The sequence below is a fragment of the Myxocyprinus asiaticus genome, chromosome 50 (genome assembly GCF_019703515.2).
Source record: "Myxocyprinus asiaticus isolate MX2 ecotype Aquarium Trade chromosome 50, UBuf_Myxa_2, whole genome shotgun sequence".
Taxonomy (NCBI): domain Eukaryota; kingdom Metazoa; phylum Chordata; class Actinopteri; order Cypriniformes; family Catostomidae; genus Myxocyprinus; species Myxocyprinus asiaticus.
In genome coordinates this window covers 8,521,148-8,809,505 of record NC_059393.1, presented here as the reverse complement: position 1 = coordinate 8,809,505, position 288,358 = coordinate 8,521,148, and the positions used below count along the sequence as shown (strand labels likewise).

Below are 288,358 nucleotides of genomic sequence, written 5' to 3'. Positions count from 1 at the left end.
GCTGCTTTGGAAAAATGTGGATTGGGAAAAGCACAAATAAAATTTTTAAATTATTTGACTTGATTTGACTTATGTTAGATTGTTTTTTTTTCTACTTTGGCAACAAAATCTCAATGTTCCCCATTTGCATATTTACCATGTTGAGTGGTCCAAAACATCATCTGCAGCCTGAAACTGAACGTTTGGTCCGATAGTAGGAGTGAAGGCACTTGGGTGCATATGAAAGCTGTAGGATGCTCCCTTACTCCCCATTTAGTGAATGACTTAACCTCCAGTGTGCTGTCTGTCTGCACTGGCCTCAGACCAGTTCGAAATGCACCTTATTTTCAACTCCATATAAAGCCTCTGAAAGCAATTTTTTCAGATTTTGCACGAACCCGTTGATTCCCAGTGTGATAATGCACAATGAAAATAGGATTTCTAAGGGAAAAATAGCCCTATAGTCCACGTCAGTGGTCATTGTGTTTGACAGCATGCCGTCTCGTGATAAATCGCTCCAATTTTAAAAACGGCATATTGGCTGACTGGAGACTCTAATCTTTTGACTCAAACATGTTTCAATGTAAAAACTTAATGAGGTTTCTTACCAGATGTAGTTTTGTTGGCATTTCTCCAAAAGACAAACTCCGCTGAGATCGGCGCCATGTTGTTTTGTCACATGACTCAGTGAGTCAAAAGTTCAACCCTTTATTGACAGCCCAGAGTGTCCTGAACTGAGATCAGTCAGTTCAAATGAAATGAAATTATGCAGAGTGTATAGCGAAGACAAAACACACAGTCCACACACTAGGTCAAGGGTTAAATAAGAAGCACCCCAAACCCAGTTCAAAATATTCAACTACTTTTTTATTCAAGTAAGCTACATTTTTGTGCGAAAATCAATAAAATTGCAAGTCACATTTAAAAGGCATTATAATACAAATAAATACACATAAATTATAAATATATCCTTTGTTAATGAAAAAAAGGAAAAAAAAGAAAAACCAAACAAACAAACAAACAAAAAAAAGCCCTAACTTCGTTTTGTTTGGTAACTGATGCTTTCCATGTGTTTCTTTACTTGACGCTCTGGTCTGCCCCGCCCCCCTGTCTCCGGTACAGCTGCAGCACCAACTCCCGTAGCTCCTCCCTCTTTCTGCGCACCTGATTCCTTGGAAACCAGTGCTCCAATCGCAGAGGCAGTTCAAAGTGCACCACTGGATTCTGAACGGGAAAAGACACACATATTTGCACACATTGGGACTGCACACAGTTTGATTAATTTTGAGTCAATATTGTCTAACATAACCATTCAATAAATTCATTTTTACGCACTTGCTATCATTAAATCAAATTGGCCACCTTGCTCTCTAGCTAGATTGATTATATCAACTATATTGGTGTCGGCCATTAATCAAGATTATTTTAAAGAATATTTGGGTGTTTCTTCAACTTCAGACACTTTCATATCCCAGTGGTTGATTTTTATTTAAACTAACAGATTTCAACTGTTTACTTTTTGTTATATGAAGGTCACATTAAAACTAAGACGCTTTTTACCATGCCTTTTTTTTTTTTTTTGGTACTTTTTAAAATGCCTTTTATGTATAGATATTAATGATATAGCCTTGTCCCAGACAATGACTTTAAATATTAAACCATGAAAATCCATTAAAAACTACAAATTAAACAACTATAATCTAAACAAAGCTAAATAAACAATAAACCATTTTAATATTTATTCTGTAAAAATGATTTCTATGCAGTGTAGTGTGGTTGTGGCATATTTTCACCACACCAAACAATTTTGCCCCTGATAAAGTTTTTTCCAAAATTAGTGCACTAACCAAGTCAAAAAAAGTGTCAGTGAAGAGCATGCTTGAGATAAAATATGAGACCAGTGATGTTTAAAGATAACAAAGAAAATTCAAGGTAAATATCACCTGTGATCAGAATATTTTTATAGGGCGTCATTTCCAATCAAGCTGAAATTATGCAAAAAATATAATTTAATTGTGTGCATTTTGGATACATAAAATGTTACCTATGAAATTAGCCTTAGCAAGACAAAGTCATCATTTTATTTTAAAACGTAAAAAATTATTTCTATTAGCGTCATCTCCTGTACAGAAAAATATTAAACACAATACAGAATTTGAGATGTGATGGAAATGACACTGTGGTGGGAATATTAATGACTTTCAAAATAAATAAATAAATAAATAAATAAATACATAGTGACATAAATCTCCAGTTATGCATGTACACACACTGTTTGACATTGCCCGAAGTTGAAGAAACACCCATATAAACATATTAATAGAATTGTGTGATGCTAATAATACTATCTGTCCCACTACTAGCATACATCATACTTACAGTTAAAGTATATACTTCTTTATTTCCAGCACTGTACCTACTTTTAGATACAGGTAGACGAATATGAACTGAAGTTTAGCCAAAGGTTACTAACAAAATGGGCTTAACTTGAGTTCCTGAAATCACAATCTCACAATCGTGCCCCTTACATTACTAAAAATCCCATTGAATGGCTGACTGCAATATGTCAAGCAACTAAGATGATTAAAGTTTGTCTAATACTTCTCTAATATTATGACATTTGGCAGTGAGGTGAAATAAAGTGGCCCATTTGAAAGTGTCTATAGATTTGCAGCATGTGAGTGAGTGTATACACCTGCAAGAAGCTCTCCACGTACTGCAGCAGGTACAGGCCACAATCACTGCTATTGTCTTGCAGTGGGACCCTGCAGAGACTCCCGCTTATGTTTTCATTCTTAAACGCTCGAGGGGTCTCTTTCCGCACCTCCCATTCTACCTGCAGGTAACTGAGAGAGTCAAGATAACATTTACAGGTAAATCGCAGGGGATCTACTCTCACAGTAAACCTCAGAGTCTTGTAAAGTGGAAAATTTAGCTCTGTTACACAGCCACAGTTAAACAAGGCAGGCCAAACAAACATACAGAGTTACAAACAAAGTTACGACTCACTCGCGTAGCAGTGTGTAAATCCGCTGATGGTAAGACAGCTTTAGAGAGTCCATTACTAGAATACAGGGCCTGTGGTTGAACCAGAGAGAGAGAGAGAGAGAGAGAAATTCAGATATAGACAACCAGTGGGTGAGATAACCGGATCAGTGACATCCTGGAGGGTAAACCATCTCACCTGATATGCACCGTTTTCAGCACACTAAAAAAACACGGCTCCAATTTAGGCTATGCTGTTAACATCATATTACACAGGCTAACAATTACGTGTTTTATATAAAAATAAAATATTTTATTTCTAGTTACTGGATAATTCTACATAGGAAAAAATTGCTATTTTGTATTAAAGGAATAGTTCACCCCAAAATGAAAATTCAGTCATCATTTACTCACCCTCATGCCATCCCAGATGTGTTTGACTTATTTACTTCTGCAGAACACAAATTATGATTTTTAGGAGAATATTTCAGCTCTGTGGGTCCATAAAATGCGAGTGAATGGGTGCCAAAATTTTGATGCTCCAAAAAGCATATAAAGGCATCATAAAAGTAATCCATACGACTCAAGTGGTTAAATCCATATCTTCAGAAGTGACATGGTAGATGTGGGTGAGAAACATATCTATATTTTTTTACTAAAAATTCTTCTCCCTGCCAGTAGGGAGAATGTGACTCGCCAAAAACACAAGAAGATGACTCCAGCCAAGTCTCCCGAGCAACCAAATTGGCCCGGTTGCTAGGGAGGGTAGAGTCACATGGGGAAACCTCGCTATAATGTGGTTCGCTCTCGGTGGGGCGCGTGGTCAGTTGTGTGTGGATGCTGCGGAGAATAGCGTGAAGCCTCCACACGCGCTATGTCTCCGTGGTAACGCGCTCAACGGGCCACGTGATAAGATGCGCGGATTGACGGTCTCAGATGCGGAGGCAACTGAGATTCGTCCTCCGCCACCCGGATTGAGGCGAGTCACTACACCACCACGAGGACTTAGAGTGCATTGGGAATTGGCCATTCCAAATTGGGGAGAAAAAGGGGTGGAAAAAAAAAACACAAGAAGAAGAAAGTGAAAGTTAAAGTGGAGATTGACTGAGCAGGGAGGAGAATTTATAAAAATTTACTTAAATATTGACGTGTTTCTCACCCACACCTATCATATAACTTCTGAAGACATTGATTTATCCACTGGAGTCTTATAGATTACATTTATGCTGATTTATGTGATTTTTGGAGCATCAAAATTTTTGTCACTATTCACTTGCATTGTATGGACCTACAGAGCAGAAATATTCTTCTAAAATCTTCATTTGAGTTCAGCAGATGAAAGAAAGTCATACACACCTGGGATGGCATGAGGGTGAGTAAAAAATGAGATAATTTTCATTTTTGGGTGAACTATCCCTTTAACAGTACAAACAAATGGTTTAATTTGTTACATTGCTTCATTCTGTTTACCTTGTGTCCTCTTGAAAGACGATTAAAAGATTAAATATTAAAGACTGATTACTTACCTCCTGCAGACAGTCTCTCTTGTACAGCTGTGCACTGTGCAATCCTAAAGAATATATAATATAATATAAATGTAAGTTTATATAATACATTTGTCAAAATTTGTATTTAAAATGTAAAATATAAGTTTGTATTTTGCAGCAGGTGTGTGCGCACCTGAACATTTTTACCAGTTCACACATCTCCACATTTAAACAATGTGTCACCCACGGCCCACCCCTATGTGTGTTTGTAGTGAGAGAAGGGGCATTACCAGTAGGTTGTGAGATTTAAGCTCACTGAGTTTCAATCTGTTGCCCTTCGATTGCTGCGAACTCTCTGGAATTACAGAACACAAACATTCTGATACAAACATCAAACAAAATGGGTTTGTTCAAATCTCTAATCCTAAAAATGAGCAACAGTAATGGCTATGCTTGCATTAGCCAACACCACTAATAATAACCTAAATATGAATACTTGCCATTATTCTATCAGTACACTATCATGACAAAAGGAATCTTGGTCTTTGTAGTGTTTTCTGAGATGGATCAGAAACTCTGATAGTTCTAGCAATGAAAACCACATGTATGTGTTGACAATCCAGACAACGATCACCAAACGACTATCAGACAATATGTGTTCCTGTATGTGCGTGTTCCTCATACCTGTTTGACATTCCCCTGCAGAGCTCGCTGTGGCTCTCAGGCCCCCTGCATGGGACGCGTCTTTGCCTCTCCACTCTACATACTCAGGTCGTTCCAGACCGGGAAAACAGATTACGACGAGGTACCAGTGGGCCCTGAATGGAGAGTAAATGAAGAGCAGGAAAAAAATGGAGGAAGTCAGTGATCTGTGAGAAAGTCTTGTGGTTTGATCAACAAAAAACATCCTGTATGTGTAATGGGTAAGGTACTGCTAACGGTTAGGGATGCACAAGTCTACACATTTCAACTAGAATATCAAATCGACTACATATAAATTGACTAGTCATTGTGTTGCCTGAATGAGTAGTCAACTAATTGGAAGCTCTGAATAATTATGGTTTTGAGTTCACCTGTTCAGATGCGTTTCTTAAGGATATTTACATAAGACGCGTTCTTTCGTTGACAACAGCTAGACAGCGCAACGGAATGAAACACAATACAGGGGTCTTGAGACATGTTTCTAAAGACTGGACTATTTTTATCTTGACACGCTGTTAACGCATGTGATTAATCAAATATGATTATAGCGGGGGGCCTGGGTAGCTCAGTGAGTACTGACGCTGTCTACCACCCCTGGAGTTCCAAGTTCGAATCCAGGGTGTGCTGAGTGACTCCAGACAGGTCTCCTAAGCAACCAAATTGGCCCGGTCGCTAGGGAGGGTAGAGTCACATGGGGTAACCTCCTTGTTGTCGCTATAATGTGGTTCTCGCTCTCGGTGGGGCACTTGGTGAGTTGTGCATGGATGCCGCGGAGAATAGCGTGGGCCTCCACACGCGCTACGTCTCCGCGGTAACGCGATCAACAAGCCATGTGATAAGATGCGCGGATTGACGCGGAGGCAACTGAGATTCGTCCGCTGCCACCCGGATTGAGGCGAGTCACTACACCATCATGAGGACTTAAGTGCATTGGGAATTCCAAATTGGGGAGAAAAGGGGAAGAAAAACAAATATGATTATAGCATACATTTTTTAATGTGGTTAACACATTAAATCAGTTTGACATTATAACGGTTTCATTCTGTTCTGTGTTATTTCCAAAAACTGATCAGAACTGTTAGAGCAGCAACAGTGCAAGTTTCTCTCTCTCACATTCACGCACACACAGTATTTGTTTTATCTAGATTTTAATCATTATACACACACACACACACACACACACGCGCACGCGCGCACGCCATTCTCTGGTGACCTCTCTCATCAACAAGGCAATTCCATCTACAGAACTGCCGCTCACTGGATGTTTTTTGTTTTTGGCACCATTCGGAGTAAATTCAAGAGACTGTTGTGTGTGAAAATCCCAGGAGATCAGCAGTTACAGAAATACTCAAACCAGCCCATCTGGCACCAAAAATCATCCATGTGATTATCAAATCAGCCAATCGTGTGGCAGCAGTGCAGTGCATAAAATCATGCAGATACGGGTCAGGAGCTTCAGTTAATGTTCACATCAACCATCAGAATGAGGAAAAAAATGTGATCTCAGTGATTTCGATGGTGGCATGATTGTTGGTGCCAGGTGGGCTGGCTTGAATATTTCTGAAACTGCTGGGATTTTCACACACAACAGTCTCTAGAATTTACTCCGAATGGTGCCAAAAACAAAAAAAAACATCCAGTGAGCGGCAGTTCTGCGGATGGAAATGCCTTGTTGATGAGAGAGATCAACAGAGAATGGCCAGACTGGTTCGAACTGACAATGTCTACGGTAACTCAGATAACCGCTCTGTACAATTGTGGTGAGAAAAATATCATCTCAGATGCGGGTTGGCACTGTTTTGGTGGCACGAGGGGGACCTATACAATATTATTATGTTATTTTTTTTATATATTATTACTATATTATAATATTAGTGGTTTTAATGTTGTGGCTGATCGGTGTGTATGTGTATATATATATATATATATTTCCATGTGTTTGTCAGTTTGGTCAACAAGCAAACTAACCTTTAAAAAAAATTATAAGGGGCAACACTTTTTGGTGTGGTGGAAACGTCCAGTAATTGTGGGACAGTCATAATTTTTGACAAATTTATAGAAATCATTTATACAATAAATGTATTTAATGAAATTATGTGTGTTTATTGCATTCTTTTGTTTAGATGATAATAATTTTAAACTTGTAATTCTTTTTTTTTTAGAATGGATTTTCATAGTTTAAAACATTGAAATTTCGGCCTGTGACAAGGCTAAGTTTTAAACATGTAATAATTTGAATTGTTATAATGTATTTTCATAATTTAATATTTAAAATCACTGTCTGAAAGTTTTAAACATAATACTTTGTATTTTTATAATGGATTTTTATTTATTTATTTTGTATTGAAATCTCTGTCTGGAAGTTTTAAACTTAATTTTTATTTTTATAATGGATTTTCATTGTTTAATATTGAAAGTCTAGGTCTGGAAGTTTTATATGTAATCATTTGTATTTTTATCATGTATTTTCAAAGTTTAATATTGAAAGTCTAGGTCTTTGACAAGGCTTATATTTAAACATTTAATTACTAGTATTTTAATAATGGATTTTCGTAGATTAATTTTGAAAGTATGGAAAAAGGCTAAGTTTTAAACATGTAATAATTAGCATTTTTATAATGGATTGTAATAGTTTAATATTTAAAATCTAAGTCTGGGACAAGGTTAAAACAGTAAAATCTTTACATAAAAAGCATTTGAAATATAAACGATATGTCAATTTTATCGTGACGTTCATTATAATAAAAAGAAATAGTTGAAGAAACACCCATATCCTAAATAATTTACATAAACTAGTCGACCTCATCATTGTTGGACGACTGGTCAACCATTGTGACCCGACGGTATCTCAACTCCAATTCCATTAATCAAGTGAAACATTTACAAGATTCTGAACCAGCTGTGCCATGTTACACTGTGTGTATGTCAGAGTGTCCAGATGCATTTACAAGTGATTGTCCTAATGTGGCCATTTGATTTTATGAGAACATGGTGTACCAGGCCAGAATTCACTGTTCTCTCACGATCTGGGATAATATACTTGTTTTACCTCGTTTCACTGATTTATCCTCTTGTTCATAAAGCTCAATCCAACTTCCCCTGACTTCCTCAGAAAACAAGCAGAGCAAAAAATCTAAGCTGAGCTACCTTTTCCTTCTTGGCCACAAGAGCAAAAGAACAGTCTGTAAGTGTGTTTGAGATGTCGTAACTATTTGTGAGGATTTGCTAAACATTCTGACGTGAAGTGCACAGCAGGATTGTGGTCTTTTGCGTCCTTGTTTTCTTATCAGGGAAAAAACTCAATCTCTCTGTGTGCTCACAGAGGTGTTCACATGTTATTTGGCCAGGAAAGTTGTCCCATCTAATAGGGTAAAATGAAAATGACCTGGTGCTGATCTGAAATGCTCTTTGGAGTGAATTCTGGCTTCCATTTGTGCATGTGTGTGGTTCGATTTGGTTTCCCACTTACTCTTGATTAACAGGTATGAATAGGTAGTCCTTGCTGAAGATGTCCACATGACGGGTCCATGTTCTCACTCTCTGATGTCGTCTGTATCGGGCCCTATTGAAAACATCACACAATCTCTAGCTTACTCAGGTTGAGGACTGAGGCTGTCAAGCTCCAAAAAAAAAAAAAACCTCCCCTGGTCACTATGCATTTCAAGGAACACCATGAGGGTAGACGATGACAGAATTTTCATTTTCATTTTAAATTGATGGTAGAAACAGACAGTTAAGGTAAAATGAAGTTGCCTTACGTGCTGCCTGTCTCCTCCGGACAGCTTTTGTCTTTTCGAGTAAGTTGCTTGTAGAAGAAACTGCTAAAGATGTGAGATCTTTCTGCCACATCTTTGTCAGCTCTCTCCAAGAGCAGGTACCTGAAAAGAACATATAAAATCAAAGGAGAAATATCTTCCCCTTAAAACTGATCAAGGGTCAGATCTCATGTTCCGAGCTGGAAACAAAACAACGGGGCATTCTAGTTGCAACATCTGCAAATCGAAGGTTTCAAAGTACTGCTGGTCTCACTTGAGGTAGAAGTCGATGATGACATCGTTGAGAAACTCGCCATCCTTAAGGCACTCCAGGTCCTCGGTTGTCACCGTAATGCCGCCTTTGGAGGGGGGAGGTGGGAACTGGATCAGTCTGGCGGAAAATTTTCAAACAAGTTATTCTAAGAAAATGTATAACTTTAACTATGAGAGTGGTTCCAACAATATGGTCCTCTTAGGTAATCATGACATGTCAATATTAGCTTACTAATTAAATCTAAATTTCAAAAGCCTGCATGGAAACTTCAACAACACAATGGAAAGTTCCAAGTCAGTGGTATGGAAACCTTTCCTCACAATGGCCAGAGAACTTGGGTTCCAACTGCTTAGCTTATGCTTAATCATTGTCATCAAAGAAGAATTTAAAAGTGAAGTGTGGAATGTTTTGCGCAACCAGTGGCACCAAAGAGAACTGCAAAAATAGTGACTGTTTTCAAAAAGTTTCAAACACTTTCCACTCTTCCATTGTTGTGAGAAACCGTCTGAATGCCCAAGAAGCAAAGATTGCAGCATTCAGGACGTGTAATTAAAAGATTGCAATTCCACTTAGTGCAGTTAGTTTCACAAAAATCAAACATTTCATCTTTCTCTTTTCTACTATATGTTTTATTTGAAACACTAAAACATATGTATCTTTCTTTGGAATATATAATTTAAAATTGTGTCAACTATTTGTTCATTAAACTCTGATGAGTCAAACATCTACTATATCAGCTAACAACTAATTTAGAAAAAGAGACTTGACACAAACACAACACCCAGGCTTTGATCCCAACACATATTTGCACCATGTTTGTACCTGCGTGGCAAGCTCTGCTGCCGGCTGTGGCTGCGGAGAGGTCTCCAAGCTGTAGTCCCACTAGCACTCTCCTGCTGGGGAAAAGAGATTAAGGTTAAATCAGAGCTGTAAGAACTGGAGATATTTCAAATCACCCCTGGTTGGAGTATATGAAGCTATTAGCCTTCTGGCTACTGTTTACATTCAAGCATGTAATTTATGTGGAATTTTGCTGAAAAGAGGATTAGGGCCATTTCGTAGACATGGGTTTTAAAAAATGTAAAGAAATGACATATATGTCTTGTTACTCTCTCTACAAATATGATTAACTCAGAGGGCCAGTGGATTTTAGTGCACTTTAGGATGACAGGGATCAAGAAAACAAAAATAGAAGAGCGACACCATGTGCTGCCTATTTGGGGTGGATCGCCGGGCTCCATCTCTGTTAAGCGCTGAGCCAGCTCGTAAAACGCTGAAGAAACTATACAAAGGAGAGCACATCTGAGGTGGCCTAATTTCACCACTGCCAGTTGGCGCAATCAGACCCAAAAAAGAAACGTGTCATACCCCAAGAGCCCTAACTCCCACACACAGATGTTGCCCCAGTACAGCACATATGTACGAGTTGTAGTACCCCCAAAAACAGCTGCCGTAAGACTCCACCTACGTCATAAAGAATCTGGAGAGAGTGACACAAAGGCCACTTCCACAGAAACTGAGAGAAAGAGAACTGCTGAGCTACTAACCCAAAAATCAGCCAACTTTCCTTCTGCGTTTCATACCTACACACCAACAAATCCTCCATGTGCCATGGCTAACCTCACTCCTGCTCTTATATAGGGCTGTATAATTCCTCTGGTGCCGGTATCGCGCCTGCACTGCGTTGCTGCCATTATCTAGCCAACCCATTGAAGACTAGGGATGTGCAAAGCTACATATTGTCAAAACCAACCAGTCAGTGGGTTGCCTGAATGACTAGTTGGCTCATCGGTTTGAAGGGAAGCTTTGCATAATTAAGCTTGTTTCTGACCCTGATTGGAGCGCAACGGAATGGAAAATAATGCAGGGGTATCGAGATATGTTTTTCAAAGTTGGATGAGTTAAACAGTTAAAGCACAGCACACTGTCAGCATGCTAATTAAAGGAACATCAATAAAAAAAATATCAAAACAATTAAGTAATCTAGTTGACCTCAATAATCAATTATTTGGTTGTTGGATGACTAGCCAAACATCATGATCCATCCCTGTTAAAGACTGTAGAGGAATCAATAGAGATGGACAAAGGAATAAAAAGATGGATGGATGGATGGATGGATGGACGGATGGAGGGACAGATGGAAAGACGGATGGACAAGTGGATGGTTGGATGTAGTGATGTTTCGATTATGGATAGATGGATGGTCGGACAGAAGGTCAGATGAATGGAAGGAAGGAAGGATGAATGAACAGATGGATGGGAGGATGGGAGATTGGACGGATGGGAGATTGGATGGATGGGGATGGTTAGATGATGATGGATGGCTGGATGAATGAAAGGATGGACAGACAGTTACAGTAGATGGACGTATGAATGGATGGAAGGATAGATGGACAGAAGGATAGATGGATGGATGTAAGATGGATGGATGGAAGGAAAAAGGAAGAAAGGATGGATGGATGAAAGGAATGAAGGAAGGATGGATGGATGGATGGACGGAGAGATGGACAATGGATGGATGGAAGCACAGCTGGATGGACAAATGGATAGACAGATAGAAAAACTGATGAATAGATGGATGGAGGATGGAAGGAAGGAAGGATGGATGGACATACAAAAGTCTGTGCAAAAGTTTTAGGCACTTGTGAAAAATGTTGCATAGTGAGGATGTCTTCAAAAATAATGACATAAATAGTTTTCATTTATCACTTAATGTCATACAAAGGCCAGTAAACATAAAAAATCTAAACACCTTTGCCTTTAAAACAGCACCAATTCTCCTAGGTACACCTGGACACAGTTTTTCTTGGTTGTTGGCAGAGAGAATATTCCAAGCTTCTTGGAGAATTTGCCACAGTTCTTCTATCTCTTTATGTTATCTCAGACTGACACGATGTTCAGTGGGGGGCTTTGTGGGGGCCATGACATCTGTTGCAGGGCGCTCTGTCCTTCTACTCTAATCTTTTCTATTTGCAAAAGTAATGTTTGGGAGTCTAACATTTATATTTCCTTATGACACACTGAAGCTGAAGATATAAATAACCATCTTAAGACAAATGCTTTTGCGAAACATCGTATGTGCCTAAGACTTTTGCACAGTACTGTATAGTGACATCTGGGGTTGGATCTTCAGTTCAGTGGATGGATGGACGGACAGATGGATGGACGGGAAGATGAATGGACGGACGGATGTATGTATGGAGGGACCGATGGATCGACGAATGATGGGAGGATGGGCAAATAGTTGGATGGACGGACGGACCGATGGATGAATGGATGGACGGAAGAAAGGAAGAATGAATGATGTGACGAGGTGGAGGGCATGGCCTGGCCGTGAGGGTGTATGGCCGGTGCCGAGTCAACTAATCAGCGGGAGAGAGAGATAAAGGGGAGCCGGAGATGCCAGTTCAGGAGAGAGACACATGCGGCCGCTGTGTATGCATTTATGTGTTTTATGTTAAGTTAATTTCTGTCATTGAAGTTTACGTTGACTGTTCTGCCAGTTCCCGCCTCCTCCTTGCCCATCCTTTACCCGTTACAATGGTGCCGAAACCCAGGAAGGAGGGATGCGAAGTCGTGGAGTCCTCACCACTGCCGTCTGCCAGGGGAGGAGCCGTTCCGTCCGCCAGGGGTTGAAGGACTCGCTGCCGTCTGCCCGGGGAGGAGCGGCTGTCATCCGCCAGAGGGCCGGAGGAGTGGCTGAGGACCAGCAAGCAAGTTTTTCTCTCTCTCTTTCTTTATGTCTCTCCTGCTCGCCCTTTCCCTCTCCCCTCTCCCTCCTCTCATCTCTCCCCAGGAGGCGGGGTGGACCATTGGCTAGCAGAATGGCCGGAAGGGCAGCGTGTCTCCCCTCCAGAGATTGGGGGTGGAGTAGGTTAGTCCGGATGGCGCCCCGGCCTGAATCGAGCTGGGGAGGAGTGTGACGAGGAGGAGGCTGTGGCCGGGCTGTGAGGGTGCACAGCTGGCGCTGAGTCTACTAATCAGCAGGAGAGAGAGATAAGTGTGTGTGCGCGCATGCATCTATGTGTTTTACATTGTTTTAATTTCATTTCTGTCATTTAAGTTTACGTTGACTGTTCTGCCAGTTCCCGCCTCCTCCTTGCCCATCACGGATGGACATATGGATGGAAGGATGGATGGAGGGACAGATGGATGGACATAAGGATGGACAAATCAATGGTTGGATGTAGTTATGGTTAGATGATGGATGGATGGATGGATGGATAGTCGGACAGAAGGTTAAGTGAATGGATGGAAAGAAGGATGGATGAACAGACGGATTGGTGGACAGATGAATGGAAGGATGGGAAATTGGACGGATGGAGGGATGGAGGTTTGGATGGATGGATGGATGTTTGGTTGGTTGGATGGATGGATGGATGGATGGACAGATGGAAGGAGGGATGGTTAGATGGATGGAAGAATGGAATGATGCACAGACAGATTGATGTATGAATGGATGGATGGAAGGACAGATCGACAGAAGGATGGATGGACGGAAGGAAAAAGGAAGGAAGAAAGGATGGATGGATGAAAGGAATGAAGGAAGGAAGGATGGATGGAGAGATGGACAATGGATGGATGGAGGCATGGCTGGATAGACAAATGGATGGACAGAGGGATGGAAGGATGGACATATAGTGAAACCTGGGGTTGGATCTTCAGTTCAGTGATCTTGGAAGTTCAGAAATTTCTTCAGCAAAGATAGAGGTTACAGTACAGTTAGACCTCATCACCTACCTCTGCTGTTTCCTGTCCAGCATCCTCCACATTTTGCCCCAGCAGTGAGAGGAGGTGTGCCCCCTGTAGATGGCAATGAAGCTGATTCAGCCCATCCGCCCAGGAAAGGGTGTTGCTTAAAGCTTCTTGACAGTATCTCAGACCAATCACATCCATCAGAGATGCCAACAGAGCTGCCTGAAGATCCTCCAATTGAGCAGCCAACACCAGCAAGATAAAAGGACAAGCCTTGCCTGGAAAAAGAGAGAAAATATAAAAATATTTCAGCACATTCTTAAATGTAATTTCATTAATATAGTTAGTCCATTAGTTTTATTTATTTGCAGCATTTAAATTTGATCATATGGTTGTTGATCCATCTATTAATGCACACCAGGTGGCCAAAATGAAAGAATGTGTCTTTAAGTTTGACCCACTAAGCCTTCCATGTTCTCACCGTCCTCAGTTTCTACTCAAGAATACTGTGTGTACTACAGCAATAAGCCTAGGAAACCATGAACTTTGGCAAACTTTTTTACTTGATGGAGGAACTTCTTAATGCAATAAAGCATCATTAATAAATGTTATCATTTATTCAATAATAAATAAATGAATGAATGTGAATAATAACTAAATTCAACTGCCAAGTAATTTTCAGTGAAAATCTTTCCAGCAGCTCTCAAATCTTAGTTCAATCACGTAAATTCAAATATGGAACACAAAGATGAATCACTCCAAGATTGACATCAATGATGCCAAATGATACTGTTTCTCAGATGTCTTAAAAAAGATTGCGATGCTACAAGTTTGAATATTCGAAAGTGTAAGTTAGATTGAAGAGCTATGGTGGAGTGTAAGATATTTAGTAACAAAATATTTTAAGTCTGTTCCTACCACAAAGTTACCATATGGGGCTGATTAGTCAGAACGTGTTTTTGCATATGTCTGCGCTGTTTTTAAATTGTTTTTATAAGTAAACATGCTTGATGGAGGTCTTTGACGTTGCGCTGTGTCTTGCGTAGAGGCATCACATTTTTTAGAAACCTTGTCAAGTTAAAAAAGATCTTCAACTTTTGAGAGACCTGCAATCTATTATATCCATTGCATCTAGCTTATTTTAGTGCAAGACAGTGTTCAGCCTGAACGGCCTCTACAGCTTTAGAAGACTTGGAATATGGCATAGTTGTATGCAAGTCACGTGAACTACTTTTAGGGTCCTTTTTTCCTTTTTGGAGCTTGACAGCCCCTATCCAGTCACTTTATACTTTTGTTGTGAAAAAAAAAAAGCAGCAATGTGTACATGCCACACCTGAACTGTTTACGGTGTGTATCACAGACAGCTCCTTCTGGAACAGCGTGGCTTGGGCATCCGAGACAATGAGGAAGAGGAGAGAGGGGGCAGGTTCCTCTGAGTCTGGCAACAGAGTGCCATCACGGGCCAGACCGCCATCCCATAGGCCGTAAGAGCGCAGCTGAGAGCACGTCACACTAATGGCTAGCTCACCCTCCCCATTCACACCTAGAAATACATTAGACAGCTGGGTTGTTTGCTTTATCCCAAAAACACTTTAGATATGGTATGATGGATGTTTGGCAAAAGATCAGATTATATCAATGGAAGGTAAGCTTTTAAGGTAGTCATTTGAGAGAAAGACTGTACATTTTAAAAGTGTATCAGCTAATAGTTTAATTTGTTAACTTTTAGGAGTAAACTAGCACAAATATGGTCTTAAAGTGGACTAAAAGCCACAAAACTCCAATTTTGATTTAATGTGGTCTTTGAGAAAAGTAAAAAGTTCAGTTAAGATGACTATGGTCTCTGGAGACAGTAGCTTACGTACAAAGACCATCGAAAGCTTAGAATAGAGAGCTGCCTGTCTGAAACCAGCATAAGCATCTTACGCACATTCACACGTGCACTATTGAACACATACATTAATGTAGGCAAGACTGAAGTCACGCAAATAGGCTCTCTGCTACTCCGTCGTCTCACACACATAAATAGAGCTTTAATCTGAGCCGTCTTAACAGTGAAACTGGGAGGAGGGGGAGAGAGAGGGTCACAGACAGTTGACAAGAGCTGTCACCTGGGACAAAAAGGGTGAAGGGTCAAAGAACTCTGTGATCAGTTGGAGGCTGATCCAATGAGCGAGACGTGTGTAATTACACATCTTGACCACATGGGGCAGCACCATAGCAAAACAGTATGGCTACTTTCATCAGGGTCTTTGTAGATCATTTGAGCATTTGAACAACTCATAAAAAAAACATTCTGAACAAATATTCATAGGGAGTCAAGTTAATTAAACACACTTCCCCCCAAGTTCCCATTACTGTAATGAAAAAGCTTATTATACAGTAAAATGTCCTGTTGTAAACAAATCAAGCTGCACTTACGGTTGTATCGCATCAGGACGAGGCAACATGAACTCACTTTAGAAGACATTAATTTAACCACTGGAGTGGTATGGATTAATTTACTACTGTGCTTTTTGGAGGTTTAAAGTGCTGATCACCGTCCACTTGCATTGTATGGACCAACAGATCTGAGATATTCTTCTAAAAATCTTTTGTGCTCTGATGAAGAAAGAAAGTCATACACATCTGGGATGGCATGAGGGTGAATAAATGATGAGAGAATTTTCATTTTTGGGTGAACTATACCTTTAATAAAGATTTTCAAATATTTTTGCATGACACTGTATGGACTTGCTATTTTTCCGTTACATTTTGCTTTTCTTTTTAGTACATATTACTATTTTTCCATTACTTACTGCTATGATTACATAGTGCAGTTAATCCATTATTTTTGCCTTTTTTATATATTGCTACATTTTTATTACATAGTGCTTTTTTTATCATTACATATTGCAATTAAGATATTGCTATTTATCCATATAATTTAGCTATTTTTATTACATCTTGCTATTTTCCATTACATTTTACTTTTTTTATTACATAGTGCTATTTTTCCATGACATATTGCTATTTTTATAGTGCCATTTTCCTCTCCCATTTTTTTTATTTATTTATTTATTTTTTACATATTACTATTTTCCCGATACATTTAGCTATTTTTGTATTACATATTGCTATTTTTTACATAATGCTATTTTTCCATTTCATTTTGATTTTTATTATATATTGCTACTTTTTAACATATTGCTATTTTTCCATTTAATTTTACTATTTTTATGAAATATTGCTATTTTCCATTATATATTGCTATTTTTATTACATAATGCTATTTATTCATTATATTTAGCTGTTTTTATTACACATTGCTATTTTTCCAATACATTTTAGTATTACATATTGCTGTTTTTCATTTTTTTTTAAATTATTATTATTTTTTTTATATATTGCTATTTTCCATTGCATTTAGCTACTTTTATTACACATTGCTATTTTCCTTTACATATTGCTATTTTTATTACAGTGCTATTTACCCATTATCTTTTTCTATTTTATTATTACATACTGCTATTCTTCCATTACATTTTGCTCTTTTTATTACTCAGTGCTATTTCTCCATTACATATTGCCATTATTTTATTACATTGTGCTATTTTTCCATTATATTTTGTAACTTTATTAAATTTGACTATTTTTCTGTTACATTCAGCTATTTTTCTTCACACCTGTGTGTGAAGGGTATCGACTGTCATTTTGATTTTTGGGTGGAAATACACTGTTTGCATCCATTTTCTTGAGTCTCATCCATCAACAAAATCACACACAAAAAAAAAGCATTATAGAAATATGTCTAGTTGAGTAAATTTTGGCCAACAGAACAACTCGGATATTAAAAACAAGGAAATCATCATGTTCTAGTTGTCCACTTTAATGAAGACTTGTCTTTCTTGTTTCTTCTTTGTCCAAAATTGTGGAGACACTTTAATACAGTATATTGATCAGTAACTTCCTATCTCCCCATTGCTTTACCCACACTTTCTTGCAGTCTAAAAAAATAAAATAAAAATAAAATAAACCAGTAAATACCTTTCAGTGGTATCGAGATGCCTTCATCTGTGATCTATAAAAAAAAATAAAAAAAAGAGAAAGATAAAACATCACATTAAGTAAATATAGCCAAACATGGACGGCATAACAAATGGCTGGTGGTGTCTTTTTTTTTTCTTTCTCCTCAATTTGGAATGCCCAATTCCCAATGCGCTCTAAGTCCTCGTGGTGCCGTAGTGACTCGCCTCAATCCGGGTGGCAGAGGACGAATCTCAGTTGCCTCCGCATCTGGGACCGTCAATCTGCGCATCTTATCACGTGGCTTGTTGAGCGCGTTACAGCGGAAACTTAGTGCATGTGGAGGCTTCCCGCTATTCTCCGCGGCATCCACGCACAACTCACCACGTGCCCCACCGAGAGCGAACCACATTTATAGCGACCACGAGGAGGTTAACCCAACGTGACTCTACCAACCCTAGCAACCAGGCCAATTTGGTTGCTTAGGAGACCTGGCTGGAGTCACTCAGCATGCCCTGGATTCGAACTCGCGACTCCAGAGGTGGTAGTCAGCGTCAATACTCGCTGAGCTACCCAGGCCCCCCTGGCTGGTTGTATATTAAACTCCTGACTACAAAGTCCGGACATTGAACAGGTTGAACAGATCAATAGATCATTTTGCTAATACACAGCCACAGATGGAAAGCAGAAAAGAACAGTACACCAGTGAGCAATAAACTGACACTTGCCTAGAGGAATTCCTTGCTGGGATTTGTTTCCGAAAAAGACAGCAAACAATTAACACACTGACCTATTGAGCATGTACACACGTTACGCACACGTCCCTACTCGTTAAGAACACACCATGCTCGTTAAACACATCCTAAATGCACAGTCCCCTTTATGAGAACATAACGATAGTTAATGGCTTGTAAACTAATGCAATGTTATGTGCTTTTGGAGTATTTTTGGACAAACAGTGATAAGCTGCGCTGTATTCCGTTATCAGGGCCAGTTTAGGTTACATACGGTAATTGTTGTTCTAATAAACATGAAACACCCAGTTTTCTGCCTCTTTGCAGTATTATGGGATTAACAGAGGGAATGTTCTGGCACGTGATGTTTTACTATCTTTTCTTTTTGGGTTTGTTCTGTACAAATGTTTTCTAAATCACATCTGCAGACTGATGTTGGCTAGCTGTTGTTTTATGGTTTGTAGCAGAAACGGGCAATTAAAATACTCGAATAACAGATGTTCTCGTTAAAAAACAACAACAACAGAAATCTAAATGCGTGACTGGCCTGGAGTGTACGAGCTGGAAGCATGTTTTGGGAAATAATCCAGGCAGATCTGAGAGAACATAAACAGAGGAACCAGGAGAACGGAGAGGACTAATCCAGTGTGTCCTTCATTCATAGAGGACACAGATAAGCAAATTAACATCTTCATGCTGAAGCAAAATATACATGCACATTAGGTCAACAAGGTCATCCAGAAAATTAATCAAATAGTTGTCTAGTCTGTCAGTCAGTAGCCCCTTTCACACATACAGCCTTTTCCAGAAAATTACTGGCAAATTTCAGGTTAGAGGTCATGTGTGAACACAACCTTTTTGAAAATACTGGTAAATTCTGCTCTGGCAGTTTCCCTTAATGAGAAGTTGTATCATTACCTATAAATTTCCATACTGATGGTATGTGTGAACAGCATATATGGTACATTTACCAGTAAAGGCAACCCAACGATTTTCCAGTAATTTACCTGGTTGGATGTGTGAACGGGGCTAATGGCTCTGTTCCAAAACCTAGTAAGCTGCCTCGCTGTCTATGCATTATTTTATCATAATTTTTTTAATGTATTTTTTTATTCTGATTACATTTGGCTTTTTAAAAATGTACAAATTCCATGTATTCCATCAATAAATATGAAGTCTAGAAATTTTATATTTTTATTGCATATACAATGTTACATGCTTATTGATTACATGCATAATGTGTACTATTTACAAGTATTTACACTATGATATGTAGAGCTAAAACAATACTGTCCCATTAAGAATAGGGGCAGTTTAGTGAACGTCTCACAGAAGTGTTTTGGTTGAGCGCAGATTAATGAGAGCGAAGTCACACAGCTTTTTACTGCATCCATGATGTGTGTGATAAGAATTAAATAGTTCTTTCTATTTTCTTTTTTTTTCCCTTTACAACAATTGACTGTAAAGAACAGAAAGGATACTAAAAGAGGCATTATTCAATAACAAATGGATTGCTTGGATCTCATATTTGGACACAGAATGAGTCAAACCGAACTTTTACTCTCAACACGCAGTGAAAGGATCTTATTAATGAATTTCTTCCCTACTTTACAACTAATCATTGGCAAATGAAATCTGAAAATGTACCCTCCATTGGCTAAACAGACATTTTTAGTTGCATAGTGCGATATTTGGCTGCATATGGGAGTGATTAACTCGCATTGTAGAAGGTTGCCCCATAGAGTAAAAGATCGATCTTAGGATTTCAAAGGAATATTCTGGGTTCAATACAAATTAAGCTCAACTGACAGAATTTGTGGCATAATATTGATTACCACAAAAGTTTATTTCAACTCGTCCCTCCTTTTCGTAAAAAAACCCCCGCAAAAATCTGGGTTCCAGTGAGGCACTTACAATGGAAGTGAATGGGGGCCAATTTTTGAACTTTAAAATACTTACTTTTTCAAAAGTATAGCCACAAGACATAAACAATATGCTTGTTCACACAAGTTTAGAGTGATAAAATCAATTACTAACATTTTCTGTGTAAAGACATATCTAATTTTACAACTTTGTTGCCATGACGATGTAATGTCATCAAACTCTAAAACCCTAAAACGACCATAAAAACAGCAATTTAAACAACTTTACAGCTCAAATAATACACGAGTTTTAACTGAAGAATTAATGTAAGTGCTTTTATTAATTATTAGCTTCAAATTTCTGCCTTTGAACCAAGAGTGGGTAACCTTTTTCCTATTAAGGGCCATTCAAACATTTACAAAACTATTCGCGGGCCATAAAGTTGCTTGCAATTTCTGATTGTGGGTTGAAATTAACGTACACATTATGTTACGTGCTCACGCACCAATATTTTTTTTTAAAAGGACTTTCTATTATACAATGTTTTGCATTGTTATAATTTTAAATCATTTTTAATCATTATTTACATTTTTCTTTTTTTTTAGTTAATGAAATCAAGGCTATTTTATTTGCTGTTTTTTAAATTATTTCTCGATTGGCCACGGGGGCTTGGTAAAATGGTCTTGCTGGCCTTATACGGCCCTGAGGCCTGACGTTCCCCAACCCTGCTTTAAACCCACCAAAAATTGGCCCCATTCACTTCCATTGTTAGTGCCTCACTGAACCAAAATGTATGCTTTTTTTTTTTAAAGAAAAGGAGTGACGAGTCTAAATCAGAAAATCAATATTATTTACCCAGCCCTATTCAATGAAAAGGCTGACTAGGTAGGCAGCTAACAAGGGTTGGGGACAGAGCCAATGATTACCTTGCCTAAAGGTGGTGAAAGAATAAGTTCTATAGGCTATCACGTGACTGCATGATGTGATGTACATTCATTAGACAATATATTTCAATGTGTCGGACTTGCAGGGGTGGATGCACAGTACTCCCTATAGAGGGGGTAAAGCTCCATGCGCCTACTACGCAGTGTCACTTACCTCTGTGGACAACTCTGAGGTCTTGAAGAAGATTTTGCAGTGTTTAATTCCCAAGTGGCACTACAGATTCACACTACCGATTTTTGTGTGTTTGACTTGTTGGGACAAACCCTTTCATACATAATGCATGGAGACATTCACTACAATATGTGCTGCTTTGCTCACATATGCTCAAACAAACTCTCTTATGTCTAAACAACACATAAATAAAAGCCAAACACTCTCTCACCACAATAGTCCCATTAGCCTGTGCCTCTACTCTGTCATAATGGAGGGTGGAAAAGGGCAGTTCCATTATGGATGGCACTTCCACTTTGCCCGTTGACTTTTCATCTCCAGAGTTCGTCTTTGGGCTCTTTTGGTTCCCTGCCTGAAGCGTGGAGAATGAGAAAGAATCCAGAGAAGAAAAACAAGCTCAAGATTTGACTGATTAGATATAACATAATTAGTGAAAACTGAAAAACATTTGGCCACAAACATCCTTCAACATTTAGTGTGCTGAGCTTTTTAAAAACGTCGCCAAATCTACTACGAAAACAAGCACGGAGTAACCCAATTCATTCCAATCAGGCTTATCAGAGTTGCAGCTTGATTCGTCTTAAATTCAGTTATGTCCTCCAGCTATATGAGGATTTAACCTAAAGTGACCCGCTGTTATAAGTTTGTGGTTCCAATTTTCATTGCACAGAATGAAAATAAACAAAATCTGCACCCGTCTCCCTCTTGCATTCCGTAAATCTGTCTCTCATTTCATCCACATGGCCAACTTTGGGTGGGCCCACCATCTGATATTGACAAACACCTGAATCATATTGCTTTAATCGACCTCAAACATCCCCAACCTATGAACGAGAGCCAGAAATGTCCTTTAATGGGTGCTTAGAAATTGTGCGCAAATGTTGCTTTTCAAATTTCGTTCCATTCCTACAATCCTCTTATAATGTGATGCCAAAACTGATTTGTTCACGCATCACAAAAAAAAGAAAAAAAAGAACTAAAACTGTAAGAGCGTCCAGCATTGGCAAACAATGGTAGCAACACTGACAATAGTAAAAACGAGTTGAATGACTATTTGTAAACAAGGGTGAATTCGAAACTCCACAACCAAACAAATCTAAAATCTAGAAAAGGCTGCTGTACGTGAAGATCATTTGATCAGTCTAAATTTGTTTTACTTGACTGTTTGGCATGGTTTCAAGGCTTCTTTGAATGAAGAATTTGATACAGATTTTTGAACACATAAATACGAGGCAAAGAAGTTTCGGTCAAGAACACCAAGTTTCTTAAGCGCAAGTCCAAAATATTGCTTTTAACAGTCATTCCAAACCTATAACCTTCTCATACCGTGGTGCCACAACTGATTTCATCACCTGTGATTAAAAAGAACATGAAACAATGAAGGTTGTGTCCAGCATTGACTAACAACGCCAACGGTAAGATGTCGAAAGTATTTGAATTAATATTTGTAGACATGGAAGAATTTGAAACTCCACAAACAGACTGACACTACGTTCACATTAATGCTTTTCATAGTTTTCTATGTGGTTTGACCTTCTGTTCACACTGAGACAGCGTTTCTGTCCTGCAAAATGTCAAAAGTAATTAATATTTGAAAAAATGTAAGAATTCAAAACTCCACAAACAGACTGCGTTCAGCAAGGTCTCAAAGCTTCTTCAAAGAATCCGAGACAGATTCTTGAACAAGCAAAGGTTTTATCCATTACCTGAGTGTCCCTGATCCCGTCTGAGATCTGCTGCTCCCGCAAGCTTCCAGACACGTCATTGACCTCATCAGATCCCTCGTCATCACTGGACAACACGACTGAGGGGGATAGAGACAGATATACTTAGGCATTTAATCATTTGGGTCTCCACTACTTGTCATCAAACGTGCTGTTTAATGCTGGTAACGATATCAAGATAGCAGGGCGACCAATGGCCAACATAAGATAGATATGTTAAAAATGATCACAAATAAGGTGTACACAAAATTGCTGAATTTAAGTGAACACTTACTTATTTTACACGTGGACTCAAATCCACAAAACATATTTGAAAATTCAAAATTGTTTATTGTCCATTAAAGAGACTTTTAGTCGTTTTTGGACACTGGGCCGAATGACCACTTCTGTGACTTGGCCAATCAGGCAGTTAATGGCTGATGCTGATAATCACAAAATAGTAAAATATGGACCATTTAATAGGCCTGGTCAATATATACAGCCTTACTTGCATTAATGTATAACATAAAGAAAGTCTGAATGTACAAAACTTTAGAATACTCTGGTAACTCCATGTAACACTGGTGGACTATTACAGAAGAGCTCTTTAATTTCAAACCAACAGGCAAGACTAGAGTCTCCTATTTGAAAAATCTGGTCTATTAGTGCCACCAAGAGGACACAGAGACACTCTCTCTTCTCTATCCAGAGTCAATAAAGACATTTTTGCAACAACTGATAAAGGGCGAGTGAATCTGGAATAACATATTTCTCCACATGACAATAGAATTTTTCAGATGGGTTTTTCTGTGCATATTTATGACTGTTTTTTACTGTGTTTATTTATTTGTCAAAGCCATTTTCTCTCACATTTAACACATGACGATCGTTCACTTTTGTCCTAGTCTTTATCTCTTTCTCTCTCTCTCTCTGGAGTAGCCTCTTTTGTCTGTGTGCCATAATGTGCTTTGAGGGAGACAAAGGAACATGGGTAATCCTCTCTCTTTTTTACTGTATTTTTTCCATCCTTCGCCTCCTATCTTTTTTGATGGCATCCTCCCCTCCCTCAGAAGACAACATTCAATGCTGCCCTTTCTATTCTTGCTATAACAAAAACTATTCAAACTGAGAAATTTGGAAACACAGGTTATATTTCTTAAAAACAGATAAGAGAGAGCATTTCGAAAAAATTACACTCTTATGCCATAAAATCCTTTTTTTTAGATCATCTCTTGAGGAAAAGATGCAAGGAAGGTGCATCCTGAGGAGTTAATGGCATTGGCAACTACAAGGGTGGGGTGAAAGTTTATGGCGATCAAACTGCTCGGACATGTCCCGGACGTGTCCCAGGCTGATAATAAGGAGGAAGAGGGATATCTTCGTCTCCATCTTGCAGACAGAGGTGTAATGGGCTTTACTCAAGAGCTTGAGGTCAGGATTGCAGTAATCTAGATTGTGAGGGTAAACACTGCTATCCTGCACTACACACACCTAAATACATTAATCTTTATAAGGTCATTCTTCATCCAATGACAGCTCAGAATAGAACCCGCCTCTCAGAACAATGTGACCAGACCGGGAGTCTCGAGACAGGCTTCTTTTTCCACTGCAAAGTTAATTCAGCTGCACCCTCCACATACACTCAATCTGCATTTATTAATGTAGCTTTCACTTAAAATGACTTATTTATCATAGATTTATTTTCAATAAAGGACCAAAGCCATTTCAAGGGACCAGAATATTATACAGTATGTTTACATGCACTTTTAAAGTTTGATTTCAGTCTGACTTAAACAGTAATTTGTCTTTATAAAATGTCATGTAAACACTTTAGTCCAACCGAAATCATACCACTCCACTTTATGCAAACTCTGGCTAACAGACCAAGACATTGCAAGATTGTAGCTTGGCTTCGTCCAGCATGTACGGTAATCGAACCACAACTGGCCTTTGTGTTGTGGGCGTGCACGCTCTAAAAGACAGGTGACGTGCAACGTCTATTTATCCCGGCGTATTTGATGTCCTTCCTTCAAATACTTACGCATTGTGTCATGTATTCTTAGACACATGTATGAAGATTGTAGCTTGACTACTCAAAAAAAAACAAAAAACGCTGTAGCACAATTATTAATAACTAATTGGAGTTATTAACTGCACATGTAAACATGCTGATTGACACTTGGAGGTGAGATTTTTTTTACTTCGTTTAGAAAGAAATCATCTAGCTATTACCTAGATATCAACAAACATCTGACCGTCTAGAGTCTCTCTCAATCAGTGTGTTGAATAAATCTGTCTACTACTAAAAAGACAAAAGGCAGTGAGTTCATTTTCTCTAGGCATTTATGGGAAAAGTTGGCACACATGGGCAGGTAAAGATTGTTAAATGCAACGCCTAAATGTACTAGGGTGGTTTTCTCTAGGGTGTTTAAATAAAGAAAGAGTATTCTCAAAGCAAAGCTTTCCTGAGAAGTTGGAGCAGTGGTGGAAGCAAGGAAGGAAGACAAGAAAGAAAGAAAAGAAATAGAAGACATTGAGCAAAAAAACAGGACTGAACTAAAAAAAAAAGAACGAAAGAGCGAGCAAATGAAAGAAAGAAAGAGCAACCAAAAGAATGAACAAACAAGAGCTAGCAAATGAAAAAGAGCAAGTAAGCGGACAAAAAGGAATAAAAGCAAAGAAAGGATAAAGAAAAAACAAACAAACGAGCGACTGAGTGAATGATCGAAAGACGATCATACGAAAGAAAGAACAAACTAATAAAAGAACGAGCAAAATGAAGTGAATGAACGAGTGAAAGAGATTGAACGAATGAATGAATGAGCGAGCAAAACAAAGAGCGAATGAATCAGCAAATTAAAGAATGAATATGCAACCAAACGAAAGAGAGCGAAAGAATGAAGGAATGAATGAAAGAGCGAATGATCGAAAGACAGTGTGAACAAGCGAGTGAACATACGAAAGAAAGAACGAACTAATAGAGGGAGCAAAACAAAGTCAATGAACGAGTGAAAGAGATTAAACGAATGAATGAAAGAGCGAGCAAAACAAAGAGAGCGAACGAATCAGCAAATTAAAGAATGAATATGCAACCAAACGAAAGAGAGCGAAAGAATGAAGGAATGAATGAAAGGGCGAATGAGCAAAAGAGCAAGCAAGCGAGCAATGAAACAACAAACGACCAAAAGAGCGAGCAGGCAAAGAAAGAAAGCGCGAGTAAGTGAAGAAAGAACAAACAAAAGAGCAAGTGAGCAAACAAACGAAAGACAGTACGAGGAAGCGAGCAAACAAACGATAATAGCAAAGAATGAACGAATGAAAGAGCGAGCAAAACAAAGAGAGCCAACAAACGAGCGAAAAAAGAACGAATATGCGAGCGAATGAAAGGGAGAGCAACCGAACGAAAGAATGAACAAAAGAGCGAGCGAGCAAGAGAACAAACAAACGAATTAAGCTAAGAAAGAAATGAATGAAAGAGCAAGCTAGCGAAAGAAAGATCAAGCAAGCAAAGAAACAACAAACGATCAAAACAGCGAACGAAAGATGGAGTAAATAAGCGAGCTAACAAACAAAGAAAGAAAAACAAACGAACTAAAAAGCAAGTGAATCAAATAAAGAAATAAGGTTTAAGATTTAACCTTAAGGTTTACCACATGAGCCAGACCAGGCTGGGAGACCAGCTAAGACCAACAAACAAGCTGAAAGGCTGGTTTCAGCTTGGGTTTTCTTTTTGGTTGCTGTCTTTTTCAGCAGGAAGAGGAAAGTCATACATACTGGGCTCTGTGGAGCTGGGCTTAGTTTTCTTATAGGTCCTGCAGTAAAGCTTGGGTTTCCTCTTCAATATGCTGTTGCTGGACTCAAAGGGGTCTTTGCTCTTGGCCTCTGGAGGTGAAGTCAGCGGGTCTCTTCTGACAGGCACAGAGGGGGCAGCTCTCTCTCCAGAGGTCCTCAGATGCTTAGCAGGTGCTTCCTCTTCCTGAACGTAATAGCCCGAGCGAGACTTGATCTCATGACTGGACATTGTGCAAACTGAATCTTTATTTAACACAGCTCCATTCTTGTCTTTCCTTGTTACATTCTGGAGTCGAACAAGGGACAAAAATAAAAAATAAAGAGGTTACAAATAGAATAAAAGCTCCTCAACCATCTCTATAAAGCATTGCGGAAACTTCAATAAATGTAGTGATTGAATATTAAGGGAACAAGACTGTATGCTCCAAAAAAGTCAGAATGACCTAATTAATATTCATGAGCTTAGACTTCACCATAGTGAGATTCGTAAAATTCCCACCCATGCACCGACATCAGTATGACCCAATTAATATTAACAAGTCCGACTATCGAGAAGGTTCAGTTCATGAATATTAATTAGCTAAAGTAAGCCTATTTGGTCAATTTTGGTTGGCAAAGAAAAACTGTTTAATTTGATCATGTTTATTTTCATAAGCAATAAGCCACTTGAGGCTGTGTGTTACAGTGACTCTACAATGAGCTTTATATTGTGCCTAAGAGCACTCCTTAGCCATATTAAAATCAATATAATGTTTGGCCTTGAGTGGCTTGTTGCTTAAATACTTTCTTTAGGCCTAAACATGTATGGCTAGTTGAGCTGTTATCCTGAACACCTCCTCACCTCATCGTTTGACACACAAACAGTACTTGCGGACTTCAGTCTGTTGTCATTCTGTGGCCTGTCCTCTGGGGTGGGTGACCACAGTGTGTCTTTCACTCTAGAAGGGCCTTGTGTTTCCTCTTCCTGTTCCTTATTTGACTCCGTTTGCCCCGAATCCATGCCTAAGAAGATTAAATGTTCCATTAAAATGAGGGAGTTTGCATGCAGCACAAACTAACTCGTAACAACTGTTTTATCTCTTTATGGAGCACCCAGTAAATATAAAACCGCCATATTGGCTAAAAATATTTTTCCCCCATGGTTGAGGTCACATTAGCAATGAAACGTGGCTAATTAAAATTCATAGTCTTTCGCAATTAATATTCTGAAGCCTTCACAATAGTGAGATTTGAAATTTCACCACCTATATGACCCAATTAATATTTATAAGTCCTACAATGGTGAAGGAATAGTTCATGAAAATTAATTAGGTAACATAACGGTTTCCAGGAATATTATGAAGCAAGGTCAATATGACCATGAAAATAAACTGCTATTGCAACTTTTTTTTTTTTCTTTTTTACTTTCGAAGCACTAATAAATCCCAAGGCTGTTCTGTATCATAAAACTGATATTTTTATTTTTAAAAAATGCATAAAAAGATGAAATGATGAAGAACGTGGGAATTTAAAAGAAACACATGCTTTCTCCTAACAACAGTTTTCTCTCTTTATAAAGTTCCCAGTACATTTAAAATGGCATTTTTGACCAAATAATATTTTTCTACCAGGGTGGAGATCACATTAATTATAAAATGGGGCTAATTAATATTCATAAGCTAAGAATTCACCATAGTGAGATTCGTAAAATCCCCACCCGTGCACCGACATCAGTGTGACCCAATTAATATTAACAAGTCCTACTATGGAGAAGGTTCAGTTTATGAATATTAATTAGGTGACATGACTGCTTCAATGAGCTTACAAAGCAATATTTTTTATCACTTTTGTTATCAACTTGCTTTCGAAGCAACAACAGATCCCAAGTCTACTCTGTATCATAAAAAAAGAAGGAATGACAAAGAACCTGGTTTAAAAAATAAAAATGTGGGATTTTACAAGCAGCACATAACCTTCTCCTAAAAGTTCTCTCTCTTTATGCAGTCCCCAAAACATATAAAACTTCCTGATTGACTGAATATCATTCCTCTACCAGGGTGGAGGTCACATTAGCTATGAAACAGGGCTAAATAATTTTATTCCCTGTAGACGTGGAAGCTGACCGAGTGCACGACAGAAAGCCAGAGAGAGTTTTGGACTCAACAATTTTAACAGATCCATAAAGTTAAACATTTGTTTATTTATCAGCGAACTGAAGCCAGGAAAACTTCGTTGCCATCCAATACTATGTAGAGCAGGGAGTGAAGGAGGGTCAAAGTGAAGGAGACAGCTGTGAGATGTTAAAAATACTGCCTAAAGCAAGATGGAGAAGGGTAGAAAGAAGAAAGAGACAAAGGGAATGATGCAGGGAACAACTCTGCATTTTAGAGAAAAAATTATCATTAAAGTACTTATAGACGGTGAGGCCTAAAAATGGGACGGCATTTTCCCTCATTAGCTTCTTGATAATCTACATCAGATATACCAGCCAAAGTTTACAGCTTACTTTGACTGCTTATTTAGTTCAACGATCCAACTCATTAGGGAGAAACCCAAGACTCTTTCTGCATTAGGCTTGAATAGTCATGCCATAGTGTGTTTTTGCCCAATTTCAGCATACCATCAAAAGCAAGTGATAACTAGATTTTTATATTTTCAGAAGTAAATGTAAGTGGTACTTGCATCATGACGCTAGTGTTCCAAGTGGTTGCTAGTCAAGTCAAAAGACTCCACAGCTAGGTTTCCATCCAAGTAACAAATTTATTTTATGCGCAAAATCGTAAAATCACCAAACAATTTGCGATATTCCTCCTTCAATATAAGGTCTATGGAATTTTATTCTCCTATTTTATTGACCGCCAGACGAAAATCGTAAGTCTGATCACTAACACTAATCTTTGTCCATTTGAAAACTCAATTTTCAGTTTCCTAACGTCTTCGTTTTCCAAAGCAGTGGTGTAACTACAGGCAGTGCAGGGTGTGCAGCCGCACTGGGCCCCAGGGTTAAAGGGGGGCCCGTGATGGCCATCCGAAATGGAACAATGAAAACGACAGCCAGAAGGTCTGCTTTTCCGATGCCAAAAATGACTGAGGGGACCCAAGTAAGATCCAAATTATGCCACCGTTCCAAAGTATGCGTACATGGAGAATGTTTTCAAAACGCTAACGTTTTCGGCCGAGGAAAATATTGTTCTACTGGGGATGAGATGTGTAAATGTAGCGAAATTAACGCGTTTTCAAACAAAACTAATTAGTGTGGACATGGCACAGCAAAACTCCGCGCAATACAGTCAACTCAATGGAAATCCGTGGAATTTTGCCTGATGGACTTCCGGTGGGAAAGACATAACCCTAAACGAATTTCATATAGCGTTCGAGTTTGGTGAACTTTGAAATGCAAATTCGCAGTGTTGACCAAAACAAAGTTGTTTGGTTTGGCAGTGAAAAAGAGGCTGCTCTGCAAGTAGTTTTTGCAGGCTTCGCACGCGCTTTATTATTACCCACGCCTTCGTCCCCTCTGCAAAGTTGAATGTTACCGTGCCTTCTGCAAACGTCGCTAACTACAAGACAATAACAATCAATGCAATGGTAATAATTTTAAAAACTTTGTTTATGCCAATGGATTGTTATTCAAGTCGCTGGTAAATGAACAAAGATGGCTTTGCTTATGTTCAAGTCAATACCAGACCCAATGCACAGCAGTACAGATCTTGTATGAACGTACCCCTATAGATCTTGAAATGGGGGCTTTCATAAGTCTCCTTATGGTTCTCATCATGGCAAAGAGTATCTGATGCTCTTTTGGGCCTCCACCTGAAACACGCACACATGTTATAAAACTAGATCCAGACAAAACACATGCAAGCACATGTGCTAAACAGAGATGTGTCTGTACTATATTACAATTGTTTTGTAATACTTCCTTTCTCTACGGTATCTCTCACCTGTTATTGCCTGTGAAATCTCTCCCTGTGGTTGGAGTCTGACTTTGGGCCCTTGAGCCGGGCGTCTCGGATGCTTTGTTGGGCGTTCCTTTCACTCTAACAGGGCTGATTTTTATCGGCTGTTCGTTCAGTTTAAAGCAGATTTTTCCATGTACGGCTCCTCTCGGAGTGTTATCTGAGCAGGTGCGTGTGACGCGGCTTGGCGTGCACGAGTCAGGTGAAAGATCCCGTCTGTCACCACTGCGATCTCTGGGTGACTCTGGAAAGTTGGTCAAGACAGGTCTGATGGGTCTGCGATGAAAATATGACACATATTCAGATCCAATGTGCGATTATGTAATCATTAATGATCAATAGAACTGCAGCTTAAAGGAATATTCTGGGTTCAATTCAAGTTAAGCTCAGTCGACAGCATTTGTGACATAATGTTGATTACAACAAAAATTACTTTCGACCGTCCTTTTCTTTAAAGGAAAAATCTGCTTTACAGTGAGGCACTTACAATGGAAGTGAATGGGGCCAACAGTAAACGTGAAAATACTCACTGTTTCAGAAGTATAGCCACAACGCGTAAACAATGTGTTAACTTGACTTTAGTGTGATAAAATCACTTACTAACATTGTCTGTGTAAAGATATAGCCAATTTAACAACTTTGTAGCCTTAAGGACCTAACGCCGTTAACACTAAAACGACAATAAAAACAGCCATTTAAACAACTTTACAGCTCAAATAATACATGAGTGTTAACAGAAGAATTAATGTAAGTGCTTTAATAAAGTAATAAGCTGGACATTTTTTTTTTACCCTCATGAGGGCATTGTTTTTTTGTTTTGTTTTTTAGCCACACATTTTTTTACTTAAATTTAACTTAGACCTACAAAGTCCAACCTCAGATACAAAAGTTTTTATTTTATGATAGAAAATATATTAAATGGCCAGCAAATATGTTAGTTGATAAGGTGTCATGGCAGGTTTTGATATAATCACTAAGTGAAGTTCTTGAAACTTGGGAGTGTTATTGATTTCAGATGTGATTTTAGTTGTTTTTTTAATAAAAAAAAAATAAAAATAAAAAAAACACTTCATATTGGCTATATTTTCAAAAATAGCTACAGGTTACTATGCTATCTGCAAAGGTAAACCCATAAACCCATACTAAAGCCATACTGTGAGGTCTCTTTTAGGGCTGAAACGATTAGTCGATGTTATCGACAACAAAAAATTGTTGACAAAATTTTTTGTTGTCAAATATTCGTTTGATCTCATTTAACGTAACATGATAATCACATTAAACTCTGATGACGCGTGAAAGCAGCACTTCAGCTCGCGCCTGACTGAGGAGAGGAAGAAAACACAGCTCACAGTCCAGATGCACTCTAAACTTTTCAAACAGATTCAGGTGATGTAGATCGCAAAGTATGAGGGAATTATACAAAAATCCCAAATAAGTAAATACAGAAGCACTCTCGTTGTGGAATAAGTGGAGCCGGAACTGCCGCTCCGCTTAAGCAAAACCTGCATGTCGAGCGTCTTTTAAGGAAACATCCCGGCGTTACATCTTTAATGAAGTACTATTTAATGTGTTATAGCTTTATAAAAGTTCAAATAATAAGGAAGCAGGCCATGTAAATAACTACAAACTCTAACTCCATTTCTCTGGCGGTCAGCGCCTCTTCTATGAGTTGCGCGAAGTGTCCCCATCTAAGATGGAGAGATTGAAACTACACTCGGCTGATTCACTCTGTCATGGGGACACTCGTCCCTCGAGCGCGTGTGCTTGCTGCAGCTAGATTATAACGTGATGGCTCATGATTTATTGAATCATAATGCAGTATATGCGTCACAGTTCATTTCTTTTCGTGAAGAAAATTGGCAATTCACAGCTTTATTAATAAGAGAGAATTTATTTTTTGTGAGTTAAAGATGGATTGAAGAGAACAGAAAGGTAAGAGAGTGTAGTCTTCACCCTATTATACACTGCAACAATATACGTTTTTGATTTGTTTTTGTTTTGGCTTGTTTTCCAATATAAATATCTAAAACTCCTTCAAAACAACATAAATTTACTTTTGCAGCTATACTGCAGAAGAAAAAAAAATTATCTGAGAATGTTGAATATAATAATAAAAATACAAATATTTTAAAATATCTAAAAATCCTTTAAAAACAGATGCATTCACCTGAGCAGCAGCATATAAGATATTTAGACTTGCTTTTAGAGAATACATCTTGAATATACAGCTGAAGTCAGAAGTTTACATACACTTAGGTTGAAGTCATTAAAACTAATTTTTTAACCACTCCACAGATTTCATATTAGCAAACTATATATTTGGCAAACCATTTAGGACATCTACTTTGTGCATGACATGTGTAATTTTTCCAACAGTTATTTACAGACAGATTGTGTCACTTTTAATTGACTATATCACAATTCCAGTGGGTCAGAAGTTTACATATACTAAGATAAATGTGCCTTTAAGCAGCTTGAAAAATTCAAGAAAATAATGTCAAGCTTTTAGGCAATTAGCCAATTAGATTCTGATAGGCTAATTGCCGTCAATTGTAGGTGTACCTGACGATGCATTTTAAGGCCTACCATCAAACTCAGTGCCTCTTTGCTTGACATCATGGGAAAATCAAAAGAAATCAGCCAAGATCTCAGAAAAAACAATTATGGCCCTCCACAAGTCTGGTTCATCCTTGGGAGCAATTTCCAAACGCCTGAAGGTACCACGTTCTCCTGCACAAACATTAGTACGCAAGTATAAACACCATGGGACCACGCAGTCATCATACCGCTCAGGAAGGAGACACATTCTGCCTCCTAGAGATGAACATAGTTTGCTGTGAAAAGTGAAAATCAATCCCAGAACAACAGCAAATGACCTTGTGAAGATGCTGGAGGAAACAGGTAGAAAAGTATCTATATCTACAGTAAAACGAGTCCTATATCGATATAACCTGAAAGGCTGCTCAGCAAGGAAGAAGCCACTGCTTCAAAACCACCATAAAAAAGCCAGTTTGCAAGTGCACATGGGGACGAAGATCTTACTTTTTGGAGAAATGTCCTCTGATCTGATGAAACAAAAATTGAACGGTTTGGCCATAATGACCATCGTTATGTTTGGAGGAAAAAGGATGAGGCTTGCAAGCCGAAGAACACCATCCCAACCGTGAAGCGTGGGGGTGGCATCATCATGTTGTGTGGGTGCTTTGCTGCAGGAGGGACTGGTGCACTTCACAAAATAGATGGCATTATGAGGAAGGAAAATTATGTGGATATATTGAAGCAACATCTCAAGACATCAGCCAGGAAGTTAAAGCTTGGTCGCAAATGGGTCTTCCCAATGGACAATGACCCCAAGCATACCTCCAAAGTTGTGGCAAAATGGCTTAAGGACAACAAAGTCAAGGTATTGGTGTGGCCATCACAAAGCCCTGACCTCAATTTGTGGGCAGAACTGAAAAAGCGTGTGCGAGCAAGAAGGCCTACAAACCTAACTCAGTTACACCAGATCTGTCTGGAGGAATGGGCCAAAACTTATTGTGAGAAACTTGTGGAAGGCTACCCAAAATGTTTGACCTAAGTTAAACAATTTAAAGGCAATGCTACCAAATACTAACAAAGTGTATGTAAACTTCTGACCCACTGGGAATGTGATGAAAAAAATAAATGCTGAAATAAATCATTCTCTCAACTATTATTCTGACATTTCACATACTTAAAATAAAATAGTGATCCTAACTGACCTAAGACAGGCAATGTTTTCTACGATTAAATGTCAGGAATTGTGAAAAACTGAGTTTAAACATATTTGGCGTATTAGGTGTATGTAAACTTCTGACTTCAACTGTAAGTATATTTTGTCTTTACTGCACTCGCAGAAGTATAACCAAGTGAAAAAAATACACTTATATACAAAATACACTTATATTTAAGATACATTCTCTTAAAACAAGCCTAAATATCTTATATGTTGCTTCTCAAGTAAATTTATCTTGTTTTAAGGATTTTTAGACAATTTTAAATGGAAAACAAGCCAAAAACACTTGATAACAATATGATGTTTTGCAGTGAATTTTTTACTAAATTACACTTAATAAAAATTATTATTTCCCCCCCTTTAATTCAGAGAATGTCATTCAGAGGTATTTTTAAAAGATGATTTTGTCCTCTTTATATGTTAGCAAGCACATTTAATACAACCTTTTAAGTCGGGGCACAAGCTGAATAGTCGGTCAAAAGATAATGATTAATTGTTGCAATAATCGCTGAATAGTCGAATAATCGTTCTAATAATCTTTAGATTAGTCGATTATCAAAATAATAGTTAGTTGCAGCCCTAGTCTTTTTGATATTCTGGTCCCTAGACATAGCTCTAGTCACTCCTTCAATGCAAGTCTATGGGATGACTTCATTTATTTTATCATCTGCCAGGTGACAATGGCAAGTCTGATTTGAAAAGTAACATCACCTCTCCTCAAATCCCAAACACTAAGTATGAGCAACAGTAATTGTAATGCTTGCCTTAGTGAGAGCCACTAATTACAACTTGAATAAATAGCCCCATCTAGTGGTAGTTACAAAACCAGCCTCCAAAACATTTTATGCTATGGTCAGAGCTTTGAAACTCAATATTTGACAAAGAATACTGTATGCCCACTCAGTAAAAATGCATTGCGGATGTCTTACCTCACAGTTTCACCTTTTTGGCTAGGTTTTGAGAGCATATTTCCATTGCTCGAACTGGATTTATGAGCTGCTCTTCCATTAAGAGTGACAGAACCCCAATGTGTCTGTGAGAAAAAGGACATTCTTTGACGACATTTCTATAAAAAGAAATAGCTTTACACATAACTACCTAGCTTCAGTTTACATACCTAATAAATTCCCTCAGATATAACTTGGGATGGATAACAAAAGTCTTATGGACTATATAGGTGTATTAAAGGGTTAGTTCACCCAAAAATGAAAATTCTCTCATCATTTACTCACTCTCATGCTATTCTAGATGTATGACTTTCTTCAGCAGAACACAAATGAAGATTTTTAGAAGAATATTTCAGCTCTGTAAGTCCATACAATGCAAGTGAATGGTGGCTCGAACTTTGACACTTCAAAAAGCACATAAAGGCAGCATAAAAGTATTCCATATAACTCCAGTGGTTTAATCCGTATGATCAGAAGTGATATGATAGGTGTGGGTGAGAAACACGTCAATGTTTAAGTCCTTGTTTACTATCTATTCTCCTCCCTACCCAGGAGGTGTTGATATGCATGACGAATGTGAATCGCCAAAAAACAAAAAAAGAATGTGAAAGTGAAAGTGGAGATTTATGATTAAAAACAAATTAAATATTGATCTGTTTCTCACCCAAACCTATCATATCGATTCAGAAGATATGGATTTTACTACTGGAGTTTTATGGATTAAGTTTATGCTGACTTTATGTGCTTTTTGAAGTTTTAAAGTTCTGGCCACCATTAACTAGCATTGAATGGACCAACAGAGCTGAAATATTCCTTAAAAAATCTTCATTTGTGTTCTGTAGTAGAAAAAAAGTCATACACATCTGGAATGGCATGAGGGTGAGTAAATGATGAGAGAATTTTCCATTTTTTCTTTTTTTTTTTTTGTGAACTATTCCTTTAAACAGATGTGCAGCCTTTTTACCTTTGGTGAGCTGTTGTCCTGCAGTCGAGACAGTGGAGACTGCATGTCAAGACTGCATGAATCTGATGGCTGCTTCTTCTTAGGGATTTTAAATTGGACTGCCATCTAAAACAAATAAATGAACATAAATATTTGTAACCCATCCAGTTTTTCCCCAGGAAGATCACATGTCAAGGAGAAGCTGATGTTAGAACATAAATAGACCTCATAATATAGCACATTCAAACCTGCAAATAAACAAGGGTTTAGGATTTTGAAACATTTGAAACATTATGACGTAACATTACTTACAAACATTTAAGATTCCTCACTATTATAATAATCTAACTGTGTTTTAGACACACTAAACAGTCTCTCTCTCTCTCTCTCTCTCTCTCTCTCTCTCACACACACACACAAAGAAAAAAATAATGCAACTAGTGATCCTCAGCCAGACAAATGTATACCCTAAAAAGGATTTTTATCTTAAATTTGCACTGCTGAGAATATACCTTTTTCACACTCCGGGTTATGGTAAGCGTTTGCAGGGTAAACTTCAACAGCGATGAATGGGAGTGAATGGGAGATCACAGCAAATATTATTTTCACTTACCCAAAAGAAAAAATCCAATATTATGTTTGAATGACTTTCCAGAAGAGTAAAAAAAAAATAGAGAGAGTGGTGGATTAAGACAGTCAAATGGGAGATGACCACAAATTTACTGTCACTCATGCAGGAGCTGTAATCGAAATCCCCTCGCAGCTGTGCTAATTCGTTTTTTTAAAACTAATTCCAGGGTAACATAACACAAAGCATTATGCTATAAATTTACACTCAATATTTAAAAAATGTATAATATAAAAAAACGTGCGATATTTACGCTAATAAACAAGGCGGAAACGCGTCATCACACTCTGTGGAAAAAAAAGTCGGCCATCACTAAATATGCCTGTTCAGATCAGACTGATAGATTAGCCAAAACTGTGTGAAACACATCAGGATAACTAACTAGCATTAATTTATAATCATTATTGCTACAATCACTGATGGCTAACATATAGTACTGTAAACTATAAGTCAGATTCATATATAAACACCATGTTTGAGCTATAACCTATAATCCAAATAACTATTACAATCCTCCAAATATCTGATTTGCACAGCTATCATTCATATATCTTAATGTCGGTATGTTTTCTTTGTGTGTTGATGGGACATAAACATCACACATCTCACCTGCTGTTTGTCTTATAAGCCACATAAACGAGATACTTACAGCGCGCACCAGTCTGAAATTTGCTTTATAAATCTCAGGCATGGACTCTGGACTGGTAAAGGCACATATAAATCATTCTGTACAGCAGACTATCAATAAGTGCAATTTGAAGTGAGCATCCTTCTTTATGTTTATGTGACGAATGTCTTCCCTTTTCTTCTTCTGCTATAGACTGTTGCGGCGGGTAAATAATCGGGTGCGTTAGAGCTCCTCTAGCGGTTTGTGACCGTCACAACTCATTTTGATTTTACACGTTGCACTAAAAGCTGCTATTTCAGCTTAATTTCTGCTACAAATTTAACCGTTTGCATGATTATAAATATGTACATCTTGGTCAGAAGGTGTTTTGTGTTGAAATGTTCGTAAATAACGACACCGGCGTCTTTATTCTCAAGGCCAGAAGACAGACGCAGAGCTAGCTACAAAAGCCTGTCTGCTAGCTGCGCTTTTGCTTTCACCACATACATCGTTTTATCACAATATGGTGCTGTAAATATACCTTGAAATGTACTAATCTAATTTTACATTTATTCTTGAGAAATGGACGCTCTGGTCGCGGAGATGATTTCCCTTTAGTTTATTTCTAGTTGCCTTGTATTATTTATAGACGGTTGTCAGGCCAGAGACACAAAAACAAACGTTTAGTTCCTGGAGAATGAAATGAAACTACTTTAGTTTGCTGTTGTGTTTGTTGTACATAATTTAATCTGTATTAACCCTTGTGTGTAAATTTAAAAAAGTTACTCAGAGGTCCTTAGAGGGCAAAAATATCTGCATCAAAAAACTGCCATAATAATATTATATATTAATATTATTTTCCACTTTCAATTAGTTAATTTTTTTAACCAACATCAGTCCTGATCATAACTACCAAATACTGATTCATTTTCAGGATTTTAACCCTTTAAATCACCGTGTGTTTATATAATACATACAAAACACACTCTGACATTCATACCAACACACCCACACAATTTTAGCTGCATCATTTATTCAATTGGCCTGCAGTGCTCTATAATACAACAAACAGAAAATAGGAAAAAAGCATGTATTTGCTCCATAGGTTAAACATGAGGAAAACGGCGCCATCTGGTGGAAAAATTTTAATTTTGAGGGGGCCCTGGGTAGCTCAACATGTAAAGACGCTGACTACCACTCTTGGAGTCGTGAGTTCAAATCCCTGTTGAGTGACTCCAGCCAGGTCTCCTAAGCAACCAAATTGGCCCGGTTGCTTGGGAGGGTAGAGTCACATGGGGTAACCACCTCGTGGTTGCCATAATGTGCTTCACTCTCAGTGGGGCGTGTGGTGAGTTGTGCTTGGATACTGCATTGGATGGCGTGAAGCCTCCACAAGCGCTATGTCCCCGTGGTAACACGCTCAACAAGCCACATGAGTCATTATGCCACCATGAGGACTTAGAGTGTTGTGTTGGGAATTGGGCATTCCAAATTGGGGAGAAAAAGGGGAGGGAAAAAAAACGTTTACATTTTGAAGTCAGGGCTCCGGAATGAAAGCATAATATCATAGAATTCATGATTTTATGCTTTAATGGCACAATGGGTTTCAATGGGGACATTTTTGTCCTGAAGGTCCTGAGTGTAACTATTTTGTGTACACAGTGTATTATAGATATATTATAGGAACTGAGGTTGAAATATCAAAATTCACCCAAAAATACACACCTTTGGCAAAATCTATGCCACTGGCATTAACACAGCCAAAATGATCGAAAACACTCGAATGAAAAAGACAAAAATGTCCCGTAGGTCACACAAGGGTTAAGTAAACTATATTGCATTGTCTGAACAACGCACCTGTGCACAAAGTTAAGTGGTAACCTGTCATTGTTAGCTACCTTAAGGAGCTATTTCCAACTGATTGGTTTTGTTGATGTAACCTACTGTACATAGTTGATTCAGACATGTTAAATAATCATAAACGTCTCAAAGACATCTGCTGAATGTCTTATTGACATCCGAGAAGAAACATCTTATAGACATTGCAGATGAGCAAACAACACAAAAAACATGTCTTCCAGATGTTAACACACACATCAAATAGACATTTGCAGGTTGACCTGTTGTTACAGTCTGTCAGTCCCCTCTGGAACAGATGCATCTGAGAAACAAAATTAACTTGTATCTTGAGGCATATCTTTAAGAGGAATAGTGGTTTATTACAGTATTGGTGGTATTATTGTTTCTGTATAACAATTTCTTGCGTTTTGTATTTGCAGCGTCTGGATTGTTCTTATCTGTTTGCTTATGGTGTTTATAGATGAAGTCGAACACTTACAATTACAGATAACATATTTGAAAGTGAAGCTTCTGCAACACAAAATGTGCCTTACTCCTTTAAAGTCAACATGAAATCAAACTTGACACTTTTTACTTTCTTAACGCACATTTCTGGCCTTATTATGCATATATGTGCATTTTATTCTAAAGAAAAAAAATGTTTGTCGTCTTCTTTCTGCTGTTTTCACGAAGCCATCTTATTTTTCAGTTCCTCCCCTTTAATCACCTGTTGTATAAAGACCAATTTTCATGAGCCAACCAATTTTTGATGGATAAAATCAGTTCCTGCCCTAAATTGTTTCTCATTGAATATACCATTTTCCCTGGAAATGCATGACATTATACAAGTTAAATGGTTTGACAATGCTGTTTAATGTTGACTTAAGTTATTTCTCTTTGTCAGTTTCTCTGCAAGAAACAGTTGAGGGTTTCATCGGAGGTTCTGCACTTTTGCCGTGCCGTTCTGGCACAAAGCGACTTCAAGCCATTGCTGCACACTGGACATACAAAGACGTCAATAATGTTTACGACATACAAGACGGAAAAGGGACGGCAAGGGAACAGGACAATCGTTTATCAATCGTTTTTCTTGTTTTCTGTTGTTTCTTTTTTTCTTGTTTTTTTTTTTTTGTGTTTTAGAGAGACTCCAAGAACAAGATGAACCAAGCTCAAGAAACAGCGGAGTTGAAGCAAAAGCAGAGCGGATTGTATCTTTGTTAATTCCTTTCTTTTCAATTACTATTCTGCTCTTTATTTGAGATGTGACGGCAGGTAGTTTAGCGGTGTGTGCTTCGATAACAGAGCTGCAATAAGCTTTTTCTCTGCTATAATATGAATAAAGGTCAAACAACTACCTGAAATCATAAACTTTTGAATCGGGACTTCTCTGTTGTCTACTGTGTATTCACTGGACCACAGTAGGAACCACAACATTTCATTTTATGTAGTTTATCAAGTCCCAGTTGTGACAAACATTTGGACACACACACAACAGTGTCCTTAACATTTCTGACCTGTTATAGACCTGAAGGTAGATGCCATATTTAATATTAATTTAATGGTGACTGAAATAAGGCGGTGAGGAAAAGAAGCACTGTTCAGGCTGTTCAGTGGTTGTCTTGTTGTGTACCTTGGTGTCAAACATTCAACCGACAAAACCTTGAAAATGCATCCTTTTGCCAAAAACTTCCAGTTGAGAAAAAATGCAATATGCAGCTGAATGGGTTGAACGCCTCCCTCATTTGCATTAAATTAAATACAGCATCAACCCTGACCAAGGTCCATTGCTTGTATTTTTCAGTAATCCTGATATTTTGATGAGATGCAATGCTCTTGCTAATGCTGTTATAAAGAGCTCTTCTGCTTGATGTGGTTTAGTTGCACTAATACAAACTCACTAGCCTTATGAATGCATTTATCAATTTATTTCAAATTATTGTAACAGTGTAACAATAAGCTGACTGAGTAGTGATTTAACATATTTATTGCTCATGTAAACGACATGTAAACTCTGGTGTGTAACTGTGTTATGTTGACTGGACTAGTGCACGTGTGCAATAATAGTAGTGCAAGTAAAGGTTTGTTCTTGTAACTTCTGTCTGAAGAATCTTTTTTACGGTTGTTTTGACAAAATGAGATGCAAAGAAGTAAATCATTCCATCAAAGTCCCTTTAAGGCAATTCAGGTCACTAGAAATCTCAAACTCGAAAACTGACAGGTGATGTCTCTATCAAAAAGGTCACTGGCTCTTAACTCTAAGGTGGGACTTCCATTCCTACAGCCACCACATTCAGCGTTACAATTTCTCTCACTCATAAGTATACCAGTGACCCGTATATATACTGTACTATATCTGTCTATACCATCCTACTGTGTACTATCTGATTCCATACAAACTATATCCTCTGAGTCAAAAACATGAAAACAAGGGGAGGGGTGAAGAGTGTAAGTGAACAGCCACTTTTACAACATCTGTCTGAACTGTTCTGAGCAAGCTGAGTCGCATTGGTTGCATGGTTTGGTATGGTACGATTACAAACTGTTCCCTGCCTGGATTTCTCAGCATCGTTAACCAACCTACCCTACTGACCGTTCTGGTCATAACGTTGAGACTCTTCATCTTCAAATATACAGTATTTACTCAGAATGTATCTACTGTAAATATGCATGTATTTTTATTTTATTTTATTTTTTTATCACACAACTTCTTTTTTCATTATTCAATATGAAACAAGTGTATTTTAAGGGAGTGTTTAATGATTATAGTTGGCAAATGTTATTAAGGCTTATCAAAAGTTGCTGCTCAAAATCAAAATATCATTACTGTTCATAAACTGATTACCAGCCTTACCAGGTTAGTCTTAATACACATACCTGTAGTTTTTTTTTTTTACAGGTATCATATTACGGAAGTAGACTTACAATAGGCAAAAAGGCCTTTCTGCTTCAGCTGGTTCCCCTTCCCTCTGACCATTGTTTCTTCTGAATCATTTTGCTAGAAACTTTGACTCCATTCTTTACAACCTAGCAAGCTGGTATTTCCTTGAAGAAATGCAGATATATCACATTTAAAATGTCAACATCTGTAAAGAGGCCACATTCAAGATTTATTTGTGTCAATTCCCACTATAAGTGTATTTATTAGTGGTGCTATGAGGCAAGCAGTACTATTTTGAGCAACCAGACTTGCGATATTCACCTAGTGGATGATAAACATGGCACACGTATGGAGTGGTGGTGGCATAGTGGACTAAAGCACTGAACTGGTAACCAAAAGTTTGTCTGTTCAATCCCTACAGCCACCACCATTGTGTCCTTGAGCAAGGCACTTAACTCCAGGTTGCTCCAGGGGGATTGTCCCTGTAACAAAGGCACTGTAAATCACTTTGGATAAAAGCATCTGCCAAATGCATAAATGTAAATGCACACACACACAAAAAAAAAAAAAAAACCTAACTTACTTTGCAGGAGGAACCTGGAGCAGTATCTAGGAACAAGAATATCATTGAGACTTGGGGTGGGCTCTTTTGACTTGGGCCAGGAAGTAAACACCTTCAGTAGCAACCACCCCGGACACCCTACCAACAACATAGCAACGTTTTACCAACCACCGAGAACACCCTAGCACATTTGCACTTCTTCAGAAAATGTAAAAATCTAGTAAACCGTTTTGACATATTACTAATACCCAGTTTGAGGTGCATGTTGGTCATACTTTGAGAATTCAGAGAAACTTGAATTGTCACAATTTTATGACACAATACTGGAGATTAGCAGGGGCTTTTTTTCTGCCCCAGTCAAGGTAAAAAAAACAATGAATAAAAATAAAATAAAAGCATTTAAATTAACTACCCAAAAACCTAATAAACATGTAAAGCAATTGCTACATAATATGGGTTATACATCCTCTAGCTGTAAATGTTATTTTTTGAAAATGTTCACTGGAAAAGAGCGTGGTTACTCCTTGAAAAATACTTCATCTCTAACAAAATAACAGAAGTACATTTTAAGATACTGCATAATATCTATCCAACAAACTCCCAAATTGCTGCTTTTGCTGATGTTTCCAATGTATGTGTATTCTGTAAGATAAAGGAAGAAAGTTTGCATCATTTATTTTATGAGTGCAAACATGTGCACTCTCTTTGGGAGAATTTAAGTTTTTATTTGTCTCCTTTTATAAAATGTGATGTAAACTTTTCATTGAAAGACATTTCTTTATTTTTCTGGCAGTAACCATGCTGTTGAAGTTATTGTTAATTTCTTTGTTTTGCATTGCAAACACTTTATTCATAAGAACAAATTTCTCAACACTTTGCCTAAATTTGAAATCTTTCTAGCTGAAATTTCCCACATTGTAAAATCCCTTAAACTCATAAATAGCAATAAGAATAACGAATTTCTAAAGGATTATGATCGTATTTTTCTTACTGACTGAGGTTTCTTTTGTTTGTTTGTTTGTATACTTTCCCCTTCCCTTCTCTTTTTATTCTATTTGTATTATCAGTGCAGTGCTGTTACGTCTGTGTAATGTACTACTAATAATAATAATAAAAAAGATGTACAAAGTTAGTGATAAACATTCACTTTTATTAAATGATATCAATCAATGAGTCAAAGTTCCTACATTACAAGAAATTAAAGCTTGTTTAACAACGCTTGCAGAGACAGGTGTTCAAAACACAGTAAATTAAACTCTCTTTTGATGATTGTACACCTGTAGCACAAATGCTAGCATAGCAGCATTGTTTATCAGTTGGGTTGCTAGTACACAGTCAAACTCCTGTTATGCTAATGGGAGTGTTGCAGTTTTGGTTGTTTAAACGTCATTTTCCAAGCATCTGGCAATGGAATTCCTTTATGGTTGGAGTTCGGAGAATTCAAGTAGGAATATCCCACATCTGACTTGAATGAAATGCAGCATGAGTGTCTCGCTAAACTCCGCCTTTGACATTGACCGCGCCTCAATCCTCAGTTGGCCTTCTTTGGCCCAAGGATAATCAGTGGGCCAATGGCCGAATAAGCTCCGAGGAGGCACGATTAAGCCCCAGAAGTGACAGTGGAGACACATCTGGCCCTGGCATGCACTAGCATGCTTTCATTTGGCATTGAGTGTGATGGCTCTAGATTGCCTAGTGATGCAGATTATAGTGTGCTCAGTCTCAGAGGTCAGGAAGGAATAATGATTTGTAACAGTGGGCAGGCAAGCGATTGTCAAAGGACAAAAAAGCAGGAAAACATACAGAGGAAAGACTAAGGCACAGCAAACAACCCCAAGCTATGCCCCACAACACAACGACCAGACACTTACACTTCATATCTTTTCCAGTTTCCAGAAATGTACCAGAATAAAGATTGCAGACAAAATTTTTATTTTATAACATATTTTATTAAAGGGTTAGTTCGCAGTCATTGTTTACTCACCCATGTGTTGTTATAACCCCATATAACTTTCTTCCTTTTTCTTAACACAAAGGGAGAAATACAATGGCAGTTTATGGTGACCACCTCTTCAAGCTTCAAAAGGACGCATAAGTATAGTTCAGAAGTCTAATAAATTATTCCATGAGACTCACCATTGTTACGAAAGCATACGATAATTTTTGGTAAGAAACAAACAAAACTGTTGACCGACTGTTGCTCTCCTCTGCGTGTTCATGAGACTGTACGAGAACTACAGTTCACGTAGCCCCCTCGTAAGATGGGCCGTTCAAGCAAAAATTAATTTTGTTTACGTAAAACACGTCCGCCACAGCGATAGCGACTACAGAACACATCATAGCTGGTTTCTCAGAGTTTCTCACCAAACCTTTTCATATGCTTTCAAAACATTCATTTGTCTCGTAGAATAATTTATTAGACTTCTGAATTATAATTTTGCATCCTTTTGAAGCTGGAAGAGATAGTCACCATAAACTGCCACTGCATGACATAATTGAGCACAGCATTTTATTACAATTTCTCCCTTTGTGTTAAGAAAAAGAAAAAGTCATATGGGGTTATAACAACACAGGGGTGAGTAAACAATGACTGCATTTTCATTTTGGGGTGAACTAACCCTTTAAAGTAATTCATTACAAACACATAGCTGTTGATCAGCACAAAACCAAAGTTATGAAATCTAGAACCAATGTTTGGAAAGGGGACAAACTTTGCGATTTGAAATGTAACGAGTCACTGGATCATCTCATTTTGCTGCGTTGCTCAGCGTGTTCCGCTCAATGCAGCATGCAGACTGTTTTCATACAAAAACTGCAATAATCATACAAAGCCATATTGCAATTTCAATCTTAATTTAATCCATAATGCTGCTTTGATGGATATCATACCATAGAAGGCAAAGTCTGCAGGTTTCAAAGCTTTTTGAATGGTTTTCATCAAGCTAGTGCCACTTTCACATCTGTCCTTAAAGAGATGTCTTGTTTGTAATGCCATTTAACTTTTACAAACTCAGATGGGACCTGAGAAAAGCTTCATTTAATTTATTTATTTATTTATTATTTATTTTCCTCCCCTTTTCGTAATGCCCAATCCTCAATGTGCTGTAAGTCCTTGTGGTGGCATAGTGACTTGCCTCAATCCGGGTGGTGGAGGACAAATCTCAGTTGCCTCTGTGTCTGAGACCGTCAATCCATGCATCTTATCATGTGGCTTGTTGAGCACGTTACCACGGAGACATAGAGCACATGGAGGCTTCATGCTATTCTCTGCGGCATCCACACACAACTCACCAAGAGAGTGAGAGCCACATTATAGCGACCACAAGGAGGTTAATCCCAACATGACTCTACCCACCCTAGCAACCAGGCCAATTGGTTGCTTAGGAAGCCTGACTGGAGTCACTCAGCACACCCTGGATTTGAACTTGCAACTCCAGGTGTGGTAGTCAGCGTCTTTACTTGCTGAGCTACCCAGGCCCCTCTGAGAAAAGCTTCATTCATATAACTCACTGGAGTGAAACATCAGCATTTCCCCAGCACCGCGTTGTGCTTTTGTATTACCAGACAATTTGGATAAAGTATCATATACGTGCACAGTTCTGTCACTAAAAGCAAAACAAGACATACTCTGCAAGCGCTTTTCATGTGGAGTTCGAAATGGCACGAATCATGTGAATGCGACATCACAATTGCTGTAGCAAAGTGGATAGCCAAGATTAATGTTGTGGAGGATGAGGGTTTAAGAGATTTAATGTGCATAGCAATATGTAACATTTGTTTTTGTTTTTTTTAAGTAAACCTCACACTTTGGGAAACATTTAATGTTATTTGAATTGGTGCTATTTTAGTGCATTACTGTCTTTATATTGTGAAATACTTAATAAATTATTGTGAAAATGTTAATAAAACATTGTTACATACTGTTTTCTTTTCTTTTCTAAGATGGAACTAAATTATTTTTTTACAGGAAACAAAGTCTATAAAAAGTCAAATTTAAGCACTTTCAGAATCTGAGATTAATTGTGATTAACTTTGATAAATCATGCGGTTAATTGGAATTATTATATTGGTTATATTTTAATTTTATATTTATTATTAAATATGACATTATCTTTATTACAGGGCCTTTCTCAGCAAATATCAATATGCAAATAATTTGATAAATTAATCAGCACATAATGCTGCACAAAATTTTTATAAATTGAAAGCCCTAATTATTATTATTATTATTACTACTACTACTAATACTTCTAGCCATACTAACTCCTTCCTAAACATGAATCACATGTCTATGTCTTTTATGAGCTGTCAAATAGTACTGAAACCAAATAAGCACAACAACTACATGACAGGCACAGTGCATTTGAGCACTAATTCTATTAATATACTCAAACAAATATACTGGAGACGAGATTTTTATTCTATGTTTTTTTTATTGTTATTTTTTTATTTAATGTCCAAGCATTTCATGTATATGTGTAAGGTAAGCTAAAGTGTGAAAAAATGACCTTACTAACTGCTCACACACATAGCAGAAAATAAACAGAGCAAAAATAAATAAAAAAAGAAACAATCCTCTTTGGTCTTGTTTCTACTGCATGGTTTCTCTTGTCTCCTGCTTGTATGTCTGTAAGACAAAACAACAATTGCAAAAATGCTTTACAGAAAACAGTTTGCTAAATCATTAACTGCATTCAGATTCTGAATTGATATTTTCCCCCAAATGAACAACTTGTTAATCATATTTTGCACACCTTTAATAAGAAGCTCTACGGTCGGATTCTGCAGCGCCTTTGTGATATAACAGATGTACTTTCCTCCATCAGTGTATTGAAGATTGTTGAGTTTGAGGGAGAAGTTTCCTTTCACATATTCCTCAGGAAAAGTTTCAACTCTGTTCTTGTAGGCCGTGTTCTGGCCTTCTATTGAATCTTTGCCGTTGATTATGTTATACACATTTCTGCTGCTGTTGTGTCTCCAATACACTGTTATTTCTTCTCTTTTAAGGTCATTGTTACTGGAAGAACACGGCAGAACAATGGAGTCTCCAGTAAAACCCACAACTGTCACCTGCAGAGATGCTGAAATGAGAGAGAACTTAGAAAAATACACAGTTTGGTATATTGGAATGTGGCATGAATTTGTTTGGTAGGAGCTCACCTTTGCATATTAGCAGTATAAACAGATAGATGATGCAAAGACTGCAGAAACAAAACAAAAAAACAAACAAAAAATTTTTTTTACAGAAAGATCTGGTTGAATGTGACAGTTATCTTAAAAGTCTTGAAGTGTGACTATCAAAACATTGCTGTTTGTTTGAGCATCCTGACCAGCCCAACATAGCAATATTGGCTCAACCAATGGTGTGAATTTGGGGTGGGGCTATACTGTTTGGCCAACCAATGCCAGATGGGGCAGCCTGGGTTTGGGAGACTCTCTTTTGAAAACAATCACTATTTTGCAATTCTGTGACGCTGTGACTTCAGTTTTAAAGGAACAGTACACCCAAAATGAAAATTCTCATCTCATCATTTACTCACCCTCATGCCATCCCAGATGTATATGACTTTCTTTCTGCTGCTGAGCAAAAATTACGATTTTTAAGATAATATTTCAGCTTTGTAGGTCCATACAATGCAAGTGAAGGGTACCAAAACTTTGAAGCTCCAAAAAGCAAATAAAGGCAGCATAAAAGTAATCTATAACACTCTAATGGTTTAATCCATGTCTTCTAAAGCGATCCAATTAATTTTAGGTGAGAACAGACCCAAATATAACTCCTTTTTCACTGTACATCTTGCCATTTTGGTCACTAGGCTCTATCATGATTTCAAGTTCGATTACTCTTCCTAGTGCTTGATGCTTTCATTGTCCAACCTCCCAATTTTGAAATGTATTAAGCTAAATTAAAATGTAATGTACAAACAAGTTTATGAAAATAATGATTATTTTACTGGCTTTGAACTATAAGCATAATAAAAAAAGTATGTTAATGCATTAATATTTTTTATCAAGGGGCAAAACACATTATACTATATATACAATGATATCTGTCCCTGATGGAACCAAGAGCTTTAACTTTTTTATTATCATGATTATTATAATGATTAAATTAGCTTTGGTACTATTTACTCTCTCTCTCTCTCTCTCTCTCTCTCTCTCTCTCTCTCTCTCTCACACACACACATACATACATACATACATACATACATACATACATACATACATACATACATACATACATACACACATACATACATACATCTCACACACACACACGCACGCACACACACACACACACACACACACTTTTCTGTACAAGTGTTTCATGTATATATGAAGTGGTGGTGGCATAGTGGACTAAAGCACTGAACTGGTAAGTGGAAGGTTGTTGGTTCAATCCCCACAGCCACCACCATTGTGTCCTTGAGTAAGGCACTTAACTCCAGGTTGCTCCAGGGGGATTGTCCCTGTAATAAGGGCACTCACTGTAAGTCGCTTTGGATAAAAGCGTCAGCCAAATGCATGAATGTAAATATCCCTTTCAGGTAAAGTACTTGTTTTCCATAATGCAGTGCACATGAAACTTTTCATTTGCATCTTTTCACGATCATTTTAATACATCTGAATATCTTTGAATCCCACAGATCTTAAGTAAGGAATAATTGACGATGGACCGTTGAATTGTTGAAAAATAATGCACAACTGAGGTTGCACCTCGGGTGTGCATTATTTTTCAACAATTCAACGGGCCGGAGTCAATTATTCCGCTTATACCATGGTTACCACACCTTAAGACATCGTTTAGGGTTTTATCTCAAGACATTTTCTGATTTTCGTCCCTAAATCATTCTTGTGAGAGGAACTACTTTCTACTGCCACAGATTCAGCGTCTTGCTTTAATACAGTCCGAGCCTTCGTTGCTAATTCAAAATGTCACGTTAGAACTAGCAACGGAGGCTTGCGAGGCTTTATTGGAGGACTTACTGGAGTAACAAGTTAATACATTTGTGCATGTGTGTGAGAGTTTGTATTTGAGGGATCGAAAGAGAGAAACTCAGAAAATGAGAGATCGATTCTGGGATTACCTTTTTTGTTGCAGCTCTCGTCAGAAGTAACATCGCTTCAAAACTGCCATATTCCCGTTATAAACCGTAACAACTTTTTTTCATTCCCACTGAGATGCAGGAGTGCACTGACATGACGACTCTGCTTTTCTCTCACGAGTATGTTTGGGCCTTAAGTGTGTGCGTTACGTGTATAATGTGTGTCCACGAGTGTGGGAGTGTGTGTGTGAGAGAGAGGGGGAGCGCAAGGGTTTTTCCTACAGATATCTCATATGGAAACTGTTGTACTGATCAAGTGTATCTTGCTTTGATACAGTTCAAGCCTTCATTGCTAACTCGAAAACATCATGTTAGAACTAGCAACGGAGGCTTGCGCTGGCTCTCTCTCTTTGTGTGTGTAAGCGAAACGGGGGTTGCACGGTGTTTTCCACTACAGCTATGTGAGGCTGATTAGGGCAAAATATATTGAAACATTAAAAGTTATTTCGGATAATATAAATTGTTGTATTGATCAAATCGCGGAGGTGCGGCTCTGTTTGTCGGTTGTGACTCGAGTCTCAGTGTGTGTGTGTGTGTGTGTGCGCGCGCATGTGTGTGTGTTTGCGGTGGAGATGAGGGAGCGCGATGGCTCTTTTTAACCGAAATTGAAATATATGTAGGATATTTTAGACATTGTTTGACGTTCTTAACCGATTTACTTTAACCAATGACTTTGTTTTAATTGGTTATTTTGTTCTGGTAGCCTGTAGGGCTCTTTGAAATAATTTGGCGAAGTTATATGGACTACTTCATAGCCTTGCGTTTCCTTGAAAAATAATTGCACACCTTAGAATGACGGTGAACCAATCAGAATCAAGCATTCAAGAGACCCGTGGTATAAGAATGGTTATTCGACAAGCTTTTTGGTATACCTACAGATTTTCCAATTAACATTTTTTATTGATTCAACCTTTAAATATAAATAGCGGAACACACAAATACAGAATCAATATACAACCCCAACAACCCCCCCCCAACAACACCCCAGACACACCCCAGACACACAACAATAACAGATAAATAAATTAATAAATTAAAAAAATAAAATAAATAAAACAATCACACACATAAAACCCCTACACCTCTCTCTCCACTGTTCCTCCCTGACAGCCCTCCATAAAAAGACAGATTTTTGACAAAAAAAAAAAAACAACAACAAAAAAAAAAAAACAGATTTGCCCCTTCTTTACAAACATGTCCAGACTCCCCAGTCTCTTTCCTCAAGAGCTGCCACTCTGGCCATCTCTGAACACCACTCCTGAAACGGGGTCGCTCCAACTGACTTCCAGCTCCTCAAAGTGATCTGTCTGGCTATCATAACACTAATTAGGACCCAGTTTTTCATGTGCTTATTCTCTAAATTAATGACTGCCCCATCTCCCAAGATACAGAGTCTGGGGCAAAATAAAATTTTAGAGGCCAAAACCTCGCACATAAAACTCTGAATCCTCATCCAAAATTCTTGCATCTTAACATATCCCCAAAAGACATGGGTTGTGTCTCCATCTTCTGATTGACATCGACAGCAAGTGGGTGTTCTTTAAGACCAAGCCTATGCAATCTAGAGGGGGTCCAATAGACTCTATGTAAAATCTTAAATTGCAATAGGCGAACCCTTGCGTCTCTGGATGCAGATTTGACATTTTTTAGAATCCCAGCCCACTCTCCCTCGTCCAATACCAAATTTAGATCTTTCTCCCATAATCTCTAAAGAGAAGTTGAAGTTCTGTCTCCCAGACTCTGAATTAGTAGGGAGTAATACACTGATGCCTCATGACCTTTTCCAAAAGCAGTAATCACCTCTCCCAGAGTATCTGCCGCTTTAGGAGGATGTAAACCACTCCCAAAAACAGTACAGAGCAGGTGGCGCAGCTGTAAATACTTATAGAACTGAGATCTAGGAATCCCAAAAAGTTGAACCAAATTTTGAAAGGATCTCAACAGGTATACCTACAGATTTTCAACTTTTTTATTATTTGTGTGTTTGTAAAGTATCGAGATATAAATTAATAGCATCTGTAAAGGAAAAAACTAAACATGATGTGTTGGCAATTTAATTCATATGGCTACCACGATTGTTTACTATGTTCAAAGTGTGGGTTAAGTGGCCTGTAAATACAGTATACTAACACTGATTAATGACGGTGTATACCTGATGTTTCAATCATTGGATCTTTCACATTTGACTGTTCTTGTTTAGTGATTGTATAAAATCATGGATATTTTGCAATGTTTGTGTGTGACGTGGTGATTTTGTGAATTTGCATTCAGATGTATCTAAGTCGGTAAATTGTATTGAGAGTTAATTGTGTGTCTTTCATTGTTAGCACATTGTGATCGTTTAACTGATTATATCTTGTGACAAATCATAGTTGAATACATAAAGTCATATGATGAATCTACAGAGATGTGGTTTGTATATAAAAAAAGGGTGAATATGATGATTCTTTTACACATTGAGGAAGGCCTATGTGCCGAAAAGTCTGTCTATTTCCCCTTTAAAAGTTATGGAATAAAAACATTAACAGTTTACTATAGGAGTGCGGATCATCTCTTTATTGTATTACGGTGTAAAAATAACTTTGTTGAACTGTAAATACTAGCAATCTGCCAACATAGCAGGATATAGCCTACTGCAAGGGGGAAAAAACCCAAACTCATCCAATTTACATCAAATGGCCCAATCAGAAATATTGAAGGCCTAGGCATGAGTCAGACCATTATGTCAAGAAAACCAGCAAGTCTACTCTAGCTCACATCAGTGAAGTAAGTGTATTTTCAGAGTACGTTACGATACTGTAAACATTTTCATACACTTCCTCTAAGAGCAATTTGAAACATGTATTTTGCATTTTTGTTAAATTAACTGACTGTTAAAATTACTACATTGAAAAAAAAGCATTCTGTTGTGTGTTGCTAATTTAAATCAAATGTTCTAACTGCATGTCACAAGTTTTTTTATTTTTTTTTATATATATTATTACTATTTTATAAAATTAATTTAGAAGGTTTTGAATGAAATACTAGCTGTGCTACAAGTATTTAAAAATGAACCACTTGTGAAAATGATACCAAAGTGATTAAAAAACTGTAACATAACCATACAGAGACACATACAGAGCTTGAATTGTTGTGGCACATGAGACAACAGCAAAGATTAATGAACTGGCAGACTGGTGCAAACAGAGCAAAAGCACACATCATCAACATGCTGTACACCCTGTGCGTATTTCTCTCTCTTTTCAGGCAACATCACTGTAAATTTACAGTGTTGCAAATCAAGGCATGTAGACAGAATACAGACAAAACCAATTTTCCTGCAATTCATGTTGTTTTGCAGTGAACAGTGTTATTAGTGATGCACAGCACTTTTATCAGCAAAGCAAGCCAAGTAAATGCAACTGAGGACCACAACACCGCTTAACATTACGAGTTTACTACATGGATCATTCTACAATTGCAGTGACATTTATATAAAATATTTTGGGTAGTTGATGCATAACATGTCCATGAGTTTTTCTTCTATCTAATCTGTTTAACTTCGAACAAATGTTAAGTTAGATTTTACAAACAAAATATTTCATTAAATATGTTTAAAAGAACAGAAAACATGCACCACTCCAGCCCACTATGATGGAGTGATACACTCATTTACTGAATGAGTTATGTAAAGCATGTAGAATATATATCAAATAGTAATTGAAAGCTTAAGTATATGAAACATAACATTTTATATTGCTTTTACATGCACGTGATGGAATGTATATCCTAATAAAAATAAAATCAACAACCAATAATAATGCCTACAATAAAAAAATAAAAAAATAAAATCAAATAAAAAAAACAGCTAAAACCAATCAAAGCTAGTTGGCTATTTGTCTGTTTGCCACATCCAGAAGTTCTTAAAACATACCTGATTCTCATGGTGCCGCAATATTATGAATTTCAATCCCATTTGGCAGATAACAGATTGTAGCAGCGTTCTGGTTTACAGACAAGAGTCCTGCCTCGTAAAGCTCTGTATGGAAGCTCTGAACTGCAAGGTGGACAAAAACACAGAATGGATTGAATGTTACCCAAATTCACTCTGGTGATGTTTGTACTGTATATCATAGAAAGTCTTTTGCTCTACTGCATATTGCTCTGATGTGAACAGCTTGGGTAGGTACATTTTGCAGTCAGTGACATATACTTCAGATAACCTCTCTTACTATACTGTAATAAAGCTGGTTCACATGTTTAATTGGGGTTAAAGCTAAACTCTGCATGAGAGTGGTCCTCCAGGAGCTGAGTTTGACTTCTGTGCTTTCATTTTAGTAATTTGCTAAACTGATTAACTTAGGGGTTTTCAACAAGTGCAATCATGATTAATAAACATTGTTTGCTCTGTTCATGCTTAATGTATTCTTATATAATTTATCAGGTCACTGCCCCCTTTGAGGTCCTTGGAATGGATCTCATTGGGAAGCTGACAGTGACAGAGGAAGGATATTAATATATCTGTGTCCTCATTGATTACTTCACAAAGTGGCCTCAGCCCTATCCCCTGAAGTCCAAGTCAGCCAGTGAGGTTGCCAACTGTATAGTAAAGTTTTTATCAGTTTGAGGCACCAAAAAGAATCCTCACTGATCAAGGAAAGGAATTTGTGAATTCCGGATGTACCTATATTACAAAATTACTTTTAATTAATTAATTGAATTGAAATCCAGTAAGTTTGTGTTACAAATGTATTTTGCTAAATGTCAAAGTTAAAGGTGAAGTGTGTAATTCTTTAATGTGCAGATACAACTATAAGTAAGCCATTCATTGCCTGATTCTCTGAAAAGTGCAAATAATGTAGCTGTTTGATCAACCATTCTGAAATGTCAACTTCTGACTTAACCAATGGCATGATTTTGGGGCGGGAATATAAGTTTGTACAATCAATGACATAATAGGGGAACAGCCATTAGTGGTGTTTGCATCACTATTATTATCTCACATACATCTTCTTCTTCTAAACCTTTACGTCTAAATAGTACTGCACTGTTTGTGCTATGGACATGAGCAATCGGGCATACAATTCACACCTTCTGTGCTAAAAAATCCCATAGACTTACATTGAAAATTGATCAGAGTGATCATATCTGCAGATATGAATGCCATAGAAATTTGGGGCAGCAAGCTGTTGCCACAGGCAAGCACCACTCGACTTTTCTTCAGATAGTGTACCTGTAATCTGGTTATTATTGTAATTCAGTTTGGAGACGCTGCTGGCACAGAAATTACTATCTTCACCTTTAAACACAAGTAGTTTTCTTGAACTCATTGTTTACATACCATAATACATGTTAAAATATGAATTGTATTCTAAAATTATGATTCCAGAGCAACTCTCAATTGTCATCTATTTTCAGATCAACAGTGATGTGTGCAGAATACTGGGCATCAAGAGGAGCTTGCGTGCCTCTTATCACCCACAAACCAATGGCCTGGTGGAAAAAATGAACGGAACAGTGCAGAGGTGCAATTTATTATTATTATTGATGTTGTTGGAAACAAAGACAAAATAAGTTGTTTCAACAATAAATGTTTTACACCCAATATGAAAAGTATTTTTACGGCTTACTTGTAACCTGATGTCTGAAAAATCAGGGCCCTGGGAAAACTGGTTGACAGTTAACCTAACACATGGAATCAGTACTTGGATGCTGTGATGTTCGGCCTCAGGACAAAAAACAAATAACCACCAAACACTCTCCATTCAACCTGATGTTTGGCAGAGAGGCCTGCTATCCATCTGAGATCCCTGAACACTGCCAGGTTTGAGAAAATGATTCAAGCTATTTTATTATCTCTGTCAATTTTTGAATTTGTGAATGAAGTGTTTCTTGATATTTAATTTCTTATGGTGATTATGTGTAGACTGAAAATAGCATTGAAGAAGTCATTGGAGAAGAGGAGGTATTCTCCGGCATAAAGAAACAAGAACTTTTTAAAGTTTTACAGCAGAGCAATCAGGCCTCAAGAGAGAAAGCAAAAGAAAGAATGGAAAAGAAGATGGGCAAGATATATCACACCGGTGATCTTGTCTGGAGGAAGAATATCCATGCACAGCAACAGAAAGGGGGCAAACTGGACCCTGATATTCTTGGTCCTTTTACAATCACAAAAATAGATGGCAAATCTGTGGATCTGGTGGATAGCAATGGCAAAGTACTGCCAAAGGTGAGCATTGACCACCTGAAACCATACATTGAGGAGGTGCCAAGAATACCCACAAACTAAAAGTTCAAACAAAAATTCCACCTGTACCAACTCAAAGTCATCTGGTGTTAGCCCCTACTAAACAATGCAAGGAAGAAAGCACACAGGACTCCACCCACCACCACCAGAGAAGACAGCCCACAAAACATACAGGACACCACCACCAGACAAGACAGCCCCCAAACATCACAAGACACCACCACCACCATCGGAGAAGCCAGCAGTGGAGATATTACAGTTAGGCCTCCATCATTGCAGGAAACTTGTGAGTTTTGTACACAGTCCTTGGAGAAATCCATAACTTCTGTATAACAGGAAAAAAATATGATCTTGTTAAAACAAATGCAAAACAAATATCTGTCATTATTCTATGCAGACATAAGTGATGCTTGGGCTGGGAAGCGTGTTCATGTACTACTGTCTCGGATTGGTCCCTATAAAATATTTTATTGGGACATTGCAAAGACAGGCCCAGACCAAGAATTGGAGAGTGAGGTAAGAACTGTTCTGTGCAGGTCATCTTTGACCTTTTTTTTTTTTTTTTTTTCCATTTTTATTTCAAGGTTGTCAATGCTTATGTATTGTTACTGGTGAGGAAGTACAACAAGCTCCATCAGGAAAAGGCCCTTCTTGTTGATTCTTTTGAAATTACTCGGATCTGGAATAGTGGGAAGTCCAAATTAAAGGTAAGTGAACACATGTGTAAGATTGCATTTAATAGGAGTAACTCCAACATAGTATGATATTAGAATGTTATGGTAACTAATAATGCAACTTAATTAATGTTTATTGTATTATGTTACAGCATGATCCTGAAAATTCTGCGATAATTTTGGGTGTTGTTAATGACAACCATCACTGGATGCTACTGGTGAGACTTAAAAACTGATATAGCAATATGTTTTATAGCAGCAGCCTTTGTTGTGAGTAACCAAGAAATCAACATTTTAGATAAATTAGATACAATTTGCTGGATCCTTTGAAAGTAACAGCTTTCAAACTCACAAGATGCCACAAGGTACATTGTGGTATCTGGATATCTTGATATTTTGCTTGATACTTAGTATGTAGATACTTGATATTTTCCTGACAATGATTGGGTTGACAGTAATGAATTGGAGTAATTGACTGATTTTTTAAAAGAGCATTTATGCGGAGCCGAGGCTGTGCAGTCGGAAGGTGGACCTCTGAGACGCTTCCTCACCCAGTGCAAGCAGATGGAACGATGTGTGGTGTATTTGCTCTGAAAGTATGTATTATTGTATGTGAAATGGCAAATGCCTGCTTTTGGCACTAGACAGATTTAATCACCAAAACACAAATTTAATGCTGAACTCTACTGAAAGCAATACAAATGTGTTGCACTTAAGATGCGTGTTTAAAAACTAGAATTCATGTTTAGACTTTGGAATTTGTTCTCCGTATTTGCTGTTAATAATATATAATACGTTTAATGTAATTTAGTAAATATCAATGTTATGTCTTAAATCTTGGTCTGGCCTTTCTATGCCTGTATTTTATTTCGATGATTTGTCTGACCTGTGCCACTACTGTGGCATAAAAAATGGCAACAAGCCTCAGAAGAAGGCGTCGCTCCAGACCTGTCGCTCCACCATCAACTGGGTAAGGAGCATCCTTAGTGAGTCAATAGACGAGAATGAGCAGAGCAAATTTCAGTGTAAATTGTTTGTAAAACCATTCTTACATAAATTGTCACATTCACTTCAATGCAACAACTGAAGTAAGAATGGTTTTAAGAAAATTGTACGCTGAAATTTGTACTTTTGCTTTTTTCATCAAGGAGCCCCAATAATACATACAGTATACATTGACCCTCTATACAGTGCTTATTTACAATTAGAACAGCAATCATTTGAAAATGTTTAAATCACTTTGTTTAGTATTACTAGTATTACTGTAGAAACACAGACATTGGTCAACAGATAATTGGAAAAGAGTGTTATGGATCTTAACCCCATTGAGCTTTTGTGGGATCAGCTAGACTGTAAGGTGCGTGAGAAGTGCCCAACAAGACAGCCATATCTATGGTAAGTGCTACAGGAAGTGTGGGGTGAAATGTCACCTGAGTATCTGGACAAACTGACAGCTGGAATGCCAAGGATCTGCAAAGCTGTCATTGCTGCACGTGGAGGATTTTTTTGATGAGAACTCTTTGAAGTAGTTTAAGAAGTTCTGAACATTTTTATCAAATTGTAATAGTAATTTTTCACGTTATTAATATCCTGACTATATATTGTGATCAGTTGAATGCCACTTTGGTGAATAAAAGTACCAATTTCTTTCCATAAGAGCAAAATCTGTACATTATTCCAAACTTTTGTCTGCCAGTGTATATATATATATATAATTATATTAAACATCATCTGTGCAACACAATGGGACACATTAAATGTGCACGTCTATAGTGTCATTGGGGGATGAACCCCCATCTGGGATGTACATGTGCAATCTGGGAATGGTGTGTTATATAAACGACCTGTTACCCTGCACATGCACATCTCCAAGATGTCTGTTTTAGATCTTTTCATCTGGAAAGCATCACAATCTAATTAGCATCTGCTAAACATCCTAAAAAGATTAGATTTACAAACATTCCAAATTATAAACATCTCAAAGACATCTGCTGAATGTCTTATTGACATCCAAGAAGAAAAGTCTTTCAGACCTATTGCAGATGAGCAAACAACGTAAAAAATACACCTTCCTGATTTAAACACACACATCAAATAGATGTCTGAGGAGCATGTAATACATATACAGTTATTCATAAAACTTTTAATATATAAGGATCTACCACAAATCATGATTTCGTTTTTTTTATTTTTTCTCTCTCTCCCCTTTTCTCCCCAATTTGGAATGCCCAATTCCCAATGCGCTCTAATCCGGGTGGCGGAGGATGAATCTCAGTTGCCTCTGCGCCTGAGACTGTCAGTCCACGCATCTTATCATGCTGAGCGCATTACCACGGAGACGTAGCGCATATGGAGGCCCACGCTAGGCACGCACAACTCACCACGTGCCCCACCGAGAGCAAGAACCACACATTATAGTGACCATGAGGAGGTTACCCCATGTGACTCTACCCTCGCTAGCAACCGGGCCAATTTGGTTGCTTAGGAGACCTGGCTGGAGTCACTCAGCACACCCTGGATTCGAACTTGCGACTCCAGGGGTGGTAGTCAGCGTCAATATTCGCTGAGCTACCCAGGCCCATGGTTTATGTTTTTTGACCAGAAGTAGCCGCCACTCAACAGTGTAACAAAAATATTCACATTGGTTTAAAGCTGCACTCAGTGGTCTAGTCATATAATTTAGTCATGTCTTAAAAAAAAGCTTCTGTTTTCTACATACTTTATGTTAATTTTTAAACTCTAAGAATGTAAAAATTAGACACTTTTTTTTACATTTTTTATTTTTTTTTTATTTTTATTTTTTTTGCTTTATACTGTAGGTTCTATAGTTTACGACGGAGTTATAGTGCCAAAGATTTGAGAATAAAGTCATAATATTTTGAGAATAAAGTAAAAATTGCAAGAATAAGGTCGTAGCATTATGAAATTGAAGTCGTAATATTTTGAGAATAAATTGTGAGGAATTAAATGTTGTGGACAACAGCAAAGTGGAGTGTCTGTGTCTTCACAAACAGTAAACACCACTAACCAGGAAGATAACATTGGATGATCAACTTGGTTGTCAAGTTTGCTGAGCTGAATTTGAATGAATGAATGAACGTTACATTTATATAGCGCTTTTCTAACACTACAGTCAAAGCGCTTTACACAGTGAACAGGGGACTCTCCTCAACCACCACCAGTGTACAGCATCCAACTGGATGATGCAACAGCAGCCATAGTACGCCAGTACACTCACCACACACCAGCTGAGAGGAGAGAGCAGAGTTATAGAGCCAATTCATGGATGGGGATTATTAGGAGGCCATGACTGATAAGGTCCTATGGGGGGAATTTGGTTAGGACACCAGGGTTACACCCCTACTCTTTAGGAGAAGTGCCCTGGGATTTTTAATGACCACAGAGAGTCAGGACCTCAGTTTAACGTCTCATCCGAAGAAGGTGCCTTTTTCCAGTACAGTGACCCAGTCACTATACTGGGGCGCTAGGATCCACACAGACCGCAAGGTGAGCACCCCCTGCTGGTCTCTCTAACACGTCTTCCAAAATTCCCAATTTCCCTTCAGTGCTTTGCAATTTCACAAACTCATCAGCTTCACAGGCACGTAGTCACTTAAACTCATCAGCTTCACAGGCACGTAGTTACTTAAACACATCAGCTTCACAAACACAATAGATTAAGCACAACAGCTTCTGTAGCACCGTGGCCTTCCTTGTGCCAGACTCTCTCTCCCTGCTGCTGGTGGCGTGGCTGCTTATATGCCGCTCTCCCCATGCTCACTGGAATTAGAAACAGGTGTTAAACATAATCTAGCTCAGGTGCAAGCGCCCTTACCGCTTCCTCTCTTTCCGGACGGACGCTTGACCATGCGCCCGCTGCCACAGTATAGTATCAAAATTACAGGTATTGGTTTTTTTTTAATTTTTTTACCATTTTATGTGACCGTATTAGAGGTGTTTTATATTCCGCTAATATGCTGTTTGAGTCATGCCACCTAGACATTCACAGTAGTTGCTATGTGCAGTATCCACTTGGATGTCAACATTGCATTTCAAATTTGATTTGCAAATGAAAAAAATCATCAGATGGAAAAGAACAAATGTGCATTTGTGTACATTACTTCTCTTTGTTCAGTCAGTTCTCGTACATCAACAGAAACAAAGAAATATCCTCATTTTCACTTTGTGGAATGGTGTTCGATCAGTCTGGGTCTATATAGCCTACAGAACTGTGTTTTGCACATCTCACATCAGCATACAGACGAATACAGCATAATATGAATTAATGTTCATTATATCTGAACACAGTGGATCTCGTTTATTAATAACTGGCTACAAATTCTCTAATTAGCACAGAAAAGGTTATCACACAAAATGTCCTCAAATTCACAACAAGTTTATATTCACATAAATCTCTTCTTACCCTTGTTCTAATGTTGATAAATCTGGATTATTCTGTGAGCACAGTTAGTAACTAGCTTAATACGTTCCCAAATAATTTGTATATAAATGCTTTCCACGTAACTTCACCTGTTCTGCAATCCATCACTCTGAAAACATATCCTTATGCTCCTGAAGCAAACGCAACAAGATCTTTCAGATTGTGATATTTGGGAATGTTTGGTTTGAGATGGTTTTAAACTTTATTCTAAATTTAGGGTTAGAAAAAAAATGAAAACGCAAACCTAATGAATCATGATTTCTCTGTTAAAACATTTACACCAGTTTTACATAAATACAGTATGTGCATATGCATGGTTAGAGAATGAGAAGACCCATTGTTACCATGTTTGTATGCAGGAACAAGACTTAATCCGGATTTCAACACGGGTATCAACAATTCCATCAGAATACAAATCTAGATTTTACTACATGTGTTTGCAAAGCAAATTTCGTTTTCTTGATGACAATATAATGGCAATGTTGTTTGTGAATTCTCAGTTCTATCATTTTCCACATTTGACATGATTTCCCTTTGTTAAATCTCTTTGGTTTGAGATGTCTCTTTGGGAGATTAATCTTCTTTGCTTTGCACTGCTTTCTGTAAAATATTTGCTGATTAAATTGTGTCTGTATTTCCTCAACTTTATAACGTCATAACTTTAAAGGGATAGTTCACCGAAATTTCTCTCATCATTTACTCACCCGCATGCCCTCCCAGATGTGTATGACGTTCTTTCTTCTGCTGAACACAAACTAAGATTTTTAGAAGAATATCTCAGCTCTGTAGGTCCTTTCAATGCAAGTGAATGGTGATCAGACCTTTGCTACAAAGAGCTACAAAGGTCTGATCACCATTCACTTGCATTGTATGGACCTACAGAGCTGAGATATTCTTCTAAAAAAGTGTTCTGCTGAAGAAAGTAAGTCGTACACATCTGGGATGGCATGAGGGTGAGTAAATGATAAGAGAATTTTCTTATTTGGGTGAACTGTCCCTTTAATATGATGGGGTGTAACACTAGACATGTTTACATAAATTTCAAAATCAAATCAAATCACTTTATTGTCACACAGCCATATACACAAGTGCAATGGTGTGTGAAATTCTTGGGTGCAGTTCCGATCAACATAGCAGTCGTGACAGTGATGAGACATATACCAGTTTACAATAACATCAAATTAACACAGCACAATTTAAACATCTGATATACATATAATTACACACAACAATATACAAATAGTAACATACACTGTACAGTATACAATACGCACTATATAGATACACATTATTCAATAAAAAATAAAAATATGTAATAAAGTATATATAGTAGTATATATAGAATGTACAGTATTGTACTGTATTGACATTCAGGCTGTCGGTTGATAGTCAGTTGTTAAGAGAGAATATAATATAATAATAATATAATTTATGACAGTCTGGTGTGAGATATAAGAGCAACAGTAATAAAGTGCAGTGCTGATGTATTTTGATCGTGGGAGATCAAGAGTTCAGAAGTCTGATTGCTTGGGGGAAGAAGCTGTCATGGAGTCGGCTGGTGTGGGTCCTGATGCTGCGATACCGCCTACCTTATGGTAGCAGTGAGAGCAGCCCATGGCTCAGGTGACTGGAGTCTCTGATGATCCTCCGAGCTTTTCTCACACACCGCCTTGTATATATTTCCTGGAGGGAGGGAAGCTCACCTCCGATGATGTGTCTGGCAGTTTGCATCACCCTTTGCAGTGCTTTGCGGTTGTGGGCGGTGCTATTGCCATACCAGGCGGAGATGCAGCCAGTCAGGATGCTCTCTACAGTGCAGGTGCAGAACCGTGTGAGGATGTGGCGGTTCATTCCAAACTTCCTCAGCCGTCTCAGGAAGAAGAGGCGATGATGAGCCTTCTTCACAACGACTTCAGTGTGGATGGACCATGTGCGTTCCTCAGTGATGTGGACACCCAGGAACTTGAAGCTGCTGACTCTCTCCACTGGTGCTCCATTGATGGTGATGGGACTGTGTTCTCTGTCTTTTCTTCTGAAGTCCACCACAAGCTCCTTTGTCTTACTGACGTTGAGGGAGAGGTTGTGCTCCTGACACCAGTGTGTCAGAGTGTGTACCTCCTCTCTGTAGGCTGTTTCATCATTGTCAGTGATCAGACCTACCACCATCATGTCATCAGCAAACTTAATGATGGCATTGGAGCTATGTGTTGCCACACAGTCATGTGTGTACAAGGAATACAGTAGTGGGCTGAGAACACAGCCCTGCGGGGCTCCAGTGTTGAGGGTCAGTGATGAGGAGATGTTGCTGCCTATTCTAACCACCTGGTGTCTGCTTGACAGGAAGTCCAGGATCCAGCTGCACAGCGAGCTGTTTAAGCCCAGAGCCCGGAGTTTCTCATCAAGCTTGGAGGGCACTATGGTGTTGAATGCTGAGCTGTAGTCTACAAACAGCATTCTCACATAAGTGTTCTTTTTTTCCAGGTGGGAGAGAGCAGTGTGCATTGTAGATGCAATGGCATCATCAGTGGAGCGGTTGTTGCGGTAAGCAAACTGCAGCGGGTCAAGAGAGAGAGGCAGCACAGAGCAGGTGTAATCGCTGATTAGTCTCTCAAAGCATTTGCTGATGATGGGGGTCAGAGCAACAGGACACCAGTCATTTAAGCAAGTGATTTTTGATTTCTTTGGAACAAGCACAATGGTGGATGTTTTAAAGCATGTGGGGACTACAGACAAAGAGAGGGAAAGATTAAAAATGTCCATAAAAACACCAGCCAGCTGGTTCGCGCACGCTCTGATGACGCGGCCCAGAATGCTGTCTGGGCCCGCGGCTTTGCGGATATTCACCCGTCGGAAGGATCGGGTTACATCCGCTACAGAGACGGAGAGTGAACTAACCTCTGTAGCTTCAGCCGTGAGAGCTCTCTCCGCGAGAGCGGTGTTATTTCCCTCAAAACGAGCATAAAAAGTATTTAGCTCATCCGGGAGAGAGGCAGCGGTGTTCATGGCGGAGTTTTTATTCCCTTTAAAGTCCGTGATGATGTTAATTCCCTGCCACATGCTTCTAGAGTTGGTGGTGTTAAACTGTCCTTCTTGCTCCTGTACTGGCATTTTGCGGTTCTGATATTTTTTCAGAGGGCAAAACTGGCTTGTTTATGCTCCTCCACGTTCCCGGAATTAAAAGCGGAGGTCCGCACATTAAGTGCCGCGCGAACATCGTTATTTATCCATGGTTTCTGATTCGGATAGATCCGTATTGTTCTGGTCGGAACCACGTCCTCCACGCACTTTTTGATGAAACACATTACACTATCAGCGTAAAGCTCGATGTCGTCATCAGAGGTGGACCGGAACATCTCCCAGTCCGTGAGATCAAAACAGTCTTGTAGCATGGAATCTGATTGGTCCGACCAGCACTGGATCGTTCTGAGGGTGGGTGCTTCCTGTTTCAGTTTCTGCCTGTAAGCGGGCAGAAGCAGAATGGAATAGTGGTCCGATTTGCCAAATGGTGGGCGGGGGAGGGATTTGTAGCCATCCCGGAAGGGAGAGTAGCAATGGTCCAAAACCCGGCCCCCTCGTGTGTTGAAACTAATGTGCTGTGGTATTTTGATGCGACTGATTATAAACTGGCTTTATTAAAGTCCCCGATCACAATGAATGCGGCCTCAGGGTGTGTGGTTTCCTGCTCACTTATACTCCCATACAGTTCCTTGAGTGCCCGGTCTGTGTCGGCTTGTGGGGGAATGTACACAGCTGTGATAATGATCGCTGTGAATTCCCTCGGTAGCCAGAATGGTCGACACAGAAGCATAAGAAATTTCAGATCAGGAGAGCAGAAAGACTTGATAGAATGTACATTCCTCTGATCACACCAGGATTTGTTGATCATAAAACATACACCACCTCCTGTGCTTTTACCTGAGAGGTCTTTCGCTCTGTCTGCTCGGTGCACTGAGAACCCCGTGGGTTCAATGGCTGAGTCTGGAATCTCCACAGACATCCAAGTTTCCGTAAGGCAGATATTGCAGCAGTCCCTTGTATCTTGTTGAAAAGAGATCCGCGCTTTCAGCTCGCAGAGCTTGTTATCCAGAGACTGAACATTTGCCAGTAGAATAGTGGGTAGCGGGGGTCATTTGTGCAGCGTCTTACTCTGATGAGAACGCCGGCTCTGTTTCCCCTTTTCCTTTTGCATTTCCGCGGCCGTGCTGCCCAGACAGAGGGCTCCGCTTGCGTGTTTGTAAACAGCGGTTCGGCATTGAGAAATTTGAAGTCCGGTTTACGGTGTGAAATTGCTGAACCAATGTCCAATTCATGTAAATTATGATTAACTTATGATTAACAATTTCACTATCTGATCGTCTCATGTTGTTCCACCCGAGATGTGAGCACCCAAATGGTGTGGCGATAATTGTTTAGACAGGTCCATCTTACGATAACAAGGGTCACATGCCCCTTTATCTGAGATGGTTCTCGATGCTGCGCTGTTGTTCCCATGCTATAATCATTTGACAATATTGCTGCAACAAAGATGAATCGGAAAGTTTTCAGTTTTTATTATATTTAAGCCCATTTGGGGGATGTGGATATTCTAATGAAACCAGGTCAAGAGGAATTCACATTTTAGGGCAGAAAACTGTAATTTCTTTCATTATAATATTGATATATTTATGTGTATAAATGTTGTAATTAATAAAAATGCAATAAAATTGCATTTTAAGTCACTGCAGTACTTTTTTTTTTTTATATATTCCTGTTTATTTATAATATGGCAACATAACTTACATTCTCATTTTGTGCTATCCACTTTATTCCTGAGGGTCTAACTGGGGAAACGGATGTGGGATGAACGTCCGCCGGAAGTTGTTCTGCAGCATTCGCTAATGTAGGCAGCGGTCATTTAGACCCCGTTTTCAGCTGGTATTAGGATGTGATTCGGATGATCCGATGACAAGTGATCTGCACTAGGTGTAAATGGGGTGCAAAACCTTTTGTGCACTTACAGTAGATTAAATTTAAGCTGTACCTGGTGTGCCATTTTTCCAAGCTTCTTTGTCTTTTGTGACATTTTTCCGGTTTATTAATTTATGATGTAGTGATTCTGTATGTCACAAGTTATCACGGGAGATGCATTTGCACGACCAACAGAGATGTGGCTCGTCTGACAACATGTGATCTTATCACCAGAGATACATCTAAATACGGTGACTGTGCATTATTTACAATACTTGTTGTTCTTCAAGAATCCAGTAGATGGCACTGTGTTACAGCAAATGTTACAAATGGTTTGAGAAACAGATGTACAAGACCAACGTGTAATGTGCGATCAGTCAGTAAACAGAGAAATGTTGAGATTCGAGTCAAAAAGTGAGTCATTTTATTCTGAATCACTGAACAAAACAAATACCAGCTATAAACAAGATATTGGTGAGTATTGTATTATGTTTTGCTCAAGTCATTTCGGCTAAAACACGTTACGATGTCCTTACAGAGCTCAGGGATAACGTGCTGTTCGCGGCTCTACATACATCTTAAGGCCACTTTAAATCATCCTCCCAAACCTCGATTAAAGATGGAACGGCTATCCATATATTGTCCTGATAAAGCTCCGTCAGGCTGTGCACACACATCTAGAAGTATGAATGAATGATCAACACCGCAATGAAAAAATTAATGAATGTACGATGCAACTACAACTGTATTTACTTCTTAGTGGAAGTACCTCCCACATTTCACACAAAGCATCATGGGGCATAGGAATAAGGTGGATACAGAAGAGAGAAATTCATGTGGGCTTGGAAAAACATGAGGTCAAGTAATGATGACAGAATGTAACGTTTTAGGCAAACTATCCCTTTAACGACCTGTTTTTTTAAAGCTGTCTGCCAAGAACAACAATATAAATGTACACTATATGGCCAAAAGTATGAGGATACCTAAACAACACACACATATGTTCAAGTTAAGCATTTAAGTTCAGAATCATTGGCATGACTAGTGAGTTGGTCCTCCCTAACAGTTTCCACTGGTTCAGCTTTCCACTATACTGTATGTAGTCACATGACTGCATGGATTTGCTCCCATTCAGACATGAGAGCATCTGCGAGGTCAGGCACTGATGTTGGGAAGGGGCTCATTAATGCCTTGACGGGCTAAAGTCCAGGGGCCTGTAACTCCCAGGGATCCCCATTTGCGACATCCTTCACCCTATTCTCCCCCATAGATGTTCGTAGGAGGAGTGCATCTAAACGCGTTCAATGGCCTCCGAGACGGTACGTAACAATAAAGGTCGTCCTTGTGGTGCATGTTCATTAAATAACAGTCCGCTCTCCCATTCCATGCCCCCAACCCCCTGTTGGACAACTGGCAGAGTCTGGCCCATGGCCCCTGAGGTACCTTAATGCACCCCTGATGTTGGGTGATGAACCCTGTCTCACATTTGGTGTTCCAAATCACCCCAAAGGTTCAGTGGGGTTCAGGAGCTTTGTTCAGACCAGTTAAGTTCTTCCAAACCAGCCTCTGTAAATAATTTCTATAGGGACTTGGCTTTGTGCACAGGGGCACTGGCATTCCGGAACAGAAAAGGGCCCTTTCCAAACTGTTGAAACAAAGTTGGAAGCACAGAATTATCTAGAATGTCACTGACTACGTTTACATGGACACCAGAAAGCAACTTATTGCTTTCTGGTGTCAGAAAGTTGCGTGCTTATTTTATAGTGTATTTGCTTTCCCCACTGTACTCCCAGAAATGTTGAAATGTTGTTGAGTTATGTTTAGTTATTAATACTTCTCAAATACCCAAAGTCACCAGAGATTAATATTTTGGTATTGTTTTTGCAAAAAACAAAATTTCTCACAGGGTGCATGAACCCAGACCCCTACACAATAAAGGTATACTTGTTTCTGTGTTGTTCAGGTGCCCCTGACAACATGAGTAAAGCAAGATATTTAAGTAAGAGACACTGAATTCATAAAAAAAATATGCTTATATATTTAGATTATTTTATTTAACCTTTAGTAAGAAAATTTGGCAATACTACTTTGTCATATGTAATGGCACCCCTGCCTTGCAGTTAAATGCATCTCCACTATCATTCGATAGATATCCGATCACAATTTTGCATGTAAAATACAAAACGCTGCTTATTTCAGAATTTCAGCCAATTTAATAAACATGGATCATTCACATGATTGATCTTTCAATCACTTTGACAGTTTAGGGTTTGTTCTGCTTTGTTTGGCAGCCGTCAATGCTAAATTTTAGGCAGCTGATGCAAATTTTATGATGTTTATCTTGTGTCGAGTACTAAATATGCTGCACCTGTGCCACAGTAATTAGAAAACAGACCAGAAGAGAGATGCAAGTGGGGGTTTGAGGAGAGAGACAAGATATTCCAAGTGTATTCCAAAGTAGTAATTCATGGGATATTTTTTATTAAATTGGATGCCAAGATTGCAAGACAGCGGTGTCTGTTGTGTTCTTCACATTTTGATGGCCGAATAAACAGAAAAGGCAAGAACCTACAACACAGTGCTTTACAAAATGGTTGACTGTATCGCACACATAAATCGTTACATAATTAATCACTTATGTAGTTGTTTCCAGATAACAAAAACACATTTGCATTTATACCTTCTTTGAATGTGGTCAGAATCCTTTCCTGACCACCTCCAAATGTGGTTTCAGTGATCCGATCTCAATGTGTCTGGGGTTCATTTACACCTGACATTTAAAGTTGTCAAGTGCAATCTGATAGCGATCTGATCACCAAAAACGCATTGTAATGCCAGATGTAAATGGGGCCAAAGATACAGCAGAATTTAATCAGGATTTGTGCTGCATTCCATTCAACTCGGAAAGTTGGAATTTTCAACTTCCTACTAGGCAACGTGCAATAGAACAGCAATTAAAGTTGGACATTAGGACTTTATAATAAGTGTTTTTCTCAAGGACCAGTTGGAGGAAGACAGCCAATTAAACATCTATGGGGTAGGCTCTGAAAAAAACACTTAACACTATATACAATCAAATATTAAACAGATATAACAATCACAACTAAAATGCTACACAATAAATAAACAATCCACTCTGGTTTCCCATTGTTCCCTCTTCCTCCTGGCCTATCTGTAAGAAACAACAACAAGTTTCTAACATTAGTGTTTCATTAGTCAATAACAATTTCATTCAGAATTATTTTTTTTATTTTTTTTTTTAATAAAATCTTCAGATTTTACACACCTTTCACTTGTACTTCTATGCTTCCAGAACATTGTAGACTTGTAGGCTCTGTGATATAAAAGGTGTAAATTCCTTCATCAGTGAGTTGAAAATTGTTGATTTTGATGGAACATTTCCATTTCACATTATCCTTGGGGAAAATTTTGACTCTGTTCCTGTATGCTGGATCTTGTTCTGCATCTGTTCCTTTGCCCCTAATTATGCTATACACAGTCTTGCCATTACTGTCTCTCCAGTGTACAGTAATATTTTGAATTTGGTCTTGATGCTTAATGTAACTGCAATTACATGTTAAGACCACAGAGTCTCCAGTAACACCCTGAGTCCCTGTTTTTTGCAGAGAGAGAGAGAGAGAGAGAGAGAGAGAGAGAGAGAGAGAGAGAGAGAGAGAGAGAGAGAGAGAGAGAGAGCAAACAAGCAAACACAGTTTGGCATCTTGCATGTAGCATTAGATTAAATGTAAAATAATTTGTTTGGTAATCGCTCACCTTTGATCATCAGCAGAAACACACAGATGAAGTACCATCTGTTGAAAAAGAAGATAAAAAGTATTTGCAGAAGTGACACTGTCACCATGTACAGTACTTAGATGCTACAATCCTAACATTCATGATCTCAACAAGACTGAGCTCCTCTTCCTCCCAGCTAGACGTCACCCATCAAATCTCTGTCCATCTAAGCGGATCATCAAATAGGCAGTGCCACGTGCTGTTAAAACACGTGGATAGTGTCACTTTAAATGGTCCATTCTCTTTGGAACCCAACCATTCAGTATGAACCTTTTACCAGAGATTATTTAGCAGAAATGGGCCACTTCTACTAAACTTCTATTAAAATGAATGGGAGAAATTGGAATGCTCAACCAAGGAGCTCTGAGCGCCCAACGGTCAATGGATGTAGAAAGAAAGTCCCGCCTTACAGTTAAAAGTGCCAATCACCTTTAAGATACAGACATCACCTGTCAATCAACTCTAGAACGCACATGTGCATTAGCTATGCAAGCCGGGGAAATTGCGTTTTTTAGCGTAATATGAGGTCAGGAATCACAATTTATGATTCCAGTATTGTCAGATTTTATTGCTGATTTGAAATATGTTCTTTGATCATAATCTTGACCAACCGTTTTTGAGATTTTGGTCTTTCTCCATTCAAGTAGATAGGAACTGCACTGGAATGACTGGAAATAGCCTCCCGAGAGCGTTCCAAAAATGTCCGACAGTGGACTGACTTGCTTGAAAGACTTTGCTTTTACTTAAAAAGTACATTTCATAAAATTAATCAGTTGTTAGAAATATAGTTTTTGGTGTTAAATGTTTTGTTGTTAAATATCAGTATACTGTATATTAGGAGACTAAGAGTAAAAAACAGCACTTTTTCCAATTTTTTTTCTCTCTCTCTCTCTCTCTCTCTCTCTCTCTCTCTCTCTCTCTCTCTCTCTCTCCGTCTCTTGCCTACAAAAGCAGCTAATGCTAACTAAAAATAACCAAGAATAGGGTACAACAGAGCTAAAGGCTCCATGGGGTAAAAGGCTCCATTAATTTTATTTTTTCCCAATCGACTAAATAGCAACAAAAGCTACCTCAAACACCTATTGTTCCTACTGGAACATTTTCCTGTTCCATGAGATCTTGCGTGTGGTGTCTATAGGTTGATTTTGAGGCTATTTGGTCTAATTTTAATATTTATTTATATGTTGAAAATTTATGTAGCTCATGAAAATCCCTGAAATGAACACATTTCTTTTGAATCAAAATACTTTTATCATTTATCATTTTCAGTTTTGTTATGGAGATTATATCAAACAATTTTCAATAACTGTCTAATAAGTGAAAGGATAGTATTTGGGGGAAATGCCCCCCTGTTGTAGGGGCTAAAGACCTCTAATAAACACATTGTTTTTTAAAAGTGGGGTGAATAGATTTGTTATGAAGAATGTTCAGAGTGGGCTCACATTGACTCATCCAATCATAATAGAGATTAGTTTGTTTATAGAATACTTGAGATGTAATAAAATGCCAAATGTGTTTGAAATGAACAGGAAATGGTTGACTTTTTTCTGAAGTGGTTATTTTGAGTAAGCATCATCTTAATTTGTTACTCAAAAAAGCATCTTGCTGTCTCAAAATTATTTGCATTAGTTGACAAATTGTGCCCTGTAACTATTGCCACGGTATCTACACGATATCACTTTAACCCCCTAGGGGCATTTTACCCCAAGTGATGGAGCCTTTTACCCCATGTGTGGGATAAAAGGCCCCCTCACCACCTTTTTAAAGCTGAATTTTAAACAACCTTCCGTTATTATTTTTTTTCACAAAAATTATGATGCTCCATCAATATTCAATAAAAATAAATCTTTTTTTTTTTTTTTTACCTTGATACATTTTGAGACCAGAAAAAAGCAACATTTCCTTAAGAGGTGCCTTTAGCCCCATTGTACAATACACTCAAGCCTCCTGACCAACCGGTTTTCTAAACAAATGCTGTTCCAAACTAAGCTAATATTTAACCAGTCAATTTCATGGTAATTTTATGTGCACTATTACATTATGATATATTAAAAACAAAGACAGATTTGTACATCTCTAGCGAACAACGAATTGCCACGTGCTACTGTACCATGTGCCCGTCTGCAAAAGTTCCCTTAAAATTCAATAAAACTTCACATACCTGTTGTCCATGGTGCTTAAATTTTTCATAGACATCACCGAAGTTTTGAAATTTAACAATGTGATTAAAAAATTAAATACTTTTTGCAATTTGATCAGTTTTAATGGCATTGAATGTAAAATTCACACCAACTGCGAATGACCCACGTCACTCTGGACAGTGTGTCATCTACGTAATGATGACGCTGCACATGCCGATACTTTCAGCTGGCTAAAAGACATTCATTTCTATGATAGAAGTCTTAGCTCAGTGAAATTTACTCTGCTATATATTTATTCTAAATTTATCCACTCTGAATGTATATGTACATTTTGATCTACCCCCCCCCCCCCCAAAAGTGCCTCAGGGACAAGTGCATTTGAATGCACTTTTTAAAATGTATTTTAATGCATCAGAGAGAATCAGAACCTTTTTAAAGATCTGACCACCAGCCTTACGAGGTTAGTTTTAATACACTATTTTAATACTTTAGGTTCTTGTTTTCCAGGTACTATATTAGTGAATTAAACTTTACACAAGTTTTTTTTTTTTTTTTTCAGGTGCAATATTACTGAATTAGACTAAACAAATCAAATCAAAAAATTACACCTAACAGTTTGTTCAAACATTTTTACACACCTTTGAGCTCCTGTTTGACTGTTGATATCTCAGAATATCTCCCTCTTCTTGAGTCGAATCTTAAGGGGAATTGTTCTACGTTTCACATTATTCCTTATGGTACATTACAGTTGTTTTTTAAGCAGTTGTACGGTATGTAGTCCTGCTCCTCCTTGTACACATTCTTGTAATTTTTGAATTTCTTGTCCATTAGGTTGGTTGTATCCCTCAATATTTACCTTGAAATATTTAAATTATGAAGAGAAAATGAAAAGAAAATATAAAGACAAAGAACTTAAAACAACTGAATTCCCAACTTTTCTGTATGATTTGTCAAAATGTGTTTGTTGACAGAATAAATATAGACGATGCTGAAAATTGAGATTAAAATGTTCCAAATACCCGCAAGATATGATGTAATTTGAGAAGCAATGAGATTATTCACATTTTGCCTTACCACAGTCCAGAAAGATCTGCCTCAAAGTGACAGCTGTCTCTCTCTGTCATGCACTCTGTGGAGCTGCATGTTATGGAGAAACTCACAGAGGCAGAGGGATGGACTCAATTGCGGGGTTTATTGACAGAGTGAATGGACAAGAGGTGTAACAAACAGGTGAGACAATACAGACACAGGTATGACACGAACAGCAGGTGAGTAAACTCCAAACAAGGAATTATAACAATATGTAGATGAAGGGAAAACTCACAAAGTCTTTTGGTCTCGACATGAAACGTAAATGAAACAAGAGAATCCAAATGCTGGGGAACAAACGGAGGAAGAACTAACATTAAACTCTGACGAGGGGAACAATAACAGGTAAGTATATAATTACAGGTAAGTCTAGACAAACTAGTGAGTCCATAGTCTCTGGGGAAACACTGACAATGAGAACAGACAATGATTGTGAGTGAGAGCGGGGTTCTTATGCAGTCCTTGATTAGACTCATGGGAGTGTGATCAACTCAGGGGAGATTGAGCACTGTGTGGAGTGAGGGAGAGGTAGCAGAGTGTGGCGTGAGAGAGGGAGTCCAGTGGATCTGTGACAGAACCCCCCCCCCCCCAAAGTGCAACTCCTGGCGCACAAAGATGGAGGTGGGCAGGATGACACAGATGACAGGGGAGGATCCAGGAGGATGATCAGGAGGAATTGGCAGACGATCTGGTGGCCAGGGAGGAGTCTGTGGATGATCAGGAGACCAGGGAGGTCACCATTGGGCAAGGACTAGGTCAGGAGGCTCGGGAGATGGCCATAGAGCAGGGACAGGGTCAGGAGGTTTGGGAGGCAGTTCTAGGAAGGGAACAGAGTACAGCGGTTTGGCCGCAGGAGGTGGAAACTTAGAGGGCGGAGCCATAAGCAGATCCAGAGGTGGAGCAGCAGGAGCAGGGACTTGAGATCCCAATGGTGGAGCTGGAGATTGGTCCAGAGATGGAGCCACAGGAGGATGGAGGATTTGGGTCTCAAGAGGAACCGGAGGAGGAGCAGGTGGAGCCACAGGAGGATCAGGGATTTGAGAGGGAGTTTCAGGGGGTGAGGGCAGAGCCATGGAAGATTCTGAGGGCGGAGCCATGGAAGACTCTGAGGGCGGAGCCAAGGGAGGCTTGACGAAGGCAGGCGGAGCCGAGGGAGGCTTCATGAAGGCAGGTGGAACCAGGAGAGGCTAAACGGGTGGAGCCAAGGAAAACAGGGCCATGGGCGGCTCAAGAGGCGGAGCCATGGAAGGTGGAGCCACGGGAGGTTCGAGGAGCAGAGCCAGGGAAGGCGGAGCCATGAAAGGCTCGAGGGATGGAGCCAGGGAAGGCAAAGCCATGGAAGGCTCGAGGGACGAGGCCGTGGGAGGCTCGAGGAACGAGGTCGTGGGAGGCTCGAGGAACGAGGTCATGGGAGGAGCAAGTAGCTGTGGGAGGCTTGGACAAAGGAGCCATGGGAGGCTTGGATGAAGGAGCAGTGAAAGGCTCGAGGGACAAGGTCGTGGAAAGTGGAGCCGTGGGAGGCTCGAGGGATGAGGTCATGGGAGGCTTGGACGAAGGAGCTGTGGGAGGCTTGGACGAAGGAGCCGTGGGTGACTAGGAACTGATTTCCGTGGTCAAGAGCACAGGCAGTGACTGGGGAACAACCTCCGTGGTCGTGAGCACTGGCAGCGATTGGAGAATGACCTCCGTGGTCGTGAGCACTGGCAGCAACTGGAGAATGACCTCCATGGTCGTGAGCACTGGCAGCGATTGGGGAATGACCTCCATGGTCGTGAGCACTGGCAGCAACTGGGGAACGACCTCTGTGGTTGTGAGCACTGACAGTGACCTCCGTGGTCATGAGCACTGGCTGCGACCTCTGTGGTCATGAGCACTGGCAGCAACCTCTGTGATCATGAGCACTGGAAGCGACCTCCGTGGTCGTGAGCACTGGCTGCGACCTTTGTGGTCGTGAGCACTGGCAGCAACCTCTGTGGTCGTGAGCACTGGAAGCGACCTCCATGTTTGTGAGCACTGGCAGCGACTGGGGAGTCGGAGCCCTTCTTCTCTTCCTCTTCCGGACAGCTGGGAGCATTGATACAGGGACGGTCGAGGCTACAGGCATTGGCTCTGGGACGGTCGAGGCTACAGGCATGGGCTCTGGGATGGTCGAGGCTACAGGCATGGGCTCTGGCTCGTTAACCGTGGCAGGCATGGGCACTGGCTCGTTAACTGTGGCAAGCATGGGCACTGGCTCATTAACCATGGCAGGCATGGGCACTGGCTCGTTAACCGTGGCAGGCATGGGCACTGGCTCGTTAACCATGGCAGGCATGGGCACAGGCTCGTTAAGCGTGGCAGGCATGGGCACTGGCTCGTTAACCGTGGCAGGCATGGGCACTGGCTTGTTAACCGTGGCAGGTATGGCCGTTGATAATCTGTGAGGAATGGTCTTCAAGGTGAATAAATTGAATATTTAAATAGTGGAGGGAGAAAAAAAAAAAGATTTAGATTGGGGAGCCCATTCTCTTCTGGCTTTACAATAAATGTGCATATGCTATGCCAATAAAATTTGTACATAAAATAAGATAATAATAATCATGTTTTCATTGAATAAATTATTCAGCTTCAGTATAGTGATATGGCAATGTTTCAACAATAAGGCCAAAGTTTAAAGTAAGGATAATAACAATTCTAGTCTTTGAAGCCAATGAAGGCAGTGCTCAGTGATACTGTATGTCTTTCACTTTCTGTCTGGTAGAGGCTGTAGTTGGCAGTATAGGCAACACCCAGCATTGCTCTCTTTTGTAAATTTTTTATTGTTTGTAATCTTATCTTTTTCATTTTATCCAAAGATGGCAGAGATTTTCAAATTAAAACCTTACAATGTCACACTTTAAAAGAATCTGCATCTGGACCTCGGAGTTATACCCAGAATACCAAGCGAAGATGAGTCGAACTCAATTGCAGTTTATTTATTAAGAAGAAGAAGAAAAAACACCATAGTTTTCCACAGTAGTGGAAAAGATGACATGAAATCCAAACAAGATATAACATTTGAAACTAAAAAGGCAAGGTAAATCAAGGCATGGTAAAGAGTAAGGCAACCCAATATAAGCAAGGTACAAAAAACAATTCCAGAGTAATGCAAACACAGGTGCTCTGTATACTCAAGCACAGATTGTCTTACAACAAAAGCTGTGGGACAGGTAGGGAAAACTAGGAGTGCCACTAAACAAAATATTAATTTTCATTCAAAAATACAAATGCAAATAAATGAATCACTTTTTAAATTGACAAATAAATAGGTATGAAATAAATAAGAAAATATAAATAAAAAATAAAAAAAGGTATTAAATTGCATTTTAAAAAGCATTAAAACATTACCTTTCTTAACACGTTTGTCTATTGCTATTCCTTTTTATCCAGTAGCCATATGCCTTTATCTATTTACCAGTCAGGTTCAATAATGCCATTGGACACATGTAGAAGCATTCAGTGAACTTCTGGCAAGGCAAGTTTATTTACAATATATAGCACATTTCATACACAATGGCAATTCAAAATGCTTTGCATAAAAATGATAAAGAAAATACAAGATATATAAAGAATACATTTTAAAACCAATTAAGAACAAGAAATAAGAATAAAAAGTAATGAAATAAATTTCAAAAAATAAAAATGATTAAAAATGAATAAAACAGAAAAAGAATGCACTGCATAAATTATGCATTGCAATCAGTAAGTGCAGCAGAGTGCTCAGTGAATAAATGCACAGCTAAACAGATGTGTTTTGAATTTGGATTTGAATGTGGCTACTGTTGGAGCACAACTGACATCTTCTGAAAGCTGGTTCCAGCTGCGGGTGGCATAAAAGCTAAACGCTGTTTCACCTTGTTTTGACTGAATGCTCTGTATTTCCAACTGACTTGATCAGAATGATCTGAGAGGTCTGTTAGGTTTATATTAAACAAGCATATCTGCAATATATTTAGATCTTAGGCCATTGAGTGATTTATAAACTAGTAATAGTACCTTAAAATCAATTCTAAATGTAACTGGAAGCCTTGTGTAAAGACCTGAGGACTGGAATAATATGCTCTGATTTTTTGGTTCAGGTGAGAATCCTGGCAGCAGCATTCTGAATGAGCTGCAGGTGTCTAATGGTCTTTTTGGTAAGGCGGTGAAGAGTCTATTGCTGTAGTTGACCCTACTGGTGATGAATGCATGAACCAGATTCTCTAAGTCTCGATTGGAGACAAAACATCTTATTCTCGCTATATTTTTGACATGATAGTAGGCTGATTTAGTTATTGCTTTGATTTAACTACTGAAACTCAGGTCTGATCCCAAAGTGACACCAAGATTCCTGATTTGATGTTTTGTCTTTAGAACCTTGTAGTCAAGGTATGTGTTCACCTTGGGAATTTCACCTTTGTTGCCAAATACAATGACCTCTGTCTTGTCTTTTTTAAACTGAAGGAAGTTTTGGCATATCAAACTGTTAATTTTTTCAATGCACAGGCACAGAGAATCTCTGGGGCTATAGTCATTTGGCGATAGGGCTCGGTTGATCTGGGTGTCGTCTGCATAGCTATGGTATGCAATTTGGTTCTTTTTCATAATTTGGCCTAGTGGGAGCATATACATACAGGTTGAACAGGAGCAGTGCAAGAATTGGGCCTTGTGGGGCTCCACACATCATGGATGTCCACTCAGATGCATAGTTATTTATGTTCACCCCTCCTTCTAGATATGACCTGAACCAGCTGAGGACCGTCCCAGAGAGCCCTACTCAGTTTTTTTCAATCTGTCTATGAGAATATTGTGGTTAACCATGTCAAAGGCAGCACTGAGATCTAGTAACACCAGCAATGGTATTTTGCCTGAATCAGTATTTAGCCGAATATCATTCAGCATCTTTATGAGCGCTGTCTTTGTGCTGTGATGCAGTCGGACACCAGAAGGGAAATTGTCCAAGTAGCCATTTGAGTTAATTAATTTGTTCAGCTAATTGAAAACAACCTTTTCAATGATCTTGCCTATGAAAGGAAGATTTTAAATTGGTATGTAGTTAAATTTATCCAGATTGTTCTTTTTTTAGTAAGCAGTTTTTAGGCACTTTGGAAACATGCCTGAAAGGAGTGAGGCATTGACTATTTCTAGCATATCTTTTTCTAGACAGTTAAACACATTTTTGAACAATTATGTGGGGAGAGTGTCAAGACAGCAGGTCGACGTTTTAAGATGCTGTACTGTTTCTTCCAGGGTTTTGTCATCAATTTCTGAAGTTTTTGTGGTGGGTGCTGTCTAACCTCAGCACAACATGCGGATGAGCTGATTGTCATTCTAATATCATTGATCTTCTTCATGAAAAAAGATGAAAACTCATTGCATTTGCTGTCAGAGGACATTTCACAGAGAACTTGTGTTGGCGGGGTCTCTCTACAGTAGCAAAAAGGGCGCAGGTGTTGTTTATGTTGCTGTGTATAATGTTTGAGAAGAAAGTCTGCCTAGCTGTACCTAGTTCCACATTGAAAGCATGAACGCTGTCTTTATAAATGTAATAATGGACTTCAAGTTTTGTTTTCGGCCACATTCGTTCTGCTTTCCTGCATTTTCTTTTCATGCTTTTTATACTGCTGTTGTGTTTCTCCAGGGTGCTTTATGCCTGCCAGTAATCATCCTGAACTTTACAAGAGCAATGCCATCAATAGCATTTTTAACTTTTGAGTTAAAGTTATCGAGGAGAACATCAACACAGTCAGCGGATATACTTGGTGTCATAGATATAACCTTCATAAATTGCATGCTAGTATTCTCATATACATACCTCTTTTTTACAGAGAAAGATCTAATTTCAGTGGCAGGAGAAATCAATATTTCAATGAAAATACAGAAATGGTCAGATAGGTGGACCTGGGTAGCTCAGTGGTAAAAGACGCTGGGTACCACCCCTAGAGTTTGCTAGTTCGAATCCCAGGGCATGCTGAGTGACTCCAGCCAGGTCTCCTAAGCAACCAAATTGGCCTGGTTGCTAGGGAGTGTAGAGTCACATGGGGTAACCTCCTCGTGGTCGCTATAATGTGGTTAGTTCTCGGTGGGGCGCGTGGTGAGTTGGGCACAGATGCCGTGGTGGATGGCGTGAAGCCTCCACATGCACTATATCTCCGTGGCAACGCACTCAACAAGCCACGTGATAAGATGCTTGGGTAGATGGTCTCAGACGCGGAAGCAACTGGGAATCATCCTCCGCCACCCAGATTGAGGCGAATCACTACGCGACCACGAGGACTTAAAAGCACACTGGGAATTGGGCATTCCAAATTGGGTGAAAAAAAAAAAATTAAATGGTCAGATAACGCTACATCCTTAATAATAGTGGATGAAATGTTCAGACCCTTTCTAATGAGCAGACCAAGAGTGTGTCCATGATTATGTGTGGGTCAATCTACATGCTGAGTTAGATCAAATGTGTTTAAAACTGTTATGAGTTCTTTTGCAATGTTGTGTTCAGGATTATCTAAATGAATGTTGAAATCCCCAGCAATAACAAAACAGTCAAATTCAGAGGAAATTGCTGATAACAGTTCTGTAAATTCATCAACAAAGGCTGGAGAGTATTTTGGAGGCCTATAAACAATTATAGATAGATTGCGTGAAGCACCTTTTAGTACAATACTTAGATATTCAAAGGTCAATTAATCACCAAGTGACACTTGCTTGCATTGGAAGACATCTTTAAATTTTGCAGCTAATCCTCTACCTCTCCTAACAGCTCTACAGACACTCATAAAAGTAAAGTTTGGAGGGGATGATTCATTGAGGACTGCTGAACTACAGCTGTTATCTAACCAAGTTTCATTTAGAAACATAAAATCCAGGTTGTTTGTGGTGATATGGTCAGGGTTGGGAGGGTTACATTTTAAATGTATTCCACTACAGATTACAGAATATATGCTGTAAAATTTAATTTGTAACGTATTCCATTAGATTACTCAAGGTCAGTAACGTATTCTAAATACTTTGGATCACTTCTTCAGCACTGGTAGATTTTTTCATTTGTTTTGACTATAAAAACTCTGCCAGTACAGTAAGACAAAATACACGTTAAAAATACATTCTCTGAAACACTTAAATATCTTATGCAGTGTTGTTTCTAAAACAAGATAAAACAAATTGATCTTGTTTTAAGGATTTTTAGATATTTGTACAGGAAAACAATGCAAACATGATTATCAAGAATATGATTTTTTCCCTAATATCAAAGGTCTTAATAGAAAAATAGAAATTATGATCTAACTTGAATTTTCTTTATATAAAAATACGATCGTGCCTGGTAACGTGCATGTAAAATGGCTAGAAATAGCATTTTAGTTTAGCGTAAAGCTGACAATTTACACAAGGTTTATTTCTATTTCTTCTGCTCCAAACTTACTTCAAACTTACTTCAAATTTACTTCTCTGTCTGCTCGTATGAATGTAACACATCATAAGAAAGTGTTTCACCGCTGTTCAAATGCACTTTGGATCGCATCATTTATATGTATAAATGTTTTCCATCTGAAAGGACTAAATATTAAATGAAACAAATGACAATAAAATGCAAAGTAATCTCTTCAGTAATCAAAATACTTTTTGAATGTAACTGTATTCTAATTACCAATGATTTAAATTGTAACTGTAGTGGAATACAGTTACTTGTATTTTAAATACATAATCCCGTTACATGTATTCCGTTACTCCCCAAACCTGGATATGGTCATTAACTAACAGTGACTTGTTCTTTAGTGTGCAGATGTTTTAAAAGTGATAACTTGACAGTATCTGTTTTTGGCCCCACAGCAATCTCGGATTGACATCTAATAGGCAACAGATTAGCTAGGTTTGCCATTCATTTTGAGAATACCTTAGTCTTTCTATCAATTAATCGAACAGATATAGAGAAGGCTACAGGCACATAGGGTTCCCACTTGTTCTGTGTACATTTGTGAATGTTGCTGCTAGCGTAAGTGAATTTTATGACACCACCCATTAGACACAGCATGGCTGTTAGTGAAACATATGGAGAGAGGTCATATTTTTTGAAACACAAACGCTTCTTAGAATGCCGATAATCAAGGTCCGAAATGGCAAGTAATTTAGCTTATCTTGCTCGACCTGTATGTCTCGGGGTGACATTTGACAAGAAATCCCATTGCTCATACAACACACAGGACGTATCATGTGAAGAGTTTTCACAGTGTCAGTGGTCTTAAATTTTTCTTTGGAAGCAGTTTGTCTTACATATGAGCACATCAAACGATCTCCGACCATCTCAGGAGGTGCTGGAAGATACAAGGAATAAAGTTGCAATTTCATGATTGAACACACCATGGGTGTACTACCTGGCAAAAGAGACAATGTACCACAATTTCAAGGCTGAGGAGGGGCCAGGAACATATAATATATATTATTTCTTCTTTCAAGCTCTGTTCTGCAGTGGCTTACTTTGGGGTGTTGGGCCATGTCAGGCACCTCAGCGTGAGGCCCCTGGCAGTCCAAGGCCTTGGGGCACTGCACCCAATGGCCCGGTTCATAATCCATCCTTGCACACATCTACAAGACATGCATCAAAACTGAACTACCTACTGTCACGTCTATGAGTGTTTTTGTTTTTGTTTTGATTTCTTGTTGTTCTTGTAGCCATAACTTTCATTTTGAAATTAGTTTACTTCCTAGTCTGGTCACGTGTCATAGTCATGTGGTTTCCTGTTTCCCTCATGTTTCATGTGTGTTGTTCTTATTGGTTCTTGTATCATTAGTCTTGTTATCATGTTCATCAGCTCTGTTTTGTCATTGGTCACCTTGTTTTTAGTTCTGTCTTGCCATTGGATATTTTTTGGTTTGTATTTATGGCCCTCGTGTTCTCTACTCCTGTGACGAGTATTGTGATTGTATGATTGTGTAATGTTGCCCTTGGTTCAGTCCATTGTTTTTTTGTTCTTGGTCTCAAGTCAAGTCGAGTCTTAGTCTTTCACATTTTGATTTCACATTCTGGAATATATCCACTTGTAAATAAACTGCACTTGGGTTCCTCACATCATCTTCGTCATCATCTTCATCCTGCTCTGTCTACCTCAAAGTTACAGAATACCTGACCAACAACGATGCCCCAGCAGTGAGGCTTATGCGTCTCCACCAGGGGAATCGTCCCCTTGAGGACTTTGTAGTGGACTTTTGTGTGCTGTGTCAGCTGGTGGATTTTGGTGAGGTATCCCTCAAGGACATCTTTCATGCGGGCATAAATGAGCCGTTATACTCATTGCTGCACGGAGGCAGTATTCCTTGGACTCTGGCTCAGTATATTGACTTTGCCCTTTTATTAAGTGGTTGATCTTTCACTGTAGAAGTGGCAGATGATGAACTCAGTACTCCTCCGGTGTCCACCATGCCAGAGTCCAACACCATGTCAGAGTCCAACGCCATAGCGCCCATGCCTGCCATGGTCAACGAGCCAGCGCCCATGCCTGCCATGGTCAATGAGCCAGCGCCCACGCCTGCCATGGTTGAAGAGTCAGCGCCTGAAGCCTCGTCCATCCCAGAGCCAGTGCCTGAAGTCTTGTCCGTCCCAGAGCCAGAACCTGAAGCCTCGTCCATCCCAGAGCCAGGGCCTGAAGCCTCTGCCCTCCCAAAGCCAATGCCTGAAGCCCCTGCCATCCCAGATCTAGCATCTGAATCCTTGTTAAGCCATGTTGTCATGCTTGCCATGCCAAGCCATGTTGTCATGCCTGCCATGCCAAGCCATGTTGTCTCGCCATGTCAAGCTGCCACTTATTCCTCATCATGCCAAGCTGCCATGTCTGACTCATCATGCCAAGCTTCCACGTCTGACCCACCATGCCAAGCCACCACATCTCACCCACTATGCCAGGCCGCCTTAACCTTTGGGCATCCGGCTCCAGCAGCTTTGCCCCCTTGGTCTCCGCCTCTAGCGGCTCTGTCCCCTGAGTCTCCAGTGGCTCCGCCCCCCTGAGAGTCCAGCATGCCTTGCTGTCTTGTCAGGTACTGCTCCACAATCCACGTCTGTCTTGTCAGGTCCTCCTCCACAGCCCACGTCTGTCTCGTCAGACCCTGATCCCCAGCCCTTGTCTGTCTCATCAGACTCTGCTCCAGAGCCCTCGTCTGTCTTGCCCAACCACGCTCCACAGCCCTGGTCCTTCTCAACAGGCTGCGCTTGAGGCCACGCTCGAGGCCGTCTGTTAAGTTCACGTTTATGTTTTAATTTCACATTGGAGTTCTATCACATTTGGATTTCACATTCTGGCATATATCCAATTGTAAATAATCTGAGCTTGGGTGCCTCACACCATCTTCATCGTCTGCTCTCGATTTCATCCTGCTCTGCCTACCTCAACGTTCCACCTACAGTATACTGGTCACTGTGGGAAATTCCAGGACTGATACACTGTAGGAAGGTATTACTCTTTAATATGGTAAAGAATGACTGGAGCACTTCCAGTACTCTGAGAAAGGCAAGTTTCATAAAAAACAGATTTTAAAGAATCAAGACAGAGAAGTGTTCTGTGATAGGCAAGGTGCGATATGCTTTTTGATATTCCCCCTTCTGGTCGTTCATTGTTCATACCCGGAGGGGATATGTTTTAGCCCTGCTTTTGTCAGACTGAATGCATTTCCCATATCTGACAGTAGATGGTACAGTTAAAGCCTAGCGCACACTACATGACTCAAACCGACTAAAATCTGGCCGAGGAGTTGTCAGGTGTGTGCACTATCCCAACAAGGGAGAAACCACAATGAGCAATAGCCAATGAAATAAATAAGGAGAGCAAGAAGAGAGCAACGCATTGATGAGCAGGAGACAAAATATTTAGAAAATGAAATTTAAAAAAATCACACCGTCTCCCTACCCTCAGTCTCATCATTATTTGTATTTTTTTTGTTCTGTGCAAAACGCACTTCTTTCATATTGTTTGTTGCCATGTTATCACAAATACATTTTCACGTTGCTGTGTGCTCGAGTTTGAGAATGAATTTTGAGACTGTATCATTAAGATGTGTTTTGGGTGATCCGTTTGAAAAGGGACAACGCTAAAGACAGCTGTAACGGGGTCCAAAAAGTTTTGAGTTTCATCCACTTCAAACATATTCTGTGGTAGTCAAAATGCATGTTAGCACATTGGGCTCGTAGTGCCACAGCAGAGAAGCATCTCCAAAAACAAGAGTTTGAACTGTGCCAGTTGCATTTGAATTTTAAAGGAAACATAACCTCCTCAGCTTTTTGGATTGGGGAAAAAAACAAACACTCAAGTAGGCCTATTGACACTGACATCACTTATAGGTAGATGATAATGCTGATGTCACATGAGATGTTGAAAAAAGGTCTGTTATTTGTAGTCTGAATTTGATTGTGGCTTTGAGTTGGACTTCCCCTTAGTGGTTTGTGTAAAGTTTCCATTTCTTTGTTTCGAAGCTCTAAAATACGTGTGCATCTCATTGCCTTTGTGAAGGGAGCCAGATTTCATCATGTTAAATCATTTTAATCAAGGGAACAACTCAAGGATCATTCAATTTCTAATCTGTAAGTGCAAGTAGAATATCTCATCAATTATTATATTTTAGCATGCAGAATTTTTTAAAGGAGAAGAATCCTGTTTGTGTTTGATTTATTTCTCATAGATCTACTCATATGGTGTCCAGCTGCAGAGACTTTAACAGATCAACTAACAGATTTGGAACAAAATGTGATAATAAACTGTGATCTCAATGAAAATGAGGTTTACTGGGTCTTATCGAAACTACAAGGTCCTCCAGTGATTATACTACGCTCTTTCTCAACTTCGACAACTCCTTATTATTACAATAAAAGATTCAGACACAAATATTCAATGCGATCAAAACATCTGTTTATAAGTAATGTAACGATTGATGAATTAGGAGTTTATTACTGTATGAACACAGAAATCCCCCCAAAATTCAGCGATGGCACAAAACTACACGTCATTGGTAAATGCTCTTTCAGTCGTATTGATGTTCAATGCTGTGATTATTTACAACTTAGTTTTTAAGATGCTTGTCCAAAGTTATCAAGCTTCTCTATGGCTGCTTGAGGCAGAGGACTGAAAATATTTCATATATTTGAAGTCAGTTAATGTGTTTACATGTGTGAGTAAACTAACAGTAACAGTCAATTTTGTAATTCTTTCTTTACAGAACAAACTCAACAAACAGAGTGCCAGAATTATACAGTATTGCAGTATATTCAGCAGAATCAAACAGAAGTGAGCTATATTCAGCAGAATCAGACACAATGGCAGATTATTACAGTCATATCTTGTCTGCTAAATGGTGTTCTGATCATTGGTGAGTTCTTTACACATTTCAAATTAAACATACAGTACTTGTAACTCCATACAAAATGTTAACATAATGCTCTTCACTGGTAGGTACTTTAAGTTGTTACTCTGGAGAAAGCTCAAAACTTCAAAGTACAGATTTACAGTTGACTCAAGCAATGGTTCTGCAACCATCTCAAGAGCTAAGCAAAGAACTGGTAAATGTATCATGACTTTTTTAAGTAAATTAATCATTTTCCAGTTTATTGTTGATCTGTTATTCCAAACTATAGTTTTTGGATTAGAAATCAGATTTATCATGCTTTCATAAATGCTAAGACTGGTTCCTCATTGTTCTTGCAGTACACTGAAGTGGTCTTTTCCACGCTGTGTGAAGGTTTTGGAAACAGTTAAGTCAACAGAACCTGGGCTTTTCTGCTGGGTATTTATTTTATTTTTATTTTTTTCCTTAAAACTGATGCATACTTGATTGTCAGGTTTTTTTTCTTTTTTTTTTTTCTTGGCTTGTTTCGATATTGTAGACAGGTCATTCATAGTCTGTATATCATACCTATAAATATTTTCTTTCTCATCATGCTAATTCTGGTTACTTGCAAGATGTGTGTTATTGTGCTGTCAAATTGCTATAGGTGAATGTACTATGTACAGGGTTTGTACAGATGCTTCAAAGTTAAATTCAAGGACTTTCAACGACTTTTCAAGCACATTTTTATTTGTTTTCAAGGACTATGCTCGAGATGTCATTAAAACAAATTCTTTATTTGTTCATTTTCAATAAACATATTTTATTCATTCAGTTAATTTATTTTTATAAAACCACTTATTACAAGTACAACATATCTCAATGAGCATCTTTAACTACATATTCTCACAGTAACAATTCTTGGTTCATTCATGACAAAACTGATGTGCAACTGTAGTGTGCTCCCTTAAAACGTACTTCAATTTTCAACATAAGTGAATAGTTGGGTCTGTAAACAATAGTCCATATGACTCTTGTGCTGTGTTCCATGTTTTCAAAAGTCACACAACAGATTTATGTGAGGAACTGACCCAAATTACAAATGGATCATTCTCAAAAGATGTTGACTTTCCAACTTACAAAATATTGAAATCTTTCGTTCAGTTCAGTTTTTGCCTATAAATGAAGGTAAACATTTTGTAACATGATGACATTATTTTTATTCATAAAGGACAACTTGGCTGTTGTTCTTTAATTATTTAATTTTGTTTCACGAACGAAGCAAGTTAACACTAATTTAACACTAACGAGGGTTCAACGGGGTACAACACCAGATATGTTTGTGAAAATATTAGTTCAAATGTGAATTAATAACTTTTTAACATGCAGGGAAAAATCACTATGTGCACATTTAAGCAGCCTCTGAACTTTGACCTTAGAAATTATTTTCTACTACTTTTTGTATTTATAACAAAAAAAAATAAAAATAAAAATAAAATAAAATAAAATAAAAGAGGTTTTAACATTGATAACACCAATGCCATGAAATCAAGGGACAAACATTCTTTTAAAATTATTTAAATGATTAATAATAATTTTGTTTTACTTTTGTGCACACTTCTTGCACTAATGCTTTTATTAAAAATAAGTACAAAATAAATACATAAATAACTTTACATGTCACAGAAGTGGTGTACCAGATGAAGGGGACAAGGATTTTTTTTCAGGCAATTGACAATTTCAAATATATTTTCTAAAAAAAATTGCAAAACAGATTCAAGCCATTTCATTTCATATCATTGAAGGTTAGGTTATAAAATTATTTTAAAAAAAATAAAATGAAAAAAACAATTGTTTTCACTATTTGAAAGCTATTTCATGACTAAAAAAGTCAAGGGACATGTCTGTCAACATATTTTGATATTGACCCAGATGTTGTCAGAAATCACTTATTTTGTGAGACACAAAGCTTTCTTTACAGCAGCACTAGATGGCTCACAAAACTGAATCCTCCATTGATCTGCATCCAGATCATTCAAAACGTTTTACATCTCATCTAATTTTTTCACTCTGGAGAGTAATTCTTAATTAAAACTGATATTAGCATGAATTCATACTTGTTAAATCCACCACAGCAATATTTATAATATATATATATATTTTAAATCCTCCAGTAACAATTGATTGTGATTGGCCCATTCTGAACAGCACTGCCAAAAGTGACAACCATCTATGCGCTTCAGCAGTGCTCTAGTGGTCTGTCATCGTGTTTTTTTCATTTATTAAATGATTTAAGCAACGTATTTTAAGAACTTTTTAAGCACCTCGTTAAAATTCCAGGACTTCAAATTCAAGTACTTCAAGCACTTCAAGCAACTTGTACGAACCCTGTATGTATTTCCAGTTAAAAATATAACAAATCATAATGTGCAATGATCATAGATGCTACCAGCATCCTTAATATATAAGTAAATAAAACCTACATCCATCTACTAGATGATGGCCAGCCAAGCTTTTGTCTGTAGTTTGTCTCAAATAAAAAGACAAGGCCAGTAAAGTTTTCCACAGGTCAACAGTAATCAACAGTGAATCACACTGCCAGGTGGTTTAACCTTTAACCAAATGTCCCCCTCCCCCGCCTCTTAAATCACATGCCTAGACAAAGGTGCCACTTTATAAGTCATTGTTTGTCAAGTGACCATCTAAGTAGAACTATAACTATAGTTCTTAAACTATATTTTAAATTTTGCTTTTGATTACAGTTGTACTGAGCTAAACCACACTTTCACGCCTCTGTCATGGAGTTGCAAAGCTTTGCATACTGATCAGCCACTATCTTTTAGGAGACGCAGTGAACTGAAGAATTGTACTAGCTGCAGTTTAGTACAATACAGTTTTGAAAAAAGAAATCATTTGTACAAATACACAAACACAATCTCTTAAAATATACAATACATTTTTGCAGTACAGACCACGGAAAAACACTGGGAAGTGTGAAATGAAGTTTATAAAGCTAGATATTTTCTTATAAGGGGGAGATATCACTAGAAATATGCAAGAAACATGCAATGGTAAACTTGTATCATGTGCACCTTGTAAGCCAATTATATGATATGATGTTATTAAAATACTTGTCATCAGTCAGTAAGGAACCGTCAGGGGTGCAACTACCCATTTTCGAAGATGTATGCAAAGCCTACAGGACATTGGTGGCCACTTTCGTGGGGGAGATTGGGTTTGTCCCCCTTGAACGATTTCACCTTCCGGGGGCTAAATTTTTTGCAATGGGTCTCTCCCATTGCACCCACTTAGTGTGCCGCTGCCTCTCCACCTTTATATGGCGCCCCTATGTGTTGCATACATTGCATTTATGGTTTTTGTGCCTCTGGGTACAGTCACAGTTGGTGGAGACCACAGAAAGTTTAGTGCTGTTAATGAATCCTCCTGCAATCTATTACAATATTGACTTATCCTATGAAACAGATATTTTTCGTTGCAGACTCTAAACACAGCTCTTCCCAAAATGTATTGTATGTAACATAATGTTTCTACATGAAAGTAGTTTATTCGCATTAATAAGGCATTCCCTCCTTTGACTTACATTCAGACTGAATAGCCTCTGGTCCCCTGTCGGGGAGGCAGTAAAGGTGTGTTCATCCTTACATTTAAATCACTGGAGGTCCTCAAGTCACTATACTCCTGGTTGCTAGCAGAGACAGTTTAGCTAAGATGGAGCACTTGTATTAAAATGAATGGGAGAAACTGGAACACCCAATATGGCGGGTTTAGAAATGAAAGTCCCGCCTTACAGTAAAAAGAGCCAACCACCTTTTTGATAGAGACATAGCCTTTCAGTTAACTCGAGAATTTGAATGTGCATTAGCTGGAATGAATGAAGTTGCCACATTGGCATAGTGAAGGCAGCAGTATGGTATGTTGTTCATGGACCTATAAAGCAAGATGTGCTATGTGATTGGTTATACAAAATTATGAATGGGAGAATGATGTAAAAGACTACTACTAAGGTTCCTAATAGAACTACCACTATGCTTCCATTTCTTTCAGCCATTGTTACATGCCCACACCTGTTCTTTATTGAGCATGTGTAAAAATACACAGAATCAGTTTATCAGTCTTTTATCTAGCCTTTTTGTGTTCATGTTGTGACAGTGCTGGCCCTACCAATTAAGCGACATAAGAGGCTGCATAGGGCCTGCTTGACCACCAGGGGCCCCCCTATCACGGTTTCAGTATAGCCAAATAATTATTTTCACTAAATGTATATAGCACTGGCCACACAGCCCACCTATATGCACAGCAATAATCCAATGGAATCTGTCAAAACTAGAAAAAATATTTTAATTTTGCTAAAGAAAAGGACAGAAACATATTCAGTAGACATAAAGTATGTAAATTCAACTCATCATTGGCCAAGAGCTGGCGTGGTGACATTTGTACGACAGCTGGCAGTCTATGCGAGTGATCCAGGTTCAATTTTGTCTTTTGCCAATTTCACTATACTCCCCATATCCACTCCAGGAAAGCAAAGACAGACAGTGGCTGTACGCCATCAGAGAGTCATTTGTTTTAAATAAACTAAACACAAGAGGTGTAAATAAAGTGTCTAAGGGGAGTGTAATTCAATCCTTTCCATGATCGAGGGCTCACTTAATGTTGGGCAGTGCAGAGAAGGGTTTGGTTCAGGTGGGGAGGGGGCAGGGTTGGCATGTGAAAGGTACACTCACATGGTTTCAGAAGTGTGAAAGGTGCATTCTTGCTAAAGCTGTACATTCCAAATTTAAGCCCTTTATGGTAATATTCAGGCTTCTTATCCACATAAAGTGGTGGCAGTAGACCTTATTCACAGTAGCACCATCTTTGATTTTTAACGGGAATGAAAACAAGGCTATGAGGGATAGACTTACCATCTCTTCAATGGCACAAATGGTATAAAGTTGTATTAAGCTCCTAGATCCATCTGATTTTCCACAACTCATGTTGTCTGGAGTTTTTTGTCTGCTGAATGTTCTTGGAAAGATAATGTTTTCAATGTTTTGTCAGCGGAACAATCCAAAAACATTTCAAACTGCAGTACAGCCCATTGAAAAGATGGTTAGTCTGTCCCTCACAGCCTCATTTTCATTCCCGTCAAAAATCAAAGATGGCGCTACTGTGAATAAGGTCTTTAGACTTTACAGTTCTTGATCCAGCATCAGATGGAAGAGAAAATGTACTGGTACTTTTTTTCAAAATATACTTAAGCCACTTCCACAAAAGATCAGTGAGCTAATACAGTAGCAGATGTACAAATGAAGCACTGGTTTCATTTGTTTGGACACTCCTAATAGGATGCATTCAGATAAGGGCAGGAGTTTTGAAAGTTATTTGATACAGTAGCTGGGTAAGATTCAGAAAAGTCGTACAACACCATACCATCCGCAGGGAAATGGACAGTGTGAGCAGTTTAACTGCACACTGCATGATTTTCTGCATACCTTACACCCTGATCAGAAGAAGAGTTGGCCACGGCATGTCGCTCAGTTAGTCTGTTCATATTACATCACTTCGCATCAGTCAACTGGTGGGACTCCATTCTATTTAATGCTTAGCTGAGAGCCTCGTCTCCCAGCTGATTTTGTTTTGGGTGCTGAGGCAGAGAAGGTAGATTGTTCTGTGTAGTAATGGGTACAAAAGCACCAGAACATTGGAAGAAGCCTATGATTAGGTGAGGTGACATTTGGAAACTAGGAGGCAGCTTAGAGACAAGAATGATGGTAAAGATATTGGTTTGACACTAAAAGAGGGTGATTTGGTTTATATCAGCAATCATGCTGTGAGAGGTCATAATAAGATTCAGGTCTTTTGGGACCCCGACCTGTATCGAGTGGTGCGGCAACCTAAAGAATGTGGGCCCATCTATTCTATCACCCCATTGGACCAATGGGCCAGTACAACAAGTACATAGAACTGGGTTAAGAAGTGTGCAAGTAGGTGCAATAGAAAGGGTTCAGAGTGCTTTTGTTGAAGAACAAGTGTTGAGGAAGATGGGGATAAAGAATTCTACACCACTTGGATATTGCATTCTGAGCCTCACGGGGAAGTTATATTTTTCCAGAAGACCCTCGATTGCAGGTAGTGGCAGACTCTGAGATGGATGTGACTATGGGCGAGGGGGAAGATGAAATAACAGAAATGGAGGTGGAAAGCCTTTGGATGTCCTCCAGAAGTACTGCGGGTCAGCATTCTTATCCTCATCGATTTTCCACGGTCGGTAATGGAGGATGAGAAAGCAGTAGTATAGGAGGTAAGTTAGGTGACTTTTGTTTGGGATGTATAGATGTGTGTATGGTTCAGGTTTTGTATACCTTTTCTTTTTTTGTTACAACGTCGCATATTTAGAGGGGGTGGAAAGTAGCGGGAGACAACTAGCAAGTTAATTCGGAGGGGTTACCGGAGGTTATAAGAGCCGAAAGTTGGTAGAAACTGGAGGAAAGAAGGGTTTGTTTCCCACATGCGGAACAAAAACTAATGCATACTCAGTTTACATGATGTTGGCTGTGTTTGGAACGCATGCTTTTGGGTATCATCGCAGTTATTCTGCGGGACTTGAAACAGGTATAAAGGCTTTTGCATTTTTATTTGAATATTTTAATGAATGTGTGATGTTTTAACAATGAATTAATAAATGTATTTTTATATTTGTATTTCAGGTCTTCAGAACCTATTGCTAGTTTTTTTGTTTTCTTCTGATGTTGGTATTTTGTCCAGTCCGCTCTAGCAACTGAGCTGGTATTAGGGCCAAAAGATTTGGGGACGGCCTCTATGGGCAGACTACTTTAATTTAATTTAGTTTGTTTGTCCACTCATATTAAACGCTCCCCATATTAAGAGGGTGCAATATTACGACACTATTATCAGGACAGAGTTAAAGCAATTGCATGTCACGAGTGCTAATTATTTTTGCTAGATTTACAGAGTTTGTCATTTATATCACAAAGTGTGGCATATTAAATCATTTCACTTGTATGTTTTTTTTTTTTTTTTTTTTTTTTGGTATATGAATTAATGCAAATGTGTATTTGGTTGCTTTTATGATTACAGTGTCTTTCTGTATGGGGAGCTGTTTGTCATTTAACTGTAAAAGTTAATGTTACTCTTGACAAGCTCAGACTGCAAACAAAGTTGAGACATCGGCCATCCGATTTGAAATCACACCTTGCACATTTTCATTCATAAGGTTTAAACTTTAGTAATATAGGCTTCAGTTCTCAAAAAAATAAGTTCAGAATTTCATTGTCATTTTGAATATGTTTACTTAAAATATCCCTTTGTCCTTGTGCTTCTTGGATAATTAGTCTACTGAATATTGTTTTCTATTATTCGCATGAATTTGTTATTTTTTAAGTCATTATTCATGCCTTTTCTGAATAAGGTATTCAGCCACAGGGAACATCCCAACTGTTGAAACAAAAGCAGCACTTAAATACATGAGGGGCATGACATGCGCGTGCAGTATACAGTACAAACCGGTGCACAATATGGTGTAACTTAAACCAAAACCAGAATAGTGTTCCATTGGTTTGGTCACTTGGCATGTCAACCAATGACCAGAGGTGGACAGTAACTAAATACATTTACTTGAGTACTGTACTTAAGTACACTTTTTGAGTATCTGTACTTTACTTGAGTATTATTTTTTCTGGAAACATGTGACTTTAACTTCACTACATTTGAAAGACAAATATCGTACTTTTCACTCCACTACATTTCTATCAAGGTCCTCGAGTAGAAAGTCGTTACTATGTAGCAGCTTTGAAAATCAGTGGATGACTTTTTTATTATATATATATATATATATATATATATATATATATATATAAATATATATTCTTTTTTTTCTTTTTTTTTTCAATAATCAACTTTTATCACCAAACACTATACTGACATTTAAAAAAGGGAAATTGTAAAACTTTTTTCTCTGGGTCTCAGGAACTTATGGTATGATGACATCATCATAGCTTGTTATGTAAAATAATGAGATCTTTATAATGACAGAGCAGGCTACATATATGAAAATACACAGAAATATTAGTTCACACTTTAAATATATCTTATGAAAAGTATGTCAGAATTTTCAAAGCTCTGTGATTTTATTTTATTTTTTTTTTTCTTTTATTGTGGGAATGAATGTAATGTAATGGTGATTGAGAGATATACCTCAAAAGCCTATTATATCATATTTTATACTTTTTCAAGAAAATAATATACAAAATTTTAACCAAGCATAAGTTGCTTATATTCAGCAAATACTAATTTTAAAATATCAGTAATAATATAATCATTACTGTTACTTTATTAAAATAAGCTGTCATTTATACCAACATAAGTGTCACTTTTTGAAGAAGTCCACCACCATTTTAAATAGATTGATATAAACATTGAAACCACTTTTTTCCCCACAAATAACCACTAGATGGCGCCATAAACATGTGAAACTTACGTACCATACAATAGAGGATGAATATTCTTGGGGACATTATGACACAAGGGAATGCTTTCATTCAGTAGGGTTGAGTTCAGACGTTTTCTCTTTCTTCGATGGAACAGGAAAGGAGATTTTTAGAAGAATATTTGTGTGACGATATGATGGCATCCCTATATAAAAGTAGTCCATCCTTAAGACCAGATGGTTCAGAAAAGTTTTAATAGGCAAAATGACCTAAATTCTGCACAATGATATCACTCCTATTCATTAAAGACAGTTAGCATCAATCTGCTGGCATTTTCTATTTGCAGCAAAGCACTCCACTGCTGCTCTCTGCAGGCTGCTATTGGTGGTTCAGATTTGCCAGTACAGTACAGTGAAAATCACATTTATATGCATAAACAACATCTGTGCAAGCTATTTATTTAAACTTGAGGTATTTTAACTTAATCACGTACCATGGAAAATAATTAATATTTTTAAGATAAGGTTTGAAGATGTTTTCATCCTAGCTTGAAGATTTTTGTAAATGAAATCACCCTTGTTTTGAACAGTTATGTTAACTGATGGTAAAGATTTTTATGTAATTTTTTAAAGAAGCATAGCAGAGGGTCACAAAGGGAAACTCAACAATCTGTGAACCATTCCACTTACAGCAGTAGAGACAGATTCCACCTCCCCTCAAATTGTGACAGCGATCATTTGACGGATTTTGCCTCTGTGCATGGGGGATTCTGATGTTATACACAAGAAAGATGGAGAAAAAGGAAATTCTTTACACAATAGATCCTTAATTTAGGAATACTTTGTGTATCCAGAAATAATGCAATCTTCAATTTCAGTTTTCACTTTAATGAATTAGGTCAGGGGTCTTCAACCTTTTTAAGACCAAGGACCCTTTGGTGGATAGAGAGACAGATAAGGGGCCCCTTGAAACATATTGTATAAAATTAAGTGTTGCATTTTAAGCCTGGCCTATAATGAATAACACGTGTACAGTACCATATAAATGCATTTCCATAATTTATTATGTTTATATTGCATTTTCAGATAATCAATCTGAAAATTACACTTAATACAATTTAACTGTTAATGTGACTGTAGGCCTATACAATGAGACTTAACTTCAGTAAACTAACAATACAATAACAATAAGTAAATACATCAAATAATTTAAATTTGATAAATAATAGTAATACATATGAATTAGAAATACTACTTAATAAATAATACATAAATCTATCTATCTATCTATCTTCTGTATCTTTAATGTAAAGCATTCTAGAGGTGCATAAACTGTAGCAAAACATACAGTAGGTACGCCACAAAAAGGGGGCAAGGAATCAATCAGGGGGGCATTCGGACAGCAGTTGCACCCCTGCAAAGGCCTCTACAACCTATGAACATAAATGCTTTTTAAGCTTTATATTTCAGTCATTAAGCTTTACCATTTCAGTCAAGGCTTCGTCAAGAAAGCATCGAACATTCCTTTTCTAGTTATAAACCAACCTTGATTATTGAAACCAAAGGGTTTATATATCAATGGATTTTTGGTTGTATCAACTCAAAAGATTATCAATATTTTATTTCTAAATCACGTGCATCAATTATTTTTTAAATGCACTCACATGCACTTTTTAATTGGCATGCTTTTCGTCAATTCTGTATTCAGCTAGTGCATTCTCATTGCTTGCACATTTTATGGACTTGATTTCCAACATTTAATTTTGTTACTTTCTGCCCCCATACGGCAGTGAGTGTGGAGGCTCTACAATAGATTGATTTTTTGTGATTGTTCCACCAGTCAGAGCTAAGTTTCAGATCATAGAGAACTGGAAAGAATATAGATTTGCATCAGTGAGTTTATGCATAAGGATGCAGATCCAATGGCTGTGTGTATGCAAGCATGATTTTGATCCATACAGTAGCTAATGGTGCAACAAAAAGGGTCTCATTCACTAATAAATGCATAGTTGCATATTTCCGATAAGTCCTAAGACAAAATTTTGAAGCACGTACATACATACAGTAAATTTGCATTTACCCTTGTTCTAATGATCACAAATACAGATTATTTTAAATAAAGGAGCGTGTCCCAGCTATTAATTAATAATAGTAATATAACCTTATAGTAGGTGGAAGAGCAAAAGTAACACTAAAAAGCATTACAATAACGGAGCTATTCTATTCTGTTAAAAACAATTCCCTTTTCCTTAGCCCCAAACAGTAAATTCTTTCTGTCCATTCATCCTTTTTATTATTCGATACTTGTTATTTTATATTATTATTATTATTATAATCCACAATAAAGAATTTTCCAACCATTGGAGTAATTCAAGCTTGAAGTAATGCCTTGATGTTTTTGCGAATCCACAGTCAGCAAGGGGCAGTCAGCACAGCCTTTCACAGGTGACGCTCTCAAAGACAGTACACAGTGAACATAGGCCATCAATTAAAAATAGCACACATGGAACACGTCCTGACAGAGACTGACAAACTCAACAGAAAACTGACTGCTGTCTAGAGAAGGCCAATGAAAGGCTTCTGTTCAATGGAAATAAAACTAACAATAATTTGACTTCTCAAGCCACTTTTTGCCTCGTCAAATCAATCCTTTACTTGTCTGCAACAATAATGTAATGTATTTGAATGATCTGAATTATATGTTACTTTTATAATAATTGTAATTATTAAAAATGTAATTCTTTATTTGGGGGCCTTTCTCAGCGCATTGATATATGCGAAAAAATGAGATTAATTTGATCAATAAATCATGTATTTAATTAAAACAATCAATTCATTAAAAATCGACTGACAGCCCTAACTATTTAAAATATATATATATTTATATATATATTTCTACTACTACTAACTCCATCCTTGTGAACATGAGTCGTGTGTCTACATCTTTTATGCGCTGTCAACTAGAAGAAATATTTGGAAAACTTTGGGGTAATTTTTACAGTGGAAAATGTCAGTAATGTCTTTTGCCCAACTATGCAAAGATCTGAATTTATGGATTCATTGTTTTTTTTTTTTAAGGTTAATTAACAGCCCTTGCTACACCCTCGACCCAGTGTCTTAGTTGGTTCTAAATTCTATTCGCAAAATAAGAATAGATTTAAATACTAACCTATTAATGAATCATGATTTCAGTGTGTACACACAGTTAGTGAATGAGGCCCAAGGAGAGGTATTATAACTGATCTCATGAAAATGCATGTAATTAATGAACGCGCATTTCGAGCACGTGTGAGGTAGGTTTAAATAACGTCTCATAAGCTTGCGCTAATTTCTTGAAGCAAATCTGATCTGATTAACCAGTGGAGATTTCATGGCTTTCACACACATAGCAGAAAATAAACAGAGAAAAAAGAAATGAAAAAAGACACAATCCGTTCTGGTCTTGTTTCCGCTGCATGGTTTCTCTTGTCTCCTGCTTGTTTGCCTGAAAGACAAAAACAACTGCAAAAATGCTTTACAGAAAACAGTTTGCTAAATCATTAACTGCATTCAGATTCTGAATTGATATTTTCCCCCAAATGAACAACTTGTTAATCATATTTTGCACACCTTTAATAAGAAGCTCTACGGTCGGATTCTGCAGCGCCTTTGTGATATAACAGATGTACTTTCCTCCATCAGTGTATTGAAGATTGTTGAGTTTGAGGGAGAAGTTTCCTTTCACATATTCCTCAGGAAAAGTTTCAACTCTGTTCTTGTAGGCCGTGTTCTGGCCTTCTATTGAATCTTTGCCGTTGATTATGTTATACACATTTCTGCTGCTGTTGTGTCTCCAATACACTGTTATTTCTTCTCTTTTAAGGTCATTGTTACTGGAAGAACACGGCAGAACAATGGAGTCTCCAGTAAAACCCACAACTGTCACCTGCAGAGATGCTGAAATGAGAGAGAACTTAGAAAAATACACAGTTTGGTATATTGGAATGTGGCATGAATTTGTTTGGTAGGAGCTCACCTTTGCATATTAGCAGTATAAACAGATAGATGATGCAAAGACTATAGAAACAAAAAAAACAAACAAACCAAAAAACATTTTTACAGAAAGATCTGGTTGAATGTGACAGTTATCTTAAAAGTCTTGAAGGGTGACTATCAAAACATTGCTGTTTGTTTGAGCATCCTGACCAGCCCAGCATTAGCTCAGCCAATGGCGTGTGTTTCGGGCTAGATTATGCTGTTCTGCCAACCAATTTTGGGGAGTGTTTGGGGAAAGCTATTTGAAAAAAACAATAATTATTTTAGCAATTCCTTGATGCTGGATTCACAGACTTGCACACTTTAAATTAAATAATTAGTTCACCCAAAAATGAATATTCTCTCATTATTTACTCACGCTTATGCTGTCTCAAACTCGTATTACTTTCTTTCTTCTGCCAAACTCAAAGATTTTTTGATGCATATGTGATATCCATACAATGCAAGTCAACAGGGTCCAAAACTCTGAAGCTTAATAAAAGGACATACTGCAAAAGTAGCATAAAGTTAATCCACACGACTCGAGTTGTTTAACCTATGTCTTCTGAAGCAATATGATCAATTTTGGGTGAGAAACAGACCAAACTTCAACTCCATCATGTAAGGAATTACATTATATATTCTATTACATTGTCTATTTCTCTCCCAAAAACGATCGTATCGCTTCAGAAGACATGGATTAAACCAGTCGAGACGTATGGATTAACTTTAAGATGTCTTTATATCATTTTTGAAGTTTTAGACTCCATTGACTTGCATTGTATAGACATCATATATGCATCAACAAATCTTTGTTTATGTTCTGCAGCAGAAAGAAAGTCATACGAGTTTGAGACGGCATAAGGGTAAGTAAATGGTGAGATAATTATAATGACTATCCCTTCAACCAAAGATAAAAAAGCTAAGCTAAATGTTTCATTGTCCCTCCCACATTAAAATGCATTAAAGGAATAGTTCACCCAAAAATTCCCAATCATTTACTCACCCTCGTGCCATCCCAGATGTGTATGACTTTCTCTCTTCAGCAGAACACAAACTAAGATTTTCAGAAAAATTATTTCAGCTCTGTAGGTCCATACAATGCAAGTGAATGGTGATCAGACCTTTGTAGCATAAAAATCACATAAAGGAAACATGAAAGTAACCCATAAGACTCCAGTGTTTAAATCCATATCTTTAGAAGCAGCATAATAGGTGTGGGTGAGAAACAGAACAATATTTAAGTCCTTTTTACACTAAATCTCCACTTTCACTTTCACATCTGAAAGTTAAAGTAGAGATTTAGGGTAAAAAAAAAAAAAAAAAAAAGGACTTAAATATTGTTCTGTTTCTCACCCATACCTATTATACTGCTTTCATGTTTCTTAATATGTTCTTAATATTCATAATATCTTTCATGTTTCCTTTATGTGATTTTTGGAGCTACAAAGGTCTGATCACATTCACTTGCATTGTATGGACCTACAGAGCTGAAATATTATTCTAAAAATCTTCATTTGTGTTCTGCTGAAGAAAGTCACACATCTGGGATGGCATGAGGGTGAGTAAACGATGTGAGAATTTTCATTTTTGGGTGAACTATCCCTTTAAGTAAAATGTAAAAGGAATATGCAAATATATGACTGTACATCAGTAATTATTATTTTAATGGCTTGCAATGTAAGCATCATAACAAAGTATGTAAACACAGTAGCATTCAATTATACCAGTGTCAGAAATTACCTTTTTTATTAAGGGGAAATATATGCCCACTGGAATCAATTTCCAGGGGCATTATTTCCTTTATGACGGCATATTTCTTCAAATATGCAGTACAACACACAGCATGTTGTACATTTATGCCAAATATTTCACCTGAATCAACAGGCCTAGAAAAGTAAGATGACAGCGTTAGATAACAGACATAATAAATAAATTAAAAACAGAGGAATTCAGTATGGAGCCATTTTTGCCCCATATTTTAAATATCTGGGATCTTTTTTGACACTTTCGAAGGCATTTTTTGCACCAAACTCTGGTTAATTTCTGACCCTGTTCTATGCACATTAAAACAGACCAGGCTAACCATGCAACATTCAATTGTATACCATACAACTGTCTGACTCTGTCTCTCTATACATATTTTGTTCTACTGTGAGAATTGGCAAAAAGGTGTTTTTTTTCTCATTCACTACCTCTAAGGGCAATTTGAAACATGTAACTTGCATTGTTTGCTACTGAATTGCCTAATTGTTCAAATTACTAAACGGGAAGGGAAAAAAAAAACCATTCTGTTGTGTTTTGGTGCTTAAACCTAATATTCTCATTACATGTTACAATAATCTTGTGTTTATAGACATTAGTTTTGTGTAAGGAAACATGTACAATGCATTATATATATTATTTTGAATGAACAACTACTGTAGCTGTGACCAGTTTGGAGTTTTGTAAATTTACCACTTACTTACAAATAGTACCAAAGCGAATAAAAAATTGTAAAAGCACTGTATAGAGACACAGAGACTGACTTGTGACACATGAAACTACAGCAAAGATGAATGAAACTGGTAGAATGGTGCAAAAACAAAAGCATATATAGTACTAGTGCACACATCGTCAACATTATTTTAATGACGTTTAACCCTGTCATGAGCAAATGTTCTTCAGGTAACATTACTGTAACTTACAATGTTATAGATCAGAATGTAGACATAGTACTGCCCATAATAATATTTAACTTTTAACACAATTCAAGTTTTATTTCAATTTTTTTTCTTTTTTCATAATGGGGAAAATGTAACCCAACTCCAGCCCCATCACATTGAGGAGGAGTAATACACATCATAATCATCATAAATAATATGATGATTATGACAATGTAAAGTTGAAGCATGCAGAATCAGCAGACAATGAAAATAAGTTTTATAAGAATGAACACTACTTTTAATTATAGGGATGTCAGGGCTCAACGCTAAGGATTTTTTCTACTGGCCCGGTTGGGCCAGTGCTTCAGATTTTTACTGGCCCTGCCAATATTTTCACTGGCCCCAACACAAAAATGACAAACAGCTGTTTTTACCATCATGGCTTTAAAAAATATTTTTTACATATCTTATGTTTTTAATACAATGTCCCCCAGGGGCCAGGGTAGCTCAGCGAGTAAAGATGCTGACTTCCACCCCTGGAGTCTTGAGTTCGAATCCAGGGCATGCCGAGTGACTCCAGCCAGGTCTCCTAAGCAACCAAATTGGCCCGGTTGCTAGGGAGGGTAGAGTCACATGGGGTAACCTCCTCGTGGTCGCTATAGTGTGTGGTTCTCGCTCTCGGTGGGGCAAGTGGTGAGGTGTGTGGATGCCATGGAGAATAGCGTAAAGCATCTACACACGCTAAGTCTCCGCCGTAACGCGCTCAACAAGCCAAGTGATAAGATGCGTGGATTGACGGTCTCAGACGAGGAGGGAACTGAGATTCGTCCTCCGCCACCTGGATTGAGGTGTCACTATGCCACCACGAGGACTTAAGAGCCCATTGGGAATTGGGCATTCCAAATTGGGGAGAAAAATATAATGTCCCCCAAAATTGAATCACATTTATATTTTGCAAGATATGATTTATGCCTTATGTAATCCCATATATGTGCTTTACAGATATAAATTCATAAATACATCATATTTACCTCAGCCGTCCTGCCATTTACACATGTGCTTTTAAGCCAAGAGTTCTGTGGAGGAGATGATGTGCTTTCGGTCACCCGTTTGGTCATGCTGTCATGCAACTTTTGCCCATGTGTAGTGTTTTCACAAGAAGGATCAAAGATTATTCACTGAGTTAAAGATTTGATTATTGGCTGAGAGAACATACTTGCTACTAAATCGGTTGTTGTTTGCTTGCACTAATGTTATAAATGCAGCACTGGCCCGATCGGGCAAGTGACAGTTCTAGCAACTGGCCCGAATCTTTCTCACACTAGCCCCGGGCCATCGGGCAGTCCTTATTGTTGAGCCTTGGATGTGCACGAGTAGTCGAATACTCGAGTATTCGTTCTGCAATAATTATTCGAAAAGTAAAAATACTATTCGAATTTCGCTAAGTTTTGCTTTGCTGGCCACATATACAGTGAGATGCATATTAAATCCTGAACACACAAACTAAAACTGGCAGTTATAACTGAATACACTAGGTGGCGCTGTTGAGTGTGTAGCGGTTTCTTTTTCTTCGCTTTGCGTGAGCTTAAATGCATTCATTCTATACTTTTTTGTTTTCATGCATTGCTTGTTTAAACATATAAAAAAAAACAAATAAAAAAAAAAACAAGACATAATATAAGCTTGTTTTGGATTGAAACAGAAGCTTGTTTTTATTCAATGGTGATGCAACCTTTATGACTAAAAATATAATTTTATAACATCTCTTTCTCATTAATTACCTTCATTTAAATAACAGAATATTCGAATATTCGTTTTTTATGAGCTTAAATATTCAAATACCAAATTATTGATGAATGCCCATCCCTACTTTTAATTAACTGATCATTTGGTGAAGTACTGTAAAAAGAAAGTTGGATATCTCATGCATGGCATATTTGTCAAGGAGCAAGGGTGAGCGAAAACATAACAGCTTATATAACATTTACTTGTGCATGATGCAATATAATGTGCGCAGTCCACGAGCCAAGTGATGATGCATGATGTCATCCAGCCATGTGAAGTTGTCCTATCTAGACCACGGTACCACCTCCCAGTGGGCGTTCAAAGGATGCCAGGGGGCACTGAGAGCAAATTAGCCTATTAAATTTGATATAGGCTACATTAGGGGAGTGAGGGAATATAATACATTTTTGTTTCAACTTTTAAATGCTTATATTTTGTATTTATTGTTTTTGCATGTGTTTAGAGTAGTCATGATTTGTTTTACAGAAATCATGTTACATCTAACCATGGTAGTAAAGAAGATCCATGCTTCCATGTACATACTATGGTCTTGTTACAAATACCACTGATAAACTATAAAAATAAATAAATAAATAAATAAATAAATAAATATACATTTTCATAAAGGGCAAATGCAAAATACACTTTTTTTAAAAAAAAAAAAATTTTATTTTTTATAAACAGATGAAACAGAAATGCGTAAATCCTAAAAAATACAATATTTTTTTTGAGTGTAAGAAAATATAACTGATTTTGTTTGCCTTCAGAAATTCCAAGAGATGACTCATTTGAATCAACAATCACCTGATAAAAGGAGCTCCAACTCAGTCACACTGTTAGAATAATTTAGTCACATAAATTAGGTGTTAACTTATAACTTTTTATAGAGGTTATAGATCAGTGGTTCCCGACCTTTTTTCCTATAGCAGTTACAGAAATACTCAAACCAGCCAATCTGGCACCAACAATCATGCCACGCTCCAAATCACTGAGATAAAAAATTTCCCCATTGTAATGGCTGATGTGAACATTAACTGAAGCTCCTGACCCGTATCTGAATGATTTTATGCACTGCACTGCTGCCACACGATTGGCTGATTAGTAGGGTTGGGAACCGTGAAAATACTGGAATCGTATGATCTTCGTGACTTTTGGTTCCATTAACGGTACTCCAGCGTGCAATTTTCTGCCGATGTAGCTGGAACACTGTCCTCAAATACTCTGACAGTGTTTCCAGCAGCACATCTCTGCAGCAGCGCTGCCCTCTACTGACTCTACAGCATAAAACACTGTTCTACCTGTGCATTTAATTCCAAGAATTCCCAATCGAACAAGTCTCGAGCCAGCTCTTTTTACAGCACGAAACATATGCACTTCCGGTACAGTTCGATTCCCAAAATAATTATTCAAAGGAGCCGGTTCTTTTGATTCTAGAGCACGAAACATACAGCGCTTCCAGTATACAAGAAATCTTGTAATGATGTGCAAGTTATGAATGTCCAACTTGAAATTAATTAAGAACTGTTGAAGTCTCACAAGCCTGAAGTACAACATTAGGCTACAAAACACAGTCTAAACTGTCTCTGGAACTGTTTCTGTTTATTTAATGATGACCTGTGTCTCTATTAAATCAAGCAGTGCAGTTACTGACTGGTTGTTCATATGACAATGTATAATTAAAGATACACAAGTTTTGTTGTAATAAGTGGAATTTTATAAAGTAATAAATGAGTTAATTAAATAAGCCATCACATTTCATGTTGGTTTAGATTTCTTTATTTAAAACAGAGTAAGGATTTATTATTGTATTGTATTTACACTGGCGGCCAAAAGTTTGGAATAATGTACAGATTTTGCTCTTATGGAAAGTAATTGGTACTTTTATTCACCAAAGTGGCATTCAACTGATCACAATGTATAGTCAGGACATTAATAACATGAAAAATTACTATTACAATTTGAAAAAAATGTTCAGAACTTCTTAAACTACTTCAAAGAGTTCTCATCAACAAAATCCTCCATATGCAGCAATGACAGCTTTACAGATTCTTGGCATTCCAGCTGTCAGTTTGTCCAGATACTCAGGAGACATTTCACCCCACACTTCCTGTAGCACTTGCCATAGATGTTGCTGTCTTGTCGGGCACTTCTCACGCACCTTACAGTCTAACTGATCCCACAAAAGCTCAATGGGGTTAAGATCCATAACACTCTTTTCCAATTATCTGTTGTTCAATGTCTGTGTTTCTTTGCCCACTCTAACCTTTTCTTTTTGTTTTTCTGTTTCAAAAGTGGCTTTTTCTTTGCAATTCCTCCCATAAGGCCTGCACCCCTGAGTCTTCTCTTTACTGTTGTACATGAAACTGGTGTTGAGCGGGTAGAATTCAATGAAGCTGTCAGCTGAGGACATGTGAGGCGTCTATTTCTCAAACTAGAGACTCTGATGTACTTATCCTCTTGTTTAGTTGTACATCTGGCCTTCCACGTCTCTTTCTATCCTTGTTAGAGCCAGTTGTCCTTTATCTTTGCAGACTGTAGTGTACACCTTTGTATGAAATCTTCATTTTTTTTGCCAATTCAAAGCATTGTATTGCCTTCATTACTCAAAACAATAATTGACTGATGAGTTTCTAGAGAACGCAGTTTCTTTTTTGCCATTTTTGCCCTAATATTGACCTTAAGACATGCCAGTCTATTGCATACTGTGGCAACTCAAAAACAAACACAAAGACAATGTTAAGATTAATTTAATGAACCAAATAGCTTTCAACTGTGTTTGATATAATGGCAAGTGATTTTCTAGTACCAAATTAGCAATTTAGCATGATTACTCAAGGATAAGGTGTTGGAGTGATGAAGTCTAGATTTGATCAAAAATGACTTTTTTCAAATAGTGATGGTGTTGTTTTTTACATCAGTAATGTCCTGACTATACTTTGTGATCAGTTGAATGCCACTTTGGTGAATTAAAGTACCAATTTCCTTCCGAAACAGCTAAATCTGTACATTATTCCAAACTTTTGGCCACCAGTGTATGTCTCTAAAACGTCTGCAACCACACCTTTTACAAGAAATCTATTACATTTATTTCTGATTTGTTATATCAGCTCTGTACAAATCTGAAATTATCTCATTATTTGGTAACAGACAGCAGAAGGTAATAAGTGCAATAATAATTGCATTTCTTATTTCTAAATAATTCTTAAAAAAAAAAAAAAAAAAAAAAAAAGTACTAAAATAATTACTGGAATCGTAACTGGAACCGTTAAGGAACCAGAATCATTAAGAGGAATTGGAACCGGAATCGTAAAATTTCTTACGATTCCCAACCCTACTGATTAGATAATCACATGGATGATTGTTGGTGCCAGATGGGCTGGTTTGAGTATTTCTGTAACTGCTGATCTCCTGGGATTTTCACACATAACAGTCCCTAGAATTTACTCCGAATGGTGCCAAAAACAAAAAACATCCAGTGAGCGACAGTTCTGCAGATGGAAATGCCTTGTTGATGAGAGAGGTCAACAGAGAATGGCCAGACTAGTTTGAACTGACAAAGTCTACAGTAACTCAGATAACCATTCTGTACAATTGTGGTGAGAAGAATATCATCTCAATGCTATTGAGATGCAGGTTGGCGCTTTTTTGGAGAGACGAGGGGGACCTACACAACATTAGGCAGGTGGTTTTAATGTTGTGGCTGATCGGTGTATATTTACTGTATATGGGTCAATGATGTGATGCTCATTTTTTTGTCCGCATCTAATAACTTATTCAAAACCATTACAAATGCAATTCACACAAAACAATTACTTGAATACAGACAGTTTACTGTTGCAATGCAGTTATGTTGCACTATTGTATGTTTTGTATGTAATATGTTGTACTATGAATAAGAAACCAGCGTATTTACTTAAATTGATCCTGTATACCTGACTTTTAGTATAAAGAGAAGATCGTTGAAATTATTTGAAAGTTACGAAGCAAGGTAGCTTACAATTCGTCAGCAGGCAAGATCAAGTTAACTAAAATAACACAGATCAATCCTTATGGCACTATATTTCACATGCTTTGCAGTTATGTAAGCTTACCTGTCTAATAAGAAGAAAGCCAATTCAGGGTTGGTTTTGATCCCCAAAACCGAACGAAGGTCCCTCCAGGAATCAAATGCCCTGCCGATGTTCACTCTAGTTTTCGCTCGAACACGATCACGTTCCCGCTTAGCCAGACGGGATTCAGTAGATAAAGTTTTTTTTTCTTTTTGGCTTACTCAGAGTTTATGTATGAGTCGGTGTTGTGCTGGGAGCCGGACGTTTGCTGGATTCCATCTCTAAGATAATGTTACCTAGTGTTGCAGTTTATTGTCGCTGTTAAATAGCGGAAGCGCTGAGGCAAGGCTCTCGTGAGCGCGCATAAAGGTCACATCCTTTGGATTTTCCTGGCAAAAGCGACCCGCTCCCTTCGCATGAAAATCAGTCTACAGGCTTTAATAGGAAACCTAGGAAGTCCAGAAAGGGCTCATTTTTTAAGTTGCGTTAGAAGCTGTTCACACATTGGCAATAAAAAAAAAAGGCGAATATTACATGAAAATTGTTACATACTGCACCTTAAAATAAAAAACAAATATATATATATATATATATATATATATATATATATATATATATATATATATTCATCTTAAAACATAACCTATGTTTGAAAACGTTTTAGAAATTAATGATGAAATGATTTTAATACCTTTTACTTGATGGTTGCGCGCGCCGCACCTCCGTTGAGAAGCAGAATATTTTTGGTGCGCTTCATTCTCAGGCAGTTGTGCAAAGAGGCTCTGGTTGAAAGAGTTACATTTCATTAAGTTTTGCTACAGTTACCAGGGTGCCAAGGTCTTTGGACAGTTTGGGAACCACTGTTTTTCATAACCTTACTGTTGTTGATACCAGTAAATTTACATCTACATCCAACTCAAAATCAATGCTGTAATGTAGAATGAGCATTTCAGTGGGACAAATATGCAATATTATTGGTCTTTTCATTATTTTTGAAATATAATAGCGATACCACTTTTATTATTAGTTTCTGTCTCCACGTGTTCATTTTATAGGCCCCAGAAATAGCCCTCTATCTGCTTGAATTCAAGAAACGGAAGGTAAGGGAATGAAGGAGGGGCGTTCATCAAAAAAAGGTTGAGAACCACTGAACAAGACATACATACGCATACCGGGAGTAAATCTATATTGGCAACATACGCAATGCATTGGGGCGCCACCAAGATTGAAGTTGTCAAAACGTTTAACGACGAAAAGTTTATGTTAGCGTGTTAGCTGGGTATTTGTCCGTCTGTCGTATAAGAAAACAAGAAAACATACCTGACCATAATTGTGTCTCAATTTTATTAATTTCAATCGCAAGATTTGCAGTAAATAAAAGATGGGTTGGACTTCTTCTCATAATGTTGAATATCAAACTAAAATAGAGCATTACCGCCACCTACAAGCTGGAGAGACTCGCTAAGTCACGTTTTACCAAAGATTTTTTTAAGCAAGTTAGTCCACTCGGCGGCCATTTTTTCTTCTCGGGCAGCTATTTTAATTGTAAACAAGAGGCATACGAGTGCAGCTCCTATCTACTTGAACGGGGAAAGACAGAAATCGCAAAAACGATTTGTTACGATAAAAGACCATAGTTTAAATCAGCAGTAAAATCTGACAACACTGGTATCATAAATTCTGCTTCTTTACCTCAGAATGCTTTACACAATTTCCAGGCTTGAATAGCTAATGCGCATGCGCATGCTCGAATTGACGGACATGCGACGTCTGTATCTAAAAGGTGATTGGCTCTTTTACCTGTAAGGCGGGACTTCCTTTTCTGCATCCGTTGACTGTTGGGCGTTCTTATTTCTCCATTCATTTTATTAGAAGTGGGCCGTCTCTGCTAAATAATCTCTGGTTTTGCTCTAGTGAATAATTCTCGGGGTAGGAATATTTTTGTCAATTTCCGTATAGGTACGTACCTTAACCAGTTTGTCCCATTTTATCTCAATAAATAATAATAATAATAATATAAAATCCTATTAAACATTTCCACCATATTTGTCAGGGGAAAAACAGAGACTGTTGAACACACATTGACACTATTGGATAATCACCATGGAACCCATTTTAGGCTTTCAGCAAAATGTACACGGTAAACAGTAAAAAAAAAAAAAAAAAAAAAAAAAAAAAAAAGTGAAAGAGAAAACTATTCATCAAATGACAAAATGTAAAAGTAATGTGCAAAAAAATGTGTGAGAAACAGGCCTCAGATGGAACAATGTGACCCTTTTCTGCTGATGCTTGCTTATCTGCTTTGTATGTTTTCGGCACTGTCTTGAGCACAAAATGTACTTGATAAGAATGTAGTTCTGTAAGCGAGAGGAAACAACCCCATATATGGAGGATTAAGAAAGTTCAAGGAAAAGGGTATAACCAGCCTTGTGTGACAAGAAGCATATAAACCCCTTGCTTGCTTTTAATAAATAGAAGAACTGCTTGTGACATTCTGTGTCCGTGTATTTCTTCCCACAGGTGAATTCATCTCCTGATCGAAGAGTGACTGCGAGGAAGGCAGAATAAAGCATCTGAATTGTATTTTACTAACAATATCAAACCATTGTTTTGGCCAACAAATACTGTAATTAATCATTTGTAAACATTTAAAACATGTGAAACTTGTCCTGACCTGACTTTTATGAAAAATACCTTTCACAGTTCTTTGTTTTTATCTACCTTCATTATTTAGTTGACTCTTGCATTAATGTAGGGTATTGTGGTTGTATTCATTTCTTTATCCAAGAGCTTAACCTGATGAATATATGACATTCAATGCCACTAAAAGTTGGACTTCCAACTTGGAAAATTGTGGGGGAAATCCACGACTGCTTTCTCTCTCTCCAGACGGGTGCTCGACCACGCCCTCGCCTCCACATATACCCTTTTGACCGCAAGCAAATATGAATTTTTATTGATAAAAAGTTGCTATGATTACGTTTTCTTCATGAGACTGACCTGACTAGTCTGCTTTGTTTTTGTTTTATTTTTTTAAATTTTTTTAATTAAATCTGTGAAATGGCCTGTACTTATTACTTTTCGATCGGCTACTTTTTCCCAGTGTTTTCTGTTCAATCCTTCAAAAAAAACTAATTCACACCAGTTTATTATTGTGAGATAATCTATTTCAGATAAAAGGCACATAAAAACAAAACAAACTTTGGTTGGTTACTTCACGTGTCAGTCAGGCGGTCATTTAGGTGTTCTCTACCTGTCTAAGCAGGTGGTTCTTAGCCTACAACATGGACAAGACCTTTTGGTCAACATAACATTACTTATGAAGTAATGATAATGATGGTTAAAAACAGATGTGGTCAGAGCCAGCTTGACTTCCTCTGCATTATGTGAGTAAATCTTTCACTCTCTTTGCTCTGCTGCAGTAGAGTTCAGTGCTGTTTAGAGGAACTTAGGTATCGATACATTCAAATACTTTGTTTACAGCTACAACATGAGGATGATGCAACTTCAGCTCTGTGAGTAGCTTTGTTCATGTGCTTTGTAAAATGTATTTAATCTATAGCTTATATGGTTTTACAGTTGTTTGGCAGAATGATGGTTTCAAGAAGATACTTTTTATTGATTTTTATTTTACAGTTCTACTCATATGGTGCCAAGCTGCGGAGACTTTCACTGATCAACTAACAGATTTGGGACAAAATGTGACAATAAACTGTGATCTCAATGAAAATGACATTTATTGGTTTGTGTTGAAACTATATTCTCCTGTTTTGGTATTACGTTCTTTCTCAATCTCAACAACTCCTTTTCACTACAATGAAAGATTCAGACACAAATATTCAGTGCAAACTAAACATCGTCTTTTTATAAATGACGTCACCATTGATGAGTTAGGAGTTTATTACTGTATGAACACAGACGCACCTCCAAAATTTGGCAAAAGCACAAGACTACACATTATTGGTAAGTGCCCATTCAGTGATCAAGTCATAATGTGATCAGTATGATTGATTGTTTATATATTGATTATTTATGACTACTTCAGTTTTTAAAGACACGTACTAAATGTATTAATTTCACTCTACATCTGTTCTTTGAAAATACACAGTCAATGTCAATAAATGAAATATACTGACACTAGCAGTACTTTCTGTTAGTGATACCTTCATTCTTTCTTTACAGAACCAACTCAACTAACTGAGTTTGATGAATTCCAGAATCATACAGTATTAATGTATATTCAAAAGAATCAGACAGAAGTCAGATGTATTCAGCAGAATCAGTCACCATGGCAGACTCTTACACTCATATCTGCTCTGATGAATGGTGTTCTGCTCATTGTGGTCATTGGTGAGTTCTTGTCTTGAGCTTAGATAGTCTTTAATATACAGTAATATCTGTAAAAATATGAACATGATTCTCCTACCTGTAGGTGAAGTTGTTATTGGAATTAAATATTTAAACCATGATGTTAAGTTGTGTCCAATTGTTCCATTCTTAGGACTATTAAAGGCTTTTGTTGTTGGAAATAGAAGATCTGCAGAACACTCCCAACAACTTCACAATACTGATCTACAGCAAACACAAGTTATGTCTCAAAACATTAATCAGTTGCAGGTAAATAATATGAAACAATAATTAATACCATTTCTAAATACCATCCATTCATCCATCAGTCAATTTATCATTCAATCCATCATTTCATCAATCCATCCATCCTTTCATTCTTTCATCCATCCATCCATCCATCCTTTCACTCATTCATCCTTACATCCATCCATCCATCAATCAATTTATCATTCAATCCATCATTTCATCGATCCATCCATCCTTTCATTCTTTCATCCATCCATCCTTTCATTCTTTCATCTATCCATCCTTTCACTCTTTCATCCATCCATCCATCCATCCATCCATCAAACAATTTATCATTCAGTTCATCCATCCATCCATCCATCCATCCATCCAATAGTATTGTTGATCATTTTGGTTCAGGCACAGCTGCATCATAAATGCTAATAGTAGTTTCCCCATTGCTCTTTCAGTATGCTGAGGTGGACTTTTCAAAGCTGCGTAAAAATATCCCGCCTTGCCAAGCCAACTGCACCTATGGTGCTCTAAAGCTGCCAACATCTCAAACCGAAGTGTACTGTACAACTGATCAAGTTAAACTGACTTCATAGTGTTTAAAAAAACAAACAACTGAAACTTTGTGGCTCTCCGAGTGCACATGCTTAAAAGTGGGTTAAATGTGTGCACTGCAGTGTGGTTTGGCTTGCTTCAGGTGTTGTAACAAAAAAAAAAAATAATTTCCCTTTTGACAAATACAAAAAAAAAAAGTGTTGCATGAGAGGGTTTAAACTTGAACACAGTGAAGAGTTTTATTCTTTGACCTTTGTGTTGTTAGCAGTGCTCTTGATGTTTGTGTTGTGCCATTTTAAGAAGTATTTAAGGGATAGCTGACCCCTCCCCCCCCCCCCAAGAAAAAGACAATTCTGTTATCATATACTAGCCCTCATGTTGTCCAGTGTAATTTTCTTTCTTCCGATGAACACAAAAGGAGATGGAAGGTTCACCATACACAATTTGAGATCACAGTCTCAGTCACCATACACATTCATTGCAGCTCTTTTCCATACAATGTATGTGAATGGTGACTGAGGTTGATTTTCATCATTTTAATTTTTTGGTTAAAAAAGGATAGTTCACCCAAAAATGAAAAGCCTCTCATAATTTACTCACCCTCATGTCATCCCACATGTGTATGACTTTTTTTTTCTTCTGCAGAACACAAATAAAGATTTTTAGAAGAATATCTCAGCTCTTTGATCCTCACAATGCAAGTAAATGGTGACCAGAAGGTCCAAAAAGGACATATAGGCCGCATAAAAGAGTATCATTTTATAATTACTACACAATATAAAGTATTTGTAAAGCATTAGTTTATAGTTAATTGACCCTAACCCTAACCTGACCTTTGCGATCGGATCATCCGAAAAGCGTCTTATTACAAGCTGTAAAGAGGGTCTAAAATGATTGCAGCCAGAGCTAGGGAATGCTGTACCCACCCACATTCGTTTCCGCAGTAAGACCCCCAGAAAAAAGGTGGATAGTAAGGACATTTTCACTAATGATGCTTAATAGGCACTGAATTGTCAAAATATCATTTAAAGTCAACAATATAACATTACATGCTCTTTCCTATTTCAGATTTTTAATTTTTTTGCCATTTCATCACTGTCATGTAACCGTGGTGACGTGCTGGCTGTTTCAAGAGCGCGCGCACAGACTGTAGCGAGATTTTTGGACTTTCCTTCTGGAATCGGATTAAATTTAATGAAATATTTATAGTAGGTCCACTGGTGAAACTGAATTAAAGAGTAATTTTAATTGGAAATAATGAGAACAAGTCTGCTCATAAAGCTTAATAGGATGGAAAATGTTAAAGTGGCATTTGAGCAGTTAGAGGAGCTATTTAATAAACTGTGGATTTTCCTCTCTCACTATTATTCCTGTACTTTAGTGTTTTTTTTTTTTTTTAAGCTTTAGTATCTGTTTTGAGCCTTTGTGATTGAGATGCTGTGGAGATTTCAGGGCCAAGTTTTCAGAGTAATAGATCATTAATAAATGTTTAATTAGGCATATACAGTTCTCACTTTAGATTAGGTCACACATAATGCTTAGTTAGCAATTAGTCAATGCTTTTTTTGCGATCTACAGTATATATTAAGAAATAATTGCTTTAATAGTATGTGTTACTAAAACAGTAAAAAATACATTGTTTAAATGTAAATCCAATTAATTACATATTTAATTTCATTATTTACTATTAATTAATGCCATGTTCATGTTAAAAACATGATCAAACTGCCTATAAATAATAAATCATTTGCTACAGTGAATATAAACAAATAACTAACTATTTGTATGTACTGTAGCTTATTAATGTAGGAGCAATAGTTTATAAATGATCAATTGAGTATAAACTAATGCTTTACAAATACTTTATACCGTGTAGTTATTATAAAGTGTTACCCATAAAAGTAATCCATCCATACAGTCCAGTAAATCCATATCTTCTGAAGCGATATGATAGATGTGGGTGAGAAACAGATCAATAGTCAATTTTTACTATAAATCCCCACCTTTGATGAGCCCCAACCAGTAGGTGGTTGAATGTGAAAGTGAAAGTCACTTCCATACCAGAATGTGGAAGTAAAAGTTAAAGTGTATATTTGCAATAGAAAAATTACTTACATATTGATCTGTTTCTCACCCACACCATCATATTGCTTCAGAAGATATGGATTCAACCACTATGTCGTATGGATAACTTTTATGCTGCCATTATGTCCTTTTTGGACTTTCTGAGTTCTTGTCACCATTCGCTTGCATTGTATGGACCTACAGAGCTGAAATATTGTTCTAAAAATCTTCATTTGTGTTCAGAGAAGAAAGAAAGTCATACACATCTGTGATGGCATGAGGGTGAGTAAATTATAAGAGAAGATTCATGTTTGGGTGAAATATCCCTTTATCTCAAGATTTTATATGAGTATTATATTAAGGCCAGAAATAATTAAGTTCATGGACATAAGAACACCACTCCTCTGCTTTTTATGGCTTCTGCTGTGAATATATGGAGTATATAAGAAGTCTGTTTTTGTAAATGTACATTTAAATGTAATCTGGTGTAAAAATGTAATCTTATATGAAGTCATGCTCTAATTTTTTTATATTTCAGATCTGGCCATTGCCAAAATAACAACTGCCAAATAATTCAAAAACTGATGTATTACTGTTTAGGGAATGACTCACTGTTGATAAACTGAATGTTTTAACAAAGTTTCCTGTTGATTTAAAGTGTCGTGAAATCCCCCATTTCTGCACAGGTCTGTGATAATCACAGTTGTGTGAAATGCATAAAGAGGTGTAAAATTTTGCTGAAATGAAAATGTGGAGTTGGGAGTAATGTCCAGACACTTCTAGATTGTTAATCTGTGGAGTTACAGCGCAAACACAACTCACAAAAATGCATGCATCATATACAAAATAGACAATACAGGCCCTATAAACCATTTAAAAGTTTACAATACAATCTAAAAATACATGCAGTTCATTTTGTATTTGTAATTTAGTGCATAAATAAATGTCAAGCCATTTGCAATAGTACTAGAATCTATAGTGTTTGGATTGTCTATTTCTGCTTTAGTGGGGCCTTGATCTTCCAGAGAAGCATCTTATATTACAAACGTATTAAGATAAAGTGTATTTATTTCATAATATCTATTCAGTCTGAAACGGAAAACCGTTGTCCTTATCTAGCAACTTGTTAACAACATACTTAAAAAAATAATAAAAAATAAATAAATTGGCTTTAAAATCAGACTACTGCCTGAACAGCTCTATAGGTCCAAAGGTATGATTAAGTGATACATTTATTATTTTTTATTTTAAACAAAATCAATCGAACTGAATTAACATGTAAAATTGACAGCCCTAATTTGAAATTTTTTAAAGTAATTGATGAAACTCAAGTATTTGGTATAAATGGATGACACACTATTGTTACTGTAAATATTCAAATTATATACCCGCATGAAGCTAAAAAACAATTCCCCTGAAATTTAACTCCAAGGTGCAAATACCGCCCTTATTATATGTATTCTGTAATATTATATATATATATATATATATATACAGGTTTGGGGAGCAACGGAATACATGTAACGGGATTACGTATTTAAAATACAAAATATAAGTAACTGTATTCCACTACAGTTACAATTTAAATCATTGGTAATTAGAATACAGTTACATTCAAAAAGTATTTTGATTACTGAAGAGATTACTTTGCATTTTATTTATATTTTAGTCCTTTCAGATGGAAAACATTTATACATATAAATGATGCAATCCAAAGTGCATTTGAACAGCGGTGAAACACTTTCTTATGAAGTGTTACATTCATACGAGCAGACAGAGAAGTAAGTTTGGAGCAGAAGAAATGGAAATAATCCTTGTGTAAATTGTCAGCTTTACACTAAGCTAAAATGCTATTTCTAGCCATTTTACATGCACATGTTACCAGGCACGATCATATTTTTTATCAAGAAAATTCACATTGGATCATAATTTCTTTTTTTCTAGTAAGACCTTTGATATTAGGGCAAAAATCATATTCTTGATAATAATTGTTGTATTGTTTTCCTGTAAAAGAATATCTAAAAATCATTAAAACAAGATCAATTTGATTTATCTTGTTTTAGAAACAACACTGCATAAGATATTTAGGTTTTTCAGAGAATGTATTTTTAACATGTGTATTTTGTCTTACTGTACTGGCAGAGTTTTTATAGTCAAAACAATGAAAAAATCTGCCAGTGCTGAAGAAGTAATCCAAAGTATTTAGAATACGTTACTGACCTTGAGTAATCTAACGGAATACGTTACAAATTACATTTTACAGCATGTATTCTGTAATCTGTAGTGGAATACATTTCAAAAGTAACCCTCCTTTTTTTTTTTACTTCTATGCTGTAGTGTGCCTGTAGGCCCAAACTATCGTAGGTGTAAATGAATGGGTTTGACATCCTGTCTATGATGTGACTCAAAATGTCTATGATCTTGATTATAGACAATGGTCTATAATCTTTAACTGTGCAAGACTTTAGTGCTCAATCGCTGCTCTGATCATCCTGTATTTAGTTTATTGTTAATTCTGCTCTAAGTAATATGGTTGTCATGTACCAGTTCATATTTTTATGAGCAGTAAAGGAATGAGTCTGCACACCTGAAGTTTAAAACCACACTACTGCTATAGCTCTAACTGCACAACAGCAGTTCAAGTTTGATTAAAGTAACATATAATTGCTAATCAGGCTTTGTTTGCACAGCTTTGTCCCTCTATGGCAGAGGGCAACACAGAAAAAAGTGTTAAGCAGAAACTACTGAAATGTTCCACTGGCTTTGTCATTTGACAAGCAGTGACCTATGTCTAGCCTAGACTAGAGGTTTCACCTTTAACCTAGTACAGAGTTTTCGCTCTTACCTGGAAACATTCATTCTTTTAAGACTAGCAGTCAGTTGTTTGAAATACCCACTCATTCTTTGTTACTCACTTGAGGTTGGGGACAAAACATATTTTAAATCTGTGTTTAGTAAATTCATTTGAAATGGATACATTTGTAGATAAATGTCTCAGCTAACAAACCATGTAAAGGAACAGGTTTTTCAAAAAACATTTTTTTCCTGAAAACTGAGCATTCACTTCATCTTATATCTTACTGTCATTTGTGTCAACTCCGTCAGACACACTAAAAAGCATGCTATTTTAATTCGATCCATCCAAAGAGAGTGTAAAGTCTTTAATTATCCAATAATAAATAAGTGTTCAGTAAAGGAGTTAAGTGATAAATACATTCTATAAATTTTACGTTCTCTCCATGTTTATTACTGTATTAAAATCATGCCCAAAAAAAACAGAAAAACAAATGTTGATGGAGTATAATGACTCTCATGAGCCGTCAGACTTTCGCGAGCTTACAGTGGGAAACTCTTAAGGAAAAACAAAACAATAAATGTCCTTCGTCTGCCACCATAGTAGAGAGTGCTTGCCCACAATTCACCAACCAATGCATCCTCAATTTCAAGGACACATCCGGGTAATTTACTGTGTTCTCAGTACATGCATTCTTGAGGATTGGAATCAAACTTCGGCAGTGGATGATGACGTAGAACGAGTCTACGAGAACGTAAGAACTCAAAAGAATGCACATTGAGATTCACCCATAGACTTACAACAGAGACTATTTAGCAGAGACGGGCCACTTCTATTCAAATGAATGGGAGAAATTGGAATGCCCGGACTTGCTAGAAAGACTTCGCTTACATTGACGGAATGTCCAAACGAGCCAGTGGAATGTTGGTGAAACTGTCAAAAAAATTCAAAAGTAAACAAGCCCACATAAGGTATTTAATCTGCAGTTTTGCACCTCGATAAAATCAGCGGGAAATACTGTCAATCAAGGACATTTCATGTTATTTGAATATCCTAAAATAAATAATTATGGCTTTGGTAAAAACAAGGTCCGCTAAGAAATCAATGAACCCAGAATAAATGTGTCAGGTGTATTTTGTTGATTCATGTCTTTTATTTTGAAAAGTTTAGTTCCTGTTCCCTAGTCATGTGATGTCTTGTTTTCCCTCCATGTTCATGTGTCATGTTTTCATTAGTTTATTGTTTAATTATCTTGTTATCAGTTCTGTTTGTTCATTGGTTTATGTTCTCCCATGTCTTGCATTTAAGCCCTCATGTTTTCATTGTCTAGTGGTCAAGTATTGGATGTGATCGTAGATGTTTAAGTCAAGCCACGTTAATGTCAAGCCATGTTTAAGTCAAGTCAAGCCATGTTCATGTTCATGTTCATGTTCATGTTCATGTTTATGTTTAGTTTAGTTCACGTGTAGTCAGGGTTATTGGTTCTCACTTTGTAAATAAACTGCACTTGGGTTCTTCATCTCATCATCGTCTTCATCATTGCCATCATTGTCAGCAGCCAACAACGTTACAGAATACTTGACCGAACCATGAACCCAGCAGTTCGGCTTCTGCGCCTACGTCAGGGGACTCGTCCCCTGGAGGACTATGTGGAGGACTTTTGCGATCTGGTCTTCCAGGTGGACTTTAATGAGGTTGCACTCAAAGACTGTTTTCGGTTTGGACTGAGTGAGCCAATCTCCATTCTGATGCCAAGCGGTAAGAGTACCCTTACCCACGCTCAGTATATCGACCTCGCCCTGCAGATCATTGGTTCCACGTTCACTTTGGAGGAGGCGGATGCCGAGCCAGAGGTCCACGACATGGCCGCCGCCGAGCCGGAGTTCCACATCATGGCCGCTGAGCTAGCGCCATCTTCTGCTCCATGCCACGTCACAGCAACGCCTCAGCCTGCTCCATGCCACGTCACAGCAACGCCTCAGCCTGCTCCATGCCACGTCACAGCCACACCTGAGCAGTTGGACCTGGAGATGGTTCCCACCCTTATACCCACCCTTCGTTCTCCTGAGCAGGCAAGGGGAACTTTCGGCCCTCCGACCCTGCCTGGACCCTCCGAGCCCTGGACTTCGCCTTGGCCTGTCAGTCCCTCGACATTGCCTCAGCTCTGCGTTCCCTCAGCTCCACTGCGGTCCTTCAGCCTGTCGGCTTTGCCGGGGTCCCTCGTCCCTCCGGCTCCTCCTTGGTCTGTTGGTCACCTGGCTCCGCTTTGGCTCTCCGATCCTCTGGCTGTGCCTCGTCCCTCCGATCTGTCAGCTCCACCAGGGACCTCCTTCCCTACAGCTCCACCTTGGTCCTCATTCCCACCGGCTCCGCCTCAGTCTTCCGATCCCCCAGCTCCGTCTTGCTCCTCCGAGCCTCCAGTGCCGCCTTGGTCCTCCCTGCCATCGGCTCCACCCTGGCCCTTCGAGTCTTCGGCTACTCTCCGGGCACCAAGTTCCATGGCTCCACCCCCCCACGGACTTTGCCTTGGTCCCATGCCCCTCGCCCTTTCTCGCCATGCCACGCCCCACACCTCAAGACACCCCCCCCTCAGCTCCCTACAGAACTTTGAATTTATGTCATGTTTTACGTGTTTTGTTTATGTGTTGGGGTGTCAGGAGCCACCCCTTAGTGGGGGGGATATGTCAGGTGTATTTTGTTGATTCATGTCTTTTATTTTGAAAAGTTTAGTTCCTGTTCCCTAGTCATGTGATGTCTTGTTTTCCCTCCATGTTCATGTGTCATGTTTTCATTGGTTTATTGTTTAATTATCTTGTTATCAGTTCTGTTTGTTCATTGGTTTATGTTCTCCCATGTCTTGTATTTAAGCCCTCATGTTTTCATTGTCTAGTGGTCAAGTATTGGATGTGATCGTAGATGTTTAAGTCAAGCCACGTTAATGTCAAGCCATGTTTAAATCAAGTCAAGCCAAGTTCATGTTTATGTTTAGTTTAGTTCACGTGTAGTCAGGGTTATTGGTTCTCACTTTGTAAATAAACTGCACTTGGGTTCTTCATCTCATCATCATCTTCGTCATTGCCATCATTGTCAGCAGCCAACATCGTTACAAAATGTTATTCAATTACACATGATGTGGAGCATTATATGGTTTCATAGTGCCTAACAACTTACTGATAGCAAAAATAATTTTGTATTAATGTGTTATTTAATAAGAATTGTTTAGACTATTTATGGGAAACGCTGGACTATTACTAAGTAGCACACTTGCTTGACAAATGACAACTACAACTTACTACTTCAATTTCCATGCAACCACAGTTGGGGGCGCCATTAAGAAAGTGGAATTCTTGCAGCTGTAATGGGAATTCCATAGGCACATCCCATAAAGACCTCACAGTAAATATGTTCAATACTTTGACTTTAATACTATTTCACACACAAATGTATAAAAGAGAATGCTGTACATACAATAAACCAACAAACATCAGGCACTAAAAATTAAGAAACTAAGTTAAGCTTTTGTACATTTAAGTTGTAATCACAAATGTGTCACTGTCAACAGAACAATATGGCCAACATAAATAAAACTCATACATAAAGAGATTATTGCTGGGTTGTAAAAGACTGTAAAATGATGTAAGTGATATGCAAGAATCAAAGTGTGCTGCATTTCTATTCACTATACAAGCACACTATTCAGCATTCAGATCAGATTGTGAACACCAGATGAAAAGGACCAACTATGATGCACAGCTGTCTTCAACATCCTGTCTCTTTAAAAGCGTATTGTTTAATCTCAGATACATAACTAATATCTGTGAAATAATGTGTTTTGATCACAAATGAAAAAGAGAAGTATGTTCTCTGCCTAGCTTGAAGAACCTGTTCATTGACATACAAATAACATACAAATATTAAATCTAAAATGCACAGGTTAAAAATCTGCTTGTGCTCTTAATAAAAGCAGTCAAAAAAAAAAAAAAAAAAAATGACTTCCTTTAGGTGTACTTTTGGTATATGTTGAATACATAAATTCATACAAAAACTTGAATTCAGGTCATATTTCACCCCAAAATCACATTTTGCATAATTTGAAAGAAGCCTATTTTTAGGGCAGTCAAAAATTCTGATTTATTTATCCAAATTCTGATTTACTGAGACTTTAATGCAAAAACAAATTTGTTAAACAGTCAGTACTATAAAACATGCTGCATCAAATGTTTTACTTTTGTAAATCGAACTGGCAATTTGAACCAACCCTGAACCAATTTCAGATTTAACCATGAAGCAATGCCACAATTTTCCGTTCAGTTGTGAAGGAGAAGAACAAAGGCAGGAGAATTCTGGAAGACATTTTCATGGCCAATGAAGATAACTTACAAAGTATGAGCACTGTATGATCTTTGAGCTATTTTGTATTATCTTTCCCAGATGCATGGACACATGAATATATCACACATACTGTACACACTACAGAGTTTAACAAGCTGCTAACTTTAGGAAAGTCTGTAAATGAATAAATGTAAATGTCACTGTATTCAGATGGGTTTAATTTGCTTTTCTTTTAGAGTACATACAGTATGTCATGCCATAAAACCAACATATATTTACTCAAGGATGTTCTCAGGAAAGAGAAGAAGGGATTGTTCTTGGAGAGGAAGGACACTTATGAAGGGTACATCCTGGGTTGCGTAAGTGAGTGGCAAGACAAACTTCCTGTGAACATGGAGGCACCTGCTGTTCTCAGAACATACTGTATGTTCAAGATACATTTGTTGACTGGGGAGAGTGAAAAATCAAAGCAAACCCTTCAGAGTCCTAATATACAGAAAAATCAGTAGAATAATAAAAAAAAAAACATTAATTAGCCCAACATGCCAATTTTTTTATGACCGGAATCACTTGAGCGTACGTCACATTGCAATCACGACATCTTAAGTAGGAACTAAGTAGGACTTGAAAGCAGCACTAATAAACAAACAGCAACAGATTGATTATTAGGCAGGAAATGTAGGCAAAATCTTATTATCTGAAGGTCCAATGCCACACAGCACGAATTCATACCAGCGGCACAGCTACAGGCTGAGCAACTGGTTATAATACAGGTAGAGTTCGTAGCTAATGGCTAAAACAGGCTAATGCTGACAAGGTAACTAAGACCACAAAATAAGACTTTGTTAAAACACATAAGAAGACTAAATGAAATTTAAAGAAGAAAAACAAAGCTCTTAGCCCTTTGTTGTTTTGCTAACAGTAGCAATTGCTAGCTGCAGGTAGCTGAAAAGTGCCCTTGGCCATTAAGCAATAAACATCCAAGAGTCTGTTGTTGTACCTCAATCGAGAGGCTCATGAGGTGGATTTTGTCGGCGGACTCTTGCTTTATGGTTTTCAGACTCTTGTTTCCACTTTAGAGTACGGAGTTTTTGCTGTCGTCGTTTTTCACGGTACCAAAGCTGCTCGCAGTACTCGTCTGCCGTTAGCCCGCTAACTCCCATTAGATGGAGTTCTTTGTAGCTTCGCGGTGAGGCTGCATAATTTCCGGCAGCTCCAGAGTCCGAGGTACGAATGTTCTGCACTCTAGGCATGTGGTTCTGGGGGATGACGTTTAGTTTGTAGCGGGCTAATGTGCGGGAGAATGAGTGTTCATAGGATATGCAGAGATACAGGCCAGTGTTAGCAGATGTTAAGCGCTGAAGGAGGAGCCCACGTTGCATGTGAATGAGGTTTTCTTCATCTGGAACCAGCTGAAAGACAGAAAAGGTTTTGCATAAGAATAGAAGTTAAGAGGCTCAGTCTGTTTTTCACTCTCCTCTCTGGAATTCTTGATTCGGATCGGTCAGTCATGGTTTTCTGTGGTCAAATATGTTTGTTTGATGAGCACTAAGCTAAAGCAATAAGCCACAATGCTGTGCTAACAGTAATTTAACCATGGGCAAGGAGTCTTCCTAGGTACGACGCAAACTTGAGTGGCATTTAAGCTTTTGAAAAACTGCGGCAAGAGCACTATGATAAAAAACACCAATGTTAATTATTTTATTTTTTATAATTACAATAAACAATTCTTCTGCCAAGTCATATCCGTAGCTTGTTATCATAACTGTTGGTTGTATGCAGTTGTTAAGCAACATAGCTTAAATGTGTGCGCTTTTACAACAGATTTTACAACGGATTCAAACACAGCTCATCCAATCAGAATTTAGCGTAGAAACTACCAGTTTGTAATGTATAACTGATTTCCTACATAGCTGTGCTTTTTAATGTCTCTCTTATTGCTACACAGCCTCCTACATGGCCTAATAAAATAATTTAGATGCAAATCAACATTACAAGTCAAATTATTTATTTGGTCAGTAACCATGTTTTAAGTGGGATAGTGTTGAAACAGCTGGTCATTATCGCCTACCTTCAACCTTGTTCATTTTTGTGATAATGACTGACTGACTGTACATTATCTCTTACTTATTGCATGGCTCTCTGGATTATCTGATTCTGATCCATCAATTGCAGCATTTAGTGGCCAGATATTTCTGAATAACAACGCACATCTGAAGATTAAGTGATTTCAGGCCGGTCATCCTGGTATTGCGAGTCATCTTCCCTTTTTCTCGCATCGCTTTGCCATCTCTACATGCAAGCTTATAGAATAAAATATAATATATAACTCATATGTATAATAATAACTCAAATCAATGTTTCATATCAATTTATTTATTTATTTGGCAAGTAGTCTTGTAAAAATCAGCAAAGAGAGCAGTCAGACGAATTCCGCTGTTTCTGGAGACTCTGTGATCTCTTTCTTCTCACATAATAACATAATTTCAGTGCAAATCAACATTTGCATCCAGGTATCTACTTATTTGGTAGGTAGCCATGTAATAAGCAGGATAATTCACAGTTAGCTGGTCATTATCACAAAGTAAACCCATTCAGGGTGATACTCTGTCATGATTTATTTTGCGATAACGACCGTCTGACTGTACATTATCCCTTACTTTTCTGTTTATGGCTGCCTCTTTAACCAGTGGATGTGGTCAAATCTTCTAAATCAACAGGATGTGGATGCACCTGTTTGCTGCTCTGGCTGTTATTTGTCTGAATTATCCACTTGATCGTTGCCCGCGGTGAGCGTGGAACGCATTCTAGGAAGGTTGTGTTTCCCTCCACACCGTATACGGTCTTCAGCTCAGCATGCTCTGAACCTGCAAGAGAAACACAGAGAGACTTTCAAAACAGCATCAAAGTTACAAACTAAATTGGAAGTCAAAAACCTTCTTACAAAAATCTTGTAAAACAAATCACTCTACCAGGTCGCACTCTATGCACATTACGTTGACTTCAAACTTTGTAGTCAACATGAAATGGTGTTTGAATCCATTTCACTTCCATTATAATGTGGTGTATGTCTGAGTAAAGCCTATTAAAAAAGATCAAATGCAGGGCAGGAAATGTGGTTTTCAATACGACGGGAAGTTTAAGACGGTTTTGTGACATCAGCCGAAAAGGAAAGTTGTTTCAGAAGGGGAACAAGTTATTTCATTTTGATAAATAATAATAATAATAATAAAAAGATTAAAAAGACAGTTTAACGTGCACTGATGAATCATGCACAGTAAGATCAGGAAAATGAATTAAGGTCATTTTTGAATTCATGTTGACTTGAAACTGTTGGTATCAAATTATGCCATTACCATCCACTTTGAACACTAGATGGAGTAGTGTGCATTGTATTCCCAGTCTGGGCTTCATCATATTAAAGAGCAGTGAAGTAAACAACAAGTGATTATTTACCATCACTCATGTCCTGACACTGGCTCCAGGGGTCTCCATACCTCACATCCTGTCTACGAGCACGCCTGCAAAGTACAAGAGGAGGTTACCCGTCAGCAAACTCATACTCAGACACATTATTTGACAATGTGAGAAATGATGTAACACACTTTTGCATTGTTTTGCTGAATGTGTTACGATTATTAGTAAAGGTGATATGTGTAACTCCACGTCATACAAGGGGAGGCTGTACCTTTTGTTGCTAGGCAAGTAGTTAGTACAGGATGAGCCATCCCAGGCACAATATGGGTCTCGAGCTAGACAGCAATCTACACATGCTTTACCATACAGCTCACACCTCTGAACAGGTAACTGGACGACACCCTCATCGCTGCTTACGAACAATACTTGCTAGGAAAAAAATAAGAAATTCAGTATCAAAACATCTACCCTTTAACATATTAATGATAAAGGTAATTATATAAAATGTAATCAAATCTAATCTTTGAAACTATCTTACCTACATTTAAAGTTCAATCGCATCTACAGTTAAGAACTTTCAATGGAAGTCTTTGAGGTAAAGCACTCTGGAGGGTTTAAAAGCAGAAATGTGAACTATTTTATGGTGCTTCTGTAAAAAATGTGTGTTATTTGAGCCGTAAAACTCTCTAAATTGTCCTTTTAATGGTGGGATTACTTTTATAGGCAGATGAACATCTAGTTATGTGTTACCAATGTAATTCCTGTGGGTGGAATTTACTCCGTATAAATGTCACACCCCTTTCATGTGTCCATGCACATAGCATGTGAAATTGCCAAGTTTACCAACTTTACATGGTCATGACTTGAGTTGAAAGATTAGATATAACTGCACAGACAAAGCGATTTTATTACACTTGTCTCATGGGTTACTCTCAAGAGACGTGTCGAGAAAATATCCTCGTCCTATTTAACCTGAAAATTAAAGTGTAAGAGAAAGTGTATTTTGCATATAGAAAATGAAGCCCATGTTTAGTGCCATTAAGATTTTTTACATTGTGACTGTATTTTCATGAGAGTTATGCACATTTTATCCCCCAATTCTCATGACCGCAATTTGAAAAAAAGATGGTTGTTATGATATTCTCATGATCATAATCCTAATTCTCACAACATGAAAATTGTAAAGTATTTTTAGATCATATTAGTACTCCTATGGTACTGCCTTTCATTTTTGCTGTTTTTAATTTGAAAAATCATTATACAACAGCAGCTTTTTTACTGTAATACAGTAATAAAATATGTTTCGTAATGAGAATCATCATTGAAAACAAGGGGAACAGTAAAAGTAAAACTTCCGGACACATTAAGGTAAAAATAATTGGGGGTAAAATGTGCTTAAGTGTGCTGAAAATAATGACACAAAAACATCTTAAAGGTGCACTCAGTCATTTTTTACTCATTAAATGTTTTACTCCTCAAAAGATTATTTGCAGTTTTGAAACACATGTATAAAATCAGGAACACTCACATAATATGAAGACTCCATTCATATCAGTAACCTTATAAAAGCTGTCTTTTTCTACATGAGAGGATCAACTCATGAGGGCTGCCATGTTGGAATCACATGACCAGCCGAAAACTACTGGCTTATTCTCAGTAACCACACTGTTATAGGACACTTTTACTCATGGAATCATCATGGCTTACTGTGATTTTTTACAATGGCATCAGTAACTGAAACATAGTGTGTTTGAATGGTGATACATCCACACCCCTAGGTGTCAGTGTAAGTCCAAGTTGACATGAACAAAAACTTACTGAGTGCACCTTTAATGGTCCTAAATGTAGGCTTCATTTTCTTTATGCAAAATATAATTTAATATTTCTTTTGTACTGATGTGGAGTTAAATATGACCAGGAAATTTTCTTGAAAGGTTTTATGAGAATCACCCAGCTATGCAGTGTGTATTTTAACATTTATCCCAGTGCAATGCCTTGCCCCAAAGACGTCAATTCTAAGTAGATTTCTATAAACCAATTTTTGTTTTGACAAACAGAGTATAGCTCAAAATTATTTTCTGTGGTAATCAACATGTCACCAAATAGCTTAACTTTTATTTAACCCAGAACATTTTTCATAGTTCCATGCAGTGACACGTACATTTAGCCAAACAATTAAATTTTTTCAAAGTATGCTTTTTCATTTTATTTCTTTCAACACTGTTTAATGTTAGCTCCCCGGCAACCCATTAAACAGGTGCACTTACCCTTTTGGTGGACAGTTCCATGCTTAATACTGGGGTTTGAGTCTACAGAATGAAAAAAAAGAGAGGAGAAAATGTGTCAACACATAAAATGAATCATCTTCTGAACAAAGTGGGGGGAAGACACGCATTGTTGGTTCTAAATAAGAGCAGCTCATCATAACAGGCCCTTGTGAAAGTTTTAAAGCTTTCTGCTCCATTGGTTCATTTCTCCATAACACAGGCAGCAAATGGGCCTTGACTCTTAAAATGACTCTCTCTCTCCAAATGGCTGGGGGACGCTGGTGGGCAATGGCTGCTATCTCCTGGTAGCTTAAAGGGCAAGGAGCTTAATTTTAGAGTTATGAAACACAATCTTGGGGTTAGATAGACCTGTACTGTTCTGTGATACACAGAATAATAGTGAAATTCTCTACAGGAAACTTTTCTACTATGAAAAGCCATAGTTCACCTCTTAATATGAGGTGAACTATGGCACCTCATATTAAACTTGATGACTTGCATTTGGTTAACATTCCTTCTATCTCCAGGGCTAAACAGACATGTTCCTCACTGTCTAAAGCTTTGGATAGATTAGCTGTTCCTTTTTATTTTTGGACAAACAAAATATTCCTGGTGTAACATTGCCTCTCCTGTTTTTGTATTTTTGTATTTTTTTTTCTGTATTGTTGTACATTGGAAGCTCCTGTCACCAAGACAAATTCCTTGTATGTGTAAGCATACTTGGCAATAAAGCTCATTCTCATTCTGACACTGGGATTGTACACTTCATTGAAGTGCTCTGGGAAATCTGAGAGCAATCAGTTTTGCCTCCTTAGGAGTTAAAGTATTTCTGTTTGGGAAGTGCTTGACATGGAAAAAACAACCAATAAGAGCCCAGGGTCAAAGGTCATACGGTAGTCTAGCAGATGGTATGACAGACTAGCAGAGGAGAGAGAAGACACTGAGATTATAAGGAATTACCTTGAAGACATTCAGCTCCTCCAGAATGATTTCTTCAGTTTCCCAGTTCTCTTTAGGTATGGAGACCATCTTCAATACCTTGCCATCATCTTGATATACAAAATATATAATAGTATGGGTTTTGCAGACAATATACATGTATGAATATATATATAAATTTTCTTGTTCCATGAGATCTTTGCATGTGGTGCCTATAGGCTGATTTTTCAAGGCAATTTGATCTAATTTTTATTATTTTTTAAAATGTTGCAAATTTATGTAGCTCATGAAAATCCCTGAAATTGACAAATTTCTTTTGAGACAAAATACTTAATCATTTTCAGGTTTGTTTAAAATCATTAAATCAAACGATTTTAATCATTGTTTTAGGGGCTAAAGGCCCCTATTAAACACATTGGGTTTTTTTTTAAGTGGGGTGAATAGATTTGTTATGAAAAATTTTCAAATACTAGAGACTACATAATAGAGATTAGTTTGTTTATAGAATACTTGAGATGTAATAAAATGCCAAATGTGTTTGAAATTAACAGGAAATGGCTGACTTTTTTCTGAAGTGGTTATTTTGAGTAAGCATCATCTTACTTTGTTACTCTTCTGCAGAACAGAAATTATGATTTTTAGAAGAATATCTCAGCTCTTTAGATCCTCACAGTGCATGTGAGTGGCGACCAGAACTCAGAAAGTCCAAAAAGGAAATAATGACAGCATAAACGTAATCCATATGACACCAGTGGTTGAATCCATATCTTCTGAAGCAATATGATGGTGTGGGTGAGAAACAGATCAATATGTAAGTCATTTTCTATTGCAAATATACACTTTCACTTTTACTTCCACATTCTGGTATGGAAGTGACTTTCACTTTCACATTCAACCACCTACTGGTTGGGGCTCATCAAATTTGGAGATTTATAGTGAAAAAGGACTTAATCTGTTTTTCACCCACACCTATCATATTGCTTCAGAAGATATGGATTTAACCACTGGACTGTATGGATGGATTACTTTTATGCTGCCTATGGGCCTATTTACACTTGGTCACTTCATGCATTTTTATTGATCGGATTGCTATCCGACTGAAAAAGCACATTCCATTTACACTTGGCCACATCAATGTGTCTCCACCAAATGGATATGAATCCGATCTTCAATTCCTGCACTATATGCAAATAACACAGCGTTCACTTCCGTGATTATGCTTATGCCGGGCAGGAAATTTAAAAGATATGATTTAAGGTTTCTGTTTGTGTGCACAATGTGTATTTCCTCCTCTGGGCTTCTCGTAGGTAAAATGCGTCATGCACGTCAGCTGTGCTTATTGCCAGTGTTTCGTTTCAGTTTCTTCAGTGATCTGCATCAAATAAATGAAGAAAAAAAGTCCTGTCTTTCCTACAACATGCATCAGTGTCTTAATGTGTTGTTATTTATTGCGCAACGCAAGCATTGTGCAAAAACTTGGTAGCAGCTGTTATAATTCGTGTTTTCCCTATGTTGATGTCACACTGTTTGGGTGGAGTAAAAGTTACATTTGCATCTTGAACATCCAGCATTTATACTTGACCAGTTTTGTTGAGTCAAAAATGTTGGCCCCCATTCACTTGCATTGTATGGACTTACAGAGCTGAGATATTCTTCTAAAAATATTCATTTGTGTTCTGCAGAAGAAAGAAAGTCATGCACATCTGGGATGGCATGAGAGTGAGTAAATGATGAGAGAATTTTCATTTTTGGGTGAACTATCCCTTTAACAAATAAAAATACAACTCACTTTTGGCACCACTCTGTGGACATTTCACCCGGAAACTAGTCAACAACATTTCCAGCCTCAGCCACTTGGGGCAGTGTTTTCAAAATCAAATTTTGGTGGGCACAGAGCAATTTTAGCAGCAGAACTTTCGACCTACTATTGCGGAATTCACAGTGAGATCTATCTATCTATCTATCTGTCTATCTGTCTGTCTGTCTGTCTGTCTGTCTGTCTAGAACATACTTGCCATGTAGCGTGAACTGTATTTACTATGATCTAACAGATATTTGAAAAAATCACAAAACTACACTGAACAATCCTCCTATTAAGACACTGCAGAAACAAAATGGCAGCAGTCTTGTCACCATGACATTATTCCTAACCTCATACAGCTTATTAAGTATTTATAACCTTAAGATTTTCATATTAACTCTGAAAATGAACCATACACATCAGTTTATCACCTTTAAACATGCCCCATAATACACAGTTACTTAGTTACCATGGTGAGTGGGCACCTGCGTTTGGCTTCTACACAGTGTGTGGATTTATTCAGCACCCCGCAGGCTTACAGCTGTTACACTATACAATGCAAGTATGCTTTCTGTACACACAGGTTAAGTGTATTTGCCTTGAACAGAGTATCTATTTACTCAAAATGATTCACTTAGATGTGGCAGAGTTCACGGCACACACAGAAAGACAAATGTTGGACAGGAAAAGAAAAATTAGATCCTCGGAATGTCAGGTTAATCCCGGGCAACAGGACCAGTGACCAGCGTGGGAACACGGGTCGATGATAGAGTTTACTCATTCCTGATTAACAATGTATCCTTGTGTTCACTGAGCACTATTTAAGAACATAGCTCAATGTTACAGAATATTCCAAGACTGTGGAAGTGGTAGTAATGGAAGTTAATTTCTGTCCCCTACTGGATACAAGCATGACTGAAAGGGGAAAACAGAATGGGAAAGACGGATATCTTTAAAACAGTTGGTCAAGATTATGACTAATTAACATATTTAAATTTAGCAATAAAATCTGACAACATTGGTGTCATTAATTGTGCTTCTTTAGCTCAGATTCTGCAAAAAACGCTATTTTTTCTGGATGATCTAGCTAATGCACATTAAGTAAACTGAGAGCCGATGTCTCCATCAAAAATGTGATTGGCTTTTTCAAATGTAAGGTGGGACTTCCATTACCAGAGCCACCATTTTCAGCATTGTAGTTTCTCTCATTCATAAGCATACCAGTGATCCATAGATACTATATCTGTCTCTGATATATCTCTTGGGACCTGCTCTCAAACCTACCTGTGCCTAGGTGCAAGACATCATAATGGCCGTCTTCTGCATCAACTCTGTCAACCACCAGCTTCTTCAGCTTGTAGGGGGCGTTGATGCAGGTGAAAACCGGGCGTCTATGAATGGGCAACACTGGCTCCCACATCAGCTGATGGGACCTCATGAAACTCACAACATCATCGGGGAAATCACGGGTGGACTTGTGCAGAGGGTCATAGGTCTCACTAGGACACTAAAGGGACATGAACGGACAGTAAGTTGGAGTAAGTTGGGTCTTGTGTAAAACTCGACACATACATTTTGAGAGCCTCATGAATTTGTTACTGTTTAGACGCAACAGTCCCAGGGTGAGGTAAAAAAAAAAAATAGTTTAAAACATTTGTCCACATGTGGATTTTGGCCACTGCATCATAACTATTGTTCATGTTTAAAGGTTTAAGCTGTAAGGGGACGTTCACACAGGAGGTGTGATTATTGGAGTTTTAATTTCTTTACACTGTTGCTTTTATTAACACTCAGTCAGCTAAAAATTCCTATCCCGCCCCCAGATTCATTGGATTCATCCGTTGTTTTAAAACTGACCGCTGTGCTCCAAGTCAGAAGTGTAAATACTTTTTAACTTGACACAACATCTTAAAAACATGGCGCTAAGGGCACAAGAAAAAAATGCAGCACAATGGTCAAAAAGTCTGTCTAGCTCATGTGAACATAGTGTAATTCCAATAATTAAAAAATTGCACAGGCGTAAAACAAGAATGTGCCGTGTGAACACCCCCAAAGCTTTCTGAATAAAATCAAAACAAGATTCAGTTTCACTACTACATGTAAAACGTGATAAAGTAGGTTAATTTAGTTTTAATGTGATTCTAATTGGCCCATATGAGCTGTTACATAAGGGTATGAACAGAGTCAAACCCCCATCATTTGAAAGGGTTTTGCTGTCAGTTAGGACAACTCTGAGGTTGTAAGCTCTGGAACTAATGATGCAGACCTTACAGGCCTGATAATTGACTTCCTTCACTAGAGAACTCAACACTAAAAGCCCCCAATTTAGCCACTTCACAAACCGCCTTGATGCGTGACCTCCAGAGTGCCTGCCAACATTTTTACAGCCCCCTTGAGGCAGTGTAGCTAGCATGAGGAGTGACTGTCAGCATGATTTCAGTTCTGTCCTGCCACATCTTCAGTTCAGAACTGACCGATTTGAGAGGAGAGGGGAAGATTTTTAGCAACTATAGTTCTTGATAAGCATCAAGTCATCAACCCAAATAAGTTGTAATAAAAAAAAAAAAAAAATTCCCAGTACTGGTGTGTAATGTTTAATACACTTATTACCAAATTTTTGTCACAAATATTCCTTTTCACATTTATATAAAATTATTTTTGTATGTTCAGGCACTATAAACCTCATTTTCCTATCTGTTATCACTTCCATTGAACTGCTTATAAAACCTCAGACCCTCAACATAGAGCACAAAGACAATGGATTCCCTCTAATATGAAACATCTTCATTTCCACCCAACCAGATATACATAATTCCTCCCTGTTGAGAACTCACTGTTCCCGGCCGTGGATAAGGGATCCTCCCCTTGTACTCCATCCAGCGATAATCAGGCCCCTCTTTATGTGCAAAGGGCCCATTGAAGGCGGCTCGGATGGAGGCCATGGAGTAAACGCACACAGCCGAACCTCTGAAGACGGAGCTTTTGAAAAGAGAGACGTTAAGAAAGTGTATTAGTCTACTGCCGGGTTAGAGTAACAGAGTTCCTCAAGCTTGGTGATCTTTGACCCTCCTGTATGGCCTCAGGCTATCCATTCCTCGGGTGGGAGAACCGAGACGGATTGTTCTACATAGATCGGGTGGGCAGGAGACCGTCCTGTGACCAGACTGTTGATTTTAGGGGCATTTTGATACTGATTTCAGTCCATGGGATGAATTGAGATAATCAGATTTTAGTTGTTGGAACAAACAAAAGTGGTTTGAACCTGGAATGGTGAGTTAATTGGAATGAGTGTGACAGATTGGTAAATTTGGATGGAGCCATTGATAAAGTGGAAATTCTGAGGTAAACAAATAACTTAGAATGGAATGTGGTTTCAAAATGTCACTAATGTGAAAGGAATAGTTCACCCAAGAAATGAAAAATATGTCCTTTACTGGCACAAATGTTGTTATAAAGCCAGATGAATCAACATAAATGAATGACATAAGGGTGAGTAATTGACGACAGACTTATCATTTTTGGGTGGGTGAACTATTCCTTTAAGAGGATTATTGATTGGTGAATGGAATAAAGAGACTTTCCACATAATGTTCCTACCCAGAAGTGGAAAAGACACCATAGATGACCGGATTCTGTGGATCTTTGGTCTCCAAGAGAAAGATATCCTCTAAAATAAACAAAAATGGTTGGAGGTCATTCAAACAAACATGCTTACAATGACTGATCCATCTTCAGATGTGCTTTAACTGATCAGACACAATATAATAAGGGCGATTGGTGTGTGATTAGAGAGTGTGAACTTACGCAGTTCATCAAAGTATGTGTCCATGCCTCCAAGGCCTGGTACCGAACACACCAGTCTGGCCTTCAGGAAGGTGCTCCAGCGATTAATCAAGCTTCTCTTTCCTCCAATGTCATTCTGATAAACACACCAAGAACATAATAGCGATTCTATGATATCATTGTATCTCACAATTGACCGAATCTTTTTAATGAATAATAATATAATATAATATATGTATGTAATTTCTGCGACATTAGCGCCACCAAAAGTAATTGCAAAAATAAACGTTGTTTTCAAAACAGCTTTCTGAATACGCCCCCCCATCTGCCTTGGTCAAACAAAGAGATAGTCCCATCCCCAACTCACGCCATTGGTTGAGTAACATTGTTGGGGTGGGTCGCTGAAAACAAACAGAGCAATTTTCAAAGTGTCAAAGAAAGACAGTGCTTACAGTTTTCAAGAAAATTTACCAATGAATGGCTACATTATAGTTGTCTGCATATTAAGCTGGGATAGGAGAAAGTATTTTAACACAGAAAAAGTTACTTACTTTAGCTTTAGGGCACTATTTTAAGAGTGCTAGGGTTAAACGCAGTGCTATGCCTTAGGTCATAAGCGCAAAGTCAATGGGCATGGCCATGAAGCTTTGGTATTTCCATGCAAGCATGTGCTAAGTCTAAGCGCAAGTGTGTTTGGCGAAAGCACGCGTGCAACGCGATAATGGGCTGGGTCAAGTGTAATTTAATTCTGAGGTTCTTCTCAGGTTATTGCATCATCAGCATCCAATTAAATAGTCAATTACTTGTCAAGCACCAATGATATAAACAAAAACAGCACATTCAAAAGAAGTTAGTAGTGTAAATTGTAATGCAATGAATTAGAATAATATAAATATGGACACCTCCTTTTATATGCTTAGAAATCATTAGTCTCGTCAGGATTTGGATGTACTCTCCTTTCAGTTATAGGGAATGTAAGTATTATAAATAATTTTCATGTACTGAAACACAAAACATGGCTAGTAGTAAGAGTGATTGTATCGGCACACACTTCACTTTCGGTGGTTGATTTTGAACAATTAAATTAATTTATTGAAACACAAAAAAAATGTAACTCAAAGTATTTCTAAATTCAAATTACACTTCAAACAAAAAGAAAAACAATATATAATCAAAATTATCAAGTGGTCAAAATAATCATATACCAAATCTAAATTTTACACTCTCCAGCTTCTTCCATCTGCCCCTTTTGCCGTGACTTAAAAATCACTCTAAGACAACAGGTGTAAAAATACCAATACAAATCAGATCATAAAAACAATTGTAAATATAAACATATTAATAATCATTGAAGAAAAAAACATGACCTATAGATAGTTTAACACAAATCTCATAATGTTTTGTTTCATAAAATGCTACAACTCTGATCATCAGGGATATAATTTGATATTCCACTGTATTTTTAGAGTTTGGACATGAACTTTATAACCATCTCCAAACTGCAAATGCAGGAACTGTGTTTAAAATTTGCACTGAAAACAGACCTGCTTTTCAAACATCTTAGCGAAATGACCTATTTCTCAGGAAAATAGCAAATTGCTCTGTGCACCACTTCATTAACATACAATACACCCACAGTTTGTGCGCATACACCCACAGATAGTGCAAACACTCTCACCCACGGCTAGCTGCACTTTGCGCTGGCACGAAAACTGCACTTAGAATTAGCGCTCTTACGAAAATTAGATAAGACGTAGTGCACGGTCGTTGCGCGTAGCGCTGTGCTTTGCACACTCATGAAAATAGAGCCCTTTATCTTCTATTAATATTATTAATAGTGTATCTTTTCTTAGTATTATATTATATTATATAATATTCACATAAATTAACAACTGTACTGCTTTTGTCTTTTAGGTGTCTTGAAACAGAATTGTAATTAAATAATTTTAAATAAAAATATTTTTAATGAAATTAAGTATCCAAGTAATATGATAAGTATTTTAAGAATATTCTGGTATAAAAGACTGTACTTTGTTTTGGAAGATCAGATGAAAGGAAGTTTGCTAGCTTAGCTTTTTCTCCTCTCAAACAAACACTTCATTCATCCATTATAAGATACATGATGCTACTAATACTGTGCAACAGATGATACCGAGACTTACACAAACATTCATTAATGCTTACAAAAGACACATTGATTCTGGACATGAAACAACGGTCTTTCAAGTTTTTGGTTCATTACAGCGCAGGACTTGGCACTCACCTTGCAGACACGGGCCACTCGACTGTAGACTCGCTTGTCCAGTTGGTTGGACTCCACGGCGGTCTCTTTAAAGAAGAAGTAGACCTTGTCATCGTCCAAGCTGTGCGTGTCAGGGATGGAATATGATCCTACAAATTCCGGCTCTGATAAAGGAAAGTGACATTAGATTAAGGTTAGGAGAAGACACAAATCCAATTATCCAGCTCCAGTCACTCTAAAATAGTGGTTTCCAAACCATTCAGACCACGCATATACAGTATATGCAATTACAGAACAAATATTTTCTTGACAAAAATTTACTTTTCCATGAAGGGGCAATATTTACCCCCTTGGATTTCAGAGACATTCTTACCATTAAAAGGGCTTTTTTTTCTATTTACATTAAAACAACATTTAATCAATTCATTAAAATATATTCTCGATCTGAATAATTGTGGGCTGTTACCAATAAATGTAAATTAATATCAACTCATATTTTATGCAGTATGTATAACTAGCCATTAAATAGATTATTGGTGTCATGTAAATTTATCAAATAATAATGATAATAATAATAATAATAATAATAATAATAAACGAATTACAGAGGCATTTTTGACACTTTTGATGGTATTTTTGCCACCAGGCACCCCAGTTTGGGAACCACTACCCTAAAACAAGTCCATGCTGTTGTTCACACACAATGAAAAAAATTAAACACAATGAAACAATGCAACTATTTAATTTGACTTATCACCATTGAGCCAGTGGTCATGGTAAGCTTCGGTACGGATGTAATGTTGACTGCTGCTGTGCAGAGATGTACGAAAAATGGCGCCGTTTGTTCCCATGAAGTCCACAGACGTCCCGGCATACAGGTCCCCATCTGAGGCAGGCAGAAGGAGTCATATTGGGAAAGCACTTCCCGCATAATGATTGTGTATAAAACATATCACATGATTTTTAATGAATCTAACCTTTGACTCTAAAGCTGTAGTCAAAAGACTTTTTTTACACAACTTATGTGAATGTGAAATTTTGATTACCGGAATTCCAGATGGACAAAAAGACATCTTTAAATAATAAAATGTCTCTGGTTGAAGAAATAGCCTTTAATTAGTTAGCATATGGTTAATGCAAGATGATTCTCTGGGGTGTATGGAGTAAAATAATGTTGTGTTTAGGTTTCATTTCCTGACCACACTGTAGCAGCACCAGGCCATTTTCTTATACATTAAACTGAAACAATATTAATATGGTGCTTTTTCGTCATTTTAAAGTTTGACAGCCCCAGCCCTCATTCACTTTCATTATATGTAATAGGGTGGATATTATTCAGAAATTCACCTTTTGCATTCTACAAAAGAGAAAAAGTCCATTTGGAACATCAAAATGGTTTCCATTTTTTAATTATCTGTTCCTTTAACTGCGTTATACGTGACCAGTGGAGACAAATGCGGACAAATAAGGGTGAGGAACCTGTTCATTGTAGGGAATTCCAATTGCCCCATATAAAGCTAACATCTGGGGTTAACTACTCCATTCATCAGTTACTCATATGGGAGTAAATCTAACAAATGGGCAGTTTTCATGCATATTTCCTCAGTATTTCTTGCTGGAAATAGGCTGACAGGTTGTTTTGAGCACAGTATGGGTGAAATTATGTGTTCGGGAGTCTGAGTTTATTTGAACCGAAGGACAGGGAGAGAAAAACACCAGGATATGTTTATCCTGAGAAGAAAAAAAAGCCCAGTATTGATACCCTATGAGTGTGTGCAGATATACCACAAAATGTGTAAAGTTTACAATTGGACAGACAGACAGACAGACAGACAGAATGCTAGGGTCAAGGTATAGGGCTAGAGTGTTGCTGGACATTTGCTAGGCTGTTGCTAGGCGGTTTCTAGTGTGTTTTGTGTGGTTGCTAAAGTGTTGCTCTGCTGTTGCTATGGTGTTAGTAGGTGGTTGCAAGGGTGTTGCTAGACGGTTGCTAGGGTGTTGCTAGGCATTTGCTAGGGGTTTGCAAGGGTGTTCTGGGTAGACGCTAGAGTGTTGCCAGAGTCCTTGTAATAGGGGAGCCAACAAGCTGGGACTAAAATAGCATAATGTGGTGCTTCCATAGGTATTCTATGGTGGTACACTGGTGAGATTACAAGAGGCAGTTCTTTTTGAATGGATGCCTTAGTGTGCTGAATAAACTGTTTTTGTAAGGAAACAGCTCATCACTTAGTGAACTGACCGCTTTCCATTACTCTTCAACATGTTTCACACTAAACAATGCTTCTGGAATGAACTATGTGAGGAGATTACTACGATAAATCGATGTTTTATAAGAGAAGTCACAGACAGTTCTGGTTCTGGTAGGTATCAGTTTAAGGCTCTCCCCATTCATTTGAAAGGTATCGGCAAATGGTGACTTTTACTGTCGTAACACGTTAGTTGACCGTTACACTCTTTCCGGACGTTGTTATCTCAGTAATTAAAAGAATCCCAGGTGTTGCTACGAGAATGCTAGGGTGTTCTGGGAGGTTACTAGGTGTTTGCTTGGGTGTTGCTAAACAGTTGTTAGAGAGTTGTGGATGGATGGAAGATAGCCAGCCAGACAGACAGACAGACAGACAGACAGACAGACAGATAGATAGATCAGGAAACTCACCTGTCAGTCGCACAGTAAAAGGTTCTTGAGGACTGAAAGGACATTTTCCTCTCCCGGATTCAACATGGCTTGAGAGCTGGAATGTGGGTTCCTAGGTGACATATACAAGACTGTTACTCTCTTTTCACCATTACTCTCATTGTTAGTTCAGCTTTTGGGTCAATAACTCTCAGTAGGTGCTGTAGGATCCCAACACCCTGGTGGGTACTCATCTATACACCATAACAAGCTTTAAGTTTCCTTTAAATGTCATGTTTACTGCATTTTACACTGCTTGTGGGCCTTGCAACAAAAGACATCTGATATTAACATCCGTTTCGGGTTATCTGAAGTGGTCAGACAGGACACATTACCATTTACACCTGGTATTTACATGCAACTCAAATGCTGATTTCAATAAGGTTTTTTAAATTATATACTTTTTTTAATCTCTGAATGTAGTTTGAGAATACTGTAGAAAGATCAGTGCAGATGTCACCATGACAACTCACTTCAAGATTGTGTCCCAGGTCAATGTAGGTGCATTGCGGGTGGAATGCACCAGTTCCACACACATACACGTGAGTTTTATTGAAAGGCTGTAGGAGTCTCACGTAATTGGCGCAGTCCATCTGAAAGATACATGTGGAATGTGATTAAAAGGATGATTTGAATGAGCAATGGTAAGTATCGGTATATGTACAGCATTTGTTGCTGTACATATGTTATTCCAGGGGGAAGCTGATGCCAAAATTCAGGCAAAGAGATGGCAAGTTCCCCTCCCAAAAGAGTTTGCAACTTGAAATATTCCCCCAGAGAGCTCTAAATATGACTTTGTAAGTTTTTTTTCTCATCTAAGACTATGAGAACTCTGATAAAAATGCATGAACAGTATTTACAACCAGATGGTCTCTTTTTTTTTCATCTTAGGTTTAACTTTGTACTGTTTTTAAAGTTGAACTTCTTACCAAAAGATTCTTTCCTGCAGATTTGCAGCGTTCAATGTGTTCCTGTCCAGCTGGCCAATGAATCTAAAAATAAAAAAGACAGTTTTCCCAGTGAACATAAATACACAACAACACTTTTTACAATTGTAAGCAGTGTAATTTTTAAAGCAGGGAAAGCAACAAACTTAAATGTTCTCCTGCAGTGAGTTTATTAAGGGTTATTATTCAGTTAAACCAACAATTAACAATGTCATAGCATGTTATTGCTCAATTAATGGAATAAAAAAAATAAAAAAATAAAAAAAATAAAAACATGAAAAATCAATTCAGCTATTAATTTTTCAAAGTATATTTATGGATAGAGAGATGGAGCAGAAATTGCAATTGTATAAAATTGAGTGTTGTATTTAAGTCTGGCCTATAATAAAACATACAGTAGCATTTTAAAGGAATAAAATTATTGGGTATCACTTTATAATAGCCTAACTACACAGTATAAAGTATTTGTAAAGCACTGGTTTATAGTAAATTGATCATTCATAAATTATTGCTCCAACATTGTTCATACATTAATAGACTACTGTATATAGAACTAGTATTGTATTTGTTAATATTTACTGTAGCAAAGAATACCTAACTAATGTATTTCCATTGATGCAAAACAGTGGTAAATAAGTGGTTATGCAAACATTAATAAGGCATAAATTCATAGTTAATGAAGGAATTAGATATAGATTTACATTTGTAATGAATTGGATATGCAGTTATGCTTAATTCATGTGTTTATTACTGTTTTAGAAACACTTACTATTAAATATAAATACAATTGTAAATATAGATTAATAAAATACTGTTTGAATATACTCTATTAATGTACTTACAATGTAGGAACATCGATTTATAAATAATGGATATATAAACTAATGCTTTACAATTACTTTATACCGTGTAGTTTTTTTATAAAGTGTTGCCAAATAAGGATTATTATTCAACAGTTATACATTACATTAATATTGTATTTTATTGTAAATATTTTTAATTAATTTTGTATTTTATTTAACGCATATTTACATTTTTATCACAAAATTTAAGCAGACCACTTGCAGTACAGCCGCGGACCCCCTAGGGGTCATGGGCCTGTTGAAGACCCTTGATATAAATGTTTACACTTGAAATTTGTTCCCTATCTGTCACTCACTTGACGTTGTGTCGATGTAGTGACACTAGGGGTCACTCTTGGGAGTCCCAAACACCTCTGATCTTTGAAAAAAGATGTGGAATTTGCATGCCACTCGCCCGGACATACGGGTATAAAAGGAGCTGGTAAGCAACCACTCATTCAGATTTTCTCTTCGGAGCAAAGCGGTTCTATTCATTGAGCTGAAATCTCCGTGATTCTTATTCACCTCCTCTGCTGGATTCTACGGCGCATTTCAGCGGCTTCTCCCCCTCTGCACCGGCGCTTCGGCTAGAAATAACTAAAACAAAAAGAGTATGTTCTAAAAGAGTATATTTTCTTCTAAAAGAGCGGCACACACGGAACGTCTTTTTAAAGATGCCTTTCCATTTGTGTGTTATTCCTGGTTGCGGTCGTTATCTCTCGGCTTCTGACGGCCACGATCGCTGTCTTACGTGTCTGGGTGCTGCCCACCTGTCTGGACGCTGCCCACGCGGAGACATCGTTCGTGGATGGGTCTTGTCCTCATTGCGTGAACATGACCATGGCAACATTGCAGTCGCGGCTTGCCTTCGTGAGAAAGCAAGCCAACCAGCGGCTCCCCACCTCCCATACCTGCGGGTATGAGCACTGGGGGCGATTTGGGGACCTCAATGGGAGCACCTTGGCCAGGTATCCCCACACGGACCTCCCATTCCTCAGCGTGCTCGCTTGCCCCGGTCATTGCTCTTGGATGAGACCGCCGGCTCATCTCAGGGTGAGTTCGACCTCTTATTCTGAGCCCGAGAAGACGATGAGCTCTCGATCGCAGCATCGGAGAGCGGGCTCGTTCAGTCCGACGCGGAGGCTTCGGCTGGGCTTCCTCCCTCGGGTACGGTCGCCCAGTCACAGGCCGACGCGGAACTGCCCGACATGCTTGCCCGGGCAGCCTCGAGCTTTGGATTAGAGTGGAACCCTCCACTCTCCCCTGAACCCTCGCTGCCTGACGATTGGCTCCTCGGCTCGGAGCGCCACTCACAGCAGTGCCAAGCCCCGGTTCCTTTCTTCCCGGAGTTGCATGAGGAGCTGACAAGATCGTGGATGGCACCTTTCACGACCCAATCCCAATCTCTTAGCTCCCCCTGCTCTCACAACCCTCGATGGTGGGGCAGCCAGGGGCTATTAGGGGATCCCCCAGGTGTATAAGGCGCTCACGGTGCACTTGTGCCCGCAGAGCGCCACCACCTGGCATGGGCGCGTGAAGCACCTGTCCAGGGCCTGTAGGTTCATGTCGTCTCTGACAGCTAATGCCTATGGTGCCGCTGGACAAGCCGCCTCCGCCCTGCATGCCATGACTCTCCTGCAGGTACACTAAGCCAAGGCACTCAAAGAAATGCAAGAGGGTAGTTCCAACCTGGGATTGATGCAGGAACTGCGCTCGGCGACCGACCTCGCTCTCCGTGCGACGAAGGTCACGGCGCGGTCTCTCAGGCGGGCGATGTCCACCCTGGTGGTTCAGGAACGCCACCTTTGGCTCAACCTGATCGAGATGAGAGAGGCTGACAAGGCATGGTTCCTTGATGCCCCCATCTTCCAGGTTCTCCTGTTTAGCAACACATCGAGGACTTTGCCCAGCAGTTCTTGGCGGTGAAGCAGCAGACGGAGGCCATTCAACATATCCTTCCCGGCGCGGCTCAAGACCCTGCACCCCGTCTGCTCATTGCCAAGGGCGTCCTCCTGCAGAAACAGCACCAGCTCTGCCGCAGCCTGCCTCCATGACCCAGCCCCAGCGTGGAGCCCACCGCAGGAGGCAGAAGCCACCCGTCTCATGGCCGGCCACCAAGAACCTGAGAAGGGCTTCGAGACGGGCGACCCAGGGACGAGGAGATCCGCTGCTCTGGAGCTGGTGAACAGACCACTCTGTGGGCCAGGTGGAGAATCTTTTGTTTCATTTTCATTTAATTTTGCTGCATGCCCAAGAGGCTGCGGTACGCAAAAGTTCAACAAAAGAGCGGTTTTCTTGTTCCCTGAGTCACATATCTGGTGCGCACGGCCGTCATCATGACCACTGTCCACCATTCCATTCCAGCAGGTTTGGCACTCCAGTGGCGCCCCCCCACCCCCCCGCCCCTGTGTGCCTAGCTGTGGCACAAGCATGCCCACATCGGGATGGTTCCGACGGATTGCGGGGACGATATACTTCCTCCCCCCTCCCTGACCGATCCTATTGTGGGTATCAGGAGCCAGGTAAGTGCTTTGATGTCCCTCGATTCAGCATGGACACGGGGCTCAAGCCCCCTCGATGTGGCGCCTCATGCTCCGCCCCGCCGCGAGGCCCCACCCGCCGGTACGTCCGACAAGATTGTCCCCTTGGTCCCCCTCGCCCGGAGCTTGGACATGTGGCTCGCACTTTCCAACCCGTCACGATGGCTGATCCGGACCGTCCGACTCGGCTATGCGATTCAGTTTGCCAGGCGTCCGCCCAGGTTCAGTGGTGTCCGCACACGGAAATCGCTACCCTTCTATAGGGAATAGAGAGAAGGGTGCAATAGAGCCTGTCCCTCCGGCTGAGATGAAGAAGGGATTTTACAGCCCCTACTTCATCGTACCGAAGAAAGACGGTGGGTTGCGGCCAATCTTGGACCTGCGAGTACTGAACCGGACTTTGCAAAGACTCCCATTCAAGATGCTGACGCAAAAACGTATTCTAGTGAGCGTCTGGCATCAAGATTGGTTTGTGGCGGTAGACCTGAAGGACGCGTACTTCCACGTCTCGGTTTTACCTTGACACAGACCCTTCCTGCGGTTTGCTTTTGAGGGCCGGGCATACCAGTACAAGGTCCTCCCCTTCGGCCTGTCCTTGTCCCCTCGCGTCTTCACGAAAGTCACAGAGGCAGCCCTTGCCCCGCTAAGGGAAGTGGGCGTTCGCATCCTCAACTATCTCGACGACTGGCTAATCCTAGCTCACTCTTGGGATGTGTTGTGTGCGCAAAGAGACCTGGTGCTCACACACCTCAGCCGGCTGGGGCTTCGGGTCAACTGGGAAAAGAGCAAGCTCTCCCCGGTTCAGAGCATCTCTTTTCTCGGCTTGGAGTTGGACTCAGTATCGATGACTGTGCGCCTCACGAATGAGCGCGCACAGTCGGTGCTGAACTGTCTGAAGACAGCGGTCCCACTGAAAATTTTTCAGTGGCTCCTGGGGCATATGTCATCCTCAGCGGTGGCCACACCGCTTGGGTTGATGCATATGAGACCGCTTCAGCACTGGCTTCAGAATCAAGTCCTGAGATGGGCATGGCACCACGGGACACATCGCGTGGTCGTCATGCCAATTTGTCGTTGTCTCTTCAGTTCTTGGACCAACCTGACATTTCTACAGGCAGGGGTTCCCGTAGAACAGGTCTTCAGGTGCGTTGTGGTTACGACGGATGCCTCCAAGACAGGCTGGGGCACCATATGCAATGGGCACGCAGCCGCCAGCTCCTGGACTGGCCCGCGGCTACATTGGCACATCAACTGCCTCGAGTTGATGGCAGTACTCTCGCCTGTGGAGGCTTCGGCCATTCATCCAGGGCAAGCATATGTTGGTTTGGACAGACAACACGGCAACGGTGGCATTCATCAACCGCCAAGGCGGCCTACGCTCCCGTTGCATGTCACAACTCGCCTGCCGTCTCCTCCTCTGGAGTCAGCAGCACCTCAAGTCACTGCGAGCCACTCACATCCCGGGTGACCTCAACATCGCAGCGGACGCACTGTCACAACCGGTTACACTCAGGGGAGAGTGGAGACTCCACCCCCAGGTGGTCCAGCTAATTTGGAGTCGATTCAGTCAATCAAAGGTAGACCTGTTTGCTTCCCGGGAGTCCTCCCACTGCCCACTTTGGTACGCCCTGACGGAGGCACCACTCGGTATAGATGCGCTGGCACACAGCTGGCCCCCAGGACTACGCAAATATGCATTTCCCCCAGTGAGCCTAATTGCACAGACCCTGTGCAAGGTCAGGGAGGATGAGGAGCAGGTCATCCTGGTAGAACCCTACTGGCCCACCCAGACGTGGTTCTCGGATCTCACGCCCCAGGAGGAGGCAGACCTAGCCTTACCGTTGCTGTGTCCAGTGCGTGCTTAACGCATCTATTTGGATCGCAAGCAGAGCTTTAGAAATTCCGAGCAGCTCTTTGTCTGCTTTGGCGGACAGCTGAAAGGAAGCACTGTCTCCAAACAGAGGATCGCCCATTGGGTCATTGACGCCATCATGATGGCATATCACGCTCAGCATGTGCCGCCCCCTGCGGGGCTATGAGCCCATTCTACCAGGGGTGTGGCGGCCTCCTGTGCCCTGACCAATGGCGCCTCTCTAGCAGACATCTGCAGAGCAGCGGGCTGGGCAACACCCAACACCTTTGCGAGGTTCTACAATCTCCGGGTTGAGCCGATTTTGTCCCGTGTTTTATCAGGTACGAACAGGTAAGTTCCGGGACAGCTGGCCGGGTGTACCACTTGCGAATAGCACCTTTCGCTCCCTTGAGGTGAAGACGTACGCTATTGACTCCCAGTAGTGTTCACAAAGTGGTGATCCCTGGATGACTCTCCTCCTTAGCCCTGTGACAGACGAGTTTGTGGAGAAACTCGCTTCCGGCCCAGTACATGTGCTAACTAAGCCCTGTACTGGGGTAGGTGCTCCACATATGCTGGTTCCCCATAGGTGACCCAATGTGATATATATTTGCTGCTAAATCGTTTCCCTGTTGATAAACTGCATCTTCCTTGGGCAGAGGTTCCTGGTCACCGTGTTTGTAGAGTTATAGACCTAGCATGAGACTTCTCCACATGACATACTTCCGACAAGACTCGGTTAGACCATGTGACGTAATTCCACTCAAAATACCCCCCCCCCCCACACACACACTTCTCTGGGCAGGGTGTGGTCTCCATGGTGTCTTCCCCTTGGGAGTGACACCCCCCTGACGTGGACATTTATGGGCCAGTCGGTTAACAAATTCCACTCTTTTTGGGGAGAATAGAGAGGAAAAGAGGCCACAGCTGGGCTAGTCTGTCCCTATTTTTTGGGCAGTTGACTTGTTCCCGAAGGACCGTTCGACACCCATAAGAGCATTGGGGGAGGTTACATGATGGCCTGGTGTGCTGGCTACAAGGCACACAGCGGTCTGCCTGTCTCGCACCGCCAGTCCACGTAACACAGTTCAGCTAGTTGTGGCATTTTGTATAGGTACCCCTAGTGTCACTACAGCGACACAACGTCGAGTGAGTGACAGATAGAGAACGTCCTGGTTACTTTTGTAACCTCCGTTCCCTGATGGAGGGAACGAGACTTTGTGTCCCTCTTGCCACAACACTGAACTACCCGCTGAAATGGCCGGGACCTGGTCTCGGCTCCTTAGCACAAAACCTGAATGAGTGGTTGCATACCAGCTCCTTTTATACCCATATGTCCGGGGGAGTGGCATGCAAATTCCACTCGCCAATTCCCATTGGCCTTTTTTCAAAGATCAGAGGTGTTTGGGGCTCCCAAGAGTGACCCCTAGTGTCACTACATCAACACAACATCTCGTTCCCTCCATCAGGGAACAGAGGTTACGAAAGTAACCAGGACGTTTTGTCTACAAACATCCATTGTGCCTAAATATAAATTTCTGGTTGCACTTTATTTGACAGTATGTGCACTTTCAGTATATTTACAGTGTACTTACCCAAGAAAGTAATATTAGGTAAGTAGATGTACTTAATCTGGGTTAGGGTTGGGATTAGGTTTATGGTTAGTACTTTGTAATTACTGTAGATGATGTAATTATATAGTACGTAAATGTTGAACAGTACTGTAAAATAAAGTGTTACCAAATTTCTTTACAAAAAGAAATTTGAGTTTACTTTGAAGTAAAACCAAAACCACACAGGGAAGTCAGAATCCTGACACCATGCTCCAGACATGAGACACGAGACCGACCGAAGAGCGCACGGCAGAGAAACCACAAAAAAAGCCGTGCGCTCACACAAAGACAGAAGACAAAACACAAAACAGACACAGAACAATGATGTCACGACCCTGTCACACAAAAAGCCAGACTGACAGAGTGACAGGATCGTGACATTAAGAATAAGTAGGTGTCCAAACTTTTGACTGGTAGTGTACAGCATATGATCACATTTGTTCCTCTAAAAAAATGTGTGCTAAGAGTCACAAGTTGATTTACAAGGACCCTCCTTGGTGTATCTCCATAATTACTCAACTAGGTACATACCTTACAAATTGTGATCAGTTCCATATGGAAATTGTTTGCAGGTATTTACCTAATCATTATTTGGCAATCAGTACACTGTACATACTAATGCAATTGGGAGAATTATAACCTGATGTGCTTTAGTTCTTAGTTTTTGAAAATCAAATTTGTTTGACTGTGCCATGACCTCATGATCGACCTCACAATTTGTTATGGGTATTTTACTATAAAAAAAACACATGGAATCTAATTTAATACTAAACCAAGTGTAACTCTAAGGGAGTGAATTCAACTCTTGATTAATTATCAGTTTTGATGATGTGAAGTAGAGAATTTAAGTCAGAACAAAGGAATGATTTGATCATGCCACAGTTTATTGCACAAATATTTTTTGCTTGTTTTTACAAACTAAAGGGTTAATCAACCACAGACAACAGATGCATTCAGTATAGTTTCATTTGACACAGAATAGTCCTTTAACATCAGAGAGGCCATGATGACGATATTAGAGATGTATTGATTAAGTTTTAGGCCAGTGGACATTATGTGCAGGGTTTTTTTATTTATTTTTTTTGCTTAAGTAAATTTCTTCCTCTCTGTCTGTAAATTACATCACATATCTCACTGACAGTTGAAATGATAGTGCTGTGGGGTGGTGGTAGTGCACTCTGACCTTGCGTGCTGGTTGGGTGACGCTTTCAGAGTTCAGCATGTAGATTTGGTCTCGACCTCCGACAAGCAGCCAGCCGCGGTCTTCATCCAGCAGTAAGGCCTGAAATGCTCCACCCACTCCACCATCCCAGAACACCGCAGAGCTGTTTTTCGACCGCAGGTCTGACAGAGAACAGCCAAATCTTTAATACTTTTCTTGGTTTTCATATACTGAAATGTTCGATTTTAGACCTACACATTCTGGAACAAAATCAGTTTAAACAGAATAAATTCAACTAATCCATTACATTGTATGCTAATTAATAACCAGAAAAAGACTTGTTGGCTTGACAAATCTTTGCCTGAAAGTTGAAATTGTTAAACTGTTAACTGATTAAAACTGAATGTTTTCAGGTTATAGCTTGAAGCTTACACAGACAGACAGACAGACAGACAGACAGCCAGATAGATAGATAGATAGATAGATAGATTTGCTAGGTGGTTGTTAGGTTGTTCTGGTGGATGTAAGAGTGTTGCTACGGTATTGCTATGAGGTTGCTAGGGTGTTTCTAGGGTGTAACTAGGTGATTGCTGGGGTGTTGCTACTGTAGCATTTGCTGGGGTGCTGCTAGGTATTTCCTAGTGTGTTCTGGATGGTTGCTAAGTGTTGCTACATCGTTACTAGGGTGCAAGAGTTTCTAAAATGTTGCTACCTGGTTGCTAAGGTGTTGCTAGGTGATTGTTAGGGTGATCTAAATATTAGCTAGAGTGTTGCTAGGTTTTTTTTTTTTTTACCCAATTTGGAATGCCCAATTCCCAGTGCGCTTTTTAAGTCCTCGTGGTCGCGTAGTGATTCGCCTCAATCCGGGTGGCGGAGGATGAATCCCAGTTGCCTCCGCATCTGAGACCATCAACCCGCGCATCTTATCACATGGCTTGTTGAGCGCGTTGCCACGGAGACATAGTGTGTGTGGAGGCTTCACGCCATCCACTGCGGCATCCGTGCTCAACTCACCATGCACACCACCAAGAACGAACCACATTATAACGACCACGAGGAGGTTACCCCATGTGACTCTACCCTCCCGAGCAACCGGGCCAATTTGGTTGCTTAGGAGACCTGGCTGGAGTCACTCAGCATGCTCTGGGATTCAAACTAGCGAACTAGCGAACTCCAGGGGTGGTAGCCAGCGTCTTTACCACTGAGCTACCCAGGGCCCCGAGTGTTGCTAGTTTGATACTAGGTGATTGCTAGGGTATTCTGGGTGGTTGTAAGCAGTGTTGGAGGTAACACGATAAAAGTAACGTGCGTTTATTTTAGAACATAATATCGGAGTTACTTTTTAAATAAAGTAACGTGTTGCTTTTGTACACTACTGTCCCTGTATTGTGAGATATCAGGAGTAAAAGTGTGCAAACTTCGGGGAGGAGACGTAGTGCATGATTGTCACTGTATTTCTATAGATTGTGAGGCCAGAGACTATTTAGCAGAGAGAGATGAGTCACTTCTATTTAAATGAATGGGAGGAACTGGAACACCCAACCAAGAAGCTCTAGCACCCAACAGTCAGTGGATGTAGAAAGGAAGTCCCGCCTTGCAGGTAAAAGTACCAATTACCTTTTAGATACATACATCACCTGTCAATCAACTCGCTAACGCGCATTTCATGTTTTTAGCGTGATGTGAGGTCAACAACATTAGTTTGAGTGAAACGCAGTTGATTCATGTGTTGATACACACTGTATTAAAAAAATCTGTAAACATATTTATGCAGAGGGATTATAAGACTAGTCTTCCACTGGACATGACATGATACACAGGGTGAAATACTCGCTCAATTCAAGGACTTATGCAGCCGAACTGCTCCATGTTAGAATTAAAAGCTGAATCTGGATCAGTGACTCCAAGCAACGTTCTACATGGTTTGTGTATGCAGAGAAAATGACAAAGTTTCTAAAAAGATTCTACATTTTTGTTTTATAATAAACAAGTAGTTTGATTCATGAAACAAACCGTTTTCATGACAATTTAGTAGCATTAAAAATGATTCCATTCAAGTTGTATCAAAATGCGCCTTTGAAGTTGTGGTGTCTGTACACACTGTGGATCAAATCAAAACAAGCGTGCACTGAGATGACTTAAGTGAAAGATTTTCATTTATTCATCAGACCTTGAACATGTTAGGCTGGCATTCCCCACTGAATTTTATCCTGACTTTTGAAAAACATCTCAAGTTGACTTTGGCATTATCGATGGGCACCGCATATGATGACATACAGTATATGATGCAGGTTCTAGTGTTGGACTTTGCTGCTTTAGGTACGACAGTGGTTATTCTTCATTATTCATATTGGCTGCCATGTTGATGGAAAAACAAATCATGCATATTCATGTTATTGATTCTTTATAATAAATATGACGTGAAGACCTACTTTCTAAATATCTGTTTGTTTACTATGTTGTTTTGACATGAGTGTTGTACAGTAGCTAACATGACCTGTAATGTCTCTTGTATGCAATGCATGGCTTATTTGTGAGGAATGTAACACTTTACTTTCCATAAAAAATAACTTTTTAATTAATTAAGTTACTTTTTTAAGGAGTAACGCAATATCCTAACGAGTTACTTTTAAAAGTAACGTTACCCAACACTGGTTGTAAGAGTGTTGCTACGCGGTTGCTAGAGTGTTGCTACGCGATTGCTAGGGTATTGCAAGATGGTTGTTTGGGTGTTCTGGGTGGTTGCAAGAGCATTGCTAGGTGGTTGCTTGGGTGTTCTGGCTGGTTGCTAGGGCAATCGCATAGCAACACGCCCTGCCAACCACCCATAACACCCTAATGTTGTTGCGGCAACATTTGCACAGTCAAGAACTACTTGCATTTTTTTCAGAAAGAGTAAAAATGTAGTTTTTATATACTTGTTTTGAACTACCATTAAAGAGGAAATATTTGCATCAGTACACTGTATGTTATAACCCACAGATGTACTGTACAATACAACTTACCCTCGAACCCTATAAGATGCAGGGGAGGTTGTTATCAGAACATAAAATTGTTTTGGTAAGATTTTGTTACAATTTAAAGCATTTGAGATATAGGATTACACAGCATCAGTCATTTTAGCTTCTGTCACTCAAATGCTTCCATAACTAGGTCTTTTTGTGGTGGGTCTGTTCTTTGATAGACATGTAAAATAAATACATCAATCATGAAACATAAGAAATGGTGTCAAGTTAATCAGGTTACAAATATCAGTACTTCCCCACTGGAGCCTGCACATGGAGGTACAATTATACATGAAAGTTGCACAAATATAGCACTTATACAAACATTCACACACGTCCACTTTTCTGCAACAGAATCACCCCCTTCTCTCTCGCTGGTGTTTAAGCATGTAAAAAAACAACTCTCCCAATTAAGGCCAATTAACCCTAAACTCTGTTCCTTGACAGCTGCACTTTTGCTACACTATTCTAAAGGGACAGGTCTTTGACAGGCACACAGTGGCCCACATATGTGGCATATTTGCAGGCAAAGCAAGAAGTCCATGATTACACATCAGCAGGCTATTTATCTCATGGAATTTCTAACCTTTGGAGGTGTCAAGGATGTTAGATTGCGGTGACTGGAGGGTTGTGGTATTAAACTTTGTCAGGTGTTTTCTTAGCCTTACACCCTGCCTCGATATCAACGAAAGGGAGTTGAGATGTAGCACAGGAAACAGCTCAAGGTCAAGAGAATGCATTTTTGCTCTCTGGCCAGGGCATGTCGAGGTAAAGATAAAATAATGCACCTGTGAATGTTGCCATCCTGTTTTCCATCGTTTCTTGTGCATTTGTGCATACTTAAAATACAGTTTTGGGATTAAAATTGCATCAAGTAATATGAACCCATTATGTACACTTATATGAATGAACGTTTAGTTTCATTATAAATGTCATTAAAAGCAATATACATTTAGTTGAAGAAAAAAAATGACACAAGATATTATCTCTTGTTTTCAAATAAAAACCAGATTTGGTCAGTTTTTTTTTGCTTAAAACAAGAAGAAAAAAAACTATGGAAAATAGTTAGATTTTTTTTTACTTATTTTAATTTAAAAAATTTAAGGAAAAAAAAATATTTTTCTTAACCAGTTGATTGTATTTTTTTGTTTTAAACATAAACCTGTCCAAATATAATATCTAATTTTACCTCTTAAGTAAATGTGTCTTGTTTTAAGAATATTTTGATATTTTTTACTGGAAAACAAGACAAAAATACTGCTTAAGAAAGAATTAAAAAAATTAAAATAAATAAATATAATGTTTTCTTTTATGTTTTTTTTTTTTTTTATTTTTTTTGCAGTGTTCTCAACCCAAATGAGGGTGAGTAAATGATTATTTTAGGTGAACTACTGTATCCCTTTAAGATGAATCCATCTGCATTACATACTTTTATTATTGACATCGAACATGTGTGCGTCCAATCAAACTCATTATATTAGTACAAAGTCACTGTTACTTGGTAATATGGCTACTACTTATTCAATATTTAGCCCAGTGTTTGTTCCATTCGTTAGGATGGAATATCACACTTCAGCTGTTGTTTATACATTTACAAAACTGTCAGTTTTCCTAATCAGCCTGTGTCATGTTAATAATTTTGCATATTGTTGGGTCTGTGCAGTTCATGGTCATTATAAAAAAAATGTGGGTCACCACTTGATTTCTAAAGTAAATTCTGGTTCCTGAAGCAAAACCAGTTGAGAACCACTGCAATTAAAAAGGAAAAATCTCCTTGGATGTGATCCATTAAAATACATAATTACTGAACTAATTACTAAATCTACAAGCCTCAGTTGCCTCCCCTTCTGAGACTGTCAATCCGCGCATCTTATCACGTGGCTCGTTGTGCATGACACCATGGAGACTCCGCACGTGGAGGCTCATGCTACTCTCTGTGATCCACGCACAACATACCCTATTGCCCCATTGAGAGCGAGAGCCACTGATCGCGACCACGGATTACAGGAATGGAATCGAGGAGTTCCAAACTACAGTATGTCCGCCCTGTTTCGTGTGTGCCGACGTCAGGAATTGTTTTGGCTAGATTGCGGAGAAGTGGCAAAGGAATGCAACTCAATAATCTGCATTATATGGAATATACATCACCACCAGTAAGGTCCAGTACTCAACGTCATATTTCTGTTTGTACTACAGCGACTGTATCATTGGTCAATGCTAAATCTGTTGCTAACAAAACTTTTATTTTGAAATGATTTATTTTTATCAAGGGAACTGGACTTCTTATTTGTTACTGAAACGTGGCTTAATGCTGGTGATTTAAGACCTCTCTCCGAACTTTCCCCAATGGACTGTAACTTTTTTAGCATCCCGAGAACTGTTGGTCGAGGTGGGGGCCTAGTGGTGATTTTTAGAAATCAGTATAATGTCGATTACTGCATGCTGAGAGTTATCAGAGTTTTGAGGTGCAATTACTTGTGATTGATATAAATCGACCTGTATTATGTGTCCTTGTATATAGACCTCATAAACATAATAATTCTTTTATACAGGAGCTTTCTGATTTTTTATCTGTGATTGTAACTTCTTTTGATAACATTTTACTCCTTGATGATTTTAACATTCATGTGTGTTGCCCATCAAAGCCTTTAGCCAAAGAGTTTTTGAACCTTATTGATTCTTTTAATTGTTCCCAGTGTGTTACTGGTCTTACTCATCAGCATGGTCACACTCTTGATCGGATCTTATGTATGGGTAATTCCTGTCTGTAGTATACAGGTTCTAGATAATTACTTTTCTGACCACAAGCCTATTGTGTTTAATTATACTTTTCCATGTGATTTTCCAAATCGACTGTCACATGCTTTTTATTGTGATTAATTATGTCTAATACAGCTAGCGAGTTTTTATGCTCTCAAAAGACTGAGGGCATAAGATCATCCATTACACCTCCTCTGTCTGATTTATCTGTCTTAACTGCTTGCTCTGATCATTTCAGTCAGTTTGAGCCAGTGTCAATCTCTCTTATTAGTGATGTTGTTGCACACTTAAAAACTACTTCCTCGTCCAGTGATGTGGTTTCCCCAAAATTGTTTGTTGAGCTCATTGATATAATTGGTCCAAGCATTCTCTCTATTATAAATTGTAGTCTGACTAGGGGTTGTGTTCCTTTAAGCATGCTGTTGTCCAGCCTCTTCTTATAAAAAACGAGCGTAGATCCTTTAGATCTAAAAAAAATATTTCAAACTATTTCTAAGCTACCTTTTATATCTAAGATACTGGGAAAGACCATTTTTTTCTCAACTTACATCATTTCTAATTACAAATTATGTTTTTGATAAATTTCAATCTGGTTTTAGATCTGGCAACAGCACAGAATCAGCTCTTCTTAGAGTAGCCAATGACCTATTATTAAAAGTGGACTCTGGTAGCTGTGTTGCTTTAGTTCTGCTGGATCTTAGTGCAGCATTTGATATGATTGATCACACTATACTTATTGAATGTCTAAGGCAGCATGTTGGCATCCAAGGAACTGCCCTAAGCTGGTTTACCTCTTATTTGCACAACAGATCATTTTCTGTCAAAATTGGAAACTTCGTGTCATCCTCAGCTACTATTACCTGTGGGGTCCCTCAAGGTTCCATTTTAGGACCAGTAATATTTTCATTATATATGCTTCCCCTGGGTGCTATTTTTTAGAAAAAAAATGTATTTCATATCACTTTTATGCTGACGATATGCAGATGTACCTCACTTTGATGTCTGGTGATGATGTATCTGTTAAATCCTTTTTGAGTGTATGAAAGATGTAAAATGCTGGATGGACAATAACTTTCTCTAGTGAAACAACAAAAAGACAGAGATTATAATTTTTGTATATAAATTATATAATTTTAATATAATTTCAATAAATGTTGAATTGAATTGAATTAAATAATAATAATTACAAAAATTATATATATTTATTAAATATAATAATTCAGATAATTAAAATATACCTTTCATTATATGGCAGATAAATCATTAATTATACAGTACAAAAAGTTGCTTTAGAATGCAATATATTGTTCATTTCTATATCATTGAGCATACATTTTTCATTGTCTTGCAATCCACAGCAATCCATTTTGCAATTGAATTCATCAATCTGTCCAAGAAAGACTTACTATAAGGGCTTTTCTAAGGATGCGTCTATGCGTATGCGTCAGATGGATGCTTTTGGAGGATCTCACTTTGTTTAAGTAACAAATAAACATTGTGTCAAAACACATCTCAAGACCCCTGCATTCGGAGTTGCGTTCTGTCCAGCTGTGAACCCAAGAACACTGGTTTGTTGCTCGTACAACTGCACATTGCCTGTAGAGCTGGAGTTGCACTTACTGTCCCCTGCTGACTGAGACTCATAAAACATAAAGGTGGTACTTCAAGCTGGAGTTGCTCAGATGGTAAGAAAATTCCTTATTACAGTCCAGGGACACGATTAATAGTGCAAATTTTGTTAATATGTTATTTATTTATTTTTTACATAATTAATTGCCCTAAATTAATGTGTTAAATTGACAGCCCTAGTTAATATACATCTGTTTTAAAAAAGTATACCCATAAAACGTACATTTTATACATGTTAATATGATTTTAGTGGGATTAAGGCCATGTCCACACTAATAAGTTTTTGTTTCCTTTTGTTGTCATTTATGCTCCTCATTCACATTAGAACAACATTTTCCTCCAGGGAAAACTGAGACTTTCGAAAATGCTCTCCATTAAACGATGGAGTAAAGAACGTTTAGCTTACCTTGTATTGATTGAACCTGGAACATTCCTTTAAAAAAATTATTATTTCTTAATAGCAACCGAGAACAGCCAAAATTAGTTTTAATATCACAAATGTGAAAAAAGTAAACCTGGCATGCTTTGCATTCATAATGCATGTTATAAGCCAGCCACATAATCAAAGCAAAATTTCGTTAGGAGCGTTCACGTAAGCCAACATCCTTGCAAACTGCTTTCAGACCCCTGAAACGAACCAAGTGCCAAAAAGACTCTGAAAAACATCACACTATCTGGCTAGACATCATTATTAGCACCATTTTCATGTCGACAAAGGAAACAATCTTTCAATGAGATCATGGCCATTGAAAGTCAAGCATGTGTTGCTCGCGTGTCATGCGTTGGATCAGGAATATTTCCAGCCCTGTTTTTTATCCATACTTCTGATAAAAGATGTAATATCCCCTTTCCCACCCATTTCCACTTGTAGACACTTTAAGTTCTCATTCAGAAAGTCTTAAAAACAAGATCGGCCACAGAAGATTTCTGTCCTCACATCTCTTGCAAAGACACATCCGGTACTCCACCCTGTCCACTTGGCTCTGTTATCAACATGATGGACAGACACTTCCTGGCTATTTTAGCATTAAGGTGCCTTGCCACAATGTGCAGCTTTGTACAGATTGCATCTAGTCTTTAGTTTTATTGACTTTACAGGTGGTATTTCACAAAGATTCCGAGGCTTAGCCAGACTCTCAGTGGAAATAGTTTACTTTAATGTGTCCTTACCATATAAGATCCAAGCACAGCACTGGAGCCTATGACTTTGGGTGGGGGTGGGTATGGAGTTCAGCTCTGATCAAGACTGACATGGTACATCTGGTCAACATGAAACAGCTGTGATCAATCAAAGCCTGCCAACTCCAAACAGAGAGCTCTTGAATCTGGCACGTTCCATTTATAAATGTTAAAAATTAATTTTGAATTCACCCATTATACACATATGTAATAAAATGTTTATACATATATGTAATATAATGCTGTTCATTATTATTTAATTTGGAGTGTTTTATGAGTTGATGAATAGTTTATTTTCAAGATGTTTAGCTATTTGTTTCCAGGCGTGTTACATCACCATACCAATAGATGACAAAGGGATTCTTTTTTTCTATTGCACAAAATGCTGTTTGTTTTATCAATGAGTGTGTTTAACTTGCAGTAAACAATTTCTGACATTTATTTAATTATTTGAGCATCTGGAGCTTGGTTAATGGAAATATGGCATTTTCCTTGATATTGGGTTAAAAATAGACTACTTTTTATTCTTTTATAAAAAAATAAAAAAGTAATTGAAATGAGGTGCGTAACCTTAAGAAAATAGTTGTATTATTTTGTATGAAGTTTGCAGAGTTTGTAACACTGTCACCAGAATTTGGAATGTCTGATGATTGGTGCTGTTGATTTAATATGTTAATTTAGTCTGATTATTTATATTAAAAACATGTAAAAAAAATTACAGCAATTAATTATGTCTCTTCACCCGTATGTAAAATACATAATAAAAGCACATATTTTTCTAACTTCTGAGCAATTCAAGCTTGAAATACATGCAATTTTGTGTTTTTATGAGCCTTGTCAGAAGTGGGCAGTCAGCACGCCTCAACAAACCTCACAAGCAGTGCAGCCACAGAATAAATGCTGGTGATACAGGACAGGTTCTTGACAACAGGACAAAGCATTAGGCATCTCGAGACACAATGTTTATAGTTTCAACTACTTTTAACTTGACAAAGCATCCTTAAAAAAAAGCTGCTTTTATGATGCAAAAAAACAATGAGATGCTCCAAAAGTTTCCGTCTGATGCATATGTGTATAGACCGACGATATATAAATGTAAAAGATTAGTCCTTTGAGAACAGGACAGACTGATGAACTCAACTGCAAATTGGATTGACAGCAGACTTATGTACAAAGATAGGAATAAAACAAACAATATATTGACTTCTTAAGCCACTTTTTGTATTGTCTAATTAATACTTGACCTGTCTGCCAAAATAATGTAATAATAAAATTTAAATCTGAATATATATATATATATATATGAATAAATATTTGAATTATTATGTATTATTATTCATATTATTATTTTTTTCATTGGGGGGGCCTTTCTCAGTAAATATTGACATTTGTTATTTATTGCGATTAATTTGATTAATTAATTGGCATGTCATGTAATACATTTGATATACAAATCTATCACTCTGTAAGTGGGAGCTTGTTTATGACCAGATCCTGATTCATAATTATTGATAAACTTATTTTTCTATAAATAAAGAAAAACATTTGTTTGATCATTTTACATTCAATGACTTTGATGACATGGCTGAATGGTTGAGCTTGCCAAATTGAGCTAACAGTACAATTTCTTTAAAAAATGAGAACATTGAATGAGATTATTTAACTGTCTTCCCGCCATGCTGTACAATTCAAACACATTTGAAAGCTAGAACTTGCATTGTTCATTATGTGTTTATGATTTATCTAACATATCTAATAGTTCTCACTCTAAAGAACATGACATTTGTGCTTTAAAAAAGCAGACACCAGTTTGTACCCAATTCATGAAAAGTGCCAGATGCTGGTCGGTCTTTACTGTTTGATAGTTGCTGTGCTTTGAAAAAATTTTGGATCAAAAAATTCATGTAGCCATCTTAAATTAACTGAGTTGATTAAACTAACAGTGTCTTGTCAGCTTTACATAATCCATGTGTGTTGGGACAACGTGAATATTTTTGAGTCCCATGCTTTGCATGAGAGTAGGGTACAACTGTCACACATCAATACACTTTCAATACATCAGCTATGCAGCCATTGACGTGCCAGGGCGTCTTTCATTCAATCTCAATTAAGTGTTTCAAAAGCCAAGATGCCGAAACCTTGAAGATTTAAGGGGTCAAAGGTGATATCTTGATTACCGTGGATCACGTGGATTAGGTTTGGAAATGGATTAGGCCACCCAGAATTCTATTCGGCTTTGAGCTTTTACATCCAAACGTATTTTAACAAAGTATTTTATTAAATCCAATATTATTCTAAACGAAATCCTGATAATCAAATTCAGAGTCGTTTCCCTCCTTGTACTCTTGTATTGGGGTGCTGGTGAGTTCAGAGTGGTGAGAGATCGTAAACACAAGAGCTTTGGTGTCTGACATGACTCAATTGCGAACATTTTTTTGTGATCCTCAGGCACATCAAACGCTGGAAAAGTATGCTGGGACTTTGCCAAACACCTGTTACAATCTCCTGCTTATCACGCAAGGTCAGATGGCAAAGGAAATGAAGAAAGAATGGCAACGTTTTTCAAAACAGGTGATCCAGAGAAATAAGGAGGTGTGTCTGTAATGGAACACAGACACAGCTTGATTGTGATGGCTCAAGAACTGTACGAGTGATTAGACGTGGGGCATGTATGAATGGTTTTAATCAGTGTTTTCTAATTATCTGTATTTGAGGGTTAATTATCAATAACGTCCATGTGCCAAGTTCTCAGTAATATTTTTTGTTGTTGTTGTTCATAATGATTTCAACTGTTTTTGAAAAATTTTTATACTATTCTCAACAAAAGTATTTATAAAAAATTAATAAATCTAAACAAGTCAAGTGGTGTTGCCATGTATAAAAAAATTATATATATATATATATATACACACTGACATAAAATATATATATACGTATATGTGTGTGTGTTTTTCTCAACATGGTCTCATAGAATCATGTTACTACACATTTTTGCTTAATGATTTTTACATGGCTCGTTGTATGTATCATAGCAGTTCTGTGGTAAATATTGCTTTACTATTTTTATTTTTATTTTTTAGAAATAATAATGTTACTGCTTAATGAGTTTTTATTTCTATTTTAGCCTTTTAACCCTCAAAAGTCTTTAGTGACCCAAAACCTCATTCCACCCCCTGTACCTCCATTTCAATGAGTTATGCCCATACTTCTTTGGTATTACACAGCCTCTACTAAATTATGTAAGACACACACACACACACACACACACACACACATGATAATGGCTTCAGAACCAAAAGTGTATAAGTTCATTAGAGACCCTAGGTATGTAAAAGTGTTGTTTTTATTTTATTTTTTGCACTTCCATAAATGATAGTTTTTTGATTATTTTATAACTGTCTAGGCTTACTATCACAGGATATCAATTTCTTTGTTATACAAGAGAATTGAGTACTATATTCATACAAATAAATACTATATCACATTGATTTTCTGTGCAACAATGGTGAATTATCAGTATCCCAAGTTTATGGAATTAACTGTATGTAAATTTCGTAATAAGGAATTTTCCTATAAACTAAGCAATTTGCATAGACCAACAAAAATAGCACAGTGCTTCCTGTGAGAACAGACTTGTCTACAGATTTACAAACTCAGTTGCATGGATGGATTGCTGTGGACTGTAGGTCAGTGATCTAAATTATATTTATTATAAAAAATATTAGATTTATTTTGATTATTGTTATATTGAATCTAATTTATTTGGGGGCATTTTTTCAGCAAATATTCTATGTAATTAATTTGATAAAAAAATTTAATCGGTTGTCAGCCCCAATATAAATTATTATTTACTAAATTACTAATTACTTATGTCCAGACCAAAAAAAAAAAAAAAAAAAAATGTGTATCATTTGACACTTAAATGTTTGAAGCAGTGGTCTTATTTTAATGGATGGCTGATTAGCCAGAGGAGAGACTCTTCAGGCTTTTAAGGTCACTGACAGGTTCTGTCACCCATCAAGCAATGGAGTGTCAGTCAGTTGCACTCGTTATCTCGCATTTCATCAAGTGCTGTTAGCGCTGGTGGACTTTGATTGGGTGTAGGGCTTGAGTGACAAGAAAAACACTGAAATGTCAAGCTTCAGAAGCTCTGGAACTGGAACTGCAACAGTTCTAGCAATAGCAGGAAGAAATCTTGATGAAGTGAATATCTTCCTTGCATCTGTGTCCCACCACTTATCAAATTCAACATCTAAATCATCACAATCATCTAAAGAAAAAGATGTATGTCTACACAAACCAGCATCAATCGGCACAGCAATATGCAGGATGTTGCTTGGCCTATCGTACGGTTTATCAGTGCCAAACTATTCAGGGAGTCCTCTGAAGTGAGAGTGACGTTTATGAACCTCATACATTTTACACAGTTTCCTCTCTAAGGCCCTATATTTCCAAAGTGGTGGAGTTTAGCTTCTTATTTATTCCCAATGCTGTTTTGGCTTTTTACAAATTGTTAGTGGTGTTGCTTAGGCAAGAATCACTACTAGTACTGTTCATTCTTAAGGTTAGGTGTTAAAACCCCCAATCCTAAGTATCAAACATTGATGCATAACTTGTCCTGCACCAAAATACTGCAAACAGAATGATACAAATCATGCAGCTTAGATACTTGGAAGTTGGCTCTATTTACTTGGGCTAATAAGCAAATACCTAGCAACCACCAAGAATACGCTAGCAACCCCCAGCAATAACCCAAAACACCCTAGCAACCACATAGCAATGCAGTAGCAGCCCCCCAAAACACCCTAGCATCCTGTGGGCAGTTCTGCATGGCCAAGAACCACTTTTCTTATGAAAATGAACAAATCTATTTCTGATTGCTATTGGCACATTTGTAGATCATCAAGACATTAAGAGTTCCATCTATTCTACATAATGCATGACCAAAGGACTAATGATGATATCTTAATGACCTTGTGGTTTACACACACATTCAGAGTGGGCCAAGACGGAACCATCCATGACCTGTAAAACATGTGCAGAAATGTATTTCACAGAACATCTGGGATCTTCACTATTGTTTGGACCAGACCTGCCTCAAACTCCAGAAACCAGATTTCAATTGCCAAACACACCGTGCAAAACATATAGTTTGAAATTATACTATAAAAGCAGGGACTATCATGTAAAATTTCCTCCTAACAATGATTTAGGTGGGTATCTAAATTTTGTTTTTACACTAAATGCAGTGAGATTTGATTTGTAGTGAGACTGAACTCAACAAACATGGATGGAATTAGAATTCAAGCCAGTAAGATAAAAGTATTTCAAGTTTGAGTTAAAATATATTAAGTTTTATACAATGAAATTTAATAAATGGGATGTAAAACTTGTGAACTCATTAGTATCTTTAGGCATTGTTATACATTTGGGGAAAGGCTGAAACATTCAATATCAATGTATTCATTCATAAGTAAAACCTTTAACTTGAGCATACACTCAAAAAATAACTCTTTGGCTGAACTTGATTCTGTCATGGACAGCAGTTCCACATGTTTGGAATGAGTTTTCTTAAATTAAACTGACCTTGTAATTACAATTTAAATACTTTAAGTAGATGGAACCTAACTGAATAAAGTAAATCCAACAAAATTTAACATGTCAAAATAACTCAAATTAAACTATTTTAGTGATATGCTAGCTAGCACATGAAATGTTAGCATGATAAACACATACTGGTGGGAAGCACTACTGAGTGCAACTAAATAATTCAATATAGCAATATGTATAATACTCAAAATGTATTGGTCCTCAACATAGGCTCAAGCTAACTCTCCACCATGAGGGTAATCCACAAAACATAACAAAAATGATTCTCATCAAATCTCAACATAACAAAACCTTAAACACTAACAAGTATCCCCTTTTATATTCATCTTGCACAAAGACACATAAAATATCACTACATTTTAACATGTAGGGTACTACGGGGTTAAAGGCTCCGTGGGGTAAAAGGCTCCTTTGATTTTATTTCCTCCCAAAACATTAAATAGCATCAAAAAATACCACAGTATTTTCCTAAACACCTGTTTGTCACTATGAACTGGAAAATTGTCCTGTTCCATGAGATCTTTGCGTGTGTTGTCTAAAACTTGATTTTTAGGCAGTTTTATCTTTTTTTTTTTATTTTTCTTTTTTTACATTGCACATTTATGTAGCTCATGAAAATCTCTGAAATTAACACATTTCTTTTGAGACAAAATACTTATTTATCATTTTCAGTTTTGTTTAAGGTCATTAAGTCAAACATTTTTCAATAACTGTCCAATAAGTGAAAGGACAGTTTTTGAGGTAAAAAGCCCCCCTGTTGTAGGGGCTAAAGGCTCCTATTAAACACATTGATTTTTAAAAGTGGGGTGAATAGATTTATTATGAAGAATGTTCAGAGTGGGCTCACATTGACTCATCCAATCATAATAGAGATTAGTTTGTTTATAGAATACTTGAGATGTAATAAAATGCCAAATGTTTTTGCAATGAACAGGAAACTGTTAACTTTTTTCTGAAGTAGTAATTTTAAGCATCATCTTAATTTGTTACTCAAAAATGCATCTTGCTGTCTCAAAATTATTTGCATAAGCTGACAAGCAATTGGTTCACAAGCAATCCATGCTGATATGAGCCAAAAACACATAAAATCCATGCTGAAATGTTCTGAACACGCAAACGTAATATAATCCATGGTGACACTGGGTGCTTCAACCGCCAACAGGTTAAAGCAGAGATGCTGGTCTTCACATCTCACATCTTCTGTATTTGTTTACACACAGAATGGCATGTGTTTCTCCCAGTCAGTTCTCCCAGTGGCGTTTTTAAAAGTTGCGCTTGTACCGCTCTTAAAACGTGCCACACATAGCCGGAAATGCATCGAAACCATTAAAAACATCCATCTAGTCCAGTGGTTCCCAACCTTTTTTTCCAGGGGAATCCTATTTTAACATTCAAAATCCCAAACGACCCCCTCTCCTCCCCATAGTACCGCCACTTGTTTGAACTTGCTTTCAACACATTACAGCTGTTGCATAATGAAGATCTACTTTCAAATCTGGCCTGTGTCACATCCCGACTCCATTCCTGTTTCTACTGTCCTGCAATAAGAGGCTAAAAAGGACCAAAAGTAAAATAAATCTGATCTGAACAGGAGTTGATTTGCCAAAAAATTTGTAATAAAACATAATTGGCAAGACAAAAGGTAGCAGACTAGCACATACAGACTACAGTAATAAAAAGTTATGAGTTTCTCAAGAACTATAGAAAATATTTCTCCTGATACAGAAAGTGAAGAGACAGCAATTATGATGGAAGCGCCCTCCAAATTATAATGAAACTTTTAAAATATTTTTAAATGGTTAAAAAATGGGCCAGTAATTTTTTCGTCCTTTTCCCAGAAGAGAAAGACTATACATTTGTATAAATGTGTCTACATCTGCTAAAAGTTAGTTATGCCAACTTTTAGGAATAGCACATAGATAGCCTCAGAGCTAATAGACATGAACTAAAAGCCACAAAACTCCAATTTTGTTTAAGACCCCAATTTCATGGTGTCTCTAATAAAAACCTTCACTCGAAACCTCACCGAAGGACAATATTTCCTTTCTAAACATAAGAAAGCCTGTCAGTTAGAGGAATATACACAGTTGCGTTTGCAAATTATACTGTCATTTCCTACTCTCTGTGATTCCTGAAACTCATACCAGAAGAGACTTGCTCTGAGGCTAGGATGGGATGTAAACATCAATATACCACCTCATTCATCCACCACATTCATCAATTTCCCTGTCCTCTACCATTTGTCTTTTTCATGCTGTCTAGAAAGACTTTTTTTTATGGTGATGGAAGACATAGACCGACTCCATTTAAACTGACTTTTTTCCTTGGGTCATTGGGAATCAGTCACTCTAATTACCCAAAAGCTGCAGTTGCCCGTTGTGTTCTGGGTCACCCGCATTAGCAGAACCAGAGGAAAAGAATGAATAGCAAAAATGAAGGCTTTCATTTATCAGCTTTCAGTTTTCATTCAAATGCCACACAATGGATGTATTTCAAACTGTACACCAGCGGATCATGTTTTGAATTGACCACACAACTTCAAAAACAGCAAAAGAGCTCCATTCTGGTGTTCTTAACATCTCTTATGGTCTAGAAAGCTGTAAATGTGGCATCATATTACAGATTCTCCAATTATCGTGGTAGAATACATGAATCTGAAAGTGGAACTTTATACTGAAGTGAATTCATGAGAGAGCCTGATAAACAGAGTGAATGAAGCACCAAGAAAGTGACTATAACTACATTCACACAGTCAGTGTTTGTGTTTGACGAGTGTATTAACCCGTGTGACTCTCAAATTGTCCTGTTCACACATCAACTTACCGGATTGCCTAAAATACTGAGCCCATTTACATGCACACCAATACACCGGTAAAAGAACAGCATTTAATGCGTTTACATTACCACACACGTTGTCGACTTATTAAGCAAAATCAGTGTAAGAACGTGCATGTAAAGGCACTCACTGTCTGTATGAACTAATAACCGAAGTTAAGCTATTCCCTCAACAGAATAACGGTTGTAACCAAAGTGACATTGAGCATGTTTACATGCACACCAATACACTGATAATTACCAAAAATCGGTTTGTTGACTAAATCAAACAATGCAAGAAAGCCACATTTACATGAGGTTTGAAGTAATCTGGTTAATCTTGGCTTTTGATGTCAAAACATAAAGGAATATTCTAAATTCAATACAAGTTAAGCTCAAATGACAGCACTTCATTATCATAATGTTGATTACCACAAAAATTTATTTTGACTCATTTTTTAAAAAGTAAAAATCGAGGTTTCAGTGAGGCACTTACAATGGAAGTGAATGGAAACAATGAAAGTGAATGTGGCCAATTTTTGGAGGGTTTAAAGGCAGAAATGTGAAGCTTATAATTTTATAAAAACACACATTAATTCTTCTGTTAAAACTCATACATTATTTGAGCTGTAAATTTGTTTAAATTGAAATATTTACAGTCATTTCAGGGTTTTAAGGTTTGTTGACATCGTCATTGTAACGAAATTGTAAAATTGGCTATAACTTTACACAGAAAAGATTAGTAAGTAATTTTAACACACAAATAATTTTTACACTGATATCCTTTGTCTTGTGGCTATACTTTTGAAACAGTGAGTATTTTAACATTCAAAAATTGGCCACATTCACTTTCATTGTTTCCATTCACTTCCATTGTAAGTGCTTCACTGTAACCTCAATTTTTACTTTTTTTAAAGAAAAGGAGGGACGAGTCAAAATTATGCCACAAATGCTGTCGGTTGAGCTAACTTGTATTGAACCCAGAACATTCCTTTGGATCCTACATTGGATAAGCCAGTAAGAACATGGTAAATGTGTTTACATGCAACACGAAATTGGGGTAGTGGGAAAAAATCTACATGTGCCATTTATGACCTTATTTCCAGTACAGGAAAACCTTTTAAGGTGTTTACATGACTGTATGCATTGTCAGTGTAATAAGCATAATTGGTGTAGACCAGATGTTCAGTATTAAGTTAAATGTCCACCTCTGCAATAGTCTCTGTCCCTTCTTTTTTACTGAGTCATTCTAAAATCCCCTTAAAATCTTCTTCTGTGTAAAATCTGACTGATGCACTTTAAACATAAGCAAAGCAGAATGCAGCTTTGATCTGTAAAGTATGTATGTGACTAAACACCACTTTGTGTGTGTGTGTGTGTGTGTGTGTGTCAAACAGGCCAAGCCAATGTTTCAAGCCATTAACCGCCTATAAAGACAGACCCCCTGCCTGGTTTCACTAGCTCACTTATCAAACTTCCTCCAAATGTAAAACATTGTGATTTACAACACAAATGTCCCAGTGATAAACCCATAAAAAAATCTGTTCCTGTACAAATGCACAACTGTGTGTGTATACTGCAAGTATGCTCAGTATCTGTTATTCTGACACAAGAAATACACAAGAAAAAAATTCAACTTACATTAGAAAAACAAAACGCAACATACACAGAAAAGAAACACGCAAGAAAAATGTAACACACGCAAGGAAAAAATGCATCACACACAATGAAATACACAAAATACACATGAGAAAACAAAAACACAACACAAGGAAAAAGCAACACACACATAAAAATACAATACATGAGAAAAAATCAACACACACAAGAAAAAAACGCAACTCATACAAGAAAAAACTCAACATACACATGAGGAAAAAAACGCAACAAACAAGAACAAAAAGCAACGCACATGAGAAAAAAAAGCAACATACACTAAAAACCCTACACATTATGGAAGCCCAGGTGTGTCATTTAAAAAAGAATGAAGGAATAAATTATCAATCTATTAATTTGAAAATAAAAATGTGAATAAATAAACCAAACAAAATTTAAATGGACAAATAAATAGACACATTTAAATGTATTTATTGAATTCATGTTTTAAAATGTACTTTTATTAGCAATAAAACAGCACCTTTTAAATTGCGTTTTAAAAAGCATTTGGCAATTGCTTTCCTTCATTCATTTGCCAGTTGCTTTTCTTTATTGTTTGACTTTTCCTTTTCTTTTTCCATTTATCAACCCATGCCTGCTGAAGCCCAGGAGTGCCAATTAAAAAGAATGAAGGAATAAATTATCAATCTATTAATTTGATAATAAAAACTTGTGGATAAATTAAAAACTAAATGGACAAATAAAAAGACACATTTAAATGTGGCTTCCATAACACACACATGAGAATAAAGCTTAACACACACAAAGAAGTTACATGGAAAAACACAAAGGACACAAAAAAGCAATGTACATGTGAAAAATAAAACTTTTGAGGGTGCAATTATTATCTACCATTATTTGAACCGGGGTTGGGATGCAAATAATATCTGCCACTATTTGCACTGGGGTGTAAATAGCATATCCCATTATTTGCACCAGGGTGCAAATAGCATCTGCAAAAAAAAAAAAAAAAAAAAACAACACACAAGGTAAAAACACATAACACTAATGAGAAAAAAACGTACCAAACACAGAACACTACACACTTTGTAAGAATGGCTTCCTTCAAGGGGTAATCCAATTCAAGCTCTAAAATGATCTCCTTAAACAGCGTTAAATTAAACCAAAATAGCAGCCAAGTCTACAGTATAATCTATCATGAAGTTTTGAAATGCATTGTTCTAACTATAAAGCAGCCAACTTCAATGCCACACAATAAACACACATCCCATCTAAAATAAAGTCAATACCAAGTTCAACTCCTGGAGGATTTGAGCAAACAGTTCCTCAAAGTTTTGCATTGGGGCAGACATCATAATTGCAATTTCAGGGTGATTTGCAATGACATATCGTCGCTCTGGTCATTAAGGCTCGTAATGACATCTTAATGCTTAACAGTCCACTGATGAATCTGAGGACATCCTCTTGGCCTGTATCCCTGTCTCATGCCTCATAAACCACTGCACTATTGCAGCATGCTCTGTAAAACATCCGACCAGTGGCAATTCATTTTCCAAGGTGGGTTTAGACGTACCCTTCATTTCTCATATGTGTCCTCTAGTGTTTGTTTTGGAGGATTTTCTGGACTTTGCAGCAAAGATTATGAGGTTGTTGTACTTCCTCAAATTTGCTGTCACTGCCAAACTTCAGATCAGTGAACTTTCACAAACTCTGTGTCAGCTGTAATCAGCTAGCACTGAGAAATAACATCAGTTTCTACAATAATCTCAAGACCTTGCATTTTTTAAAGGAATGGTTCACGCAAAAAGAGCAATAATACTGATGATATTCTCTGAGCCAATTATGTATTCACATGGCTCATTGAGGCAAAGTCACAAAGACTTTTTTGTTGGGCAACTACATTAGTTTATAAGGTCTATAGGAATATATTCGGTAAATATGTTTCCAATACTGTTTATGGGAATGTATTATCAAAAACAAAATGTATCCACTTTAGGTGAGCGTATATGTTTGTTTATATGCAGTGTTTGAGATTTTATTTGTATCTTGGTGTTTCCATCCAGCATTTTTTATGCCATATCCCACAAGAAACCTTGTAAACCCAGCTAATAATCTGCTGAAGGACCCTAGAGGCAAAAAAAAACTAAGATAAATGTTCCTGTGAAGACTACATTGCATCACACTGGAGGTCTTTGTGGTTGTGACCCATGTATTTTTGCAATAACTGTCTATGTGGGACAAGTTTAAACTAAATACCTCTCTCTTGGGGGGTAGCACAATTCTACAGCCATACAGCGCTGATGAGTGGCCTCCACTGCGGGACCCTTGGACCTCAGAGCTGTTTTCTTCATTACTTTCTGGAACGTTCTGTAAGACGTCATCTCCCTGAGGGGCCTCGGGGTGCATGTTTAATTGCTTCAGTGCAAACTCACATGGACACACTTACATGGATGTATGCACTGCTTAAGTGCAGTGTGTGAGAGATTGCTCAGTCAAGTGAGGCAACCCAGATCGTGCCAATGATCCCACCCAAACCCAAGCTCCTGCTGCTTTTACCACTGTCTTGAAAGTCTTATCTGCTGAGGATGAGGGTGAAATGGCTTTGGTATTTATCACCAATTGTTGCAAGATTGCTTTTGAAATTGCTATGTAAAATCGCCACAAGGTTGCTGTGATACAGTTTGAAAGGACAATTACAAAAATGATCATAATGCTTAGGCTTTGGGAAGACATTATGTCTTGTTTTTGAAGAATAAGGTCAGGAAGCTTCAAGGAGACACGACTTTTCGAAATCAATGTTGCTCTAAGGTTGATATGAAGTAATAACAAATATACACATCTTGAATGTGCCAGGTTTGAATCTGTGCTTGCACAAATGAGATCTGAGGACTACGTAAATGATGACAGAATTTTCATTTTTGAGTGAACTAATACTTAAATCTGCTCCCTGAATACTCAGAAACTCAGATAAAGTGACACCATCAATCCTGAACGAATTTAATCAGATTCGGTGTCTTCATCTTTTCCTTCCTCTATTTAGCAGTGTTCTTCTTCTGGACTCTGTTCAGTGTTAATGCCCTGATGACTTAATTAACCCTCACCAGAGCTCAGGAACCCAAGTCATCTGCTGTGCTTATCTTCTCCATCTTGTTCAAGATACAAAGGGATTACATAGTCAGGGGTCATCACCGTGACACAGCATTCAGGAATTAGATCCCACAGGTCACATTCCAAATGCCGAAAGGGCTGTATTTTTGCGATGACAGAGACCGTAATAAAAATGTTTTACTGTCCTTCTAAGCCTTAATCTCTGAGGGCTTTTGAGAAGAAAAGCCCACTTTATTTAATGGTTCTGTTTGAGTATTTTGTCTGATGCCACTAATGGCACAGAAATTACACTTGACTTCACTTTTAAAAAGTCTTCTAAAGATAAGGTTTTGATGACTTTATTTTGAACTTGTGTAACAAGACAGTCAATCACGGCAATATAGCAGGTATCAGTCTCACCACTCTTTTACTCAATTACTCTGAGTTTCCCAAGTTTATGTGAGTGAATCTGCATTGAGTGTCTAGTGTTTTGATAATGTCTCAAAGTCTATTATCTTCCCAGCAAAAGTGCTATGAAGTGCAGCTGTCAAAATTGAGGACCAGTGGGTGTGAAGCAGAAAATCCTTCCTGTCGTGGAGAAACTGTAACATTTAGTCACTCTCAAATGTCTGGAATGTTGCTTTTGGTTTCAATCCACCCATTTGTCAGAAAGAAATGAAAATCCCCCAAATTATAGGGAGTTTCACTGGTAAACACCAGTGGGGAAAGTCAGAGGTCACAGGAATATCGACTGTATATCTGTCTGCCATCAGAACTTCAGCATCAGAGGTTAAACAAGCAGCACTGAGGAAGTTTACTCAATTCGAACCCAATGAATCCAGTCATTTTAAGTTAGCTGAATAGATTAAAGAACATGACAGCTGATTTTCAATAAAAGGATGAGGAGAGGCAGCAATGTAGTGTCAGCAAATTAAATCATAGGTGGACCAGCTGTATCTTTTCGACAAACCTTCAATCCTAAATATGTGGTCGCAGCTTTGCATAGTACAAATACTTTGTTATTTATCGTATTGCTTATTTTTTAAACTAACTCCAAGCATAACCCTACAGTGCTTATTTCAACCCCGTCATAGTACGTTTTGAATATATGCTGGTTTTTTTATAGTTTTGTGGCATCCAGTCATTGCGTGCCACAGAGCATTGTGCAGAATGACAGCTGCGAATCCAGACATGCACAGTGATATAAATGTTGAAGTGTCTCAGTGCCGTTATACTAAATATCAGCACACCTGGAGCACTGTTTGTCTACTGAGATTAAATTTACACATCTTTTGTGCCAAACCTGTTACATTCAAAATGTTTTTGGTTGCATGTTATGGGGTTGAATATATATACATTTTTTAAATTATTTGGGAGTTGAAGATATATAAAGTATATTTATATTGATAACCCATGACATTTCTCTTTCAAAACATGTTTTGTGTCAACACTGTTACATTCAAAGGTTGTGGGGTTGCATAGTATGGGGTTGGATGTTAATATTTTATATTAATACATTCTGACATTTCTCTTTTAAAGCATGTTTTGCTTCAACGAAGTTACATTCATGTTTTGGGGTTGCATGTTATGGGGTCAAATATTTACAATGTATATTTATATTTAAACATATTACCTTTCTCTTTTAAAACATTCCAAATGTTTTGGGGTTGTATGTTATGGGGTTGAAGATCTACATTTATTAGTGCAGTCAGTCGATTAATTTTTTTACTAGCGATTAATCACATAGTTTTTCATAGATAATCGCAGATTTTGAGAGTGCTGAAATTTGACTCTACTGTATATATACTTCTTTTCCAGTCAAAATACATTCAGTTCCTTCTTAAGTAGGAAAAAAATATGTAACAATAATGCTTTATTAACATTTTCAAAATAAAGCCTTTCACAGTATAAATATAGAAATGCACTAAAAAGAGCACCAATTCAAGTAACATTAAACGATTCCCAAAGTCTAAAAGAGAGGTTGATAAATTGAAAGAACTAGTCCCCATAGGTTGGTTATTCATTGCAATGTGCATTAAATCTCTTATACTCTCATCCTCCACAACATTAATTGGCTTGCAGACATGCATGATTTGTGTCAGGGCGTCAACGCCGTCATCAAGTGCTACTTTGAACTCTACATGAAAAGCTGCAGATGACTAATTCAACTTTTAGTGCTGGCACTGCCGACTTTATGATATTTCATCTGAATTGGCATTTTCGTGATATTTAAGACTTGAGGTGCTTCTTGGTTATTAAACTGCAACCTACAGAGGCTGCAAATAACTAGATTTCTGTCACAAGACCTATCTGGGTTTGTTTTGTACAACAAATAGCGTTAAGAGGCCCCTTTTTCCATCGCTTTGCTTTTTCTGTGTGTTTGTGGTGTGTATGTCAGAATAATAATGTCCGTGGACAAACCACAAAGGTTCTGCCCTACTCCAGCCAGTGTCCAGAACTCACAAGGAGCTGAATGAAACTCACAGGGAGCTGTGAGACATGAAATGTCAGAATCTAATTTCAAATTGGTAAATATGTTGATGTGAAAATAATATGTCAAAAATTTGAAATTAATTGCATGCTTTAACACGTTCATTTTGACAGATTTAATGTTTATATAAATTTTCCATATCAAGCCATTTCAAATGTCCCTTTGTTTACATTGTTCGTATTTCCTGTCTTCTTAAGTTTGGCTTTCAAATTAGACTCTGAGATACTGGCAAGCAAAACAAGGCACACCTCTTCTTTAACGAATAACGTCTGGGTTTTGGGTCTGCTGCCCTCCACTCATAAACACATGGTGTCCCAGTGATGATGCATATGTTTGGAGCTTTCTATTAACAGCCAGGGAGATAATGGGAAGCACATTTACACTGAAGGAACAACGTACTATCCGACGCCGCCACTATACATAGAACCTTCCTGTTAGGAAGCTGGCTGAGTCGTGCATGTTCTGGAATGTTCTGAGGGGTCAGTAACAAGGTTGGCTGTAGCGTCCTGATAATAGCAAGGGCTCAGGGGACGAGCGACTATGAGACATGGGTTTCCAGAAAGAGAGTCAAAAAGAAGTGGAGTGTACTACTTCTGGATGGCAGACAGTAGCATATCTCTAATATTGTGGAAAATATAGGTTGCATCCTCATTGGCGACAACATTGTTTTGGAAAAGAAGTTATATATTATTGTTTTCCATTAGTGGAACAAATTTACCCACACACACACATACAGTATATATGTTTATACAATTATAGAACAGATACAGTATTTCCAAATTGTCATTGGATGACACATTCGAAGCTGTTGTAAGATTAGCCAATATCTGAACACCTATGACCAATAATGAAGTTTTATTTTGAAATGTTATTTTTGGATTGTTTATATAACTATACATTTAATATTTCTTATGTAAGGGCTATATTTAATATAAAATATATTTAATATACTTCAAATATATATACTGTATATATATATATATATATATATATATATATATATATATATACCGTAAATATATATTACTATTTAAAAGAAGAATTACTTGTTGTAATTATTATTATTAAAAACATTACGTTGGTGTTAAATGTTACTATGTTTTTATATTACTACGTATTTAATATTACTTATGTAAAAGCTATATTTAATATGAAATATATTTTTATATACTTATATAAGTAATATCATATTCTATATAAAATATAGTAAAGAGTAGAAATATCTTGAGTATATTAAGAAGTATATTATTACTAATATTACTTATATACACAATTTAAGGTCAAAAGTTTTGAAACACGACTGAAATGTTTCTCATGATCTTAAAAATCTTTTGATCTGAAGGCGTATGCTTAAATGTTTTAAATTAATTTTGTAGACAAAAATATAATTGTGCCACCATATTAATTAATTTAATTTCAAAATTAAAATTTAATACAAATAAAATAAACGTTTTTGAAATTGATGACTTGGATCAAATAATAAAGAAAAGCAGCCACTAAGTGCCCAACATAGATGGGAACTCCTTCAATACTGTTAAAAGGATCCCAGGGTGATACCTCAAGAAGTTGGTTGAGAAAATGTCAAGAGTTCATGTCTGCAAATTCTAGACAAAGGGTGACTACTTTGAAGATGTTAAAATATAACACAGTTTTGATTTATTTTGGAGTTTGTTTAGTCACAACATAATTCCCATAGTTCCATTTATGTTATTCCATAGTATTGACTTTAGTAATATTCTAAAATGTGAAGAAAAAAAATTATAATAAAGAAACTGTTTGAAAACTTACAATATTTATATATGTATATAACTTTATTACTTGCCTGAATAATTACTTGTACTTATTATTGTTAAAAATAAACATAATTATTTACGATGATGTTAAATGGCTGTTGCCATCTTTTTTGCAAATGCTCTGCTTCACATCTTTCACAACAAATCACTTAATGATTATATATGGGGCCTGGGTAGCTCAGTGGTAAAAGACGCTGGCTACCATCCCTGGAGTTCACTAGTTCAAATCCCAGGGCATGCTGAGTGACTCCAGCCAGGTCCCCTAAGCAACCAAATTGGCCCGGTTGCTAGGGAGGGTAGAGTCACATGGGGTAACCTCCTTGTGGTCACTATAATGTGGTTCGTTCATTGTGGGGTGCGTGGTGAGTTGAGCGTAGTTGCCATGGTGGATGGCATGAAGCCTCCACACATGCTATGTCTCCATGGCAATGCACTCAACAAGCCATGTGATAAGATGTGCGTGGGTTGATGGTCTCAGATGTGGAGGCAACTGGGATTCAATTCAAACTGAGGCAAATCATTATGCGACCACAAGGACTTAAAAGCACATTGGGAATTGGGCATTCCAAATTGGGAGAAAAAGGAAAAAAAAAATGCTTATATATGCACATATATACAAAATAATATAAATATTTTAATTCTAAGATTTTTATTTATTAACCAAAGGACACAAATAATGTAAAACTAAAATATGTCAAACAAATGTTTTTCAGCAAACAAAATTTGCTGAAAAAAAAACCCTGAAAAATGTAAAAGCTATAAAAGCTATAAAATAAAAGAGGCTAATTAACTTGGTACATTTACAGGAAGCAGAGGTTAATGGCATTGTTCCCCTGCTGTATTATGTCTTATAAAGCAGACTGACCCTGCTGATGTCCCCTCGGCTCAACAGAAATAAGGAAAGGCGGCCTGCACTATAGCTAAAAGCATCACTTCATTAAAGACTGCTTAGAGAACATAACTACCGTTGCAGACAAGACTTCATTATTAAACTGCAGAAATCAATGATAATGTAACAAAGAAATCTGTAATGAAGAAAAAAGACCAAGAAAAGTTACATAATGCTAAAACATCTATGACTACATGTCTCCTAATGTGCATTATCCTCAGGTTGAGAACGTATCAGAACACGCTTGGACATCACTGAGTTTAAAGTGTGTTTAAATGGATAAGGGGTTAGAATGTTTTTTTAAAGGAATAGTTCTTAGGTTTTGTTGAGAAACAACCAAAAATGTAAGTTCTTTTAAGTGAAAATCCTGACTTTCCCCATAGCTCTTCTTTGAGCATTCATGAGTGCTTGAGAGAAGCTTGTTCACAATGACTCATTTGAAAGCAAAAAGAGTGCAAGTTCTCACACGAACATATGAACAAGCTTCTCTCGTGGACAAATACAGTAAATTCGCAAAGCAGAGCCATGACGGAAATTAGGATTTTCCCTGAAAAATGGCTTAAATTTCTTACATTAGGCCTACTTAAATTTCTAAATTGTAACTGAAATTTCGGGCTGTTTCTCACTAAACGAATCGTATATCTTCAATAGACTTGTACTGTAAATGGACTACTTTTATTATATTTTAAGTTATTTTTTAAGCTTTAAAGTGAGTCACCATCAACAGCCATTGTGTTGAATTCAGTGAACGAGACATCCTCCAGAATTTCTCCTTTTGTTTTCCTCAGAAGAAAGAAAGTCATACATGTTTGGAAGTCATATGCATTTTTGTCTTTTCATTAAGGAGATATTTCCTGCTGCCTTTTGATTCTCTGTGTAAAACTGATTCTCTACATAAAACTCATATACAGTACATGCAAAGAAAATAACACTTGATTGTCAGTATGTATAAGTAAAATTAGCATCAATCCAAAATTACTGTAAACAGATTATTATTTATTTATTTATTTATTTATTTATTTATTTATTTCATGATTTAGAAATTGGACCACCTATTTTAAATCAAATTGAAACTGAATTCAGATTGAGGTATCATGTAGATTAGTAACTGATTATTAGGCTTCATGTAAAACATAGCTTGTGTGAGTTCTGACCTGTATGAGAAAGCTGTAGTCGTGCAATATTCTGGCTTCCAGCATTATTTGACCTTATAACAGTCAACAGCGACTGGAGCAGAATGACCAGCAGTGGACAGTATCGCCCAGTCCTCCACAATCCAACAATCCTCATCTCCAGCTTCCTGTAGTCTGTCAGTGAAGTATGTCTTCTGTCACATCACCTTTGTAGTGCTAGAAAAATAACAAAGAGAAAGCAACATTCTAAGTTATTATTACAAGCTGTGGTAAGATGCAGAATTTTGATAATCATATATGGATACAGCATAAATGATGCAAAAACATAATAATGCTAAATTCCAAATGTTCATGTACCCTGAAATCTGCCACATAACTGACAAACGCCATACCCCATCTCCTGAATTACTGTCAAGTGCCATCCCACAAAAGACATCAATTCAAGTATGTGCACCTTTCCTATATTCGGGTTCTGTTCTCATGGAAACCAGAAAATAATTGTGTTCACATAAACAATGGTGAGTGCAATTCAGATGCTGCATTTTCGCTGAAAAACAAAACTTTTACTTCACTGTCACTAAATTTTAGGGTTGGGGTTTAGGTTAGGGAGTAGAGTTAATAAAATATGTATTCATGATGATTTTTTTTAACATTATTTACAACTAAAAATACAACTTGCTTTTGGCGCTACCCTGTGGACATTTCACCTCAACAACACTTCCCGCTTTGGCCACTTGGGTCAGTGGTTTAAAAATCGGAATGCAGAGACCAATTTCAGCAGCAGAACTTTCGATCTCCTGTCGCCGAATTCACAGTGTGATCATTTTCCAAATCTACAAATTGAAAGACTTGCGCATGAACAATTTATTTTTTAAGTTGTTTTGATTAGCAGCCATATCACCCTGTAGCTCAAGTCCAGTTGCTCACCCTGCGGTCTGTGTGTGTCCTAATGCCCCATTATAGTGATGGGGACACTATACTGTAAAAATGCACTGTCGAATGAGACGTTAAACCGAGGTCCTGACTCTCTGTGGTCATTAAAAATCCCAGGACATTTCTCGAAAAGAGTAGGGGTGTAACCCCGGTGTCCTGGCCAAATTCCCCCATTGGCCCTTATCAATCATGGCTTCCTAATAGTCCCCATCCATTTAATTTGCTCAATAATTCTACTCTCTCCTCTCCACCAATAGCTGGTGTGTGGTGAGCGTACTGACACACTATGGCTGCCGTCGCGTTATCCAGGTGGATGCTGCACACTGGTGGTGGTTGAGTCCCCTGTTCACTGTGTAAAGCTCTTTGAGTGTAGTGTCAGAAAAGTGCTATATAAATGTAATGATGATTTGTACATTTTGAGGAAATATTGTTTAAAATAATTATTTATGCTGTTTCATAATTTTTTTGTGAGTCTCATTTGCTGTCATTAAATTGTATTACTGTAATGTGTGTATATACCATATATCGGCACTATGTCAGTCATTGGTTTTCATGCTTACTAGAAACTGGTATTGGCAACAGCCATAAAAAAAAAAAAAAAAACATAAAGGTTGACCACTAGAACACACCAGAGAAAAAGTATGTTTCCAAGTTGACATTTGAGGTATTGTCACAAAAATCTTCCAATGTCAAAATTAATATCTTAGACAGATTTCCATTTTAAGACTTTTAAGACTTCCATTTGCCTTGAACTCATTACAAATGACAAATGTTAGACCTTTTCTATATCAAACTGAAAATTTGCCTCAAAATGATAATGCTCCAGAAGACATTTTTACATTTCATTAACCCTGTAGATGTCATATAAAAATAACAAAAAAACAAACAAAAAAAAAACAGACGACATCCACTGTCGGGCATGCTATCACCATCCGATGCGGTTAACAGTTTCCTCAGGTCAAAAATGTTTGGTCAAGTGCTTAAACCAGGAAAGCCAACAGACGCTACTTCAAGAGCAACAAATTCTCTAAGGGCAAACATGATTGTTCAGTGCCAACTGGAAACCCAGTGCCTTTACATCGTGTAAGCAGTGCACCGAGCTTGTGACCATGCGAGAATGAGGCTCACGCAGAGTGGGAAACTGCAACATTGTTTAGAGAAAAGTTCCCAGGGCTAATCAGTTGCCCAGATCATTATTTTCTTTCCTTCAAGAGGTCACACTACGTAAACAAATTGCATGTGCAACCAAGAAACACTTGAACAGCTTCCTCCTGTACATGCTGAAATACAACCATCTAAAGGCCATGTCAATGGACATACAGTTCCAAGAAATTGTTAAATCTTCCAACTTTGATATAATGCGCAGTATAGAAAGTCCAACAATTGGTGAGCTCATTGAAAGTGTAGCATTTTTTGTGTTGGCGCTCAGGGGCAGCTCTTTTCCCATGATGAAGGTATTGTATGTTAGACCACAGAGTGCCACTCAGACTTGTGAGAGGACCCCTGGGGATGGTCTTAACATGAGAAAAATGGGCTCGGGCTCAAACATATGCAAAATGAAGATAGGCTTTTTCTATAGCAGATTTCGTAAACTCTAAAGCCCATTAAGCTGTTACTCCAACACAATAACTCTATTCAAATTCCTCAAGTGATGGAAACAAAATTCTCCCAAATGTGGTCTGTCTTTGGTACACTGATTTATGTGAAATTAATTATCGTGAAATGTATTAAAGGGATCATTCTCCCCAAAAGTTTGTCTCATGTGGTACAAAGACTTTCTTACTTCATTGGAACCATCCCTTTGATTGAACATTTAAACATAAAAATCATCTTGTGCTTATTAGTCATATGATATCCTTGATTCATTAACCTGTTTGAGTTAAGAGCTTGCAAATTAATGGGTTGGAGAAGAGGTCAGGTTTATGGGCATGCTTCGGTAACAAGTTATGCCCGCAAGACTGATTTACACTTCGCAGTTGTGATATCTCAACAGTGTAAGAGCACATGCCTGAGGCTAGATTTACTGCTGTGGCTAAAGCACAGGTGCTCAAGAAGATATCAGAATCTCTTATTATCTTGCTTCATTGACTCAAACATATTAATCTTCCTTAGATGGAAAAACATACCATTTCTGGAGCAACATCAACTATGTAGCAGCTGTAAGATAGTAATGATATAGCAGATACTAATATATGCATATGTTTCTAAGATTAATATTGATGTCCTTTATGATGCTGTCAGCAACAAATGAATCCTGTTGGCAAAGACAAAGATATTTAAATTATGTTGTATTTAAAATAATTACCCTTTTCTGTGACCTTGGTTATTGAATGAGTTTAAATATATGAGATATGGAGTCAATTATTATTATGACTCTGTGGAGGCTTATGGCCTGATGTGTTGTTATGTCCTGTATATTTAGAGTCAGGAAAGCTGAATGTAAAAGACCTCTGTTTGGTCAGTAAAGGAGGAAGCTGGGACCCGGCTGAACAGTCAACATAAAGTTTTAATGATACAAATGAACTAATCATTATATTTTAGTTTAGTTTTGATTGGCCATAAAGCAGATACATACAGAATATATATATATATATATATATATATATATATATATATATATATATATAAAGCTGAACACGTAAGGGCCGTTTTTGCATCCATCTGTGCTAATTTTCAGTTGATTTTATATGTAAATATGCGCTAGATGGACATATTTGACAATTGGCCCAGGTCTTGCAGTTTTTTTCCCCCAAAACTTTACAACTGTTAAAAACACATGCATAAATCCATGTCTTTTTAAAGATAATGTGTGTAATTGCTGCACTTCTAGTGGCACCAAACAGAATTGCTAAAGTTATGACTGCTTTTGAACAAGTTTCAAACACCCCCAGAACTTCCACTGTTCAGAAAAGTACCACCCCAAACTCACACAAATGGTCAAGCCAGTGTCGCTATGTCTGGCACAATCTGGCCACTCAAACAAACTGAATGCAATCCATTAGGTGACACAAGTGAATACATACTTTAATTTTAACGGTACTGCTACAGAGAGAGTTGACAAAGTCTGAAGAGATTTTGCAGAACATGGTCAGGGCAAGACTCCCTACTGCTCCCTCCATTCTGTCCAGTCACAAACCCAAGAGGAAGTAAGAGTGTTCATCCATTTCTTTGACAAAGTCCCATACTATCTGTAGCACTGCATGGATCATTGTGTTCCTTTCTGCCCCTTAAGGTGTTTGCAGTATTTCACCCTTCCTTTAAGAGGCTTTTTGTACTTGAGAAATCTCAGTGTGTTTAACTTGTGAGGTCTGGCCAGAAAATAAAAGCACCAGACTTCCACCACCTGTGATTGTAGCTCCTTGACTGTATTCCTCATTAGACTGAGAAAGCATTAGTAGGAGAATTTTGGAAGTTACTCTTTAAGCTCTGTCGGTCAAGGTTGTAAATTAGGACATTTTTCAGACCTGACTCAAGAGGCTCAAGTTTAGAGTGTCTGTGTTTTTCTTGAGCATCCTAAACATTGTAAGGAAATGTCCTGGTTACTTTTGTAACCTCCGTTCCCTGATGGAGGGAACGAGACATTGTGTCGATGTAGTGACACTAGGGGTCGCCCTTGGGAGCCCCAAACACCTCTGATCTTTGAGAAAAGGCCAATGGGAATTAGCGAGTGGAATTTGCATGCCACTCCCCCAGACATATGGGTATAAAAGGAGCTGGCTTGCAACCACTCATTCAGGTTTTGTGCTGAGGAGCCTAGACAAGGTCCCGGCCATTTCAGCGGGTAGTTCAGTGTTGTAGCAGGAGGGACACAATGTCTTGTTCCCTCCATCAGGGAACGGAGGTTACGAAAGTATCCAGGACGTTCCCTATCTGTCACTCATTCAACGTTGTGTCGATGTAGTGAAACAAGGGGTCCCTATACAAAATGCTACAACTAGCTGAACTGTGTTACGTGAACTGGCAGTGCGAGACGGGCAGACCATTGTGTGCCCCATAGCCAGCGCACCCGGCCATCACGTAACCTCCTTACGAGCGTCGTACAATCCCCTGCACCTCGGGGACAAGTTGACTGCCCAATTAATGGGGACCGGCTGCCCCAGCCGCAGCCTCTTCTCTTTCTTCTCCCCAAAAGTAAAGCTGGGGGCCATATAGCGTCCGCGTTGGGGGGGTGTCACTCCCAAGGGGAAAACAACACGGAGACCACACCCTGCCCAAGGGGGAGGAAATTGTGTGTAAATACCTCACATTGTCTTACCGAGTCTTGTCGGCAGTGTCTCATGTGGAGAATTCCCCATGGTAGGTCCTACCTGGTGGGGAGGAGCTCTACAAACACGGCGACCGGGGGCAGAGGGGCCTCTGCCCAAGGAAGACGTGGGTTCACCAACGGGGGAAACGTCTCGCGGAAGATACATCACACAGGGTTACATATGGGCAACCAGCGCATGTGGAGAACCTACCCCAGTACAGGGCCAAGTTAGCACACATACTGGGCCGGCAATGAGTTTCTCCACAAACTCGCCTGTTACAGGGCTAAGGAGGAAGTACATCCAGGGTCCACGACTTTGTGAACACAACTGGGTGTAAAAAGCGCACATCTTCGCCTCCGGGAGGGGAAAAGTGCTCTATGCAAGCGGTACGCCCGGCCAGCTTTCCCGCAACTTACCTGCTCATACCTGACAACACACGGGATGAGACCGGCTCTACCTGGAGATTGTAGAATCTCGTAAAGGTATTGGGTGTTGCCCAGCCCGCTACTCTGCAGATGTCTGCTAAAGAGGCACCACTGGTCAGAGCCCTGGAGACCGCCACACTCCTAGTAGAGTGTGCTCGTCGCCCCAAGGGGGGCGGCACGTCCTGGGCGTATATGCCAAAGTGATGGTGTCAATGACCCAGTGGGTGATCCTCTGTTTGTAGACAGCGCTCCCTTTCCGCTGTCCTCCAAAGCAGACATAGAGCTGCTCAGAATGTCTAAAGCTTTGCGTGCGATGCAAAGCACGCACCGGACACAGCAATGACAAGGCTGGGTCTGCCTCCTCCTGGGGCAGCGCTTGCAGGTTCACCACCTGATCCCGAAACGGGGTTGTGGGAACCTTGGGCACATAGCCCGGTCGGGGTCTCAGTACCACATGAGAGTATCCCAGACGGAACTCCAGGCACGTGTCGCTGACAGAGAACGCCTGAAGGTCCCCTACCCTCTTGATGGAAGTGAGCATAGTCAGGAGGGCAGTCTTCAAGGAAAGTGCCTTTAGATCAGCTGACTCCAGGGGCTCAAATGGAGCTCCCCGTAGGCCCCAAAGGACCACGGAGAGGTCCCACGAGGGGACGAGGTCGTGCTTCCCAAGAGACTTACTGTCAACTGCATCGTGGTGCGCCGCTATAGCGGCCACGTACACCTTCAAGCCTCTCCTGCAGGAAGGAAAGCACTGACCCGACTGTGCATCTCTGGGGGTCTTTGTGTCGGGAATAACACCACTTAGTGAACAGACGCCACTTCAAGGCATACAGGCACCTAGTAGAGGGAGCCCCAGCCTGAGTGATTGTGTCTACCACCATGGGCGGTAGACCACTTAGGTCTTCCACGTCCCGTCCAAGGGCCAGATATGGAGATTCCAGATGTCTGGTCGCGGGTGACAGATGGTGCCCCATCCCTGAGAAAGAAGGTCCTTCCTTAGGGGATTTCACTGGGGGGGGGGTTGTCACGAGGGGCGTGAGGTCCGAGAACCAAGTCTGCTACTAGGATGACCTGCTCCTCGTTCTCCCTGGCCTTGCACAGCATCTGTGCAAGTAGGCTCACTGGGGGGAACGTATACTTGCATAGCTCGTGGGGCCAGCTGTGTGCCTAGCGCATCTGTGCCGAGGAGAGCCTTGGTCATGGCATACCAGAGCGGCAGTGGGAGGATTCCCGGGAAGCGAACAGGTGTACCTACGCTTGACCGAATCTACTCCAAATCACCTGGACTACCTGGGGGTGGAGACTCCACTCTCTCCTGAGCATGACCTGCCATGACAGCGTGTCCGCTGCGCTGTTGAGGTCACCCGGGATGTGAGTGGCTCGCAGCGACTTGAGCCACTTCTGACTCCAGAGGAGGAGACGGCAGGCAAGTTGCGACATGCGACGAGAGCGCATGCCACCTTGGCGGTTGATGTACACTACCGTTGCTGTGTCATCCGTCCGGACCAACACGTGTTTGTCCTGGATCAACGGCCGAAACCTCTGCAGGGTGAGCAATACTGCCAGCTACTCAAAGCAGTTGATATGCCAACGCAGTTGTGGCCCCGTCCAGGAGCCAGTGACTGCGCGCCTATTGCACACGGCATCCCAGCCATGCTTGGAGGCATCTGTTGTAACCACAACATGCCTGGACACCTGCAATAAGGGGACCCCTACCCGCAGAAATGCAAGTTCTGTCCAAGGGCTGAACAGGCAGCGGCTGATTGGTGTGATGGCCACGCAATGTCCCCCGCGGTGCCATGCCCATCTTGGGACTCGAGTCTGAAGCCAGTGCTGAAGCGGTCTCATATGCATCAACCCGAGCAGTGTGACTGCCGCTGAGGACGCCATATGCCCCAGGAGCCTCTGAAAATATTTCAGTGGGACCGCCGTTCTCCACCTGAACGCCTTTCCGACAGTTTAGCACCAACTGTGTGCGCTCGCTCGTGAGGCGTGCCATCATACAAACTGAGTCTAACACCAAGCTGAGAAAAAAGATGCTCTGAACTGGGGACAGCTTGCTCTTTTCCCAGTTGACCCAAAGCCCCAGCCAGCTGAGGTGGCTGAGCACCAAGTCCCTGCGCGCACACAACAAATCCCGAGAGTGAGCTAGAATCAGCCAGTCGTCGAGATAGTTGAGGATGTGGACACCCACTTCCCTTAGCGGGGCAAGGGCTGTCTCTGCAACTTTTGTGAAGGTGCGAGGTGACAGGGACAGACCGAAAGGGAGGACCTTGTACTGGTACGCCCGGCCCTCGAAAGCAAACCACAGGAAGGGCCTGTGTCGAGGTAAAACAAAGAAGTGGAAGTATGCGTCCTTCAGGTCTACCACCGCAAACCAATCTTGATGCTGGACACTCGCTAAAATGCATTTTTGCGTCAGAATCTTGAACAGGAGTCTGTGCAAGGCCCAGTTCAGTACTCGCAGGTCCAAGATTGGCCGCAACCCACCGCCTTTATTTGGTACGATGAAGTAGGAGCTTTAAAGCCCTTTCTTCATCTCAGCAGGAGGGACAGGCTCTATCGTGTCCTTCCGTAGAAGGGACGCGATCTCCGCGCGCAAGGCAGCGGCTTTCTCGCCCATCACCGAAGTGAAGCGGATGCCGTTGAACCTGGGCGGACGCCTGGTGAACTGAATCGCGTAGCCAAGTCGGATGGTCCTGGTCAGCCACCGTGATGGGTTGGGGAGCGCAAGCCATGCCCCCAAGCCCCGGGCGAGGGGGACCAATGGAACAATTGTATTGGACGTACCGGCGGGTGGGGCCTCGTGGCGGGGCGGAGCCTGAGGCGCCACATTGGGGGGGCTTGAGCCCCGAACTCATGGCCATGCTGAGTCTGGGGACATTGAAGCACTTACCTGGCTCCGTATACCCACCACAGACCTGGTCCGGGACGGGGGAGGAGGAAAATCGTCCTTGCAGCCTGTCACAACCGTCCTGGTGTGGGTGCAATTGTGCCACAGCTGGGCACGTGGGGGGGCGGGGGGCTCGCCTCCGGAGCGCCATGCCTGCCATAAAGGTGCGGTGCTCGGCGGTTGTGATAATGAAGCGTCTGCCTCCTGCGGGTGGCTCCACACCAGGGCTGGCCTCCTGGGGCGGGCTGCGGTGGAGCCGGTGTTGCTGCCGCAGGGGGACGCCCTTGGTCTGCTGCTGAAAAAGTCTGCTGCTGAAATTGTTCTGTGTACACCGAAATTCCAGTGGTCAAAGCTGGAGCTGTTGTTGACCAGTTTCTGTGTAAAAATGTCCATGGTATGCCGCCAAAAGTGTGTTGTATATATTTTGTAGCAAAGTATGTAACAAAATCAACAGGTAAATATATTTTATTATATCTACCCCCTAACCCCAACTCTAAACCTAACCGTCAGAGGAGTAAAAATATAATTTTAGAGCAAAAATGCAACCTCTGAATTGTGCTCACCGTTTCTTATGTGAATGCAATTTTCCATGGGACCAGAACCCATGTTTCGGAAGATGCTTGTGCAACCAGTGGGAAAGGTGAACAGTTGAATTGATGCAAAAATGTCTGAAGGGGGATGGCCCTTGTTCACCCACCCCTAAAGGACACAATAAAACAAAATGACCAGTGTTTGGTCACTCAATATGTTAGATGGTTTCTTCCTTTTTAACTGGGTGGTTCTTGGTCAGAATAAGCTGCAAACTGAACCAGAGTTTATACCGATAGTATATAGTATTTATACCGGGGGGAGGGGGGGGCGGCGAGCAATGAGGGATGGCTGGGGTGGGGGGGTGGCCGAGCGATGAGGGACGGCTGGGTGAGAATGATCACAATCAGCCAGAAGAGGGATAAATCGGAGCCAGAGCTGCAGTTCGAGAGAGAGAGAGAGAGAGAGATCCACAATGCTTGTCTGTGTGTCTTAATGTTTATACTTATCTGGCTGAAAAGCAGTGCACGTTTTTGTTTTGTTATACACTGAAAAGTGTTTATTAAATGTCTGACGTGGATTGTTCATGCTTCATCCTCTCCACATTGAGAACCTGATTTGCCACATTGTTGCCAAATCCCAGGAAGGAGGAAGAGCACGCTGTCTGAAAGAACTCGCTGCTGCCGTCCGTCAGAAGACAGAGGAGTCACTGCCATCTGCCAGATGGGGATGGAGGGATCGCTGCCGCCCACCAGGAAGTGGAGGAACCGCTGCTGTCACCAGGAAGCGGAGGAGCCGTTGCCGGCCACCAGTGGACAGAGGACCTGCTGCCGTCTGTCGGGTTGTGGAGGAGCCGCTGCCATCTGCCAGGGGGCGGAGCAGCTGAGGTCCAGTGGATGGTGTGTTCAGGTCTGGCAAGCCAGTTTCTCACTCTCTCTCTCTCTCTCTCTCTCCTCTCTCTGTCTCTCCTGCTCACTCTTTCTCTCTCTCCTCTCCCTCCCCTCATCTCTCCCCACGTTCCTAGGAGCCGGAGGACTATCAGGTGGCAGAACGGCCGGAAAGGCAGCATCTCCCCTCCAGAGATGGGGAGAGAGTAAGCCAGTCCGGATGGCACCCTGGTCTGAATCGGGTGGTGGAGGAGTGTGACGAGGAGGAGGGCATGTCCGGACCGTGAATGTGCACGGCCGGTGCTGAGTCACCTAATCAGCAGGAGAGAGAGATAAAGGGGAGCCAGAGATGCCAGTGAGACAGAGAGAGACACACAGAGTTATGTTTGTGTGTGTCTTTTATGTTATGTTGAAGCTCCCAAAAAGTTTAGACATTTCTAAAAAGCATTAATACTAACACAACCATTGATTGCACATGTACGTCGCTGGAGGCAACTTTTGGAAAAAATTGAAGTGTAAAATTAACTGGCCCATTAAATTGTTCTAATCAGATACAATAAAACTGTATTTGAAGTAAATTCAAAACTGAGCAACCACAGCTAAGTTTGATTAGCTACTTTGAGAGAGATGCAGAAAATTACTTATTCATTTGGAGTCTTACAGTGAATGAAAAGGGGCTGGTCCTCACATGAAGATCTGCACTGAGGCGTCAAAAGATCTACTAACCTGTGAGCAAACAACACTGGACCCAACCAGCCAAAAAACAAGCAACCTAGTCGCCCATTTAAACAAATACAAAGACACCAGCTTAACATGGTAAGACATGCATCCAGGGATGCTTAACTAAACGCATTCAAAATTAGCTCTATTCTTCCAAACTACTGCCATTCAGGTCAAAATCACAGAATTTTCCTCAGGTGGACCTTTCACAATTGAGCTAGCCTTTTTTTTTTTTTTTAGAAATGTCAGTCAAAAGGTCTGTTGGTGGTTTTATCAACTTTGGGGAAGAGATTCAATGACTGACACAGAGTATACATGGGCATTTTAAGGGCATGGGTCCAGGTGTCCATCGTTCCCGTGGGTAATGCCATGTTTCTCCACAATTAAGCTTTTCAGGACATAAACAAAATCCAAGCCAGCAGCTCTCTGAATTAAGAATGCCTCTTTTTAGGCCACAAGAACTAGTTTGTTGAAGTCATTAGGAAGACTTTGGTTTTAAGGAAGGATTACAGTTCCTTTGCAATGTAATATGTAACAAATAAGAAAAAAATTAGTGCTAGAGGGCAGGATGGTTATTTGTTTGAACTCAAATTACAACATTAAGTAGTGAACAATAAAGATGTGTCATGTTTTCTTAGAAGGTACAAGAAGTAGTAGTGTCATCTGTCACCAGACCTCCAGCCTGCTTGCATTTATATGATTGCAAAGCTCCACTAGGCAAACATTTTCAATCTACTTTTATTTAAAGTAATTCGTTAGTTTGTTGGGACATGCATTAGAATGTTTAATGTCCATAAATTGGGAGTTGAGCCAAACGCCATCCAGAAAGTTGTCTTTTCTTTTAGTTATTTCAAAGACAATTGTGTAAGGGTGTACATCTAAAAGCAAATTGATGCAATAATTTGTATGTGATAATTTTATAGTAGCTTATTGATCAAAATGAATAACATTTTCTAGTATAGGCCAACTGTGATTGGTGATAAAGCAATCATGTGACCAATTAGCTGGACAATACCTCCCCCACCTCTCAATAAATGGACCCTTCAGCCAGTTTATGGAAACTGGTTTGCTTCATAACCAAAAAAAAAACAAGCATGGCTGTGTCACAGTTCCTGTGAAGCATCAATGGTTTGCCCCGCGTGTCAGAGATTTATTAACCTTACAGCCACACAACTCCCACGCCAACACACCAGTGATCTCAGACATCACAATAACAATCTGCTCCTTGCTGTTCTGTGCTGAAGTCTGGAATCTCTAGTTTAGGAAAGCACCTCTTCTTCACATACCAGCTGAACATCTCCAGATACCTTCTACATCTGGCAAGATGGGGTGCAAGAAGATGAAGAGAGACTTCAGCTGTTTCCAGTGTGAGAGGATCCAGGACTATTGGCCACTTCCACCTTTAGAAGTGATGTCATGGGATGCTTAAACAAATTACGGAAGGGGCCATCCAGACCGAATGCATTTTTGCATTTGAAAAAGCTAGATGCATCACAGTATCTAAAAACGTGACACTCCTGCGCGAGATGTGGCGCAACTGTCAAAAACGTCCGTCTAGCACGTTTACAAAAACAATAAAAAAACTAAAACAAAAAAAACTATTGGAAAACAACACAGATGGACATTGCACGTTTGATGTGAACAGTCTCAGAATGATATTAAAAAGATTTGTCTTGTCCAGGGTTCTGGGTTCTAAAATGAACAGCATTTATGAGTATTTCATGTTCCCTATCTGTCACTCACTCAACGTTGGTGTCGATGTAGTGACACTAGAGGTCACTCTTGGGAGCCCGAGACACCTCTGGTCTTTGATAAAAGGCCAATGAAAACTGGCGAGTGGTATTTGCATGCCAATCCCCCGGACATACGGGTATAAAAGGAGCTGGTATGCAACCACTCATTCAGATTTTCTCTTCGGAGCCGAACGGTCATGTTCACCGAGCTGAATACTACTGTTCATTCACCTCTGCTGGATCTGACGGCGCATTTCAGCGGCTTCTCCCTCCTCTGCAATGGTGCACTGCAGAGAAAGCCCCTGGGCACTTCGGCAGAAAAACTAGAGAGTATATTTTCTGAAAGAGCATTTTTCCCCTCTTAAAGACGTGTCTTTTTAAAGATGCTTTTCCGATTGTGTGTTATTCCTGGTTGCGCTCGTTATCTCTCGCCTTCTGACGGTCACGATCACTGTCTTTCGTGTCTGGGCACTGCTCACGCGGAGACAGCGTTCGTGGATGGTCATGTTCTCATTGCGAGAATATGTCCATGGCAACATTGAGGTCGCGGCTCGCCTTCGTAAGAAAGTGAGCCACCCCAGAGGCTCCCGCCTCGGTCCTTTTACCCACAGGTATGAGGCCAGCGTGGCTAGCACTGGGGGCGATTTGGGGACCCCAATGGGATAGCCTCCGCCGAGTATCCCCCCGCGGACCTCCCATTCCCCAGCACGCTTGTCTGCCCTGATCGGGCTTCCGGGTGAGTCCGCCGGCTCGTCTCAGGGCGAGTTCGACCTCTTATTCGGAGCCCGCGAAAGTGATGAGCTCTCGAGCGCAGCATAGGAGAGCGGGCTCGTCCAGTCGGAAGCCTCAGCTGGGCTCCTCCCTTCGGGGTTCATTGCCCAGTCACATGCTGATGCGGAGATGACGACATGCTTTCCCGGGCAGCTGCGAGCGTCAGCTAGAGTGGAACTCACTGCTCTTCCCTAAACCCTCGCGGCTCGGCGATTGGTTCCTGGGCTCGTGGCGCCGCTCAAAGCAGCTGCGCCCCGCTCCAGTGCCATTCTCCCGGAAGTGCATGAGGAGCTGACAAAGTCATGGGAGGCACCTTTCACTGCCCGGCCCCGACTCCGCAGTTCCCCCGCTCTCACTACCCTCGATGGTGGGGCGGCCAAGGGCTATACGGCGATTACCCCAGTGGATTAGGCGCTCGTGGTGCACTTATGCCCGCAGAGCGCTGCCACCTGGCGTGGACGCCCTAAGCTCCCGTCCAAGCCCTGTAGGCTCATGTCGTCCCTGATGGCTAAAGCCTACAGTGCTGCTGGACAAGCCGCCTCTGCCCTGCACGCCATGGCTCTCCTGCAGGTCCACCAAGCCAAGGTGCTGAAAGAACTGCACGAGGGTAGTTCCGCCCCAGATTTGATGCAAGAATTGCGCTCAGCGACCGGCCTCGCCCTCCGGGCAATGAAGGTCACAGCGTGGTCTCTCGGGCGGACGATGGCCACACTAGTGGTCCAGGAGTGCCACCTTTGGCTCAACCTGGTCGAGATGAGTGAGGCCAACAAGACACGGTTCCTTGCTGCCCCCATTTCCCAGGCAGGCCTATTCGGCGACACCGTCGAGGACTTTGCCCAGCAGTTCTCGACGGTGAAGCAGCAGACGGAGGCAATCCGGCACATCCTGCCTTGGCGCGGCTCAAGATCCCGCACCCCATCTGCTTGTCGCCAAGGGCGTCCCCCTGCGGTGACTGTACCGGCTCCACCCCTTCGGCCTGGCCCCGGCGTGGAGCCCACCGCAGGAAGCCGACGCCACCCCTCTCACAGCCGGCACCGAAGAACCCACAGAGGTCCTCGAAGCGCCCCTGAGACGGGCAACCCAGGGACGAGGGAACCCACTCACGTGGAGCTGGTAGGAAGACCATTCCATCCCCTGGTGGAGGGCCGGGTGGAAAATCTTTTGTTGCCTTTTTGTTTGATTTCGCCACATGCCCAAGTGGCTGCAGTACCCAACAGTTCAGCAAAAGAGCGGCTTCCTTCCTCCCTGGGTCACATACCCGGTGTGTACGGTCGTCACCATGACTACCGTCCACTGGCTTTTTCTTGCAGGAGTGGTAAGATTGGCCCTTTCCGCCCCTGAGCGCCCAGCTGTGGCACACAGCCACCCCCAATGTGGCAGCCTCCACGGGTTACGAGGACAGGCCTCTTCCTCCCCCGTCCCAGGCTGTTCCGGGCGTGGTCACAAGGAGCCAGGTAAGTGCTTCGATGTCCCTAGACTCAGCACGGCCACGACGTGCTGTGGCACCTCGCGCTCCGCCCCGCCGCAAGGCCCCACCTGCCGGTACATCCGACGACTTTGTCCCCTTGGTGCCCCTCGTGCGGAATTTGGACGCGTGGCTTGTGCTTTCCAATCCGTCGCGGTGGCTGATCCGGACCGTCCGACTTGGCTACACGATTGAGTTCGCCAGGCACGCGCCCAGGTTCAGCGGTATTCACTTCACCTTGGTCAAGGGCGAAAACGCTGCCACCCTGCGCGTGGAGATCGCTACCCTCCTACGGAAGGACGTGATAGAACCTGTCCCTCCAGCCGAGATGAAGAAAGGGTTTTACAGCCCCTACTTCATCGTACCGAAAAAAGGCGGTGGGTTGCGGCCAATCTTGGGAATCTCCATGTCTGGTCCCTGGACGGGACACGGAAGACCTAAGCGGTCTACCACCCGTGGTGGTAGACACGATCACTCAGGCTAGGGCCCCCTCTATGAGGCGCCTGTATGCCTTTAAGTTCCGTCTATTCACCAAGTGGTGTTCTTCCCGACGTGAAGTCCCCCAGAGATGCGCAGTCGTATCAGTGCTTTCCTTCCTGCAGGAGAGGCTGGAAGGGAGGCTGTCCCCCTCCACCTTGAAGGTGTACGTTGCCGCCATAGCAGCACACCACGACGCAGTTGATGGTAAGTCCTTAGGGAAGCACAACCTGATCATCAGGTTCCTAAGAGGCACCAGGAAGCTGAATCCCTCCAGACTGCACCTCGTTCCCTCATGGGATCTCTCCATAGTTCTTCAGGGTCTACAGAGAGCCCCCTTTGAGCCTTTACAGTCAGCTGAGCTTAAGGCACTCTCCTTGAAGACTGCCCTCCTGACTGCGCTCAGTTCCATCAAGAGGGTAGGTGACCTGCAAGCATTCTCTGTCAGCGAAACGTGCCTGGAGTTCGGTCCGGGTTACTCTCACGTGATCCTGAGACCCCGACCGGGCTATGTGCCCAAGGTTCCCACCACCCCTTTTAGGGACCAGGTGGTGAACCTGCAAGCGCTGCCCCAGGAGGAGGCAGACCCAGCCCTGTCATTGCTGTGTCCGGTGCACGCTTTACGCATCTATTTGGATTGCACGCAGAGCTTTAGAGTCTCTGAGCAGCTTTTTGTCTGCTTTGGTGCACAGCGGAAAGGAAGCACTGTTTCCAAGCAGAGGATCGCCCACTGGCTCGTTGACGCCATAACTATGGCATATTTCGCCCAAAACATGCCGCCCCCGGTAGGGCTACGAGCCCATTCTACCCGTGGTGTAGCGGCTTCTTGGGCCCTGGCCAGAGGTGCCTCTCTAACAGACATTTGCAGAGCAGCAGGCTGGGCAACACCCAACACCTTTGCAAGGTTCTACAACCTCCGGGTGGAACCGGTTTAGTCCCAGGTAGTGGCACGCAACACAAGCGGATAAGCCTGGGATAGCTGGCAGGGTGTATCGCTTGCACATAGCGCCTTCCACCTCCTTTTGAGCTGAAGACGTGCGCCATTAATTCCCAGTAGTGTTCACAAACTTTGTTCCCTGGTTGACTTCCTCCAAGCCCTGTGGCAGTCGAGTTTTCGGAGAGACTCACTGCCGGCCCAGTACAAGCGCTAACTAAGAGCCCTGTTCTGGGGTAGGTGCTCCGCATGTGGCGGTTCCCTGTAAGGCTAACCCCATGCGATCTATATCCTCCGCTAGTTCGTTTCCCTGCTGGCAAACTGCGTCTTCCTTGGGCAGAGCCCCTCTGCCCCAGTCTCCATGTTTGTAGTAACTCCTCCCCTATTAGGCAGGATCTACCTTGAAGGCTCTCCACATGGTTGGAAAGACCATGTGATGTATTCTTCCACTTAAATATCCCCCCCTCTCTTTGGGCGAGGTGTGGTCTCCGCGGTGTCTTCCCCTTGGGAGGGACACCCCCCGACTAGACCTGGCGGCACAGTCGGATAATCCCCCTTCTTTTTTAGGGAGTGGAAAAAGAGAAGGGGAAAAGAGGCCACGACTGGGTTAAGCCTGTCTCTGTCTTTGGGTAGTCGACTTGTTCCCAAAAAGGGCCGTTCGACACTCATAACTGGGTTGGGGGAGGTTACGTGTCGACCTGGTGTGCTGGCTATGAGGCACACAGCAAGTCTGCCCACCACACACTGCCAGTTCACGTAACACAGTTCAGCCTTGTGGCGTTTTGTATAGAGACCCCTAGTGTCACTACATCGACACCAACGTCGAGTGAGTGACAGATAGGGAATGTCGTGTTTACTGGTGTAACCTCCGTTCCCTGATGGAGGGAACGAGACATTGTGTCCCTCCTGTCACAACACTGAACTACCCGCTGAAATGGCCGGACCTTATATCGGCTCCTCAGCATAAAACCTGAATGAGTGGTTGCATACCAGCTCCTTTTATACCCGTATGTCCGGGGGAGTGGCATGCAAATACCACTCGCCAATTTTCATTGGCCTTTTATCAAAGACCAGAGGTGTCTCGGGCTCCCAAGAGTGACCCCTAGTGTCACTACATCGACACCAACGTCTCGTTCCATCAGGGAACGGAGGTTACACCAGTAACCACGACGTTTTGTTCCCTAGGCATCATAGTTTAACACATTATCTTTGATGTTGATAACTGAATTCTAGATTTTGTTTCTTTTGTAAAGTGTGCATGTGTGTGTGTGTGTGTGTGTGTGTGTGTGAGAGAGAGAGAGAGAGAGAGAGAGAGAAAGAGAGATGTGAAAAATAATCATCTAAATGACAGACAGACAGATAGACAGACAGATAACAAAATACTAATGAAAAACCCCATGAAAACAATATATCGAATTTCTAATTTACTTCCTAGAACTTTTGCAGCAGTTTAATAACTTGTTCATGGAAGACCATTTACACTAAATATTTTTCTTGATAATACAGAGGTCAGTAATATGTCAACACAACTCTGTGTAAGATTAACTGCCTAGTTGTTGTCTGGAAGTTTCTGCTTTTTTTTTCAATACCATCCGTTCAGTATCCAAGAAACCCATGGGCTCCATGCAAACAGTTATTTGCGCACAACATGGGACAATTTCAGCACAGTTAAATCTACAATTGTCGGGTGGGGGCCATTCAGTGAAATTCCACTTGGTATTCCGAGGTGCCTTATTCCCATTCCTGCTCCCTCGATGTCCATCATCACCACAAAGCATCTAATAAAAACAACATTCCTGTTTTCTATATCCTGAACCCCTGCCATTGTCTTTTGGAAAATGCTCAGTGCTCATCTGGGAACCATGAAGCAACAGTGTATTTCAGATGAGAAAACAGGGCTCAACAAATAGATTTTTTTCTCCAGACATGGTTGAGCAATTAGTTCTGTTGTAATTGCCCCATAGTTTTCACTTGCTCCACCCAAAAAAAATAAAATACAAAATTACAACTAATAATTAACAGGTTTTCAATTTGTAGTACTAGCTGGAAATTATACTGCTATATTTTAACTCCATGACAGCCATAAATTCGTGAATGCACTTTTGATGGAAAATGATGGCATACAGTGATCACACGAGTTCCCATGTCCACCTAGTCCGTGAAGCAGAAACGTTAAATACACAGATTGTTACGGGTAAACAAATCTGGCTTGCTGTCCTTAAATGAGGGGTCTGTCTAAGTCCCAACCAACAGCCAGTTTGAAGAGGATATTGCTGAGCAAGTAAGTTAAAGTCAATATGTTTACAGAAATTTACCAGAACAATAACCTGTCCAGTTTAATAGCACAGACTTTTGAAGGTAACACTATCGCCCCCTAGAGTACTGAGGTTTTTACTGCCACAATAAAGCAAGAACGCATGTAACCCCTTACAAAAAATCTAGAGTTCTGGTAAACTAGCAGCAAACTTGCCACAAATTTGTCACAAATTTGCCACTCATTATTTTCACATGCAAACGAGCATTTGCCACAAAGCTCATTTACGTGTGAAAAATGATCAGTGTCGAATTTGCGGCAAGTTTGCGGCAAATTTGTCATGAACTTTAGATTTTTGTAAGGGACCATGTTCAACCGGACCATGCCTTGGCAGTGCATTGCCCAAGTGCTTGTATTTATGATTACTTTTTTGCATTAAGTATTTTACTAGCCTAACATTTTGATGTCAACAACAAAAAAAATCCAGTTTATTTAAATGTCATGTAAATGTTGCTTTCTTGCTTTGTCTGGTTTTTAGAGTGAGATGATTTTGATATCAGCATATTGTTGTGCATGTAAACATGCTCATTGTTCATTACATCACACAAAAAAAAACAAAAAAAACTTTTCAACAAATTTAAGGCATAGTGACAACGCAGCACTGGCCCAATTAGGCAAGACACGTTTTCGTCAACTGGCCCATAGCTCTCTTAGACTGACCGCAGGCTAGCAGGACATCCTTGTTCTTGAGGCTTGGGAAAAGCTGGGAAAGTCTGAACAATTTGTAATCTGTCAATTTACTCTCTACTACTGAAGGTTTAACTTCAACATATACTGTAAGTGATTGTCTGTCAGGGCCCATTATGTCTCACTACATTAAAATAAACAGCCATTGGTCTGTGTATTTAAAAAAAAATGTGGATATCTAACATGTGAAACTGAAGTGTTTGAAAATACAGTTAGACAAATAACTCTGGTTTGGGGAGGGAATGGGGTGGGAGGTGTGGAATTATCCCAGCTCAAGCATCCTGTAATGTTGTGGTATTCATTCCAGACAGCTGATATTACAAAACAGAGAGGGAGTCAAAAAATACATGTTGCTTATCCCGCAAAACCAGGAAAACAACAGTACTTTTGTAATGTTCCCTAGAGAAAATGAATTCCATACCACAATGCTTAACCAATCCAACATTGGTGAAAGCAATGGAACAGGGAAGTGGCAAGTGGAAGCTCAACTGGCAAAATTTCTCCTCATTTCTTCATTTCCAAGGATTCAGTATGCTGCAAGTAATTAAGGGGACAACTAAAGAATATCCTTCACAGTTCTATGACCTTGTGGTGCTGTGTTGCTTCAAGCAGACAACTCCTCTTTTCAAACTCTTTAAAACTCAGCATGAACCTCCCAGGCAAAGGATGGGATGATTTTCCCATTAACTGTTTGGTTGGGGTCTACATAGGAGACTTCCTCTCGAGAATTACTGGATCTTCGCCTCAGGTTTGAAAATCATGGGTTGCACTTGGCCCAGCCACATTTGGATCAAGCCAGATGCTAACCTTATTCTTCGAAAAGAGTGGGTATGGAAGGAAAGATCATTCATTTTCTTGGATTTTTAGTAATAACGTATAAAGATATATGAAGACAGACCTACAATGTGATTTGAGGTTGGTAAGTGATAGTAAAAGAAAAGAGGAAGCTACTGAAGGAGCCACAAGTGTGATGATAATAACTTTATTTATAAAAAAATGTGTTCAATTGCAGAATTTCTGGTGAAGTACTACAATAATAATAATCCTGAAGCTAGATTTACCAATCGAGAAAGGATGATATAACAGAATCAGTATCCCTACACTCTTAACCAACTTATACATTTGCATATATGCATAAAGTCAGTGGCCATGCCCATGAAGTTTTGGTATTTTCATTCAAGCATGTGTTAAGTCTTAGGCATTTTGTGGGTTTGCGAAATAGCATGTGCAAAGCTTGAAAAGGTTTGGTCAAGTGCAATTAAATTCTGAGTTTCTTCTCCTGTTATTGTGCCATCAGTGTCCTATTATAAAGTCGCTGTCTGATGAAAAGCACGTCTCCAAAATTTTTTTTCAAGAGCATGGAAAATAAATAGAATTCTATCATTACACATCTGTTAGTGAACTTTTTGATATTTTAATTGGACTTGGAAATCGTCCTGGTTACTTGCATAACCTCCGTTCCCTGATGAACTGAATCGTGTAGCCGAGTCGGACGGTCCGGATCAGCCATCGCGATGGATTGGAAAGCGCAAGCCAAGCATCCAAGCTCCGGGCGAGGGGGACCAAGGGGACAATCTCGTCGGACGTACCGGCAGGTGGGGCCTCGCGGCAGGGCGGGCGGCCATATTGTGGCCGTGCTGAGTTCAAGGACATCGAAGCACTTACCTGGCTCCTTGTGACCACCCCTGGAACAGCCTGGGATGGGGGAGGGAGAGGCCTGTCTTCGTGACCCGTGGAGACTGTCGCATCGGGGGAGGATTTGTGCCACAGCTGGGCGCACAGGGGCGAGGAGACTGCTGCTGGAGCGCCAAACCTGCAAGGATGAAAAGGTGGACGGTGGTCGTGATGACGGCCGTCCACACCGGGTATGTGACCCAGGGAACAAGGAAACTGCTCTTTTGCTGAACATTGGGTACTGCAGCCACTTGGGCATGCGGCAAAATTAAATGAAAAAGCAACAAAAGATTCTCCTCCCGGCCCTCCACTGGGGATGGAGTGGATTGCTTACCAGCTCCAAGGTGGGTTTTGTCGTCCCTGGGCCGCCCGTCTCAGGGGCACTTCGAAGACTTCCGTGGGTTCTTGGCGGCCGGCTGTGAGACAGGTAGTGTCTGTTTCCTGCGGTGGGCTCCACGCTGGGGCCGGGCTGAAGGGGCAGGCTGCGGCGGAGCCAGTGCAGTCACCGCAGGGGGACGCCCTTGGCGACGAGCAGGCGGGGTGCAAGATCTTGAGTCGCGCCAGGGCAGGTTGTGCCGGATAGCCTCAGTCTGCTGCTTCACCATCGAGAACTGCTGGGCAAAGTCCTCGACGGTGTCGCCAAATAGGCCAACCTGGGAAATGGGGCCAGCAAGTAACCGTGCCTTTTCGGCCACGCCAATCTCAACCAGGTTGAGCCAAAGGTGCCGCTCCTGGACCACTAAGGTGGACATCGCCCGCCCGAGAGACCGCGCCATGACCTTCGTCGCCCGGAGAGCAAGGTCGGTCGCCGAGCGCAGCTCCTGCATCAAATCTGGGGTGGAACTACCCTCATACAGTTCCTTTAGCGTCTTGGCTTGGTGGATTTGCAGGAGAGCCATGGCATGCAGGGAAGAGGTGGCATGTCCAGCGGCACTGTAGGCTTTGGCCGTCAGGGACAACGTAAACCTACAGGCCTTGGACAGGAGCTTTGGGTGTCCACGCCAGGTGGCGGTGCTCTGCGGGCATAGGTGCACCACAAGCGCCTTATCCACCGGGGGAATCTCCGAATAGCCCCTGGCCGCCCCGCCATCGAGAGTAGTGAGGGCGGGGGAGCTGAAATATTGGGACCAGGCAGTAAAAGGTGCCTCCCATGATCTTGTCAGCTCCTCATACACTTCTGGGAAGAAAGGGACTGGAGCATGGCTGCTTTGAGTGGCGGCGCCGAGGAACCAATCATCGAGCCGCAAGGGTTCAGGGGAGAGCGGAGGTTTCCAATCTAGCCCGACACTCGCGGCTGCCCGGGAAAGCATGTCCATCATTTCTGCATCAGCCTGTGACTGGGCAACCGTACCCGAGGGGGGGAGTACAGCTGAGGCTTCTGCATCCGACAGGATGAGCCCACTCTCCGATGCTGACCTCGAGAGCTCATCAGCTTCGCGGGCTCCGAACAAGAGGTCGAACTCGCCATGAAACGAGCCGGCGGACTCATCTGGAAGCCCGATCGGGGCAGACGAGCGTGCTGGGGAATGGGAGGTCCATGGGGGGATACCCGGCACAGGTGGTCCCACTGGGTTCCCCAAATCGCCCCAGTGCTAGCCGCGCTGGCCTCATACCCGTAGGTAGAAGGACCGAGGCAGGGAGCCATTGGGGTGGCTGGCTTGCTTTCTTACGAAACCAAGCTGCGACCACAATGTTGCCATGGTCATGTTCTCGCAGTGAGTACATGATCCATCCACGAACACTGTCTCCGCGTGGGTCGTGCCCAGACACGAAAGACAGCGATCGTGACCATCAGAAGTTGAGAGGTAACGACCGCAACCAGGAATAACACACAAATGGAAAGGCATTTTTAAAAAGATGCGTCTTTAAAAAGACGTTCCGTGTGTGCCACTCTTTTAAAGAAATATATTCTTTTAGAAAAATATACTCTCTTTTTTCTGCCGAAGCTCCCAGGGGCGTTCTCTGCAGTGCACCAGTGCAGATGAGGGAGAAGCTGCTGAAATGCGCCGTCAGATCCAGCAGATGTGAATGAACAGTCAGCTCAGTAAACATCGACCGTTCGGCTCCGAAGAGAAAATCTGAATGAGTGGTTGCATACCAGCTCCTTTTGTCCGGGGGAGTGGTATGCAAATACCACTCGCCAATTTTCATTGGCTTTTTATCAAAGACTAGAGGTGTCTCGGGCTCCCAAGAGTGACCCCTAGTGTCACTACATCGACACAACGTCGAGTGAGTGACAGATAGGGAAACATGGTTTTCTTATCATGGGTTCCAGTGTTCAGTTACAGACTCGAGCCTAACTGTTCGTGATCCCAAAACTCAGTTGGTAGGTTATCGATTGCTAGAGAATTTATTTTTGATCGAAATCAGTTTTATGACTAGGGTTTCTAGTCCGGTTGTTGAGTGGAGAGTTTAGTTTCGAGACGTGTTTTCCGGGTCTGACGCATAAATTGCCTGTCAGAATTAGGTTTCACTTGCAGTTTCGTGAAGATGGAAATCTGGCAACCGTATATGGCTGGTAGAGTCTACTTTTTAAAGCCACCTGACATTATGCATGCATGAATACCTTTGGTTGTAAGGGAAATCACAGAGCCAGCATGATATAGGAAATCTCTTCACTACACTTCAGCTAGAAAGCTGGGGCCGGTTGCACCAGCTGTGCGTAAGTTAAAACTTAGCCTAGGTGTGGCGTAAATCGGAACAAAGTCACAATTTACACACTACTAAATATTTGAGCGTTGCTCCATTAAACCTAGGTATACATATAAACTAAATATTTACGGAAGCCTCCGACCAGGAGTAATGGATGGAATAAAAAAGCAGACGGATATTTTATGACATCAATGAGCTCATGTTTTGCATGATAGGCATCAATCATTTCGACATACAGTATGATGTTGACATTTACACTCATTTACATTTACGAGAGAGAGAAAAAACATACTTTTAAGTGGCTCTTCAGCATGAAACCGATCTAATGGTGCAGTTTTCAGGGTGCGTCGCCCGGTGTCAAGTTTCAACACATTCAAAATATATATAGGATATTAAAATGAATAAATGTCTGTTTTTCCAGCCTGTTGTAGTATTTATTTATAACCCCTTATTTATTTTAGATACAGTTCCTATATATTGTTATTTACACAGGGCAAATATACTATTTATCAAACCTACTTTTATTACATATCATATTTTAATATATATATAATTTATTACAGCTGACAGTTACGTGAGCAAACAAGGTTTGAACATCAACCTTAACAAGATCAAACTGAAGTTCACGGCTTTTTAACACTTCTGTGTATAAATATGAAGGCTGCTTATTGGATAAATACAGGTAAACGTCATATTATGCGACTACACATTACTTTACGGAGAGCTTACGACCTACTAGCTAAGTCTTGCCTTAAGAACAGGCACTTAGTTACAAACTAACTAGTAGTTACTAAGCCCTTAGTGTGAACTTACGTGAGACCTTACGCACAGCTAGTGCAACCCTACCCTGACGCCCTTCAAAACATAAGGGCGGGACATACGTGGACACTTCTCAAGTTCAATGGAGATACTTGTTAAACAGATTAAACATCTTTTCATTGGTTATTTCGATGCACAATTCAAACAATAGGAAGAGGTCATTCAGCACATTCCATCTGTGTTAAAAAGTCAAAACTGCCAAAAGTGGAGTGTTGCAAGGAGGAGGGCGGGCCTAATCAGGCTAATCAAGCCCACGAGAGGGATAAAGGTGGCCAGAGGCAGCAAATTCTGGAGAGAGAGAGCTACAGGCAGCTGTCCTGTATGTGTGTGTGTGTGTGTGTGTGTGTGTGTGTGTGTGTGTGTCTGTGTGTTATATGTCTTTTAATCTTCAGCTTCACACACACACACAATCGACGGTAACTGTCAAACAAGTAAATATGGTATAAATAAATGAAAGCACTCTCTCTGTTCGTGGCTGTTTTGCTTGCTGGTCACTCTCTCCCCTCTCTGACGTTCTGGCGAGCCTTTTCAGGTCTCCCTCCGCCACCACTATAATGAGAGACAGGTGTTAGAGATAATTACGACCCAGGTGACGAGCCTTACCGCTCTCCCTCTCCCACAGACTGACACATGACCACGCCCCCCATGCCACATGGAGATTGGACAGCAACAATAAATTTTATTCCCTGTCAAGAAACATCAGTATAAATTAAGCCAGCCCATTCATTAGAATTTGGTAGTGTAAATGGGCTGTATGCAATGCATTAGAAGAATAGAAACATGAACCATATGTGTCTTACATTCTTTGCGCATTAATTGCATCCTGGTTGAATGTCAGGCATATTTCTATGACAGTGATACTCTCCTTTTATATACATGGAAATTGTGGTGCTCGTCAGGACTAATTGGATGTAGGCTGCGTTAAAATATAAAGATTGTTAAGTATTATTCATATTGATCTACTGACACAAATCATGGCTTGTATTAAAAGTGATCGATAGCTCTTTGTTATAATTTGCTGGTGGAAACCCCAAACTGCAAATGCAAGAACAGATTTTAGACTTTGTGCCGAAAATAGATGTGGTTCTAAGATATCATAGTGCAATGACCTATTACTCAGGAAAATAGCAAATTGTGATTTGCAGCACTTTATTAATATACAATACACCCACAGTTGGCATGCAAACACCCACAGATAGAGCAAGCACTCCCACCCACGGTCCCTTGCGTTTTGCGCTGGCACGAAAATTCTGCTCAGAAATAGCGCTCTCACATTGTAATATAATACCGTCGTAGCTCAGAACTCTTCACTGAAGTAATTCTTAATTACTATAGAGAAATCTAATGGTGAAAAATTATTCTAGAACCAAGTCTGCTGAAAGAAAGGGCTGTCACTGTTGCTCTCTAATAAAGCTTATCTTTTCTCAATATTGGGAGTTTTACTACAAAGGAGTTGTTAAAGCCAGCTTGTAAACATCACCGTCTAGACACATGTTGCTTTGATTTTTGTTTAGTCTAAAATGAGTGATTGCCAGACAACACCTGCTAGACATAAAACCAGTTTGTTTCAGTGTAAAGACAAAAACAATGCACATCCAACCTTGCCAAAAATCCACAACAAAGGCTTAACTGCTCCTCAGTATGTGTAAATTTCAAATACTGTATAATTACCAAAAGCACAAATATCGCAGAGAAATCAAAGTATTTTGCTTAAGGGTCAGATAAGTTTCAGTTTTTGACAGAGATTTGTGTATATAAACCATGTACAGCAAACTCCAGCTGGACAGTTTACTTTGTAGTGCTAACATCCTTATCACTTCTCTATCTCATTTGAAGCCAATATCGGTGCAGACACCCCCTCCAATAAAGGTGTAATGATGACAAAATATTCCATTTGGTAAACTTTAAAAGAAAAAGCTGGTTATTTCATTTTCAACAGGGATGGAGCTCAGCTTCAACATTAAAAATATTTTGTAAAATGACTTGGCTTTCTCTCATCCATGACTTCATATATAATTATTGAAGTCCTCGTTGATCATCTCATACTTCTTTAATTTATAACAATTATCTTGATTCATGTATGAGGCACCTCATAGTGTATGTCGGACCACACTGACAATGTCAACAAACTCCTGCTCAGCAGATGATACTGAGTTTTCATCCATTTTCCTCCCTGGTGGTCCGAGTGACCTCATTTCAGGCAATGGATGTCACACCACCCATAAAGTAGACTGTCATGGATCGCTGTGGAGCAACCTCAAGTATTAAGACATTTGGACTGCAGACTGGAGTCTAATTCAAGCCATCAGTGGAGCCAGTTTGTTTAAAATTGCACGATTATTTTGCCTTTCGCCTCTTTCCTTTTTGTACGCTCTTGTATGCTGTATTTGGAATGCATTGTCTTTACACTGGGAGAAGCTTTTTTTCCTTTTGAGAATTTATTCTTTGGTGGGTTTGTGTTTGCTGACCAGTTCCAATATGAAGAGTGATTATCAACACATAGGGGTTAACATAGGGGACTATTTTTTAAATCACTGGAAACACATTTCACACTAAATTCTGACACCCATTATTCACACACAATCCCACCATTTTTATGTTCATTCATAAAAAGTGAAGTGTGTAATTTCTACACCACTAGTGTCACCAAATGGACGCCTGGTTTTCAAACAGGTTTCTGATCACTCCCCTATTTGGCATTGGTCAGCCATAATGACAGTCACACCCTAAACTTACACAACTGGTTAAAGTGTCTAATTTATCCACCACTAGCGCCACCAAAATACTGTAAGATCAGAAAAAGAAAAAAAAAAAAAAAAAGAAAAAAGAAAAGTCTGCCGGTTTCATCTGGGCCTGATTATACAGAAAGGCACTGTACTCCAGTAGAATTAAGCAAAGTATTTCCAGAGAGACTCTTTCATACATTTGCATGTCCCCAGGGCATTTGAAGGAACATTAATTTACAGCAGTGATAGACTAAAATTAAAGGGGCTATTCTTGCTGGGGTCTGTGGAAGCTGTTCATTAGTTTGAGAACTGTTTTAGCTCACATGACATAAGACCTGAGAGGACATTAATTAAAGCTAAAAAATCAGTTACAGTTAACTTTGAATTCCCTTTGCTAAGCCTTTGAGAGCAATTTATAGATCCTTCCTTTAAGGATTCTGTTTAGAGATGATCGATGAATCAGCAGGGGTCGACCTGCTCACTAAAAAATGTGTAGGTCTCTCAAGGGTTGCCAGGTCCCAGTTTGTCCTGCAGAATTGCTGGTTATGATGTGGTTATTACAACACAGTGAATTTGCAGGTGAAATAATGTGTCAGCAGACATAAGGAAACAAGGTAAAAAAAAGTCTACATATGAAGTAAAAGTAGCACGATAATGCATGCATTTATATTATCCAAGTAACCCTAAAAGCCTGATCTACCTCAGTTGAAATATACTGCATTTTGTCACTTTGTAAATTACAATATATCTTTCAGTGATGATGTCCACTTGAAAATGTTTCATTCTGCTACTTACATAATACTAATAATAACTAATAACTAATGCTACTGTAGCCCTACAAATGAAAGGAAATCTGAAAACGCATAAGAAGGTCTCTAAACTTTGCTGGAAAAAAACAAAAACAAACCAAAAGCTGGTTTGCTGGACTGTTTGCTAATTTTAGCAGTTTTTCGGGCATTTCTCAACTAGTCAGTCTGGTAAATTTACTAGACTGCCTGAAGACCAGCTTGCACAGTCTGAGAGACTAGGTAGACCAGCTTAAGCCAGCATTGGGTGATTTAGGCTGCTTTGAGATTTGGTATTGGGTTGGTTTTGAGCAAGTTTTGATTGTTCAAAATTAGTTTTGGTTTAGTTTGGATTGGTCATTGGGCTGGTTTTGGTCTAGTTTTGATTGGTCACTGGGTTGGTTTTTGTCTCACTTTGATCATTGGGTTGATTTTGGTCTTGTTTTGATTGGTCATAGGGTTGGTTTTTGTCTCACTTTGATTGGTCATTGGGCTGGTTTTATTCTAGTTTTGAATGGTTATTGGGCTGATTTTGGGCAAGTTTTGATTTGTCATTGGGTGGGTTTTGAGCTAGTTTTGACTGATGATTGGACTTGTGTTGGGCTAGGTTTGAATGGTCATTGGGCTGGTTTCAGGCTAGTTTTGATTGGTCATCATGCCTGTTTTGGGCTAGTTTTGAGAAGTCATCAGGTCAGTTTTGGGCTAGTTATTATTAGTCATCAGGCTGGGTTTGGGCTAGTTTTGATTAGTCATCAGGTCAGTTGTGGGCTAGTTTTGATTGTTCATTGGGTTGGATTTGGGCTAGTTTTGATTGGACATTGGGCTGCTTCTGGGCTAATTTTCATTGGTCATTGGGGTGGTTTTGGGCTAATATGGATCATTAGGCTGGTTTTAGATTAGTTTTGATTAGTTACATTATTAAGTCGATTTTGGGCTAGTATTGATTGGACATTGGAGTGGTTTTGGACTAGTTTTGATTTTTCAATGGACTGGTTTTGAGATAGTTGTGACAGGTCATGGGCTGGTTTTGGTCTAGTTTTATTGGTCAATGGGCTGGTTTTAGACTAGTTTTGAGTGGTCATTTTGTTGGCATTGGGCTAGTTTAATTGGTCATTGGGCTGGTTTTCAGTGAGCTCTGACTGGTTATTGTGGTGGATTGGGCTAGTTTTGATTGGTCATTGTAGTGTCTTTGTCACACAGTCCTGGCAACCCTGATTCTCGCCAACTCGACAGGAGTTAGCTTAGTGATAACTTTTTCTGCAAGATGTAAATTATTTAAACAAAGACATTTGATCCAAAACAGATAGTAAAAGGGATACTAAATTACTAGGAGAGCTTTAATCCTTTAGCTAGACCAATTACGCCCTTGTGCCTTTGGATTGTACCACATCACACACGCACAAGAGAAACAAGGCCTGTAGGATGAAACAAAAAGAAGCTAAATCAAGGATGATAGCGAGCCCCATGATGATGGGGTTTTTATCTACATCCACAAACTCTGCTGATACACAGTCCTCTATAATCTCCATACGATTTATCTTTGTCTCTTTGGCCCTGAAGAATTCCAGTGCAGTTTGTTTGAAAGAATGAGAAAGCAGAGCAAGAAACCCAAACTGGGAGGAAAGGTTCCCTGCGGAGTTCTCTGACATGCCAAGACCTCAAGGGTCATCCAGCCAAGGCTGAACAGATTGGAGGGTGCTGGTTGTATCTCTGCCCCAGATGGGGCCTCCATTATATGATGGAGTGGAGGAGTGGAACGGTCTCGGCTAAGCATCAGCAGGGTACTAGGGAGGTTTTGACAAGCATGTCAGGAAGGTGTCTTATCAGATATATGTGTCCAAATCACCTCAGTCTCTAAAGTTTGGTAAAAATTGAACAAGGATATTAATTTCTTAAACAGTAAAGAAATACTGAACATCTGAGGAATTTTTTAATCAGTGGTGAATATCATTTTTCTTTACTTCGTAAGAATAGTTTTTTTTATTTGTTGTGTAACCATTTTAAATTGTACATCAAAACTGCATGAACTGAAAAGGAATTTATTTAAACTCTCTGTGGAGTACACTGCTGATGGTATATGGCATATGGGATAGGGTTTTGTTTGGCAAAGGACCTTGTACTTAGTGTAAACTCAACCCATGTGTAGTGCTTTATCTTCACACAAAATCAGTGCTCAATGTAAGTCGTATGCACCTGTACCAGCAACAATGACAGAATGATGTCACAGTACTGGCAGCAACTCTTCGAAGATGGCAGTACTGTTGCCCAGAAGGAAAAACGCTCATGGGTGCCCCACACCAAGACGCACAGAGAACCCCCCAGAAGGATGTAGATACTCTTAGGAAAGGAGTACCGGCACAGATTTCGTTCCACTTCAAGCACTGCAAGAAATACTGTGCTGTTATCATTATGAAATGGTGATTTTACTATTTTTCAATTTAATAATGTGCATGGAATATCTAATGTGTAGAATATGTTAATTATTCTCTTTCATGGTATCATGGTATGTCTTCAATCTGTGTCGTACAAGTCAGTGCAGCTAGATATGTCTCTCTTCCATCTTGATTTAAGATTGTTTGAACTTTTGTTCAAACTAAACTTCATTGTTTCACAAGAGCTCTTTCCTGTTTCGCCGAGATGCCAAAATGGTTTCCAAATATAAAATGTCACTAGTAAACAATTCTGATTATTGTAAAGAGACTTCCATTGCACAGAGCACCTCATACACTATCCCAATTCTGGATGAATAAACAGCTGCACTTTACACTGTTAGAGTCACTCAAAAACAATGGATGTAAAATATATACATGATTCATGACAGCCACATTGTCTCCACACAACTCAAGTGACCCTTGCTGGCTGGAACAATCACAACCATTGAAGTCTGAGGCTTCCTACTGAAAAAAATAAACAGCTTACCGGTCTTAGCTGGTCTAAGCTGGTCTGGCTGGCCTCATAAGTGCCCCAAAGCACTCTACAACCAGGAAATAGACTGGCTTGACCAGCTGGGAGTCCAGCTAAGATGTTATCAGTGATTTCTTTTCAGCATGGTGAGCAGTAATAGATCACAATAACTTAGCTAAAGAATTCAGTTTGGCTGAATGATGACGTAGTTTCAGGACACAACAGTGCGTGTTACTATTATTTGTCGAAACAGCTGGTTGGGTGTTTAAACGGAGCTTCCTTTCTGACTGCCCTACATGGAGCCAGTTCCAGCCTCATTTCGGCCTTCATGGGGTTGGCGCCAGATAGCAGGTTAGAACAGATGCATTAAGGGAAGGAAGTACAGTGTGAGCCACAGCTCTGTTGTTGTTGAACTGATAGAGAGAAGGGACAATTAATTAAGAAAATAGAGAGGCATCACAATGGGTTATTGAGTCATTTACGGTGGATGTCGTTTTCTGTCTCACCAACACACACACATGGCGAGTGAGTTACTGAGAGTGATTCTTTAACAATGACAGTCAATCTCCATCTCTGGCTGTCTGCCCAAGATCCACCTGCCTAGGATAGCACAAGTACCCTTTCAGACACTTTATTAATTTGTTTAGACACACTCTGCAGTGACTGAAGTATCTTTTAAATTATGATTTCTGTTATGGACATTGCTCATTATTAGGGTTAGGAATTTGAACAAACTCCTAAACCTTATTATTTAATCCCATAAATTTACATAGAATGAGGGACCTGAGCCAAATTTAGGGACAAGAGACTTGGGGTTGGGCTCTTCTAACTTGGGCTAGTAAGTAACCAACTAGCACACACACTGAATAGCCTAGCAACGTCCTAACAATGCCCTAGGAACAGCTCAAAACACCACACAGCAACACCTTAACAACCACATAAAGCCCTAACCATAGATATACATGTGTAGATGCCTAATTAGAAGTTGTTTCTATGGACCGTGATACTTAAGTGTGTCCGCCGTATTGGAGAACTGTTTGGAGTCTTTTCCAGCCAATTTCCACAAGATTTGATTTGACATACACATTGAACAATACTGAAGATGATAAAAAAAAATTCAGAAGTTAACAGAATATTGATAAAATGCTCTTAAAGATAATGTGAGTGAATGCAGAAAATTATCAGTCGTCCCTCACTGCGAGTCAAATCTATGACTGCTGCTTGAACCAGTTACTCATTACCACACACCCCAATCATAACAACAAATCAATCTCAAAGCTTTAAATAAGGTAATTTACTCACTTCCAATTCAGATTCAAAAATACAGACCAAAGCTTGCAGACAAATGGGTCCTATTATGAGAGTGCTACATCTTAAGTGCAGTGCTAAGCGATACGCCATACGAGCAAAATCAGTGAGCATTGCCAAGGAGGTTTGGTATTTTCATGCAAGCATGCGCTAAGTCTAGGCTGAATTGGGTTGGCGAAATTGCGAGCGGAAAGCACAAGCAATAAAAGAGGACAGCCCATTCATAAGTCTTTGGTAGCTAGTGTAAATAGACTGTACGCATAGGCGCCAATTTATGTCCTTGCAGCTGGGTGCCCTAAACAATCAGGAGTGATACCAACTGACTAGTAAAGGATGATATTTAATATGGTGGAATTTTAAAGTTTACAACTGGTAATAGAAGGATTCAGACTGAAAAAATAGATTTTTTATTAGATTAGTTTAAAATGATGATTAAGACTAAAAGGCTCACTGCAACTACAGTTTTCTGCAAACATGGAAAAGGAGACAGTAAAAATGTATGTAAGCAAATTTTTATAAGCACAGAAAAGGTTCATCGGTACTAATTGGATTTAGACTTTGTTAAATCATAGATAATGTAAGTATATATAATCATATTGCTCTACTGACAAACAACATCATAAATTAACAGTGATTGTCAGGGACATAATTTGATCTTCCACTTTATTTTCAGAGTTTAGACATGAACTTTATTACCACCTACTGGTGGAATCCTAAAACTTCAAATGCTTCAAATGCTGGAACTGAGTTTAGACTTTGCGCCGAGAATAGACGTGGTTCCCAGACATCTTAGCGCAATGACCGATTTCTCAGGAAAATAGCTATTTATGCATTGCACCGCATCATTAACATACAATACAACAGACAGCACAACCACTCCCACCCATGGCCACTTGCGCATTGCGCTGACATGACAATTGCACCTAGAATTAGCGCTTTCATGAAAATTGGACAAGATGTAGCGCACGGTTGTTGCACGCAGCGCTGCATCTAACGCAGCCACGAATATAGGGCCCATAGTCTCACCACATTATTTTACGATACTGAGTTTCATCCATGCCTGCTGCCTTACACCCTGTCTACACCGGACGCGAGCAGCGCATTGCTTCAAAAGCCATAGAACCCATAATAATCAATGATCCTGTCTGCGCTGGAAGCGGCCGTTGCTGCGCGTCCATTGCGCCGACAGTAAACAGCTGTCCCGTTCAATTTTGTGCTGCACGCACTGGTGCTACTAGACAAATTAAATGGTTTAGAGCATTTGTGTCAACACTTCCAGTGTAGACAGTCTCAAGCCGCTGTGTCGCACCGAGTCAACGGACGCGCCCGGTGTAGACAGGGTGTTAGGGTCCGTACACACCAAACACATTTTTGCATCTATCTGCACTGTTTTTTTAGTTGTTTGCCTATGTAAACATGCAACAGACAGACATCTTTGATCATTGCGCCAAGTCTCACTGCTTTTTCGGGATCTTGCGTAGGAACGCCACATTTTTAAGATGCCGTGTCAGTTACTTCAACTGTTAAATACACATATTGAAACCTGCATTGTGTTCTATTCGCTGCACTATATCTTGCTTTTTTAGTGCGCTTGAACTCTCCGTCCCTTACATTGGTTAAACAACCACTGGATAGTCCTGCCACAAACTCACACCACTGGTTAAACCGATACTGAGTCGGGCTGGACGGGCCACAGACGTAGCCCCACAGTGTTACACTTTTTAGGTGAAATCAATCAACAAATAGCTTACATAAGTAGTTGACTGCATATTGAGCAGGAATAAGAAAAAAAATACATTGAAAAAAAAAAAGCTTTAATTCAGCTTATTATAGGTGAGACAATCTACTCAAATAACTGTAAAATGGGCATATTAATAGTGGAACTACACAATAAATACTCAAAAAACTTTTGAATTTAGCAGTAAGAACAGCCCATCACCTCACTACCATTTTATCCATGCAAACTGCAACCAATTAAAATGCAGAATATGTTCATCAGGATTGGCATCCAAATCCTCTTTTTTCTCAATCATCTTTTAAAGTTTTGTAAAGATATTCATACACAGGCAAAATTTATATTTGTCTACAAAACTAATTTCAAGCATTTAAGCAGCCTTTACACAAAAATAATACAAAAAAATAGATCATGCAAACGTAAATTTAGTCCAGTGTTTCCAAACGTTTGAGGGGTTCACAGGCTTTCTGAAAACTGCACTAAACTCAATTTAACGCACCCAAAAGCTCAATATGAGCTCTTCCATTGTTTCCTTTGGTAAACTCAGATTATTAGAAACAATAAATAAGCAAATCACAAACAATCTCTGGATGAATGATCTTGCAAATTAATTTACATATGTAGAGGAACAGGCAGGATAACATCAGAAGAATATAGAATATAGATTATTAAAAATATTATTCTCGGTGATGAATAAGAGGACATTAACTAGATGCAGATGCTCAGATAATCAGGAACAGATCTGAATATATAAATCAATCCACACCAGAGCAGGACTGGGACATTCCCAAGAATCTGTAGATACGCATAGCAAGAACAAAGAGCACTGACAGATTTACCAGAGTCAAAAAGTCCAATGATTCATCTGGGCAAAAAAGTGAACATCATTAAAGTTCTTCTCCTTAACTCCATAAAATGTCATCTGACATCCTGAACACTTCAGCTGTTAAGATGGTATCACACCAAACAAGAATTTTCTAACCGTTTCATTTCTGTTGACTCTTCGTCAAGTTCCAATAAATTACATTAGACTAAGTCAAACCACAGAGTCAGAATTTTTCTATCAAAGTCCCACAAAACCCCTTTGGGAACAAGATCAGGACTTTTAACAACCCAAAATCTTTATTCACAAAACCAGCTCTAGGCATTGCTTAAATTTCATTAAAAAACTAAAAAGAATATATATATATATATATATATATATATATGTATGTATGTATGTGTGTGTGTGTGTGTGTGTGTGTGTGTGTGTGTGTGTGTGTGTGTGTGTGTTTGCTTCAGATTCTAAAATAATTAATTAAATGTGTTGAAAGTCACTTTCAATGCAAGTCTATGAGGCAAGTGTAACAGGTCCTGCTCGACCCGCTCTGAGCGAGATTCAAACCGGCATCAGCCGGCATGTGAGGCGGACGTGCTAAAGGAAAGGCTAAAGGCTACCGCCTCTAGCGTCAGTTGATAGTGCGCCTCTTGAGGCCAGGGGAGTTAGGTTTATGCATACCGCACAGCTATCATGTACCAGATAGCTCCCGTTACAAAGCCCCATAGAGTTCCTTTGTAAGTGCATTTTTGTACATGTTTTGTTTCGTTTTTAAAAACTGAGGGTCAAGTCGAAATTATTTTAAGTGGCATGCTGTCAATATGGTTTGTGACTTGTATTTCAGATACTGAAATAAGTCAATAAATAAAAATATGTTGACAGTCATGCATTTTCAATGGAAGTCTATGGGGCAATCGTACAGTAACAGTTGCCCCACAGAGTTCCACTGAACGTTCATTTTCTGCATACATTTTTTTGTTTTGTTTTTACAAAGTGAAGGCAGAGTCACAATTATTTTCTGCAGTATGCTGTCAATGGAGGTTGCTACTTGTGCCCCAGAATATCAAATCAATCAATCAATCAATCAATAAATGAAAGTTACAGTATGTGCTTTCAATGGAAGTTTATGGGGCAAGCGTACAGTAACGGTTGCCCCATAGAGTTCCATTGTAATGCATTGTTGTACATGTTTTTTGTTTTGTTTCCTTTTTTTTACAAACTGAGGGTCGAGTCGAATCATTTTAAGTTGCATGCTGTTAATAGCACTTGTAACTTGTACCTAAAATTCTAAAATAAATAAATAAATAAAATGTGTTGACAGTTATGCGCTTTTAACTGAAGCCTTTAGAGCAAGCATACGGTAAAAGTTGCACACATTTTTTTGTGAAAGCCATGTCACAATTATTTTCTTCTCTTTACACGTTTTCACACAAATTTCGTCACACTTTTGTTGTTGTTTTTAAGTCGGAATTATTTTCTGTGGCATGCTTTCAATAGAGCTTGTATCTAGTATTTAACCCAGTATATCCTTTTAAATATACTCCAGAAAAATCAAGTACATTCTTTGCTGTCAAATATCAGTATTTATTACAACAAACACAATAAGTCTGATGCCTTGTTAAATTAATGTTCAAGGTTACTCCTTATGCTGTAACCAGAAGAATTTTCCATTGATTTATTTTATTCAGATCAAAGTAAACCTGAAGGCGTGGGCCTTTGACAAAGTAATAAACTTTATTAGCAATGGCACTTCAAGTGCACTGTATGACTGAACAACCATACTACATCACAGCTCCTGTTGAGTCAAGCTATTGTTACCAGCAGAACAAAGCTCACTCCAGATAAAACAACAACAGCTCCGGGGCTGCAGTGCTGGCCAGCACAGATAAGGGTCTCACAGTCACCGCCTGGCTTTTCTCATGTGGGTTCTCCGTGGGGACCCCTCCCAAAACCAGATCACACTCAGAAAACCAGATCACACTCAATCTGTCCTTTTTCCCTCTCCCTTTCAAGTGGTAAAAGTGGGTGTGAAACATAAACTCCCTCTAACAAGAACATACACCCGTTATCATCCTTCCTCATAGTGCAATCCATCAATCGTCAAATCAAAGCAAACCTAAGAGTGTCAAATTCTGAGAGATGGTCTTAAGGTTTTAAGTCTTATTACATATAGTTTTACCAGGAAACAGATATCTTACATTGTTATACAAGTTTCATGACACTTGTATCACTACGCGGACCCTTTCTTCTAGACTAATAATTTAATTTAAAAACAATATTTCATGTCCATTTATTTATTTATTTATTTACTTGTTAAGTAGCCATGTAATAAGTTGGATAATACAGTCAGCCAGTCATTATCGCAAAATAAACAAGAACCCTTTGGTTTGCTTTATAGGCTTCTGATCATCTTCTCTGGGTTTATTTTTGTGATAATGAATGGCCGTTCTGTACATTATCCCTTACATAAACCATATCTCACAGGCATACGTAAATACTGAGTATCCCCTGTCACTAAACATCTCTCCTGAAATGAGCCACAATGATCTAAAATAATTGTATCTAAAATAATTTTAGAATTTTTCCATGTATGGGAGAAAATTTACAGAATGTGCAAAGACGGAAACAGATAAATCAAAGTAACACAGTACTGTACAGTATGTACGCCACCAAACAGGAAAAAGGAAAGAATCAGAAGACAATGAGCATCAGTGACGTCCAAAAAATGTATTAAATTCAATGTACGTCCTTCAAATGTGTCAGACTGTGTAAAGTTACAGTTTATAAAATATAGCAAGCAGATGCTAATGGTATATGCTAAAACTATATATTATATATAATAATAATAATCAAACTATAATGTTGATATATATATAGTGTAAGTTAATAAATATATAATTATATTATTTACTCTTAAGCTCTATTTGAGGTCCTTGTGTCCTTTTTTATAGCTCAAAAATATTCTTAACATTCAAATAACAGATTGAACTCACTTTTCTTGAAAACCATAAGTAAACATTAATGAAATTAAGCAAACCACACTTAGTTTGGAGCCCTCACCTACAAAAAGTACCATGGTATAACCATGTTTTTGGACATATAGACTTACTGCCTACCATGTTATTCTTTTAAGCACCTTGAAGTACCATTTAAATATACGTGCATATGGTAATCATTAAGTACCATGGTAGCATCACTGTTCCACCTTTTCAATAAAGCTGACAGTTTAACAATAATGCAACATCTAAAAACTTACTTCCTCCTCCCTTTTCCTCGTTCCTGAGATTAATATTCCACTTTGTGATGTGTCGTCAATTGATCGCGTAAGGATGCGCAATGAGACGCGTGTCTTGTATATGTCCACTTGTCCTCATTCTTACAGTATAATGAAGCACGCAGTGTGCTTTGGTCTGGAGCGCTGGAGAGCAACTCCTCCTCCTCCTCCAGGATGCTCTGCTTGAGCGCTGATTCTCTCCAAATCCCTCTTTACATCTGTCATATCCGTCCACTCTTAGTGAGTGTTGTTGTTTATGCAGGTGTGTATCTAGCTGTAACTATATATGTATGTATATATGTATATATACTGTATGTATTGGGACTTGGCATTTGAGAACTATTCCTTTAAGATCATGTTATATGTTATGTCTTAAGCAATATGACAGGACATGGGCAAGATTCACCCCAAGGCAAAGAAGGCCATAACAGTTTCCAATATATGCAATAAAATGTATACTGGACATTATTTGATTCTATAAAAATTCTGTTTAAAGAAACTAGTTTTTGAATTGTTGTTTGAGAATGTTGTTTTATATTATTTTGGAGTATCATACCTGTCCTAAAGGTTTCTGCTGCGAACCACACTTTTTAAAGTACTGTGATGAAAGAAATCAGGCATATGTACATTTTAAAATATTTTTATTTTTTGTGTACAGTTACCCAGATAGCACATATACATCTCTGAGATGCCTGTTTAAGAGTGTTTCATCTGGAAAGCATCACATTCTAATTAACATCTGCTAAACATCTTAAAAGATCAGATTTATAAACATTCTAAATAATAAATGTCTTAAAGTTATCGGATGATGAATGTCTTATTGACATCCGAGAGAAAACATTTTATAGACATATTGCAGATGAGAAAACTTCGTAAAAAAAATAGATGTCTAGGTGATTTACGTGTGCTATCAAGGTTGCAAAATAATAGTGAAAAACTCTGGTTTACCCAGATACCACATGTACATCTCGAAGATATCTATTTTAGATCTTTTCATCTGGAAAGCATCACAATCTAATTAACATCAGCTAAACATCTTAAAAAGATCAGATTTACAAAGAGTTTAAATCATAAACATCTCAAAGACATCTGATGAATTTCATTTTAACATCAGAGACACAGGCATATTGACATATGTCTAAGACGTATTGCAGATGAGCAAACAGCACAAAAAATATGTCTTCCAGATGTAAACACACACATCAAATAGATGTCTGGGTGATATACGTGTACAATCAGGGTATAAATCATATTTTGCAAATGCAGATGTAGTAGACCCACAATATGAAACATATGACAACTTAGTGGTATATTTTTTTTTTATTTATTTATTTATTTTTTATGCAGCTTTTTTTAACTTGCATCAAAAAGCCACACATGAAAATATACAATAAAAGCATTTAGTCCTTTACAATGAATCTATATAATACAAAAAGATGTAATATACATCTAAATAAAACAGTATGAATTTTCTAGATTATGGTATTTGCCCAGAAATAAGACAAATACATATACTACAAAATACTACAGGAAGCAGGGTATTTGGTCGTGTGGACCTTATTTTCTCTCCCAAAAACAAAGTAATTGTAGTCTTTTCCATTGTAAGCATAGAAAACATGAGTGAGAGGCACCAGCTCAATTGTTTGTCGCTGTAAGAGAATGAGAGTGTATCTCAGATCTAAAGAAAATATTGCAAAAGTTTGAATTTATATCATCTAGGTTACTTGAGATCTTAACTACATTCACTTTAACCATAAAAACAAGTATTTTCGGCTATGCAGGGTTAAACTCCGCCATTCTCACAGTATTCCATTTATTTTTAAACTTTTACTTGAGATCGAGGTCCATGCTTCCACCTAGTGGTTAAACGTTTAGACCTTATTCACAGTAGCGCCATCTTTACTTTTTGGCGGGAATGACAACGAGGCTGTGAGGGAAAGTCTGTTCAATCTGTTCTGCTGTTGTTTAAAGTGTTTTAGATCGTTCCACTGACGAAACGTTGAATAATAATAAAATAAAATAAAAATAAACATATTTCCAAAAGAATTTTAGTGGACAAAAAAAAAAAAAAAAAAAATCCAGAAAACACAAGTAATATTACATGTGATCTTGGATCTTTATACAGTGCAGCCCATCAAAAATCAAATATGGCGCTTCTGAATAAGGTATATGCTTAAATCATACTGGATTTGGATTATTGGATTATTGTTATTCTTATGAAAGATTGTCATAATTAACAATAACCTAAATTACCTCTACTCTGTATTAACTATTTATTAGTACACACCCTTGAAACCGATTCTGCTCACCTGTTGCAGAATACGGCTAATAGCTGAATATTTAAGGAGGTGATTCTGGATTGCTCCTTTTGAGGCCTCGCAGATGTCCTGGTCAGGGAAGCCCTCTACTGGATAGACCTGCACTCAAGCATGCATTTTTAAAATGTATATATTTGGTCATATTTTTATGCTTCATGTATCGGAGCAAACATGACTAGGTAGTTTTATATGAAATCTTTAATTAAGTATGACTAACTGCATAGGAAATAATGGATGTATAATTACCAGGAGGTTTTCATCAACAAAGAACACTTCCCCAGACACCTTCTCAAATTTATGTAGTGGGAATTCAGGCAGCCGGTCAGGAATAAACTCAAACACCTGGTTCTTCCTGAGAATCACAATGCAATGGTATTGCTCGCACACTGTGTGAGATTTATAAACATTTAAAACAAGAAATGCAAACTAACTGTCTGGTGCATCTGACCGTCCAAACAAAATTAACAAGATTTTTTTTTCAGCCAATTACCATGTAACTGTGAGCTGTATGAAATGCACAAGGTTTCTGTGGCCATAACAAGTAAGACAGACTTTGAAACCCTTTCCATGACATGAGACACACCTGCAAAAAAAAAAAAATAAAAAAAAAAAAATAAATGTACAATTTAATTAAGATGTTTTATATCAAAATGGTTCACATAAGAAGTAGCATTGAGGGTCCAAATAAATAAAACTCACTAGAACCTGAATGCTGGTCAGTTTTCACCCCAAATTACCTTTTTCTTCCTCGTCCGTGGCAGTTTGTGCACCGTCGGTTGCGACTGTGACCAGAACCATGACAAAACAAACAGCGAGTCTACAAACAAAGAGGTTTATGATTGAAACAGCATTAACCATTTCTCAAGCCTATATTAAGCAAAAACGGTTTGTTAAGATAAGCCATGGGGTGAGATGAGCCATCCCTGATGTTTAGGCAACCATGCACAAAATAAAATATGTGACAGCATTTTCGAGAACAAGCAATCATCAGAAATGTAGTAGTTATTTTATGTCCAAAAATTTAATTTTCACTTTCCAAGTAAATTAGAGACAACTTAAGTTGGAGAATGTTCAGATATTTTAGAATTTAGTTGGTGTTCAAATTATAACTAGCTGTGATGTGACTAGCTAGATACATTAAAGTTAGCCTTAACTGTTCTGTGAAGCTTTTTTCCACCCAAAATGGTGGATGTGGGTTAAGATGATCCAAAATTCCATTAATGTGTCACATGGAGAAATAATTAGATATAAGTTGGAAAAAAAAAAAACATACAGTATAACACAACTGAAAACCTTCCAATTTCTTTATTTTTCTTTCTCGTCTTCAAATAAATATATATATATAAAAAAAAAAAAGTACATTCTTACTTTCTGTCTCACAATTGTGAGTTTATATCTTGCAATTGACTTTATGTCTAGCAGTTACGACTATATATTGCAGTTACAAGAAATAAAGTTGTAGTTGCGGATATAAAGGTTCTTAGATGTAAATTTACAAATCTGGGATACAAAATTGCAATTACAAGATATATTAAGTTACTTATGAAGTCACAGCTTGCAAGAAATAATGCAACAATTTAGACATTAGAATTAGAGAAAGTCAGAATTACCATCCGTAGCAGTATAAAGGCACCATACTTCTTAGTTGCTTATGATTTTTACAAGTTTTTTAGACATTCTTAATTGAAGGTCTACAGATGAACAAAAAAAATATCATTGATTTGTTTTGTTTTCTGTAATCTTAAAATGTATTGCCTGTTTAAAGGTCTTCAAACTCATAAAAATGTAAGGAAATATAAGCTATGTAGTTTTATTTTCACCAATTAAACATATAAGGGCAATGACTGAATCTGGCTCATCTCTCCTCAGGCCCAGGGTAAGTTGTGCCACTAGACAATTTTTTTCCAGATAGAATACCTGTTAAACTATTTAAGTTATTAAAAAGATGTTGATTTGAGGTATAACACCTCAAAGTTTCAACTGGTACATTACTGGAAAACGGATCCGGTTACACATGTAACATTGGTTCCCTGAGATGAAGAGAACGAGACATTGTGAATTGCTAGAGGATTCCTTCCCAGTTGACCTAGTTGAAACCCTTATACTATAATACCAATCCTATGATTGGCAATGGTGTTTAAGCTCCGCCCCTTTAGGCGTGCAGTCAGCCTATATAAGCGGGTGCACAAACACCATTTCTTCAGAATTTTCTGACTGAGGGACAAGAGCACATCGCTCACACCTCAAAACTCTGAAGTAGTAGTGTGGCTCACTTTCACAAAGTCTTGTTCCCTTCATCTCAGGGAACCGAGGTTACATGTGTAACCGGAGACATCTGAATTAAACAGTGGGGGGAAAATGCTTATAATTGAACCACCTGCACCCTGAAGGACGTTGATGAAACCTTAGCCTTTGATGTAGCCTTTTCTAGGTTTAATGGTGGCCTTTGAAAGACCCGGTCCGAACTCCAGACATAAGCTGTCGACCGACAGTGCCTGTATGTTACCCACCCTTTTAAATGATGCCAGAGCCAACAGAAGTGCTGTCTTTAGAGAGAGAGCGCACACAACTCTAATTCTCCAATTCTAATGGCTCGAACAGTGGCCCTGTGTCGGCACTGTAGCAGGGCAAGGGTGGTTCAAACGCCTCACTCCGAGATAGTACCTAAACCTTAAGTGTTGACAGGGTAAGACCTGCATCTAACCGCTCTTGAAGGAATGTGAGGATCTCAGCTATTTAGCAATTCACTGTGTCCTTACCGTGTGAAGAGCACCAATTAGTAAACACGTGTCATTTCAGTGCATAGAGGCATCTCGTGGACAGGGCTCTGGCCTGTAATATGGTGTTCATCACCGACAGAGCCAATTCTGGTTCGTCTGATGCACGCCATTCAGAAGTCATACGTGCAAGTTCCACAGCTCCGGCTGGGGATGCCAAATCTTGCCCTGCGCCTGAGAGAGAAGATCCCTCCTCAGCTGTATTTTCCATGGAGGGCACTCAGTATCTCTGTCATCTTCGGAAATCAGGACTGATTGGGCCATTTCGGCACCATCAACAGCATCATTTCCTTGTCCTCTCGGACTTTGCTGATGACAGAGTCATGCTGAAGGTGCATTGGGGGAAATGTGTATTTGGGTTCCATCATCCATTTGTGGACTAGGGTGTGCACACCCAGCAGGGCTTGGGAAAAAGTGGGTGTTTTCCGCGGAGTCTAACAGATTGATTTCTGCTTTGCCGAATATTTCCCAAACCCTTAGATCCATCTGAGAATGAAGTCTTCAATCCCCTGGTAACATGCCCTGGCGTGACAGAAGATCTGCCTCGCATTTCAGGTGACCTGTGACATATGTAGCATGTATGGACAGGAGATGGTGCCCACTCAGTTGGAGGAGGCGCTGTGTCAGGTTCATCATTCTCAGTGACCGAGTTCCGCCCTGGCAATTTATGTATGCCACTACTGTCATGTTGTCTGAACGAATCAGCATGTGGTGATTCACTATGTCAGAATGAAAAGCTTTCAAGGTTAGAAAGACAGCCAGCAATTCTAGGCAGTTGATGTGCCATGCCCTCTTCGCACCTGTCCAGGTGCCGAAGGCCGGGCGGCCATTGCACACCGCACCCCAACCCGTATTGGATGTGTCTGTGGTCACTACTTTTCACCTGAAAATCTGACCCATCATAACACCCTGTTGGTAAAAGGCTGGAGCTGTCCATGGTGCTAGAGCAGCTAGACAGCTGTGATTTATGCCAATGCGCATGCGCCCGTGGTGCCAGGCTTGTTGTGGTACATGTTGCATGAGCCAGTACCGAAGAGGTCTCATGTGTAACAGACCTAATGCTATGATGGCAGACGCTGCTGCCATAAACCTCAGTATTCTCTGAAATTACTTCAGAGGAATTGTTTTCTCCATTTTAAACTGAGACAGACACTGAAGAATGGTCTGAACTCACTCGCTCGTGAGGTGCACCCGCATGCTCACTGAGTTGAGCCTGACTCCCAAGAAGGAAATTTGTTGGCTGGGTGAAAGTGTGCTTTTCACCCAGTTGACATTTAGACCTAGTTTTTTTAGATGGCAAAGCAACAGGTTCATGTGTTCGCTCAGACAACTGCAGGCACCGTTTTCCTCTTCATGGGGCTGGGCCCATCAGGAATTGCTACTGGGGGGTTCCCTCTGCGCAGGGTTTGCGGTGAGATGCCAGATGCTTTCTCTTGGGCCCCGGTTTGCGCAAAACCTGGTTTCAGCAAATCCTTCTACAGCTTTTCCAAAAAGGCTGTCAGGTGACACCGGGGTGTCAAGGAGGGCTGCTTTTTCAGAGTTACGCATTTCTGAAAGTGTGAGCCAGATATGCCAATCCAGGACCATCAGGCTGCTCATTGCCTTCCTGATGGCTTGGGTGATTGCTTTTGTGGCTTGCAGTGCCAGATCAGTGGCAGTGTGGAGCTCTTTGAAAAGCTCTGGATCTGGGCCTTGTTTATCCATACTCTTGAGGAGCTTCGCCTGAAACACTTTAGCACCGTCATCCCGTGGATTGCTGAACCAGCTTGTCTGGCCACTGTGTATGCTTTTCCATCCAGTATGGACTTCTGTCGACACGGCATGGAGGGGTGGGCTGGATTTCCATTCCATAGCAGAAGCCGGACAGAGGTGTGCTGTGACAGTTTGTTCAACCGAAGGGAGCTTCGCATAGCCCTTCTCCTCTGCGTGATCCACTACCGTGAGGATGGCAGCCCCTCCGACCTGAGTGCGTGATGAGTAGAGTGTACGCCAGGACTTTGTGAGTTCCGTGTGGACCTCCGGAAAGAATGGTGCATGCCTGTAGGCGACGGTCTGTTGGCGACGGCCGGTTTGCAGGAACCACTCATCTAGGAGAGATTTTTGTGGTTTTGAGTGGAGGGGACCACTCAAGACCGATCTCCTAAACTGCCCTTGCAAGAACGCAAAAATGCACCTTATCAGTGGCATGCGCATGCTCCTCGCCCTTGCTGGGGGAAGGGGCGGCTACATCCTTCATGGACCACTTGCCAGATGCTGCGAGGGACACAGCATCATCCCCATTGTCCGAGCCACCAAATGTAATAAGGCCATGTGCTCCAATAAAGGGCTGGAGCTTGTCACGTGCATATTGCAGAGATGAGGACATTATATGGGATGTTCCTCAAAAACATCTCTACCTCGCAGTTCCACCATGTCTCCCTGTGTGAACCCTCAGGATCTAACACAGAGGAGGTGGTCGGGAGAGCATGGGATGCTGGATCGTCCCCCAGAACGAGAGCAATCCTAGAGCGTAACGTCCGGAGATTCATGCCCTCGCAGTGAGGGCAGTCTGTCTCCATGAGAGCCACCTCGTCGTGGGCGCAGACCAGGCAACAAATGCAGCTCTCATGCTTGTCTGATGGCGGGATGTGCCGCTCGCATATACTGTAGAACACGTGTGAAACTACATATTGAAAAAGACATATACACACAAGTACTCTTTTTGTGAAAGCCCTGAGGCTTATAGCAATATATACTGTATATGTAAAGGATAAAGTAACTCCAGCCGCAGCACTGTGGATGGCGGGTGGTATCTCGCTGAGCATTGCGTTGTCATCGGCGAGCTTCGAAGTGAAGAACTCGTACACCAGAGTGTCCTCAACGGCGAAGTGGAGAAACTCTTTACCAGAACACTTGCAGGGGAGCAGTAAACCTTCTCGCTGTAGGCGCAGTCGACAGGTCATCCTGTCCGCTCTCACAGAGAAGATATGTCCGCTGAGACGTGTATTTCAATGGCGAAGTGTAGAGGGTTTCCAAGACAAAGATGTCCTCGGTCTTGAAGGAAGAAAATTCTGGAGAAATGGTGTTTGCACGCCAGCTTAAATAGGCTAACTGCGTGCCTAAAGGGGTGGGGCTTAAACACCATTGCCAATCACAGGATTAACATTATTGTACATTGGTTTCAACTAGGTCATTGCGGAAGGAATCCCCTTGCGATTTGCAACGTCGAAGTGAACTGAATTGATAGGGAACCTATTTAACTCAAAAGCATAATAAATAAAATAAAAAGTGACTAATCTAACCTAGGTCTCCACTATATCGTTTGTACTCATTTGTTTAAATTAAGATTTTGGGAGAAACCCCCTTTGTAACTGTTAGTTACAACTGTTAGTTACTGGTAACACAGAAAATTACAGCCAGTCTATTACAGACAACATAATAAAAAACAAATGTTCCATGATTCTTAATAAATATATACTTACCAGTCCTTGTCCATGGCAATTTGTACACCTCACTCGTCCGTTACCATGACATCGGTGGCATGGCTGCAATGACAATGCACTAATGCAAACCATGCAATAAATCCAACAGTCATCAAAAAACATCACTCCAATAAATGTCTTACTTAAAGTGGTAAATAAAGAGCAAGAGGCACATAATCTACATATTTCTCTTTGTTTTGGATTTATATTGGTGATAGATTACAATATTTATAAGAATACAGTAAGAGTATATAAAAACATATGGACTGTGATACCTTTATGAATGAAGAGTGTGGCACCCTGACTTTCTGAACAACATCAGTGAATTTGGGTGGATAGGACACCTGGACATGCCACGGTGGAGGACTCACTCCATTCTGAGGGCCATCTACAAACTGACCTAAGCAGAAAATATTTATTTGATACAGGGCTGAAAGTGCCATATTCTGACTTTTGAACTGGTGCTGGTTCTAGCTGGTCTCCTAGCCAAATCACACTGGTCTATTTGTTTTTTTTTTTTTTTTTTTTTTTTTGCTGGAGACCAGCCGGCTCATCAGCTAAACCAGATTAATACCAGCAGGGTATGCACCTGTGTGTGGCTCTGATTCCCAGGCACTTGATCTGGACTCAGTAAATGTTTCCAGGCGGTACTGAAAAGATACACAACAAATGACTTTCCATATAGAGTATGAGAAAACATACAGCATTTAAATAGCAATCCTTAAATGATCATTATCGTGGTTGGATATTATTAAGAAGAGATTTACACGGTAAACTGTAAAAGGATTCAAGTCTTTGAAGATCAGATTTTTCGCAGGCTTGCTGCTGTATGTCCACTTTTTACCCACAAACTGCAGTAGAGCGTCTCTCGCTACATCTTCTGAGACAGTTGGCACCCTGTCAGAGCAAAAACATACTTTACGGTAAACATAAAGCAAAACAGAATTAATATAATAATACTCAATTCACATTTTTCTTTGCATATGATAAGTGTGAAAACTTTTGTAAAAAAAGTGCCATTGTACAAGTAAATGCTGGTATGTGGTACCCACATTGTGTTTGGAACTAAAGCATTTTTGTTATTTTCAGGCTGAGGAACAAAGTCTGGTGGAGGAGGATAGATTTGATCTGTACAGTCTACAAAGAAGAACACAAACAAAAATCAGAGAAAACACTTTTTCAGCTCAAATTAAAAGAATAGTAATTAAGCACCCATTTTTTGGTTATTTGGTATGCGATAAACACTGGTTATGATTAAATGTGCATAAATCAACACAAATTAATTTTTATTTTAACTTAGTATTGTTTTAGCTTTATACTTAAAGGAACAGTTCACTGAATATGAAAATTCTGTCATAATTTACTTTCATGTTGTTACAAACATGTATGACTTCCTTTCTTATGAGCAACAAAAAGGAGAATATTTAAGGAATATCCTGGTCCATGTTCTCAGTGGCTGTTGTGGCTGTTGTTCCTCACTTTAAAGGTGCTCTCAGTATTTTGTATTTTTTATTTTATTTTATTTTTTATGTCGTCTTGGACTAACACTGACACCTAGTGGTGTAGATGCAGCTTCATTCAATAACAGTAGTTTTCAGTTACTGATGCCATGTAGAAATTCACTATTTTCAGTTAGCCATGATTAATTTAATACATGAGTGAAAGTGTTCAATAACTGAGATTAAGCAAGTAGTATTCGGCTGGTCATGTTATCCTAACAAGGGCTCCCATGAGAGGACCCTCTTTATGTAGAATAAAAAAAGCTTATATAAGGTTACTGATATGACTAGAGTCTTGATCTCAAAATTACACTTCATTTCTTTTGGAGTAATACATTTTTAATGAACAAAAAATTACTGACTGCACCTTTAAAGCCTAAAAAAGAACGCAAAAGTATCATAAAAGTATGTTTTGGTGAGAAACAAGCAATTTAAGCCATTTTGCATTGTACGTACAATGAAAATGACATTGTTTTAAGCGATAATCAACTCTCCAATTCTTTTTTAAGCTTTAAAGCGAGGCACTATCCACAGTATTGATTAAGTTCACTGAAGACAGAATGTTACCCAAAAATTTTCAATGAAAAACTTTACGCCCATTATGCGTTCATGGGTGAGCTTGTGTGTGAACAAGCTTTTCTCATAGCGCTCATAAATGCACAGCGCAAGAATTGAAAGAATTAGACAGAATTTATTTTTTGGCATGAACAATTCCTTTAATGGTACTATGATAAGATCAATGTTAATATATAGGTCTGAGTGGTACTACAGTACACATCATGGTCTCTCACCTCCCCCTTTATGTTCCTCATAGCCTGTCACATTGTCCAGCCAGCCGGGGGGCAGAGCAAATGAACCCTCCTCAGGAAGGCTCAGGTCAAAGGAGTCTGGAGCAACAGAGAAACTGTGACATTTCAGGTCCCAGGGGGACACAATATGATTTATCCAAGTACAACCTTTCTGGATCAACATCCTTTGTTGGTCCTGGAACAACATTCCTATGAACCAATCATAGCCCTAACCCTAACCCTAAAATCAAAGGGAAAATAGAGGTTAAGAAGGTTAAGCCCTACACCTAAAATCTAATTGGTTGATAAGAATGTTGTTCCAGGACCAACAAGGATGTTCATTCAGGAACATGTCCAATTTGGGTAAATTAGAAGTGACTTGAATTAGATGAAGCTTAAACTGAAGACACAGCCAAATAGAAACTCTCGCACTAGGTCAGATGTTAATGTTGTGTTACTGGGCAACAGAATGTAAACACATATTTCTTAGTAATCAGACCTTACCACCAGGTCATTAGAGAACTTTCCCTCAGCAATGCTTGTTTGAATGCAATAGCATTTGGAGTTATATAAATACCTCTTATAAACAGCACAGTCATGTTCATGAACAATGCTGCTAACAAGTGGATATAAATATAATCTTGAGAGTGTTTCCTTCAACAGAGATTGTGCTCAAGATTTAGCATGAAGAATAGGCAAAATAAGGCCTGTTTGCCAGAGAAACAATGCCCTGAAAATATATCAGTGAATGAAGGGAGGAGCAGGTTGTCAGTGATACGATTCAAATCTTAACTTACCAATGAACATCTATCAAAATGTAATCTATGACAAATTCATGATATTGTCCACCATGGCAGGTATGAAGCATACTATTGTGTATACTTAAGGCCCTTGCATATTTCCTACGAAATTGACGAACGAATGGGTGTTATGTTATTTAGAACAAAATCTGGCTAAAATGAAGGTGTTTTTGAGTTCGTTTTGGTGGTTCGTCAACTCGCCAGGGCGGATTTTCAGGAAAACTTCTTACCGGCTGCTAAACAACTTCTTACTGCCATTGGTGCACATCATCGGTAGATATAACCTGGAGCTCCACCTACTTTGAGGCCGACAACTAATTCCGGTTTAATCAGTTAAGATCAGTCAACATGAACACACCAGCATGCAGTTATTAGCGAGCTGGTGCAAATTTACCTGCATCTGTAAGATTGTTCACGTAGACACATTTCATGTGATTTTTTGGTTTAAATAGTCTAAAAAAGAAAATAAATCTACTCAAATACTTTAAATTGCTCATTCACTTTGTTGTTTGATATGCTGCTTCACTTGTGTGCCATCTGCAGCAACAGCCATTCACACATCTGCCCAAAGTGAGATATGTCTATCATCATTCTTCTGTCTGTATTCTACCTATTAACACTCTTTTATACACCCATATTTGCAGTAGTATCAGTGTCATCATAAATTACAATTACAGTGTAATTGGTGTATATTATAGCGCGTATAGCATATTGGCACATAAGCACCTTGAATGCAGGATGTGAACATGACAAATGACACATTACCTACTGTATATATATTACTTAAAATCATCATTGAGTAGTTAATACAGCTTCTTTTACTGATCTCATGTGAATTCTGCTCATAGAATGAGCCATGAAGTCTTTGATAACACCTTTTGATGTCATATTAGTTGATGTTTAACATGTGGTCTTGAGTGTCCTCATACTTAAATGTATCTTTAAACGTCTCCTCCTGCAGTGTGGCCGGTGTCTGAATGTTCGCATACAGTATGTCGTTGCTCAGCTGTTCTGAACTTCTTCCGAATAAAAAAACTAAGAAGAACTTCGTACGTGCGCTGGGGCCTTTAGACCCAAAACATACTTGCCGCGAGAATGTGAACCAAACACTTCTAGCAACACAAACTCATTTTCACACGTTGTTGCATTCTGGAATTTGTCAAAAACAATTAAGCACAAAAACATACAAGTTTTTCTTGCATGACATTCTGTCTTGCATACGGTCCAGAACTCTAGCCTTTAAGAGTATACTCTTTTGACCGTGAAAACGCACGGACACTTGACTGCTTTGTGATAATCTATATGACTAGGTTATGTTTTCTTTGTATACTATACTTTCTATACATTTTTAAGCCATGCGCTTGTATGGATGTATTTGACATATGCAATTCTCTTTTGTACAGTCAAGCCAGGCACATATGCAGACGTTGCTCACAGTCGCGAACTGCCCGCAAATCTAGACAAATTGGGCTGCATGCAGACAGTCCACGCATACAGTGCTGATGACGAAATGTGCATCAAACGAACTGTGCGAGAAAGGTAGCGGCATGTGAAATACTAAAGTATACTTTGGGCTAAGCTCATCTGCGAATGTTGATGCTTCTAGCTATGCAAGCTCGATTTTGTGTGTTGTTACCTTTCGAAATGTGTCAGGCTGCAAATAATAACACAATGCAAATACGCATTGTCACAAGGGGCGCTATAGCTAACATTGATGTGAACTGTCCGCTTCTATGCCGAGTTTTCTCTTTCAAGTCAACTACTGTCATGGCGGAGCAATAGTTGGAAGAGACTATTACTGAAGAAGTAAGTTAAAGTAAATATATTTATAGCAGCTAACACAGACTTTTTAAGGGAACTCTATGGCCCCCTTGAGTTTAAAAATATAGTCATACTAATATTAAATGATGGCAATATCATTTAATTACTTGAGTAATTGTATATTAAAAAGTCAACACATGCAGTAGACATTAATAGGGCCTTTAACATTTAACCACTGGGAGTTGGGATTAAAGCACAATACCCTAATCAGTGAATATGCCAGAGACCAATTTATTGGGTGCAACATACAATGAGGGAAAGTAAATAACACTTAACCCCCTGAGAATTAGTCTCTCTCATAGTCTGGTACCTAACTTACAAATAGCAGCACAAAAATAACTAGTGTTAACAGAAATTATTCTTATAGAAATTATACGAACACAAATAAGAGCAATTGAAGATAAATAATACGGTAAAATATCTATATAACAACTACTTCATTCTAAAATAGATTAAATTTGCTGTGCCTTTAAGAAACTGGTATGTGCCTAATCGTGTTCATAATGACAGACATGTGCTGTTCCTTTGTGAGAGCCAGATCTATTTTAGCAAACAGGATACATCAATTTTTAAGATAGCATTTAAAGTTAACAATTTCAGTCTGTTAATTTGTCCTCAGACTACATGTTTGCTCTTTGACTACATGAAAGCAGTCCAAAAACTTTAGGCAGACAACATTATGCAATGCACAACTTTTTCAGCAAGCAGGTTAGTGTGTTAAGTTATTGTTACAAACTACTGGTTAAAAAGCTTGGATTTTGACTTTTTTTGTTTGTTTATGAAAATCTGTGTAGATGCCTGGAAATATACGGAAAGTTGAAGAAAAAAAAAGAGGCGAAGAAAAGTGAAGAAATATTTACAATTCTGCACAATTTCTAGGTCACCAATTAAATTTACGCAAATATTGTGCCATTAACCGTGTTAACAAAAGTTTTTTTTTTTTTTTTTTTTCACACATGATCTTTGTAACATTGTTGAAATCATGCTGCCTGGATAACATGGATCATCAGGTTTTGCACAAACTTTTACAGTTCATGATAACTCGAGTGCATGGTGTCATTAAAGCAAAAGGGGGGCATACCAAATATAATGATATTCTGAAATGTTAAATTTTTGAATCACATTTTCATTCAAATTTTTATGCTGATAATGTAATTCATAGTGAAACGGATGCAAAATTAAAAGCATTAGTGGTCTCTGACTTTTGGACCCCACTGTAAGTATTCAGTTCCAAAGACTCCTTTTACACTATAATGAGAATATCTCAAATGTTTTTGTCACTAGATGTCACATGTGAAGTTCAGGTTTTAAAACATTAGCTGTTAAATAGGTGATTGAGGAACATGAGTAAGCAAATGGAAAAGAATATCAAATGCAATGAAAGAATGTTCCAGTGTTATGCAAATGCAGTATATTCAGACATGTATGGTCAGACTTTTTATTTTTATATTGGTAATTGTATCCACGTGGTTAAAGACACAATATAACTGACAACATGACCCTCAACGTGACTACAGTGGCATTTCTTAGACAAATAATGCTGAACAGGACATTCAAATATAAATGTCATGGGACTTTGATTTACACATTTTAATGTTTTTCATACTTGAATGTACATAAACTGCTGATCTATATAACACATACTACATTACTCATTATATAATGTTTTATAAAGTTTATTAAGTTATTTGAAATGTTTTACAAAACTGACTCAAGCAGTGCATTGTTTAGAAATTTTGGAAAAGTTTTATGTTTGGCTGAAATTCATTCAACATATACTTAAATAAAAAAAATAATTGTTTGTGGTAAAATTGTTTACAGCAACTGGATTTTACATTGTGTAAAAGAACATCTAGTCTTCTAGGATAGCTGCACTCAAGTCTTATTTATTTATTTGTTTGTTAATTAATGTATTTATTTTCTTTCAAAATTTCTATGAAAACTTTAAGTCAAGTAAACTTGAAGAGACCATTAGGAACAGAATTAAGATAAAAGATTTAAGATTAAAACACTTTATGCATTTAGTTCTAAATAACGCATCTAAATATGGCAGAATTATGCCATGCATTTAAAATTTCTATTTAGGGTAAACAACCCTGAACAAATGAGAAGTATATACAGTACTGTATAAATTCTAATAAAAACAAAATGGCATTACGCATTTGTAATAACGTACTCACCTATATCTTCATCTTTGTCATCCATAACACATTCAAAATGTTGTTGAGTTGTGCAATGATCCTCAATACACCATGAGCTCCACATTTACTGAGAGCTTTTCCTCTGTTTGAACTGTCTAAAATTGCACAGGAATGCAGACACGCCCCCAAGTGTTCTCTCAGTCTGTCAAGTCAAGTCAAACTTTATTTATAGGGCACATTTAAAAACAACAGAATTTGACCCAATGTGCTTTACAGATCAAACAAATACATACATATTGTCAGAGTAATATAAAAACAGATTGATTTAAAGTTAAATATAAAACATAATAAAAATAAATAAAAACCTTCAAATACAGCATCATGTATTTATCCTTTTCATACTATTCAATGATCTATTAAAAAACTACAGAATAAAAATATGTTTTTAAAGAAGATTCGAAAATGGCTAATGATGAAGCTGACCTCACATGGAAAGGGATTCTATTCCATAGTTTAGGACCTATCACAGAAAAGGCACGATCACCCTTAGATCTATAGCGGCAACGAGGAACCCTCAATAGAAGCTGATCAGATGACCTGAGTGCTCTGGTAGGGTAGTAAGGGTGTAGAAGGTCACTGATATATTGGGTTGCGAGACCAGATAGTGCCTTGTATAAATCAGAATTTTTAAATCGACCCTGAATTTCACAGGAAGCCAGTGTAGAGACAATAAAATCGGGGAAATGTGATCTCTCTTTCTTGACACTGTTAAAAGTCTAGCTGCCGCATTTTGAACTAGCTGCAGGCGGGAAAGCGCAGCTTGGGGGAGAACGATGTACAATGAGTTACAATAGTCTAAGCTTGATGTAATAAGTGAGTGGATTACAATTTCCAAGTCTTTATGTGAAAGAACATTTTTATTTTAAAAAAGCTACCCTTGACAACAGCACTGATCTGAAAAGTAATGATGAGTCTAAAATCACTCCAAGACTCCTCACATGATCATGTACATTTAATGACAGAGGACCTATCTGGGCAACCAGGCCAGGTAAGGAGGACGTGGAGGAACCTAAAATCAGAACTTCAGTTTTGCTTTTATTTAATTGTAAAAAAATTGTTTGCCAGCCAATGTTTAATATATCTGAAGCAATTTAGGGCGTTCTCAAATGAACAGTTCTTGTCTATACTCACTGGGAAATAAAATTGTGAATCGTCAGCATAACAGTGATAAGATATGCTGTACTTCTGAAAAATAGCTCAGAGGAAGCATATACGGTGAAAATAACAAGGGTCCTAATATCGACCCTTGAGGGACACCACACTGTAATTGAGCCGACGAAGGAGAAAAATTACCTGAATTAACAGAGAACATACTTTCTTTTAGATAGGAGGAAAACCACAAGTTGGCCATACCCTGGATACCAACCATACACTCAAGATGATTGAGAAAAATATTATGGTCAATAGTGTCGAATGTGGCACTGAGATCTAATAAAACTAAGACGACAAGTGAACCTGAATCCATGGAGAGTAAAATATCATTAGTGACCTTTAGCAATGCAGATTCAGTGCTGTGCATCAGTCTGAAACCAGGCTGAAATGTATCTAAAATGTTAAATGTATTTAGATAGGAGTAGAGCTGCGAATAAACAACAATATCCAAAATCGTAGAAATAAAAGGCAGTTTGGAGATTGGTCTATAATTGTTGTGTATTGCTGTATCCAAAAAAGGTTTTTTTTAACAAAGGATGTAGAATTGCATGTTTAATACAACTCCACTTGCTAATGAGCTGTTAATTATAGCTGTCACACTGGAACTGATAGTCATTAAAACTTCTTTAAGAAGGTGTGGAGAAAGAATATCCAGCTTGTAACTGGAACACTTCATCTTAGAGACTACATCTGCTAACTGTGCTGACGTAATTGGTTTAAAGTGAGTCAGGGAGCTGGACGGGGAAGGAATTAATTGTTGATCAAATTGTGCAGGTACAATTGCACCTTTAATCTGCATAATTTTGTGAGTAAATAAGTTTAAAAATGTTTCACAGGTCTCTTGGGTGGCATCCAGAAAAGCATTTTTAATTGGGTTTAAAACAGAATCAATTGTTTTGAACAATACATTTGGTCGATATGCGTTATCAGAGATTAATGTGGAGAAAAACTTTCACTTCCTTTATACCTCTCTGATAGTTAAACACTCCATTAAAATGTCATAATATACCTGAAGTTTGTCTCTTTTCCACTTGTGTCAGCTTTTCTGCACTGTTCTGCCAAGGCTGTGAAACATACTTAATTCTCCTTGGCTTAAGCAGAGCGACATTATCAAGTGTAAAATTACAATCTTTATTAAAAGCTTCAGCCAATGATTCAGTGTTGAGTACAGCTAAGACATCATCTGTGAAATGAGTTAATTCTGAAATAAAATTCTGAAAACAGATTGGCAGTAGAAGAGTGAATGGTCACGGAGTGACATAAGGACTGAGAAAAAGTAGGGAGAGGACAAGTAGAGACAGACTCAAACATTATTGAATAATGGTCAGAAATGCCAGTATCTAAGACCTCTAAGTTGGATACTGAAAGACCATAAGATAACACAAGATCCAACGTATGACCCATATTGTGAGTAGGACCAGTGACATGTCGTACAACATTTAAAGACTCAGTGAGGGAGATAAATTGATTTACTAGAGGTTTTGATGGACAGCAAATGTGAATGTCAAAATCCCCAAAAATCAGGAGTCTATCACAAAGAGACACCAGTTCAGAGAGAAAGTCCGAAAGTTTATGAATGAAGTTCTTATTAAATCTGGGAGGTCTGTACACAAGTGCACAGAAAGCAGGACCCAAGACGTCAATCTTTAATAATTGGACCTCAACACTGGAATACATGTCCATAGGCAGTGTCCTGCATTTAAAAGTGTTTCTACAAACAGTGGTAACACCACCTCCTCGCCCTGAAGTCCGTGGGGAATTTAAAAAGTCACAGCCTGGAGGTGTTAGATCCCCCAGGGTCATGATGAATAAAAGGTCCAATGATTGTGAAAAGTCATTCAAAATAAAAGATTTGTTTGATACTGATCGTGTATTAATGAGGACCATCTTAATAGTGGTGACATCTGTGTATCGCAGTGAAATGAAACATGTGCGTTTCAGTAAGCTGAGATTATCAAAATTGACACCCCGCTTCATATCACTTTCACCAGTCGGAGGGCAACGGCGTGAAGACCAGATGGCCGGTATGTGATGATTGTCAGGGGTATCAGCCAGTAATCTGCAGGGATGTTGGCGTGACCCTCGATAGACATACCGAGGGCGACACATGATTCCAAGTGCAGTGCAATAATTGTATACTCCGTCTGACAGGTGGGCCGAGGAATTCAAATGGCATAAATCCAGAGATGAGTAGAATAAAACCATGTCGGAAGAAAGATGATTGCATGAACTTGAAAACGAGCAGGGAGCTCTCCGCTGAAACTGGCGAGGGTCAACAGCTAAACTCCAACAGGCCAAGATGGGCAACAGAAGGCAGAACATCCTCAATGAATCCACTAGCACGACCCTAATTCAAAGTCCACGTGCTCCAGCTCCACTGGACTTGGATGATGAACAGGGAATCAAAATTTAAGACTGCACGTAGCAGTCCCTGTGAAGACCATCGTTGAGTACAGCGGTGATTATTTCCTTTGAGGTAATCCAATCCAATTTCCTAAGGTGTAGCGTACATTTCAAAAAAGTCAATAGTCCCTAAGATTGTCTATGAAAGAGAAGCATAATACTTGATTTCCTGAGGTCGCTCCTGCAAAAGGCCACTAATCAAAAGCATTTAAAAACATTGAAAAAAAGCCGGAGAGCAGCGGCAGACAAACACGCCAGCGTTCAATCTACCGGAAGTCGTGCAAAGTCTGTAGGACTTTTAATGAAGTGTGCTTGATACAGCTTACCATAATGAGAGTAAAATATATTAAAAAAAGAAAACATAGAAAGTAATACGGTTTGGAACAGCATGAGGGTGAGTAAATGATTTTTTGTGAGGGTTAGGTTTAGGGGTAGGGTTAGGGGATAGAATCTATAGTTTGTACAGTATAAAAATCATTGTGTCTATTGAGAGTCCTCATAAGGATAGCCGCACCAACGTGTGCGTGCGTGTGTGTGTGTGTGTGTATATATATATATATATATATATATATATATATATATATATATATATATATATATATATATGTGTGTGTAATGAAAGGAAGCGTTTCAAGCATCTTGGTGTAATGGAATAACGCTGCTGAACCTAGATTTTTGCAAAGTAATTTTTTACGCTTGCTGTACATATTGCGACAGTTTCCTTGTGAAATGAACACTAGAGGTGCTACAGCAACAAGGGAACAAGGAACAGATACAAGACCAGGAACTGTAACATGATTACAAAATAAAAGTCGATGCAAAACAAAATTCCAGGACATATGTTATAAACCCCCTGCACCAGGTGACCAAGGCAGATCCGGTGGGAGGACAGGAGACCAGGGTGGATCTGGTGGGAGGCCAGAGCGGATCTGACGGGAGGCCATTAGACCAGGACTTTCGTTCATAGACGAGTTTTTAAAATGTCAATTGGTATTATTAGTTGGCTGCAAAGCAATGTATGATGTCCATAACGTGTCTTAATCATTGTGAAACGGTGTTTTCTTCATGGCATGAATCACACTGAAGGCCTAGACTTAAAATGCATTGGCCACCACTGCTCCAGAGTGATTTTGATATATTCCCTCCATGTGAGTTCTCCCATCTCTGGCAAATCCACATTTTCATCAAAGTTAATGCCAATCCCATAAATGGATTTCAGATGGGAGTCCATCCAGTTTGACCAGCTCAGAAGAGTACAGAAGCGAGTAGAGAAATCCAATAAAGGAAGTCTTGCCCTGCAAAGTGCTGCAAATTCTGCAGCTAGATCCATGGTTTTGGGTCAGTTCTTCTGTAATGAATGCAAAGATGAGAGAGAAGGATCTATTCTCAGTCCAGGACATATGTTACACATTGCTACCTGTGTCAGAATAGGCAGCTTGAACACTGACTCCTTTGTTGTTATCTTTCTTTTTAAGAACTACATCTTGTCACGCTAAAAATAGTCTTATGAAATGTCATGTCATGTCACAAGAACTATGAATTTAAATTATATTAAACTTCACCATCTATCTTCTACCCCATTATTAAAAAAAATATTAAAAGCCCAATATTTGGATACATTAACAGGCCTACCTGCTCCATTGACAAAAGCAGAATACATTTCCTTAATAATGTCATAATAAAGTAACAAAGGGCTAAAACAAAATTAATGCAATGTTTGTTAACGGTACATAGTGTTTTTTTTTCCCCATGGCACACCAAAATCATTGTTTGTGGCTATACTTTGACATGTCATGACATCAATATTAAACTTCTTGGAATTAAAAAATAAAAAATAAAAAATAAAACAATCCTGACGATTTATTTATTATTTAATGCTCTTTTTAGCATCTACTTTAACTTCAACCAAGTAAACAGCACATAGGCTACTTGTTTAATTTGTTTAATATGACAATTACAAACTTAATCTCTTACAGAAAAGTACAGTGATGATATAAGATGGTATGTAATTCATGGTGCTGAATTATAAATGAACATTAAAAAAGCATACAGTATGTGGGAATGAATAATTATGGCAGTGAATTACAGAATTACAGAGCATGTTCTGCTTTTTACTTATAGTATTATTCTTATAGTCTCATTGATATGAAATAACAATCAAAGGAAGGGGTTTGCATATTTATACCCACCACTACTATAATGTAGCCTACCTAATTCAAAGATAAGCAGCTACAGTGCTGGAAGTTTACTATATGTTTAAAGAATAGAGCAGCAACAGCATTTTGCTGGATAATCCTTGGTGTAGACCTTGTGTTCAGCTCCATAAACAAAGTAAATGTGAGTTTTCTCGTTCCAGGTGTAGTGCACTCGAGTGATAGGAATGAGCTCAATGGTTTGTTTCTGAAACATAACAAACACAGAGTTAGATCTCAATGTCATTTTTCATGCTTTGGTGAATTTATAAACAACTCTAAATACCAAGATCTACATTAATCTAGTTCCCTCAAAGACTGGCAGTGAGCCAACAGGAAGTCATTTATTTAACTCCCACAAGATCATGAGGCAGAAAATGGCCTTACAGAGACAGACGCAGCTTTGGTGTTCCACCAATCATTAGCAGCGTTTGATTTGTTTTGAAAGATGAGTTATACTGTACCTGTTGCAGGATACGGCTGGTGGTGGAGAACTGAGCCTGATGTTCCCTCACTGCATTTTCAGATGCTGTATTTATAGAGCTGTCTGGGAAACTCACAACTGGATAAACCTGCAGTGATGGGTGGCCACAATCAAACAACAGGAAACTGAGCATCACAGCTAAACAGATATGGTTATGTTGTAACATATATGAGATTTGAAGAACCCTCCCAAAGTCTATCTAAAGGGGTCATATCATACATTTTTCATCTCTTTAACATGTCGGAAGTGAGCTTGAATACAGCACACATCTGGATATATGCCAGGTTATAACGCACTTCTCCACTGATCATTATTTGATCATTATTTGTTGAATTACTGCTGATATGATCAATAGAAAATATACACAAATGTCTCTTTTAAATAAAAATTCAGTTTACCGCCTGCTTTCCTCGGGCGGTAATAGTACAATGTTTGTTACGTTGGGCAAATAGCACAGAGTTTTTTAAATAAATGCAATCTATAATGAGTCTAATTAACATAGAAATGCGGCGTGTTTGCAGGGAATGACAATGACTTAAATTAAATACCGAAGACGCAGCGCTACTTCACGAAACTGCGGGTTGTTAGTGAATAAAGATGCAGCTCTTATCTCAAAAGATCAAGTAAAATTGTATTACTCATTATAAGATCCCTTTAAATCATGAGCACATAGGCACAAACTAAAATCTCTCCTCACCATTGGACCCATATCAGTGAGGAGAATCTCTCCAGTAATTTGATCAAGACGTTCAACAGGGAATCCTGAACGCTTGTCAATCACAGCCGCATAAACGTTGTTTTTCCTGAGATGATTAAACATAGAGGAGAAAAACAGATTAAAACAATCAGCACATTAGCTCACTTGAGAACTGTGTATTGAGTAAAACAATTGAGTGTATTGAGTCTTCTTACCATGTAATGTTTAGTTTGATGAAGCAAAGCAACTTTCCTTTCCCTTTGCAGGTTTTGCAGGTAATTGAGCCGACTCCTCCACAAACAGGACATCTGGGATACAGACAATATAACGAATATTAGTTTTTTGTAAAGTTGTGAGTGGTTGTCAGGGATTTGTTAAAATCCCTAAGCCAAAGAATGAGCAATAGTAATTGTGGCTCTTGCCTTAGTAAATACTACAAACTAGATTTTCACATTTCCTTTTACTCAGACAGTAAAATGAAAAACATTTTACAGTACATCATGAAAGATGTGTTTTCAAGTCATTGTTTGTATGAATGGCATTTTTTATGTATTATTTGAATAAATTAATTAGTGCTGTAAGTCGATTAAAATATTTAATCGCGAATAATGATTTTTCATAGTTAATTGCAATTGATCGCAGATTTTTAAAGTGCTGAAATTTGACTCTATATATATACTCCTTTTTCTGTCAAAATGCATGTAGTTCCTTCTTTTAAAAAAAGAAAACAATATGTAACATTAATATTTTATTAACACTTCCACAGTACAGAAATATCACCAATTCAGGTCACATTTAACTTTTCCCAAAGTCCAAGTTGGAGGTTCATTAATTCAAAAAACTAGACTCCGTAGTTTGCGTACTCGTTGCAATGGTCATTAAATCTTTTAAACCCTCATCCTCCACAACTGTAAGCGTGGCTCCACTTTGCTACAGCAATCGTAAAGCCGCATCTACATGATTCACGCTGCTTTGAACTCCACATGAAAAGTGCTGCAGAGAACGTCTTGATTTGCTTTTAATGCAGGCACTGTCCATGTAATGATACTTCATCCGAATTGTTCGGTAAGAAGGATGCACAATGTAACACTGAGGAAATGCTAATGCTTTACTTATTACAAGTCCAAACTGGGTTTTTGTGCAAAAAAGTACAATTAAGTGGTCCTTCCTCCATCACTTGTTCACTGACATGGAATCACTGTGTGCGTTCCTTTCATAAGTGACCATCCCAATGCCCTATTCACTTAGAAGACTTTACCATCCACTATGAGAGCTTTGAAAGGCTAAAAGGTGTGGGGCTCAAAAATAAGGGTCTTTCGGAACTCACTTTTTAAGTCATTTTTATTGAACAATTCTGTTTGAAGGGATCTTACAGCATGACTATCATGATATCAAGTTCTCCCTTCAAAGTGCCCTTCAAAAGATGATTTATCCCATTTGGAACGCATGGATTGTGTGTTTGTGGTGTGTGGTTCCGCCCTAATCAAACGAGTGTTCAGAACTCACACAGAGCTGAATAAAATGTCTAAATTTAATGTCATATTGGTACATGTGTTAATCGTGTTAAATAAAAATGGATGCATTAAACATTTTAAATTAATTGCATGCATTAACACATTAATTTCAACAGCTTTAAAATTAATAGATCCAGACAAAAATATGATGAGCGTCAGTGAGCTTTATGACATTGACCCAGTTCAAATATTGAGTTGAGTTTAGGTTGACACCTTACCTCACCATGCCATTTCCCTGACATGAGCGGCAGCGTTCACCATTGAGCATCCTACCTGTCCCATTACAGCCTCCACAGCGAGTCTGCAAGCAGAGAAATACCATAATTAAAAGTGACAAGGAAATACAGTAAAGGGGATTCAAGAAAATCAACATCTCAGCATTACACTTACCCTGCCTGAATTTACGCATCTGTGGCATGCTGATCTTCCAAGACTCAAGCACGAATGACAACCCTGAAATTTAAATTCAACAATTAATAATAGAAATAGAAATCGACATGCTGTTTCCAAATGTGCATGTACCCTGAAATCATTCCGATACTGCCAAATTACTGACAAGCGCCATCCCCCATCAGACATCTTTTCATCAAATCAAATGTGTTCACCTTTCCATGTGGTGCTACTAGTAATGCACTGCGTGAACAATGCATTACTAGACGTGTTTGGTCCCATGGAAACCAGGAGGTAATTGGCATTTTTTCTCTAATGACGGTTAGGTTTAGGGTTGGGGTTTGGGTTAGGGTGTAGGGTTAATACAATTTGCTTTTGACGCCACTGCCCTGTTGTCAGAAAATGTTGAATGGAAGACTCAAAGGACTTTTACTTTGACAGTGGATGTGTTAGGAACACGAACAGCTTTCTTGGAGTCTTGGAAGAGGGCAGGGATGGGTACAGGAATACTCCACGGAGCAGGGGCTACTCCGTTAAAGCCATCGACCACCTGACCTGAAAAATAAAGTGCCAACAATATTTAATAACATTTATTCTTCTAATTTTTTCAGTCTGTTCTTTCTGTAAACAAGACAGTTTGAAACTTGACTCACCATTGTATGGTTCACTGGCCCATTCTGTTGTTCTCGACTCGGTGAAGGTTTCCAATCGGTACTATAGAAAGAAACAGACATCCATATGTGAGAACCTGTAAATAAAGGGCAAATAAGGGGAAGCTCATGTTTTGTTAAAGTTCATGCTGACCCGATAGGTGTTGAGAGATTGCAGGTCTGTGAATACCATCTCTTTGGCTGGTTTAGAGCTGTAACAGCATTTGCTGGTGACATAATTTATGAAGGCCTCCTGTGCGAGTTCTTCACTGACAGCAGGAATGCTGTAGACATGAACATAAACTTTAGTTGGCCTCAATGGGCCTTATTCACATACCATGCGTGACTATACAATGTTCGTGTACTCTGAAATTGATTCCATTCTGATGAATTACTAAGCCAATTGTACAAAGGTGCCTGGATTTGTTCCTAGCAGGCAGCTAGCCCCATCCCTAATCTTAACCACATGAAGCCTGTAAGGCTGACCGTAAAGGCGCGGTCACACATACATTTGCAAAGCGAAATTGTGCATGGGCGGATGTTGAGCACGTGTGAAATCAGCAAAAAAAAAAAGAACAGCCAAGCAGCCTATTTTTACTGCTGCACTTTATACTCTGGGAGAGTAAAGTTAAAAAGAAAATCACCGCTAAAATATCATCCTTGTCCATTGTGGATACTCAGTGTAGCTGTGCACGATACACAGCCCACACAGAGGTCACTGCCAAACCAAACAACTTCCTATTGGCCAACGCGCAAAAGTTCGCTCAAAGGCGAAATCAGCGTGAGGAAATTCTTCGCCTCCAGAATCCATCGTGCGAAAGTAGGGTTAATAAAATATGCATTCCTGTTGACAGTATTACATTATTTACAACTCAAAATACAATTAGCTTTTGATGCTACTCTGTGGATATTTCTTAATAACACTTCCAGCTTTGGCCACTAGGGGCAGTGATTCGAATTTCAGTAAGCACAGATCAATTTCAGCAGCATAACTTTCAACCTCCTGTTGCCGAATTTACAGTGTAATCAGTCTGTAAGTTCATGCTTAAAGATAAAATTTAAAACCAACTGAAAGCATGTGTATTCAAAAATCATTCCCAAGGTCCTAAAAACATGCAATGTGTTAGTACAAATATGGTTTTATAGTACATATCAATTTTAAATTGTCTTATTTATTTCAGAGTAACAAAAATAATGTGCATTATAGCTCAATCTAGGATACGTTTTGTATAACAATTTAGCTGATCATTAAAATTGCCTATATAAAAGGTGTTTTACTCTGTTTGAGGAAACTTGGCTTTACTCAAAGATATTGTTGCATGTGCTCTCAGGCAAATGAGGAATGGCTGTACAGTAAAAGTTGTGTGGAAAGCCCTTAAATGGAGATGGTTTGGGCGTGTTTTATGCAAATTACTAACTGAGGGCACAAGCTGTCACATTTATAATAATCCAGATTCATCAAGTATAAGGGTTAAAAAATAAATAAATAAATAAATAAAAATAAAAAATAATATATATATATATATATACACCTGTTCTGAATCTGGAGGAAAATTTTGTGTGAGAAACTTTTCTGTGAAAAATAAGTATGCAAACTGTATGCAGTTATTAATGAAAGAGTCTCAATATTTTTCAGCTATTAGGAGATTCCATAATTTTCAAAATATTGCTTATGAATTATGGACTGTGTATAAAAGTGTTGCTCAAAATTATTATAGTCCTTCCCAGCACACACAGGGGAATTCACTAAGGATGATTTGCACACGCTGATAGTGTTGTTTATTTTCACAAGCTGTCTGCGTTGTTTTTGCACCTTGAGTTGTTTTCACACCTGATTAACTAAAGGATTAACTAAAGGAATTCTGCAAATCAGGAACCAGTGCAAATACACCCAAAAAGTAACAGCTCAGTTTTAAATGTTTGTTTGTACAGTATGCAGCAGACCACCTTGATGTGGCATACTTTAATGTGACTGTATGGTATCATTCCATCACTGCAATCCCGACACTTGAATTGACTCTTTAAAATGCTGAAAACTCAGACTGATCTTACTATGAATTCAGCGACAGTAGGTGAAAAGTTATTCAGCTAAAATTGGTCTGTGTTTACCAAAATTCAAACCACTGCCCCCAGTGACCAAAGTTGAAGGTGTTGCTGAACATATGGGCACATTAGTTGTTTTTAGTTGTAAATTATGTAATACAGTGAAGAGATTTACAGATTTTATTAACCATACTCCTAAACCCCAAACCTAAACCTAACCGTCAATGGAATAACATTTTTATTTCAGAGTGAAAATGCCACCTTGGAATCGCACTAACCATTGTTTATGTGAACACGATTACTTCCTGGTTTCCAAAGCACCAGAACCCATGTTTCTGAGGCTGCTTGTGCAGCAGTGCCACAGGATAAAGTTAACACTATTGATGCAAAAATGTCTGATGGGGATAACGCTTGCCAGTAACTTGGCAGAATGGTGTCGATGTCAGAGTACTGGAACATTTGGTTGCAACATGTTGATTTCCCATGTGATCATGTTGCAAAACCCATGTAATGTGCTCTGAATAGTTTTGGTAAGTTCTTTCTCTAAGAATGAGGGAATTTCACACAACCTGTCAAAGCAACCTGTATTGTAGCTTCCAATAAGTAACAGATGAGTTTGCCCCAAAATACAGTAGTTTTATTTGACACACTGCCAAGAAACCAGGTGTAGTCAAAGTACAGTAAATTAATTAAGAGCTCTTTGTTAATGTAAAACATAACTAGAAAACCATTCAGGCATGGCAGGTAAACTAACCAATGTGAACCAAGTATACTAACCAAAACATAAGGGTTATAAATACACAAGACTGTTAAATCAATAATCAGGGAACAAAAACGAGACAAGAACAAGGAACAAGAACTTTCCCAAAAACATCCACAAACTGTTAAAATAGGACACTTTGTCCATATATCATCTGCCAAATGTGAAATGGTTGTCATGAATCACTTAATTAGATAAATGCTGGAACTCTTACTCAAAGCGTCTCGCTGGAGCGCTGGATGGAGCTTGTGGATATGGTGGTCCTGCTGGTCCAAAATCTGATGGTGGAATAACTGTGGATGTAATAATAACTTGCATGAGTAATGTTATTTCCCAACACTTTACTCAACATGGGCTGTTGCAAAACAGTGAAGTATGTTCTCACCATTAGGTCCCAAATTCTCATATCCAGGAACAACAGGCATTGCATCCGCTGGAGGGGCCGATGCCCCATCATTTGCTGGGTCCTGATCTGTGTAATGTACATCAAAATCTGGCCGTAAATCGTATCTCTAAACTCGTTTTACAGGCATTAAGAAACAACTGCTGAGTGAAAACCAGGAAACACTGTGGTTATCTACACAGAAAACAAAGGATCAACTGTACTTAAATGATAAACTATATTTTAAAGTGCTCTCAAATCCTTATTGTCAGTTTTCATCTCTAAAAGCCCTGTCTTCTGTAGTTTTAACAGTGTGTTTGTGTGCAACTTAAAGACATGACATTGTTTGGATGCACCAGATAAAGACATACTGTACGCCTGATAGCATACGTACATCACCCAGATGTCTATATGTGTGTGTTTACATCTGGAAGACATATTTTTTAGATTGTTTGCTCATCTGAAGTACATCTATAAGGTGTCTCCTCTCGGATGTCAATAAGACATTCATCAGATGTCTTTGAGACTGTAACAAGGTTTAAAATGGGCAAGGAGGAGGCGGGAACTGGCTGAACAGTCAAAGTAATATTTAATGAAACAAAAAGACACAAACACAAATGCACACATGGCAGCTGCGTGTGGCTCTCACTCCCTCGAACTGCCGCAACCGGCTGCCTTTATCCCTCTCCTCGGCTGATTAACCCTCCTCCTCATCACAGAGATATTTATTATTTAGAATGTTTGTGAATCTGATCTTTTTTAGATGTTTATCAGATGTTCATCAGAAGTCTTTGAGACGTCTATTATTTAGAATGTTTGTACTGTAAATCTGATCTTTTTAAGACGTTCATCAGATGTCTTTGAGGCATTTATTATTTAGAATGTTTGTACATCTAATGTTTTTTTAAATGTTCATCAGATACGTTTATTATTTAGAATGTTGTACAGCTGATCTTTTTAAGATGTTTAGTAGATGCTCATCAGATGTCTGTGATGGTGAATCAGCTGATCAGTGGGAGAGTGAGATATAGGGGAGCCAGAGGTGCCAGTTCGAGAGAGAGAGAGAGAGAGAGAGAGAGATGCACACGGCCACATTGCATGTGTCTGTTTGTCTTGTGGTTTTTTGTTTTATGTTCAGATTTGCATTAAAACGTTATGTTGACAGCCGTTTCCTGCCTCCTCCTTGTCCATCCTTATACTGTTACAATGTCTTTGAGATGTTTATTATTTTGAATGTTTGTACATCTGATCTTTTTAAGATGTTCATCAGATGTCTTTGAGATGTTTATTATTTAGAATGTTTGTACATCTAATCTTTTTTAGATGTTCATCAGATGTCTTTGAGATGATGTTTATTTTAAATGTTTGTACATCTGATCTTTTTAAGATGTTCATCAGATGTCTTTGAGACGTTTATTATTTTGAATGTTTGTACATTTGATCTTTTTAAGATGTTCATCAGATGTCTTTGAGACGTTTATTATTTTGAATGTTTGTAAATCTAATCTTTTTAAGATGTTCATCAGATGTCTTTGAGACGTTTATTATTTTGAATGTTTGTACATTTGATCTTTTTAAGATGTTCATCAGATGTCTTTGAGATTATGTTTATTTCAAATGTTTGTACATCTGATCTTTTTAAGATGTTCATCAGATGTCTTTGAAACGTTTATTATTTTGAATGTTTGTACATCTAATCTTTTTAAGATGTTCATCAGATATCTTTGAAACGTTTATTATTTTGAATGTTTGTACATTTGATCTTTTTAAGATGTTCATCAGATGTCTTTGAGACGTTTATTATTTTGAATGTTTGTACATCTAATCTTTTTAAGATGTTCATCAGATGTCTTTGAGACGTTTATTATTTAGAATGTTTGTACATCTAATCTTTTTAAGATGTTCATCAGATGTCTTTGAGATGTTTATTATTTAGAATGTTTGTACATCTAATCTTCTTAAGATGTTCATCAGATGTCTTTGAGATTATGTTTATTTCAAATGTTTGTACATCTGATCTTTTTAAGATGTTCATCAGATGTCTTTGAGATGTTTATTATTTTGAATGTTTGTAAATCTAATCTTTTTAAGATGTTCATCAGATGTCTTTGAGATGTTTATTATTTTGAATGTTTGTAAATCTAATCTTTTTAAGATGTTCATCAGATGTCTTTGAGATGTTTATTATTTTGAATGTTTGTACATCTAATCTTTTTAAGATGTTCATCAGATGTCTTTGAGACGTTTATTATTTTGAATGTTTGCACATCTAATCTTTTTAAGATGTTCATCAGATGTCTTTGAGACGTTTATTATTTTGAATGTTTGTACATCTGATATTTTTAAGATGTTTAGCAGATGTTAATTACATTGCAATGCTTTCCAGATGAAAAGATCTAAAACAGACATCTTGGAGATGTGCGTGTGCTGTCTGGGATACATCACAAGCAAAAACATGCACACAAATAAACGTACACCAACATAAATTGGGTACATAACTACACACACACACACACACACACACACACACACACACACACACACACACACACACAGTATACACAGAACAAGTGATATGCTAAATATGTACTCTAATAAACTATATTTATTAAAATATGGTATGTAAACTATATATTACCTGTATAAGATGCAGCAGGGCAGGACTGGACTGCCTGGACCTCATCCTGGTCACTATAAAAATATGAGATATGTGACAGTTAACAGTGTTATTAGTATAACAATACATTTCCCCTAAAAATCAATATTTAAAAACCTTAAAATGACCGTTATTTCACGTTAAAAGCTGCATTATTAAGCCGCCAAAGCCTTTCTTTAAATAAATAAATAAATAAATAAAAGTTCGTCGTCTTTTCGAGTCGCGAGAGACATATTTACCCTTTTAACAGAGTTTCTGGAATTTATTTGGACAGTATGTCTTATATTTCTCAATAAAATAAGCGCATGAATCATCTTTTCATTACTTTTGTAAGACATCGGCCTACCTCAGTAAATACGTCCTGTCCATCTTTGCGAGCGAGTTGTGAACTTTACTTTCGCTTTCAGAGAAGCGAGTTAAAAGAGGAAAGAGGAAAAAGCGCTTCAGTGTAACCTGAGATGCTGCTAACTTTTCATGTCTTGACGTCACTATCAACCTATTTTGTGTTACTTTGTACAAAACAACAGACAATAGATAATTCATCTATTTATATGAATCAACAACTGGATCTTCAGTGATCCAGTATACTATGGTACTTTGAAGGGTTGCCACCCGTCCCGTAAAATACGGGATCGTCTCGTATTGAAAGATGAAATGATGCGTCGCGTATTGAATAAATATGGGACGCGATTTGTCCCGTATTTAAGCTGGTCAAATGGCGTCACGGTGAACTCGTTCCAGATCGCCAATTAAACATTGATATATATTGGAAAATTTGCCTATGGTGGGTAAGGGACCGTCTGAAAAGTCCACAAATAGTGGTAAAACTGTGGATCTTTTTCTATATTAATGTTCATTAAGATCAAACAATGTGTGAATACAATCATAAAGACAAGTAGCTACAGATGAAGGAGAAAAATAAATAAAAATTATTTAAAACATTTAAAAATATGTATAAACCATCCAAAATGTATACATAAATAAGATAAAAAAGACAAATAATCGAAAAAATTTAAATAAATATATTTTTTAACATATCAATTATTTTTATTTTATTCTTTTTTTATAAGTAATGGGTCAGGAAAGTTCTCATTTTAGCATATAAGAAAGGATATACAATTTTTATTAAAAACGCATATTAACTCTGGAGGATGTGGTTAGGGGCCGTGATTTCCCCCCCAGGATATTTTTATGTATACATTTTACACATTTTTTTTTTAATTCAAAGCGACTTTACCACCTTGTGTTCCCTGGGAATCAAACCCATGTCCTTGCGTCGCTGGTGCCAGATGAGCCCAAAGAACACAGAAAGACCAGCAGTGGTCCTCCCTATAGGCTAACTAAGCAAGTTGCTTATGGCTCCCAATTCGCCAAGGGCCCCCACACTGTCAAAGATATTATAAGTAGTGTTATGAACAAACTGACAGGGGCCCCCACACAAGTTTTTGCTTAGGGTCCCCATAAGGCTAGGACCCACTCTGAAGACCAGTAAATGTTTTGAAAATAAATAATGTAGAGATTTTATCAATTTTATTTGTCTTGGTTTATCCATCCTTCATCAGAAAACATTCAGATTTAGATTTTTAGCTTAAGTCTTTTTATACTTTTAAATCTGGTATCTATGCTGACTGTCTCTATATTAATGATGCTGCAACTAATTTGCAGCACTAATAAGCTTCATTAAAAAATGAGAAGACACTCCAACGAATAATGAAAGGGACTGTCAAAATTCAGCATGAGTGGAAAGAAGTTCCAAAAAACAGTTGCCTCTGAATTATATAGGCTAGTATTGATAAGGTAACTGGATCAATAGAGTAAAATAGACAGATTCTTCATCAAGATCTCCCAGATCCCACATCAGAAGAATGGACTGTGTGACTCTCTTGTATAAACCAGCAGCAGTGTTTTTTTAATGCCAGGAAAATGACACAAAATAATCAAGGGTACAATGATATAATAAATGTAAAATATATAATGTATAATAATAATAATAATAATAATAATAAAACATATATAATATTCATCTAAGGTATCAACACAAAAATATTTTCAAAAGAAAGCACAGGCTCAGTATTCTTAACAAGATTTTTTTTTTAATTACTTGCAAATGTACCGCTTGATTTCGCTTTCCAAAACAATACAATGGCTATTGGTCATTAAATTGCTTAGGTGAAATTAAATTTGGCAAGTAACAATGAAAGATTAGCAATAAAATACAAATACTCTTTTCATTTAGTAAAGTAATTAAAAAAAAGCAATCAATACATGCTTAAAAACACAATGAAACACAAGCAATATTCAATAACATGTTTACAAAATTATTTTGTAAATTATTATTTATTTATTTGTATTTATTTATTTATTTATATATTTAATGGACTGTCCAAAAAGAAGACAGTGCAGATTCTTGGAGAACCACAAAAAAAATGCAGTGTATATATATATATATAAGCGTATTTAAATACATTTTTGCTGGGAAAAATTCAGTGTTATAATTGAAATCACATTTCCTTCAATTTACTAGTTACCATGCTTAAAAGAATATTCCGTGTTCAATACAAGTTAAGTTCAATCGACAGCATTTGTGGCATACGCTGATGATTACCAGAACAAAAAACAAAACAAAAATCGATTCGTCCCTCCTTTATTAAAAAAATTAATAAATAAGGCACAAATCTGGGTAACAGTAAGGCACTCACAATGGAAGTGAATGAGGCCAATCCATAAACGTTACAATACTCAGTGTTTCAAAAGTATAGCCACAAGACGCAAACAATATGTGTGTTAACATGATTTTAATGTGATATAATCTTGCATTAACCTTTTCTGTGTAAAGTTATATCCCATTTTACAACTTAGTTGCCATGACAACATACACTGGTGGACAAAAGTTTGGAATAATGTAAAGATTTTGCTCTTATGGAAAGATATTGATACTTTTATTCACCAAAGTGACATTCAACTGATCACAGTGTATAGTCAGGACATTAATAATGTGAAAAATTACTATTACAATTTGAAAAAAAAATATTCAGAACTTCTTAAACTACTTCAAAGAGTTCTCATCAAAAAAAATCCTCCACGTGCAGCAATGACAGCTTTGCAGATCCTTGGCATTCTAGCTGTCAGTTTGTCCAGATACTCAGGTGACATTTCACCCCACACTTCCTGTAGCACTTGCCATAAATCTGGCTGTCTTGTCGGGCACTTTTCACGCACCTTACAGTCTAGCTGATCCCACAAAAGCTCAATGGGGTTAAGATCCATAACACTCTTTTCCAGTTATCTGTTGTCCAATGTCTGTGTTTCTTTGCCCATTCTGACCTTTTCTTTTTGTTTTTCTGTTTCAAAAGTGGCCTTTTCTTTGTAATTCTTCCCATAAGGCCTGCACCCCTGAGTCTTCTCTTTACTGTTGTACATGAAACTGGTGTTGAGCGGGTAGAATTCAATGAAGCTGTCAGCTGAGGACATGTGAGGCATCTATTTCTCAAACTAGAGACTCTGATGTACTTATCCTCTTGTTTAGTTGTACATCTGGCCTTCCACATCTCTTTCTGTCCCTGTTAGAGCCAGTTGTCCTTTATCTTTGAAGACTGTAGCGTACACCTTTGAATGAAATCTTCAGTTTTTTTGGCAATTTCAAGCATTGTACAGCCTTCATTCCTCAAAACAATGACTGACTGATGAGTTTCTAGAGAAAGCTGTTTCTTTTTTTGCCATTTTTGCCCTAATATTGACCTTAAGACATGCCAGTCTATTGCATACTGTCGCAACTCAAAAACAAACACAAAGACAATGTTAAGCTTCATTTAATGTACCAAATAGCTTTGAACTGTGTTTTATATAATGGCAAGTGATTTTCTATTACCAAATTAGCAATTTAGAATGATTACTCAAGGATAATGTGTTGGAGTGATGGCTGCTGGAAATGGGGCCTGTCTAGATTTGATCAAAAATTATTTTTTTCAAATAGTGATGGTGCTGTTTTTTACATCAGTAATGTCCTGACTATACTTTGTGATCAGCTGAATGCCAGTTTGGTGAAATAAAGTACCAATTTCCTTCCGAAACAGCAAAATCTGTACATTATTCTAAACTTGTGGCCACCAGTGTAACTCAATAAGCCCTAAAACGACTCTAAAAAATTATGATTTAAACAACTTTACAGCTCAAATGATGCCTGAGTTTTAACAATTAATGTAACTGCTTTTATAAACTTATAAGCTCAAGGTTCGTACCAATACTTCAAAGTTAAATTCAAGGATGTTTCAAGCACATTTTTATTTGTTTTCAAGGACTATGCTCGAGATGTAATTAAAACAAATTCTTTATTTGTTCATTTTCAATAAACATATTTTATTCATTCAGTTAATTTATTGTTATAAAACACCACTTATTACAAGTACAACATATCTCAATGAGCATCTTTAACTACATATTCTCACAGTAACAATTCTTGGTTCATTCATGACAAAACTGATGTGCAACTGTAGTGTGCTCCCTTAAAACGTACTTCAATTTTCAACATAAGTGAATAGTTGGGTCTGTAAACAATAGTCCATATGACTCTTGTGCTGTGTTCCATGTTTTCAAAAGTCACACAACAGATTTATGTGAGGAACTGACCCAAATTACAAATGGATCATTCTCAAAAGATGTTGACTTTCCAACTTACAAAATATTGAAATCTTTCGTTCAGTTCAGTTTTTGCCTATAAATGAAGGTAAACATTTTATAACATGATGACATTATTTTTATTCATAAAGGACAACTTGGCTGTTACTCTTTAATTATTTAATTTTGTTTCACGAACGAAGTAAGTTAACACTAAGTTAACACTAACGAGGGTTCAACGGGGTACAACACATACATATATACATACATATATATAGTTTTTGCTATTTGAAAGCTATTTCATGACTAAAAAAGTCAAGGGACATGTCTGTCAACATATTTTGATATTGACCCAGATGTTGTCAGAAATCACTTATTTTGTGAGACACAAAGCTTTCTTTACAGCAGCACTAGACGGCTCACAAAACTGAATCCTCCATTGATCTGCATCCAGATCATTCAAAACGTTTTACATCTCATCTAATTTTTTCACTCTGGAGAGTAGTTTTTAATTACAACTGATATTTGCAAGAATTCATACTTGTTAAATCCACCACAGCAATATTTATAAAATATATATATTTTAAATCCTCCAGTAACAATTGATTGTGATTGGCCCATTCTGAACAGCACTGCCAAAAGTGACAACCATCTATGCGCTTCAGCAGTGCTCTAGTGGTCTGTCGTCGTGTTTTTCCGAAAATAAATAAATACATTTCATTTATTAAATGATTTAAGCAACGTATTTTAAGAACTTTTTAAGCACCTCTTGGTAAAAATGGCTATTTTCAAAGGTTTTCCAGAACTTACATTTGAAAAAGCCAAATTCAAGTACTTTGTACAAACCCTGAGTTAAGCATCACATTTCTGCCTTTAAACCCTTTAAAAATTGGGCCCATTCACTTCCATTGTGCCTCACTGTTTTTTTGTTTTGTTTTTTTTAATACTTTTTTTGGTAATTAACTGTATGCCACAAATGCTGTTGATTGAACTTGTGTTCAATCCGGAATATTCCTTTAAGAGGCAACATCCAACTTTTTTTTTTATTATTATTCAAATACTACAACATGCCTTACAATTAAAGGTGCAATATGTAATATATTTACTGTATTAAAGTATAAAATTATCATAATATGTTATCAGAGATTTAGGAAACATGCTAAGTTGAAATACTGGCTTCTCCGAAAACAATGCTACAGCCGGTATATTCTACTTTAAAATGTCCGTTCCGGGCCGGAATTTCTGTTTGTGTTTTGCCCATTTCCCAATAGTATTTCGACACCGCGGGTTGCCAGATTTGAAACAAGTTAGCGGGCAAACACAGCGTGCTGGAGCCATGGAAGCCAGCAATACATCTAGCTAACATTGACGGAGGTATAAAAAATCCACATGAGCTGGTTTATAATTTATAAACAATAAAAACATTGCAAACGTATACATTAGCTGATCAACTTACAGTGTAATGCTCGTAACTTGCCAATAACTACATTTCCATCCAAGGATTTTTTTATGGAAAAAGTTTTAGCGCATCAAAATAAAGCTGATGGAAACATAATATTATTCCGTTTAACTCTAGCGCAAAAACTCTATGTCGATACTTCAAATGTCGCAAAAAACTGGTTTGGAAACACTTTTTGTCGAGAAAATTGGCATTAACGCAATTTACCCCAAAACGACAGAATTTACCCCAATCGTTAGCCTGTGTTAATCATGATGACGGTATACATCCTTGAAAGCTAATTTATTGTACGTGATTATGGATTGATTTTAAGGGCATATAGATCCGATCTGCAAACATGACACTTCCAGGAGTGCCAACAATACTAGGAGAAAGGCATCAGTGTGCTTTTTTGGACACTAACATATAACCCAATTCTATAAAATTATTGTTTAGCTTACTTTTGAAAAAATGCCGGCAAAATTCCCTGTATTAAATTAAATAAATCAGCCTACCAAATGAATAAAGCATTACATAAAATAATTAATTAACAAATAACAATAATTAAAAAATAAATAAAATTAATAATAATAATAATAATAATAATAATAATATTGTTAGGCCTAAATACTTGCCTTTTCTTTACACAAACTTAAATTAGCCATACCCTGTTCTGTAGATGGAAAAAGTCGGCAGAATGACATTCTCAGAATGTTCAGAACTGTTTATCTAGTGAGGAGTTCACTTTCAGAAACTAGCTTTTGAACATTTTAAATCTTTCAAATATTTTAAATCTAACCCTCTTTACCTCGGATCGCATTTGCTGAGCTTCTTCAGAATATGTAAATTGCATTATGACGCTAAAATTTTAGATGACAATCAAATTCAGTTGGTTGTTAAAAGTTGCTGAACAAATATGCAGGACATAACGCAGTTGTGATGGTGATGCTTTAGATTAGATGATTGTTCAAAATAGCCTATTAAATATCAGGAATGTATCATATACAAACCCTGATATTACACTGCATCAATTTTTCTTTAATAGCTGTGCACACAGCATATACAGGTGCATCTCAATAAATTAGAATGTCATGGAAAAGTTCATTTATTTCAGTAATTCAACTCAAATTGTGAAACTCGTGTATTAAATAAATTCAATGCACACAGACTGAAGTAGTTTAAGTCTTTGGTTCTTTTAATTGTGATGATTTTGGCTCACATTTAACAAAAACCCACCAATTCACTATCTCAAAAAATTAGAATACATCATAAGACCAATAAAAAAAACATTTTTAGTGAATTGTTGGCCTTCTGGAAAGTATGTTCATTTACTGTATATGTACTCAATACTTGGTAGGGGCTCCTTTTGCTTTAATTACTGCCTCAATTCAGTGTGGCATGGAGGTGATCAGTTTGTGGCACTGCTGAGGTGGTATGGAAGCCCAGGTTTCTTTGACAGTGGCTTTCAGCTCATCTGCATTTTTTGGTCTCTTTTTTCTCATTTTCCTCTTGACAATACCCCATAGATTCTCTATGGGGTTCAGGTCTGGTGAGTTTGCTGGCCAGTCAAGCACACCAACACCATGGTCATTTAACCAACTTTTGGTGCTTTTGGCAGTGTGGGCAGGTGCCAAATCCTGCTGGAAAATTAAATCAGCATCTTTAAAAAGCTGGTCAGCAGAAGGAAGCCTGAAGTGCTCCAAAATTTCTTGGTAAACGGGTGCAGTGACTTTGGTTTTCAAAAAACACAATGGACCAACACCAGCAGATGACATTGCACCCCAAATCATCACAGACTGTGGAAACTTAACACTGGACTTCAAGCAACTTGGGCTATGAGCTTCTCCACCCTTCCTCCAGACTCTAGGACCTTGGTTTCCAAATGAAATACAAAACTTGCTCTCATCTGAAAAGAGGACTTTGGAACACTGGGCAACAGTCCAGTTCTTCTTCTCCTTAGCCCAGGTAAGACGCCTCTGACATTGTCTGTGGTTCAGGAGTGGCTTAACAAGAGGAATACGACAACTGTAGCCAAATTCCTTGACATGTCTGTGTGTGGTGGCTCTTGATGCCTTGACCCCAGCCTCAGTCCATTCCTTGTGAAGTTCACCCAAATTCTTGAATCGATTTTGCTTGACAATCATAAGGCTGCGGTTCTCTCGGTTGGTTATGCATCTTTTTCTTCCACACTTTTTCCTTCCACTCAACTTTCTGTTAACATGCTTGGATACAGCACTCTGTGAACAGCCAGCTTCTTTGGCAATGAATGTTTGTGGCTTACCCTCCTTGTGAAGGGTGTCAATGATTGTCTTCTGGACAACTGTCAGATCAGCAGTCTTCCCCATGATTGTGTAGCCTAGTGAACCAAACTGAGAGACCATTTTGAAGGCTCAGGAAAACTTTGCAGGTGTTTTGAGTTGATTAGCTGATTGGCATGTCACCATATTCTAATTTTTTGAGATAGTGAATTGGTGGGTTTTTGTTAAATGTGAGCCAAAATCATCACGATTAAAAGAACCAAAGACTTAAACTACTTCAGTCTGTGTGCACTGAATTGATTTAATACACGAGTTTCACAATTTGACTTGAATTACTGAAATAAATTAACTTTTCCACGACATTCTAATTTATTGAGATGCACCTGTACACACCAATGGAAGGTCCTTGGTCTTCTTTTCCGTTTTATGGCGGTTGGCAAACCAGCTATTGGTGCATATCCGCCACCTACTGGGTGCAGCAGCAGCAGTGTTTTCAACGGAAACATTTGGGAGCGGGACCAACTTCTGTCCCTGATAATATTTCCGGGCGTTCGCTGCGTCATTTCCTTCTCTTCTTTAGGACTGTCTTCTGTTGAAGCAGGCCGAACGGTGAGCGCGATACAAATCTAGTTTAATCCTTTTAAATTCTTCTAAAAATTAAACGGTTTCTACTGCATGAAGCTTTATTAGTGTTCAGTGTGTTTATCTCAGCCGGTATTTTTGGCAATAGAGCGAGCGAATGTAGGATATGTATATGATATGTCAGGCACGGTATGTTTTGGCGGCCATTGGTGTGTTACAGTGGGAAATAGTACTGTCGGTGAACAATCACACCTCTACTCGCTTGAACTTAACAACAAAGTCCGTTTAATCTCCTTATATTGTTGATCTAGGTTATTAGATAATCAGTATAGGGTAATTAGCAAGTTTGCATGTGTTGATGTTCAAATCTATCCAGCTTTCTGTTTCAGTCTTGCTTTAGAGCAGCATTATTTTATTGTGTGCGATAATATGCTTATTCTCACATCAAACCATTACTGTTAGCTAACCTGGCTTGTATACTTATCAAATGTTAAATTAGTGTATTGATATGACTGGCCTTTTTTTAATTGATGCATTCAAGTCTCTTGAACTGCAAGTAGTTTTTTTTTTTTTTTTTTCTCTTATCTCCTTTTGAATTTAAATGTGATGTCTCGTTCATTTCTGCATGTGTTTGCTCTGTAGTCACGATGCCAGCACTCAGGCCCCTCACCAAGCCTGAGATTGTCAAGAAAAGGACCAAGAAGTTCATCAGACATCAGTCAGATCGTTATGTCAAGATCAAGGTAAGACATGACGTTTCCACGGTCATGAGAAACCTTTTAAATCGATATTAGGGATGCACAATACCATTTTTTTCTCACCCGATCTCATTCCTGTACCTAAACTCCGTATCAGCCCATACTATCTCAAACAGGGTTTTTTTTTTTTTTTTTCAATCAGTTTGTCTATAGATGCCCCCATCTATACTACGTATAGGTATTCTTTTAGTTTGAAATAAATACACACCTCTAACTACACATTTTCAATAAAACAGAGAAACAAAACGACATATAAAATGTGAAGCCGAGTAAGAATATTTTTAAATAGTCTACTGGGTAATGCAGCTGCAAAATTAACTAACTCCCGTGGAACAGTGCTTGTGATCCTAATAAATAAATAATAGGAGCAAAAATGTAGGATCGCAGTTGTAGTCCTTTTTTTTTTTTTTTAAAGATGATGTTAATGTGCCACAATATAACATGCACAAAAAGGCATCAGAAAACTGAGCTCATCAATTGTGACAAAATTCAGGAACATAGTGAGTCTGCAAAAAAACAAACAGGTTAACATAGCTCATGTTAACCTGTTTCTCCTTGTGAACATAAATATACAAAAACACAATGTTCAGTCTTTGAAGTGTGGTCCTCTTAAATGTATTTAAAAATCTAAATTGGCATCTGCACTGCTGAACACGGTTAATGTTCCTGTCACACAATGCACAACAATCAGATGCTGCATATTTCAGTTGGCCAGGCTTTGTAAACTTTTAAAGTAAAATTTGATGCTTTTGCATTCAAGCTGACTAAAACATCTCACGCAGATTTTTCGCGCTTGCTCGGTTGACTGAAAGGATGAAAAGCAGCCAATCGCAGTGTGAAACGTCATTATTGCGCAGTGTAGATGCGTTTGAGTTTCGGATTGTAACACTTCATGAGCTTCAATCTAGGGTCGGGAATCTTTAGGCACCTCACGATTCTATCCGATTCTGGGAGTCACGATCTGATCTCGAATCTATTCCTGATACATCTAAATTTTCTTACTGATTTTTCTGCTGTGCAAAGGCAAAACACAGGAACTTCACATTTTGACCAAAATTGGGATTCTTAGACTGTAAGTTGCCCTGTGACAGACAGGTCTCGCTCAACTATAAGCAGGTTTTGAGAAAATTGCAGGAACTACAATATCCACACTCTAGTCAAGTAACAGTTTTGTTGGTGTACAGTGTATTTACAGCCTTTGTATGGCAGTATTGCCATCATAAAAAGTGAAACACTGACCTCTTTACACAAGAAAATAAATAGATTTTCAAAACAATACTATTAAATAATTCAACTGATTGTTAAATTTAATGTTTATTTGATAGTATTAGATTTATTCTAATTAAAAATTTTAGGCCTTCTGATTTATTTTAACTAACTACAGGTTGGTGTTCCAGGTTGATACATGAGATATCTGCATCTGTAAGAGTGAGATTTAAAAAAATCTATCAATCATCTCGAATGCGCTGTTCCTGTTTGCTCTACGAGTAGAAGTTTCACCTGCTTAACATTTGTCTAACGAGCCGTCAGGTGTGCGCACTTCCCGATGAGCGAGAGATCGGCAATATGCAACAATATGGAAGCGTGCATGAGTAAAAGATATTGGGAAGCAGTAGACAAAAAAATAATTACAAATTAAAAACATCACCGTCTCCCGAACCACTGACTCATTATTTCCAGGGTTTTTTTGTTTGTTTTTCCTTGTGCAGATTAGTGCAATAACGGGCGCAAGCTCGTAATTCATGTTTTTTGTTGACACGTAATCACGAAATCAACTCTCCCGCTGCCATGTGCGCGAGTTTGTGAATTCATTTCAGGATTGTAGTTTCACTAGGAGACGAATGGTGTGTGGTTGATGCATTCAGTCTGCGATCAATTTTGTAGGATGCACTTGGCTTTAGGATATGTGCGTTTCTAGCATCTGTCTCTGGCGCACGCTTAAGTGCCACTGTGCTGCCTTGTTCCCAGAATTGATTCATCGGAGAATAGATTTTTGTTTCTCCCTCCCTTCAGTCGGGACAGTCGTGTGCCTAAATATTTTCTTTCACAGTCGCACACAGTAATATTCTGTCGCAAATGTGTCTGAAATGGTCGCACTGTAGAGCCCTGTGGAAGTGTTCAGCAGAAAAGCCAGTTCTCTTCACACTTGTATCTGGACTTAAATTGATCCAGACATTTTTTTTTTTTTTTTTTTTCCCACTAGTTGTATATGGATATCTATTTTTCTTAATCACATTTATTTATTTTTGGAACCCAGCACACTTAAATATTATTGTAATTCAATATATAAAATATTGTTATTAATAACAATAAAACATTATATATTTTTATTATAATCATTTGTCATTTCTTAAAGCTGATGTATCTAATTTCAGTGACACTAGCACCACTGAATGGAATTACAAACAAACTTTGTTTTCAAAACAGCTTTGTGTGTACGTCCCCATCTGCCACTGGTCAAACCAAGAGATAGTCCTGCCCCCAACTTACATCATTGGTTGAGTAATGTTGGTGGGCTGGATCCAAGCGGCCTGCTCAAAACAAACAGAGCTATTTTTATAGCGCCACAGAGACCGCATTTACAGTGTGAGAAATAGGCATGTGACAGTATCAAATTTTCATGTCACAATAATTGCTGAGGCTTTTATCACGGTATACAGTATTATCACGGTATTGAATTATATTACAAAAACAGGTTGAACAAACTTTATTTTTGTTCTCTTATTAAAGTTTAATTACATTTTCAATACCAAACTGGCCTTTAAATGAACAGATAACAAAGAACTTTGAAAAGAACCCTGAACGTTAAAAAAACTACCATCAAACCATAGATGCATAGCCAAATATAACATTACGTTGATGTCTTAATATTTAAATGATTATTCTGCCGAAGGGCCACTGATCATTACAGATCAGGACAGACCTTGTCTTGAGGCTAATGTTGAAGTGAGGCTAAACTAATTTTTATAAAGCCAGCTACTAGGCTACAACAATAGTATGCATGTTTTTTGTTTTTCTGGATAGCAAGCAGTTGCTAATATAGCTAAGCGCTAGCTACAACTTTAATAACTGCAAGTTCACTCACACTGTATGGCAACATACGATTGTTTGTTGTTCCAACTTGAAATTAATATTGAAATCATCATTGTGCAACATTGCCTTTATTAATTACAGGACTTAGTATTATCTGATTCCAACTGTATTTTATTTTGTTACTACGAGATGCAAATGTTGTGGTGTAGCTAGCGGAGTTTTAGCGAACTACTCTTCTTGCCACTAGAAAGCAAGCTACACATCTGCAAATGGCAACAAGATTTCACTTTGTCATCTTAGTTGTCACTTAGCTATTTGTCTCTTCAAAGGAATAGTTCACCCAAATCTGATTTTCTTCATCAAAGCAGAATTGAAGACTTTTAGGATTTCATTTCAGGCCGCCTTCTCTAAACAATGCAAGTGAATGTCCTCCATTTTTTGGACAGTGCAAAATGCATATATAGGGTGAATCAAAATAATCCACACGACTCCAGTCGACAAATAAAGTTCTTCCGAACGCAAATGATTATTTTTTAGAAACAAAACAATACTTAAATACTTCTTAACTACAAATGTTCGCTTCCGTACATCTGTGACATGCGCTCATGAGAGGGATGACGTAAGGTCATGTGGAGGAGTCAGGAAGCGCATCATTGTTTACATTTTTATTATTTGGAAATGATTTATTTTATATTATTTTTAAATTGTTTTGGACTGTTTTGGTTTGTGAACAGCGCAAGTTTCTCTTGTTAAAAATGACGTGCTTCCTGACTCCACGTGACGCATGACCTTACCAACAAGCTTACGTCATCCCTCTCATGAGCGCACGTCACAGATGTACGGAAGCGAACATTTGTAGTTAAAAAGTATTTAAGAATTTTTTTAGAAAAACAATCATTTGCATTCAGAAGAACTTTATATGTCGACTGGAGTCATGTGGATTATTTTGATGCACCCTAAATATGCATTTTGGACAGTCAAAAAATGGAGTACATTCGCTTGTACTGTTTAAAGGAGGAGGCCTGAAATGAAATCCTAAAAGTCTTAAATTCTGTTTTGATGAAGAAAGAAACTCCGATACATCTTGGATGGCCTGAGGGTGAGTAAATTATCAGCAAATTTTCATTTTTGGGTGAACTATTCCTTTAAGTGTTGTCTCTCAGATTTCAAAAACAGTTTGGAAAAACGAGCAGAGCTGTCACAACTTGCCTTTATATTGCTGGATTGAATGCAATGATTGTCCCGCAGATGAGCAGACATGTCCACGGCAGTTTCGCTGCCACTTTTCTCCCACACGTTTTACACAAATAGAAACCATCTCCAACCAACAATCCCTCTGCATTATTATGGAACCCAAAATACTTCCACTATACCAACTTAACCCTGTTAGAATGCGGATAAAGGGTCGGCAGAGTTCCTCATTCAGCCACGTTTCTCTTCCACGCTGGTTTGTTTAAATCAGAGTGCGCATGTGACATTTGTGCTATGTACACAGTGTTGTGAATCTTGATTCGTTGATTGGGGGGGGGGACTACTGTGTGATCAGAAATCAAATTATCTAGAATTTGCAGCATTTAAGTGCCCACGATAACAATATAGTGCATGTTATTTACCGCAATATACCGTATAACCAAATATCATCACATCCTTATGAGAAAATTAACCTATAAATGGCTTATTTATTGTCTCTGCATATTAAGCTGGGATAGAAGTATTTTAACACTGAAAAATGTTACATCAGCTTTAACTTTAAAACCCTGGGGCTTTTATTTTGACACTTGATATTTGACATTGTCTGTGTGTCAGCTAGTGCACAATAAGTGTAAATTTTGCTTTTCATAAAAAATCTGGTGAATTGCTCGTCTGGTTCCGATCTCAGTGCATGTTATAACGAACGAACTATTGAACTACTTGACGGTAACAACCATTGATTAACACCATATTGGATTTTGATCGGGCTCGTCGGACCGATACCCATTCGTGTTAACATCAGTATCGGATCAGTGCATCCCTGATTAATATCAAGGCCTATGACTTTGGAACAGAGAAATCTGTATTCAGAACAAAAAACATTAACATGCAAAGCTCTTTTTAAAAGAGCTTGATAAAGTTTGCATCGCACTTTTTCAACCGCTGCTAGAAGTAAACTGGTAGTTGATTGAGGCTTCTGTAAGAATGTGATTTAACGTGCAATTCCTTTTGTAGAAAAACTGGAGGAAGCCCAGAGGTATTGACAACAGAGTGCGCCGGCGCTTCAAGGGTCAGATGTTGATGCCTAACATCGGTTATGGAAGCAACAAGAAGACCAAACACATGTTGCCCTCTGGGTTCAGGAAGTTCTTGGTCCACAATATCAAGGAACTTGAAGTCCTCATGATGAGCAACAAGTAAGAATGAAAAGTTTCAAAAGGATATTAGTTAACTGATGTTTTACTATGGTTTACTATTATTTTGTTTTATGCGATGTTGCATTTTCTAATTATTGCTGAAAAGCGGTTAGTGTTTTTAAACAAGAATATATGGTAACTTTAAGGTGTCTTTCTCTTCAGGAGCCATTGCGCAGAAATCGCCCATAACGTGTCCTCAAAGAACAGGAAGCTTATTGTGGAGAGGGCCGCTCAGCTGGCCATTAAGGTCACAAACCCCAATGCCAGACTGCGCAGCGAGGAGAACGAATAATCTTGTTTTCAATAAAGTGAAAAAATGTAAAACCACTTTTGCGTGTACAGACTCCTTTCATTTTGTCTACCATGGATACAAGTTTTATAGTTTGTCAAATGTGGGGAAATTAATCAAGCTTTGACTATTTTTAGGTCTTTATTTTTTTACAACAAAATTGTAAAAGGTCCATTGCATTTTCCATAACCAAACTAAATGGGTGACTGTAGTTAAGAGCCCTAACTAGTGTCCATGGATTCCACGGCTCCTGTTAAGGGGTCTCCTTGAAGGCTCTCGAAGATGGTTGCCATTTCTGCATTGCTTTTGATCTGATTGGCAAATTCGGCCATAGCAGGGCTCTTTTCCACCTCACTGATGGACAGCAGGGCGGCGACAGCGCGCATGGCAGAACGCCTCAGCTCTTCCTGTTTCTCAAACTCCTGCTTCACTGAGCCAGCTTTAACCTTAATATTCACATGATCAAATGAGATTTACTTAAGTATTAAAACATAACAAATTTATTGGTAAACTCCATGGTTCAGGATTCTCAATCATGATAATCCTGGAAATATCAAATTTATAATTGTTTTCTAGGCCTGGAACAGTCAGAGAAATGTTATAGAATCTCAGTGTTATAAAATTAATTTTTTTATGGGGAATATCTAAATTTCTTCTAAATGCTCTTCAAAAATATTTAATCAGCTACATATTGCTCTAGTGTAGAGTGACACATCAAGCATTGTGATATGATTTTTAAGTGACACTTCAAAGAAAAGGTCAAATGGGTGTAGATCATTTTACGTAAATTTTCTGGTACAGCCATGAATGATATGTTCTTAGATCACACCTTTAACACTCTTATCATCAGGTTAGATCTTACCTTTGTAGTACATGTAGCTTTAAGTGGTTCCACTAGCCTGTCGAGCCTTTGTACCACAGCAGATGGACATAGTTTAGAGAGTCTGGCGAGCATAATGAAGGTCAGCATCTGAAGCATAACATAAATGTAAATATTAAAACGCAGTATATACGTCAGTATAAGAGTTTTGAATGTTGAAACTGTTTATCATTGCTTTATGCCATCTCTAAACCCTTGTTATGTTACATACTGTTTCAGTATTACATTTAAATTATTAGGAGTGGGTAAGGTGGCAACCTACCATGTATTCTTTTTCATAAATTAAGGTTAGATTTAATTCATATCCTACCTGAGGGCAACAGAAAAGCACAGTCTGGGACAATACCTCTTGACCCCAACTTAAAAAATACACTTACTTTAATGTCATAGTGGTCTTGCAGGCCGTGCTCAACATGGTTGAGAAACTCAAAGATATCCAAACAGTCCAAGCAGCTATCCAATAGTGTGTACATGCATTCAAATGCAGCTTTACGGACATCCAACCCATCATCTACTGTGTGCTTGAAAGGGCCCATCTCAACCTGAGACAAGGTTCAACCATGTTATTATTAACTTCTATAAGATCTTAATAAATTGCCACAAACCACAATATATATAGGGCAGGTTTTGTTTGTTCTAATTTGCAATTGCAATTAATATGTTATTTTTACCTCTCGAACGAGGTCTTTCCTGAGCTGTGTCTCATTGTAAAGATGTGGGAGGAGTGAGGTCAAAAGCCCACGAATCAGAGAGGGTTTATTGTGTGCAGCCGAATTGAACATGACCAAAGCCACCCGCCGAACATTGAGGTCAGGGTCCTGGAGGGTTTTCAGGAAGTCACCTAATAGCAGAATTGCAACTAGACCATTAGTTAATTGGCTTAAGACTGTGGTGGTAAGCAATAATAGTTAAGTCTTACTGCATCTTTGTAGTTATACAGATATCTCTCATGAATTCACCAAGAGAACTGTCACTGTGCACAGAAAGGTACATTAATTTATATATATATATATATATATATATATATATATATATATATATATATATATATATATATACTGTATATGTGGTAAAATAGACAATTACCAATACATCCTTTAAGGATGGAGTCTATAGGCATGGGATGGTCCACAATGGTGAACTTCACTGCAGTTACAACTGTACTTCGTGAAAGAGGAGACCCTGAAACGAACAATAAGTGATCACATCATTAGATCTCTGTTGTTTATATTTGAGCAGCCCAGTCATAATCTTATGGGTAAACAAATGTGCATAAAACATGCCAGCTAATTACAAATCCATGTTGGAATCAGATAATACTAAGTCACTGATAGCAATTTTCAGCAACAAAGCAGTTGAAAGTCATTCATTTTCAATGAAAGTTGCAGATTTGAGGCAATAGATACTGATGGGGATGCAACAAGGTTGCAAAGAATTGAACTTTATGCAAATGAGCAGTGACACAATGTGCCGACTACAAATGGGAGTGTGTAGACAGTAGAGCTCATATGATTCATCTCCTAATACAGCTGTATACTGTAGTCAAGTAGGACAGTGCAGACATTTGCCGACCTTCAGAGATTTAATAGCTGTTAGTGTGAACACCTTTTAAATCTGTTCCTCTTCCAAATTCTATTAAATAAATAGGTATTTTTACAGATCTGGTTAAAAGGTTATAGTTGCTGAATAGTGCCATTCTGGACCGATACAGGCTTGTTGACACAGTTATGGTTTCTTTTTCCATAGTGGTGCTGCAAAATCAGGATTAGACTGACTGACTAAACAAGTGACCAGTCGTGACTACAATTGACACCACTTCATTAATGCCGTTCCACCAGCACAGTTCTCTGTTCTGAGTATGGTTAGCTAATCGTGCTGAGAAATCCTGGCCAGGAACGGTTTGTAATCATAGCGTAGCGAACCATGCTTAGGCGGAAATGCTACGGGTAACGCTAACTTGCTCAGAACCACTTGGCCTGATGGTGGAAATGTGGCTAATGATTCATACCCATTAAAAGCACATTTTAACAATACACTTTTGGTTATTTGTGTGAATGGAAAAACAGTCAATTATCTACAGAGGACAGTCAAGATAATGTTTAATCTCTTATTACCCGTGGACAGTTGTTTTTTTAGCCTTGGTAGAAGCTCTGATGGATTGACCAGTGTGAGTTTCCCCAAACATTCGGCTACAATATTACGAGTGCCCTCCTCTACGCATTCACAGTGCTTAAACAGCAAAGCCCAGATGTTCTCCACATGAGGTTTAAGACTTTCAGCTGATAGAGCACTAATCATTTCCTTTAAGGAGTGTAGAAGCAGGTACTGTCTCTTCGGTTGGCTGCTGATCTCCTTGAGCATGAACGGCAGATACTCCCCTAAATTTCCAACACAGATGTTTCCCAAGGCAAAAGATGCGGCAGACTTCACTTCCTCGTTTGGGGAACCAAAAGCCTCCAAAATGACTCCCTTCAGCTCCTTCTGAATTTCAAAGTTCATATAGTGGCCAATTTCCCCAAGGCACAGCAATGACAGAATCTTCACCGGCTCCGATTTTTTGGGGTTCTTCACCTCTTGAATGAGGTTGGTGACCACTACAGAAGCTTCTTTGGGACAGGCTGTCGACAGTGCTGCTACACACTTTGCCACCGAGTAGTAGGACTGCTTATGGACAGACATGGAGTCAAAAGACTTTGCCTCGTAGTAAGGTCCCTTCAATGCTTTCAGGAGGTCATTATAGCTCATATTGCTGGCCTTGGTTCCCACAAGGGCCTGGAAAAACTCAAGTATTGAATTGAGAGCACCTCCTTGTAGCAGTGGAGAATGAACTAAGTTAAGCACTTCAGGCAAGATTGTGTTCCAAGTCTTGCTCAAGGAGGATGGGCAAACCTTGGCCATACATGTAATGAGTGTTATCGCTACCTGTGAGATATGCATATCACTCTCCTGAATCAAAGCAGGTACTTCACTCAGTATGGATTCTATCATTGGGGGCTTGAAGCTGTCGCTATAATTCGTGACAATCACATTCAGGGCTGTTATTGTGTTTAACTTAAGGGCACGCTGATTCTTCCGCAAGAAGGATCCGAGCATTGGGATCCCCTCTGTTAAAATGGGGCTTAGGTCAATTTTGAGTGGCGAAGAAGCAATGAGGGTCAAAGTCTTCACAGCTATAAGCCTTGTGATTTCATTTTTGAGCCGTTCCAGAAATATCTGCAAGGTGGGCTGTAGGTCATCTCCAAGCTGGTCACCTAGGTGACTCAAAATGTGACCCATGCAGAATATGGCCCTCTCTTTTACCTCTTGATCTATATCAGCTGCCTTCAACCTCTTCAGGGAGCAAGAGAATACATTCTTTACATAAGGCTTGGCATCAAAAGAGATAGGCTTATCCAGTGGCCGCATGATCTTGACAATCTGTAGGGTGACTTGAAGAGCCTCCGATGTGATTTTATAGAAAGGATCTTCGACACATTGGATGACAGGTGGCAAGATGACATTGATGTGTGGGTGGAAGACCTCAGGGTTGTGGCTACTCAAGAGAACATGGAGGAAAGAAAGGGCATCAATCTTCATATTTGAAGAGGCTGACTTGTCTGTTAGAGAGTAAATAATACCTAAAGAGAGATCAAATCTGAGATTAATGTACAGTATATGCAAAAATTAATATGTCAGTTCTGGTTGCAACTAAACGCTCTGCAGAAAAACACTGTGAAAGGACCTAATGGCAACTCAGTAGACGGTCAGTATATTTCATTCACTTTAAAAGTTAGATTTCAGTCAGACTAAAAACAATAATTTGTGTTTTTAGAATGTAATTTAACTGCTTGAGTCGGACTGAAGTCATATTCGATTCAACATTTTCAAAATCGTAAATAATTTTTGCAAAATTGAACTAACAGTCCTAGATAATGCGATTGCAGTTCGGCTTTGTCCAGCATGTTTACACGTTCTCGGACCGCAAGTCGGCATCTTAGAGTAACATTATCATTATATGGTAATATAATCTGACCTGGAATGATGGTAGACATGTGCTCTCCTAGTTGACCAGGTAGTACATTGGCCAACTCTGTTAGGAGGCTGAAGCAGCCTTGTCTACACCTAATGCCTTTCTCCTTTAGCTGTCTATGTAAGGCTTTCACTATTGTTGGTACCTGTGAGAGCAAGTAAGAGTTTTTTTAGTATGCGCAAAATGCTACAGGTGGGTTTCCTCAATACTTGTGATGAACATGCTCAACATACCTGATTCTTCAAGAGAGTGACCGCTGACATCTCTTTAGCCCCCGTGTCAAAAGCAGGACCATGAGGGTGCCTGGTCTGTCTGAGCAATGTCACAAAAGCCGAGAAAATGTCAGTCTTAACATTCTCCTCCCGTTCTTTGAAGCGAGACACCAGGGTTGGGCCTACAGATCCATATAGCTCCACAAGCAGGTCCCTGCGGCTGTTAATTATTGCCTCCAGACATTTCACAGAGGAACGCCGCACTTTCCAACTCATGTCATCATCATCACTGTATTCATCATCAGACTCTAAAGATCATAAGTGTGATGAAGAGGATAGTGAATACACTGTATATGGAGTAATCTATACACGTTGTTGTATGTCTCCCTTTTCATGTGGATACACTTGATTTCATAGGTATAGTATCATTAGTGATCATTCAGAATGATTTGCAATTAGATAATATTAATGACGCAAAGAGTGAGAACCCCTAAAGTTGCAGTATGATGAAAGTCCTGTTCCAGTAGCTCAACTGGTAGAGTATGGTGCTAGTAATGCCAAGATCATGGGTTTGATTCCTAGGGAACAAACTGATAAAACATACACCTTGAATGAACTGTAAGTTGCTTTAGATAAAAGTGTCTGCCAAATGCATAAATGTAAATGGAAGGTCAAACAAATCACCCTGATCTTCATCCTCTCTGTCTTCAACATCCATACTGTCATCTGCAGCATCATAGTTGTAATTGGGGTCGTAAGAGATGTACTTCAGGCACAACTTGATAATTGTTTGGAGGTGAGGGGACATTTCCTTTGGACATCTTTAAAAAAAACAAAAAACGGCTATATTTCTGATATGTAATTACACAACTATAGGCGTAAAATAAAAATTTATTTTATAAAAATGAAGAAACATTCATGTAAGCTGTTTTGAATATTTGGTTTTACATAGACCAAATATTCTAGAAATAGTTTTACCTGCTAACAAAAGCTTCAAAAGCTTGAAAGCAAAACTCGCGTAGCTCATCGTCCTCCACATTACAAAACTTCACCACCATGGGAACAATCTTCTCCAGGTGGTCACCTTCAGATCACAAGACTACATATAACTACATGTAATGTAGTATTTAAAAACTTCAAAACATGTTTTTGTAGGTTTTAACCAGAAACCCCCTAGTAAACCAGAAACCCCCACAGTAAATTAGCAGGTTTCTTTGACTCTTGCCCCCTGCTGGTAATACAGAAATACTGCACCTCACAGCATTATCATAGATATCCAAATTATCGCAAACAGCTGTGAAATATAAAGTTGGCTCTCACCTATCCTGTGTCCAGCTCGTCTACTGACTGTGGCCAGGCACTGGATGTAAGTGCGGATGTTGGCAGTGGGCGGTCCGCAGGACAGCTCGCTTATCAGTTGTTCGGTGAGCTGGGAGAAGAGGGTGGGACTGCAACTGGGCACCAAATGACCCAGGGCGATGATAGAACGTTTTCTTACAGCCATACGAGGGCTCATGAGCTGGGCGAGGAGGCTGGCCAATATTGACTGGTGGAAGCTCACCAGAGCAGTGCTCAACCTGTACAAATTATTACAAGTTATTTAATGATTTTAGAATAAAGGTCTTAAGGTTTAAAGGTGCACTCAGTATTTTTTAAAATTTGTATTATATATTATTTATTTTTTTGGCATCTTGGGCTTATACTGGCACCTAGTGGCATGGAGGCAGCATCATTCAAAATCATTAGTTTTCAGTTACAGATGCCTTCACTATTCACAGTCAGCCATGGTTAATTTAATCCAGGAGTGAAAGTGTCCAAGAACAGGGAGAATATTGAAAATAAGCAAGTGGAATTTGGCTGATCATGTGATCCTAACATGGCAGCCCCCATGAGGGGACCCTCCCCATGTAGAATAAAACAGCTTTTATAAGGTTACTGATATGACTGGACTCTTCATCTCATGTGAGTGCTCATGATTCTGTTCATATGTTTCAAAATTACAATTAATTTTTTAGGAGTAAAACTTATTAAAAAAATAACTGAGTTCACCTTTAATTTGGTAATATGTAGCTTGTATTTTTGCTAAAGCACTTATATTAATTCCTCCATACAAAATTGTGTGTGTTTTTGTTGTCTAAATGTGCTGTTTTGTCTCCTTTTAGCAGTGGGACTACTTTTGTAGGCTGTTACCAGTGCCGGATAAGTTGATAAAAAATAATAATCCACTACAAATAACTAATTACTTCTCTGAAATTGTAATCAGATTACCCTCATATTTACCTCATGGGAAAACAATCACTTTACAAATTAGTAATTAAAGTAACTTTCTAAAACAATTTTCACAGACAAGTTTTTTTTTCTTTTTCCGTTCAACTAATTTAAATAATAATTTCTATATTTCCTCCTTTATTTTTGTTGTCCCTTCAGCTGTCACTAAAACACAAACAAACAGATGTACATATGAACATAATTTTAAATGTATTCTGCAGAAATAATATAGTTTTAGAAACCCAAGTAATGTATGCATACCTTGGGTCTTTAAAGACCCCGGACCTCATTCCACACCCTGTACCTCATCCATTTTTTGGAGTTGTGCCCACAGCTTTAGTATTCCTCAATCGATCTCTTAAATATAGTGTAATATATATATATATATATATATATATATATATATATATATATATATATATATATATATATATATATATATATATACTGTATAATAGTTTAAATACTTAAAGTGTATAGGGTTTTCTCACTCTCATAAATTATATTTTTTATGATTATTTCATATAGGATAGGATATCTATTTCTTTGTTTATTACAAGAGAAATGAGTACTACATTACATATTATAAATGCTATTTCTTACTCAAGGTGATGCTGATTGACTTGATTTACATTTGACATTGCTAGCTGGTGTAGAAACAATACTGAAGTAATCTATAGCAAGTGTAACACATGAACAGTATGATATGACTATTGTCATTTGGGTGTACTACTGAAATAATGTAAGTTGTGCATCTATTTAGACTCAATAAGTGTCTGAAAAAATACATGTGAATCGTATGTGTAACTTATGTGTAGTTTATATGTATCTTATGTGGAGATTATGTATTATGTGTAGCTCAATATGTATTTGACAGCCAGATGCATCTCATGAAATTTCAGTGTGAAAATAGTGAATCCTGTTCTAGATTTGTCCTGATTTGTTGCATTATCTCTTTGATTTATGAAAAATAAAACATCAAATATATCTATCTATCTATCTATCTATCTATCTATCTATCTATATATATATATATATATATATATATATATATATATTATGTTTAAAGACCCGAATATGTAAGAGTGTTGGGAAAATTACCATACATTTAAGAGTTAAAGTAATTAACATAACTGAAAGTCAGTAATCATAATATGATTACAAGAATTTAAATTGTAATGTGTTAAACTTCTTTTTGACTAAAAGTAATTAGATTATAGTAACCAACTACTTTGTAATCAGATAACACCCAACGATACTGTGCGATACCGAAATAATTAGATTTACGAATCTTAATTCCTGACTAGTCTCATGTTAAAGCAAAAACTGTTTAAGTTTTGGATATAATACTATACCATAGACTTCCATTGTAAGTGCATTACTGTACATTGATTTGTACACTGTGCAAATTAAGGAATGAGCTGAAATTATTTTCTCTGGTAAATAGAGAATAACTTGTATTGAACCTGTAACCTTCCTTTTCAGTCATACTAACTGACCTGCCCAGCATATCGGAGAGGATATCCAAAGCCTCCAGTTGAATGGACACATCGTCTTGCATTCCCAAGGCTCCAATCAGCTGAGATGTGATCTTCCTACAGACGTTGACTGTAAAGCTCATACCTTGAACAACAATGGTTTAGGGTTTGGGTTAGAGTTGATAAAATATGCATTCCTGTTGACTGTATTACATATTTTACAACTAAAAATAACTCCCTTAACAACTTGCTTTTTGCACCTCTCAGTGGCATTTCACCAGGTAACTGGAGCTCACAAATGCCCATCTGTTAAACAACACTTCCAGCTTCGGCCACTGGGGGCAGTGATTCAAATTTCGGTAAGTACAGACTGATTTCTGCTGAAGAACTTTCGACCTACCGTTGCCGAATTCACAGTGAAGTCAGTCTCCAATTACATTATCTGCCAAGCAAGGTAAGCGTAAAATAAAATTTTGCATTAAACACTGCTATCTTATCTAGATGGCTGGGGAGCAAAAATAATGTCCAATGTTCATTATTTACATCATAAAGCTTTTTATTTAGTAACAACCCAAAAACGTTATTAATCAGCCACTAATATAGCAAAATTTCCCACATTTATTATTCATTGATGTCTGGTGAGAATTTCATGTGTGTTATCACTGTTTTTTACTTTTCTCCTGCAGCTGTTAACCTCGTGCGACCCCGCGTCCACAAGTGTGGACATTGTATTTTGGCTTTACTATATGCAACACATATACACACTGACTGAATACTGTTCACAACACTCTAGAATGTCATTTAAGGGTTAAACTTCTGGTGTACCGCGTCACGTGCCACAACAGCATGATGTTGATTTCCGTGAAGCATTTCTACGGGCGCAGCGCCAGCATAAGTGCCTCTGTTAAGAAACCTCTTTAAGTTTTTTCATTGAAACCTGTTTGGTTGTAAAGATTAGCATCTCTAGTTTCGTTTAATATACCGCTTTAAAAATTCATTACTTTTCACGCGTCAGCATGCTGATAAACTTGATGTCCACATATGTGGAAATTGGGACCTTATTCCCTCAAAAGTTGAAAAAACATGTTAGTTATTTTGAATAACTTTCAACATTAACACATCTGTGGGTCATTTCACTTCATTTTAATATACATTTTATTATATTTATTTTGTTATCACTGTACAATATGGTTCTATTCATTAACATTAGTAAATGCATTCCTACTGTATAGTTACTGTGCATTTTCACATCGAGAATCAATGGGTTCATCCAAAAGAAACATTTTGCTTTCAGAGGCTTTATAAAGAGTTAGGATGGAAATAAGGTTAATTTCGAACTGTTCTGAGACCAGTGCAGACAGACAACACACCGGAGGTTCATTCATTCACTAAATAGGGAGCAAGGGAGCATCCTATAGAATTTCAGTCAGGATTTAGGCCCAATCATAGTACAGAGACTGTACTTATCAGTTACAAATGACTTGCTCCTATCATCTGATTGTGGCTGCATTTCTCTTCTAGTGCTCTTAGGTCTTAGTGCTGCCTTCGACACCATAGATCATGACATTCTCTTGGATAGGCTTGAAAATTATGTTGGCATTTGTGGACAAGCTTGGTTTAGATCCTATCTCTCTGACCTTTACCACTTTGTCTGTGTAAATGAGGAACTGTCAGATCAAATTAAAGTTAAGTTTGGAGTGCCACAGGGATCAATTTTAGGGCCTCTGGTTTTCTCCTTATATATGCTTCCCTTGGGAGACATTATCAGAAACCATGGAATTAGTTTCACTGTTATGCCAACGATACCCAACTTTATATTTCTTCAAACCCTGACAAAATGTCACAATTTTCCAAATTAACAGTGTATAAATGATATCAAAGACTGGATGGATAGAAATTTCCTTCAACTCAACTCAACTCTAAAACAGAGATAATAATTATTGAAACAAAAACCTAAAAAAAATATATACATATATATATATATATATATATATATATATATATATATATATATATATATATATATATATATATATATATAATGGATGTATTGTAACGTTAACGTCTACAGCAAAGCATTTCGGTGTTATATTTGATAGCGATCTAACCTTTGAAAAACAAATTTCTAATATTTGCAGAACTGCATTCTTCCACCTCAGAAATATTGCTAAGTTAACACATAACACATGCTGACACATCTGTTTCTGATGCCGAAAAACAAATTCATGCATTCATGACCTCAAGACTAAATTATTGTAATGCATTACTATGTGGATGTCCTACTGGTTTAATAAATAAACTTGGTTCAAAATTGATCCAAAATGCAGCAGCTAGAGTGCTAACTAGAACCAAGGTATTGGTGTTACATTGGCTACCTTTTAAGTTTTGTATTCATTTTAAAATTCTGTTAATTACTTACAAAGCTTTGAATGGTCTAGCTATTACTTAAGCGGCCTTCTATCACGCTATAATCCATCACACTCACTAAGATCGCAAAACTCTGGCCTGTTAACAATACCGAGAATATCAAAATCCATAAAAGGATGGAGATCATTTTCCTATATGGCTTCCTAGCTCTGTTCGTAACTCAGACACACTCTCTCAGTTTAAGTCTAGACTAAAGACTTATCTATTCAGCCAGGCATACACCTAATTTATCCCTCAATTCATAGTTATGTTGCTTTAGTTAGGTCTGCCGGAACTGAAAACACTTCTCTTATTCTTTAACCCTGCTTTAAAGTGAATAGCATCTACACTAATTTTATTCTATTTCTTTCCCTGTCTAAACCTCGGGATTATATCGAGGTTTCCGATCCGTCTCCGGTCCTGCCTGATGTTCAACTCCCACTGTGTCGCTGAGTGATGATGATCAACTGCAGCATGTGCCAGCCAGATTTCACTTCAGTCTACTAAGACAGACTTCTCAGAGGATGAACTGATGCAAACTCAAACACATGGGATTCTTCATGAGCCACTGTCTGGAGCATGGGCTCAGGATGGAGTTCACCAAAATGACCTGCCATAATTTTCCAGCTAGACTGTGATGCTCCTCACTGGATGATACCTATATCAACTTGGTCAAAGGAGGGACAACACTCTCTTAAAAAAAATGATCTACACAGAAAATAAATCAACCACTAACAAAAGACTTCATTGGCCAAAATCAAAGGACAATACATCTACGTGTATTTCCTCAGTTAATTCAGGATGTCTTCAAGGACTTTAACACTAAAACGTATAGTTCATACAAAATCATTTTGCTTAACCATTGACCCACAACACTTAATTTGTTTACTAATTGAAACCAATAATAGTTCTAAACATAAATAACTAATATTGGCATTATATTCATTCATTTCTGTTACAGCATAATTTCATGTACAGCTGCTTTGAAACGACGTCTGTTGTGAAAAGCGCTATACTAATACATTTGACTTGACAATCTGAAGTGCATACACTCCAAACTTCAGACCAAAAATTCAGGCTGCAGATGATGTTTGGACCACTCAACATGTTTGGCAGAAATGGGACAATGATAAACAGTACATAGATTCAGAATTGTAGTATGCAAAATTTGATTTTAACATGGTTGGCAGTGATTGGATGATGCTGGCCATTACTTTGAATAAGAATTATTTATTCAGCTTTATAGAAAATCATCTGTAATGACTGTAACATCTCAAAAACATGAATAACCAACACTCATGGAAACATAATAAACAATTTGATGAAAATATCTGACTTTCTATAGCTTGGTATTATTTAAAATTTCACAAATTTAGTCCTGCTGTCCACATTCGTGGACATCAAATTTTAGGAAAACGATTTCCTCTAATAAAATATTTTGTTTTTCTTGTTCATTAGGTGCTAATAGTTACAAATCAACAAGGGAAATGGAAAATGCACACAGCAGTCACGCTCGGGTCTTAGGAGGGTAAATATTTTTAAAGTTCCAGTGTGTAATTTCTGCACCAATAGTTGCGGCAAACTGAAATGCAGAAATAGTGATTGTTTCAGAACAAGTTTACTGAACACTCGCTCCATCTGCCATTAGTTGGAACACCATGAGGGTGAGTAAATGATGACATCATTTTCAATATGTCTCTATTATGTCAAAATGGTACCTGTAGATGATGGGGGCAGTTCAGCGATGACAGTCTTCAGACCCATGCTGGAAATGTCTCTCAGTTGCTCTTTATTGGACTTTATGTTGGAACAGAGAGTGTCCACCATTGTCTCTACCTGACACTCCTTCACTTTCCCCACCAGAGGACCAAGACTACATAGACCATCATAAATCAAAAGCCATAACAGAAACTATTAAAGCTGCTCTGAAATGCAACACATCAGGGATTTTCAACATTTACAGATGCAGGGATGCCCCGACCCAGGCTCTCAATCAACCCAGGAACCCCAATATATAAAGTATATTTTCTACCATATTTTGTCGTTGATTCTTGAGCTTGGAAATTGTCTCAATAATGGCCTAAATGAAACCTCAACTGGGTAGCTGTCATACTGTATGCTCATAGTGTGTAGGTCTTGCGGTGTGACAAATTATTTTATTTTAAGTAAAAATATATATATTAATTCCTCAGTTATTATAAGCTGCATGCCTAATAATTATAAAATAATAAGTAAGATGCTGTTTTTAGCATGGCACATGCAGGACATGTCGACTTCCAAAAGTATTTAATGTCAACTACCAGCTACAAATTCTAGCCTAATTGTCATAAATCCTTGCTACGTACAGTCAATGCTAATTTTGTAAAACAAGAACTTTGTAAAAAGTTTGCAAAACTTTTATGTTTTACCATTTGACGGCCAGATTCTGCACCTCTCCGTTTTTGTCCTCGAGAAGTTTGAGCAGCATGGCCACCACTTTCCTCTCACTCTCCTCGTCCAGTTTGATCGAGTCTTTCTGCAGCTCCATCATCAGATCATTGGCAGCCATAAACCTTCAGAGCAATCAGAGTTACACCATAGTATGCATCAGTTTTCATGTACTTCACTTTAATCAAATTCAACATGTCTGATGAACACTGAAGAAGTGAACTGAGAAGTTCACTTTGACTATTGTGTTACTTGGTTTTATTGGTATATTCCATGTCAGTTAGATATTGGCCCACATACAGATGAAACTTATTAATTATAACTTACAGTATTAATTATAATTAGTTTTATTTAACAACAGCAAACATGTTAACTGTCTTATTAAGAATAATATAAGCAGCTAAAAATGTTATAAATAAATCTGGCCCTTTCTAAAATGCACTGTGGCGGAACCATAGTGCAGCTATTAGATGGTAATAACATAGTACTTTGATATACCACTGTAGATGAAAGTACCATATGATTACCATATTCATGTACCATTGTAGTTACATGGCACTCCACAGTATTTCTAAGAATACCATGTCCAAAAACATGTTATTACCATGGTACATGATATACGATTTGTTAGAGGATAACTCATTAAATTCAGATCCAAAGTTGATAAAACTGTTTGTTAAGAATGAACATTAAATTGGAAACTGAATTCTGTAGGAGTAATTAGAGTAATTATTTAATGATGATTAATGATTTAGTAAAATAGAATAGAATAGCATAGAATAGAATAGAATAGAATAGAACAGATACAACAAAATAATCAAATAGAATAGAACAACAGAATGAAATAGAACAGAACAAAGGACAACAACATAATAGAATATAATAGAATACAATAATAAAAGAATGGAATAGACTAAAACACAGCACAACAATGGAATAGAATAGAACAGAAAACAATAATAGAATAGCATAAAATAGAAGAATGGAATAAACTGAATAAAATAGAACAACAGAATTAAATAGATTAGAACCAAAACAACAACATAATATAATATAATAGAGCAGAATAGAATAGAACAGAACATTAAAATGGAATAGAATGGAATATAATCAGCAACCAAATTGAATAAAATAGAACAAAGCACAACAACATAATATACTATAATAATTTACAACATAATAGAATAGAATATAATTGAATAGAAGAATGGAATAGAATAAAATATAATATAACAACAGAATGAAATAGAATACAACAAAGCACAACAACAGAATAGTATAGAGTGGAACAGAATAGAAAAAAATAGAATTGAACAGAATAGAATAAAATAATGGAATAGAATAGAACATCAGAATGGAACAGAACAGAACAAAGCACAACAACATGATAGAATATAATATAATAGAACAACAGAATGGAGCAGAATAGCATTGAATTGAATAAAATAGAACAACAGAATAAAATAGAACAGAATATTATTGAATTTCATTGAATAGAACAGAACAACAGAATAGAATAACAGATGGAACAGAATAGATTAGAATAGAACACAGCAGTGCAATAGAATAGAATAGAAAAAACAGAGTGGAACAGAATAGCACTGAATTGAATTGAATAGTATTGAATAGAACAGAACAAAATAGAATAGAATAGAACAACATAATGATATCGAATAGAACAGAACAATAGAATAGAATAACAGATGGAACAAAACAGAATAGAATAGAAAACAGCAGTACAATAGAATAGAATAGAACAACAGAATGGAATATAATAGAATAGTATTGAATTTAATTTAATAAAACAGAACAAAATAGAATAGAATAGAACAATATAATGATATAGAATAGAACAGAACAACAGAATAGAATAACAGATGGAACAGAATAGAATAGAACACAACAGTATGATAGAATAGAATAGAGTGGAACAAAATAGAAAATAATAGAATAGAACATAATGAAACAGAACAAAACAAAGCACAACAACATAAAAGAATAGAATAGAACAGAATAGAATAGAATATTATTGAATTTAATTGAATAGAACAGAATAGAATAGAATAGAATAGAACAACATAATGATATAGAATAGAACAGAACAACAGAATAGAATAACAGATGGAACAGAATAGATTAGAATAGAACACAGCAGTGCAATAGAATAGAATAGAAAAACAGAATGGAATAGAATAGCACTGAATTGAATTGAATAGTATTGAATTTAATTGAACAGAACTGAATAGAATAGAATAGAACAACATAATGATATAGAATAGAACAGAACAACAGAATAGAATAACAGATGGAACAGAACAGAATAGAATAGAACACAGCAGTACAATAGAATAGAATAGAATAGAACAACAGAATGGAATAGAATAGAATAGTATTGAATTTAACTGAATAAAACAACAAAATAGAATAGAATAGAACAACATAATGATATAAAATAGAACAGAACAGAACATCAGAATAGAATAACAGATGGAACAGAATAGAATAGAACACATCAGTACAATAGAATAGAATAGAACAATGGAATAGAATAGAATAGATTTTACTTTAATTTAATAAAACAGAACAAAATAGAATAGAATAGAACACCATAATGATATAGAATAGAACAGAACAACAGAATAGAATAACAGATGGAACAGAATAGAATAGAAAACAGCAGTACATTAGTATAGAATAGAGTGGAACAGAATAGAAAATAATATAATAGAACAACATAATGAAACAGAACAAAACAAAGCACAACAACATAAAAGAATAGAACAGAATAGAATAAAATAATGGAATAGAACAAAACAACAAAATGATAGAATAGAATATAATAGAACAACAGAATGGAATAGAATAGCATTGAATTGAATAGAATAGAACAACAGAATAGAATAGAATATTATTAAATTTAACTGAATAGAACAGAACAAAATAGAATAGAATAGAATAGAACAACAGATGGAACAGAATAGATTAGAATAGAACACAGCAGTACAATAGAATAGAATAGAAAAACAGAATGGAATAGAATAACATTGAATTGAATTGAATAATATTGAATTTAATTGAATAGAACAGAACAGAATAGAATAGAACAACATAATGATATCAAATAGAACATAACAGAACAATCAGAATAGAATAACAGATGGAATGGAACAGAATAGAATAGAACACAGCAGTACGATAGAATAGAATAGAGTGGAACAGAATAGAAAAGAGTAGAATAGAACAACATAATCAAACAGAACAAAACAAAGCACAACAACATAAAAGAACAGAATAGAATAAAGTAATGGAATAGAATAGAATAAAACACAACAAAATGATAGAATAGAATAGAATAGAATAGAACAACAGAATGGAATAGAATAGCATTGAATTGAATAGAATAGAACAGAATAGAATAGAATATTATTAAATTTAATTGAATAGAACAGAACAAAATAGAATAGAATAGAACAACATAATGATATACAATAGAACAGAACAACAGAACAGAATAACAGATGGAACGTAATAGATTAGAATATAACACAGCAGTGCAATAGAATAAAATAGAACAACAGAATGGAATAGAATAGAATAGAATAGAATAGAATAGTATTGAATTTAATTGAATAAAACAGAACAAAACAGAATATAATAGAACAACATAATGATATAGAATAGAACAGAACAACAGAATAGAATAACAGATGGAATAGAATAGAACAGAATAGAATAGAATAGAACAACATAATGATATAGAATAGAACAGAACAACAGAATAGAATAACAGATGGAATAGAATAGAACAGAATAGAATAGAATAGAACAACATAATGATATAGAATAGAACAGAACAACAGAATAGAATAACAGATGGAATAGAATAGAATAGAACACAGCAGTACGATAGAATAGAATAGTCTATATGCACCCCAAGAGCTCATCATCTATCACACAAGTAAATCATGTACTGTATCAACATGTCAACAACAGTTATTTAAAGTAGGTTTAAAATCAGTGTTATGTCTATTCTATAGTTTATATTTAACAGCTATGAACCAGACAATAATTGAAAGTTGACTTTTTGCAGTAAGAGTTTTAAAGTATCACAACAGTCTGAATTTTTTTTTTTTTTTTTTTTTTTTAGAACTGTTTATAAAGCTGCAGGCGACTGCTTTGCCATTGATCAATTTTGAAAAATATTAGTCGTGTCCTCAGCCCAAACATGCGTCTATAACACGCACTGTCTTACCGAAAGTCTTTGTCAGTAGATGTCATTTTCTCCAATAAATTGGAAATGTAAAATGTGGAGTTCGACATATTGACTTTTTAAAGTACAGCAACAAGGAACCAGGAATAAAGTGTCGATGTTGAAATTAATACAAGTTGAGTTTAATGGAGATCACAGCGCCTGGACAAACTGGGAAACATGACACTGTCAGACAGTTATAAATAGAGCTGAGTGCCATTGATTTAAAGCGCTTTGCCGCCACCAGCTGGAATACATGTAAAGTGCATGAAGGAGACAGAAAACTAAATGGAACCTCGTTTACGTTCCTCCATTCCCACCCGGACTGTTTAGAAGCGCACCGGGCGAGAACGCCACGTCTGAAAAATATTCAGTAGTCTCTCTAAAGCTCTGAAGAGTAATAATACTATTTCATAGCATTTCTTTATTAAAAAAGGCCGTTCGGGTGAATTTTAACAATGGTGAGTGTTACATATGAATATGTTTATAGATAAATGCCATATATATTTGTTTAAAACACTGTAGTTCATGAACGGATTAACTGCTTAATAAAATACAGTGGTTTCATATGACCTGTGACACAATAAACTGCTTTCATGAATATGTCAAAACTCAGTTCTCACAAACAAAAATGTGCAATGGTATCACCATGTTTTTGACGTTATTATTTAATGTTTTTAAATGTTCATTATTGTCCAAAGCAGTTTTACCCAACTTGGATCCGAATTAAACGAACTATCGTCTAACAAAAAGTACCATAGTAATACCATATAATATATATATATAATTTTTTATTTGTGTGGAATTTTTATTATTATTTTTTTGTAATTATATCACGAAGTTGTACTTTAAAATCATGTTTTATATTTTTATTTATAAATTTATTTTATTTTTTACATTTACCACATTATTGTACTTTAAATTCACACACACACACACACACACACACACACACACACACACACACACACACACATATATATATATATATATATATATATATATATATATATATATATATATATATACATTATTATTTTGTATTATTCAGTTGAATCTGTGATTTATCCTAACATAAGGCACATGTTTGTGGTCTTGTATTTTTCAGGTGTCTGTAATCAACACAGTGGACACCTCACATGAGGACATGATTGTGAGTATCTCAACCTTTATATCCTGTAATTAACTTATCAAATTCAAGTAATGATACAGTCTCCAACCTCCCTTCTTTATGTTTACCTCCAGCATGATGCACAGATGGATTACTACGGTACCAGACTGGCCACCTGCTCCTCTGATCGTTCTGTGAAGATCTTTGATGTCAAAAATGGAGGACAGATCCTTGTGGCTGATCTGAGGGGGTAATTGAAGACTTGTGGTGTGCTTGCCTTAAGGGTGACTCTTGTTTTGCCTATTTATGACTCGTATGTGATTCTCTGTGTTTCTTTGCAGTCATGAGGGTCCGGTGTGGCAGGTGGCGTGGGCTCATCCTATGTACGGCAACATCCTGGCATCCTGCTCGTATGATAGGAAGGTGATCATCTGGAAAGAGGAGAACGGAACCTGGGATAAGATGTATGAATACACAGGCCACGACTCCTCGGGTAACTTCACACATTTCCTTCTCATATCAAACACTCAAGGCCCCTGCACACTTTATGCGAAATCGAAGAATGAACAGGTGTGACGTAATTAGAACAAAATTTGTCCAAAAAAAGGTGTTTTTGAGTTTGTTTTGGTGGTTCGTAACAACTCGCCAGGGTGGACTGTTTGGAAAACTTCTTACCGGCTGCTGAACACCACCTCATTGCCATTGGTCCATGTCATCGGTAGGTGTGACCTGGAGCTCCACCTACTCTGAGGCCGTCAGCTAGTTCCCATTCAGTCAGTTAAGATCAGTCAACAGGATCACACCAGCATGCAAAGTTATTACGATGGTTTGTATAGAGCCATTTTCCAAGAACATGTCATGTGATTTTTTTTTTTTTTGTTTTGTTTAAATAGACTGTAAAAGGAATAAAATCTACTCAAATACTTTAAATTGCCCATTCACTTTGTTGTTTGATATGCTGCTTCACTCGTGCCATCTGCAGCCAAAACCCATTCACATATCTGCCCAAAGTGAGATATGTCTATCATCATTCTTCTGTCTGTATTCTACCTATTAACACTCTCTTATACACCCATATTTGCAGTAGTATCAGTATCATCATAAATTACAATTACAGTGTAATTGGTGTATATTATAGTGCGTATAGCATGTTGGCACATCAGCGCCTTGAATGCAGAATGTAAACATGACAAATGACACATTATCTACTGTATATATATTACTTAAAATCATCATCGAGTAGTTAATACAGCTTCTTTTACTGATCTCATGTGAATTCTGCTCATAGAATGAGCCATGAAGTCTTTGATAACACCTTTTGATGTCATATTAGTTGATGTTTAACATGTAGTCTTGAGCATCCTCATACTTAAATGTATCTTTATACGCCTCCCCCTGCAATGTGGCCGGTATCTGAATGTTCGCAAACAGTATGACGTTGCTCAGCTGTTTCGAACTTCTTGTTGGCTCAGAGCGAAGAACCATTTCACAGTGAGTGTGCTGGGCCTTAAAGGAATACTCTGGGTTCAATACAAGTTAAGCTCAATCGACAGCATTTGTGGCATAATGTTGATTACGATAAAAATTTATTTAGACTTGCCCCACCTTTTCTTTAAAAAAAGCAGAAATCTTGGTAACAGTGTGGCACTTACAATGGAAGTGAATGTAGGCAATTTTTGTTTTTGTTTTTTTACTTTAAAATACTCCACAAGAGCCACAAGACATAAACAACATGATGGAATGTGTTAACATGATTTTAGTGTGATAAAATCACTTATTAATCTTTTCTGTGTAAAGTTATAGCCAATGACAGTGTAATGTCAACAAACCCTAAAACAACTGTAAAAATGACAATCTAAACAACTTTACAGCTCAAATAACACAAGATTAAACAGAAGAATTAATGTAAGTGCTTTCATAAAATTATTAGCTTCACATTTCTGCCTTTAAACCCTCAAAAATTGGCCCAATCACTTCAATTTTAAGTGCCTCACTGTAACCTCAGTTTTTGATTATTTTAAAGGAGGGGCAAGTCAAAATTAATTTTTGTGGTAATCAACATTATGCCACAAATGCTGTCGAATGAGCTTAACTTGTATTGAACCCAGAATATTCCTTTAAGGTTTTTTTTTGTGTTTTTTTTACACTCGTTTCAATTGCTTGGTCGAAACCCGACCCCACAGGTCTTTTTTGATGTAGTATTTGGTTCCGAACTGATCAGCACTTTCATCAGTCTGCTGTGGATGTATTGCAAGAGATGCTCATTGATTTCTAAGGAGACGAGCAGCAATTAGAATGCATTGTATTGTAATAAGCAAATAATGGGTCACCAGTAGCCATTCATTTCAGAAAGTTAGCTTAGATTACAAAGGATTGGGGAATGGCAAAATTATGGTTCTAAAATGCACTCTCTCAAGGCATTTCAGAGCAAATACAGTACAGCTCTGAGTTATAGAAGTTAAGCATGATGTTGATAGTCATGTGTTCTGTTTTCCTGCAGTGAACTCTGTATGCTGGGGTCCGTACGACTTTGGTTTGATTCTGGCTTGTGGCAGCTCAGATGGTGCGATTTCAGTGTTGACCTGTTCTGGTGATGGACACTGGGACATTAAGAAGATCAACAATGCACATACAGTGAGTATCCAGAGGAAAAAAGTCCATAAAACTGATTTTAAAACTTAAAATATTTTGATAGCGAATTTACATCTTAAAATACATCAGTGGACAAAACATAGAGACTTGTAATGTCTTGAGAAAATATAAAACTCCAGTTTGAGGTCTGTAAGTTCCATGCTTCTCTCTTCTGCATGGCAGATTGGCTGTAATGCAGTGAGTTGGGCCCCAGCTGTTGTTCCAGGGAGTCTGATTGAGCAGCCAACAGGACAGAAGCCCAACTACATCAAGAGATTTGTGTCTGGAGGCTGTGACAATCTGGTCAAGCTGTGGAAGTGAGTGCAGCGCCCACTGTCTCTGGTCACCTGCTGTCAGCTTTTGCCGCATCACTTGTGCTGCATTTAAGAGTCTCAATGTCTTTCACCCATGTAAACAAAACATTTCAATGCTTATATGTGAGAGACTAAAAGCAGAAGCTTTACAGAAGCTCTGATCATTCAAGTTTCTGAGCAGTTTTGAATGTTGGCAGATGTTTATGACTTGGGCCACACACAATTTGCATAGTGTTTTCATGTTTTGTGCATTGTTTGCTAATTGAGTGTTGGTCTTTAAAAGACAAACTGATTAATTGGAATTAGAAGTACAGAGTCTATGAATATCTTTAAGAATAACATGCTGACTTGGTATTTTGTTCTCAGAGAGGAGGACGGCCAATGGAAAGAGGACCAGAAGCTGGAGGCGCACAGTGATTGGGTGAGAGATGTCGGCTGGGCTCCTTCCATTGGTCTGCCCACCAGCACAATCGCAAGTTGCTCACAGGTGATATTACAGTTAAACTGTTCCATGCATACTAACTTCTACTTTGTGAAATGTTATTAGCAGACCAAATTGCAAAAGAAATCTCATTACCGTAATGCAAAAAAAAAAATGCATTTTTTTTTCTCATTACGGTAATGCAAACAATTGCTCATTTTTATTACCATAATGCAAAAAAAATATTTTTATTTTCATAATGCAAAAAATTATCATCATTACCATAATGCAAACAATTATCATTCCCGTTACCATAATGTAATAAAATCTCATTCTCATTACCGTAATGCAAAATATTTTTATTCTTATTCTCTTTACTGTAATGCAAAACATTTCTCATTCTCTTAATGCAAAAATGGCTAAAATATTCTCATTCCTATAATACAAAAAAAGCATTTTCATTACTGTAATGCTAAATATTCACATTCTCATTACCATAATGCAAAATATTGTCATTCTCATAATGCAAAACATTTCTTATTCTCATTACCATAATGCAAAAATGGCTAATTTTCATTACCATAATGCAAAATATTCTCATTCTTATTACCGTAACACAAAATGTTCTCATTCCCATAATGCATAAAAATCATTTTCATAACTGTAACGCTAAATATTCACATTCTCATTACCATAACGCAAAATATTGTCATTCTCATAATGCAAAACATTTCTTATTACCTTTAAATTAAAATGTTAATTTTCATCACCATAGCGCTTTCCTTTTGGGAAAGAATTGGTATTACAGATTTGTTTATTTTAATGAAGTACATCACTTATTTTATTACAGTAATGAGAATTTCATGAGAATCACCATTGAAAATAATGAGAGTTACAAAAAAGACTCAAAAGTAAAATGTATCAGCGCATTATGGTAATGAGAATTTGGGGCAAAATTTGCTTGATTTTTGTTTTTTTTGGTTTAGATGTGAAATGTGACCTTGGCATGTTTTATCAGATTCAACAAAATAAATTCAATCAGGAAACACAATTAAAGCTTTGCTCGTGCTAGATTGATTGATCGGTTGATCAACTTGTATATGAAATTCTCTTAGTGGTGAGTCTAAATTAATTTGGCAAACGTCTAAACAGAACATGCATGTTTTTTTGTGATCTTTCCACAGGATGGCCGTGTGTTTATCTGGACATGTGATGACCCGTCTGGCAACACCTGGACAGCCAAACTTCTCCACAAATTCAATGACGTGGTGTGGCACGTGAGCTGGTCCATCACTGGAAACATCCTGGCTGTGTCCGGCGGGGACAACAAAGTACGATCACGATGAATACTTTTTTTTGTGTGTGTGTTCCTTTTCTTTTCACATATGATGTTCATGCGGTTGCCAAAATATACTCTAACCGCTAGGCTACAGCTCTGACACTTTGTGTTGTGAAGCTGATGGAAATGAACCATTAAATGTAGTCGACAACAACAGATCACACCTTTAATATTCTTTGACAAATTCCTTTTGATTCATTCACTTTTCACCATAACACTTATGTTGGCAGTCTTTGGCTGTCATTCCCTGTGGAATTAATGAAAAAGTTGTTGACGTTTGAGTGTGCGAGCAGTTTGCAGTACAACAGAGCTGCAATTTACCCAAAGCTTGGGTATTAATACTCTCAGGTTCATGAAGTAATGACTAGGGTTGTTTCACCTAGTACTTGGCCTAGCGTGAAGGATTCTGTTCTTACCATCACCGTTCATTTAAACAAAGACTCGAGGATGGTTTGTTGTGCTTTTGGTGACATGCTCCGCCTTGTAATTGTTTAAAATGGCAAGCACAGAGTCGAGCCATTTATTTGCAGACGAACGCACCATTAGCTGATGCATTTAAAAACCAGACACATTCTGTCAGCTAAATAATGCAAAAGGGCATTGAAAATAAACACAGGTTAAAGACAGACTCTTCACTGGGTGGTTAAAGAGAGCTTCAGAATGCTAAAGCTGGCATCATTTTGGCTTTCTCTTTAATGATGTGATCGCAGTGATACTTGAAGTTGTCTTTGAGTGACTTATTAGCTTGGTGTAATTATCTTACACCACCAAGATGAGCTTTAGATTGTTCTGCAGTCACTGAAACTGGAAGATGGCATGTTTTTCTCTCCCCACTGTTCTAATGCTCCACACGTTCATAGCAAATCAAGCATCAAAATGCATCATCTGTTAATTGAGATTTTTAGAGCAATATTCCCCCCCCCCCAAAAAAAAAACAAGGACCAAAAGCACCATAAACGTATCGTAAAAGTCCATTGACATCAAACCTGGCACAACGCATCTTCAGGTGGCATATTTGAGTATGTGCCTCACCGTAGGGCAGGATTTCAGGTGTCGTATGATTTTAAAAGTAGGGATAGAAATTGTAAGGAATTTAATTCTGATTCCTTTAGCGATTCATTTAGTACTTTTGAGGAAGAAATATTTTAAAATAAGAAATGCAATTATTATTATTGGATTTACTGCCCTCAGCAGTCTGATAAAGTCATTCTTTCGGAAGGAAGTGATGTAGGTTTCGCAGCGTAGATTTAAAAGAACCGCTTCATTAGAGTCATTAATTCGGAATTCAGACTACATTAGTCGTGCTGTAGATTTAAAAGAACGAGCTCAGAGTCATTTGTTTGGGAATTGGACTACACTGGTCACGCTGTATGTTCCGCACTGTGGATTCAAATGAACCAGCTCATAAGAGTCATTTGTTCGGGAATCGGACTGCACTGGTCGCGCTGTATGTTCCGCACTGTGGATTCAAATGAACCAGCTCATAAGAGTCATTTGTTCGGGAATCGGACTGCACTGGTCGCGCTGTATGTTCTGCACTGTGGATTCAAATGAACCAGCTCATAAGAGTCATTTGTTCGGGAATCGGACTACACTGGCCATGCTGTGTGTTTAGTTGTGTAGATTCAAAAGAACTGCTTCAATAGAGTCATTCATTCGGAATTCAGACTGCATTAGTCGCGATGTAGATTTAGAAGAACGGGCTTATTAGAGTCATTTGTTTGGGAATTGGACTACACTGGTCACGCTGTATGTTTCGTTTCATATATTCAAAAGAATCGGCTCATAAGAGTCAGTTGTTCGGGAATCGGACTGCACTGGTCGCGCTGTGTGTTTTGCTCCGTAGATTCAAAAGAATGGGCTCGTAAGAGTAATTCGTTTGTGAATCAGACCACTGGTTGCACTGTGTTTCATGCTGTGGATTTAAAGAACTGGCTCATGAGAGTCATTCGTTTGGGAATCTGACTACACTTCTCATGCTTTGTTTTGCCCTGTAGATTCCAATGAACCGATTCCCGAATGAATGACTCTCATGAGCAGGACTACACTGGTTGTGCTTTGTGGTTCGTGCTGTACATTCAAATGAACTGACTCATAAGAGCCATTTGTTCAGGAATGGGACTACATTGATCTTGCTGTATGTTTTACTCTGCTGATTCAAAAGCAGTGTTGCAGTGCTTCTAAATGTTAGCACAGGAAACACTGTCATTGTTAATTTAGCATGGGATTCAAATTGGATGTTCAAGAACCAGTAACAGAATCAAAAGTCGTGAATATAGCACACTAGTCGTATGGACTACTTTTATGGTGCTTTTATCGTATTTATAGGTCCTTTTTGAAGCTTGACAACTCATGCTTACTAGAAGCTTTAATTAGTTGGAAAAGATTTTTATGATTTTATAACAGTATCTCCTTTTATGATGGAAAAAATAAAGTCATACATGTTTGAAGTAGGTAAAGGTAAGTAAATGACAATTTTATGTCTGGGTGAACAATTTTTTCATAGCAGAATAAAAGATGCTATCCATTAAACATGAGCCAAAAGTTTACCTGGCCGCCTGCTTGTTTTCCATTGATTTCTGCTCACAGGTGACCCTTTGGAAAGAGTCTGTGGATGGACAGTGGGCATGTATCAGTGATGTCAACAAAGGCCAGGGGGCCGTATCCTCCATCACAGACAACCAACAGAACGAGCAGTGAAGCCCATCTCGTCCTTTCTCCCCTGGAGATCAGACACCCATGATAAAGGACCTCCAATCAGCAAAGGGTGACATTGATGTACCCTCAAAGACTGTCTTGAACATTGAAGTGCATCTCACTTCCACAGATTTCCAGGTGACCGAACCAATATGAAATTCTGGTTTGTTGTCAGCAATGTCTTCAACATTAATCCATTTCAAAAAGGATGTTTGAACTGATTTGGAAAGTTTGTAAAAATAATTCTTAACATGTAAATTGATGTTGAGAAATAATTAATAAGGAAGTTGTGTAAGATGTGCTGATAAAGATCTAGGACAAAATGGACAAAATGAAAAACGGTCCAACTATGTTGGCAAATTTGGAGATTGCAGTTTTTCAAGATCTACAAAAACTATTGAAGAATAAAATTTTCTATACTTAAGCAGTGACTTTTACTTATGTCCCATATTAAAAACATACACATCAACTCTCATTTCATACATTTCAATAAACTGTCGACATAAAATCAAAATTGACCCTCCTCTCCAACCAACTGCCTCCATTCTGGTATGTAATGCTCACTTTTCACAAACCAATCAATTACTAATTGGGAAAAAAGTCCCACCCTACATTTTTTTCTTGTTCATTATCCTGTTTCGCTCGGATGTATGTCAGATTATGGGTGTAAAATGTGTTCAGAAGGATATTTCATGTTGACTTAACCGTATTTCACAATGTAGTTAAAAATGCTTTAAAAGAATAATTAACCCAGAAATTAAAATTATTACACGCCCTTATGGTATGGACCACTTTTTGCTACTTTTATGATGTTTTTGCATACCTTAAGTTTACAATAAACTGGGACTGAACCCCAATAGCACAAGTACATCTCTGAGATGTCTGTTAAAGAGTGTTTCATCTGGAAAGCATCACATTCTAATTAACATCTGCTAAACATCTTAAAAAGATCAGATTTATAAACATTCTAAATCATAAACGTCTCAAAGACATCGGATGAATGTCTTATTGACATCCGAGAGAAAACATCTTATAGACATACTGCAGATGAACAAACAACCTAAAAAAAATTCATCTTCCAGATGTAAACACGCATCAAATAGACATCTGGGTGATGTAGGTGTGCTATCAGGAAGGTTTCTATCTTAAAAGTGGTCCATATAACTTGTGCACTATATTCCAAGTCTTCTGAAGCCATGCAATTGCTTTTTATTAGGAACAGACCAAAATTTAAGGGCGTGCAAATGTAGACAGAATTAAATTTTTGGCTAAACTATTTCTTTTAGACCTGGAGCATCATAACACATTGAAACCATGGAAGAAATGGCTTGTATCACCTGCATAATCTGTCCAAAATAAACAGCCATGTAAACATCTATCATTAATGCACTATGGCAGTTGTTTCCATTGCTGTCACATAAAATTATCCCTCAGTTACAGGCTTCACAGAGTGGCCCAAGGGTTCAAAAGATTGACACACAGACCTGCCAACCTTCTCTTAGCCTCTAGTTATGCGTTCACATCTGGGATGATGAAAACAACACGTGTGCCAGTCTTTAACAAGCGCAAGGGAAGTGTCACCTAGTTTAATGTGTTGATTTATTGTTTTGAGGAATGCGTATTTACACAGAATGAGTTACACATCAGCTTACCACTTGCCATTGTGTGAAGTTTGCACATCTACTCTTAAAACTTCAATGACTAATACACATATTACAGAGTAAAATCACTTATTAAAAAATCTCTTAAAGCTGAAGCGAGTATTTTTTTCCCCAGTGTTATATTTTCTTTTATCCCATCTTAATATGCAGACATCTGTAACTTCTCCATTCGTAGGTTGATTTCCTTAAACTGGAAACACTGCATCTCTGTGGCACAATAAAAAATAGTGCTTTGTTTAAAGGTGCACTCTGAAAGTTTGTGTTCATGTCATATTGGAATTACACTGACACCCAGTGGTGTGGATGCAGCATCATTGAAATGCAATAGTTTTTTCAGTAACTGATGCTATTGTAAAAATTCACTATTCACAGTCAGCCATGATTAATTTAATCCATTAGTGAAAGTGTCCAATAACAAGACGGTTACTGAGATAAAGCAAGTAGTATTTGACTGGTCATGTGGTCCTAACGTGGCAGCCTCTACAAGGGGACCCTCTGTAGAATAAAACTTTTATAAGGTCACTGATAAGACTGGAGTCTTCATCTCATGTGAGTGCTCACGATTAAATACATACATTTCAAAAATTACAATTCATTTCTTTAGGAGTAAAACCTTTTTAAATAAGGAAAAAATGACTTGGTGCACCTTTAAAGGGATGCACCAAGTCAAATGAAATGAAAATTCTCTCATTATTTACTCACCCTCATGCCATCCCAGATGTGTTTGACTTTCTCTCTTCAGCAGAACACAAATGAAGATTTTTAGAAAAATATCTCAGCTCTGTAGGTCCATACAATGCAAGTGAATGGTGATCAGACCTTTTGAAGCTCCAAAAATCACATAAAGGAAACATAGAAGAAATCCATAAGACTCCAGTGGCTAAATCTATATCTTCAGAAGTGATATAATCGCTACATAAACAGATACAAATTAAAGT

General features: G+C 38.4%; 11 protein-coding genes and 1 long non-coding RNA gene across 18 annotated transcripts; 4 read left to right on the top strand and 8 right to left on the bottom strand.

Annotated features, from left to right (window-relative positions):
* Positions 1–824: 824 nt before the first annotated feature.
* senp7b (SUMO specific peptidase 7b) lies at positions 825–38,105 on the bottom strand. 4 transcript variants are annotated; one of them, XM_051694849.1, is made up of 22 exons: positions 37,950–38,105; positions 36,694–36,798; positions 35,712–35,815; positions 31,014–31,304; positions 30,794–30,882; positions 27,932–28,092; positions 27,073–27,376; positions 23,302–23,399; positions 21,807–21,947; positions 17,904–17,937; positions 15,211–15,420; positions 13,923–14,155; positions 10,005–10,078; positions 9,183–9,299; positions 8,912–9,031; positions 8,623–8,715; positions 5,136–5,269; positions 4,742–4,806; positions 4,491–4,534; positions 2,989–3,057; positions 2,675–2,825; positions 825–1,203 (listed from the first exon to the last, which is right to left on the bottom strand). In XM_051694849.1, exons 1-22 carry the CDS (start codon positions 37,989–37,991, stop codon positions 1,057–1,059), a joined length of 2,826 nt encoding a protein of 941 aa, XP_051550809.1. In that variant the 5' UTR covers positions 37,992–38,105; the 3' UTR covers positions 825–1,056. The 4 variants fall into 4 exon arrangements, with proteins under 4 accessions (XP_051550809.1, XP_051550810.1, XP_051550812.1 ...); XM_051694850.1 differs by having other exon boundaries at positions 10,005–10,075; XM_051694852.1 differs by having other exon boundaries at positions 37,910–38,025.
* Positions 38,106–47,845: 9,740 nt separating this feature from the next.
* Positions 47,846–108,308, bottom strand: LOC127438874 (CD276 antigen homolog). The gene is made up of 3 exons (XM_051694790.1): positions 108,165–108,308; positions 48,347–48,387; positions 47,846–48,267 (listed from the first exon to the last, which is right to left on the bottom strand). The coding sequence occupies exons 1-3, from the start codon at positions 108,170–108,172 to the stop codon at positions 47,846–47,848; spliced, it is 471 nt and encodes a 156-aa protein (XP_051550750.1). The 5' UTR covers positions 108,173–108,308.
* On the bottom strand, positions 68,914–70,472 carry LOC127439068 (uncharacterized). Its single transcript, XR_007896851.1, has 3 exons — positions 70,355–70,472; positions 69,867–70,193; positions 68,914–69,752 (listed from the first exon to the last, which is right to left on the bottom strand). It is a non-coding gene; the product is annotated as an uncharacterized LOC127439068 (long non-coding RNA).
* Positions 84,804–98,791, top strand: LOC127439066 (uncharacterized). Of its 2 annotated transcripts, XM_051695102.1 has the most exons (6): positions 84,804–85,165; positions 85,264–85,590; positions 85,798–85,947; positions 86,031–86,137; positions 86,283–86,361; positions 98,214–98,791. In XM_051695102.1, the coding sequence occupies exons 1-5, from the start codon at positions 85,111–85,113 to the stop codon at positions 86,331–86,333; spliced, it is 690 nt and encodes a 229-aa protein (XP_051551062.1). In that variant the 5' UTR covers positions 84,804–85,110; the 3' UTR covers positions 86,334–86,361; positions 98,214–98,791. The 2 variants fall into 2 exon arrangements, with proteins under 2 accessions (XP_051551062.1, XP_051551061.1); XM_051695101.1 differs by lacking the exon at positions 98,214–98,791 and having other exon boundaries at positions 86,283–86,736.
* Positions 95,219–108,150, bottom strand: LOC127439067 (CD276 antigen homolog). 3 transcript variants are annotated; one of them, XM_051695105.1, is made up of 6 exons: positions 107,536–108,150; positions 106,887–107,293; positions 102,999–103,149; positions 98,367–98,407; positions 97,961–98,287; positions 95,219–97,835 (listed from the first exon to the last, which is right to left on the bottom strand). In XM_051695105.1, the coding sequence occupies exons 3-6, from the start codon at positions 103,049–103,051 to the stop codon at positions 97,729–97,731; spliced, it is 528 nt and encodes a 175-aa protein (XP_051551065.1). In that variant the 5' UTR covers positions 103,052–103,149; positions 106,887–107,293; positions 107,536–108,150; the 3' UTR covers positions 95,219–97,728. The 3 variants fall into 3 exon arrangements, with proteins under 3 accessions (XP_051551065.1, XP_051551063.1, XP_051551064.1); XM_051695103.1 differs by lacking the exons at positions 106,887–107,293; positions 107,536–108,150 and having other exon boundaries at positions 95,219–97,852; positions 102,999–105,735; XM_051695104.1 differs by lacking the exons at positions 102,999–103,149; positions 106,887–107,293; positions 107,536–108,150 and adding an exon at positions 102,042–102,987 and having other exon boundaries at positions 95,219–97,852.
* A 1,949-nt stretch (positions 108,309–110,257) lies between the features above and the next one.
* LOC127439057 (uncharacterized) lies at positions 110,258–112,628 on the top strand. Its single transcript, XM_051695087.1, has 5 exons — positions 110,258–110,359; positions 110,481–110,807; positions 111,027–111,194; positions 111,346–111,461; positions 111,890–112,628. Exons 1-5 carry the CDS (start codon positions 110,335–110,337, stop codon positions 112,025–112,027), a joined length of 774 nt encoding a protein of 257 aa, XP_051551047.1. The 5' UTR covers positions 110,258–110,334; the 3' UTR covers positions 112,028–112,628.
* Positions 112,629–121,241: 8,613 nt separating this feature from the next.
* Positions 121,242–213,107, bottom strand: LOC127439008 (semaphorin-3D-like). The gene is made up of 18 exons (XM_051694975.1): positions 212,953–213,107; positions 175,284–175,478; positions 147,277–147,437; positions 139,229–139,291; positions 138,773–138,892; positions 138,282–138,372; positions 136,383–136,511; positions 135,647–135,789; positions 133,405–133,519; positions 133,198–133,267; positions 132,435–132,579; positions 130,885–131,107; positions 127,821–127,909; positions 126,861–126,902; positions 124,865–125,022; positions 124,633–124,697; positions 123,910–124,043; positions 121,242–122,588 (listed from the first exon to the last, which is right to left on the bottom strand). The coding sequence occupies exons 2-18, from the start codon at positions 175,417–175,419 to the stop codon at positions 122,178–122,180; spliced, it is 2,295 nt and encodes a 764-aa protein (XP_051550935.1). The 5' UTR covers positions 175,420–175,478; positions 212,953–213,107; the 3' UTR covers positions 121,242–122,177.
* A 519-nt stretch (positions 213,108–213,626) lies between these two features.
* Positions 213,627–228,720, bottom strand: LOC127439178 (protein SSUH2 homolog). Its single transcript, XM_051695309.1, has 12 exons — positions 228,615–228,720; positions 223,817–223,912; positions 222,579–222,663; positions 222,294–222,423; positions 222,116–222,176; positions 221,802–221,926; positions 221,527–221,589; positions 216,026–216,105; positions 215,779–215,871; positions 215,535–215,640; positions 215,280–215,387; positions 213,627–214,619 (listed from the first exon to the last, which is right to left on the bottom strand). Exons 1-12 carry the CDS (start codon positions 228,697–228,699, stop codon positions 214,485–214,487), a joined length of 1,167 nt encoding a protein of 388 aa, XP_051551269.1. The 5' UTR covers positions 228,700–228,720; the 3' UTR covers positions 213,627–214,484.
* Positions 228,721–234,108: 5,388 nt separating this feature from the next.
* On the bottom strand, positions 234,109–244,662 carry LOC127439108 (protein SSUH2 homolog). Its single transcript, XM_051695164.1, has 13 exons — positions 244,305–244,662; positions 243,941–243,993; positions 241,306–241,392; positions 241,135–241,213; positions 238,272–238,401; positions 238,121–238,181; positions 237,901–238,022; positions 237,468–237,530; positions 237,296–237,378; positions 235,779–235,871; positions 235,564–235,669; positions 234,847–234,954; positions 234,109–234,590 (listed from the first exon to the last, which is right to left on the bottom strand). The coding sequence occupies exons 1-13, from the start codon at positions 244,499–244,501 to the stop codon at positions 234,447–234,449; spliced, it is 1,326 nt and encodes a 441-aa protein (XP_051551124.1). The 5' UTR covers positions 244,502–244,662; the 3' UTR covers positions 234,109–234,446.
* Positions 244,663–252,763: 8,101 nt separating this feature from the next.
* LOC127439105 (60S ribosomal protein L32-like) lies at positions 252,764–259,355 on the top strand. The gene is made up of 4 exons (XM_051695157.1): positions 252,764–252,877; positions 253,493–253,593; positions 258,847–259,028; positions 259,191–259,355. Exons 2-4 carry the CDS (start codon positions 253,498–253,500, stop codon positions 259,318–259,320), a joined length of 408 nt encoding a protein of 135 aa, XP_051551117.1. The 5' UTR covers positions 252,764–252,877; positions 253,493–253,497; the 3' UTR covers positions 259,321–259,355.
* A 104-nt stretch (positions 259,356–259,459) lies between these two features.
* LOC127439038 (cullin-associated NEDD8-dissociated protein 1-like) lies at positions 259,460–277,392 on the bottom strand. Its single transcript, XM_051695056.1, has 15 exons — positions 277,250–277,392; positions 272,979–273,122; positions 272,289–272,443; positions 268,186–268,309; positions 265,739–265,995; positions 265,397–265,502; positions 265,103–265,239; positions 264,440–264,726; positions 264,210–264,351; positions 262,312–263,814; positions 261,284–261,379; positions 260,869–261,038; positions 260,575–260,739; positions 260,180–260,287; positions 259,460–259,763 (listed from the first exon to the last, which is right to left on the bottom strand). Exons 1-15 carry the CDS (start codon positions 277,315–277,317, stop codon positions 259,539–259,541), a joined length of 3,687 nt encoding a protein of 1,228 aa, XP_051551016.1. The 5' UTR covers positions 277,318–277,392; the 3' UTR covers positions 259,460–259,538.
* Positions 277,393–277,553: 161 nt separating this feature from the next.
* On the top strand, positions 277,554–286,183 carry LOC127439096 (protein SEC13 homolog). Its single transcript, XM_051695143.1, has 9 exons — positions 277,554–277,707; positions 278,355–278,399; positions 278,492–278,607; positions 278,699–278,850; positions 280,858–280,991; positions 281,172–281,305; positions 281,669–281,789; positions 282,908–283,054; positions 285,652–286,183. The coding sequence occupies exons 1-9, from the start codon at positions 277,705–277,707 to the stop codon at positions 285,760–285,762; spliced, it is 963 nt and encodes a 320-aa protein (XP_051551103.1). The 5' UTR covers positions 277,554–277,704; the 3' UTR covers positions 285,763–286,183.
* The last annotated feature ends 2,175 nt before the right edge of the window (positions 286,184–288,358 follow it).

Coding starts and splice junctions, on each gene's coding strand:
- senp7b (XM_051694849.1), bottom strand. CDS start 37,991: ATGCCTGAGATTTATAAAGCAAATTTCAGACTGGTGCGCGCT. Junction 15,421..17,903: donor CATCTCGATACCACTGAAAG/GTATTTACTGGT, acceptor ATGTATTTCTAG/GTGTGAATGGGGAGGGTGAG. Junction 8,716..8,911: donor CCGGAGGAGACAGGCAGCAC/GTAAGGCAACTT, acceptor TGTTTTCAATAG/GGCCCGATACAGACGACATC.
- LOC127439066 (XM_051695102.1), top strand. CDS start 85,111: ATGTTAAATCATTTTAATCAAGGGAACAACTCAAGGATCATTCAATTT. Junction 85,591..85,797: donor CACAAAACTACACGTCATTG/GTAAATGCTCTT, acceptor CTTTCTTTACAG/AACAAACTCAACAAACAGAG. Junction 86,138..86,282: donor AAGAGCTAAGCAAAGAACTG/GTAAATGTATCA, acceptor TTGTTCTTGCAG/TACACTGAAGTGGTCTTTTC.
- LOC127439067 (XM_051695103.1), bottom strand. CDS start 103,051: ATGCATCATCACTTGGCTCGTGGACTGCGCACATTATATTGCATCATG. Junction 98,288..98,366: donor TATACTGCTAATATGCAAAG/GTGAGCTCCTAC, acceptor CTCTCATTTCAG/CATCTCTGCAGGTGACAGTT. Junction 97,853..97,960: donor CGTAGAGCTTCTTATTAAAG/GTGTGCAAAATA, acceptor GCATTTTTGCAG/TTGTTTTTGTCTTTCAGGCA.
- LOC127438874 (XM_051694790.1), bottom strand. Junction 48,268..48,346: donor TATACTGCTAATATGCAAAG/GTGAGCTCCTAC, acceptor CTCTCATTTCAG/CATCTCTGCAGGTGACAGTT.
- LOC127439057 (XM_051695087.1), top strand. CDS start 110,335: ATGAGGATGATGCAACTTCAGCTCT. Junction 110,360..110,480: donor GATGATGCAACTTCAGCTCT/GTGAGTAGCTTT, acceptor TTTATTTTACAG/TTCTACTCATATGGTGCCAA. Junction 111,462..111,889: donor AAAACATTAATCAGTTGCAG/GTAAATAATATG, acceptor TTGCTCTTTCAG/TATGCTGAGGTGGACTTTTC.
- LOC127439008 (XM_051694975.1), bottom strand. CDS start 175,419: ATGAGGATTGTTGGATTGTGGAGGACTGGGCGATACTGTCCACTGCTG. Junction 138,373..138,772: donor ACCTGGGACACAATCTTGAA/GTGAGTTGTCAT, acceptor TATGTCACCTAG/GAACCCACATTCCAGCTCTC. Junction 122,589..123,909: donor ACAGCCAGAGCAGCAAACAG/GTGCATCCACAT, acceptor TCTGTCTTTCAG/CTGGTTCCAGATGAAGAAAA.
- LOC127439178 (XM_051695309.1), bottom strand. CDS start 228,699: ATGTGGAGCTCATGGTGTATTGAGGATCATTGCACAACTCAACAACAT. Junction 222,177..222,293: donor ATCCTTTTACAGTTTACCGT/GTAAATCTCTTC, acceptor GTATCTTTTCAG/TACCGCCTGGAAACATTTAC. Junction 221,927..222,115: donor GGAATCAGAGCCACACACAG/GTGCATACCCTG, acceptor TTTTCTGCTTAG/GTCAGTTTGTAGATGGCCCT.
- LOC127439108 (XM_051695164.1), bottom strand. CDS start 244,501: ATGAATTATCTATTGTCTGTTGTTTTGTACAAAGTAACACAAAATAGG. Junction 238,023..238,120: donor GGCCAGTGAACCATACAATG/GTGAGTCAAGTT, acceptor TTTATTTTTCAG/GTCAGGTGGTCGATGGCTTT. Junction 237,531..237,900: donor CTAACACATCCACTGTCAAA/GTAAAAGTCCTT, acceptor TTTAAATTTCAG/GGTTGTCATTCGTGCTTGAG.
- LOC127439105 (XM_051695157.1), top strand. CDS start 253,498: ATGCCAGCACTCAGGCCCCTCACCAAGCCTGAGATTGTCAAGAAAAGG. Junction 253,594..258,846: donor ATCGTTATGTCAAGATCAAG/GTAAGACATGAC, acceptor TTCCTTTTGTAG/AAAAACTGGAGGAAGCCCAG. Junction 259,029..259,190: donor GTCCTCATGATGAGCAACAA/GTAAGAATGAAA, acceptor CTTTCTCTTCAG/GAGCCATTGCGCAGAAATCG.
- LOC127439038 (XM_051695056.1), bottom strand. CDS start 277,317: ATGTCGAACTCCACATTTTACATTTCCAATTTATTGGAGAAAATGACA. Junction 272,444..272,978: donor CAGAATCTGGCCGTCAAATG/GTAAAACATAAA, acceptor TGGTCTATGTAG/TCTTGGTCCTCTGGTGGGGA. Junction 265,996..268,185: donor CTCTCCGATATGCTGGGCAG/GTCAGTTAGTAT, acceptor TAATTTGTACAG/GTTGAGCACTGCTCTGGTGA.
- LOC127439096 (XM_051695143.1), top strand. Junction 278,400..278,491: donor CCTCACATGAGGACATGATT/GTGAGTATCTCA, acceptor GTTTACCTCCAG/CATGATGCACAGATGGATTA. Junction 281,306..281,668: donor AATCTGGTCAAGCTGTGGAA/GTGAGTGCAGCG, acceptor TTTTGTTCTCAG/AGAGGAGGACGGCCAATGGA.